At 43.6% G+C, this 288,358-nt stretch overlaps 1 protein-coding gene and 2 long non-coding RNA genes across 6 annotated transcripts in view; 2 read left to right on the plus strand and 1 right to left on the minus strand.

Moving 5' to 3' along the window:
* Positions 1 to 45,241: 45,241 nt before the first annotated feature.
* On the plus strand, positions 45,242 to 227,384 carry LOC309528285. Of its 4 annotated transcripts, XR_014217596.1 has the most exons (4): positions 45,242 to 45,433; positions 106,365 to 106,508; positions 211,622 to 211,743; positions 226,881 to 227,384. It is a non-coding gene; the product is annotated as an uncharacterized lncRNA (long non-coding RNA). The 4 variants fall into 4 exon arrangements; XR_014217597.1 differs by lacking the exons at positions 211,622 to 211,743; positions 226,881 to 227,384 and adding an exon at positions 190,685 to 190,897; XR_014217598.1 differs by lacking the exons at positions 211,622 to 211,743; positions 226,881 to 227,384 and adding an exon at positions 150,768 to 151,112.
* Positions 227,385 to 276,306: 48,922 nt separating this feature from the next.
* The window catches only part of LOC309528344, a 1,081,412-nt gene continuing 1,069,360 nt past the window's right edge, over positions 276,307 to 288,358 (plus strand). Inside the window, exon 1 of the long non-coding RNA XR_014217689.1 lies at positions 276,307 to 276,850. This is a non-coding gene — a long non-coding RNA (uncharacterized lncRNA). The remainder of the gene's footprint in view (positions 276,851 to 288,358) is intronic.
* The window catches only part of RNF144A (ring finger protein 144A), a 56,694-nt gene continuing 46,979 nt past the window's right edge, over positions 278,644 to 288,358 (minus strand). The window contains exons 3-8 of the mRNA XM_082215646.1: positions 287,570 to 287,674; positions 287,311 to 287,371; positions 286,351 to 286,558; positions 284,767 to 284,914; positions 282,832 to 282,921; positions 278,644 to 281,359 (exon numbers count right to left, since the gene is read on the minus strand). Of these exons, the coding sequence (XP_082071772.1) occupies positions 281,228 to 281,359; positions 282,832 to 282,921; positions 284,767 to 284,914; positions 286,351 to 286,558; positions 287,311 to 287,371; positions 287,570 to 287,674 (744 nt within the window). The 3' untranslated portion in view covers positions 278,644 to 281,227. The remainder of the gene's footprint in view (positions 281,360 to 282,831; positions 282,922 to 284,766; positions 284,915 to 286,350; positions 286,559 to 287,310; positions 287,372 to 287,569; positions 287,675 to 288,358) is intronic.

Raw genomic sequence — 288,358 nt, forward strand, 5'->3', positions numbered from 1 at the left:
GTGCCTGCTTAGAAACTCCATTAGCAGCCTCAGACAAGCAATGCCTGCAGAGCCTGATGGTGATATATAATGGAAATTAGAAAGGCAGGAGGGATGAAAGCCAAGTTTTGTGTAGTTATGGGACATTACTGACGTAGCTGTGACACTGCTGACAAGCAGTCATAAGACACCTTTTGTATACAGGCTTTGAATACCAGCTGGCAATTAGAGCACCGCCACCCAGGCAGTTCCAAACTTTCAAGCTTGCTGGATAAGTTCCTCCATTCAAACGGGATGTAGAAAAAGCTGCCTATGGTGGTCTTACAAATGTATCCCTATCCTTGTGTACCAAAGTTTTGATTTTAATAATTTCCTTCGGATCTGAAGGTTTAGACCTTCAGGTTTAGAACCGTGTGACTGTTAGGTTCTCATATCTAAGGGGGCTTTGGATTAGATTTTTTTTGAACAGCAGCTCCTCCGTGTGACACAGAAACATCTTTAGAACTGCAGGGTGCTTTCAAAAACAGTTTGTGGTACAGTGTGGTGGTAGTATCTGTGGTTCAAGGGGTGTTGGAATCAAAGATTCTACTGGGAACGCCAGAAATAGGTCTTTGGATGGTTGCATTTTCTAGAGATGCAATCTGCCAGAATAGGAATAGGGTGTGATGATCCTTGTAATATTTTGTGGGGGGTTTGGTGTTCATACTTTAATTAACAGATTATCATACCACCTCTGATCCTGAGATTCCAGGGCACTTTACAGCAGGGTTGGAAAACCTCAGGCCTGGGGGGCCAAATGAGGCTCCTCCAGCCACCCTGACCTTTGGGGCTCTGATCAGGCCACACCCCCTCATTAGCCACACCCTCTTTCTCCAGGCCACACCACCTCACCAGCCTTGCTTCACATTCTTGTTTTCTGTTAAAATCTATATTATTGAGTGTTTTCAACAGAAAAACAATAAAAACCTAACTGATCTAAAGAAGATAGATAGAAGCAGGGCTTTGTTTCAGGGGGAGCTTGCAGGAACTCAGTTCCTGCACCTCTCAGGTGGGCGCCATTGCCATTCTAAGAGAAGGAGGGAGGTGTTCATGGTGGGTGGGTTCTGGCACCTCTTTTTCTAGAAAAATAGATAGAAGAGAAGCAAGAATAAGCTAGAGAAGAAAATAGATAGATAGATAGATAGATAGATAGATAGATAGATAGATGATAGATAGATAGATGATAGAAGAAGAAGAAGAAGAAGAAGAAGAAGAAGAAGAAGAAGAAGAAGAAGAAGAAGCAAAACATATATCATGATTATATCTTAATCCTTTCTCCACAAATAGGCGAGTGAATCCACCCCTCTCTCACTTGGGAAATTTCCCCTCTTCTCCCAGCCTCCCACCCTGGAAGAGCCTCTCTACCTTGCCTCTCACACAAGGCAGCACACGGAGGGAGAGACGTAATTGAATTGACCATGTAAACCAGACTGCAAACGCAGAGGATAATTTGCAGGTGTGACGCAGCCGTCTCAGATGAAACACTCCCCTCCACCACCAGTGTCTCTTAAATCACTCATGCCATCGCCTTACAGAAACAGTTTAGGGACCGCAGAAGTACCAGTGTGCCTAAAATGCCTTTGGCGTGCTCCTTTTTATCATAGAAGAGCAAGCCTGACACCTCAGCGCTCCCAGGTATTAGAGAACTGTCGTGCTGGGAAGTGTCTGTCGGCGTTTATTGACTTGCCAAGATGAATGCAACTGTTTTGGAGGGTTATCTTGTCAAGCTGAAGCGCAATGATCTCACATAGCACATTTTGTGTCCTCACATGGTGTGTGGAACTTAGAAAACAGTCCCCCCCCCCAAATCATACTCTTCGATATGTTTCAGGAAATGTTTACCATGGGAGCGCCCAGAGTGAGGAGTCTGCTACTTCCAAACCCTACAAGGCAAACTTGCATACAGGTGTGTGGGTGGTTGGGGTTTTTTATAAGGGAAAAAAGGAAGCAGAAGGAACATATGAACCACACAGTGGGACTATATATACTTTGGGGTACTTAAAAAATTCAGAGCTTGAGAGCTGTATGAATAGAAACTTCCTATAACACAATTGCTACATAACCCATTCAGTGTGGCATAAATTTTACCTTATTATCATTACCTTATTATAGTATCCTAAAATGAGATACCTGCTTGCCTGACAGAAAAACATTCCAGATTTCCAGGTGCTGTGTTTAGGATTTTTGTATTTGCTCTGTTTTGTAAGGATTTGAGTCAAATTATTCCATATTATTCTACCTGTGTGCTTATATTCCCTGCATTCCACTTAACTGGGTAGCATGCTTTATAAATTCTTGAAACTTGAAATGAAAGGGTATTCTGAATGGGATCACATTTGTGTGAGCCGAAAGATTAAAAAATCCATTTGTGCTTTTTTAGAAGTTGTCAAGACACAATAATCTGTTTTCCTGCTGTGTCTGTATGATATCCTCAATAATCAGTCAGTTTTATGTGGAAAACAGGAACAGAAATGACATAGAAAGCACTTCCCAAAGATGATTTTTTTTGTAGCTGTAAACTGTTTTCATTCTGCTTTGTCGAAAATCAAACAACTACACTTTGCCATTAAAGAAGCTGTTAGTGAGAATCTATTAGCTAACTAGCTCCCCCTCTTGAAAATTATAAAATCTGATGGAAAATAGCAAATTGCACACAGATTAGCAATGAAATCCAAATATGTTGCTACGTTGTTTTATCCACATATTATTTTTAATGCTCCTAATGTACAATTATGTATGGAGTTGAAAAGAATGCTCAAAAATATTTCGATATTCACATAACTTTTTCATTTTCAGTATGAACATTTTCAAAGGAGAAATGGGAAATGAAAATTTTGAATGTGAATTTTTAAACAAAATCTAAATCCTCTGGGCTACGATTCTCTGCATGCTGACCTGAGAGCCAGTCTCATTGAACTCTTCTTGGTTGTTTTCATTTTTGAGTGTTGCAAGCATGAAATGTGTTAAGATACCAACGGTAAAATCCTACTTTTCATTTCATGTTATCCATCAAATGCTACAAAATTCTATTGTTTTGAAAGCACACATTTATAAAATACCAATTGCATTTAAAATATGGTTGTATGCTGGTCATTTCTCATCCAGAACTCTAAGCCACCTTATGATGAAAGATTCAGGAGAGAACAAAGAAAATATTTATTCACACAATGCATAGTTTAACTATGGAATTTGCTCCTATAAGATGTAGTGATGGCCATCAACTTGGATGGTTTTAAACGAGGATTAGACAGATTTATGGGTGATAATGACTGCTCCCCACATTAAAAGGGGCACGCCCTTTGCTTGGTCACACGCAGTCCCCTGGACTCTATGCGGCACCATTAGCACAGGCTTGGCTTCGCCTTCCCCAGGTGGGATACCTGGAGGTTTCCGCCTACCTTAGCCAGTTGCCCAATCCCGCCTGGGGAGGCATTGCCAAGGTGATCAGGCCAGGTAGGGGGAGGGACCACCTGCCCACACAATAGGGGGAGGATCTTACCTGGGAATCGTCAGTTGGGATTGTTTGAGGGGAAACTTTGGCTGTACATCTAGAGGTTGTCATTGCTCTCCCCTGCGATGGCGGCGTAACGGGGCGGGCTCTCTATGCTTGAACATATATTCCCAGAGCCAGCCCAACACTGGGTAACCCTGATGTTCCCCAGATCCCCGGTGGGGGACCGGGAGGGATAAACGCCCAGCGCCTGAGCCAAGGTCTACCCACATCTGAAACATAATAAAATTGTGGCCAATTTTATTTCCATAGCATGTTGTCTTGAGTCGTTATTCCACACGGGGCCGTCCAGGGTTTGGGGGACTCCGCCTGTCCACGCAATGCTATCACTGACCACTAGCAACCATAGCTGTTTTTATTGCCTTCGCTGCCCAAGGCAGTATGCCTCTAAATTCCAGGTGCTTGGAACTGCAAATGGAAAGAGCAGTGTTCTACCCAGGTCTTCTTTGTGGGCTTCCCAGAGGAATCTGGTTGGCCACAATGAGAGCAGGCTGCTGCTGGGTGAGGCGACCTTTGACCTAACCAAGCAGGGCTCTTATGAATGTGCAAGTGTGCACGTGATTGTGGCTGCCTTTTTCTTCTCTGGTCACTTTGTTGCTGTGCTGTTCTGAGCTAAGTCATGGTTTAACTCAGCACGTCATTCAATTCTGGGCTCATGCTTTTAGATACACTTTGGTCGCAGTTCATGATTTGTCTGGAGAAAGCCAAAACATAAACCTGGGCTTGGATGGCATGCTAAGCCAAACCACAGTTTAGCTCCGTGTATCAGAGCAGCAAAAATGAGAGAAGTCAAGTGCCCGCAATCTCTGCAGGAACTTGCTTGTCCAGCTATGCTGTGGAATCAGCATATTGCATATTTACTATACAATATGTACTATACAGTCTATGCAGGCTTCCTTAGTAGCAAATTCATAGGGGACCACACAACATAGGATTAGAGTCTTTAAAAAGAGTTTTAAAACAACAACAAGCCCAAAATATGGAGCAGTGTTCAGTATTTTTATTTTTTTTACCGGGTGCACTTTTTGTTATAAAGAGGGGGGCCTTTTGGCAATCAGTGACTCCCCAGTGCAGAGGTGACACAGAGAAGGTCATCTACATTAAGTAAACCAGTCTGGGCGCAGGAATACAGTGCCATTCTCTAACAAAAAATGACCATCTGGATTACAGATGCAGCATCCAGATTGCCTGTTGTGTCCACCAAGTGAGTTGTCTTACCCTGGGACAAAAACTGTCATCTGTCTGTCTTGCCCTGTAGACACAAGCTTTTCTTCCAACCTGTCCACATAGATTTACTGGTGGCAAGGTCATCCAGTTCTCTGAAACATCGCTCACTCAGTGTTTTTCTGTCTGGTTAGCAGCTGCCAACATGTTTGGAACAGAAGAGGAATCAGGAAGTGGCATTGCATTATTTGGGACAATTTCTTTCCCCATATAGTCCTCTCTTTTTTTTTTGCTGTACATCTGACACTTGAGAGAAAACAAGCACAATGCCTTAGCTGAATAGCAATTCCATTATGATTAAATCTATTATGTGGGTGCCATCTCTATAAGCCATGGGGGAATCTGTCCATTTCAGCTTCTCATTTTTCCAGTCTTAAATTTAGTTGTCCATATTTCCACATTGCTTTGAAAAGTGCTTTTTTTAAAAAAAAAGTTCTTATGAAAATTAATCTGCATTTTAGTGTGAATTTCTCCTAGTAGTATATGTAATAAATATATGTGTTTATATGTAATTTCCCCCATATATATTTTGTTGAAAAGCAATTTCACTTAATATAATCCATTATTGTATGTTTTCCCACTAATATATAATCATCCATACTTTATCCTACTCTATACGTTTTTGTACCCATAACTCAGCTTACAGTGGTACCTCGGGATGCGAACGGGATCTGTCCCGGAGCCCGTTCGCATCCCGAACGGAACGCAAGAAGTGATGGCGCGTCTGCACATGCACAGGTCGCGTTTCGCCACTTCCGTGCATGCATGTGACGTCATTTTGAGTGTCTGAGCATGCGCGAGTGGCGAAACCCGGAAGTAATGAACTCTGTTACTTCTGGGTTGCTGTGGGGTGCACCTCGATCGCGCTCAACCCGAAGCACATTCAACTCGAGGTATGACAACTTGGGTGGAGAATTGTGTTGTAAAAATCCTAGCCTTCTTTGCAAATACTGTGGATGCTCGGGGTTGCGAACGTGATCCATGTGGGAGGCACGTTCACAACCCGCAGCGTTCGCAACCCACAGCTCTGTGTCTGCGCATGCGCGGGTTGCGATTTGGCGCTTCTGCGCATGCGCGAGTGTTGAAACCCAAAAACGCACAACCCGAAGCGTCTGTAACCCGAGGTATGACTGTATGAACTTCTTTCGATTTTGCAATGCAGCTCTCCAGCCAAGTAATGTATGCATTTACATATATTAGTGAAAATAACAGACAGAAATGGACTGTATTAGGGAAAATTACTTTGCAAAAATATGTGTATTGGGCAAAATAGAATAAACCATTTTACATGCTACGTATAAATGAGTGGTCATTCATTGTAGCAGTCCATTATTGGCAAGAAATAATTAATGGCTAAATTAGAAGTGCTACCTGCATTAAATAGCACACTGATTCCAGAAGCTTAATTGGGTAAGCTAGATGTTGTGATCCATGCCAACATCCATTTCCAGGTCACTGCAGGGAAATGCCTTTGTATAGCACCCACGTGATAGCGTGATGGGCTAAGGGATATTTGGTGATAATTTCTGTGGCATTCCCCAATAAAATGACACACGATTGAAGCTTATATTTGCCAGTCAGATATAAATAGCATGGAATATGACACATGATTTCATGACTTCTCCCTATTTTAGGATATCTAAACATGAAGAGGTCAACACAACCAATTAGACTCTATTTGAGCACTATCCTGGCCTGGTGTTCAATAGCAATACACTTCCCGGGCAGGGGCCTAGTCCTCTGTGGCTAGTGCAAAGCCAACAAGGCCACAACAGCATCAGGAAGGCTGAGACGAGGACTTGTTGCATCACTCTTCCTCACTCTTCCACCAAGAGTTCTGATGGTGCCATCTGCTGACTTAAGGAAGAGTGCAGAAGGAATTGTAGGATTCGCATGTTGTAATTGCTGCACTAATTTACTATGCAAACTCTGTTGAGAAACTTTGGTGAAGACTCTCCCTCCCTCTCTCTCAAAACTATTGAGAAAATAAATGAACCAGGCCCTACTCAATCCACTTTAGTTGTTCTGACATTTGGGGGGCAAAGTGAGGATGAGTTATGTAGTGAATTTTGGCAGCCGTTAAAGAGTGAGAGAGCCATTAAAGGGGATTATGGTAGGAATGAGATTATCACTGTAGTAGTAGTAGTAGTAGTAAAACATATTACCCTCCTTCACCAGGAGGTCCCTGGGTGAGTTACAACATTTAAAATTAAGAATTCAAAATAGTTAAGACAGATTTAGGGTTGGTTCTAAAAACACACATCTCAGATGTCAGAGTTAAAGAGGTGTGTTGTGTAGCTGAAGGCCCCCTCATTCGAATACCACAGGTTGCTGGGGACTGGAGATCCTGATGAGTGGCTTCTCTTTTGCTTCCACAGCTGACATCCAATCTCCTCACTGGCTGCCCTTTAACCCCTTGCTACTGGTAAGCCTGTCCCATGGACCTATATAGCTTTAGGTCAGCCATATCTAACATGGTGCCTTCCAGATGCTGTTGGTGTCCAACTCCCATTGATCCCATCCAACGTGGCTAATGATCAGGGATGATTGGAGTTGGTGTGCAACAACATCTGAAGCAGGCCAGGCCGGGGAAGATGGCTTTCAGCCTGTAGCTTTCCTTTCACCTCTCCACTTACTTATGCCAAGATGACTCTGGAAACAGAAAGTCCTCTCTGTTCTCAGTCCTGCTTCTGACATAGCATGTTCTCCCTAGCACAGAGCACGTGTTGCGGTTGGGATAACAAGCCACCTTGCCATGACTAGGCAGATTTGTGAGAGACCCAAGCCTCCTAAGGGGTTAAGATTGGGTTGCTGGGGCAGTTTTGTTGTTGCCAAATTTGGAGGAGGGGTTAGAGTCTTTAAATACAGGGGCCAGACGTTGGACTTCCTCTTGGCCGTTTTGCATCGGATCACCCGCCCTCCCTCCCTTTAATAGGGTTCTTTTCTTGTTCGCTTGACCTTGCTATGCCTGTCATGGGGTCGTCCACCTTGGTGCGGGGGCCTGGTAGGAATTTTGCCATCTGGCTGATTGGCTGGTGCCATTTGGTTTTCGCCTACTGCGTAGCAAATCGTCACAACTTGTAAGGTTGGTGGTTAGGCATTGGTTAAATTGGTGCTTGGAGGGGTAAGTGCCTACCCCTCCAAATGATGCGAAGGGAATTCCGTTAAATTAATCCAGGGGCTTGCCATACAATTTGTCCTTGTCCCCGGAGTCGGACCTGCGGCCGTGCAAGCCCCACTGGAACATGAGGGTGAGTAGTGCGAGACTGATGCCCAGCTTCACTTTCTCACCCAATACTTGTTTCCCACACTGGCTTCCGTTGGTGTCCGGAATGCCAGCTCTGTCCCTGAGGGCATGGACAGATAGTCATAACCAATGCCTAAGCAACCACTCACATTTTTTGTATTTGAATAAAGTTGTGGCCAAAATTATGCCAAAAACCTAAAGAAAAATTAATGTGTGAAGTGTGAATTTTTTTGGGTGGCAATTGTGGGACTCAACACGCAACTCAGGAAGTAGCTTGCAACTTTCAAAAGCTTATGCTGTATTAAAACTAGCTATGTGATATATATGTGTGTGTTGTGCATCACACTGAGGCCTAGGTTAACATGAGGCCAATAAAATAATTGATACAATTTTGCAGCATTCCATAGGGATAAGAGGAAGCTGTGCTGAACTGCACCCTCCTAGCTCGGTTCCCTGCTCGCATGAAGGGAGGACCAAACCCACAACAGCAGGAGACTCATTCCTATCTTGGTTTGTTAAACTGAGATTTGATCGGCCAAATCCAGGCACTCATCCACAGCTGAAAATAATGAATGCAGAAAATGTCAAATTGCTAGTAACCAGCATATGCTAATCTGGACATTTTTAAAAGTTAAATGCAAGTTCTAAATTTCTTGAAATCACGTTTAACGTTGGATTAGATTGATTGTAGAGCTGCTTTATGCTGCCATCTCTGTGTCTGTTTTATCCACTCTTGAAAAAGAAATACCCTGTGTACATCCATGAAGAATAAGGCTAGGTTAGAACCTTCCTGCATTTCCATCTGTATTTATTACTTGCTATCCACCCTATATCTATGTGTGGCCAGCTATCCTAGTGAAATAGAAGAAGACAAACAGAAAGGCTAGCGAGGAGGGTGGATTTACTATGATTATCTCTATATTAAGAGACTACTTTACATTGCATGAAGGATCAAATGATACATATGGAGTGATCTGTTCTTCACTGCCCACTCCTGTTGCCATGGTTTTATACCACCTGTCTCCTCTTAGATTAACATTCTCAATACAGGATTGTATTATTTTAGAGGAATATGTCAGCAATGACTTACTTTACATTGCCTGTCTAGATATATGTCATAAGAATCAGCAAATCATGTTCTCGCGTATCAGCTTCTTTCGCCGATGCTTATTATTTGAAAGACATGATCAGGCTTTTCAGTTCACTCAAAATAATTGAATTGATGTTTATAAAGAACACCTGCCCTTAAACACACAGAGAGAGATAATGTGAGCAATATTTTGATTACAAACTCCATACAGGCATAAGGGTTCAGAGGAGAAATTATTAGTTGTCCATATTTCCACATCACTTTGAAAAGTGATTTTTTAAAGTTCTTGTTAAAATTAATCTGCCACTAATATTTCAGGTATCTGATTAAAATATATATATATATATATATATATATATTCAGATGTTCTGCATCATGATGCTTTTTCTACATGCGATAGCCATTTCGTCAGGTGTCGTGTTCAGCACAATGTACAAAAATATGATGCCCCACATTTATAGCACTGATGGAACAGGTGCATCTAAAAGCACACAGGGATAGTGGTATATAAAAGAGAAGGTAGAGGAGATCTGGAACTAGTTGCAGAAAATGTTTGATTCTGATTCTGGGGCCCCTTTTTTCCATAGCAGCTGAGTTGTGAAAGTGGGGCCATGGCAGGACCGGCCCTATCATTAGACAGAGTGAGACAGCCACTTGCAGCTGATTTTGGGTGCCATGAAAAGGTGGCAAAGGGTTAGTCTTTTATTTGTTTTGCCAGGGACTGGAGTGAGAGAGGCACCTATAGCATTTTCTGCCTCATGTGCCAAAATAACCTAGTTAGCCTTGCGAACCTTAACAGAGTAAGAGTGCGTGTGGAGACCCTGTTTTCTGCTTTGACTCAGACGGCAAAATGTCTTGTGCCATTTCACACTGAAGGTCCTGCATACAATGGTAGGGCTTTGCTTGCTTTAACAGGCAGCGGCTCAGTAAAGAAGTGCCATGGAGAGGTCTTTCGTAGACTTACTAGAAAACAAGAAGAGCCCTGCTTGACCAATCCAAAGGTCTATTTGGTCCAGCATCCTTTTCTCATGGCAGCCAACCAGAAGCCTAGTGACCAGCTTGGAAAATATTTGGTAAAGGGGATGGGTTTCTGAGCTATGCCCATCTCCTCTCTGTGCAGTTCATTTTAAAACCAGGATCTTTGACCCTTCATGCAGAACTATATGAATTTAAATAGCTTGGAAGATTTAAACAATGTATAGACTGCATTGATAATTGTGCACTTATGATAATGGGTGTGTATTTTCATTTCTAGTGGGGTGGAGAATTTGTCGCACATCACTTGTTGGAATCAAGTGGCCCAAGATCAAGGGATGATGGGACTTTGAGTTCAGCAACATCTGGAAGGCCACAGTTTCCCCAACCCAGAGCTATAGATGCCAGTTCATTGATAATCATTGATAAGGGCAACCTCAGTGCCTTGGTTTTAACAGCCTTCGACAACCTGTGCCCTCCAGATAGTTTGGGCTGCAGCTTCCCTGTCCAACAACTTCTGGTTTTACTGTACTGTGCAACAGACTCTATTAACAGCAGAAAGAGCTCCTGCACAAATTAATCTATGCATTTGAAAATATTTGTTTTAGATTTCAGCGCATATACTGATGGATACCATAGGTTGGGTTCTGAGGCAGTGAATGTAGCATGAATAGTTCAGTTGAGGCCATATTATCAATTTAGATCAGTCAAAGATCGGGCGTAGAATTATGCATTTTTTTATTAAAAAATACTGATTGGTTGGCAAGAAGGACAAGGATGCAATTCCTTTATTGCTGAAACAATCAGATCACCCACCACAAATTAGGTGAATACAGTGATTCCCTACACTGTGCATCTCTGTTGACTTTTAGAACATGAATTACTGAAAATAACCATATTCCATTAGTTAAATGGACAGTATTTGCTAATTGTGTTTTCCACAGCACTAATGCATATGGTTCACAACAATTAACTTAACCTAATTCCCTGCCTTTAATAACTTACCATCAGTAAATTGTCTTTCCATCACAGCATAGTATTTTAATGGTCTGTCTCAGATTATTTCACAAAAGGTGATTTCATTTTCAGCTACTAATGTCAACGAATCTCTCCCATTTAATTAATACAAAAACTCTGTTGACACCAAACTCTTTGACCTTTCCTGTGACTCATCTATACTCACACAATGAAACGTTCCTGTTCATCTGGGGAATCCTCTGATGAGGCCCCAGTTGAAGGGGTTTCCTCAGTTAAAATTAATTTAGAAATTCAAATTTTATTCAAAACGGCGGACAATGCAAATTTCCATCAGTTTTGATGAGAATCCAATAGGCGCATCAAAACTGCTTTGTTATGAGAAACTAGGCTGATCTTGAAAGAATCAGCAACAGAGGCCTTTAACTGGCAAAGGGAAAAGCTCCTGAACTGATCTGAAGGTGAAATGCTGCTGAAATTGTCTGGATTCGTATGTTTCCCTGGGTGGAAAAATACGACTCCTTCTTCCATATTTCAGGTGTGCTATAGCTTGTCATACTAAATTAATTTTTTTCTCACAACCATGTAGTTTTGCTAGCTTCGTGAATAGCACATTTGCAAGCTTTTCTGAAGACCCCCATGTTATTTTGTAGAAGGGAGCGGGTATCTTGCAGTAGGAAAGCTGGAGGGAGTGGAACTTGTCTGGACTTCAGGCCTCCATTTTTTCTGCCTTTCTTCTTAGTCTCCATTCTGTCTCGATCTGCGAAAATAAGTTATGAAAATTGGATTGCATTTTCCAGGGGCAGTATCAACCCCCCCTTTTTACTTCTCCCCATAGCAATAATATCATTGGCAGAGCCGAGCCTGTAATCTCATCTATTATAACATCTATATAAAAACACCATTTGTCTGAGAAGGAGGGCGCCCCCCTTCTTATTTCTCTGTCTTTTCTTTGCTACCACTCGTAGTTCATGTTCTGTATTGTTTACACAACAAAGAACCGTTACCAAAAGGAGGAACAAAAAAGCAAATTGTTGCAAAGATCCAAACTGCCAGAATTAGACCGTCACGTTGCAAAGTGGTAATTCTCTTTGACAGCCTCAGCTGTACCAATCATGACATTCAGCAAATTAGCCCGGCCAAGAGCAAACAGAAAGAAGAAACAGGTGTGAAACCAACTTCCTGCCTTCCAGGATAAATACATTGTACACTGAAGGGCAATGCACCTGCAGTATTGTTATGAGGCGTGGGGTCCGGGGTGGGGTGGGGGGTAGAAGCTTTTAAAGTGCAAATACACTCAAATCTCAATAAAGACAAGCGAGTTCTCTATAATTTGAAAGAAAGTGGCCATTTCCCCCTCTGGTTTTATTAAAAAAAATAATACAATTTACAACACATTAACTCTTTAAGGAAAGATTTGATACACAGTTTAAACATTCAAAGGTTTGAATAGGAAGATGCCAGAAGCATTGCCTGGATTCTAATAATTTATAGGAAACTTCCTTATTGCCCTCACTATGAGAAGTGAGGTTACAGGGAAACAGAGAGGGGGCCTTCTCAGCAGTGGCACCCACCCTGTGGAGTGCCCTCCCATCTGATGTCAAGGAGATGAGTACAATGGTACCTCTGGTTACGTACTTAATTCGTTCCAGGGGTCCATTCTTAACCTGAAACCATTCTTAACCTGAGGTGCCACTTTAGCTAATGGGGCCTCTCACTGCCGCCACACCGCTACTGCACAATTTCTGTTCTCATCCTGAAGCAAGGTTCTTAACGCGAGGTACTATTTCTGGGTTAGCGGAGTATGTAACCTGAAGCGTCTGTAACCCGAGGTACCACTGTAACTATGCAACTTTTAGAAGACACCTGAAGGCAGCCCTATATAGGGAAGCTTTTAAAGTTACACTTTTTTATTTGCTGGAAGCCACTCAAAGTGGCTGGGGCAACCCAGCCAGGAAGACGGGGTACAAATAATAAAATTATCATTACGCCAAATTAGATCATTGGCCCATCTAGCTCAGGACTCTCTATGCTAAGTGACAGTTGCTCTCTGGGGTTTCGGACTGGGAATATGTGATTTCCGGCGCCGTGAAAGCGAGTCCCTGCTCTGCGCTGCACCAGTTTAGTTCAGTTTGGGGGCCGTTTAAACGACCCCCGTGGGCAGCTTGTCACCCATGGGCCGCAGGTTGCTGACCCCTGGATTAGTAGATACATCTATCACATTAGCTGTTGAGGCTGCTTGGAGCACAGTAAGACCGGCTCCAGCAGTGGGAATTTTATTTTTTATTCCCTTTATTGGACTTATGAATTTAAATCTAGAATATAGTGTTTTGGGTAACATTAAATTTATTTATTTGCCAGTTGTTGATTTTTGACTGACTGGAATGCATTTATAGGTTTTGTAAGGTGGCTTCGCTCTCCCCACCCCAATGTATTTGATGTGAATGTTTGCTGTAAGCTGCTTTTGGCACAGCTCACTGTGAAATATAAATAAACCCAATTGGCTAATCAATCCATTAAATTTTTAGTGAACATCAGCTAGAACAGAATAGCAGAGAGAGGATTGTAAATAGATAAGATGGTATCTTCTTTGGCTTTTTTTTTTTCTATAGCAAATGGATGAATTCGAAACAGCAGCCTAGTTTGAGGGATGCTGTTCCTTAGCTTATCCTTACATGTAGTGAGGGAGCAATGTCACACCTTCCTGCCCCTGCAGTGCTCACCAGGCATATTTCAAAAAATTGTGGCGTCAAAAGGGACCACAAGTGTCATCTAATCCAACCCCCTGCAATGCAGGTATCTTTTGCACAATGTGGGGCTCTAACTCACAACCCTGAGATTAAGGGTCCCATGCTGCAAACAACCAGCACTATCAACATGCATGTGTGAGCATTGGTGCTGCCAGGATGCCCCCCCAAAAAACAGGATGCCCCCCCAAAAAAACACAGCAGGGCCATCTCACCACATTTTGAAATAACATTGCCTGTTGTCTTTGTGCATGGGGTTTTATTGGCAGGGATACTGGAGTGGCTTGCCAGTTCCTGCTCCAGGTGGATCACGTTTGCTCAAAACTCTCCACTATGACCTTGGGTGGCCCTCCATGGCATAGCTCATAGCTTCTCTGAGTTATTCAAGCCCCTTCGCCATGGCAAGGCAGTGATCCATGAAGGGGATCACTGTGGGAGGCAGTGGAAGACAGGAGTGCCTGGCATGCTCTGGTCCATGGGGTCACAAAGAGTCGGACACAACTAAACAACAACAACAACAACAACAACAAAAATACACATTGCCAACTAAAGACCGGTGTGTTTAGGTGTGAATCCATTACGTATAGCCTAAAATTACCTAGCTGCACCACTGTGTGGACCGTAATCTTTGAACAGGCTGCACATATGCAAAAATTAATTGAGGTCAATCTCCCCCTCCACTTGCAGAAGTGGGTTGTGCGATTTTGATCTTCACAGACTAGATTTTCAGCAGGACACCCTCTGCTAAAAACAACAACTCAACAACTTTCGGGGAGTCCCTAGTTTTTACTTTTTGAAATATGGCAACCCTAAATGAGGGTGACACCATCATACGCACGGAAAAGGTAATCTGAACTGGGTCACCGTAGCTCTTATTGACCTTATCTGAACATTAGTCCAAGGTACATATTATGTAACCCAAATTAATCTTTCCCACCATCTGTCGATGTGATGTGTTTTTCTCTCGTATGAAAGAAGGCTAAAGATTCTCTAAAGTTCTGTGTTGAACAACACCCACACTTTCATAATGTTTCACATCTTGTAGAGTACTGAATGGATGCTCATAGTGACTGTTATTATAGTATCCACTTAACCATCCTAGCCATCTGGGGTTTGTGATGCTCACAGAGGATTATCAAAATTTCTAGAGCACTGCTCCCTCACCAGAAGTATTTCTCAGAAACGGTTTTTTATTCACCGTTGTAATAATTGGGTTGATTCTGAAGCCTCTTTTTTCCAAAATAAATAAATAAATAAAAACACAACAATACAGGGAAAAAATTCCCTGCTGCTCTTAAGTCGAACACCTGGCCCTTTTGAATCTGATTGAGATGCATTTGACAAAGTATTATTTCCTCCCCCCCAGGCTGTATGGTAGTTGCACAAATGGTAGGTTAGCGTTCTTGGAGGCAAGGATGGATCTCGCATAAATGCTGACAAATGGCTTTTAATTTCGGTAAGGAAACAATAGGGTCCTGTTCACACACACACACACACTTCTGCCCCTCATCCCTCGCAGTGCATTATTGCTGTTTGCAGAGGTAAATGTCGCTACTGAAAAGCCCGGTGAGACATTTTCAAAAGCAACAAGGTACATCCACTGTGTAGTTAGAAAGGAGGGGGATTTTTTTAAAGGATATGCCTTGTAGGATGACTATCTATTTGTCTTGATGCCAGCTCCCAAAATGCTTTCAGCAGGGAGAGTGAATAGGCTGAGTGCTTTGCAGAATCACATCCTGGTCCTATGGAAGTGACAGAGAAGAGACCACTTCTCTATGTTAGGTCCAACCATTGGATTCAATTTACAAGAAAGGAAATGATGATGATGATGATCATGATATAGTAGTAGTAGTAGTAGTAGTAGTAGTAGTAGTAGTAGTAGTCGTTGTAATTTATTATTTGTACCCTGCCCATCTGGCTGGGTTTCCCCAGCCACTCTGGGCGGCTTCCAACAAAGATTAAAAATACATTAAAATGTCACACATTAAAAGCTTCCCTGAACCAGGGCTGCCTTCAGATATCTTCTAAAAGTCTGGTAGTCGTTGTTCTCTTTGACATCTGGTGGGAGGGTGTTCCACAGGGCAGAAGCCACTACCGAGAAGCCCCTCTGCCTGGTTCACTGTAACTTTGCTTATCACAGTGAGGGAACTGCCAGAAGGTCCTCGGCGCTGGACCGCAGTGGGGGTGGAAACACTCCTTCTGGTATACTGGGCCGAGGCCATTTAGGGCTTTAAAGGTCAACACCAACACTTTGAATTGTGCTCGGAAACGTACTGGGAGCCAATGTTGGAAAGGAGATTCCAACTCCACAATTCTATTATCATGTACATTAGGAAGTACTTTCTGATGGTAAGAGCTGTCCAACAGTGGAATGGACTACCTTGCAAGATGATGGACTCCCTTTCATTGGAAGATTTTAAACAGCGGTTGGATGGCCATATGTTAGGGATTCTTTAGCTATGATTCCTGCATTGCATGCAGTTGGATTAGAAGATGACCCTTGCACTTCTTGTTGAGTTTTGTACATGATTTTTTTTTTTTACTAATATGCACATATCTGTACACACTGTCCCCTAATATCAGCATTTTTCTTTACATAATTTCAAGTTGGAGGAATGCACTGTAAAATTTGGAAAGGTGCAAATTTTGAAGAGCAGCTGCATTTCAGTTAGCATATTGATTCTATAACCAGACATTAAAAAGACTTGCAAACTGAACTAATTTCCACCCCATCCCTTTAAGTGTTCCCTGATATTGTTGGAGGCAGGAGCACAGATTATCGCATAGCTGTAATGTATCCAGCCAACTTGTGCTTTTTGAACCTAGAGTGGGCATGTGAAACCTGTTGGACCAACTCCATTGCATGAGCAATGACTGGGGATGATGGGAATTGTAGTCCAGCAACATTGGAAGATCTACAACCTCCCATGTTCTGATCTAGAGAGTCCAGGTTGCATAAATCTGCCATGCCTGGTTCCCTGTTATGGTTGGTGAAGACCTTTTTCAAATTTGAGTTCTGGCAAAATTGAACAGACCTGATCTCTGAAATGAGAGAGTCACAGGGGATGATTAGAGCTCATCCTTGTTTGAAGGCAAAATGAAAAGTAAATCAAAGGAATAATAGAACTATCAACATTTTTAAAGTGCTTGTCTATGGGTCTTCCTTCTCAGGTAACATGATAATTGTCTTGTCTGCAGAAATTCTGCACAAGGATTTCCGCTTGTGCAATGGGTCTTGTTTTGTCTGGTAAGGCCAAATGCTTGTGTTGATGATGGAATGATAGCCTTATCAGACTGTTGAATTCCTCCTGTGATTATTTCAGTTTCTTGGAACAATAAAACAGAAAAAAAGTTATGTGGCCAGTGGAGCTTCTTAAGCTCTATTTTTGTCTATTGTCCAAAATCCCCACCCGGATCTTAAGCATCCACGTTTTGACAGCTAATGGTGTGTGTTCAGTCCCATATCACACAAATAATCAGGTATGTGTCCTGTGCCATGTAAGCAGGATGAAATCATCCATATTTGTGTGAGAACATCTATTTAACCTAGTCTTCGGTGACTGGCTAGCTTTCCAATCCTTTGCCATATTGGCTAAACAACCCTTTCTGCCCAACCTGATTGGATAAACTTCCAGTTCAGTGGAAGATATAAATAAGTGTCTCTTAGCAGATGTGAGGAGAAAGCTTTCTCTCTCACTTGGATGTGTTCAGCTGAAGAGTAGTTCTAATATTCCATGCCCCAAGCAAAGGACAAGCAAATAGTGCCAGTGCAACGCCTTGAACTGGATGTAAGTATCAAGGCAGGCCAGTTGAAGCAGACTAAGGCTGGTGGATTGGTGCCCAGTAACCCTAACGGACCAGCCTCCAATGAGCTTTCATACAGGAACTCCCAGGTTTAGTTCCTGACAATGCTGGAAAAATATTCTAGCCTGGTATAAGGCAATTTCCTGTGATTCTATAGCCCAGCTTCCAAGAGTCTGCAATCTACTCACAGTATTAAAAAACTGGCAGTGATTTACCCATTGTCAGAGTTGCTGAGCTTTTTTTTAGGAAGCTTTGGGGGGGGCATTTTGATGGGGGTACAAAGATTGACAAGGATCGACCAGGGACAACCCACAATCAACCAGTATATTGCAATCGACCTGTTGGACAGCCCTGCTGTAGCCTACCGAAATTATTTTTTACACCTCTCTTTTCCGTCTAAGTCTGTGGAACCGTATGACTATCAGCCACTGGTCTTGATTGCTTTATGAGTGGATTTAGTATCTTGGCTATATAAATGGATGTGTGAGGTACTCTCGGAAGCATGTTTAAGCAAGCTATGGACTGAATAGGAAAGTCTGCATTATTATTATTATTATTATTATTATTATTATTATTATTATTATTAAAAATTTGTTGTGGCCATCTTCTCTTGGGCAAGTTGCAAGCGTGCAACCTGACAAGTTAAACAGTAAAATAAAGGATTGGGTGGGAGGGAGATGTGCTCCTTCTCTTTCCACACAATTATCATTTTCAAGTGGGGCCGAGTTAGTCAGAGCAGATGGTTTATCTTTCCTGGTAGTTCCTCTAGTTAGACAAATGAGACTCATATCATTTCGGCATCCTTACTCTGTCTTGCAGTACCAATGGAGCCATTCCAAATCTGACGCGCTGTGTTTTGACTTATTTAATGCCGCTGTACTTTTCCCGCAGTAAACATGATTATCCAAATACTTTAACTTGAGAGCTTCTGCTTTCCTCTGTGGTGTAATTAGTCACACTGCACTCGCACTGCATTTAGGAATAAACACACAATTGGAGCATCTTCCAAATGTGCCTATATTCCCATACAGCTGCTTACTTCACTTTATTCTTCTTTGATTGCTTCAAATACACAGCGCTACAGCTGGGCAGCAAATGAGGAAATCTGCAAAGACATTCCCTTTCCCTTTTTCATTTTGCGAGAGCCCACCTCTTCAGGTATGTAGGCGTCGCCCCATGCGAAGCGAGAGCTAAGCACAAGCTAAGTTTTCTTGGATTCTATTATTGAAGAACTTGGCAGGATATCTATTAGGCTTAGATTTCAAAGCCAAAAGAGTGATCTGAGATCACACACTGGCAGTTCTACAGTGGTAATTTCCATGTTTAAAGAATACTTATCACCAGCACTGCAGCGAAAGAGGCAACGTTTCACAGAAAGAGCCTCTCGTGAAATTAATTTTGTGTTTATTTTATTAAGCAGCAGTTTCCAAATGACTTTTTCTCCCAACAACATGAAGTCTTTTTCTTGATTTTCCTTAATGTCGTGCATTTTAATGGTTTTTTTAAGGAGGAAACAAATATATACGCCGAGTTTGTACAGAAATCTGGAGAGCTCTTACCCAGACACCTTTCCCTGAAATTCTTTAGTCGTCTTCCTAGAAATAAAAGAACGATTGGGAAAAGCAAGAAAGGAATTGGAAACAAAAGATTGAATCATTTGTAGGTAACCTAGAGCGTGGCTCATGGGAATGTGCCTCCCCGCCCTGGCTTCTACCTCTTCCAAAACACATCTGGAATCATATCACACTGATCCCGCTGTACAAAACTCAGGGTATGGTCTGGAGGTATACATGAGGACATCACCTTGCTGAAGCTAAGCAGCTCTGGTTCTAGTCAGTGCCTGGATGGGAGATGGCATGGGAACCATGTGCATGCCAGGCCCCTGGAGTTAGAAATGTGAGCAGATTATTCAATAAATAAAAATAAGCAATTCTGGAGATTTGACTACCCTCTTTTCTGTGGCCTTTGCTGATCTCAGTCTATATTAGGAATTGGAGAGAATTCCAATTAGCTATGGGGCTACGTTCAAGGTGCTGGTTGTGATGTAGAAAGCCCCATACAGCTTGGAACCAGGATACCTGAAATATTGTTTCACCCCTTTTATACCTAGTTGATCAGTACACTCTGCAGGTGAGGGCCTCCTAAAGATCTTCTCAGGAGGTCTGTTCTGTACGATGTAGGAATTGGGTCTCTAGTGTTGTGGCCTCAACCTTTTGGAATTCCCTTCCCTTGAATATTAGACAGGTGCAATCTCTGTTGCCTTTCTAGTGTCTACAGAAGACCTTCCTTTTCCAACAAGTCTTTCAGGTAGAGATCTTCCCCAGTCTCCATCGGTATGGAAATTGTTTTTGAGATGTTTAAACATGCACTTTAAGGGGTGCAGCTTAAACTATATAATCAATATCCTCAACTAGTTCATCTCCCCTCAGTCTTTCTCCTAGCACATTCATTATGCTTAATTTTTTCATAGTGATTTTCAAAAGGTGCTCTTTCAATGAAAAAGAAAAGCTCAAATATTCCAAATAGTGTGGTTTTAAAAAGAGGAGATGTGCCTTAGGCCAGGCTTCCTCAAACTCGGCCCTCCAGTTGTTTTTGAGACTACAATTCCCATCATCTCTGACCACTGGTCCTGCTAGCTAGGGATCATGGGAGTTGTAGGCCAAAAACATCTGGAGGGCCAAGTTTGAGGAAGCCTGCCTTAGGCCATGATGGTGCCGGATACAAATCTGAATATTTGTGTGTGACAGAAGTCAAAGATCTCTCTCTCTAACTAAAAAAATGCAGATATAATTTTACTAAGTTTGTGACTTTTGCAATATTGTTCTTGTTCTCTATTTTTTTTTAAAAAAAAACCTTAACATTTAAAATAAATCTCTTGGCTAATCCTTATATTAACTATGTTTGTTCTTGAAAATTAAAATTAGATTTGACAATCTTTCCCATTTTTTTTTTTTTAAGTAATACACTTTCTTCTGTGGGGGAAAGCAACAAACTCAGCGGCATCAGTGGTGAGGTATTGAATCTGCAGCCTAAGAAATTAGGTGAAATGCTTTTGTCTATCGCCGCATGTAAACAAATTGAATGACTTCCTTATTTGGGGCTTTGTTCCTTCAGCAGAATAATTTGCACTACTTGAGGGAAGCAACAGCTGCTAATTAACAGCAAAGAAGAAGCACTTTATCAGTAGCAGAGAGTCATTTTTCTCTCCCAATTTTCAATACAACCTTTTTCCCCCCCTCCCCCTCCCCTGCCAAGATGTTTTCATGAATCATTGTTGAAAGAAAACCTTGTCATTAACAATGGGGTTTCAGTGAGACTAGCTGTGCGCTCCTGCCGGGGGTCAGCCAGGGAAGGCTGTCAATGCATCTGAAAGTGCCATTTCCCCAGGCTTAAAATGCAGAGCTGACAATTAAGCAAGCATAAACCAGGTCAAGAGACGATGACTTTCTTCATCTTAAACACACAGGAAGACATAGACATTCAAGTCTACACGGCCAATTTCCTACAGGACAATCACTGCCATGTAGGAAGTAGTTTATTTACAATTTGTACACATATCGTGTGGTGCCTGAGGAAATGTGAAGTGGCTTGCAGGCTGGGGGAGAAGTCGCTGCACTAACATCCCAGCAGGTGAATAACTGCTGCTTCCTGGAATGGGGAGGAATGAAGGAGTAAGATGGTTGGCGCCATAACACGTGGGCAGATCAAACTTGCTACTTCTGTTGGTGCATTCGAACCATGACAACTTGCATGCCACCTCACCAACTAATGGCATAGCATGGGTGGGGTCACAAGGGGCAGTTGCCCTGGGCTCAGAATTCTTAGGGGGACAAAATTTCAAAAGGAAAAGAATTAATAATAAAAAATAGTGCGCCCTCCCCCTTCACACAGATAATCGTCCAATGTGTTACATGGGTGGATTTGGGCAACGGTCGGTTGCTAGGGTGCCCTCTGCAGAGATTTAGAAAGATACCCACTCCCAGTCACTCCCCTGCCCTGCTCTCCGCCATGCTTGATGCTCACAGGCACCACAGCTGCCACTTGAGTAGGCCGCCAAGCTATTGCCCCTTTATTGTTGTCTTGCCCCAGGCACTGGCAGCCCATGCTACACCACTGCCTAACCCTGCCCATTCTCCCTCTTGATAACCCAGAGTGACCTGTCTGCCGGGAAGCTGGCATAGCGATCCCACCTCACTCTGCAGAACACTTCTGAAGAAAATGAGCATGGATTTTTCTGGGCAAGATCGAAGGTCTCTCTAGTGCAGCCCTGGATTCCCAACATGGCCAGTCAGAACCCTTTTGAGGATAAGGCAAAGGTGGCTAATTGAAGGGCCATAGCTACCATTCAAATATTTTTGTAGCCACCCAAAACATTCAAAAAGTTTTTTTTTGGGGGGGGCAGGAATGACAAATGGGAGAAAGGTGGCTACATCGCTAAAAAGCCCCAAACATCATAACCTTTATACAGAGCTATAGAGCTACCAGCCATGTTACAGGTAAAGGGACCCCCAACCATTAGGTCCAGTCGTGGCCGACTCTGGGGTTGTGGTGCTCATCTCGCTTTACTGGCCAAGGGAGCCGGCATACAGCTTACGGGTCATGTGGCCAGCAGGACTAAGCCGCTTCTGGCGAAGCAGAGCAGCACACGGAAATGCCGTTTACCTTCCTGCCGGAGCGGTACCTGTTTGTCTACTTGCACTTTGACGTGCTTTCGAACTGCTAGGTTGGCAGGAGAAGGGACTGAGCAATGGGAGCCCACCCTATCACAGGGATTCGAACCACTGACCTTCTGATCGGCAAGTCCTAGGCTCTGTGGTTTAACCCACAGCGCCACCCGCGTCCCATACCAGCCATGCTAGACAAATCAGATATTCTTATTTTCTTTTAAATGTGAAGTATTAATTTTAAAATATACATTCTTAAGTATAATAATAGTGGACACTTCTATTCGAACGGCTAGATTTTAAGGCTGCAATCTGAACAGGGTTATTTTTGGACTTAGAGAACAACTTTGTATTTGATGTCTGTCATCAGGCACTTTGAGAAGGCTGATCGTAAGGTTTTCACTGCCACCTACCCATGTCTAGCACAGTTTATTTTTGTCAGTTTCTGTTTAGACATTCTTCTTTCCTTCCTCCACAGTGCTACTGTTTTATTTTTCAAGAACAAATGGAGCATAAGGAGAAATCCAGTTCCATTACTCTTTGGGATATGCCCAGTAAAGGCAAAAGGCAGCAAAAGCAAGCACACGAACGTCCTATGAATTTCAAGGGGGTGGGGTGGGGTGGGGTGGGGTGGGGTGGTAAAGCATGTATTTCAGTGATACTGAAACCAGAGAGAGTTACTGAGGGGTTGCATATGCCCTACAAAAATCATCACCCCTTTTCAAATAGACTTGTGTTGGAGTTAAAGAGTAGGACAACATACATCTGCTAAAGAATTAAGATGTGTGATTTTTTTGTTTTTAAGTTTATACAATGATACAGATGGGGGAAAACAAAATTGTGCTACTCAGAAATGAAGGCTGCAGTGCTATAACCAGTGCCGGATTTATGTATAAGCTGAACAAACTATATCTTAGGGCCTCACTCTCTTGGGGGCCCCCAAAAAAATTAAAGGAAAAAACCTGGATGTACATTTCCAAAATATAAGATAAAAAGCAAATAAAATAAAACCTACATACAGCAACAGTGTTTTGTGTTGTGTAGGCTCCTATTAGGAACATATTTTGTTATGTGCAAATGGCTTTAGGTACCTTTTAGGTCCATAAATGACCATATAGCATATATTCAACACAAAAAACAGCGACAATTTGTTGTTGACAAAGGACAGCGGGACAGCTACCTTCAGTAGCTTAGGGCCTCATCAAACCTAAATCCAGCCCTGGGAAATTGGTCCCAATGAACTCAACTCAATCTGATGTGACACACAAAGGACTGCGCTGAAAATCATCGCAAACCTGAGGTGTGTGGAGCCAGCACCACTCCCACTCTTTCTCTCTTTCTTCCTCACCTCCTTTTCTTCCTCAGCTCCTCCAATCTCCCTTCTAGGACTGCCTTCTTTATTTCTGTTTTGGTACTGCTGCAGCAGAGAGCTCTACTCCTCCCTGCCATACTTTGGGAAAAGGGCCTGGGTGTGGACCTCCCTCAGAAGGATCCAGACTAAGGACCACCTGTGATACTGCTTTGCTGCGTCACCTTGTCATCTTTGATGACACGTAGGTAAAACTTTTAAGAATCTTTAATGCAATGTTCAAGTCTAAGCTAAACTTCTAGCCACTGCAGCAAAGTGTTGCTGCTGCTGCTGCAGGTTTTCTTCCTCCAACCTTGCCCAGAATGCCTCACTCTCATTGTTGTTTAGTCGTTTAGTCGTGTCCGACTCTTCGTGACCCCATGGACCAGAGCACGCCAGGCACTCCTGTCTTCCACTGCCTCCCGCAGACTCATGTTTGTAGCTTCGAGAACAGTGTCCAACCATCTCACCCTCTGTCGTCTCCTTCTCCTTGTGCCCTCCATCTTTGCCAGCATCAGGGTCTTTTCCAGGGAGTCTTCTCTTCTCATGAGGTGGCCAAAGTATTGGAGCCTCAGCTTCACGATCTGTCCTTCCGGTGAGCACTCAGGGCTGATTTCCTTCAGAATGGAGAGGTTTGATCTTCTTGCAGTCCATGGGACTCTCAAGAGTCTCCTCCAGCACCATAATTCAAAAGCATCAATTCTTCGGCGATCAGCCTTCTTTATGGTCCAGCTCTCACTTCCATACATCTCACTCTCATATGCTCCAACAATTCTCCAATGAAAATAGGGATGTCCCATTCCATAATGTTAATTTCCCTATTTATACCCCACACATCTTACTGGGTTGCCTGAGCTCTCTGGGTGGCTTCCAACACACACACACACACACACACACACACACACACACACACACACACAATAAAACATTGAACATTCTGAAACTTCCCTATACAGGGCTGCCTTCAGATGTCTTCTGAAGGTTATATAGTTACCGTACATCTCCTTGGCTCATAACTCCATACCTTCCAACATTTCTCTGTTGAAATAGGAACATCCTGCCATACCCTCCAATGAAAATAGGGATGTCCTAAGGAAAAGCAGGACATTGTGGGATCAAATCAGAAACCGGGATGATTTCTATAAATCTGGGACTGTCCCCGGAAAATAGGGGCACTTGGCGGACCTGCGTTCCATCCTCTAATCACAATAGCAATGAAAGTACCGACTGGGAAAAGCGCCCAGCTATTAAATGTGGTACCCTTAAAACAAACATGTAAACGTGATAGAAAGTAGGACAAGTGAGAATCAAATACAATCTTTTAAAAAATATTTATTAAATTTTATAACAATTAATGATACAAATCTCATTCATCGTGTTATTTACAATTATTCTCCCTCCCCTCCTCTGGACTTCCCTCAGCTCCCCTTCTGCTTAGCTATTTAGTTTTATTTATCGTATCCTGCTTTTTCTACACAGAAATAAAATCCCTTATTATTTCTCTAAAATATCTGTTACTCAAATGAAGTTGTGAAAGTTTATTCAAAGCCTGCCAGTGAATCCAGTCCATTCTGTTGTTTCTGCAAATAAACTGTAAATGGTTCCCAGACTCTTTTGAAGTCCTTTTTGTCCTTCTCTCGTAGTTTGTCTGTTAGCTTCACCAATTCTGCATAGTTCATCAGCTTTTCTTGCCATTGTTCCTTTGATGGTATTTCTTCTGTCTTCCATTGTTGTGCAATCAAGATTCTTGCCGCTGTTGTAGCATACATAAATAATGTACATTTTTCTTTTGGTAGCTCTTGATTTGAGAAACCTAACAAAAAGGCTTCAGGGTGTTTGACAAAATTCATTTTAAACATTTTTTCAATTCATTGTATATCATTTCCCAATATTGTTTAATGCATTTGCATTCCTACCACATATGATAAAATGTTCCTTCCTGTTCCTTACATCTCCAACATCTGTTATTTTCTTTCCTAAACATCTTTGCCATTTTCACTGGTGTGATATACCATCTATACATCATTTTCATGTAATTCTCTCTTAATAGTATGCAATCTGTGAATTTTATATCAACTTTCCATAATTTTTCCCAACTTTTGAGCTGGATGTTATGTCCCACATCCTGAGCCCATTTAATCATAACTGAATCTAATAAAATACTATATGCTTTTTAAAAAACAATTTAACATTCTCTTCCACTATTTCTTTTTGAAATCTGGAGACTGTATAACTAAACCCCTTTTTATTGTCTTCCTAAAAAATCCATTTAATTGCCTATGGTGTAACCAACTTTGTAAATAATCTTTCAGCTCATCATACTCTTTAAATTCATACTCTTCTTCTGTTAATAACTCTCTATATGTCAACCAGCTTACTTTTTTGGTCTACTTAAGTGAAAATGCTTCAGTGAGTGACAGTGTTTTCCACTCTAACAGATCTTTATATTTCCCCCACACTCTTATTAATGACTTTCTTATTATATGGTTTGAAAAACCTTTATGTATTTTCCCTTTCTCATACCATAAATATGAGTGCCAGCCAAATCTATTGTCATGTTCTTCTAATTCTAACTCTTCTTCTTTTTCTAATTTTATCCAATCCTGTATTCAAACAAGACATTCTGCTTCAAAATACAATTTCAAATATGGGAGGGAAAAGCCTCATCTATCTCTTAAGTCTGTTAGTATCTTATGTTTTATCCTTGGTCTTTTCCCATTCCAGATAAATTTTGAAATATCTTTTTGCCATTTTTTGAAGGATATATTGTTATTTATCACCAGGATCATCTGAAATAAAAATAGTATCTTTGGCAAAGCACTCATCTTTATTGCTGCAATTTTCCCTAACATGGAAAGATTCATCCTTCCCCAGATTTCTAGATTTCTTTTAATTTCACTCCATATTTTCTCATAATTATCTTTATATATATTTATGTTTCTTGTTCTTAACCATATTCCTAGGTATTTAACTTTTTTATGAATTTTGATTCCTAACTCTTCAGATAGTTTTTTCTTCTCTTCTTCTTTTTGATTTTTAAGAAGTAGCTTAGTTTTCTTCTTAAGTTTAAATCCTGCTACTTGAGCAAACTCCTGTATTTTTTCTATTACCTTTAGGAGAGATATCTTTGGTTCTTCTACAGTAATTACTAAATCATTTGCAAAAGCTTTTAATTTGTATTCATATTTACCTTTCCTAATACCTACTATTTCTTTATCCTCTCTAATATTCCTTGCTAAAACTTCAAGGACCATAGTAAATAAAAGTGGTGATAACGGTCATCCTTGTGTTGTTCCTTTCTGAATCTCACGCTGTTTTGTTATCACTTGATTTACAATTAGTTTTGCTCTTTGTTCTGAGTAAATAGCTTGGACTCCCCTCCTATCTTTTTCTCCAAATTCCATCTCTTCTAGGACTTTTTTCATAACGTCCCAAGAGATATTATCAAAGGCTTTCTCTGTGTCTATAAGCATTAGGGCCGCTTGTTTTTCATTTCTAACTTTCAGGTATTCTATTATATTCAAAATATTTCTTATATTATCTTTCATTTGTCTACCTGGTAGAAACCCTGCTTGATCTCTATGAATATATTCCTCTAAAGCCTTTTTTAATCTGTTTGCTAAGATGTACACAAACAGTTTGTAATCATTGTTTAATAGAGAAATAGGTCTATGATTCCAAAACAAGAGCCAGATTTGATGTCAGTTAAAAATTATATAAATCAGCAAAGTACTTGACAAAGGCTTCCCTAATTTCTTTTGGTTTTTCTGTTATCTTGCCATTTGCCTTTATTTTGTTGATATAATTTTTTGACTCATTTTTCCTTATTTGCCATGCTAATAATTTTCCTGACTTATTGGCATGCTCGAAATATTTTTGTTTGCATCTTTTAATTTTCCATCCTATTTATTCATTAATAACCATTGAATATTGTGTTTGCAACAACCTAATTGCAAATACAAGCTTATTATGCAATAAAATTACTCTGCACAGAGGCCCTAAGTCTGCTAAATCCAAGGGAGTATCTTGGTCTAAAGAGCATTTTTATGGATTTAATCAAAAAGTAGGAGAAGGAGTTTTCATAATGAGGCACACAATGATTGCTGGAGGAGGTGTGAGCTTTTCTCTGCTCTTTTCTGCCAGTTCTTGCATATGTGTTGATTGAGCCATGTTGTGGAGTGTCAAACAGTCCCATTCCGTTTTGAAAGTTAGAGAGGATTCACACTTTGCATGGCACTGTAGTTGCATCAGTGTTTGACCAGTGTTACCACAGTAAATACATTCAGAGTGAAGGAGATACAGATCACTAAATTCACTTGACACATGGCAGGAGGGAGGGTGGCATTTGGTTGAACTTGGTTGACTGGCTGACTCTGCGTCTCACCAGCACATCTCTTTCTGTTCCTTTTATATGTCGATGGATTGTACTTGAGATACAGGTGAACGGAACAGGACAGTTCTGCTCAAGAAGTATTCCAGAATTCTGGCATTAGTCCCACCCTAGCTTAATTCTGCTTGGAAATTCAGGTCGCTGGAATTGGGCTGGTCGAATTATTCACATGTGCTGTTCACTTCAAGACCACCATTTTAATTTTAGTTAAGGCCGAAATCCTGTACCCACTTAGGTAAAGGTAAAGGGACCCCTGACCATTAGGTCCAGTTGTGGCCGACTCTAGGGTTGCGGTGCTCATCTCGCTTCATTGGCCGAGGGAGCTGGCGTACAGCTTCCGGGTCATGTGGCCAGAATGACTAAGCCACTTTTGGCGAACCAGAGCAGCGCACGGAGATGCCGTTTACCTTCCCGCCGGAGCGGTACCTATTTATCTACTTGCACTGGTGTGCTTTCGAACTGCTAGGTTGGCAGGAGCAGGGACTGAGCAATGGGAGCTCACCCCGTCACGGGGATTTGAACCGCCAACTTTCTGATCTGTAAGTCCTAGGCTCTGTGGTTTAACCCAGAGCGCCACCCGCATCCCTGTATCCACTTACTTGAGAGCAAACACCACTGAACTCAATGGGACTTTTGAGTAGATGTGTATAGGATTGTGCTGTTGGTTGGAATCAGCAATTTTTTAAACAACAACAACATCTTTGGTTAGTTCTTTAGGTAAATCAGAATAGAAGATTCCTAATCTTATGGTGATTATTGCTGCCCACCAGCCCGGGTCTCGGAATGAATACACAAGTCAGAGCAAATGAGCCGAACTAAATAACTGCCTTCCTAATTATTCAGTGCAGGTTATCCACTGTCAAGATGTGACCTAGGAATCAGTTACCTTCTGCCATCTGCTTTACTAGGGTCACCCCCCTCCCAGCTCAAAGCAGTAAGTTACTAATTGATCTTTAGTGCCCAAATGCCAGGAGCAGTGTTGGACCAACAGACAGCAATGGTTGCATTCAATGACGCCATCCCAGATTAGTAGTGCTTCTCATCGCGGATCCCACATGCTAGCAAGTGTTTCTTGACTTGTGTTAGTCATGCAATACCTTGGGCTGCTCACCAATGTATGCTGTGTTGAGCCTCTCCTCTGACCTGCAGAAAATCTCCCAGTTATTAGATAATTAAACAGCAAGGTGGCCTAACTTTAACAGGACAACATAACTATTAGGGCTGTGTGAGGCCTATCCCCACTAGAAGCAAACACTTCAGAAAGTCTGGTACTGTATGCTATTTAGACCAGGCTTCCTCAAACTTGGCCCTCCAGATGTTTTTGGCCTACAACTCCCATGATCCCTAGCTATCAGGACCAGTGGTCAGGGATGATGGGAATTGTAGTCTCAAAACATCTGGAGGGCCAAGTCTGAGGAAGCCTGATTTAGACACCCATCCTATGGTGTCTTGAAGCAGACTACAGCACCTTCCCTGGTGCTTACTACCTTGCAGCTCCTTCCCTGCATCATTTATTCTATTATCACCAGGTTGGCCAGTTTGAAGACAGGGGCAAAGTAGATGTTGCAGAGTTCTACTTCCTCTTTGTCACCCAAAATAGCATTTCTCAGTTTTTTCCCATGCAGAAGACCTATTACTTTTTTCTGCCTCTTGCTTTGAACACAGCAATCAATCAATGAAACAGTCGATAGATCCTGAATATTATTTTTAACCTCTCTTGCAATCCTGAGCTCATTTTGAGCTTTAGCCTGCCTGACTTTCTCTCTGCAAATGCTGGCTGCTCATTTATCCACTTCCTTCATTATTTGCCCCTTCTTCCATTCCTTATAAATCTATTCCCTTTTAAATCTCAGCTCATCTCTAAGCTCCTTATGCAGCCACACTGGTTTCTTTAGATGCCTCCCACTTTTCTTTCATGTGGGAATTGTTTGTGATTGTGGCTTCTACAGCTCACCTTTAAGAAACTCCCATCCATCATGTACTCCCTTCTCTTTGAGTATTTCTAGACATGGGATCTCAGCCAGTAGTTCCTTAAGATTTTTGAAATCAGCTTTCTTAAAGTTCAGAGTGTGTGTCAAACCACACTCAGCTTCCCTTTCCTATGTATAATGAATACCAAAAGAACATAGCCACTTCTTCCCAAGGTTCCCACTACTTCTATCTCATTGATCAGTTCCTCCCTGTTGGTGAAGGTCAGGTCCAAGATAGTCAATCCATTATTGTTTCTTCCACCTTCTGGGAAATGAAATTGTCAGCAAGGCAATTGAAGAATGTGTTGGACCTTACATTCTTGGCAAGAGTTTGAGTTCCAAGAGATATCACGGAAGTCTCCAATGACTACTGTACATCTCCTTTTTTGAATGTTTGGTAATTAACTCTAGGAAGTCATAATCTAAGTCTTCAATCTGGTTTGGAGGTCCTTTGGAGGAGAAAATACATTAAAAAATTCAAATTTCCATGCAAATTTATTTTAAAATGAAGATTAAATGGGATAGAACTTTTTTGTATGGGTGAACACAAGCAGAAGTGACCTGGACAGGAAACAACCTGATTCCTACATCTCTAGATGAGAACAGATTTAGGGTGCAGTTCTATTCTAACCTATGAGTGAGTCCCATTGAACGCCATGAGAATTACTTCTGAGTTCACACTGTGAGGCTGCTACACTATACGCACTTAACTGAGAGTCAGTCCCATTGAACTGTATACAATTTAATGTTGTGGTGTTTGTTTGTTTTAAATTGTCCCCAAAGGTTATTACAACCGAATAGGACAAATTGACTATTGGGGTGGGGTAGGGGAATAAAACCTTCTCCTATAAAGCTTTTGCCTATCCTCTACCAAATATGGACCAGAAATATAAATATAAAAAGAGAATTGTAGATCTCAGTACTAAAAGGCTCTCATAAACTGTTTTGAAGAACTAAAATAGATTAATGAATGTAAAGGGTTACACTGAAATCCATTTATGTGAACTGAGATTGGTTTTGTTTCTTAAGGGTAGGGAATAACATATGAATATTGGTAACTCAGAAGCAAATGAAACAATCAGAGTTTAATGAAAACCCACAGTTTTCAGCTAATCAGTTCAGCTCGGTGACTGTTGGACTGTTATTTTGCAGGGCAAAGCAAAAAACTAAAAACCGCAATTCGATGCCGCTTAAGTTATGGTAAGAATATTAGTGAGAAATTGGTGCCACTGTCTGAATGGCATTTAAACGTTCTTCGCAGGTTGCCATAGCAACACACTTTGATAACTCACATATCGGCACCGGAATTAAACAAGGGGGCACGAGGAGATGAGGAAGGTGCAGTCTCCTTTAAGCAGATCTATAAGCATCACAGATGAACAGAACGCGAAACATTCCTCCATGAATATTCATGAAGTAAGTTGTTTTTTGTTGCCTGCCTAGTCAGCAGTCACAAAACACATGGTGTGTGTTGGCAGCATCTTGCCTAGGTAGAGGGCTATGGACTGAGGCAATGGCAGGAACCAGGACCTGTGAGGCTGACTGACATTTCCATCTGTAGCTAAGGCTGGTAATTAACAGGAAGGAGTGTGCCTGCAGCACTGCACCATCTGCTAGGGAAACGGCTCAATAAGAAAGGAGCTGGATATCATCTCAGTGGTGGCTCGAGTTGGTTCCGACATGAGGCTGGGCATCTGTTAGCTGAGGAGATAGGCTATTAGGAAATTCGACTGGGAATGAACCACATGGAAAGAGCACTCTGACCTAGCCCATAAAAGCATCTCTTCAGAAACGGCGCCTTTTTATCTTACTTACACAAGACTTCTGAAAATGGTTTGCTGAGGGACCATTACGGGTCTGTTTGAAGTAACACAATGATCCCCCCCAAAAAAAACACACACACAAAAAACAAAAACCCCACCACACTGCTTTATTCCAACATGAAAATTCTTGAAATCAGGATACAGCTGTCATCTTTTGACAATGGAGCTAATTTGAGAGTGAGGATGTGAGGTTGAAATCCTTCTTCTGCCGCTTTCCTTTTTCAAAAAGAAGAAGAAGAAGCTGGAATTGGCTATTTGCATTTAAGTATTTTACCATTTAACTCCAAGAACACAGACTCATCGGGGACAGAAGACTGAGAGAAAACATACCAGGCCGTGGGATGAAAATGGACACGAGCCTCTGTGGCTTTTGAAGGAATTGGCACATAAACACATGCCCGCCCGTCAAATACTCCAACGTACAGGACATTCCACTCAAACTTTGAGTAGATTTGGATGACCAGCTTGCCCACATCACGAGACAGACGCATTTACCCCATGTGGGAAGCTTGGTTACCTGGATCAGTCCCGTGTGTGAGGGGCTCTGTAGCCACCATATCAGCAAGTACGGCTTTGTTTGCAGCTGTACTAAACACCAGTGGCCGAATACTCCACTGAGCGTGACATTCCATCAGACAGCCTAATTCCATGGAGACCCTGCCAGGCAGTGAAAACACAATGCCGGTTGGAATTATCAATTACTGTAGAAAAGCTGTGCTATTCCTGAGGTGGTGAGGGATATAGGAGGGCACAGGCCCCAGAGAAATGAGAGTAGCAGCGACACCGTCTACAGGGGGATTCCGAGAGAAACTGGGAGTGCATTTAATTGATGCATGTGCAGCGCTCGTGACCCCATGTACTTGTTCAGCACCAGCCCCCTTAAATAGCACACAGATGGAGCTGTAGCAGATGGAGCTGTAAGATCAGCTCCACCCATGCAGAATGTGGAACTGAATTTCCAATATCATCTTGGGAATCCTCCGGGTGGAAGGGAAAAAAATCTCTCCTCTTAAATTGAGGGACAAAATTCACATTTCTGGTTTGCTGCTAAAGTGCTGAACCAAGAGAAGAAGGGGACATGGGTGGCGCTGTGGGTTAAACCACAGAGCCTAGGGCTTGCCGATCAGAAGGTCAGCGGTTTGAATCCCCATGACGGGGTGAGCTCCCGTTCCTCAATCCCTGCTCCTGCCAACCTAGCAGTTCGAAAGCACAAAGTGCAAGTAGATAAATAGGTACCACTCTGGCAGGAAGGTGGGCAGGGGTACCTTTACCTTTACTGGTGGGAAGGTAAACGGCATTTCCGTGCGCTGCTCTGGTTCGCCAGAAGCGGCTTAGTCATGCTGGACACATGACCTGGAAGCTGTGTGCCGGCTCACTCGACCAATAAAGCGAGATGAGCGCCGCAACCCCAGAGTCGTCAACGACTGGACCTAACGGTCAGGGGTCCCTTTACCTTTAAGAGAAGAAGGGGCTGCTTTGAAACTTTAGAACTACTGTTTACATCAGGGATAGGAAATGTGTGGCCCTTCCGATGGTGTAGAATTACAACTCCCTTCTTATTCTCCGACCATTGGCCAAGATGGCTGGGAGAAGGGACACATGTTCCCTCTCTCAGGAGGGCATGGAACAAGGAATGCCGCTTCTTGGAGCAGAGATGAGAAACCTGTAGACTTCCAGATGTGTTAGAAATAAAACTCCCATCTCCCCTGATCATTGGCCAAGCTGGCTGGGACTAGTGGATGTTGCAAGTTCAACAACTTCTAGAAGGCTCCACATTCTTCCCCCCGGATTTATATGATTCCAACCTACTCTGGGCCAAATTGGTTTGTGACCATGCGTCAGGCATACTTTTTAAAGGCTTGGGGTTGTTTTATCACATTTATGTTTATCTTGGATTAGTCCTTAGAGCCACCTGTCGATTTGCAACTGACTCTGTATACCACTTTCATGTAAGTATTTTGTCTGGGGTGATATTCATATAAACAAGATGGATACCCACAAAAGATGTGGTTATCCATTTAAGCCACAGGGATGGAGGGGGGATTATTTGGGGTCATCTGAATATGCATGAATCAATTCAAGTAACATCCAGCCTAGGCTGGGTTCAAACCACACCCTGTCTTCAACATGCCCTCCTTCATCTGTTAAGCCTTCCCCAAGGCCCCAGAACAGGGCTGGCCCATTCAAGAGGCAAGGTGAAGCAAACACCTCAGGCGGCAAATTCCAAAGGAGCAGCTGTTTCCCAATGTAGCTCTTTATTCTCCTATTGTTCCTGATACAGATATTCACTCACCCCTTCTTCTCTGGCAGAGAGCGGGTGCAATTTTGTGATTTGCCTCAGGGACCAAAATATCTCAGGCCAGCCTTGCCCAAAAGACTCCGTTGAGAGTTACATTCATGGAAAGATCCAAGGGTATCATGTGCCAAAAGGTGCTATTACAGACACTTGAAGCCCTATATAATCCCTCCCCAACTGCAAATAATTGGTGGAGAGTCATTTGAAACAGGTTCTCCAGCATAGGCGCCGACTCCATGGTGCCTGAGGGGGCTCGAGCCCCCTCAAAATTTTTTTTTGGGGGGCTCAGCCCCCCCAATAATCTCAGGCGCCCTTCCAGCAGAGCGCCGCCGCCGTCCCCGCCTCCTCCCCACCTGCTCCCTCGCCAGCCAGCCAGCCGCGCGCCCTAGTCGGAGAGCCCCGGCCGCCCCCCGCGAGATTAGGGAATCCCCGGGGGCGGGGGCTCCTGCCTCGCTGCTTCGCAGCACCACCGCCACTGCCAAGGCACTGCCGGGGGGAATTTCCTTCCTCCTGGCGGTTTCAGCGGTTTAGGGCCGGAGCGGAGGGGGCTCGCCCTCTCTTCTCCGGCTAGCCCCACGTTTCACGCATATCAGCTGTTCCGGAGCTGATTAATAGGTGCAGCACGCTCTCCCCTATTCGCTCACGAGGAGGCGGTGCCACTTTATTTACATATTCATGAGCTTATTTATTATTCATGAGCTTTCCCGGGCCCCCCCAATATTTTTTATAAGTCCGCGTCCCTGTTCTCCAGCCAAGGAGATGCCTGGGACCTCTTAGCTGCAAAAGGATATGTGGAATGTCATTTCCAATAGAGGTCTTGCAAGGTCTGCCTCATGTTGTAGTGAACACTATGCCCATCTTGAAGGTAAATCTGTTTTCAACTGGGAAAGTGGCAAAATTTGTATGGAGCACAAGCGCGTATCAGTCATGGAGCAAGAAACAAACCAAGAGAAGACCATTTCCAGTTGAGCCCAGCCTGAAAGGACCTGGGAGAGACTTCAAAAGGGGTCAGACGCTTTTTGAGTTTGTATTTCAAGCTCTCCTTATTCAGAGTCTTACACCATCTTTACATATGACAGGATGTCTAGACTATGCTTTTGTGAGTGGAATTAAAAGTGCTATTACCTCAAAGTATGTGTGGTGAATATACCTGGCACAATAACTATAGAGTTAGGGAAGAACCATGTAAGAGTGGTATATAGTTTAGACCAAAGCCACAAATTGTAGTGTTTGCTCTCTGGGAAGACTACCCTTACCCTCCCCTCAGATCTTAAATATGTTTAAAACTTGATGGTTTCTGTCCTTCTGCACACCCTCTACTCCTTTGTTTTGAAGGAACTCGTCAGGTGCAGTGTGAACTCCACAACACACACACACACACACACACACACACACACACACACACACACACATCTTGATTCTTGGAGGAGAGAGATGGGGGGGGGGACTGGATTCCTGTGTGCTGGTGGGTAGAGATGATTTTAAAGTATTTTTCTAGCTTTTGTGTGTGTGACAGTCGGCATGCCAATTCCGCCTCTGATGATCACTTTCCTGACATTTATGTGGGCTGCCTAAGGTCTGATAGCCCAACACATCCCAGTTGACTGAATGCAGATAAGAAAGTCTTGTAGGCTGGTAGATTATGTTTGCATGTGTATGCTGCTTTGTGGAAAAAAAAAAATAGAGAAAGGGAGAAGAATCAGGATCATAGCAGCAGAGATGCGGAACCGTAACTTTTCTATCTCATGGAAAAAAATATACTCCTAGCTTTTACAGCCATTTTACCGATGTCAGTTTATTTCCTTTTTTTATTATTTAGCCTCACTAAATTGCAGGTTGGGTGTGGCTTAGAGTTACTTAAAATTTGAAGACATAATATTAAAAGAAGGCTGAGAAAGACCCAAGGAGGATCATTTTGAAAGAGCAAATATATATATTACACACACACACCCCTCAATGGAAAATATAGACCATCACAGGGAGTTGGGGTGGAGGATAGGAAATATTTCAGACTGGAAATAAGAGAAACCACAAAGCCATCTGAAAGAGAAACTTATTGCCTTAAGACTAAAATGATAAAAGCAACATGCCTCTCACCCACTTTGCCTTTTCTAGATCTCAATGCCCCATGCTCAAGAAAGCCCCAGCCCAGGTAAATCACCCATCAGACTGCAGCCAACAAAATAACATGGGATTCCAGGTTAGCAAGCATAGGAGTCAACTCCTAGGGGCTCCTCAATAAAATATTTGAGGGGGCCGCCCCCAAGTTGATGGGCATTGCCATTCAAATCGTGTGCATGCATCATGTGATCAATTATGTATGGTGGGACTTACTTCCCCCCCCCCAATATTTTATTCAAGTTGGCACCCCGATGGCAATTGCAGTCCAGCAACCTCTGAAAGGTCACAAATGTTCCCATCTGTGTTCTCAAATAAGCGTTGCTCTTTGTTCTGTCAATTTCCCCCCTGCACCTGTGCTCAGTCTACAGATAGCTCACTATGGTAGCTCAATTGTGATTTAGGGTTGTTGCAGGCTGCCCTGAGTAGTGCATAAAAGGCACTGGAAGGGTGTGGTAGAAATCTCAAACTGAATAAATAAATACATACGGCTGCATCGTCCTCAACTCTTTCTTGTAGCAGGTAATTGAATGGAGCCTCTTCAGTGGGATTTCGGAACATTCGTGATTATTGCTCAGGTCAGGTCCCTCTTGAAAAGAGCTTCGGTCGAACCGGAAAACTTGGCTAAAAACAAACAGATCCTCGAGGGCAGTCTGGAAACCCATTGGATCCAAACTGGCATTCATGCTGGCAAAGGGGGCAGAATGAGCAGCACCTGCCCACAGTATATTTGGCTTTAGGCAATGTGATTAGCTATTCATTTCCATGAGCACTGAAGTCCCTCTATAAATTAAACAGAAGGGGCAGGGAAAACATTTCAGAATTCAACATGAGGGTTTAAAGAATTAATATTTGAAGACCATATAGGAATTATTCACAGTTTGTTTGTCTTTTTTAAAAAGGTCACTGTTCTCTATTTGTTGTTGTTGTTGTTGTTGTTGTTGTTGTTGTTGTTGTTGTTGTTGTTGTTCTAATCTCGTACAGATTAGAAAAGCATCACATAGCCTAGTTTTATATAACTCCCATTGCTATTGGAGACAACAAAGAAAGGGAATATCTATGAAAGACATGCTGGAAACTGGCACAAGAATATTGAAAGCTTATAGCATTTGAAGCATTTTTTAAAAAATAACCCCAAAAAACAAAACCCTGCATAGAACATGTATTGGTCTGTGGGCTTCTCAGCAGCCTTTAAAAAAATAAAAAAATACAAGGAAAATGGATATTCCCCACCCCCACCCGCTTCCCCGGCACTAAATATTTAGTGGTCTTTTCAAACCTTTTGTAATCTCAACTGGAGAAAACACTGAAAGATATTAATTCTTAGCCATGTGTCTCATAAATGAAGGCCATTCTGCTATTCTTAATGGCAAGGCTGAGGCAGCAAGATGTCATTTGCTTTTTTACTCGGTTTTTAAATTGCTTTCTAAATGAACTACAGCTGTGAGGGCCAGGTGCTGTGATCCCTTTAGAAAGATCAGGAAATGATGAAATCCAAAATTTCAAAGTGTGATGGATGTCAGCTCCCGATTTGGTGTGTGTGTGAGGTCACCCTCATGCACCTGGTGCTATCTCCACAACAGCAGCAACGCTTTTCTGTGAAGAGAGAGAGGAAAAAGAAAGAATTAGAGGCACATGTCGAATATCAGTCTAACAATACGAGAAACAGTTCAGAATTATCCCTTTGTTTTCTCCTCGTTTCTAAGACAGGAGTGCTGTTTATGCACACATACTCTTCTTAGAGGTACAGCAGGGCATTAAAATCAAGTTAGCAGTGAAATATCAAAGGTTGGCTGAACAGCAGCAATGTTAAACAGCCTAACATGCAGGAAATCCAGCCTTAGAAAAATAAAGGTTTATTGACTGTTTACTTAATTAGAAACAGTAGCTGCAAGGTTAGGCACACTATTGGCTGAAATTTATGATATGGAATATAGATGGGGTGGGATCTACTACAGCAGTCCTCTTGCTGCCTAGATGCCAGCAATATTAGCTTGCACCAGCAAAACGGTAGCCCAAGGCACATTTACGAGGGAGCAAGTCCCATGTAAAATCAGTAGGATCTATTTCTGAGCAAAGCTGAAATTCTGACCCCACTTAGCTGGGAGGAAGCCCCATGGGACTTACTTCAGAGTAGACATAGAATCATAGAATTGTAGAGTTGGAAAGGACCCCTAAGGGGTCTCAACTAGATCATACATGACAGATGGCCACCCAACCTCTGCTTAAAAACCTCCAAGGAAGGAGTGTCCATTGCCTCTTGTGGGAGTCTGTTCCACTGTCCAACAGCTCTTATGGCCAGAAAATTCTTCCTGATGTTTAGTCGGAATCTCCTTTCTTGTAACTTCAATCCATTGGTTTGGGTCCTACCCTCTGGAGCAGGAGAAAACAAGCTTGCTCCGTCTTCCTTGTGATGGCCCTTTAGATTTTTTGAAGATGACTATCGTATCTCCTCTCAGTCTCCTCTTTATCAAGCTAAACATACCCAATCCATTCTGTTAATAGAATTGTGTGTTTTGTGATTACATACATATTTCCTCTGAACTAAAACCCACCGGATTTTAACATGCCTTACTCCCAGATAAATAGGTCTAAGGATTGCTGCTTCAATGTGTGCTTATCTGCTGGAAAGGAAGTAACAACAATGAATGGAAGTGAAAACAGTGGACAGAGAGAGAACACCCACCCACACGCTTACACTTAAATATTTTATCTTCATTGTTCAGTCTCATATTTTTCTAAAACACAAATGGGACTTTATTACAAGAAAAAAATGCTTAGGGCAGCATGTACAGTATGTGTATGATCTTTAAAATAGCAGCACACCTGTACTCTTAATGGCAGCATTACAAATGTATGGTTGACTCAGAAGTCATGAATTTACCATCTGGATAAATGGGCCATGCCCTAAGACCATGCATTGAAAAGGTGTGGAGTGAAATCTTTTAACTACACCATCCGGCAGCTTTTGCACAGTGTCTGTATGTATGCATATGTCAGTGTGAAAACCAGGAGTGCTATCTAATATTACGTGGTTCTGCAGCATCTGAAGAGACTCAGATTGCCCACACCTGGACCGGATCAACACTCATTGTTTTTAACGTTAAGGAAGGGTTAAGGAATGGTTTTGATAATGTAGATGCACACATGACGTCGTGCTTTTTACATTCATAATGTGTTATTACCCTGTCTTTTTTATCGCTTAATTGTTATACAGTGGAACCTCCGGCTACGAACTTAATTCATTCTGGGGGTCTGTCCGCACCCCAAAAATTATGTAAATAGAGGCATGCATAGCGCGATTGAGCGCTTCTGCACATACACGCTCAGCGAAACCTGGAAGTATACACTTCCAGGTTTGCTGTGGCCAGAGGGATGCGTAAGTACAGGTACGACTGTATTGCTAAATTGGTAGTATATCTGCTATATGCACAGGTAACAAAAGACCTGAAGAGAAGGAGGGATGTTACTGCTGAGTAACGGACTGTAGTTTAAAGGGGATGGGTTTTGTTATAGTTGCCTTCTTTGAAATGCCCTCATTTCGATATTATGACTTGCAGAAATAATTTTTCGAGAAATGCAATTTGAGTGCAGTTTGGTTACAGCTGGGAGGAGGGTTGAGTCGATGGTTCCGTGGATCAGCTACTTGGTAATTCTGAGCAGGGCTGCTGTCTCTCGTTTTCACATCTCACAGTTTGGGCACAACAGGAGGTGACACTGTTAACTGTTACTCTTTTCACTTACTTCTCTCCCCCCCCCCAGCTGAACGTAAACATATCATTAGGCAGTTACACTACTCTATATTTAGAGTAGGTTTTTAATGATCTATTAGATAAAACATTGGAGCACAATGGAAATAGCTGAAATGAAATCAGATGACTTGTAAGGATTTGGAAGGGCCTCCTTAAAATTTTGTAGGTAAGCTCAGCCTTTTAATTTTGCCGTCCCTGGGATGTGTGGCTTTTGGTCTGTGAATTGATGCAATACAAGTTGAACAGAAAGAGGGTGTGTGTTCTGTGTTCCTTAGCTGCAACTCCCATTTCAAGAACTCAAGCAAATGGTCCCATCTGTGTGAGTCGTACTGATTTATTTGTCTACTTGTGGCACATTGCAATCTGGATTATATAAAGTGGAGTGAGTGGAAAAGGCTTGTGGGTGCTTCTAAATTTCGGTGGCTGGAAACTGCAAGAGAGGAGCGTGCTCTAGGGCTCAGGTCCTGCTCCAGTCTTCCTATAGGCATCTGGCTTGCCAGTGTGAGAACAGGATGCTTGGCTAAAGGAACCATTTGCCTGTTCCAGAAGGCTCTTCTTAAATTCTTAAAGCTACTACCTTGTGTCAGGGGTTGAAACTAGATGGATTTTTTGGACCCTCATTTTTTTAAAAAGTGTTATAGAAATGATGACACAAATAATCATGCTAAGACTCTGGGAGCCAGTGAAGAACTGATAAGAGTGTGTGTGTGTACACACTTCATTAAGACATGTACACACGTACACATGTGTGTGTGTGTGTGTGCGCGCACACACACACACACACACACACACACACACTGTAATGGAGAAGTGAGGTATCTGTGGACTTCCAGATGTTGATGGCCTCTGTTATGTACTGATGTTCTTACCCTGGGCCAGCAGGGGGATACTGTAGATAGTTATGCAAATGAAGGATCGAAAGTGACGTTCAGTGATTGGATAGTTTTTATGCAAATGAAGGATTGAAAGTGACGTTCAGTGATTGGATAGTTTTAGAAAGTTGTTACAGTAACGTGGTACTGGAGCTCTATATAAGCAGGCTGACTGAGCCCTTCAGTTCAGTTCAGTTCTGGCCTCTGAATAAAGAAGAGCTGTTTGAAGAATTGTTGTGTCGTCTGATATGTTCACCCACAACTTAACAGCCTCTTAACTGTCCTCATCCTCAGCATGGCCAATGATCAGGGATGATGGGAATTGCAGTCTAGCAACATCTGGAGATCTGCAGGATCTGCACCCCTGCTGTGGTTGTATTTTTTATTGACAACCACACTGCAGGCTTCACTCTTCACTATATATCTATAGCCAGTCTATGTCTTTTTTTAATAATAATATGTTTTGTGATGGTTGGGTTGTTGCTGTTTTTATGTGCACTTTTATTTGTGAGCAACTTCCAGCAACTCTTACGTAGAGAGGAAAGGCAATGATAGGATAGATGAGATATAAACAGGCTATTTGTGTCTGCCCTTACCTTAATTTATAGTAGCCAGTGACAAATGTGGATTTTGCATTGACTTTTTCTGCGCACTCTGCTGCTGATTAGCTTCTCCAGTCTTTATATTCAGTTGACCTATCCAACTCTGCTTTTTGACTTCTAATCTGGCAGTTTTCCCAACCATGTGTTTAATCATATGACTCTGTATATTGGCTAAATTAGTTTCAATTCTGTGTGCTACTTCTTCAGCTGGTGTAAATTGGAACAATTCCATTGAAGTCAGTCAAATAATTATTCCAATTAGCATGCGTCGAATATCTGATGCTTAAAAAAAAAATATCCTTCCACCTACACAAATTATTAGATCATCCTAAGAGAGTTGGGTTGTTTCATTTTTTTTACATTATGTTTCAAAACAATGTTTGCAATTCTATGTTCCTGAGTGGGTCCCCCTCCCCCACTTCTCCTCATACTTCTATATCTATATAGCTCTGGGTGACAAGGATATAACTTGGTTAGTTGTTCAAAAGAAGCAAATATCAGTTCATCCTATTGACTCATTGTTTTTTCTTGGAGATCATTAAGTATACAAGTGAAACAAACTATCCCACACTGGGAACATCCAGATTCAGGTATGTAGCCATGTTGGTCTGATGCAGTCGGGGAAGGGGGGGGGGAAATTGTCCAGTAGCCCTTTAGAGACCAACTAAGTTTGTTCTGGGTATAAGCTCTCATGTGAAGAAGTGTGCATGCACGCGAAAGCTTATACCAAGAACAAACTTAGTTGGTCTCTAAGGTGCTACTAGACAATTATTTTATTTATGGGAACATCCAGTCACATTTCAAGGAAGTATGCCTGAGCTGAGTGTCAGCCATAGGCATAGAATCATAGAATCATAGAGTTGGAAGAGACCACAAGGGCCATCGAGTCCAACCCCCTGCCAAGCAGGAAACACCATCAGAGCACTCCTGACATATGGTTGTCAAGCCTCTGCTTAAAGACCTCCAAAGAAGGAGACTCCACCACACTCCTTGGCAGCAAATTCCACTGTCGAACAGCTCTTACTGTCAGGAAGTTCTTCCTAATGTTTAGGTGGAATCTTCTTTCTTGTAGTTTGGATCCATTGCTCCGTGTCCGCTTCTCTGGAGCAGCAGAACACAACCTTTCTCCCTCCTTTCTGTGACATCCTTTTATATATTTGAACATGGCTATCATATCACCCCTTAACCTCCTCTTCTCCAGGCTAAAACCTGGAGCATGGAAAATTTGAACTGAGCATACAATTGCGGTTACCCAAAATTGTTTTTGTATTAGATGAAGATATTTGGCATTTCAAAGGAACCTCTCATCACACCCAAAGGCTTCTTTGCCCCAGAAAATCTAAATGTGGCTGTTGTCTTCAAACACTTCAGCTCATGTTTCTCTTACACCTGATACTTTTATTCCATGGTGAACCCATCTCCACTGTACTCTAAGGATGTGGTTGGCAGGTCATGCCATTAGAAATGGAGAGTTTGCTCAGGCACCCACTTCACAAAGGGCAAAGTTTCACATGAACCAATGCTTTTGCGAGTACAGTGGTATCTTGGTTCTCAAACTTAATCCGTTCCGGAAGTCTGTTCCAAAACCAAAGCATTCCAAAACCAAAACACGCTTTCCCACAGAAAGTAATGCAAAATGGATTAATCCATTCCAGACTTTTAATAACAACCCCCCAAACAGCGATGGAACATGAATTTTACTATCTGACGAGACCACTGATCCATAAAATGAAAGCAATAAACAATGCACTGCAGTCACACAATCAGTAGCTGAACTGGGTTCCACACAGTCTCTCTCTCTCTCTCTCTCTCTCTCTCTCTCTCTCTCTCACACACACACACACACACGAAGAGCCACAAAAATGCAAAATAAATAGCAAAAAGAGACAAACCTCAGCGCAACACTCCTAATGGAAGTGTGGCAGTCCAAACGGAAGCGTAACACTCAAATTGCCAGCGTAACACTCCAAACAGAAGTGTGGCTCTCAAATCAGAAGCGTAACACTCAAAACGGAGAATGTTTGAATTCTGAAAAAAGTTTGCAACCGGCAACACTTACTTCCCAGTTTGCAGTGTTTATGTTCTAAGTTGTTTGAGAACCAAGGCATTTGAGAACCAAGGTACCACTGTACAGTATAGGCCCATCAACTTCAGTTAACATTAAATGGTGTAGATATGGGATTCACTGGGTTTTTTTCCAGCTGGAACTCACCAGAGCTCAGTTCCAGCACCTCTCAGGTGGGTGCCATTGCCAGTGTGAGAGAATGAGCACCTCTTTTTCTAGAAAAAAACAGCACTGAGGGTAGTGGTTTGCACAAAAGCTGGAAGCTTGCCCCGACACCTTGCTGCATGTAGAGCATGCAAACTGGAGCTGTGTGCAAATCTCCCACAAACTAAAAAGGCTTTTCAGCATCCAGAACTTTAAGAGCACTATTTCCCCTCACACAAATTTTCCTAACTCATATATCATACTACCATTCTCCCAGCCTCAATCCCAATTGGTCCAAATATTTTAAAAAAACATTTTATTTCCTTTTTGCATAACTTGATTTCCTTTAATATAGTATTTACAGAGTCTAATATTTGATGTCCAGGATGTTAAACAAACCTGCGGATACTTGACTAGACCTGGAATTCACCTGAGCTCAGAGTAGAGTTGTACCTTGGATCCCGAACGCCTTGGTACTCGGACGTTTGGGCTCCCAAACGCCGCAAGCCCGGACGTGAGTGTTCCGGTTTGCAAACGTTCTTTGGAACCCGAATATCCAACAGGGCTTCCATGGCTTCTGATTGGCTGCAGGAGCTTTGTATTTGTGTTAGTTGATAGCACTGAGCTAAGACAGTCTTGTTACTCTAAGTCAGGCCTAGGCAAACTCGGCCCTCCAGAAGTTTTGGGACTACAACTCCCATCATCCCTAGCTAACAGGACCAGTGGTCAGGGATGATGGGAATTGTAGTCTCAAAACATCTGGAGGGCCAAGTTTGCCTATGCCTGCTCTAAGTCATTGAAAGGACTATGCAGGCAGTGGGTGTGTGGCTCAAGAAATGTGTAACATCCATCTTCTTAGTGTACCTAGTAGGAGTGTGCATTAGTCCTGAGTGTACTCTGAATACAAATGCAAATTGTGCTTTGGGGGACTTTTTCTGAAAACATTTTTCTTTATTTTTTATAACGTTTATATACCACTTGATTGTAACCCCCCCAAAAAACCCCTCAAAGTAGTTTACTAAGAACATGATCACATCATTAACAAGGAGGTGGGTTCAAATTGGATCAGTTAAAACCGAAACTCTGTTTTGCCCACCATGACATTAAAAAGGAATCTTAAAAAGGCTACTTTCCCCTCCTTACACAAAAGTGGGTGAAATTTGCAGGTAAACTTGCTCCTCCGTAGTGGACAGAGCCTGTCAAATTGAAGGCAGATCTATTAGGAGATTTCGTTCATTTATGTGAAAAGGAGGGAAAGTAGCTGTTGTTTTGCTCCTATGTTATAGTCAAAGAAGTTTTGGTTTTAACTGATCCAGTTTGGAGCAAAGGATGAATCAGAATGGCAACAGAGCAGATTCAAAACAAGACTGAGCTGCTTCCAAATGCTACAGATGTAAGGTGAATCTTGTGACTGCTTGCACACCCCAATATTTGGGGAATGCCCAGGCTCATCTGTTTGTGCTGGCAAGGGTGAGGGTTGCAGGAACAAAGAGAGCATTGTAGGCTAAATCACACTCTAAGTTTCTAGACAACTTCAGTGATGATCCCTGAACAGAACTGGCACTTTTTCCTAGATGGAAATATTGCCATACTGTTGAATAATGAATTCTGCATCACATTACTGCTGCTGCTGTTGCTGCCATCTTCAGCAATATGTTGTCTACAGAAGGGTACTTTCGCAACTCTTTTTATACTGATTTCTGTTTATTATTAGCTCTTCTTTTCTGGACAGTTGACATGCATGTTTGAATGAGGGGAAATGGCAACAGAATGGTTGCACGCCTGGAATACTTCACTAGTAAGTGGAACTTTTATGAAGTCCAGTATGTTGAAAGATACACTGATTTTACAGTGTGGTGAACTAATTTTTTAACAAGGGGGGGATGGCTTTGGGGTGGCAAGTAAACTCTACTTGCCAAAGAACAATTTGGAGCACGCTTTAAGGTCTCAATTGTTATTTTGCTGCTGAATCTATACTTGCCGCACACCTGATGTTATATATGATGTCAGGTGGGGAAGGGCGAGTAGGTGGCCATCGTTGGTGGCCAAATTGCAAGCATAGAAGCCCCCCACTGCTTTACAGGGAAGGATTCCTTTATGAGTCCCATCAGGGAAAGGACTTCCATTTCTACAATCAAGTTTCCTCCCTTGCCATGCCAGTGTGTATATAATGTTTAAAGATCTTTCTCTCACACAAGATGATTTTTAAAAACCAAATCTTTGATAAAAGCTTCTAAGATGTGCTTGGTGTTTGATTATCATATCTGATAATACAATTCTGTGATAATATTAGTCATGGCGTGTGGGACGGGAGTGTCCAAGGCTGAAAGCTACAATGGGAAATAACTTGCCTATAAGATGAACTGGATGGGACTCAGCTGAATAAATGCTTCAGTGATTCCTGGATTCATAGGAGAGTGCAAAATGAGCCAGGTCTTGCTGAGACCTTGAACGCAACCGTCGAGCATTACCTTCTCCCTGCATTTCAGAAATGACTTGGGGAATCCGTGTTAATCAGCTTAATGCCACCATAAACGTTTTGGAGCATCCCTGCTGTAAAATTGCCAGGTGTTGTCGATTTTCTTTTTTTTAAAATCAGCCACCACAAATGCAACATTTGCCTGAGAAGGGGAAACAGTATGCGTGAGCAGCTTCAGAAAACTGAAAAGCATGCACTCTGTTGTTTTTAAGTGCAAGAAACTATTCATGAAGTTGACCAAAAGCTTTGGTTCCAAGGCAGTTATGTGTCTGCTCCGACTTCCAGTAGTAGAGCATCTCCTTGGCATGTAAAATATCACAGGTTTAATGAGTGCCATTTCCAGGCAGGGCTGGGAGAGATCCTGTCTGAAACCCTGAAAAGCAGCTCTCAGTGCATGCAGACAGTATTGAGCTATATGGATCAATGGCTGCCTTATATTCAATATAAGGCAGTTTTCCTATGTTCCTCTACCAGACAAAACATATATGAAAAATCTCATCTTGGAAATGCAGAGGAACATGGAGATGGTCCAGTCAGTGATAGTTCAGAATAGAACACTTCTGGTATTATACATGAAAGAGCCCACAGGTGAGATCTATTTGGATGCCATCATTAGTTCCTTTTAGAGCTGGCACAGCTTTTCTCACCTTTTGAACATTTTCTTGAGTGTTGAAAAATGGTTCCTTTGTTCCCTGCATTGTGAACATATTGGCAATGTTTGGATAATTATCTCTTCTGTCTCATTTTTATTCATTACCATTGCTGTCCTCAGCTTGACTTGTCCCCATCACCATTTAATTGGATTGGTTGTAGCTAGCAACTCAACTTGATGCCACAAGGCTGCATCTAATGTGAAGATGTCAGAGATGCCTAGAAACAAAATCATGTAGGCCATTACAGTCAATGGGATTATAGAGGGATATGAGGTAAATGAGTCTAGTGAGAGTGGAGAAAACCCCAATTCCAGTCCGCCTTGGTAAAGGTAAAGGACCCCTGGATGGTAAAGTTCAGTCAAACTTGACTATGGGGTATATTGAGGAAGCTGGCATTTTTCCGCATACAGTTTTCCAGGTCGTGTGGCCAGTATAACTAAACTGCTTCGGATGCAACGGGACACCGTGACGGAAGCCAGAGCGCACCGAAACGCTCTTTACCTTCCTGCCTCAGCGGTACCTATTTATCTGCTTGCACTGGTGTGCTTTTGAACTGCTAGGTTGGCAGAAGCTGGGACAGAGCAATGGGAGCTCACCCTGTCACGGGGATTCGAACTGCCGACCTTCTGATTGGCAAGCCCAAGAGGTTCAGTGGTTTAGACCACAGCGCCACCTGCTCCCTGGGCATCCACCTTGACACCTAATTGACAGCAAGGCTAATTCTATCGTACAGAAACTCAAGCAGTGGCTGATGGTGCCTAATATTGGTCTTGGGTTGGTTTGTTTTTTTGCACATAGTTGCCATTTCAACAATGAGCCTACCTCCACTTCATATGCATTTTCAATGCCATATCGCTGTGGTCTTCCTATTAAAAAATAGCACTTTGGGCAAGACAGTCTCCCACTTTGGGTGCTTGGTATTGTTTTTCAAGGAAATCAGACATGATGGTGATGATTTAATTAATTCATTAATTAAATGGATTTCTAGCCTGATTTTTTAGGTTGTATATAAGGACTGTCATTGAAGGCTGGCTAACCCTCTGGAGGCTATCTTCCAATGTGTGTATCTGACAAGTGCATGGCCAATGTGACTGATACATGTTGTCCTCTGTGAGTGCAACACACCCGCTTACTCACCACATTCAGACCACAATGTCCCTTCACATTCAGTCAGTTAGACACACACACAGAGAGAACTCTCCCGACCCTTCTATCCCATCACAGTGCTGTGAGAGGAGGAGATGCCCCTTTTGTCCCAGCACTGCGTTAAGGAGACCAAATGTTGTGGTTTTTCCTCCCTGTTGTGTTGGCCTTTCCAACACTTCCAATATTAAAAGTAAAGAACAGTAAAAGATGACTATTCCACATGATCTTGTGGAAACCTTATAATAAATAAGCTGTGGAATTAACACAATGGAAAGCAAGTCCTGCTGTCTAACAAAGGCACATGTGAGGCATTACCGAAGAGTAGGATGCATTGTCCAACTCTTCATGACCCCATGGACCAGAGCACGCCAGGCACTCCTGTCCTCCACTGCCTCCTGCAGCCTGGCCAAACTCATACTCCGCTCTTCCTCAGTAGCATGTTGGACGCCTTCCGACCTGAGGGGCTCATCTTCCAGCGTCATAACTTTTATATGCCTGCTGTCTTTGTCCATGGAGTTTTCTTGGCAGGGATACTGGAGTGGCTTGCCGGTTCCTGCTCCAGGTGGATCACGTTTGGTCAAAACCCTCCACTATGACCTGTCCATCTTGGGTTGCCCTGCACGGCATAGCTCATAGCTTCTCTGAGTTATTCAAGCCCCTTCGCCACGGCAAGGCAGTGATCCATGAAGGGGGTCACAAAGAGTCGGACACGACTAAACAACAACGGGGTACATTGTACTCAAATTTTGTGAGCATGGCTTTTGTACACAATTTCTTGGGAAATGGATTAGCTGTGAAAATTGGTTTGAATGGCCAGTGACTCATTGTGTGGGTGGTCAGGTATTTCAGTTCTATCTTCTGGGTGCCCCTAAACCTTTTGGTTAGCAGAAGTAGGAGGTATATGGCAGTGAATAGAAGTCTCTATAATTGTTTTGTGGATTTCCATATATGCCTCCATAGCATCTGGTACCAGATTTTATCGGGAACGATACTGACTGAATGGATGATTGGCCTACCTCACTATGGCCATTCTGATGTTCTCATTCTATATTTGCCCCTCCTTCTCCCTACCATTTGCTTTTGACATGGGATCGATTTGCTCATTTGAAAGTCAGCTTTGCAGTTGAGGACCTAAAAGGCAAATTATGTTAACTATAGTTTTAAAATCTGGATGAAGCAAATCCACTTGTCATTATAGAAAATAGAAATCTCCCGAACTGCCCTAAAGTAACTCAGGCAGGAAGCATTCGCCAGCTTGCAAATTCTATTGATACATCCGCTTTACTACTTTCTATCCATCTGCCAAACCCACCTGCTTTTCAGATGGGTTATTTGCAATCTCTGTTAATGAGAAGCTACCATCTAATTCTTCCCTCCCCGCGCAACTTTTCCTGGGATTTTATTTTGTTACTAAAAAAGAAGAAATGTTATGATGTATATTAGTAAGTCATGCTGTGTTAGTCTGAATTACACAGCAAGCAAAATGCTGTATAAACTAATGTGCCAAAGAGTGTATTTCCATATATCTGCTATGGGTTGAAATGGGAAACATTTCGTCCAATGCGAGAAGCCAAAATTAAATAAGTTCCTGCTAAAACATAATCAAATCTATTTTTATTAGGCACCTCAAACACAAGTAAAGTAAGTTGCATTGTGAGGAGATGCGAGAGCCTTGCCATGCTTAGGCAACTGTGTGACGTTTTGGAAGAAGACTTTCTTATGTTATCTGTAGTAAGAATGACACAAATAAAACAGAGGAGCTTCAGTTAAGTTCCAATCAGGACATGGATCTGTGTCAAATGAAGCCTCCATTGATACTTTATCCAGGTAGAGCTAGAAAGATTTCCCAAACACAGATGGACTCCAAAGGACATCTTTTTCAAGGCAGCCAGGGCTCAAAAGCATGGTTCTAAAGAAATTCCACTTGCCTTCTACTGCGGGTACATTGTGGCATGCTGCTGTCCCACTGGTTCCACAAGTTGTATCCCTGACTGATGGCGTCTCCCGGTGTCTGGGGCCTGGGGAATCCACCAGATGCCTAATTTGGTCAATAGCATCTGGGTTGAAGGGTGAGCTCACTCATGGGCAAAGAGACTGATTCCATCAAGGACTTCCTTCAGGTCCGCTCCTGGAATTTTTAAAGGGTGCCAACCATATAGACAGCACCTCGAGATCTTGTGGATCTTTCACCAGCTCTCCCTGTATTTAACTGTCACTCATCATGAGGTGAAATGGGATATTGACCTTGCTATGGAATATTATTGGTTGCTGTATTTAGGGCCAAGGACAAATTTGTCCTTCAGCCTGGGGTTTTTTGCCTCCCTCAAAGCAACTGCCACAACTTTGGTGGATAAGGCATTGGGTAAAGTCTTGTAAGCCTTGGCCTGTCCCTTCAAGGGAATGGGGTAACCTGTTAAAGGGATCCTTGAGGGGATGCTCCTATCTGGATGCCCAGTTGGGGCTAGGGCCATAAATCTGCTCTCAGGTGAACTTGGTTTGGAGTTCGTACTTGTCAGGGATGTCTAAGTGGTCAATCGCAAAAGAGCACCCAGCCCCAGCCCCTCGCCCTGTCCTCCAATTGCACATGATCGCTAGAACAGAAGACAGAGTTTTCGCTGTGAGGTTGATTGTATCCTTAGTGATCTTTTGTTGAGCGACTTTTTCCCTTCCTCAGGGGAAAATAAAAGTGCTTTCTTGAAGAGAACAAATATGTTAATATGTTTCTGATCTGCATTTTTGTCTCCCCTCCCTAAAAAAAAAAAAGCTTAACAACTTTGACCTGCACCCCAGAAAAAAGGGATAGATCACTGCCAGTTTTTTATTCTGTGAGTAGATCACAGTCTCTTGGGAGTTGGACATCCCTGGTGTATGTCATAGGCTTCCCTAACCATCAAATTCGACCCCATGGGGAATTGACCAGCAGGTGGGCTAGTTGATACGGGTTATGCCCAGCGCCTAAGCCAATGCCACTTATGTCTGTAATTAATAAAGTTGTTGCCTAATTTGCACCCAAACAAGTTTGTAATGTGTGGTCATTTCATTCATGTTGTGGGGAGGCGGGTCACGGTGCCTGGATGCTCAATGGACAACTTCACTGGACATTCGCATCATTGACACTGCACATTATTTGAAATAGTCGTCCCGTCCCCCCCAATTACCTGAGAGTTGTCCATTTCTTAAGAACCATGGTTTTGAGCAATGCCTGCCTTGGAAAATATATCCTTTGTAGTCCATGTGTATTTTGGAGACCTTGTTACTGAGCAATGCAATGCAAAAGCAAAGAAACAAAGGAGTGCCATTTTACAGTTTCATTGAGAGCTCATTACAAATATGTACGGGTGACTTCACCTAATTACTGTTGTTTGAGTAAATCCACCAGTAAAATATGCAATAAATAATGAAAAAGAGGTCATTATTCATTGTCCCCAGACATTCTATTTCTTTTTGTAGAAAAGCCAATGACAGATCCTGAGAATATTTTTGACATTACTTTTGATTCATGCTTGGCACAATCTTTTTTTTTTTTAAACAATCCCTCTTTTGAACTGCGAACATTAAAGAGCAACACTTAGCAACTTAAGAATAATACAGTACATATATTTTTTAATGGGTGTAAAAGTTTCTTTTAGACTACAGTCTTCTCATTCCTAACATGGTGGTCCATTGAACACAGTGGATTTACTTCTAGGTAAACAAGAATAGGATTAATCTGATTAATTTCTTAAATCTGTATAAAAAGTTGTATTTCAGTAGGACACAGAATGCATATTTAGATGCATATATTGTATCAAAGTGCACATTTCTGAACTATGGTGTCCTGAAATATGGGCTGTATTGCAAAATTCAGAGAAGTGCGAAATCTGAAGGGAAATTATGCTCAAGGCCATGTATTAGCCTCAGAGGATTGAATGGGGTGAGATTGCTTTAAAATGTGGATCAGACAAAATTATCCTGCATTCCTACTTATCTTTGAGTAAATATGCGTAGGGCCAGACTTTTTGTGCAAGGCACTGCTTGGTTCAGTTTAATTACCATGCTGCTATTAGGAGTGGAAGAAAATGTACCAGTGCATTCTGTTTTCTTTTTTAAAAAAAGTTTTCAGAATGAAATCTCATACAGCTGGGATGTGTGTTTCTGTATAAATGGGGGATTCCGAAGAAAGAGGGTGAGTTTGGGCTTTGGTTTGTTACAGGGACTTACTGTCACAGAAGCATGTATAGCAACCGGCACGGCTTTTCTTGGCCACTCCGAACTCGCTGGAACACAGTTTCGGCACCTTTCAGGTAGGCGCCATTGTCATTACAGTGGTGCCTCAGGTTACAAACGCTTCTGGTTACAAACACTTCGGGTTATAGACTCCGCTAACCTGGTAGTAGTACCTTGGGTTGAGAACATTGCCTCAGGATGAGAACAGAAATTGTGCGACGGCGGCTCAGCGGCAGCGGGAGGCCCCATTAGCTAAAGTGGTACCTCAGGTTAAGAATGGTTTCGGGTTAAGAACGGACCTCTGAAATGAATTAAGTTTGTAACCTGAGGTACCACTGTATAAGATAACAAGGGAGAAATTCATGGTGAGTTCTGGAACTCCCTCCACCCCTAGAAAAATAGTACTGGTAACAGGTTTTGTGGATACTGGACCGTTTCCTGGATTGCTAATGTGACTTGAGGCAGATGGGTGGTTCAGAGTTAGTCCAAGACTAGAAGCTGGGGACATCATTCAAAGTTTCATTGTGGGGCAAAGAGATTTCAGTCGGCAGTGCAAGATTTACAGCAAGATCGAAAGACAAAGCTTTAATGCCTTAAAGGAAAATATTATGAAAATGATTTATAGGTGGTACATGACCCCAATCAAGCTTGCAAAAATTCACCACTTGTCTGATAATAAATGTTGGAAATGTAAAGAAACTGAAGGTACTTTTTTCACCTTTGGTGGACATGCCCAAAGATTAAGGCTTTCTGGGAAATGATATATAATGAAATGAAAAAGGTATTTAAATATACCTTCCTTAAGAAACCAGAGGCCTTTCTCCTGGGCATTGTCGGCCAATTGGTGCCAAAGAAAGACAGAACATTCTTTATGTATGCTACAACAGCAGCAAGAATACTCATCGCAAAGACACAAGATCTACCTACCTTGGAAGAATGGCAGATGAAGGTGATAGACTATATGGGACTGGCTGAAATGACTGGCAGAATCCGTGATCAGGGGAAAGAGACGGCGGAAGAAGATTGGAAGAAATTTAAGAACTATCTTAAGAAACATTGTAAAATCAATGAGTGTTAGAATGATGCGGCTTTAGAAATTAAGTGGTTTACAGCTGTAAAGATTAAGTTAAAAGAAAAGAAAGGTTAACAATTAGATAAAATTAAGGGTGAGGATTTGCTGGACTGAATATTTGAAATTGGAATGCAGAAAGGGGAGGTATGAGGAGGTCAGTGAAGTAAGTTTTAAGAAAATAAGGATTTGAAATTATACTTGTTTTTTCTTGTCTGTGTTTGTTTGTATTGTTGTGTTTGATTATATAATTTGTGAAACTTTAATAAATATTTTATAAAAAAAGACAAAGCTATCACACCCACACAAAGTCAATGAAGTCTAAGAGCATTTATCTCTCTCCCCACCTCTCTCATAATGAACAGAGATAGCCGTCATGGGGCCCTCCAGACATTTTGGAGTAGAATTCCCATTATCCCATTCTGGCTGGAGCTGAAGGGTTCTTGTGGTCTGAAGCATCTAGAGGGCACTGTGTTGGGTACCCAAAAACTAGAGGTAAGTTGCCTCTGAAGAATAATCACATGGACCTTAAAATATAGGAATTTGGTGGCTTTTCACAGCTACGTTCCCCAAGAGAAACCACCTTCTTTTGCTCTGACCAAATCTTAATTGTATCCTGGGCCTGAGGAACTATTTTATATCTAAACTATGAACATTAGAGCAGCAACTGAGGAGTCTTTTTAATTGAAACAACAGCAACTTTTTATTTTTTTAAACTTTCTTTTTCTTCCAGGAGAATTGAAATATACTTTTAAACATTTGCTCTTCTTTCAGGGACATTATCTTTTAGCATAGGCCCAAAACAAACCTGGTAACTACAGTATTGTTTTATTGATTTTTTTTTAATATATAAAAAAGCTCTTTTATTTTAATAACTTGCTAAGGAAAACAAAAACAGAATAAACACTATAAAAGACAATATGAAAACCAGGCGGGAATTGGGAAAGTAGCTTGTTATCTAAAAAGTCATTTTGTCGCCCCCCTTTCTTTAATTTAAACCGCCTGTACAAAACATATATTAATTTTAAATTACCGATTTGAGATAGCATTAGTAGAACAGTTTTATTATATTTCTTTGTTATCCTTCTGACTTCAACTCTGGCTCAGAAATGCAATTAATTCTGCAACTTGCGCTCACTGGCGGGTGCCATTCAAGCTGCGGCTGCTTATGGGGTAGTTAAAAGGATAAAATCAAGTAGTCATTCTACTAATCCCTTTACAAGGAAACAGCTTTCTGCATAAAAAGTAGAACTTATGTGGTCATTAGCAGATGCTACATCAAGCAACCCAAAATATACACATTTAAATTCTTAAGCACAATCTATGAACACCACACAGATGGTTTCCAAGAAACTGTACCTAAATTGATTACGATAAAAATGATCTGCTGCAATTGTTTCTGTCAAAAGGGAGAACAGAATTTGTCCCAATGTGTCGCTCTGCCCACTCACGCAGAGAACCCAGCTGCTGGGACAGATGTTGCTCTAAGCACTTTATTTTAGGGTCATTAAAATGGTTACAGGGGTTAGTCATTCATTGTTTTATAAATTGTGCTTACTAGCTGAGCTCAACAGACGCTCGGCAAAAAGTTCCTTTGTAGCTGATCAGAAAAAAGTTGCGCTTCAGATCCCTGTCTCGCGCAAGCGTGGTGTCTGCATGTGTGCGCGTGTGTGTGTTTTACAGTTGCCAGTGGTGATATGCACAAAATAAGGTCAAAATGATGTACAGTGGTACCTCAGGTTACATACGCTTCAGGTTACAGACTCCACTAACCCAGAAATAGTGCTTCAGGTTAAGAACTTTGCTTCAGGATGAGAACAGAAATTGTGCTCCGGCGGCGCGGCAGCAGCAGGAGGCCGCATTAGCTAAAGTGGTGCTTCAGGTTAAGAACAGTTTCAGGTTAAGTACAGACCTCCGGGACGAATTAAGTACTTAACCTGAGGTACCACTGTACTTCGTTAATTGTTAAGCTTAGTTTATTTGAGGGTGGGTTTTTTTTTTTTTTGCAGGGGGAGTAGGCACCATCACATCCCAAAACTGACGAATCTCACTTCGTTAGGATGTATGTGGACCACAGATAAAAGTTGCATTTCAAATCTTTGTCTTTTGGCTAGAAATATTATTCCTTTATTCATTACCAGCCTATTTGAAGCACTCCTGAACAATCTGGTCTACAAGAGATTAGGAGGCAAAATGGTCAGGCAGCCGAGGCTTAAGATTGGTCGATTAGCCCAGAGCAAAATGGGTTCATGTACCTTCACGCTCCCTTTGAAACAACCATGCGTTGGCAGGTTGCGTTGTGTGCACCAGGCTTCCCTTAGAAATATTTGGCTAACGTCTTTCATCGCTGGCAGGTTCTGTGCTTTTCCACAGCTTATCTAATTAAAAAATAGACTTTGCTTGGTGGACTTTTTGTTGAAGCGCTTAGTATGCCGATGAGAAGCGGAAGCATAACAAGATGGAGGTTAGAGGAGGACGGGTCCAAACTCAGTAACGGAGTGAGATTTCAATGATGGGATTTCAGTGGAATGAAGTTCAACCAGTTGTGCTATCCCAAATCCCATTTGTGCCAGGGCTGGGAGGCTTTTGATGGCCCTGCCAGGCTCAACCTATGGAGTGACACCGCTCCGCCAGTATGGAGCTCCCCAGTCTGTCTGAGGAATGTGTGGGAAGGTGGAAGTACCACCACTGGTGGTAGCCCATGGGGAGACCCACAGGGGGATGTTCTGGAGTGGGAAGGGGCTGGATTCTGAGCAGGTGCAGCTGCCATCACCAGACCATGTGGGGCTCAACCACTGCACTCGCTCCAGGCTGGCAGAGCAATTTGCCTGCACCATCACCTTCAGCCCCAACCGGCTTGAGCAACGGTACTGTGAATGTGGTTGCAGTCCTTTCACTCTCCCATGCCCAGCCATAGGCCATCTGGATCCAACCTATTCTTTTTAATAGCGCCAACCTGTGAAAAATCTACTCCCAGAATCCTCAAAATTTTGTGATGCAATGCTGGAAAGTATTGCTTCAAGCAGAACCCTGTTTGAAGGGTGCCCGAGGTGTTTTTTTAATTCTGTTTTTTTTAAAAAAAAAAACAACAACAACTACTCTTAACAATTGTTGTTTGCATCTGGAACTCTCGAGAGACAATGAAGTGTGAGGTTGATGTTGAAAAATCATTGCTTTGGCAATGGTGATCTTTGCTTCTTCTAGTACACTGGCATTAGTTCACCTGTCTTCCCAAGTGTAAAAAAAAATCGGAGACACCATTGATGGAATCTTTCAAGGAGTTGGAGATGGCATTTATAAATAAATAATAGAATAGAATAGAATTTCAGAGGCAAGGCTAGCAGAATATGCTTCTCCCTCACAGGTTAGTCTGTCTTCACCCCATGGCTTTGTGAATATGAACTTTCACAAATGGGAACCGAACTGAAGTGGAAACTGGGCTTGGCGCCTCTAAATACCACTGTCTGGAAGATGTCAGCAGCCCCCGACTGGTTGCCCGGGAAAGTATAAAGACAAGGGAAAGTTTCTTACAGCCCTTTATTACAAGCTTTACAGAGAGAGGCAGTAGAAACCAGCCTCGTGGATAATGGCGTTGTCCCAAGTGAATCTCCACCCCCCTTTTTTCCTTGCTCATCATCCTCCTCTCCTCCTCTATGGGTGCTATTAAGTTCCCTCTGTCTTTGAGCTCGTTGCTCTCCTACTTTTAAGGCCTGTCGGGTTCTGGGAGATGGTGGGTCTGGAATGTTTTCCAGTGACAACATGTCAGCCAGCTGCTTCTCCAGCTCTGCCGGCTCCTCCTCTCCCATTATTTCCCAACTTTCCCCTCATCTTGCTCTGAGCTATGACCTCCCGCAAACCACTGTTGTAAATTTATATTGTCTTCGTCTTCCTCCTCCCTGGAAGGGTCAGGATGGGGAGGCAGTCTCTACCACTGCTCCTCCTCTGCCCAGCGCCAGACATCCACTGGAATAAAACAAAAGCCAAAAGATTAACTGAGGTGTTTGGTGATCACTATTATCCAAATTTCACTTTATCTTAGCAGACATAATAAATTCAGAAACATATTTGTTCTCTTCAAGAAAGCACTTTTATTTTCTTCCGTAACATCTGTGATTCATTATATATATATATTCCTGATGATAAAGCAAGCTAGATTTTTTTTTGATGCAGCACACAGCAGACGTAGCAAAACAAAGATGCTCACATATGCCGCTCAAAGTTCTGTTATGCATACACTAGAATCTGTTCTTTTTGTACGTGCACAGGCAGATTTCAACAGCCCCGTGCATAGCTCGTAACTGAAGCGCACAGAACCTCTGTAATTTTTAAATTCCAACTCAACCTTTCAGACATCAGCTCTTTTAAAGAAAACAGTGGTACCTCGGGTTACATACGCTTCAGGTTACATACGCTTCAGGTTATATACGCTTCAGGTTACAGACCCCACTAACCCAGAAATAGTGCTTCAAGGTTAAGAACTTTGCTTCAGGATGAGAACAGAAATCGTGTTCCGGCGGCGCAGCGGCGGGGGTGGGGGGGCATTAGCTAAAGTGGTGCTTCAGGTTAAGAACAGTTTCAGGTTAAGAATGGACCTCCGGAACGAATTAAGTACTTAACCCGAGGTACCACTATACCGTATTTTTCCGTTTATAACACGCCCCCTATTTGGAGGGACTCCAAATTAAGAAAATGGGGGGAGATTGCCAATAGTTGTTAAGCTTTTTTGGGGGGGATTGCCCAGAGTTGTTGAGCATTCAATCAGCAGCAGCAACTAATCACCTGCCCAATCACCACTGACAATGTCCTGCTCACGGCTGCAGCCAATCGCTTGTCCCCATCTGCACTATCCATGTATAAGACAACCCCCAATTTGTAACATTTTTAAAATAAAAAAACCCTCGTCTTATACATGGAAAAACAATATACTTCCTTTCAACTAGGACTCAGCAATCACACCATTCCCTCGCAGCCTAGACCCACAATATTCTGCTTTGTTGTTATTCAAAGCTCAGTGAAGAATAAGGTTGAAATGTCCCCCCAACTTCTATCTGCTAATTTCTGCCCAGTTTCAGTAGTGTATTTTATCTTCCTTCTTCTCAGACTCCATTGCTCTCTGCTCCCCTTGTTTCCCACACTTCCATGAGATTCACAATACGGTCCTGTTTATTCTTCCCCCATCTTCTTCTCATTTTGATAGCACTGCCTCCTTTATCTACCTCAGGGGTAGCCAACAAAATACTCTCCAGATGTTGTTTGACTCCTGACTCAAATCAAGCCCATCCAGCATAGCCAATGGGCAGGGGTGATGGAAATTGGAGTCCAGATCAGGAGGGCATCACATTGTCTACATCCCACAATCCATCTCTTCTCTGTAACCATCAGGATCACATTCCGCCACACACACCCAAGGTCAAGGCTGTTGGTTCAGCCTCACACCTGAGAGGCTGGGAGGAAGCCGCTGTTTTCTTCTCTAGATTTCCAACAGCTAACCATTGGAGGTGTTGCAACAGGCAATAAGAAGATGGGATTGGAAGACAAAGAAAGGAAAGCATTTATAGCCCTGACTCGCTGCAACCCAATGACATTTCTTGGTGAATATATCCATAAACAAATTCCTCTAAGTGTTATTTTCCTGCAAAATAATAATAATAATATCACATTATATTGTGTTTTCTCCCCAGTATTTCCAAATATGACACCAAATAAACAGAACTACCACTTCTTGGAAGAAGGAAACAAGCCTTAAGGGAAAATCTTGGCAGAGTTCTTGTCACAATTCCAGCAGTTTTTAAGTGGGAAATACATTATTTCATAACTACTCTCACCTTCTAGAAAAGTTAGGGAGACATGATGTATTTTCGCTTGTGTTTAGGAGTACAGTTCCTAGCAGCCTGGGTTCAGAAACAAACTCTTGCTTCCATATGCAAGCAAAGGAAAAACTGATAAGGGCACGTTAAGTGAGTAAATAAAACTCATGATAGGGGAAGGAGAAATGTGTGTTTTTTTTTCATGAAAATTAAAACTTAACCTTTGTATTAAGGAGCTCAGTGTGGCATATATGATTGTCCATGTCTCCATATTATCATCACAGCACACCTGTGAGGGAGATTAGGCTGAGGGCTGGTGACTTGTCCAGTGTCACCAGTTCATGGCCGAGTGGGGATTTGAACACTGATCTCTCAAGTCAAACTCTGGCACTCTAACCACTCCACTTAGCAGTGTGACTGGAGACAACATTTGGGTGGCTAACCAAGGCTTATTTATTTGTCCAGGCATTTAAAGAGTTTTACTGGTTTGACCTAGTCTACTATTTTATTGAACTCTGGTCTCCCAAGTCTTATTCCAGTGCACTAACTACTATGTTACAGTGCCTCTCAGTGCATCTATGTATCCAAAGCACCTTCTAGTTTGGCTGAGGGGGTGGAATCCTTCCAAACTCCAAATACCGGGTAAACATTTTAGGTGCTAAGCATGAAAGGAAAATCTGGGTAACACTCCATGATATTTTCCCTTGTATAATCTTTCGTCGCAAATCCACCTAGAGTGATATCCCATCATTTCTTCTGTCTACTATTAGAAAATGATGCTAATTAATGGACAATCAGTGTATAAAATATTTTTTTGACCATGTGGGTCTAGGCACCCAGAATGGAAGAAATTGTGAGACTGGGTGTACACTCTTAGTGTGGGATGAACGTGCAATGAGAGAAGGAAGAAATATTGCGTGGTTTGCTGTTGACTCTCGGCGTTGGTGAACCATTCGTGTAGAGAAGCAATATCAGAGTTTCAGAAATGTTGCTATCCCTTTGGAACTGATGCTGATGTGAATTTAGCACTCCTTGCATTCTTCTCATGAGACGTCCACTTTCAAATAAACAACATCAAACAAAGCCACCATTAAAAGTCCAGAATAGACGCCTCTCAAAAGAAGCTGGTCCTGTCAGCTCTCCTAAACACTTCCAATTTCTGGGTGGGGAAAACAGAGCATGAAGCGACGTTCATGCATTTGGATCACTTCTAGAGAGCAAACTTTTGGCTCAGAGAAGCACCAGCTGCTGCCTAGGTGTGTTTTTCCACCCATGTTGATTATCTTATCTAAGGCAGCTTTCCTGGTAACCGTAAGCTTTTCACTCACAATCAGGTTGAGTTTAATTAAGGTAATTAAGGTAGTATGTGTCAGGGGTTCAGGAGCAGAGGCGAGGGCAAGGGAGGAAACAGAGAGCGAGGGGGAGGAGGCAGAAGAAAGGATGAGTGATGACGACGACCCGAGATCTCCAAGTCTTTCCAGTGAATCAGAAGATTCACAAAAAGGAGCACCAGTGGCCAGGGCAAGGGGGGAGACTAGGGGGACACCCCAGGAAGATAGAGCCAGAGGGGACTCAGAGGGGAGCAGTTGGAAATCGGGACCAGCGTCACCGCCAGAGAGTAGGAAAGAGGAAGAGCGCCAGGGATCAAGCGCTGGCAGCTCGCAACAGGAGGGAGGGCACGAGTCAGGAGTGGCCACACCTTCATCGGGGAGCGAAGTGACGGTTAGACGGAAAGTGGAAGGTTGGGCGTGCGCGCCAAGTTCAAATGCACAGGAAGGTGGCGCAGTAGGCAGCCCGGAAAGGGAGCCAGGTCCTAAAGCCCGGCGCAAGGAGACAGGAGAGTCAGGGGGGTCAGCGTCAGAAGAATCCCGGAAGGAAGAGACCCAGGGGGGCAGAGGGACCCAGAGGAGAACTGTCAGGCGGAAAAGGTGGAGCAGGGCTAGGATATTAAGTTGGTGCGCAAGGGGCGGAGACTCAGACGGAGCTTCGCCGATCTAAGCATAAGACGTAGGGTTGCACGCAGCAGCTCGAGAATGGAGACTGTAACTCAATAAAGACTTTTATTTAACGATCGCTGGCTAGCGTGATCCTCTGTGAGCTAGGATCTGGAAGTAACCCTGACAGTAAGCTCCGTCTCATCAAATTGTGGGCATCCACGGCCTCGCGGAGAGGAGAGAAAGCGGGTGCCTACAAGAGAGCTCACGAACGGCAGACAATATGACGGCCGAACAGCAAATAACGGAACTCAGAGAAGCAGTTTCACGACTGAATGCCGAGGCGCTGGCGTCCAGGAAGAGAGAGGAGGAAGCAGCTGCCGCCTACAGGGATCTCCAGGTCAGGTTGGACGTGCTTACGAAGCAAGGGCAACAGACACCCAAGCCAGAGGGGATTGGGTTGGGGAGACGCACAGGCGGTCTGGTCTCTCACTTCGATGGGAATTTGCAACAGTACCCCAACTTTAGAGCAGACGTAATGTGTGCACTGCAACTGCTGCACAAAGACTTTAGAGATGAACAAGAGAAAGTGGGGTTCGTCATGTCCCATTTGCATGGAGACGCTAAAGCATGGCTGCGCAATTTGTGGAGAGATAAGGATCCTGCGCTCCAAAATGCAGACGCCTTTATTAAAGCGATGGATGGCTGTTTTTTATCAAGCATTGACGTGGATATTGCCCGAAAGGAGGTGCATGGACTAAGGCAAGGGAGGGCCAGCGTAAGGCAGTATCATGCCCGCTTTTTCGCTTTGGTCAGTGCCCTGGAATGGGACAGAGATTCGGCTCCTGTCAGAGACCTTTTTTGGGAGGGCTTGCACAACTCGGTTAAAGATGAGATTGCGAGGGGGGAGAGACCCCGGACCACGCAGGAGATCGTTCAGAGGGCGCTGGCGGTGGGGGTGCGGCTGGAAGAACGTCCGTGGAGCAGGGACGAAGGGCGCAGCGGGCGCGAACCAGCCAGGGGCTCCTCCTTCCTTCCCAGAGAAGCAGCACGTGCGCAATCCACGCCTCCAACAGGGGGAGGGGTGGAACCGATGGAGGTTGGGAGTGCAAGGGCTCAGTCAGCAGCCAGAGCCCTAGCACCGGCAGCAGTGAAAGCGAAGCCTCCTAGAGGGAACAGGAAGTGTTATATCTGCGAGGATCCAGGGCATATGGTGAAAGAGTGTCCCCGGAGGCTCCACAAGCACACTGCAGCCTCAGCAATGGTGACTGCAGCAACGCAACACGGAGAACCACAGCAGGGAAACGACGATGTCTGGCTGGAGGAAGAGGCACTGGGGCCCAGCCAGACGTGTCAGTGAAACAGTCCCCAGAGATTTTACCGCCCATGGACCCCCTCCCACCCAAGCCAGTAGTGAGGCTCACCGCATCGCTCCAGCTACCCAATGGAATCACCATGGACGTGCCAATCACCGTCGACTCGGGAAGCAATGCAGACTTCATAGGGCAGGACTTTGTCGACCGGCACGCTATACAGTTGCTGCCTGCCACGCTGCCCCTGCAGGTTGTCACGGTGGATGGCAGGGAGCTGTTAGGGGGGCAAGTGGTGAAGCAGACGCCACCTATGGTGCTGCGGCTTGGAAATCACAGGGAAATCATCAGCTTCAACGTCACTCAACTGTCGGACACGCCTATTGTATTGGGCATGAGTTGGCTGGACAAGCACAGCCCGACGCTGGCTTGGTACCAGAGGCAGCTGACCTTCGGCTCTTCCTTTTGTGCTGAACACTGCATCATGCCCCAGCAGGAAGGGGAGCAAGAGGAGTCACAGCTGCTGCTAAGCACGCTGCAAGCGATTCCCCACAAGTACGCAGAATTTTTGGAGGTTTTCTGCGAGAAGGAGGCAGACAAGCTACCCCCCCACAGACCATATGACTGCAAAATTGACCTGCTGCCGGGGGCGGCGCTGCCCAAAGGGAAGCTGTATTCCATGTCTGAAGACGAACTGCAGGAACTCAAAGAGTTCATAGATCATAATTTGGAGCGCGGTTTCATCCGAGAGTCCCAGGCAGCGGGGGGCAGTCCTGTATTCTTTGTGAAGAAGCGAGACACGCCCCAAAAAAGACTCGTAGTGGACTACCGCATTTTGAACAGTGTGACCAAGCCATCGGACTTCCCCATGCCCCGAATCGACGACCTCCTCGCAAAAGTACGCAAGGGCAGCGTGTTCACCAAGTTGGACCTGCGAGGGGCGTACAACCTCATTCGCATGCGGGAAGGAGATGAGTGGAAGACAGCCATGTTCACGCCCCTGGGCACCTACAAATATAGAGTTATGCCTTTTGGATTGCAAAATGGCTCCCACGTTTTTCAAGCTTTCATGCATCACGTGTTGGCGGGGCTCCTCTACAAAACGTGCGTCTGTTTCTTGGATGACATCCTGATCTTTTCGGAATCGCAGCAGGAGCATGACAGACACGTCAGGGAAGTGCTGAGCAGGCTACAGCAACATAGGCTTTACGCCAAGCTGGAGAAGTGCCAATTCGACGTGACGGAGGTGGATTTCCTGGGCTACAAGTTGTCTGACAAGGGGCTCGCCATGGACAGCGCCAAGGTTCGAGCGGTGTTGGATTGGAAAAGCCCACACAACCGGAAGGAGTTGGAAAAGCCCACGCAACCAACGGTTTGTCGGTTTGGATTGGAAAAGCCCACGCAACCAACGGTTTGTCGGCTTCGCGAACTTCTATCGCAAGTTCATCAAAGGCTTCGCTATGCAGACAGCGGCCATCACGGACACGCTCAGTTCCAAGAAAAAGAAGTTCATCTGGACAGCACAGGCGGAGCAGTCCTTTCAGGCACTCAAGCGTCTTTTCGCGTCGGAAGAACAGCTACTTCATGTCGACCCCAGCAGGCCGATGAGAGTTGAAACAGACGCCTCGGACAGGGCCGTCGGAGCAGTCCTGCTGCAGAAGGACCCGCAGGGGGTTTGGAGGCCGGGAGCGTTTTACTCCAGGAAGCTCAGCAAGTCCGAACAGAACTACACCATCTGGGACAGGGAGTTGCTGGCTATTCATGCAGCGTTCAAAGCATGGAGGCACTTCCTGATTGGAGCCAAGCACACGGTGCAGGTCTGCACGGACCACAAGAATCTGGAGCACTGGCGCACGGCACAGTTCCTGAACCAGAGGCAGATACGTTGGGCTGAGTTCTTTGCGAACTTCGATTTCCGAATAGAGTATGCCCCGGGGGACACCAACATCATGGCGGACGCGCTCTCCCGTAAGCCACAGTATCTGGAGGACGCCACGCCAGCGGCCGCCATGCACATCTTCGCACCAACAGTGTGGGCGTGCGCTGCGGCGACAGTGGACCTGGAGGCGGTGCGACGAGCGTTGCAGAATGACTCCTTCGCGCAAGCAAAGATGGCAGAGATGCAAAGGGGCACGGCAGCGACCGACGGGTTCCAGCTGGGAGATGGATTGCTCATCCGCAAAGGGGCCATCTACGTGCCGGGAGACGAACTTCGCGCCAAGGTACTGCATCAGCTGCACGACGCGCCCACTGCCGGGCACTTTGGCAAGGAGAAGACGGTGGAATTAGTCGCCAGGGATTTCTGGTGGCCCGGAATGAGAGGGGAGGTCACGGACTACGTGGCGAGGTGCGACACCTGCCAGAGGGCCAAACCAGTGCACAAACCGCCGGCCGGACTGTTGGAACCGCTGCAAACTCCGGTCGAGCCATGGGAGAGAGTCGCCCTGGACTTCGTCACGGATCTGCCCAGCTCGAGGGGCAAGACGGCCGTGCTGGTGGTGGTGGACTTGTTCTCCAAGATGGCACATTTCATCCCGTGTGCGAAGGTGGCCACGGCAGAACAAACCGCCAAACTGTTCATAGACCACGTGTTCAAGGTTCACGGGCTGCCACGGTCTATTCTGTCCGACCGCGGGCGGCAGTTCATCTCGAATTTCTGGCAGAAGCTGATGGGCTTCCTAAACGTCAAGATCAACCTGGCGTCGGCGAGACACCCGCAGACCAACGGGCAAGCGGAGCGGGTCAATGCCATCATGCAGCAGTACCTGAGATGCTATGCGAATCAACAGCCGGCGACGTGGGTGGATTACCTGCCGCTCGCCGAGTTCGCCTACAACAACACGAAGCACGTGTCCACGGGGGTCACGCCGTTCTTCGCCAACAACGGGAGGCACCCCAGAACCTTCCCGGGACTGGAAAGACTGGTGGAGGGGGAGCCGCAGACAGCAGATGCGTTTGCGTCGGAGTTGCAGGAGGTCCACGATCAGCTGCGGCGGCACCTGGAGCTGGCCAAACACGCATACAAGGTGCAGGCAGACAAACACAGAAGGGTTGGCGAAGAGATCCATGTGGGAGACTGGGTCTGGTTAGCAGCCCACGCAGTGCCGGCCAGGTCGTTGGCCAAGAAGAAATTAGGGCATAAGCAACTGGGGCCCTACCAAGTCGAAGAGCAGGTCAACCCGGTGGCTTTCAGGCTGGCGCTTCCGGAGGGTTCCAGGATGCATCCGGTGTTCCACAGATCGGTGCTCACTCCCTACAAGGCACCGCACAGGTTTCAGGAACCCGGAACGGCGCCGAGTCCGCTCCGAGAGGGAGCCAGGCAACGGGGAGTGGCACAGGAGGTGCGCCTCAACGAAGTCACGGAGATTTTGGACTCCAGATGGGGGGAAGAGGGGGTAGAATACCTTCTCGCTAAGGAGGGCACCCCGGCCAGTGCCAACAGCTGGGTGCCGGGCTACGCTTTAGATGAACCTCTGCTCAAGGAAGAGTTTCATGCCCTCTTCCCCCATAGGCCAATGCCAGCGGACTTTTTCGACGACTGGCTTTTCACGCCCACGCTTTCAGCCAGCACGTTCTGGGGGTTCGACTCGGATGAGGAACCGACACGAGATGCCCGTTCCCCGGAGGGGTCACCCTCGGGATCTGCTTCAGAACCCTCGTATTGGTGGGATGATCGACCAGAGGAGCAGTGGCGCAGAAAGTGGCTGGAGGGTCCAGGACGAGCAACGCCTCCAGAAGGAAGCGAGGGAGAGACGGACATGGACGTTTTCGGGGACGACCAGGGTTTCGAGCACGGCGGCACAGAGATGGAAGCAGAGGTGACCGTCGTCGACGAGAACAGGGAGGAAGAACCGGAAGACTTCGGATGGAGGCCCGCCACGGGAAGCGAACTGTACCCGACATTCGTCCCCTTGACACTGCAGCACCCAGCTCCCGCACCGGAAGGAGGGGAGGGGGGAAGAGGGGGCTTCGAGGGGGGGATGGATGTCAGGGGTTCAGGAGCAGAGGCGAGGGCAAGGGAGGAAACAGAGAGCGAGGGGGAGGAGGCAGAAGAAAGGATGAGTGATGACGACGACCCGAGATCTCCGAGTCTTTCCAGTGAATCAGAAGATTCCCAAATGCACCAGTGGCCAGGGCAAGGGGGGAGACTAGGGGGACACCCCAGGAAGATAGAGCCAGAGGGGACTCAGAGGGGAGCAGTTGGAAATCGGGACCAGCGTCACCGCCAGAGAGTAGGAAAGAGGAAGAGCGCCAGGGATCAAGCGCTGGCAGCTCGCAACAGGAGGGAGGGCACGAGTCAGGAGTGGCCACACCTTCATCGGGGAGCGAAGTGACGGTTAGACGGAAAGTGGAAGGTTGGGCGCGCGTGCCAAGTTCAAATGCACAGGAATGTGGCGCAGTAGGCAGCCCGGAAAGGGAGCCAGGTCCTAAAGCCCGGCGCAAGGAGACAGGAGAGTCAGGGGGGTCAGCGTCAGAAGAATCCCGGAAGGAAGAGACCCAGGGGGGCAGAGGGACCCAGAGGAGAACTGTCAGGCGGAAAAGGTGGAGCAGGGCTAGGATATTAAGTTGGTGCGCAAGGGGCGGAGACTCAGACGGAGCTTCGCCGATCTAAGCATAAGACGTAGGGTTGCACGCAGCAGCTCGAGAATGGAGACTGTAACTCAATAAAGACTTTTATTTAACGATCGCTGGCTAGCGTGATCCTCTGTGAGCTAGGATCTGGAAGTAACCCTGACAGTATGTAATAAATCTCTCCGTCAAATGAGAGCCTCCGTATTGTTCCGTGTCTGCAGCTTGTAAACACGAGCCTTTCTAACCTCTGCATATCAGCAGTTCTCATATATATATATATATATATATATATATATATATATATATATATATAATTTTCCAATAAAGACAAATTTATAACATCATTAAACATCAAAAACTCACCACATATCTTTTTTTCTTTTAGACTTCCATCAACATGTCTGATAATTTTCCGTAATTATCACAATCTTCACATTTCTTAATTTATATTGCACTATATATATATTATCTTATCATGTTGTTTAAACAATATTTCTACCAAATCTTCTTACAGAGCTTCTTGAAAACTTACAAACGTTATATCATTATCACAAATATTTTTAATATATTCTGTAAATTTACTCCAGTCCTCAGTGAATCTTTGGTCTCGTCGGTTGTGAATCCTCCCTGTCAATCTATCCAGTTCCGCGTAATCCATTAATTTCAATCTCCATTCTTCAATCGTAGGCATTTCTTCTTGTTTCCATTTCTGGGCCAAAAGAGTTCTGGCTGCTGTTACTGCATACAGGATGCACATCAGCAGTTCTTAAGAGATGGAGCTGCCTTGGGCTTGGTCTGGAAGCTGCAGCCGGTGGATGATGTGGCAGAGATAAGTACATGGGACACCTTTATTAGCGCCTGCACTCCCTGCCCATCTGCTACCAAGCCACGCTTGAGGGTCTTATTGCAATTTACAAAGCTCTAAACAACTTGGGTCCAGCGTACCTCAGGGACCACCTGAGTTCAGCTTATTGGTGAATGTTCAGTTTGCAGGTACCAGGAACAGGGTCTTCTTAGTGGTGGTTCTACAGTAATAGGATTCTCTTCCCAGGGAGATCCGACAAATCCCCTCTTCCCACAGTTAAATGTTGGAAACCTCCCCCCCCCCCTGCAAGGCATTTTATGCATGCTTTCAGCAGTTCTAATTGACTATTTTGTGCTGGTTCAGTGTTGTGTTTACTGCCTTGTGTTTACAACTTTAGTGTTTATATATTAGTATATTTTATTTTATATGGGAGCTGCTTTGATAACTGTTGTTAAGAAGGATATAAATTACTTGAAATCAATAGGGGAAAAAATTAGAGGCAAGATGTGCAGAACATCTTGCAACAGATGTTTATATATTCCATCCTCCCATGCATTCTTTCCACTTCTATAAATACTGGTGTCTGTGGAGCCTTTGTAAATGCTAGTATAATAATTTATCACCATATAATAGTCATGCCTCATTCATATGCCCTGCTGCATGTTCTCCTTTAAGTGTAAATGCCAGGCTTTGGGGTCTTGAAGGAAGAGTTGCAAAAGTGTGTTGTGTGTTCTGGTGGACTTACTTTTTCAGGACTGGCAGCCTGGAAACAGACATGTACTGACAAGGCCAGGGATTGGACAAAAGATTCCTGCAGGGCAGGGGGTTGGACTAGAATTCTATGGGTCTATGGGTTATGGGCATTCAGCTAACTTTTACTCAGACTAGACCCATTGGAATAAGACACCTAAGTTAGTTGTGTGGTCAGTGGGTCTATTCTGAGTAACAGCTTTCTGGATAAAACCCTGATGTTGTTGGACTCTCTTTCCCATAAGCCCTAGTCAGAAACCATAGAATCATAGAATTATAGACTTGGAAGGGACCCCCAATGCAGGAATTCTGCCCACAGTGGTTCCTGGGTGGGCTCGAACCACCAACCTTTTGGTTAACAGCCAGATGATCTGACCCATTGCACCACCAGTGATGGGAGTTAATTCAGAAAGGAAAGAGGCAGTTAGTGGTGGCTCATGGGGGTTGGGCGATGCTGCATGCATTGGGACTGGGTGGGGCAAAGCAACAGCAAGGGGGGGGACACCCTAAGATGGCAGCAGCACCGCAAGAGTGCGCACACAAGTCGGGCCACTACCACTAACCCAGATGTCCTCCAACTTCAAAACTGCCTCACCTGTAGAATGCAGAAATTAACAGTTAGGGAAATACAGTGGTACCTTGGGTTAAGTACTTAATTCGTTCCAGAGGTCTGTTCTTAACCTGAGACTGTTCTTAACCTGAAGCACCACTTTAGCTAATGGGGCCTCCCGCTGCATGATTTCTGTTCTCATCCTGAAGCAAAGTTCTCAACCTGAAGTACTATTTCTGGGTTAGTGGAGTCTGTAACCTGAAGCGTATGTAACCTGAAGCGTATGTAACCCGAGGTACCACTGAATCAGGAAAGCAGAATAAACAGTTGTGTGGATGCAGCCCAAGTTACAGATCATCATGCCTTTTCAAGAGGACTCAGTTTATAGTGCTCTTCCAGGCACAAAGCAACCAATATGGAATATTTATTTGTTGTGAACAACTTTGAGAACAATGATGGCGCACAAACCACTCTCACGATCAGAATGCATTTGCAACTGCAGTTGTTGTATAGAACTTGAGCAACACAGAAACAAGAAGTTTGTCGTTTTGGTTTTCAGGAACTTTTTAAAAGCAAAATTAGTAAGGCAGACAAACTGAGTACAGTGGTACCTCAGGTTACAGACGCTTCAGGCTACAGACTCCACTAACCAAGAAATAGTACCTCAGGTTAAGAACTTTGCTTCAGGATGAGAACAGAAATTGTACTCCGGCGGCATGGCAGCAGCAGGAGGCCCCGTTAGCTAAAGTGGTGCTTCAGGTTAAGCACAGTTTCAGGTTAAGAACGGACCTCCAGAACGAATTAAGTTCTTAACCCGAGGTACCACTGTAGTTTATTTATTTTAAAGGAAAAAGAAGGGTGGAAACCAGTCTCTTCCCTCTTTAGGACACAGCCAGATTCATGCAGCGATACTGTGAAGGTGGTCCAAGTCAGGTTTATCATTGTTTCACATATACTTGAAAGCTTTCTTAAATAATCAGGAGGCAATGGCGAATTTGGCGTTTTGTCTGTCTTTGTTTCTCTTCTGTATTGACCCTTTCCCACCCTCCATGTTTGGGGAGCCTGAACTTTGAGTAATTATCATTCCAAATAATAAAAAAATCTGTCTCTTCAGAGTTGGGCCAAAACATGTTTTAGGCCAACCTATAATTTAAAAAATAAGGAAAACAGTTGAACGGGTCAGGAGGGCTCCTTTGTACTTTTAAATGTTATGTTGGTTTGGATATTGGCAGCATTAAGGTTTTCATATGTGACTCAGTGCCAGTTGATAGCCTGTAAGTTGGATCAGTTCTTAGCTGATTTGTGGGCCTATTTTCTTTCCACTGGGTCTTCCTAAACTTATGGTTCTCATTTGAGATTTATATATATTATATACAGGCACACTTGCCAGTTGTTGAATTTATCTCCTTCTCTTTGTTGTTAATGGATGTTGCATTTTATTAGGATTTTTAAGTTTATTGTCTCTTTTCTTCAGCCACATTTAATTTACATTTCCCCCCAGCCATTTTCAAAATACTGGTGCAAAAGAAATGGTTGTTGTCACTACCAATTCTATTTTCAATTTATACAGAGAGCCTGCGGTTCTTTTATTAATTGCTCTACCTATAGCCAAATCCTTATCTTTGCTCAAATAAACCTAATTGTATCAATAATCATAACAATCTTTGATGTGTTCACTACAAATGCCTTTTATGTTGATTAACCTAAAATTGTTGTGCCAGGAAGCAGAAAGTCATTTGGTAGTCTGTCAAAGAAGCTAACCTCAAAATATGGCTTTGTACAGATTTTTATATACAGAATGCAAACCAGTAACCAGTTTGTAAATATGAGAAAGACTTGCATTCTGGTCATAAATGCATTTACTTGGAAGTAAGTCCCAATGGTGCCTACAAACTTTTACTAGAAAGTGTGTGCACTTAGGAGCTCGGTCAAAGGCAATCATTTATTTAACATATTTATATTTGTTATATATTATATTAACATATTGATATATGACCCTTCATAAAAATAATAACAATCTGGGGTGGTTTCACAACATAAATACATTTCCATAGACTGAACTATCGTAAACAGTAAATAGATCAACAACCATCGTAAGCCTGATAGTACAATGAGCAGCGAGTGCCTGGGTGAACAAATGAGATTTCAGTGTGTCCCAGAAACTCACCACAACTTTTCTTGCCTTATTTCAGAAGGAGAGTGATTCCATAAACCAGGTGCCACAATGGGAAAAGGCCCCCTATTTATGTATACGCTGTTGGATTTTCTTCTAGTAACACCCTATTGCAGACAAAACCATTTGACCACAAAAAAACATGGCAGCCAAATGTAAGCTTGTGGGACAGTGGCCTAGGGGCTATGGCTATAGGCTTTGAGAGGCCAAGGCTGGATCTACACTGACCTTTTTAACATTACAGTGGTACCTCGTGTTACAGACGCTTCAGGTTACAGACTCCGCTAACCCAGAAGTAGTACCTCGGGTTAAGAACTTTGCTTCAGGATGAGAACAGAAATCGTGCAGCAGCACGGCGGCAGCGGGAGGCCCCATTAGCTAAAGTGGTATCTCAGGTTAAGAACAGTTTCAGGTTAAGAACGGACCTTGAGAACGAATTAAGTTCTTAACCCGAGGTACCACTGTATTGGAATGATATTAGCTGTATTGTTCTAAAACATCACAGGGCATACTCCTCACAAAGCATTCATTACTTTAATGTTGTCCCTCCATAACAGCAGTTCCCCTTCCTGCCTGGTTCCTGGTTGCTCTGCAGTGCCTTCTGGTGTCACATTTTAATAACACATTCTTAGCAAAACGTAATGTGACCCTTACGTTTTGAAAAATATTATTCTTTCTTAATGTTATAAACCATGAGTGTAGATGCACCTCAGGAGGAGGGTCATGTTGCTGCTGTTTGCTGTGGTTATTCAGTTCTTAGAGTTTCTTTTTTATACTGGGTGGGTGTTTTTTGCCTTTAAGCAATTTATTGGAGGAGGTCAACATGCATTAATCCCTATGCCTTGACCTATTCTGGCACACCTTTGTAGTTTGACTCAGTGCCCTGGTTTGCCCCAAACATGTAAACCATTGTTTAAAACAAGCTATGGTTCAGTGTGTGCAAACATCCTGTGTGCCACATGGGGAAGGAAACAAGCCAAAGTCTGGCACGTCCTGATCTCTCAACCCAGGTTCACAGTTTGCTTCTCTGCAAACACACTGTAAATGAAAGCCGTTCATGGTTTGTCTGAAAAATAACCCAAATCAAAACCAAGATTTGCTGGTCAATGACCAGCCAGGCTCCGGCTTGTTTCCTCTTCTGTATGGCACAATCCACAAAGTGGAGGAGGATCAAAACACTTGTTTGTGTTAAACCATGGTTTGTTTAAAACCATGGGTTGACACTGCGTGCAAACCAGGTCAGTATATGTGAGCCACTCAAAGAATACATGTCAATAGGCAACCATACAGATATAGTAAGGAGATAAATAAATAAATAAATGTGATCAATTATTTCAGCTGGCATAAGGCTGTGCTTTGTCTGGGCAGCAGAGACACATCTGGGGTCTCAGGTCTATGGAGGGTCCTTGTAACATTGCTAAGGAGTTACTCTGCTTCTTTGCCCTTTCTTTGTAGTCTACCTTAGCTTTTTGGAAAACACACTCTGTTGATGCAACATATGCAGAGAGATACTTCCATTCCTGCTGCATCCCAGCTTCTAGTGGGACCTAGAATAAATAAAATAAAATGATAAGCTGCTGCAGGTCGATTCTAGTGTTCCCACAAAGCCTCACTCCATTGTCTGCCACTGATAAGTTGGTTCACATGTGCTGTGCCAAGCAACATGCATTGATCATACCCTTTGCAAGTAAAGAGAATATATTTTGTCAACACGTTTTCCCCCAGAGTTAACTTTGAGACGTTTTGACATGCCCTTGCCTGCGTACATGCCGTACACTCGAAGCACGTATAAAGCATATCAGTTCCCCTAAAGAATCTTGAGAACTGTTGTTTACTACCCACAGCGCTACAGTCCTTAACAAACTACAGTTCCCAGGATTATTTTGGGGGTAGTTGTGCACTTTAAATGTGCTTTAAATGTATGGTGTGCACACAGCTAAAATGGCAAAGGATGCCACTCTGCAATGAATAGAATGGTAATAATTCAGTCTCTCAAATGTAAGTCCTCACTTTCATTGTGCAGTAAGTAACTCACGTCTATAAAGGATGGTGAAAATGCCTTCTTGCTTCCTTTGGTGTTTATGAGGGGAAATCAGGGCTTGCTTGGTTTCTAATGATGTGGAAACTCACTTTGCTCCCACTTTGAAGCAAATGTCGTGGCTCCAACACTGGCTGATTTTGCCATTACATCAGGCTGTGTTGAGCCCAAGCTCATGAAATGTCCTCGATTTCTTCCAAACCCTTCTGCTATTCCTGTTACTATACAGGACATAGACAGCATCTGTCAGTCAGCATCTACAGCTGTATTGGTGCCATTCGCTTGAGCGGCAGCATCTATGCTCATTTCTCTTCTTGCCACATTGTGGTCCACTCTGTGTGGGCAGCTGGTCTCCGAAACAGTGTTGGTGGCAGGACTGGAAGAATGACCCCCTTCCCCCTTTTCCTGTCCTGACAACCATGACTCCTCGGTTATGAGAAGATTGGTTTTGATCACTAATTTTCATTTTTGCGGCAGTGACTTGATCATTGATTGTATCCATTCTTTCCACGGGAGCCATCCAAAACTCTGTTTCTTGTTAAAACGTGAAACTCTAGCTCAGTACACTGTGCTGCTTCTACTTCAGATTATACTTTAAATGAAAATGTATGTTTTCTACATTAGATGGTAGTATAATGGAAAAATCATGCTGATCCTGGATCTCCTGCTAGCTTTGTAGTTTTCAAACTGAAGTATTTTTGCAGGGTCTTTAAAATCTCTAACCATTTCCCCCTTTTTCTTCTAGTATTGGTACCTCAGGTTATTCAACCCCCATAACTCTTTTTTCCAAAAAAAGGGGGGGGAGGAAAAAAAAGAAAAGGAGAGGGATGGGAGGCCATCTGAATGCTGAGCAGGTGGCACTATCACTGTCCACTCAGTGCACTAGAGGCCTCTGTTTAGACAGAGTAAAGGCCTACGGTGACCTGAGAAATGTCCAATAGCCATACAAGGCCCCACCTTGTCTCTTCTGATACCTCTGCTCCTTTGAAGGACCATATTTGGCACTCCTGAAATAACAGAAACTGCCCTGGTTTCTGATTTGATCCCAGAATGTCACACTTTTCCTGAGGACGTCTCTATTTTCACCAGAGAAATGTTGGAGGGCATGGAGTTTTGCGATCCTCAAGCCAAGGAGATAATTTATATAACCTTTAGAAGACATCTGAAGACAGCCCTGTAGAGGGAAGGGTTTTTTTAAATGTTTAACTTTTTCTTGTGTTTTTATATATGTTGGAAGCCACTCAGAGTGGCTGGGACAACCCAGTCAGATGCGTAGGGTATAAGTAATAAAATTGTTGTTGTTGAATAGGATGTCCCTATTTTCATTGGAGAAATGTTGGAGGGTATTTCCTATGGCATCTTGCACAACCTTAGTGTTACCTCACTCTTCCCACCAGTTCCAATCAAGCCTTTCTCCCTGACCGTCTGCACTTGGGAGTGATAGTGAAATACTGTTTTAGATTCAGGTAGGTAGCCATGTTGGTCTGACGCAGTAGGAATAAAAAATAAAATATTATCCAGTAGCACCTTAGAGACCAACTAAGTTTGTTCTTGGTATGAGCTTTTGTGTTCATGCACCATGTGTAATGGTGTCCGCATCACCCAGGAGATTGCAGTCACGGAGATAAGAAGAGTCATTCCATTGTCTGGAGAGGTCACTTCCTGGTTCGTATGGAGAATCAATTTTTAATGGAGCCCAGTGACGGAAGGGCACAGCTGTATTGAGGCAGCACTGGGTGTTGACATTTTGTGCCCCCTGAGAATTTTGTGCCTGGGGCAATTGCTGGGATAACAGTGTTGTTTCCCCTACAAATCACATGTTAGGGCTGGTTGTGATTATGCCAATGGTAGCAGTTGATACAGGGATAGCTATTATTGCTTCCATGGTTAGTGGGAGGTAGATTTCCTGCTCCAGGGGCTGGTGTGAAGTGATACTGCCAATGGGGGTATGATCGTGGACTGAAAAGGGGCAGTGTTGAGGGTTCTCCTTCCCCTTGTGGCTCTCCTTCCACCCATAACTTATTCTCATTCCAGGCATTCATTTTCACTGATGGAGTCAGGCAGAGTTGGCATTAGGTAGACATTAGTCGGGTGTCTATTCCAAAACCAGGTCACTGCTACAGACAAAGGCCCTCTCTCTGCTCAGCTCCTGTTTAAAACTGGATGACAAGGGCACAAAGAGAAGAGTCCCCAAGGATAATCTTGGCAGTTAGCAAGGTTTGTTCTTTGATTTGATTCTAGAGCAGGTGCAAAACTAAAACGGGTCTTAAATTGTGGTCGTGGAGGGGCAGCCGGGCCCATCAGACTTAGGATGCTCGAATTGTATTGAGTAAAACAATAAAAAAATAAAGGAAAAGAATCACCAGTCCTCAAAGTTATGAACATGGATCAAGTCAAAGTTAAACACACTGAAGTTGATTGATTTGTATTAGTGAGTTTTAAGCACGTCCTTAATTCTCTTCTATTGGAATCAACGGCACTTTTTAACAGTCCACAACCAATGCACCCGCAATGTGGAAAGTTAAAGATATAATTGTACTGTATGCATTTAATGGAAATGTTTTCCCTATGAAAGGAAGTTAATAAGTATTATTTCCTTTGGCGCTCATTTTATGACTTTAATCATGGTGGCTGCATTTAGTATCACTGTGAATGTAATATAACCCTTTGGGCAACTGATTGTAATTAAGCTAATTTCAGCCTTTCAAAAACAACAACCAAACAAAACAAAAAAATGAAACCCACTACTCGTGGCTCCCCCCCTCCTTACTTGTATCTTTTTTTTAATGTAGACAGTGCATTATATAATTAAGAAATTGGTTTATTCCAGTGACTTTGGTACAAAGCAAAGCTGTGCAAGAAAAGAGATAATGGCTACAGTAACCTAACCATGGAAGCATTCATTGGGTTACATTGTTGATGCGATTTGCAAATATAACAGAAGAAAACGGAAAGGACATCACCAGCTCACATTAAAAATAAAAATATTTCATCAATCCTATCTTAAGCATATGAATGCTTAAGAAGTAGTCTATATAGAAGTAGTCTATATGTCCAAATAGGTATCTTAAATGAGACTGATGATGTTAAGTCATGCATTCAAGGGTAGAAACCGCAATGAGATCTTCGGCTTACTTTTGGTTCCTTCCATCCCAAAGGATCAGAGGAGGTAATAATGTACTAAGAGACCACATATATTTCCTTTAAATGCCATTGAAAAAATGAAATTAATTTGGGGCTGAAAATATATGTGCAACCTGATCCTGGAACCTTTACAGTACAAAATGCAACAACCTTTTTGTGTGTGCAACAGGACTTACACTTTGGCAAAATTGCGTGGAATTGTACCTAAATCACCCAACCCTCTATGCTGACTTAAACCTATGATACGCCCCACCAAGCCAACCTAAACAGAGAGGTTTTACAATGCTTTGGAAAGTCTTTCAGACTTTGGCAAATCTCCCTATGTACCATCACCAAAATGTATATCTGAGTGCTCTTCCTATCTGAATGTAGCAGACAGTCTAGGCTAGACTGAAAAGTTCAGTTTGCCACACCTCCAGTTCAAAGTTGTGAAGGTCTCCCCTAAACTGGAAAGAGATTTCAGATAGAGATGGGGGAGAAAGTTGGTTTTGTCCACATTTTAACGTGAACCTACCTACTCCGCACTTTCCAAACTGATAAGGGAACTGAAACACAGCTATTCTTCGAAAGCTGCATATATTGGGAAAGTTGTGTGAAAAAAATTATGCATTTGGCAAAACTGCATGCAGACAACTCACCATTTACGAGCGTTCAAATCGCATGTGCATAACAGCAAACCCAGAAGCGGCACAGAAAGGGGCAAAAACAGCCCTAAAAGAGTTCAAAAATGACAAAATGCTGTAAAAATACTGTCTAGCAATTCAACAAGCCATTTCAAGCACAATCCCAGGAACCTTTGGAACAACCTTTGAGGCCTGTGGAGAGTTGGAGTTTGAGCAAAGACATTTTGAGGAGCAATTGTGGTGGAGCCAGGTGGGTTTTTGGGTTCTTAAAGGGGTTTCCAGGGGTTTCCAGAGGTTAATAGGGTGTTTGCAAGCTTTTTCAATGGTGTTCCCAATATACACAATTTCACTTAAATGTGTGGTGCCTTGGAGCATAATTCCCACGTAAATGGGGAGCTGTCTGTACAAAATTTCAGAGCGGTGCCAAACTTTTATTTATTTATTATTATTTTATCTTACATTTATATCCTACTTTCTTCCAAGTAGCTCAAGGTAGTTCTTCTGCTCCCCATTTTATCCTCACAACATCCCTCTGAGGTAGGTTAGGCTGAGAGTGAGTGACTGGCCCATGATCACAGTGTGAATTTCATGGCCAAGTGGGAATTTGAACCCTGGTCTCCCAGCACTTAGTCTAACGCTCTAATCACTACACCACATTGGCTCAAATTATTGTACAGGTTTCAGTGAGGGCCGCTTACTTTGGAATGAGTAGCCGTTTTCCCTCTCCTTTTTCTGTCTGTATCATTCTGTACTTTTAAGTCATACGGAGGTCTTGATGAGCCAAAGCCAACAGCCAATCTTTTATTGTCTAAATTCGCATCAGATTAGACCCATATGGCATTCAGTTCCTACTGCAGCTGATGAAAGGCTGAGGACTTAGATAATACTTTGACAAATCCCAAGTCTTGGAAAGAGGTCTCCTAAGCCAGTCCGTGGGGTGGCTCAACTTTCTTCTTAGCTGCTTAATCCATTCCTAAGGGTTCTGGCATCACAAAGGTCCTGGAAAGGAGGAGAGCATTCCCAGCATGCATCTTTACTCTGTCAGAGAAGGCCCATCTGGCATCGCATAAGCATAATCACCACTCTGAGCTATCTCTCCCCACTGTTTCCACCTTTGCACCACTGCAGCATAAAGACAAACTAGAAGCCAGGGGAGACATGGCAGGAGAAGTGGCCCTCCAACCCTTTCCAAAGTCAAACTTTTTCTCGCTACGTGCACTCGGCCTATCAGTGCCTTGCTGAATAAGTGAGCAGCACACAGATATACTCATCTTGGGGTTTTTTTAATGCCAGATTTTACAATTTGGCTGAAATGGACTGAGTTTTGAAACTCTGGCAGAAGTATCAGCAGTCCCCTCACTTACATGCATTCCACTTGCAGATCTCCTTTCACATAGAAGGGGGAGGAATAGCGGAGAGCCAGACAAATTAATTGGAACTCGTGAGACGGTAATTGTCATGGGAACCTTGCGCAGTCCCTAAATCAATGGCTAAAAAAATAATAATCACTTAATGTGTTTTATTTTGCCTTTCTAGTCTCCTACCGCAGCATTGTCTCATATGGTATGTGTTAGTGTGCTTTATGTATTTTGAAACGGCATCATATTGAAGATTTGTTATCAGTCATCTCAGTTTTGCTGTGGTCATTGTCCACTCCCCAGGGAAAGAGCAGTTTGAGCTGTGGCGCCCAAGATACTGAGATGATAAGGAACGAAGATGTGTGCAAAGCTCAGAACTGCTGTCTCCTGGCTAGGGATGGTGAAGAAATTTGATTCTGTTTGAATTTAAAGGTGAATCTATCAAATTTGCAGGACCTGAAACAAAATCAGAAATGAAAGTCATTTTTTCACAATTTTCACCTATCTGAATTTTGCGATGCAAAATTCTCCAACAAACCAGCATTTACAAAAATGCATATATTAAGGAAAGATAGCATTAAAATGAACATATTTGTCAAAATAGTATTCAAAAAGGCATTATATTAAAAGAACTTGATTGCAGAAATGTGTGCATTAGTGAAAAGTGCATACAAAAGATGCGTTTATTTGAAGAAAGCTAAAATGCTGACTTTTTTCCCCATATGGATGTGTGTGTGTGTGTGCTGCAGAAATGAGAAACAGAGAGAACCATAAGTGGCAGATCCTTCCATTTCTACTCCTGACTCATGAAACACTACATAACCTATTTTGTGCTCTTCATTGGAGTGGCCAATCCCTAAAGCATTCTAAGTACCTCTGTGGAGATCTGTGAGTCCAAAATAACCCCAACACTGCACATCTGGTCCTTTAGGGGCACAGTTACTCCGTTCAGGACCAAGGAGCCCCCCCCCCCCACCTACCTGCCTCCAGAAACAGTATTTCTATCTCATTGTGATATCTCAGGCAGAAGATATAGAAGCATGATTAGTTGCACCAGCAGGGTAAAGAACAGCTTCTATCCGTGGGCTGTTAGGTTCCTGAATGGAAAGATAACAACAGGGCAACTGACTTTCGGGTTTGGTGGGTGTGCGTCAGCAAATGAGGGGAATTAAGACCAAGAGAGCGGTGTGGGGGATGCTCGTGTAATCTCACTGTATACAAGTTGTACAAGTGACAATAAAGTACAGTGGTACCTCAGGTTAAGTACTTAATTCGGTCTGGAGGTCCGTTCTTAACCTGAAACTGTTCTTAACCTGAGCACCACTTTAGCTAATGGGGCCTCCTGCCGCTGCCGCCACGCCGCCGGAGCACGATTTCTGTTCTCACCCTGAAGCAAAGTTCTTAACCCGAGGTAATATTTATGGGTTAACGGAGTCTGTAACCTGAAGCGTATGTAACCTGAAGCGTATGTAACCCGAGGTACCACTGTATTTCAATTCAATTTTCAAATTCAATTGTGATTCAACCTCTTCAACCTCAATCCTTAAGTAACGTATGGATATGAAGATAATATATTTTAGTTACACACACACACTCCCAGAAATCTGGAGGGACATCCCACCCAGCGATCTCCTTCAATGAAGAGATTCTGCAGAAATGACTTTTACTGAAATTACCCTGAAATGACTTATTTAAGGAAAGCTTTTTTCATTGCAGCAACAGAAAACTGTCTGGCATTTCCCTGAGCCGTACTGCATCCCGTTTCGGCGGCGTGCACCTTGCACGTGAATAATGTGTTGTTGTCTCTTTTGAAAGCGGCAAAACAGCTTTCTGATTAATTTACTGTGCCACAAATGAATCCTTAAGATATAGCTTTTTACGCTTTGGAACTAGGCGGCAGAACAGCCTAACTAGTAAATTAGCGCCCATTATGCATTCGTAAGATGAAAACCCGTAATTCTTTGTGAAGGTATCTTTGACCTGTCAAACAAAATATCCTTTCTGTGAGGATGATTAGGTGGGAAATGTATTGTCCAGGTGCTGGTTTCTGCTTGTTTTAAAGAGAGAGAGAGAGAGAGAAAGGGAATCACTAAGCTACTGCTGCTATTGTGGTCTAATCATTGGTTTTCGGCAGTAAATGACAAGCCTGCTTCCCTGTAAGTGGCAGCCACCACATTGGTATTATTTCTTTCTTTTCATAAAGCCTAATTGTTCTCATACGTTGACAATAGCAAGAACCCTATAGATTCCAGCATAGATTGAGCAGGTCAGAATTCCATTCGCAATGTCATTTCTTTGCTGAGGTGGCTTGAAACAGGATGCAGAGAACTAACAATGGTAAGGCCGACACCCTTACCTGTGGCTAAGTCTCACCGATCGTTCTGGGATGTAGGTCTTGAGAAAACATGCGCAGGATAACCTGAATGTTCCAGACGGCCTTTTCTTTCACGATTGCGATGTCTTTATCATGCAGCACAAATTATTTTGCTGTTTGCAGGAATTATCATTATTATCATTATCATTATTATGATTATTATTTTATTGAATGTGTTTCTATGCTATTTTTCATCACAAGTGAACCTCAGAGCAGTTGACATTAAAATCTTAATATGTCAGGCACTGCTCAAAATCAAACGTTGGCAGAACAATAATATTACTCCGCTGTAGCGGTTAGAGAGTTAGACTAGGACCTCGGATGCCAGGGTTCAAATTGCCACTCAGCCATGAAGCCCATTTTGGACCAGTCGCCATCTCGCGGCCTAGCCTACCTCACAGAGTTGCTGTGAGAATAAAAAGGGGAAGGGGAGAACCTTGCAAGCCACTTTAAGCTCCTTGGAGGAAAGGGGGAATTTAGCTATAAAGCAAATAAGTGAAACTTTAGAAAAGACTGCACTTATGTCAGGCTTCAAGGAATCAGCTTCCTCCTCCACCCCACCTTTGGCAATAGATAAGCAGAACAAAGAGAAAGAAGTCTTCTTACCGGTTAGAACTTTAATGATCACAGCAAGAGAACAAAGAATCCATTTCCTAGGAATGAAGTTGCTCCCAATTAAGGGTTCCACTCACTTCCTGCCTAGTTACCCACATTACCGCATCTTGTAACCTGATGTCGCAACCACTGTGCTTTATGTGCTGCCACTTTATCTGCTCTTCTTGACCTTGAGCTGAGTGGATGAACAGCGGAGCGTCTGTTAACTCTCTCTCCCAGTTCTCCTCCTCCTAGCTGTTCCCCATCCAGTACTTCCCAGCTTCTGCCTTCTGAACTATGTCCCTCTGCAAACCACTGTTCCAAATCTATACTCTCCTCCTGCTCCTGGGAAGACAGGATGCGGAGCAGGAGCAGGGGGAGGAGGAGGCTCCCACCATTCCTCCTCAGAGCAGCCCTCCTTATGAGATAAAATAGAATACTGGGGAAGCCAAAAAGCTTTCATCAAGAATGTCCTGAGAAGATACAGAGAGAATACTGAGCTGATACTGAATCAAGCCAAGAAGAGTTTGGCTATCACTGGTACTGAAGGTACCAAACCTGATTACTCTATGCGGGCTTATTCACCCAGAGAGGCCTGCACTTCATTTTGAACAAAAGGAGATGATATGATAGAAGCTTGTGGGGCCTCACAAGGAAAGGAATAATGATTGCTCATCCCCAATATCTGTGATCTCCAAGTGCAGCTCCACTGTAAAATACTGCTACTACTGCTACTACTAATCTCTATGACAGATGAATATTCTATAGGAATCTCCATGCCACAATCAATTTTCACTTTCCTATTATATATTGTAAGATATTCTGTATGCTAATAAAATGAGGTTTGCTTGGGGTCCCTCCCCCTTCATCTCCATGCTTTGAGGTTGTCATTTCAGCAAGACCTTTGAATTTTTTCACAGTTATCACTTTAATTGAATAATTTACAATGCAAACACATCAAAAGTTTATTTATTTATTCAGTAACGGCAAAACGCCAGAGGCTAAATTCACTCTGAATACATGGTGATGGAAAACTAGTCAGTGGGAAAAATATGTATGCATTAACACTATTGGAACATCATGTGATAAGATGATAAATAAATAGCGCTGGCAACTTAATGCAGTGGAGGCATCACCTCAAAGATATCTTTATGCCATTCAGTTTTTCATAAAATCTCTTGCATGCCCTTTCTGGATAATCTAGTAGAGCTTTAAATTTACTTTCATGTTTCTGTTTTTCAAAAGAGTCATTCCATGTGTACCATCAAACATTTAGAAAATGTACATGATGGTCCACAAAAAGTGCAACACTCTGGATTCTAGGAGATGCCCTGATTTAGGGGTGAGTGCACTCAAATTATGCAGTCTTTGATGTCCAAGGCAGGAGGTTACTGCAGCCAATCTTGTCTGGTACATATATGAATTCTGCAAAGCATTCTGCAGCACAGATGCTAGAAAAGAGAGGCAGGCAGGTGAGAAAACCCCCTCAGAAATGTAACAAATCAGTTCAGTTCAGATTGATTAATTATAACCATTGATCATCACAATATAGGCAGTTGCATACGGTGTGGTGAGGAATTTTCACTCACCTGAACACCTATCAGCCATGTTGCTGCTGCTTATAGGGAGATAGAGGGAAGGCGTAAGGTGGAGCCAATCTAATGGTCCTGTTGGCACATGGGCACCGACTTTACTGCCATGCTCTTCCTCCTCTCCATCCCGGGTATGTGGCAGTGGGGCAGCTAGAGAGATGTCAGCTGAACAGTGCATTTCCACGATGCTGTCTGCTACTGTTCAAGAGAACTGTTCACCGGAATAAAAACAATGTATGAAGTTAAGGTCAAAATAAACGATCAAGCTTCTTTGGTAATGTATTTTATATATTACCTTATGAACTGTGACTTGGGCTTTGGCTAGCACCATCAAGAAACCAGCAACTGTCCTCAGTACCCTGATAACTTTATTAAAAATCCAAAAATAGCAACTTTTGACACACTGACCAATCAGACGCTAAGATCAGCAAGGTGTTTTTTCCACTCAACCAACAAAAAACAGGTAGTGGATAAGATTCTCATCCTCATCTAATCAGCAACAGTAGAGTCATAGTCTATGTCATATCTTTGTTCCTCTGCCATCAAAACGTATAGCCCAGATGTGCCCCTTTAAAGACCAATGAGAGGGGGACTTTAAAGAAAACAACAACACTGAAGAGGATGTGGGGAAAAGAGGGGAAACACCTTTCTGAAGGGACTTGGGTAATGGGATAAAAGGACAAAGTAGGGCTGGGTCACAAAACTTCACATTTGCTGTAAGAAAAGGATCGCAGGGTTGTTTACAACATAAAAGCACAAAACTGCCCTATGATCCATGGATGAAGGGTGGTATAGAAATTTAATAAATCATAATAGTAATAAATAATTACACCCTTCCTGTTCCTACGTCAAATGTGAAGTTGTGTGAGCCAGCCCTTCTTTGCCCTTATGCCACATTACACGTTGTCCTTCTGGAAGGATATGGGAGGAACCTTCCAGAAGGATAGGGAAGGATTGGAGAATGTGGGCTAAGGGAACTAAGAGACAAAACCTGGCCATTGTAGACAGAAGATTCTCCCAGTGGTGGCTTCTGTTGTCATTCCTTAAGGGGGCAAGGAGAGCCTAGAAGTGAGAGAGGGAGGGAGCTTAACTGGCTTGGAAACAACACATTTTGCCGTAAACAGGAGATTAGTGTGCATTTATGGTGATGTGGTAATTATTCCTTCAACCACTTTCTTTACTTCAACCATAACTACATCTCTGCTATCATCTGGTGGCAGTTGTGGGCCATCAAAATTTTCTGAGGCTGTTATTGGGATGGGTGGAATTGTTATGCACATTTTTATGAATTGTGTGTGTTTTCATATGAATGCATTGATGTTGTAATGCATTTATGTTTTTCTTTGTAAATGGGCTGTAAGCCGCTTAGAGACCTCTGGGTAACAAGCAACTAGCTAGATGACCCTTGAGGTCCCTTCCAATTCTACAATTCTGTGATTCTATTAACAAGTCTAAATAAATAATGGTTGATGATTCTTTTTTTTGTTTTTGTTTTTTTAAATAGAAAAATGGACCTTTGATTACTAAAACATATTATGGCCAGCGTGTGCATATGTTATCATTTAACCAAAACAGTCCAGAAGGCATGCCAAATGATGACAATTCACAGTACAGATTAACAAGAGGGATGTTTTCATAGTGTCTTACACAGATGAGCCACAGGGGAAAATACGTCATAATTTCAGGTTATTGGTAGATTTGAATTTGTGAGGCCCACATAATAGAGTATCTCCTGTTGATCTGATTGTGAAATGCAGCACTAAATCCACCCTGCTCCAAATCTGCCTAATGATCACGTTGCTCTTGCCTTAGCAAATGTCAAATTTCACAGGCCAGGTCCTGTGGGGATTTCAGAGAGCTTTCTTGATGCTGCTGTCCATGGTAGACGTATATAGACTTTGGCTCGGTGCCCATAAATAACCACACCACATCATAAAAGACCTAGCCACAAACGGCCTCAGGTTTTCTGGTTATTCAGTGAGATGTGAGTAACCACTTAACCTTGTGTCTGATGGTGCCTCCTCAAATAAAATAAGTCTTGCTCCCTCCCTCCCTCCGAATCTTGCTTCCATTCATACTTTCCGCTCTGTTCTACACAGAGTGGTTTTCAACAAAGAACCACATGATATGGTCCTCCCGGGACTGTACCTGATGAATATAGTGGAGCAACAATATCTAAAGCTCTGTGACTGGGGTGTGTGTGTGTGTGTGTGTGTATGTGTGTGTGTGTGTGTGTGTGTGTGGATTCTGTCAGAAAGGATTCTAGTCCATCCTTTTCCTAGATGTTCTAGTTTTCCACATGTAGGAAGCATTTCATCTGCTGGGCAAGTACTCTGTTGTGCGATGTCCACCTGTAGTCTGAAGTTGTGTCTCTCAGGCATCCCCTGACTGACTTGAAGCAACCTGTATCTCCCCAGGTAGATTTGGAATACAACATTCATCATCCCTGATCATTGGCCATACTTGGGGGGGGGGTTGATGGGAGTTGGAGTCTAACAACCACAGAATAGGCATTCCCTGTTCCAGTTAACCCTGGTAACTTGATGCACAGCATGTTTGAAGGTGAAGCAAAGATTTGAAGACGGATTCCACAGGACTATTGATAAAATCAAGTTAAAGACTCCTGGTTCATATCTACCCGCCTCAAACCTCATGCTCAGAGTTCCCTTTCAGTTCTATCACATTGTCTCAGGAAACAACAGGACTCAGTGGCTGGAAACATGTCAGAAGGTAGATGAGCCAAGAAGTGGCAGGGTTCTTGCTACTATTATTTGTCATGCTTCCCACCAGCATCAGTACCTCTTCTTCTTCTTCTTCTTCTTCTTCTTCTTCTTCTTCTTCTTCTTCTTCTTCTTCTTCTTCTTCTTTGCAAAATATGCATTTCTTTGCTCTAAGTTTCAGCAGGATCATATTGTAAGTTTGAAAATTAGAAACTTATTTTATGTGATATGAATTACATGTTGCCTCTCCACTTCGATTCTTGACTCTTTTAAACCTGGCAGCTTACCTTGAGCTCTTTTCAGTCTCTGTGTGCTTGCAGGTCTCTTTCAGCAGCATGTGTTATGTGTTAAAGCCAGCTTTTTCTCATGTACACAGCCAACAAAGCTGGTTCTTTTCCTTGCCTCAAGTCAAAAAGGTATGGTTGCAAGATGCAGTTGCATATTTTGAAGATGCCACTCCACAAATGTCAGACAGTGTGTCTTATCCCTAAATAAATCAGCTTAACTTCATCCCTCGTAAATAAATTCCTTCATTAAATAGATTATAATTCTTGCTCAATACATAGATATACGGGTGATTTCTATCCCTGCAAGGTAACTGTATACCTTGTGGTCAAGATCTAAGATATAAGGCTTTAGTATACATACAGGGTCAAGAGACAATAAATCTTCAGAACACCATCAGGGATACCAGGCAATTATTGCTGCTAAAATCAGGGCAGGCACCAGCTTTGAAGGGGTTCTGTGACTTGGTAGGTCACCAGGGTCTTGCCAGGGAGTGATGGGGGTGTGAAGTGGTGCACATTCCAATACTCTGAAATGTTGGCCAAGTCAGCTTACATGCTGCTACAGTGGGACCCAGAGACATTCTGAGAAAATTGAGATAGTGGCAGTCAGGACATACTTTAAACAAAAGTTCAGGGAGAAGAGCATCTGCAGGAGAGGGCCATCTGAGACCTGGCATTTGCCTCACTGTGCCAGATGCTGATACCAGGCCTGTCAAACCTCACATGGGTTTTTAGTCCCTAGTTATTTCATAAGATTTATATACCACTTGGTTGTAAGAGAACACCTTGCAGTGCCTTAGTGCCCCCCCCCAATGTTGGATGTTCCCTATGACCTATTTCCATGCAGCGTTGACTACAAAACTTTCTCTCTATGTCTTGGGGGAGGGAAGGAAGGAAGGAAGGAAGGAAGGAAGGAAATCATGAATTCACCTTGACTTTTCTTGCTTAAAGTTTTGTGCAAACTTGGGTATCTAAGGACCAAAAGATTTGAAACCCAAAATGGAGACATTGTGGAACAAGAGGAAAGTATCATTCGCCTGTTTAGGATCCCCAAGGTGTTCAAAAGTACATTTATGTGTACTTTATACAAGCCTAAAAAGAGTCCCTCCTCTACATTTTCTTATGTACACATTAGTTGTGAAAAGAAGGTCAAAGGAGATTGAGGCCTCTTTTCTACCCTCTATATCAGTGTTTTCCAAACTTGGGTCTTCAGCTGTTTTCAGACTACAGTTCCCATTATCCCTGACCCCAGTCTTGCTAGCAAGGGTTGATGGGAGTTGTAGTCCAAAAACAGCTGGAGACCCAAGTTTGGGAAACTCTGCTCTAGATCCTGCCAGATAAGAAGACTTGAAGAAGAACCCTCCTGAATTCCTATTTTTGACAACTCTCTAAGACAGTGTTTCCCAACCTTTTTTGGGCAAAGGCACACTTGTTTCATGAAAAAAAATCTCGAGGCACACCACCATGCCAGATGGGGAAAGGCTAGCATCCCTCTTCCAAATATGCTAGGTTTTTATTTGCAGGGACTGTTCTACATGGGAAAGCATTCAGCACTGTCATTCTCCCATCTGCCATCTGAATTGGTACTATTCTGGGTCAACTTACTCTGCTGCATGTGTAGATGAAAATGGCACCAAGTGTGGGGGAGGGGGCAGAACAGGTTTCAGATACAGGATATTAAGCATACACGTACTTCAGATTGAACTGGTTGCTTGCTTTGCAAGTTTTCATTTCCCAAATGACTGCCTTGGCAAGCGCAATACCTACCAGGCTCAACGCCGGTCTCGCGCTGCCGCTTCCCGCGCTCTCAAGGCCCCGGGAGGAGGAAGGCGTGAAGGGAATCCCGAAGGCGCGACAGCCCAGTAGGCCGGCCGAAGCGAGCGGCGATGGGATGTGGGAGGGAGCTCGCTCGCCGCCCCACCTGTGCCTATGTGGGGCACGGTACAGCCCCGTGACGTCAGCGCCACGCTGGGTGGCCTCTCCTCGCCGCCGCCGCCCCGCCTCTCGCCACCCGACTTGCCCGCCTCCCTCCCACGGCACACCAGGCAACGTCTCGCGGAACACTAGTGTGCCGCGGAACACTGGTTGGGAAACACTGCTCTAAGAAGGGATATGAGGCCATCAGAAGAAGGGCTTGCCCAGAATACAGTAGGAAAACAATGAAAGAGGCTGGCGTTTCTCAAAACAATTGTTACTAACAAATGCCCAGTTAAGTTCCCAAGCGCTCTCAGACAACTTTGCTCATGATGAATTTCATGGATTTGCACGGTTTAAATTCACGCTTTCAAACATAAATGAGTATTCCAATTTGGCTGGCAAACACAATTTGTTTCAGCTTTAAAGGTAAATTAGTAATTCAAAAAATGATATGTAAAAGCTTTAAGAGGTCATACTGGAATACACTGAAGCAGAAAATAAGGAATAAATATTTTGTTCTGCTAGTCTCTACATAATAAGGCATGTCTGTTTACCAAACTGGTTCTTCAATCCTTTTATGATAAACATGTTCTGAAAATAAATTGGGACTATAGATAGTATATAACATATTCTTCTCATGCTACTGTGTTTCATTCCATCAGGGCAAGTCAGCCCCAATGAACACAACAGGGCTTACATCTGAGTACAATTGTATTGGATTCTGCTGCTAGTGCATCTCCTGAAAAAGACAGTGGCACAGCCTGGTTTGGTCTAGATGTTTCATTCTCAGGCTTCGGGGAATCGACTCCCTCCCCTCCTCCCTCTTTGGCAATAGATAAGCAGAACAAAGAGAAAGAAGTCTTCTTACCAGTTAGAACTTTAATGATCACAGTGAGAGAACAAAGAATTTCCTAGGAATGAAGTTGCTCCCAATTAAGGGTCCCACCCACTTCCTCCCTAGTCATCCACGCCCCTCCTGCATCTTGTAACCTGATCTCACAACCACTGTGCTTTCTGTGCTGCCACCTTATCTACTCTTCTTGACCTTGGGCTGAGTGGTTGGATGCTTTCCAGTGACAGTGAGTCTGTTAACTCTCTCTCCCTCCCAGTTCTCCTCCTCCTAGCTGTTCCCCTTTCAGTACTTCCCAGCTTCTACTATGTCCCTCTGCAAACCACTGTTCCAAATCTATACTGTCCTCCTGCTCCTGGGGAGATTCAGGATCCAGATCTGGATCAGGGGGAGGAGGAGGCTCCCACCATTCCTCCTCAGAGCAGCCCTCCTCAGCACGGTCCCTGACAGTCATAGAAAAGAAGAAGAGGAGGAGGAGGAGGAGTTTGGACTTGATATCCTGCCTTTCACTCCCCTTAAGGAGTCTCAAAGCGGCTAACAATATCCTTTACCTTCCTCCCCTACAACAAACACTCTGTGAGGTGAGAGAGGCTGAGAGACTTCAGAGAAGTGTGACTAGCCCAAGGTCACCCAGCAGCTGCATGTGGAGAAACGGAGAATCGAACCCAGTTCACCAGATTACTAGTCCACCACTCTTAACCACTACACCAGTTTGGCATATAAGAGGGAGGGGAGACCCTATCATTATTTCAAGTCAGCTGAAGGAGTGAGAACTTTAAAAGAACTTCCAAATGAAGGTCTTTTTTTAAAAAAACAAAACACAAACAAACCACACTCCTCTTTCAGTTGATGCAAGCCATTGTTTCAGTGAAAACATGGGGACTCGATGTGAAAATGTTTTAACATAATCCAAAAAATGGCACAACATTTCTCTGGAGCCTTAACTCATTTATTTCTTGCCTGGTCTAAATTAGCCAATTAAACATTTCAGAAATATCATTGTTTGGCCCACAAACTATGTGGACTGAACTGTTTGAATAGCTGGAATCCATAAACCCACCTATGTAACATAAGACACGAGTCATGTTTTTACCTATCCTTTTTATGGGATTAACAGGGAACTGGCAAAAAAAACATGGTGATGTTGATAGGAGTTTCCAGCTGGGGTTGATTAAAGGCTGCAGACTAATGCAGTAATGCTTTGTGCTAGCACAACAGTTTAACTCAAGAGTGCTCACACAATGCAAATCCTCCCCACTGTCTGCCTGTCGAGCTGTGGCATAAAGGAAGAAGCTAATTTTGTTGTGATCTTGACCTTTGAGCTGATGTGTCCCCAAATTAATTCTCGGGCAGACGCAGGGTCCTTTGCCTTGGTAAACATGACCAATATTTGGTCAGTCACTTAGCCTGAAATGCTCAGCTCGGTGTGATGTGGTAACATGTTCTTAGCAGTGCATACAAAGACCTAGAACTTATTTCAGCAGGTAGTTTGAAGAAAGTTTTCTTCCCTTATTTTTACGGTTCATTTTAACTGATCTTATTGCTAACTTATTGTACTATATTTAGAGCTCATGATGTTAAATGTTTTAACTGTTATGTTGCTTTAATAGGCTTGCATGTATTTGAATTATGGATGTTTAAATTTGGTTGTCTTACCAATGTATTTTCATATAGGATAGCTATAGTTTTGTAATTGGTTTTCTTCTTGTTACTTTGCTGCCAGCTCTGTTTGTGAACTGCTTTAATACGACTTCTTGAAATAAAGGCGGTATAATGTCATTTTAATGATAAATAACTAAAAAGCAGAGACATCACCTTGCCAACAAAGGTCCGTATAGTTAAACTATGGTTTTCCCAGTAGTGATGTATGGAAGTGAGAGCTGGACCATAAAGAAGGCTGATCGCCGAAGAATTGATGCTTTTGAATTATGGTGCTGGAGGAGACTCTTGAGAGTCCCATGGCCTGCCAGAAGATCAAACCTATCCATTCTTAAGGAAATCAGCCCTGAGTTCTCCCTGGAAGGACAAATTGTGAAACTGAGGCTCCAATACTTTGGCCACCTCCTGAGAAGAGAAGACTCCCTGGAAAAGACCCTGATGTTGGGAAAGATTGAGGGCACAAGGAGAAGGGGACGACAGGGGACGAGATGGTTGGGCAGTGTTCTCGAAGCTACCAGCATGAGTTTGACCAAACAGCGGGAGGCAGTGGAAGACAGGAGTGCCTGGCGTGCTCTGGTCCATGGGGTCACAAAGAGTCGGACATGACTAAACGACTAAACAACAACAACAACAACAACAACAACAACAACAACAACTGCGTTGTTGAAATAAATTATATTAAATAATAACTGAGGCTTCAATCTTAAGCATGCTTCATACCACTGAACCCGGTGGGATGGACTTCTGGATAGACATGCAGAGGACTGCATTCCAGTAAGTTGTGACAATGGCTTCTTAATGTTTCATCATTGTGTCAAATACTTCACTACAGAGATGAACAGAAACTCCATTTTTTTTATCGGCTGCTGGACTGCGACAATAGTTTCACACCATTTGCAGGTATAGGAGGGTGTGTGGGTTGTTGTTGTTTTTTAAATGTAGCCACACGTAAACTAAAGGATTGGTTTAGCCGAAACACCAAACCATACTTTGGACTAATTTGTAGCCACGTTTTTATTCCAGCTAAGCCATGGTTTGTGTGGTTCCTCAACTCTTCCAAGAATCCCACCCCCCATAGATCCCTGAATGCTATCACAAGCACTAGCCTCAGAATACATGAGCAAATAATAATAATAATAATAATAATAATAATAATAATAATAATAATTTATTTATACCCCACCCATCTGGCTGAGTTTCCCCAGCCACTCTGGGCGGCTCCCAATCAGTGTTAAAAACAGTACAGCATTACATATTAAAAACTTCCCTGAACAGGGCTGCCTTAAGATGTCTTCTGAATGTCAGGTAATTATTTATCTCTTTGACATCTGATGGGAGGGCGTTCCAGGGCGGGCGCCACTACCGAGAAGGCCCTCTGTCTGGTTCCCTGTAGCCTCACTTCTCGCAATAAGGGAACCTCCAGAAGGCCATCGGCGCTGGATCTCAGTGTCCGGACTGAACGAAGGGAGTTGAGATGCTCCTTCAGGTATACAGGACTGAGGCCGTTTAGGGCTTTAAAGGTCAGCACCAACACTTTGAATTGTGATCGGAAACGTACTGGGAGCCAATGCAGATCTCTCAGAACCGGTGTTATGTGGTCCCGGCGGCCACTTCCAGTCACCAGTCTAGCTGCCGCATTCTGGATTAATTGCAGTTTCTGGGTCACCTTCAAAGGTAGCCCCACGTAGAGCGCGTTGCAGTAGTCCAAGCATGAGATAACGAGAGCATGCACCACTCTGGCGAGACAGTTCGCAGGCAGGTAGGGTCTTAGCCTGCGTACCAGGTGGAGCTGGTAGACAGCTGCCCTGGACACAGAGTTAACCTGCGCCTCCATGGACAGCTGTGAGTTCAAAATGACTCCCAGGCTGTGCACCTGGTCCTTCAGGGGCACAGTTACCCCATTCAAGACCAGGGAATCCCCCACACCAACCCGCTCCCTGTCCCCCAAAAACAGTACTTCTGTCTTGTCAGGATTCAACCTCAATCTGTTAGCCGCCATCCATCCTCCAACCGCCTTCCAAAGAAGGGAAATTACATATCCCAGAGTTGTTCGTGACTGGACTTAACTGTCAGGGGTCCTTTACCTTTATCATTTATGTTGAGACTGTGGACAGAACAACCAATTTTTCCCAAACCTGGGTCTCCAGTTGTTGTTTGAGTACAACTCCCATCATCCCTTGCTAGCAGGACCAGTGGTCAGGGATGATGGGAGTTGTATTCAAAAAAACAGCTGGAGACCCAAGTTTGGGAAACCCTGTGTTAGATTTTGGCCAAAGTTCTATTGAGTCCAGAACTCTGCCACCCACACTGGTGAACCAGTTGCCCCAAGAAAGCTCATAAGCACAGCAAGGTGGCCATTCTCTTTTTGTTCTTGACACCTAGCAGTTAGCATCACTCACACTCTTTCTTTGGTGGGAGAGGAGAGTCAAGATGGTGATGTGAGCAGCAGTTTCTACCTTTTGCTCTGCTGTTTTTTGTTTTTTTAATTTTTTAACTTTTGCTGCTGACCGTTTTAACTGTATTAGTTGTTCCACCTACTTCTATTTACTCTTATTTGTTGAGGTCCTTACCCCCAAGGAAGGTAGCTCCACTACTTAATTCTGGCTAAAAGTAAATGACCTTGTCCCATTTGTTTCAGTGGAACTTAACAGCAACTGTTCTCTGGATTGGAATTCAGTTGTTTTAGGTTTAGGAGATGCAAAAAATAGGTCACCAACTTGATCGTTCTTTCAACTCTGATGGCTTCTTGTTTGGCTTCTGTGGGTTCTTTTGGCTTGACCGCAGCTGTGTCTTGGACGATGACAGACATATGCAACACATAGAAACATGAGAACTATCCTCCTGCTCCAAATAAATGTTTAAGGCCACATTTTAACAAAGGAAATAAAACAATATGTTTTGGGATCCATCCATTTCACATTTTGTTTGTCCTTTGCTCTTGGGAAGATACTAAAATTGCATTTGAATGTTTCTTGTGAAATTCAAAGCTGAGATTCTCATGATTTCAGGCGGCAGCTGAAAACATTGAAAAGGGCTGTAAAAAACCCAGAGCAAACCCAGCATTTTGTCGCAGATTAGGTAAGTAGGTAGGTAAAATAGAAAAATCTGTCTGCTTCCAGTTCAGGCCCCTTTTGCAGCGTTGTGCCAGTAATGCCATCCCATTTCCTCAGTAATGCATATTTTTTTTAAAAAAAATCCTCTCCAAAATATTTTAAATACACATTTAAATTTGTAGTTCTATGTGTTGAAGCTGCTGGGAACTATGTCAGAATATTTGGGAAATGCAAAATCTGGTGGATATCCTACCTAATTACAGAGTAATCCAAACCCCTCATAGATGGGCAGGCTTCAGCCTCTCGCCCATGCTGGTATCAGAAGAGACTCAAGCGTGGAGGAGGGAAGAGGAGAGGTCAGGTCGGGTTGGCGGAGGGGCCCAAGCTGCCAGCTCCATGCTAGGCCAGCAGCAGGTGCTGAGGAGGAGCACCAGAGAGAGGGAAGGAAGGAGGGGGCAATGGAGGGAAGAAAAGGTCACTCTTACCCCCTTCCCTCTATTGCCAGGTTCCATGTCAGCCACACCAACAGTAATACAGTCGCCATTGTGGGTCTGCTGGGCTGGAATATGGGGAAAAGACAGAGCTTTCTTTCCCATTGGTGTTAGTGGTTCGTTGCGCCAGGGCGCCAGCCTCTCAGGGGCACCCTAAGGAGTGGGGAGAGAGAGAGGAGAAGCAGGTGTTACAGAGAAGAAGAGAAGAAAAAGAGTTTGGATTTGATATCCCACTTTATCACTACCTGAAGGAGTCTCAAAGCGGCTAACATTCTCCTTTCCCTTCCTCCCCCACAACAAACACTCTGTGAAGTGAGTGAGGCTGAGAGACTTCAGAAAAGTCTGACTGGCCCAAGGTCACCCAGCAGCTGCATGTGGAGGAGCGGAGACGTGAACCCGGTTCCCCAGATTACAAGACTATTGCTCTTAACCACTACACCACACTATAGAGCCATATATTTGATGTAGCCTCATCCTTCTATGCAGGGGAAGAGTGGGTTTTAGCCAGGGCTTTTTTCAGGGGAAACTCACAGGAACTCGCTTCCGGCACCTCTCAGGTGGGCGCCATTGCCATTCTAAGAGAATGAGGGTGGCATTCACAGTGAGTTCTGACACCTCTTTCTCTTATAAAAATAGCGCTGGTTTTAGGAAGGCGTTGGGAATCTTTTTGAAGTTCCAGCGTGGCATTAAAAACTAAGCTAAACTAAAAAAAGCTCCTTACGGATATGCTACATTGCTATTTCCCCAACACTGCACCCAATTGTTCAAAAACAGTTTCAAGCAATTTAACTTCCCATTGAACCTCCTAAATTACTGATATTAAGCACTTGGTTTCACAACAAACTTAATGAATAGTTCTGACAATCTACGAGTATGGCCACTGGAAGCACATGGGCCAGATGGAATCACAGATTACAGAATTTTCCAATTGGCCTGCAATTTTCTGGCACCTGGTGCTTCATTGCTTTGATATTATGTATTATAGTTAGAACGGCAACCTCTCCTGACAGCTGAATCTAGACTTGAAAAGCTCAATTTTGAAAAGAGAAAAAGCTGCCCACAACCGTTCTGATTCCCAAGCACAGTTGATCTTTGAGAATGGGAGTCAGCCAGGCTTCAGGGGATTCAAATTAGTCCTTTGGGTGGCTCTGCCTTCTGCCTTCAAGCATCTTAGGGAAGGAAGATTAAACCGAGACCAAATATTAGAGGGGCTGGGGGTAAAAAGAAGGAAACATACCTGTGAAAAGGAAGAGAAGAGGAAAATTAAAGAAGGGAAATGGAGCTTGTGAAGGCTGCAGCTTTCTAATTGCAAATCTGAAGTGATCTGAAATCCCAAGAAACAAATAGTGAGATGTGGGCTGAAATGCAGATATCACTTGAAAACAGGGTGCCCTAGTGCTAAACCATAGAGCATAGTGCTTGGTCTGGTTCAGAATTTGCTACAAACCATCATCTTGAGCTTCAGCTGCCTAAGATGTGCAACCTCAGAGCCCAACTGCTTGTTATGTTAACATACTTTGAAAGCATCATGCTTACATTGGCCCCTTCCTTTCTGAAATAACATGATTTGCAGAGCTCCTAGACCCTACCTATATTGCATGCATGACCTAATCAGGACCCTATGTCTGCAAACAGTGTCTTCTGGGGCAAATAACAGCCAGGGATCCGTGATTTTATTTTATATTTTATAAAAGCATTTCTATGGTGCAAATGCAGCAGCGGAGCCAATTCAGCATTCCTGCTGATGCAATTTAAACCCCTGTATCCACAAAGATAACTGGAAATGCAATGTCATGATGATAAGACATTCTTGTATGGACTACTTGCTCTCTTATTTGACTAATATACCCAAATGCAACACATTAAGCTTGCACTGTGGTCAGCCATTCAAGTCAAAGCGGGGGGGGGGGGACACAAGAGGTTTACAGCCCTGCTACAATCCATTGGTCGGTCACAAATTTTTAGGTCTGCTCTTGTCAGAGATCTACAAGAATTTCAGTTCTCTGTCTGTCTGTCTCTCTCTCTCTCACACAAACAAACAAACAAACAAACCACCTTGCACTTGCTAAAGAATATTAGGGATGAAAATGGCAAAAAAAAAATGTAAAATGACCCCCAAACACAAACAAGGAAGCAAGCTTTTGAAAAGCCTAACACATTGCCACCATCCCTCCCATCATAGATTTTAGGTACATTTATCACCATTTTATTTTTCCGGCTGGCTCAGAATATTGTATTCCACAGAATTCAAATTGCAACTCTGGACTCAGCTATACAGATGCAAATAAAACTTTTAAAAGTTTTTTTTAAGTGCAATATACAATGTGACACCAGATAGCAAGCCTTATGGAAAAATATGGAAAATTTGATGTATTTTTAAAAACACTTTTGGAATGGTTTTTTTTATATCTGTGTAGATTCCACCTTGATAAAATGCAATATAAGTAATAACAGGAGCAATAAAAATGCAGTTAAAAATCAATGTGAATTTTTCATGCAGAACCCATGAATTCAGCTTATGGACAACGGGTAGTCCACAGCATAAAGTTTGGGAACCTCTGCTCTTAGCGCTCAAGTGTGAGAGTCACTGGTCTTGAGCTCAGACCAAAGCCCATTACAGTTTAACAGCTCATCTACAAATCACTTGAGAAAGAGAGTGTGGATTTGAGCTGGCTTAATGCCGCTGAAGTCAGTAAGACCAAATCATCCTCAGCCTGAGTACTGTGGCCTTGGTGGTTTCTCGCGTACTTTATTCCCAGGGCGCCACAAGTGCAGATGGAGATTCCCACAAGCGGCGGCTCCACTCATCCCTATCCATTATCCGGAAAGAGCAGGTGCTTGAAAAATGAACAAGCCGGCACCCAACACACTTATAGCTCTTCATGCACTTTTGGGGGGTAAATAACAGATTGCTTCTATTACTCCTGACCTTACATTTCTTTGTCAAATGTATCAATCACTTCTCTCTAACCTTTAATGGGAAAGGCTAAAGTTGTTTACTGCGGCGGTTCACGTGTGCGCAACCGGCAAGGACACTGCCTGCCTTCGGTGCCATTCCAAGGAGTGGGCGTTTTTATCTCGCAACTAACTATATTTGTCCTTATACATAAACGGGTGCTTGTTTTCATGTATGTACGTGTGTGTGTGTGTGTGTGTGAGAGAGAGAGAGAGAGAGAGAGAGAGAGAGAGAGATTTCGCAAGGAGGTCAGACATTGCCAGGAAGGTTAAATGAAAAAGTCAGCAGTATTTGGCAGAGATTTATGTGGAAAACGGATACAGGTCTGTTGAGCTCTCAGCCTGATTAAATAAAGGGTGCCCTGGGAATAGAACACAACTATGTGCATACTCTGGTAAATGAAAGTACTGCATTAGAATGCAGCTTTAGGGTCTAATTTAAAAATATAATTCATACCCGAGCAGAAGCCTTTAAAATATTGGCAGATGTCTTTATACTGTTATTTTATACAGAGGACAAAGTGGATTAAAGATAAATGTAATCCAAATAATGGTGCTGTTTCATTATTTTCACTTCTGTTTTATTTCCTTTAAAGAAATGTAATTTAGAGAGGAATATATATTCTGGGAGATCCTCTTAAATGTAGGAAGAGGAAAGCATTTGCCCGCAAATGGATGTCACAACTTGGAAGCAAGCAACAGTACCAAGTCCAGGACGAAGTAAATAATGTGGCCTTTTGCAAAAAGAAAAGGAAAGAAAAAAAGGGCACTTACATAATTGGGAACTTGAATTTTATTCCCAATCACATTGTTTTGTCAGGGTGATTAGGCTCAATTAATTACTCTCCACTCAAAAGTTCCCAGCTTTTATTGTTATCTACTGACAAAGGACAGAGGGCACAGTACTTGCTTCTGTTATACTTTTTAATTTATCCCCACTGATAATCAGGCTGCTGGTGGAAAGTATTTTTATTTTTATTTAATTACTGTCACTACCCCTGTTTCTGGTATGGCATAAAGTTCAAATGCAGCAAAATATCATAGAATACATTTTACCCATTAACATAGTTCATCTTATGGATTCCTTTTTATTAATACAATTGTTGCTAGCAGTGCTCTTTTTCTTGAAAAAGAGGTGCCAGAAACTCACCATGAACACCTTGCTCATTTTCTGGTGCCCACCTGAAAGGTGCTGGAACTGAGTTCCAGCTGGGAGGAAAAAAAGCTCACTAAAAGTTATTAGTGAGCAATCTGAAGCCGTAAAACAGACCTTTCTGGTAGGACCATCACTAAAATCTGAGTTGCTCAGATACTGAGATGGATGTCAATTTTTCTTTAAATATTCAGGTTTTTCTTTACATATTCAAGTTTCTCATGAATTTAATTATTGTGCAAAAAACAAACAAACCAGTGGCTTGTTTCCAACTAAGCCATACTCACAATAAACCTATTGAAATTGATGGACATGGTAAAGGGAGTAATCCAATGTATGGCCACCTAGCATAACTAAAGGTAAAGCGACCCCTGACCATTAGGTCCAGTCGTGACTGACTCTGGGGTTGTGGCACCCATCTTGCTTTACTGGCTGAGGGAGCCGGCGTACAGCTTCTGGGTCATGTGGCCAGCATGACTAAGCTGCTTCTGGCAAACCAGAGCAGCACACGGAAACGCCGTTTACCTTTCCGCCGGAGCGGTACCTATTTATCTACTTGCACTTTGACGTGCGTTCAAACTGCTAGGTTGGCAGGAGCAGGGACTGAGCAACGGGAGCTCACCCCGTTGCGGGGATTTGAACCACCGACCTTCTGATTGGCAAGTCCTAGGCTCTGTGGTTTAACCCACAGCGCCACCCGCGTCCCCTAATGCTGTCTTAAATTAAGCCAGAGCATAGTATGCCAGATCCAAACTCTGTTCAATAGTGGGAGTACTGTCCGTTTAGCTGGCCTAAACCTGGCAAACGGCAGACAAGTGTTTGAAATAGAGTTTGACTTGTTGGGGTTTTATTTTTTTGCCAGTGTAAGGTTTGCTTAGGCTGTCAGGTTGCTTCACTGAACTGAATGGAGTTAAAGGACTCTCCAAATGTCCCTATTTTCCAGGGATGACCCTGATTTGGAGAAGTTGTTCCAGTTACTGATTTAATCCTGGAATGTTCTGCTTTTCTTTAGGCTGTCCCTATTTTTACTGGAGAAATGTTGGAGGGTATGGCGTTATCCAACGCCCGAGCCGTCTGAAGGCAATCCTGTACAGGGAAGGTTTTTAAAAAACGTTTAATGTTTTATTATGTTTGTATAGGTATATGTTGGAAGCTTCCCAGAGTGGCTAGGGCAACCCAGCAAGATGTGGGTGGTATAAAGGTAAAGGTAAAGGTACCCCTGCCCGAACGGGCCAGTCTTGACAGACTCTGGGGTTTGTGCGCCCATCTCACATCTATTGGCCGGGGGCCAGCGCTGTCCGGAGACACTTCCGGGTCACGTGGCCAGCGTGACAAAGCTGCATCTGGCGAGCCAGCGCAGCACACAGAACGCCGTTTACCTTCCCGCTGGTAAGCGGTCCCTATTTATCTACTTGCACCCGGGGGTGCTTTCGAACTGCTAGGTGGGCAGGCGCTGGGCCCGAGCAGCGGGAGCGCACCCCGCCGCGGGGATTCGAACCGCCGACCTTTCGATCGGCAAGCCCTAGGCGCTGAGGCTTTTACCCACAGCGCCACCCGCGTCCCGTGGGTGGTATAAAGAGTAACATTATCGTTATGGAATGGGAGGTCCTTATTTTCATCAGGGAAATGTTGGTGGGTATGAGTTAGGATCCAGCATAAGTCCCGCCAGCCCAGTACTGCCTTTAGTTTAGGGATCAACAACCTGTTTTTTGTTTAAATTTTTATTAACATATAAAACACATACATATACATTTACACAATACACATATACAACACACTACCTTATTTTCATAACATACAACATGCCTACATTACTCTATATAATACCTACCTATACTATACATATCAACATACCTACACACCTACCCCACATAGACACCCACCAAGTGACTTGACTTTCAGCCGTTCTCATTACGCTACTTTATTTTTCAAGCTAGCTTAAACACATTTCATTATTTCTTTAATCTCTTCTTCTACCTTGACTTTACTCTCCTTTCACTCTAAGCATTTTCTGGATTCACTCAATATCTGCCAGAAATTCTACTTTTTCCACATAAATTTTGATGTCTTCCTTAAAGACAGCCCACTCCTTATTCACTTTTTGTACCATATCTCCTCTTATCCTCCCTGTTAGTTCGGCAATATGGAAGTATTCCATTATTTTAGATAACCAGTCTGTTTTATAGAATGCCGTAAATTTGATATCTCTTTCCCACAGGTGTTCCCATTGGCTCATCAATATATTTTCCCCTAAATCCTGGGACCACTATACCATGATCAACAACCTGTTTTTTTTTTATGAGGGCCACATTCCCTCAGAGGTGATCTATCATGGCACTGGGTGGAACCAAATCTGGTAATGGACAAAGCCAGAGGTAAAAGTGGATTAACTAACCTGAAATAGGTACTGCCCTGCTTCAGTTTTCATTATAGCATTTCTAGTCCTGCACAGATCTACTCAGAGGTAAGCTCTGCTGCGTTTGAGGGGAATACGCTGAAATAAGTATACAGAAGTGTTGTTTTTTTAATAGTACAAAGAAACCAGTATGAGTTCTGTTCTGAAACAGGATTGAAAGCAATTACTTTGTTGTGCTACAGACAGAGCAGATGCCTGCCAATTTGTTCTTAGATAGCAGGCAAAAAAAGTTAAAAATAAAAGTAATTTTTAATCAAATAAAATACTGCTCCCTTCCATGTTCTGAAAGTATATAAAAAATGGGAGGATGACACTTTTAACAGCCAGAGGAAATAAATAAAAAGGAAGTCTGCTAGGGTGGGAAAATGAAGCAGCTTTAGGAGTTCCAAGGGGCCACATAAAATGAGAAAGGGCCCACAAGCAGCCCACCTGGTCTCTAGCTCTTATAGAATCAGGTATATCAAGCAAAGAGTCCATGAAATCACTCCAGCTCACCCAGTCATTGCTAGAGATTGAAACAAGCTTTCCTCCTTATTTCATGTAGCCTTACTGCCACCCATGCCTTCCAGCATTCCTTTTCGGCTACATAAAGTATATGTTTGTGAAAATCATGTGACACTGCACTTATTCCTGGTGTTGGGCCCTGCCTGGTGCCTGTTCTTGTCTTCACTTGCCACTGCACAATCCGCTTTAATTGAAAACTTGATCCAATAACTTTGCTTGGGAACTATTTCTCAGGATTTTGAAAATGCTGGAAGGGGAGAGGTTTACGTGCGAATGAAAATGTTGCACTTTACGGCAGCCTTCTCAGCAATAAGATTGGCTTAAGGGTTAACTTTGCTCCCTTTTTTTGCCCCATTTGAAAAGGCCTTGCAGGTGCCCAACCATCACCATAAAGGAGGGATTTGAATTAACACAACCCAGTCACTGTTGTTTTTCAGAAACAGTTGCAGCTAGGCAGCTGAATTTGCATGGGCAACAATTCCTGTTTCTGCTACGCAAATTACAAAGGGGCACCACTCAGATGTGGCAGACATCTCTATTAGCATGCCTTTCTATATTTTCAGAAATAATTTGAACTGCTTAAAAGATAAGCCCATTGAAAACAAAGGCCATATAAACTCCAGCTGCCTCTGTTTATTAGCGTCAGCTCACAATCCCTGTTTTGTTCCTTATTTGCCCTTTAACAAGATCTGGGATGTGCTCTTTAGCACTATGTTAATGTGCACTAGATTTATGAACACAGGAAACTGCCTTAATATAGAGTCAGTCCATTGGTCCATACAGTCTACATAATATTGGCAGTACCTCACCAAAGTTTCAGACAGGAGTCTGTCTCGGACCTACCTGGAGATCCTGGGGACTGAACCTGGGAACATGTGAATGTAGTCGTGCCCCGGGATTCATCCTCCTCCCAAGGATCCCTGGAATTCAAATTATGATAGGGTGGAGGAGATATGCCATGAAATCTAGTGCACAGTGTATATGGCATAGACAGAGAATGCCAGTAACGTACACAAACAATGGCCCAATACATTTTGTAGGGGTGTGTGAGAGAGAGAGCTGCTCTGTGCTGGAGCTGCACAAAGAGGCAATTTGAAGGCTTTCTGAGTCAAACAGTAATGTTGATGAAGCGCCTCAGATCGGATCAGGGCCTCCACGAAACCTTCTGCTGCACAGTTTTCTGTACTCTCCACTTTTGCTCCGCTGTGACCTCCCTGCCAATTTGGATACAATAACGGAACTGGAGGCCCCTCGACTGTTCTCGGGTCCAGTATTGGAACACTTTGACCGGATATCTCCAGCCAATGTGGACAGACTCCTCCGAGCTGGAAAGCCCACTACCTGTCCTCTTGACCCATGCCCATCCTGGCTGAATAGAGCGTGTCCAGACGAGGTGCGGGCCCCCTAGGGGATATCATCAATTTCTTCCTTGGCACTGGGACATTCCCAGGGGAATTGAAAGAGGCAGTGGTGTGCCCGCTCTTAAAGAAAACATCATTAGATCCTTTAGATCTATCCAATTACCGCCCGGTTTCGAATCTTCCGGTTAAGGTGATTGAGAGAGTGGTTGCTGAGCAACTTGGTGGGTTTCTGGATGAAACATTGGCTCTGGATCCATTCTAATCTGGCTTCCGCTCTGGTCATGGGACCGAGATGGCTCTGGTTGCCCTAACAGATGATCTCCACAGGCAGCTGGATTGAGGCAGGTCGGGGCTGCTGATTCTTTTAGACCTGTCAGCAGCCTTTGACATGGTCAATCACAAACTTCTGGACCACCGCCTTGCCGACGTGGGGATACAGGGCACAGTCCTTCAATGGCTGCGCTCGTTTCTCTCTGGTCGGGGACAGAGGGTGGTGCTTGGGGGGGGACTGTCATTGTGCCACTCCTTGGTGTGTGAAGTGCCGCAGGGTCCGATACTCTCCCTGATGCTTTTCAACATCTTTATGCGCCCCCTCGCCCAGCTTGTCTGGAGTTTTGGTTTGGGCTGCCATCATTATGCTGATGACACCCAACTCTATCTGTTGATGGATGGCCATCTTGACTTGGCCCCAGACACACTGATCAGATTTTTGGAAGCTGTGGCTGGATGGGAGCCAGTTGAAGTTAAATCCTTCAAAGACATAGGTCCTTTGGCTGGGTCAGGATGATACGGGTTTGGGGGGCCAACTCCCATCTCTTGCAGGGGAGCAATTAGTGCCAGCACCGTCTGTTGAGAGTTTGGGTATAATCTTCAACACCTCCCTTTCTATGGAGGCACAGATTGTAGCTATAACAAAGGCGGCATTTTTTCATCTCTGCCAAGCTAAGCAGTTGGCTCCTTATCTCTCTTGCCCTGACCTAGCCACTGTGATCCACACAACATTCCAGGCTTGATAATTGTAACTCACTCTACGTGGGGCTGCCCTTGAGACTGACCCAGAAACTCCAGCGGGTGCAGAATGCCGCAGCGAGACTCCTTACGGGGTCCTCGCCATGGGATCACATTCACCCGGTGCTATACCAGCTGGACTGGCTCCTGGTGGAGTACAGGATCAGGTTTAAGTTGCTGGTTTTAACATTTAAAGCCCTATATGGCCTAGGACCCTCGTACCTACGGGACCCCCTCTCTTGGTATGTCCCACGGAGGACCTTACAGTCTTCAAATAAAAACATATTGGAGATCCCGGGCCACAGGGAGGTTAGGCTGGCCTCAACCAGAGCCAGGGCTTTTTCGGCCATGGCCCCGATCTGGTGAAACGCTGTGTCACAAGAGACTAGGTCCCTGCGGGACTTGACATCTTTCCGCAGGGCCTGCAAGACGGAGCTGTTCCACCAGGCCTTTGGCCAAGGCACAGTCTGACTCCCTCTCTCCTTCTGTAATTCTCATAGAACTCTAGCCCAATGGTTGCCATTAATTTGATTCTGAATTGACTTCAGAATGCATTTTAATTAATTGACTGTGATTTTATGTAAACTGTGCTCTTTTTACTGTTGTTAGCAGCTCTGAGCCCGGCTTTGGCATTGGGGAGGGCGGGATATAAATTTATTTATTTATTTATTTATTTATTTATTTATTTATGTATGTATGTATGTATGTATGTATGTATGTATGTATGTATGTTCTTGCAGAGCTATGGGCTGGCAGTAGGGAAACTCCATAGCAAAACTGCAGTGAATGGAAAAGTAGAAGGTATTGGAAAAGAGAGATACAGAGTGACATGAATCCTTTGGATCCCCAGTGCTGTTTTTCTAGAAAAAAGAGGTGCTGTAATTTACCATGAATGCCTCTTAGAATGGCAATGGTGCTCACCTGAGAGGTGCCGGAACTGAGTTCCGGCAAATTCCAGCTGAAAAAAAGCCCTGATTTTGTTTGTTTGTCTATTAATGCTGAATAGTAGATGATTGGGGTTTTGTTTTTTGTTTTTTTAAAACTTAAAAGCATCATTTAATGTTTTAAAATCTACCCACTGGGGAAAAGAAAACTCCTCTGGAACTTATCAATATTGCACTGGTAGTTTTTAGGACGGCCTCACCTTGCAATGCCTTTGCCAACACAAGCAAGCTCTAAGAAAGCCAAACCAGCCTGTATAAAGCTGCTAGTTCAACACACACACACACACACACACACACACACACACACACGAATAAGCCCCTCTTAGCCACCTCCTGATTATTTTAAGGTAAGAAACAGTGAGAGACAAGTGCCGCCACACCCTCCAAAAGTATGAAGCTAATATGTTGGCCTAATATTAGTTGGCCTGGTAAAGGTATTGATCTAATATGGATTACGGATGAGAGTAAATCCCATTCACTTCACAAACAAAAGCCCCTAAATGTTTTTGTCTGCCATTCAGCAAGTTTCATCAGCTGGAGGGGCTTCTGTGCCTGCAAATTTGTTCTACTTCTTCCAGAAAAGCGGGGAAGCACGTTACAGCCATTTTAAGGTTCCCTATTATAGTGAAGCGGGAACACATAGCTTTGTCTTAAACCAAACAGCTAGGAACGTGAATCACAGGTTGAAGCAGAGATAGCACACCAAAGCATATTGGGTATTCTTTGCTGCCTGCATCAAAGGACAATACAGTGGTACCTCGAGTTACAAACACTTCAGGTTACAGACTCCGCTAACCCGGAAGCAGTACCCCGGGTTAAGAACTTTACCTCAGAATGAGAACAGAAATCGCGTGGCGGCGGCACAGCAGCAGAGGGAGGCCCCATTAGCTAAAGTGGTACCTCAGGTTAAGAACGGTTTCAGGTTAAGAATGGACCTCCGTTTGTAACCGGAGGTACCACTGTATAGGGAATAACCGGGGGATACCACTGGCCCACTGCCTTCCAGCATCCACCACCTGAGGTAGCTGCCTCACTCTCCCTATTGGTGCATACACATCACCTTTCCCCGCATCCAGACCGTAAATGTTGCCCACTTCTTTACCACATTGGTGGATCTTGTCTACCTGTTGTGCAATGTATTCCCCTGTTTGTCAATAACCTGTCCTGCTCTCACTTCCGCAGGGTGTAAAAGGTAACGGTAAAGGACCCCTGGGCAGTTAAGTCCAGTCAAAGGCAACTATGGGGTGGTGGCGCTCATCTTGCATTCAGGCCAAGGGAGCCGGTGTTTGTCCACAGACAGCTTTCCGGGTCATGTGGCCAGCATGACTAAACCGCTTCTTGCGCAATGGGATACTGTTACAGAAGCCAGAGCATCCTGCTGCAGCAGTACCTATTTATCTACTTGCACTGGCGTGCTTTCAAACTGCTAGGTTGGCAGGAGCTGGGGCAGAGCAATGGGAGCGCACTCTGTCGTGGGGATTCGAACCGCCAACCTTCTGATCTGCAAGGTGTGGGTGATCAGTGGTGCCCACCTACTTGTGTGGTGGACAGTAGCCTAAGCTACAGGACTTCTGGTTTCTCTTCTTCAGCCTCTCTGCACACACCCCAAAATCTGTGCCGGAGGATGCAGGGGAGAAGAGAGGAGAGGAGAGGAGAGGAGAGGGAAAAGATGCCCTTTTGTGCAAGCAAAAAGGGCAGTTGCTTATGGGAATGCATTAACATGATTGCATCTCTTCACTGAAACGTGAATGCAGAGAGCAAACCTTTTAAAATAGCAGCATCTTATTAAATGAGATTTACCAATGAGTGCAAGGCACCATGAGCTCTATATGTAATCTCTGGAATGTCCCTTTGATTTTGTTTTAGTCGGCAACAGTCTGCCTTGTCAGGCAGGAGGAATTATTCTTAGACTAATAATGAAAAGTATGCTCACTTGGATTGGAGCAGCACTATTCGTAACAAAAATACGAATGCCTTATATATATTTTTCCCAGCCTTTGGCGCATCCCTTAAGTCAATCGGAGTTCAGGACTCTTCAAAGATAAAACCAGTGCTTATTACAGTGTTTAACCACCCGTCCACTATGTAGAAAGTTTGATAATATTGTTCTAATTAAACACCATTTATTGACGTTCACCTTCATTAAGCCAAATTAGTTCCCTTGGAAACATGCCAATAAATCAGCAGTTCCAATTAAGCATATTCTGTTCAAGCGGAGTATTCTGTCTTTCCAGAGCCAGTGACGTTAATGCTCACAGTATCCAATGAAGCCGGTGACGAACATGGAAAACTTGGCATGTACACAGCAGTCGAGGTGCCTGATATTGCAGGATTTACAGACACACTAATTGACGGAGGCTCCCAAAACTCATTATGTGGTAGGTTAAGTGTTATTACTTGGATTATTATGATTTATATTTAAAAAAACCATGAAGGTTAATCACAACAAAGGCCTTAACCCTATCTTTAAATCAGACTTGACCCAAGGAGAGAAACTATTTCACCCCGATATGTTAATCCAATGGTTTTCAAATGCGATACTCTGCACATTAATTTGTCTGCTTGAGCATCTGTGACATGTTGCAGGAGAAACTCTGGCATACGTGTCGAGGACAGGGTTTTTTTCCAGTCGCAGCTCACCCGAATTCAGTTCCAGCTTCTCTCAGGTGGCTGCCACTGCCATTATAAGAGAACAAGGGAGGTGTTCATGGTGAGTTCTGGCACCACTTTTTCTAGAAAAATAGCACCGGGGCACCAGTGCAGGTCTTCATTTTCACTCTCCCTCTTCTTAATTTCCTCTGGTCCTTCCCCTCAGAGGAGGGAGACATCCTCTTCTCCCTTGCCTTAATCTCCATGTCTCCTGGCCATCTTTACTCAGCATGCAAGTAGTTGCTGGTGCTGAGACTGATCCAATCAAAAGGTTAGAAGTCATTGAGCAGGATGTAGCCCTAAAGCCCACTGGTGGGTCCACTGTTTGAGAAACACTGTTCTGGCCGAAGCACAATATTTTTGTTGTTGTTTAGTCATTTAGTCGTGTCCGACTCTTCGTGACCCCATGGACCACAGCATGCCAGGCACTCCTGTCTTCCACTGCCTCCTGCAGTTTAGTCAAACTCATGCTGGTAGCTTCAAGAACACTATCCAACCGTCTCAGCCTCTGTCGTCCCCTTCTCCTTGTGCGCTCCATCTTTCCCAGCATCAGGGTCTTTTCCAGGGAGTCTTCTCTTCTCATGAGGTGGCCAAAGTATTGGAGCCTCAGCTTCAGGAACTGTCCTTCCAGTGAGCACTCAGGGCTGATTTCCTTAAGAATGGATAGGCTTGATCTTCTTGCAGTCCAATATAACCCCTAGTAAATTTCCAAGCAGGGGTGGCCTTGCCCATTTTGCTGCCCGAGGTGAAATGGAAAGATGCTACCACCTCCATCACCCAAGTCTCACTTAGTGGGGTCACGGATGAGATCTCACTGGAAGCTGCTGCACGACCCCCGCAGTGGCAGTAGAGGTGGGTGGGGCATCATCCCATTCCACCACTCAAAGCCGCTGCTTCAGTCTGCCTCATGGGTGGACCAGCTCTCTTGCCAAGGTCTGTTTTATCCAGGCCCACTGAATCAACTGTGCACTCTTTCCTTAAGAAAAGTCTTGCTAGTGCCCAGATCTCCCCATCCCTAACTGTTAAACTAGGGTAAACAATATGGCAGGTGTGTGTTGGGAACCCTGATAGGGAACTGTGTAAAACTTTGTAAATGTGTTATTTACAGTACCACAATCTGGATTAAGTAGTCAAGAGGTCCAAGAAACAAAACACAAAGAACCTGGAATCCTACCACTCCCCCCCCCAAAAAAAACCCTCCTCTGAGTTAGAAAACCACCAGTTTAGGGCAATATTTTTGAAGGCTGTCTTCTATTTTCCACGTGTTAAGACAATTTTATATGGTTCGTGTTATGCACATGTTATGTACGCGATTCATGGATTATACTCCTGAAGTCCCAATATATTAATGGGTTATTTTCCTGAAATCCTGAATCACATTGCATGTCAGCAACGCTCGTTACACCATAAGGCACAAATGAATTTTTGAAAAGCCAAACAGAGGTCTTGTACGTAGAGCACCGCAGCGTGTAGCATTCTGAAAGCCCTTCCTTCTGTTTGATAAATGATAAAGTACCATTCTGGCGTGGTGATTAACCTTCAAACCTCTGGGAATCTCGGCGGGTCCTAGGATTTTATTCAGCGGTTATCAGAATAACTGAAGCAGAGTTCCTGATTGGATTCTAGAAGCAGATAGAGGGGAGTGTGTTCCCTCTGCTCAGGGCATTCAGTTCCATGCAGGAGAGCTTCCATCTTCATTTCAGCAGAGGAAGCTTATACACATGTGCATTTTGTTTCAGGGCCGGGAAGTACTCATATTACCCACAATGCATGCAGCTCTCTTAGTAGGGACATGGGTCTATAGGCATGAAGAAGTGGGATCATCTTAATAGATGGTCCTGGTTGTGGGCAGGCCCTCAACCCAGTCCCCCCACCCTGGCATGGGTGGAGTAATAATAATAATAATAATAATAATAATAATAATAATAATAATTTATACCCCGCCCATCTGGCTGAGTTTCCCCAGCCACTCTGGGTGGCTTCCAATCAAGTGTTAAAAACAATACAGCATTAAATATAAAAAACTTCCCTAAACAGGGCTGCCTTTAGATGTCTTTTAAAGATAGGATAGCTACTTGTTTCCTTCACATCTGAAGGGAGGGCGTTCCACAGGGTGGGCACAACTACCAAGAAGGCCCTCTGCCTAGTTCCCTGTAACTTGGCTTCTCGCAGGGAGGGGAAAATGTGTTTATCAGGAGAAATTGTCTCTAAAATGCTGGTGAATTTTCATGTGGGTACTTTTTGTAAAAAATAATAATAAATAGATAAATCTTGAATTGCTGTGAAATGTGGGGAACCAAATTTAACATTGGGAAAAATGAGAAATTGACAGAATTTGGCAGATTTTCCCATCCCTGCTCCCAGGTAAGTGTATAGAGGATTGTGGCCCTAAACTATTTTATTTTGGGTAATAAGAATGGCATGAGAAGCATGTGAAACATAGTGAGGCGAGAGAAATTTTACTAGGCACAAATGGGTGATTTTTCATGCAATATATTCTTTAACAAATTACGGCGATCCTGAAAATAAGAACCATATGTCATACCAACCAAGAGGTAAACATAGCCAATTAAAATGACTTATTTTTGGTTAATGTATCATATATTGTAACATGAGTAGGCGGCTACAACATCTATCAGAAAAGGCAGTGGTACAGCTGAAGGAGAAGCTGATGAAACTCAGCAGTGTGGAAATAGCTAGCTGTGGAAAACATATCTTTTGTCTTGTAAAATTAAGACTTAAAATTAAGACATAAAAACCGAGGGCATATTGATCTATTAATCAAAAACTTTTCTGGGGTCTTCTGCAACTGTACGTTTTTATATTCCTGCAAGCTTTTTTGTCACCTTTTCAGAGAGACATGGCCCAGACATTAAATGTAACAGCACTGCCTTGTCTTGTAAGTGGCGAGAATCAAGGAATAACATGCACCCTTGTCAGTAAGCCCTCCTGTTGTTTCATTTTGCCCTACAAAGTGTTTCTTTTTTATATAGTCACAGGCTGCAAACATATACAGAGTTAAGTGTGCATGAACCCATTGATTTCAATGGGCTGAAGACCAACACATAAATCTGTCAAATTGTAACCACTGGTTTTTAAATGACTTTAACTCTTAGAAATGGGACGTGGGTGGTGCTGTGGGTTAAACCACAGAGCCTAGGACTTGCAGATGAGAAGGTCGGCGGTTCGAATCCCCACGACGGGGTGAGCTCCCGTTGCTCGGTCCCTGCTCCTGCCAACCTAGCAGTTCGAAAGCACGTCAAAGTGCAAGTAGATAAATAGGTACCGCTCTGGCGGGAAGGTAAACAGCTCATCTCGCTTTATTGGCGAAGGGAGCTGGCGTACAGCTTCTGGGTCATGTGGCCAGCATGACTAAGCCGCTTCTGGCGAACCAGAGCAGCGCACGGAAACGACGTTTACCTTCCTGCCGGAGCGGTACCTATTTATCTACTTGCACTTTGACGTGCTTTCGAACTGCTAGGTTGGCAGGAGCACGGACTGAGCAACGGGAGCTCACCTTGTCGCAGGGATTCAAACTGCTGACCTTCTGATCGGCAAGTCCTAGGCTCTGTGGTTTAACCCACAGCACCACTGTGATCAGTGTAGATCAGTGTAGATCTATCAGTGTAGCCTTAAACTGAGTCAGATCATTGGTCTGTCTACTGGCAAAATGTTCAGCAAAACCCAGATGTATGGCAACAAATAATAACAACAACAGCAACAACAGCAGCAGCAGCGGTCCAACAACTTTGAGATGAACAATTTTGTCCGGATTTTCACTTTTGGGAATATGGCAACTCTAGTCTAGCTCAATATTGTTTACACTGAGCGGCCACTGTTGTACAGGGTTTCCAACAGGGATGTTCCCAGTCGTATCAGGAGATACTGGGAACTGAACCAGGAACTTTGGCATATGAAGCAGACGCTCCGTTGTTGCCAGTCAGTGTGGTCAATACTGGGCTAGATTGACCAATGGTCTGATTCAGTCTGAGGCAGCCTCTTATGGTCCTGTGAAGCTCAGGGCCAATCGCTATAGCAACAGGGTTGTTGTGAGGAAAAAAACAGAGGGATACTGTGTATGCTGCCCCGAGCTCCTTGGAAGAACGACAGGATAAAAATATTGTTAGTGAATAAATAAATATTTGGGAAAGGGTCCCTTTCAGGCATGCCAACTCCTAGGGGCAGAGGTGTCTTCGGCCCCCTCAAAAGCTGCTGGCACAGGGTGGACCCCTTCAATGTTGAGGAGGAAGAGGAGGCCTATCGGCAAGCTAAACACTGCACAGTGCAGGTTAGTGGCTGGCTTCTCCTGAGTGCGAGAAAGGAAGTTGTGATGCGCACCAGGCGCATGATGTCATGCACACACTCCGCCCCCTGCCCCCAAATCTTGGGTGCTAGATGGCACTTCTGGTCCCTTGTGTGATCCTTTGTGTTGGCAGTGGCACTGTATGAGGGTGGTGAGATTGCTTGTCTGCTGCCATTACAGATCATAATGGTGTGGTTTGTTTTTTAATGTGTCAGTTGTTTAGTTGTGAAAAAATGCTTCCTCTCCACTTCTACCCACTCATATACCCCTTACCTCCCCTTAGGGGTCAGTTTATGTGAATTTCAATGTGAACCACCCTATTTTGCACCTCCCAGGACTAATGTTCAGCAGATAATTATCCTTCTTCCATTATTGCAGTTCTTTGGGTTTTGCAATATCGTTGTCAGCTGAAGAGGGGTGAGGTACCAAACTGCGTTTTAAAACATGCGTTTTAGGAAAGAGTTTGTTTAGAAATCTGTGCACTTATATAACATATATATTTAGATATTTATTTTGTGATACAATCAGTATTAAATGTGAATTTCAATATACAGTGGATGCTTGGGTTGCGAACGTGATCCGTGTGGGAGGCATGTTCACAACCCACAGCGTTCGCAACCCGCAGTGCCATGTCTGCACACGCACAGTTGCAATTCAGTACTTCTGTGCATGCACAAAGCATGATTTAGCACTTCTGCGCATGCACAAGTGCCCAAACCCAGAAGTAACCCATATCGGTACTTCTGGGTTTCGCGCAGTGTGCAACCCGAAAACGCAGTGGCGTAGCGTGGGGGTGCAGGGGGGCCAGCCACACCGGGTGCAACATCTGGGGGTTAGGATTAGGGGCGCAAATCCACGGGTTAGGGGGCGCAAATTACTTGCTTTGCCCCGGGTGCTGACAACCCACACTACGCCACTGTGAAAACGCACAGCCTGAAGTGTCTGTAACCCAAGGTATGTCTGTACATTTTTTTAAAAAAAGATTGCAGATTTACTTGGAAACAGGATGGGATTGCTTTCCGAATAAACTCACACAAAATTGGACATGGGCCAGAAATGCAATGCTCCCTGCATCTCTTAAGCACCGCCCCATGCTATCTTAACTGTGGGAAATAGGTTTAGCACGGTCAGTCCTGTGTGACTTTTCCCTTGCTAAATCACACACAGCGCATCATGGAATGCATGGCTGACGCCGCTGGTGAAGCAGGAATGTGAAGTTGCCGTTCTTTAACTCCCTTCTCCCTTTTTATTGCACACAATATTCACAACTAGTCAAAACAAGTGTGCTAATCGTGGAAACAGGAACAGCAATGAACAGTTGCTTCTCTTTCCCAGCACTCATGTACTCATAACTGTAATCCTAATTGGAGGCAGTAAATAAAAGGGGGATAATTAATGTTCATCAATTTTCACTAATTCCCTACTAAACTATCAGTGTCTCTCTCTGTCTCTCTCACTCACACACGGAAGGCATATGCTCTGTAGTCCTCAGTCTGTCAGAGCTTCAATGTGTGTGAGCATTCTATACTGTCACATTCGCTTTGAGCAGATAGAATATTCGCAAGCATGTCATAAAATCACACCAGCTCTGCTAATAGCTCAACGGACTCACAGACAAACAGCTCTATGGAGAGCCCCTGTCCACTTCACACTTAACACACCTCCCTGCGTACTGTATTTCAAATAAAATTCTGACTAGCGCCACCCAGAAAAAAAGCATTGACCATTTTATTGCAATTCTCTCTGTGCTCCCCTTCCTGCTCCCTTCCGCCCATTGGCAACCTATTCAGAAATCTGCAAATCCCTGAAGAATATAGCACTAATTTTCTTCCTGCGGAGGCTGCAGATTTTCTATTTGCATTCATTTACTAAGTTTCACTTTCAAAGAAAGTTTCACTTTCATTTGAGTATGATAATGCCTTAATGTGAAAAGTCTGTGAATATGAAAAAGGTCCCTCTAGGGTGTGTTTCAGTAGCATGTTGACAAAGACACTGTTGAGGGTTGAGTGGCAGAAAGTAAGTCTTTAGTTACGAATGCTTTAAAAAAAAGTGTAATGTCAAGGAACTAACTGAACATCATATTGTTTGGCATTGACCTGATTTTTCAAAAAATGTATTCATAAATTAAACAATTTCTGCTTCTTTCCCTCCAGGACAGGAAAAGAAAAATAATTAGGTAGCACTTTAACTTGCAAGAACATTAATTACCCTAAGCTATATGTGAAATGTTGCTGTATGCAGATGAGGAGGATTATAATCTATTCAACTTTATAAATGTCCCACACTTGCATGAGTGAGCTGTGCATAATTATTCGAGATGAGTTGAAATGGTGTGTGTGTGTGTGTGTGTGTGTGTGTGTAGTTTCACAAATATTTCATCCCAGAAAAACACTCATTTTGCCCAGCAATTTTTTAGGGAAGACTTAATAAGGAGGTGAATGTTCCCATTGCCAAGACAACCAGGCTAATGCTCCCTGCCTTGCAATGTTTTGATGTAATGGGGATTGCTCCATTGCCAACACAACTCTTTCCTGCCTTCCTTTACCATACTGAAAAGGAAGAGTATCAACCTGGCCGCCATGGTAATGTGGGAATGAGGTTTCCTCCCATGCAATGAAAGCAACACAGCTTCAATTGACATCAGAGGCATTGCCAGAAAGCAAAGTACGATGGGCTGCATAGCACCATGACATTATTTCGGTCACTACGTGATCCCTGATTGCCTGGGATCATTCAGTGAAAGAAAAATTGACCAGAATCAGAAATGGAGAGCCATGTGGTGGTAAGCAAGCCTTTCCCCATAGAAGATGTGTGGCTGTGACGTTAACATATGAGAGTGCTGGAGGGGAAATAGTTAAGCAGGTTACCCAATCAGGACCCAGGGGGGTGGAGTCAGAGGGACTATAAAACCAGCTCTGGGAGGGGCGAAGGGAGGAGTTTGTTGGGTGTTGGGTGGTTGGTTGGAGTGGGAGTGAATTGGGATAGAGTTTGGGGGTAGGTTGAGTTAGTGTAGCAAAATAAGCTGAGTCAGGAACAGTTAGGGGCTACGAAGACAAGTAAATATCTGAGAGGTGGTTTAGTGAGTGAGAGTAGGTAGTGGAAGTTATAGGACTGGATAGGTACCCCATGATTGTAATTGACCGATACCGTTTATGAAACCACACGCTTGTTAAACTGCAATAAATAAACAGGAGTATATGTTCCAATTTAACCCTGACTGGACTCAGTATTGTACCAGATAGGGCCTGGATGGCGGCAGCAAGAGATAAGTGGTGGCACAGGGATCAATAGACGGTGAAATGTCTGGGGACCCTGTGTGATCGCCACAGTGGCATTCTGCAATTTTTTCTATTTCTATTATTTCATTTATTTATTTATTTTATTTTAAACAAACATGGAATTTGGACTTTTCCAAGTGCCATATTATGTTTGCTCCACACCTGTGAGGAGTCAAATTTTCTATCTGGCAGTACCTATGCCTTGGAAATCCCTGGTTATTGACATCTGGGATAGCTCAACTGGTAGAACATAAGACTCTTAATCTACCGGTCATGGGTTTGAGCCCCATAATGAGCAAAAGATTTCTGCATTGCAGGGGATTGGATAAGATGACCCTCCTGGCCCCTTCCAACTCTACAATTCTATGATTCTATGAGGTAGGCACCCTTGCAGTACTGCTGCAGATGCCCACCTTACTCAAATCGTCCATTTCCCCAGCTAAGCTGCAAGTCTCTTTAAAACAGAGAGAGCAAACCGATCAGATTGCAAACCTGCCAGTTCATTAATACTGGAGGCTTTTGAGCAAATACCAAATCCATTCATTGTCAAGAATATGAAGGAGGAGGACGAACAGAATGCAAAGTAGCACAGGACCATCAAAGGCAGAGCAAAGCAGAAGCTTTACCCTGGGATCTCCTGTCACAGTCTTCACACCTCCCTGTGTGCAACAGCAACTTCCATTTGACATACTGCTGAACAAAATCTATGGGGGATCTACACACCCACCACATTTGATCCCCCGGAGTGCTGCAGTTGCTGTAAAATCTTGGGCGAAATCTCCAAGGCCTGTGACTTCCCTGCTTCCAAGAGGAAACCATTCACAATTGTGAAATGCTACCTAATCAGCATCTTAAAAAGCAAAGACATCACCTTGCCAACAAAGGTCCATATAGTAAAAGCTATGGTTTTCCCAGTAGTGATGTATGGAAGTGAGAGCTGGACCATAAAGAAGGCTGATAACCGAAGAATTGATGCTTTTGAATTATGGTGCTAGAGGAGACTCTTGAGAGTCCCATGAACTGCAGGAAGATCAAACCTGGTCTTTGGTTTGGACTTGGTCTGACCCTTATGTTTCCCTCCCCTTATGGTCTTGATTTATCGGCTACTTTAAAATGAGGCTGCATTTTAAATTGTATTTTAACCAGTAAAATGGTACCTCGGGTTACATACGCTTCAGGTTACAGATGCTTCAGGTTACAGATTCTGCTTACCCAGAAATAGTACCTCGGGTAAAAACTTTGCTTCAGGATGAGAACAGAAATCGTGCTCCGGCGGCGCAGCAGCAGGAGGAGGCCCCATTTGCTAAAGTGGTGCTTCAGGTTAAGAACAGTTTCAGGTTAAGAACAGACCTCCAGAATGAATTAAGTTCTTAACCTGAGGTACCACTGTGTTTAAAATTGTTTTTTTTTCTCCACCCCCCTCTTTCCCCCCTATTATGTTTTTACTGTGATTTTATTGGTGTTAGCCGCCCTGAGCACGGCTCTGGCAGCGGAGGGTGGGGTATAAATAAAATAATAATAATAATAATAATAATAATAATAATAATAATAATAATTATCCTATTGCAGGAGTCAAGCAAACACTGGGAAGCAAAGGCTATTGTGAAGCTACATTTTTTTTAAATGTAGAAATAAAAATATACATATCATTTGCCTACCTCTTAATTATGATAGGGTAAAACCAAGCAGAAGACAAACCCTATTCCCCCCATAAGGGATTATGGAAGAATGGCCCCTAAACCTATTTGATTTCAATGTGAGGCACTTAATCCAGTCTGGAGAGGCTTCCATTCCTTCAGTGTTCATCTACTTTTTACAAAAGACAGGGAAATTACAGCCACTTTTAGGTTCCCCGTTATAGTGAATGGGCAGTGCAGAGCTTTGTTGGGCTTGGATCCCAAATTACACTGGAGAGAGCGTAGAGTGGCTCAAAAACCTATCAGAATTTTTAAAAACACAGAGATAGAAGGCAAAAAGGGGGGTGGTGGAAGTATACTTCGTACAACCTTAGTATATACATCTCTCCTCACACAGGAATGTGACGCATATAATTCCTACATCCACTCTTCCCACTAAAAAACATCAAACACCCTTGAGATTGAAGGTTGCCAAATCACTACTCTCAGAAAAGCTAGTCTTGATTGAGCAAAAGCTTAAACCGTGAAAAAAAAATCTGCCCAGCATGATAGCACTATCATCTTGAGAGTGGTGATCTCTAATGCCTATTTATTTTCTGATGCTATTTTAAGACACCCATAGAAAGACTGGGCCTGCCACACAGCAGTTTATATCAAAGATCCAGTTCTTTATGACTTCCTGGAAGAGTTCTGTGTAGTTTATCCATGCGCCCAAAAAAAGAAAAAAAAAAAGGATGCTTCCTTTCTGTAACGGAAAAGCTGAAGTTGGCACCTGCAATGACGTAAGGCTCATGACTCACCTGCCTGAATGGAGGTCTCTTTTAGGATCAAAATGTGTCTGGAGAATAGACCTGTGAGGTCCCCAATAAAAGACCTTCTCAATGAAGCCATCGGCCCTACCACCGTACAATGCAGAGCCCTTGTGAAGGCTGAGGTGGAGCAGCTGGCCAGCAGCTTTTGCGTGAGCCCTCAGAAAAGCCACTCTCACAGCTGGAGAGAAAATAGCCCTGGCAGCATTGGCGTTCCATTATGGGAGCTGAAAAGTCCTTTTCAGGGCGGAAGGGAAACTTCACCAGCTGTCAAGTAGTCGAGATGTTTAAAGTGCACACGCACACACACCAAATAACCGGCACTCACAATGGGTAGAATGCAGAGGCCATGCCACAGGAAATTAGAGCTCCTTTGGGAAATGAGGATATTGTGGGCTGATGAGTTCGCTTTTAGAAATCAATAAGTCTTTCAGTAAGTGGTGATATCAAGCACTTTTCTGTGCTCTGGAAAAAAACGCTCCCTGGCTGCTGGCTCCATCTTATTCATCTCTGAGCAACCCGAAAGGATGGCAGAGATCTTAAAAAGCTGTTGACCTGTGCGCAGGTTGTAGTCCAGATATATTGATCGGGAAGATTAATGTTTCTGGGAGAGTAAGAACGGCACCGTGTAGTGCAATCAGTTCCAACCTTGTTTCCTTCTTGCCCACTTTCTGGAGTGTCCATTTATTGAGCGGGTTGTCATATAAATCAGTTTGAGCTTATGGGTTGCTGAATCCACACATTTGCTATGAAACACATGGAGGTAGCAATCTAGGGAGGAGGGGAATCCATAAAATGCACCATGGATAGAATTGAAAATAAACATTTAGAGGGGGAGAAAAATCTGATTGGGTTGATAACTTTGAATATTCCTTTATGGGAGCATGTTGCATAAACCTTAGAAAACGAAAATGCCTAGGGATGATACCATACCATCCTACTGAAAGCTGTTCTCCCCAAGAATCAGTGTAGTTCTTAAGCATCTGTAACTGTGGTAGAATCTGCTTTCACCTGGAAGGGTGCACAGTTGGCACATCAGTTGAAACTGTGTTAAGACACTCTCGAAGCCAAGCAGCCATCTGGCTGCCCCAGAGCAATGTGGGGATCAGGAGTATCCCCAAACTGCAAACCTATGTAGAACAGGAATGCAACCCTACATAAAACAGATTGGAGTTCCAGTCCCCAGTCGGCATTTCTACCAATCACTTCCCCGTTGTCTAGAATAACCAATATCCAATCCTTCACTGTGCCCAGATTGTGGTTCAGAATCTCTATCGCCTCCTTGGCACCAGCTGAAGAGGGTCACCCCATCCTCTTGGGCACCAGCTGAAAATGAGAGATAGACTGATGGCACCCATGTCTATCGTTCTGGATGACCTCTCCAAGCAGTTTCATGCAGATGTTACAAAGAGTGTAGGAGACAATTGGAAACAATTGGATGTTACAAAGAGTGTAGAAGACAATTGGAAAATTGAGGCCAATGGCCAGTAAGTCAAGTAATAGTCCTCCAGCATGACCTTCTGGGAATACCCAAACAGCTAAGGGCATAGCCACTATAAAATGGTGCCTCCAAAGCTCCCAAACCAGCCAGTTGCCCCAGTAGCCAGTGGTGCTGAAAGCCACCGAGAGGTCCAGCAGAACCAACATGAGCACACTCCTGCTGCCTAGTTCCTGGCATGAATCATCCACAAAAGAAGCCAAGGCCATTTCAGTTCTCATACCTGGCCTAAACCCAGATAGGAAAATGTCTATACAATCTGTTTCATCATGGAAGTTTGGAGTTGAGTTGCCAGCACTCAATCCAACACCTGACTTAAAAAATGGTCGGCTACAGACTGGCCAATAATTATAAAGGATGGCGAGATTATATACTGCATGCAGTATATAACTGTGTGTATTACAGTATACAATAATGCAGTATGCAAATACATATTTCAACTGGATATCCCTCGTGGGTAGTGGGTAGAACAAAGAATGAAGGAGGCATTTCTTTTTCACCTTTCTGTTTCCCTCTTGCACCCTCCAGATTTCTGTGTCTCAACAGCTATAGTGCATAGTGGTATACTGAACATTTCAAGGGCATTGAATTCTTTCGCAAGTGTTTCCTGTAAAAGTGGGGAGGCGAGAGAGATTGTGGCAGCAAATAACAAAAATCAAAGTACTATGTAGAGAAAATTTTTCCCCAGTGTAAGTGTGTGTGAAAGAGAGAGAGATTGCAGAAGTTAATACACTGGAAGGACTCTTAGGAGTATGAATATCTCCAGTTCTGGAGTTCGTCTGTATTCCAGGACTAACTGTGAAATCAGTACATTTGCTATTGATTTTTTTATAGAAAATTAAACACACACACACACACACACACACACACACACACAGAGTATCTGTTTGACAGAAATGGGAAGAACATGTGGGGGTTTTTAATCTATGAAGTTTAGTTTTTATTCATTTACATATATTACATTTATTTTAGGTGTTTTATTCAAAATAAAGTTTTGGGGGAACTAAACTGAACAGATGAAAGTAGGTAAAACCTGGTGATTTCCTCCCTCCCCTCATGAGTAGTGTTTGATGATAAAAGCATAAAAGCATAATGTGGTATCATTTTACCAAGGCACAATATGGATCATCCATATGGAGCAGAAGTTGATAATGCCGCAAAGAAGCAAAAATAAACAGAACAGATGTACTTGTAAAATCAAGTCTGCATCCACCCTTGGGTACCTGCTTCTGAGTGTTAAAACCGCCTAACTTTTATCAGATTCCGAGCCCGGCTGTACTCCTCGCTGTGTCAGAAACAGCGAATCTCCAGATCCCCAAAACACCCTTTAAGGAAGAAGTGATGTATTGAGTATATCCAAAGATAGCGTAGAAGGAGGTGCTACGCGACTGAAGCTAGCACAAGGCGAGTCATATCGTAGAGCAGCATCTGGTAAGCTGATGGAACCCTATCGGATTCAATCAGAAGCTGAAGGAATTCTATTAGTTTCAGCGGGCTTTGGAGCAGGTCCCAGAATACTACGTGCAAGCAGAAGCAAGAATCTTTAACATAACATTTGGCAATTTAACATTTTTATATTTTTTATTGCATAGGCTGTGATTAAGAGCTGGCGCAATGTTGGGGAGGAATTCAAACCTGGCTGAAGCAGGGGGAGATATGAGCGTGTCAGGGACGGGGCAGAGGAGGAATGGTGAAGACCACTTCCCCAGCTTGACCTTCTTCCAGAGAAGAAGGAGAAAGTTCAGAATTACAACAGGGGTTTGAGGGAGGTCACAGCTCAGAGGCAGATGCAAGGGAAAGCTGGGAAATAATGGGAGAGGAGGAGGAGGAGGAGGAGGAGGAGGAAGAAGCAGCAGCAGCAGCACCAGGGGAGAGGCAGCTGACGGACTCAGTGCCCTTGGAAAGCTTTCCTGACCCCCCTCCCAGGACTAGGCAGGCATCGAAAGTAGGAGAGCAAAGAGCTCAAAGGCAAAAGGCACTTTCCAGCACCCGTAGTGATGACTCATGAGGAAGTGGGAGAGACGAAGGGAGTGGGGTTTCACTTGGAGCAACACCATTACTCCAAGAGACTGCATTTCTAAGCCTCTCTCTGTGAATATTGAATAAAAAGCATTGGTAAGAACTTTCCTTGTCTTATCCATTCCTGGCAACCTACCATGTGGGGTTGGATCTTCTGATGCCTGAAAGAGAGTGCGAGACCTCCTCCAAGTGTTTCTCTGGGGCTGACTGCCACTTAGGGGCCTTAGACCAGGGGTCAGCAACCTAAGGCCCATGGGCCACAAGCGGCCCATGGGGGTCGTTCAACTGGCACATGGACCCCCTCCGGCTGCTCAGGGACCCCCACCACCCACTTGGTTGGCTCCCATGTGCTGTGACTAACCAGCATGGAACAGAGTGGGGCCTGCCTTCTGCGATGCTGGCTGGCTTCCCATTGGCTGCAGGAAGCTCCTGCAGCCAATGGGAAGCTGTGTGTGCCTCCTCCACACCGGAAGGAGCACCAGAAATAGCGTTTGTGAATGCGCATGCAGGCACTCCGGCCCACCGTGGCTTCTGAGGGACCGTGAACCAGCCCAAGCCACAAAATCTTTCCTGACCCCTGCCTTAGACCAAGGAAGGCCAGGGGCCCCTAAGGAAAAGTGGGACATTTTGGTATCAAATCAGAAACTGGGATATTTGTGGTCCATCCTGCAAAACAGGGACACTTGAAGGGTCTGTTCTGAACCTGGGACCTTCTGCATGTGAAGCGGATGTTGTACCACTGAGCTGTGGTCCTTCCCGTGCAGCTATTTGGTTTCCCCAACCCATTTCCGGGCTGTTTTCTATAGAGTTGCGTGCAGATAGCCTCTTGCGATTCTGTACTCTATATGTAGAGACATTTCTACTGTAGGAGAACAAATTATCCAATGACTTCTTCAGGGTGTGGTTCATCATTAAGAGTAGCAGTGGCACAGTGTTTTCCTAAGGGTTTGTGTGTGTGTGTTGCTGCAAGTGGCACGAGCAACAGCTTAGCCACTACTTTGCATTCTCCACGAAGCCCAGGGCGTTATGTCCAAGCTGGTATCTTGATATGCTTGCTTTCCTCTTTGCTCCCCATTCTCCTTTCCCTTTGGTATCATGCCTATTGGATTTCTAAGCCCTCATTCTAAATGGTACATCACCTTGAGTGTTTGTGCAGGGTGACATCTAAATAACAGTAGAATCTTGCCCAGTTGGTTGCAAAACCATAAGATCGTAAGAAGAGCTCTGCTGCATCAGGCCAGTTGCCCATCTAATCCAGCCTAACCCAACTAATCCAACCAGATACCTGAGAGAAATCCACAAGCAGGACCCTGGCACAAGAACAGTCTCCCATACTGTGGATTCTACTGTGGCTAGTAGAAAGCAATAGCTTTACCCTCCATGAATTTGCCCAATCTTCTTTTAAAGTCATCCAGGTTGATGGCAATCACTGTCTCCTGTAGGAGCAAGTTCTGTCATAGTTTAACTAGGTCCTTTAGTGGGGCTTACTTCCCAATTCAAATCTTAGCCCCGCCTCAAACTTGGGTAAAATAAAGAGGATTGCATTGCAACCTCTAGACTAACAGTCAAATGCTGGTGTTCTTAAGTGCCCAGGAAACGTGTTGACTCTGAACATGAGAATGTGGGATCGTTCAATCTCCTGTTCTTTGGATAATGGGAACCAAAAGAGAAGTGAGAATGTGATTCATAGTGCTCTGAACTTAAATTAGAGATTAACTGTAAGCCTTCAGGGAAATAAGTGTTGGTTGAAGGGAATCAAACTACCTTTGCATTGGTTGTGGAGGGGTGAATCATGGATAGATAGACTATTGGAAAGGTAGCCAACCTTGTGCCCTCCAGTTCTTTTGTACTACAATTCCCAGCATCCCTAACTATTGGCCATGCTGGCTTGGGCTGATGGGAATTGCAGTTCAACACAACTTGAGGACACCCTATTGGCTACTCCTGGATAATATAATATAATAATAATATAATATATAATATAAATATAAACCACTTATGTACCAAGGTCGGTGATTATCTCAGAGGTACTGAAGGGCAGCACAGGACAAGGAAACTGGGGTGCATTTACAAAAAGTACTGCTGCACACATATAGCTGGAACCTGAATAGCCCTCCATATAAATTTAGTTTAACAATGGCTGCAGTATATTTTTCTGCACAAACACTGGTGGCATAGATATGCACACTGACACACACAAACACAGAGTCCCTTCAGCACCTTGAGTGCCACCATTGCAAAATTGTCAATCAGCTTGATGCCTCTAAACTTGCCGTCCTGTGCACACTTTCCCTGGGACAAAACCATCAACACAATGGGATTGTGATGACAGCAGTCCTTGCACTGAAGCAACGGACAACAACAAACACAACTGGTTAAAAGCACTTAGAAACAAATGGGAAGCATTTGTTATTCTTTTTTAAGCACCTAGAGCCTATTCTAACAAAAAAGGTTTGGTTTTTTAAAAAAAGATTTTAAAAAACATGATAAATCCCCAGACAGATGTGAAATCGGAAGCTTAACAGCAGCAATTTGGGGGAGATGCATACTTAGGATGCAACGTTTTTTAAATTGGACGTAAGGGTATCTACTTTTATGCTTGACAGTCAAACTGGTTACATGTCCAACAGCTGGAGGTTACTGTAGATGGGCTGTGACATAAGAGAGTAGCCACCCATCTGCTGCCTTCCCAGAGTGGAGGAGAATAAATAGCATGCCACATCCCACACACTCCAGCTGTCCCCAGCATCCAGTACTCTGCGACTTGTCTAAAAATAAAATAAGTAACTTTGCTGTTTTTCAAACAAAGGAGGAGGGGAGGGTGCTAGTTGCAGAAAGAAAGGCAGAGGGAGAGGGAAATGGGGTTGTTTTAAAGTATACCTGGGTGGTTGTTTTTTTTCCCAAAGCAGGAAAGGAACAGATCCTCTTGTCCAAAACCTGTACTTCTTGAGAAGCTTTGCCAAAATATGGTGAGTGATAAGTTTTCTATCCTCCCTGCTTTTCCTCTTCCAAGACTGTCATTGTCAGTGCTCAGCTACAGGAAGAAAGTGCTCAGCTGAAGCCAGTGGCATAGCGTGGGTTGCCGGTGCCTGGGGACAGAGTACGCATGCACATTCAACTGCCTAACGGCGTCCACATCACACGGGAGAACGCAGCCACAGAGATAAGAAAAGAAGGGTTGTTCCGTTATTTGGAGAGGTCCCTTCCTGGTTTGCCTGCAGAAAGCATTTTCAATGGAGCCCAGCGACAGAAGTGTGCAGCTGTACTGAGGCAGCATCAGGTGTTGAAATTTTGCACCCTCTAACAATTGTGCATTCGGGGGAACCTCCCCTGTGCCTTCCACCATGCTACATCACTGGCTGAAGGTGGGGCAGAGCCGCTACACAAGCTTGCCAGCAGGTGGGTCGCTGTTGCATCTTGGGCGGGAGAGGGGATGCGGGGAGGCAATGGAGAGGTCAGCATGGTGCCAACACACCAGCAGGAATGGCAGATTGGCTCCACCAGTGCATATTCACCATGCCAGCCTCCCCCCACTCTCGGCTCTTCCTCCCTACCTGCAAGCAACAGCAACCCACCTGCTCCTGGTGCTCAGTGAAATGGGGCAGCAGCTTCCCTGCAGTGAAGAATTCACTGGGCCCATGAAGAATTGATACTCCTCCATCCTGTGCCAAAGCCCTTCAGTGAACTTTCACTAAAAGGTGAGGCCAGGTTAAGGGGGTTGTCTATCAGTTGCCAATCCATGCCTTGAGAAAGCATCCCATGCACTGCAATCTCTACATTTAAAACTACAGAGCTGTGCCACAAATAATGTCCCAAAATTCTCTCTCTCCCCTCCCCTCCATATTTGCAGGCAAAGAAATGGGAGGCAGGGGACATGTTTCACCAAATTTCTCCTGGGATTAAACCAGGGATATACGAAACCGCCTACTGAGTCAGAACATCAGACCATCTTGCTCAGTATTGTCCACACTGATTGGCAGTCGCTCTCCAGGGTTTGGGGCAGCAGGCTGGACAAGCTGGGGACTGAAACTGGGACCTTCTGGATGCAAAGCCCATGTGCTGCCACTGAGCTACAGCTCTTTCCTTCTGCAACAGTTGCTCACGGGTGGGAGTCTTTCTCTCCCCCCCCCTAAGAATTCAGTGCTGGTGGTTGGAAATGGCAGCATCGTCAACCGTCTTGGCAGCCTGGTTGCCATTTTTCATCCTCCACAAAGCCCTAAGCCCTAAAGCTCATGGTTCCCAAATGCCCCCCAGTCCAAGGACCACGTGAAAACTGCTGAAAGTCTTAGCAGACCCCTTAACCATTCTTCTGCCTGCGGAAGCAATTGCCGTGAGCTGTGCTAGATTTTGTATGTTTCCTATGTGTACTTCCATTGCTTTTTTGATTTCTTTTACTGTATTAAAATTTGAATTCCAATTGTAAACATTCTTCGCAGACACGTTGCAGACCACCTGAACGAAGCTTGTGGACCACAGTTTAGGAAGCCCTGTCCTGGACCATTGGGCAGGGGGGGAGCAGCTGCTCTCTCCCCGCCACCAACACACACAAATGGTGGATAATATTTGGAGAAAGTTTTGCAAAGTGGCCTTCCTTTCTAGAAGAGTGAGAAAAATAAAAATATCAATTTTCTCAAGGGGAAATAAAACCCTTTTCTGCTCAGCTCTAGTCAAAAGTTCATGACTCTGATCTGCTGCAAGAGCCCATTTGCTATGCAAGCCATGCTGATCTTCTCAGTCCATTTTCATCAGCCATGTCAACGAGAAAGGACAGGCAAAGAGATAAATACAGAGCCTGGGTGCCTTGCTGAGTGCTGGGCATATTCCATCAGTCCTTCTCTCATTGGGTGGGTGAAATCTGACTCCAAAATAAATCTGGCAATAGGTTATGGGCCCATCTACCTGCCCAACAGATGGTTAACGCTATTGCCAGTCAATTCTTCGGGGAAACTTAGTGCCGTTTCAAGCTTAGGATTGCTGGCTACAACCTTTACCTAAAGGCATTTGCTTTTAAATGGTCCAACAAAACAAGAGAAGAGGTAGCCACAGCTGTTTCTGTCTAGTGTGCTCCTGGTGGTTCTTCCACCCCGTGATAAACCAGCTACGTACTTCAGGCACATTTGACAAAAATGGGTTTCACGTTGTCCCCAAACAAATGAACATTGGGACTGTACTAAAACAGGGGAGCAGGATTTTTCAACATTTTCAATAGATGTGAAAATATCCTACTGGCAACAGCCAGTGGCATTTTTCGGGGGCCACACTGGGAAAGTGGTGTGTGTGTGTGTGTGTGTGTGAGAGAGAGAGAGAGAGAGAGAGAGAGAGAGAGAGAGAGAGAGAGAGGAGTATATGTCTAGAGTAAAAGAAGCCACAAAGAGCCAGTGAATAGCAATGGGCTTCTTCTACACTGTGATCTCCAGTACAATCCCTCATCCCACCATACCAGTTTCAAATACAACTTTTCTCCACTGGCTTGGAAAAGAAGCAACGTCCTCTGACTCGGGTTAGGATTACACATACGTTCAGTCCATCAAGCATCACCATCATTCCATCTCAGCCTTAAGTAATTCCTCTACACATGCTACAGGATCCCTAATTGGCTGGGATCATTCTAAGAAGGAAAGCTTACTGGGGTAGGGGGGAGAGAGATGGTGCCAAATAGCAACTGGGGGGGGGAGGAATACAGAGGCAAAAACACCTACCCCTTAACAAAGGCTTCCAAGTGAATGCCTAGCACTGCCTATTGAATATCTCTTCCTCAGCTGTTTCAGCACAACAGAGGTGTATTGATTTACGGCAAGCTACATTTAAATGATTACTTCATATATTATGATATGCTACATTACATCCTGTTTCTTTTCTACTCCTGTAGCCCAAAGACTTAACTGAAATCAGCGTGTGTCTCAGCTTCATAAAATATGCATGACTTCAGGGGGGAAATATTGTATAAAATTCACCCGCCTTGAGAAATTGCAGAGGATTTGCAGTTGATGATGCTGAAATTCACTTTTGTTTTCTAATGCAATTTCTATGTTTATCAGCCCTCTGCTCTCTGAAACAATTTAAAAAAAGGAGAATAAAACAGATTTTGAACTGGGGGGGGAAATATATTAAGGAAAGCACACAACCCGAAAGCATGATGTTCAGCTCAGAACAGCACTAAGTTATTTTCGCATTTCAGAAAAAGGGAAATCTTTGATAAGCAATTCCTGCAATGCTGTGCACATGGGCTGCTATGCTTAGGATTTTTTCCAAAAATAATTATGCATGTACATAAAGGTTAAAAGGCTTTTTATAACTTTGGGGATCTCACCAGTCTTTCAATTCTCTCTCTCTCCTACATTAAAGGATGCTTTTCTACACATGGGCACAGGGAACGCACAGTGGATCATGTACTTGGGGCAGTTTCCTTATCAATATGCTAAATATCACTTTGGGGTGTGACTGTTGCTCTCTGCCACAAATTCACACAGGCACATTTGCAAAGTGGTCCTTTCTACTGACACATAAAGGGATATGGCAAGCGGTGCAACTCCAGATGTCATTGGACTCCAGATCCTATCATCCCTAAGCTAGCATGGTCAATGGTTAGGAATGATGGGAATTGTAGTTTCCCACCCCCATTCCTGTGGCACAATGTGTGTCTGGTTGTTAACCAGAAGGTTGGTTGTTCGAGCCCACCCAGGGATGGCTGTGAGCAGAATGCCTGCATTGCTAGATGGCCCATGGGTTCCTTCCAACTCTATTATTCTATGATTTCAGGTAATTTTCAAAGAGGTTTCCCTTGACCGTACATGTTTCCCAGTTGTGTGAAAACAAAGAGAAAGGACTAGGCAGTTAAGATGCAGCCAATGTTTGTGTTACCTGCATATCATGGAAAACTCTAACCAGAGGAATATTGAAATTGTTGTTTGTTCTTCTTTTAAATATTTGAAAGCAGCTTCCAGAGGCATTTCTGCCCTGGTTGGCAGGGTATAAATTTACTATGAACAAAATGAACTTGGTAGTATATCAGTTCTGCTAGCGTGAGCTACCTTATTTGTTCCAGGCAGATCAATCAAACTTTTGTTTTGATTACAGAACATTATTGATTGCTTTAAAAATAGGGGAACTTCATAATATACGATGATTGCTCGAGGCAGTTCTCCAGCTATCCTTTATAAACTCTGAATATCTAAAATCACAGGCAGAACTGGGAAAGACTCGAAATGATATGGAAAGAAGTTGGAATTGAAATAGTCTTAGAATAAAAGCACAGGAGGAGATGGAAGACTTTGCATTTCCCCCAGTTCTAGCTTTTTTTTTTTTGTAGAGGTGAACTGAACAAGAATGAGGAAATTATTCCACCAACATCTCTGCTAACAATTGGCTTTTGTCAGGGAGACACTGCTTCCTTGCCAAATGAACTGAGCTCTCGGCCTAGCCGGTCCTCTCTGGGTTGGTATATCATGAGGTACCGATTCAATAGGGAATTGGTTTTGCTGCCGGAATTCAAACTGGAACAAGCAGACGCTGCATTGAGATAAGAAATGCTCTCGCTATGCTCTGCGGATTCATTGTACGTCTGTGCAGTGTTAAGTGTGTGAAATATTCTTTGGCATCCCAGCCATATTCCACATGCCAGCAAGCTCTTGTGTGCATCTTTGTGCCGCTGCCTATAGATTAACTGCACTTGAGTGAATAGGGAAGGGGGTAAAAAAAAAAAAAAGGGCCACAGAAAGTATGGGCATGGTGGAAAGAGTATGAGAAACATGAAAAGGGAAAAGGAGACTGGCAGTGTAGGTGTAAGGAAGGAAGTGACACTTATGTCTCAATCTTGGACAAGTTATTAGGGAGCTCTCTGTGCAGGTTATCTGTCGGTAACACAAGACTTCCTCATGTTTGGCGGCGCTATAGTGACATCTGAGGTGCTCTGGGGAAAGGGACCCCCCCAATTCACTGGCCATGGCAAAGGGCAATACAGAATATGTAGGTTCCTTCGATTTACTGTTATGGATGCTTTAGCTGAGATTCCTGCATCACAGGGGATTCAACTAGATGTTCCTTGGTCGTCCCTTCCAACTCTACGATTCTATGATTCAATAATAATAATAATAATAATAATAATAATAATAATAATAATAATAATTTATTATTTGTACTCCACCCATCTGGCCGAGTTTCAGAAGCCACTCTGGGCAGCTTCCAACAAAGATTAAAAATACATTAAAATGTCACACATTAAAAACTTCCCTGAACTGGGCTGCTTTCAGAAGTCTTCTAAATGTCAGGTAGTTGTTTATTTCTTTGACATCTGATGGGAGGGCGTTCCACAGGGTGGGTGCCACTACTGAGAAGGCCCTCTGCCTGGTTCCCTGTAACTTGGCTTCTCGCAGGGAGGGAAGTGCCAGAAGGCCCTCGGTGCTGGACCTCAGTGTCTGGGCAGAACGATGGGGGTGGAGACACTCCTTCAGGTATACTGGACCGAGGCCGTTTACTAGACGTGTATCACTATATATATATATAGTCCCGAAGAGGTTTGCAATAAAATGCAACAACAACAACAACAAATGAAACAGTGCGTAGTTTCATTGTCACAGATTCTAAGGCAGGTTACAACATACACATAGGGCTGTGTGTTGGCTCCCAAGGAATCCTGGATCCTGAAGTAAATCAGGTTGATGCGAGCCAGTTTAGGATTCAGCAGAAAGGGAGTGAGGTAGCCAGATTAGGTTCACGTGGAGAAGTGACACACACGTGCCACTTATGTGCGCACATCCTTCTTCTACCTGACCACATGTGCAGTCAGGGTTTCCTGTGTATGTCTGCATCTCTCTCTGCCTCCCAACCATATGCTTTTGGACTGTGTGAATTAGCTCTTCATGGTTGCACAACATCATTTCAGTATTAAATAATGTCATTTTATATCTTTCACATTTGGCTAATCATATAGGGATTGGGGTTTGTTTTCCCATGTTCCTCAGTCTGTGTGAGGGTAGCTGGATGGCAGTGAAGGTTTCTGCAGGTAGAAATAAATGCTAGGCAATACTGGTCTCCAGGTCATGTGCCCTGCAATATATCACAGCAACCTGTATCGGTATTGTAGACAGCATTGGCCTTTCAAACCTCTAGGGCAGAGGTTTTCAAACGGTAACCTTTGAAATCACCTCGTATCAAGGCCTTTTTTTTCCAGCCGGAGTGCAGTTCTGCCACTTCTGTGGGTGCCATTGCAAGCCAGAGTTACCACCCCTCCTTGCTTCTTGCCTTTATGTACTTCTGAGAAGTCCGTTTGCCCCTGCCCCTTCCTCTGTGAACCAGCCTATTGCAGGCTGGATCCTCCTCCTACCGCCAAAACTGACCAATGGCGGCAGGAATTGGAGGGTGTTCCTCTGGGCACGGGAGCAAGAGACCAATAGCGGCGCTTGGCCCTACACCCAAGGCAAGTATAAACTGCCAGCCTGCTGGGCCTTTCAGCCTCTCTCTCTCGTGTGCGAGTCTACACTTTTTAAAAAAGATCTATGACTTCACTTTGCTCCTAGCCATGATTGGCCAAGCTACGGGGCAGGGCCAATCTATATTTCTTTTTCTTCAATTCATCTCCCATGAAGCAGTGGCTACAAAACGAGCGAAGGCTCGTTTGCATGAGGACCCTTCCCAGCTGCCCTAGCCATCTACTCGAATCTAAGAGAATGAGGGAGGTGGGGGCACATTTATTTGACCTGCTCCAGAACCAGAGGCACCTGCATCTGTTCAGGGCTTGTCCCAAGTCACTCAATGACTTACTGCAACAACTTCGCTACTGTAACACTGCTCACACCAAGTTAGAACATTGGACCATCTCGCTTAGTATCATCTGCGGCATCAGATAGTGACTCTCCAGGATTTCAAACAATGAGTTTGCCAGGGACCGAACCTGGGACTTTTTGCAGGCATGTAAAGCATGAGTCCTGCAGCTGAGTTACAGCCACATTGGCTTCCTGGATGTCTGCACAATCGTTGCAGTAGACTTAGCTGCGGCACTCAATTACCAAAAAGCACTAATCAGGCCTGTTAGGTTTCACTGCAATCCCTGTGAACTTAGAACACAGTCAACATGCACCCAGTAGACCACTAGTCAGGGAAAGATCAGCAAACCCTCCAACATTTCTCCGATGAGAAACAGGGATGTCCCATTCCATAATGATAACTTTACTATTTATACCCCACACATCTTACTGGGTTGCCCCAGCCACTCTGGGCAGCTTCCAACATAATAAAACATTTAACATTAAAAAAAACCCTTCCCTATACAGGATTGTCTTCAAACGGCTTGGGGGGGTTGGATAATGCCATACGTAAAGGTAAAGGGACCCCTGACACTTAGGTCTACTCGTGGCCGACTCTGGGATTGCAACACTCATCTTGCTTTATTGGCCGAGGGAGCCAGGGTACAGCTTCCAGGTCATGACTAAGCCACTTCTGGCGAACCAGAGCAGAGCACGGAAACGCCGTTTACCTTCCCACTGGAGCAGTACCTATTTATCTACTTGCACTTTGATGTGCTTTTGAACTGCTAGGTTGGCAGGAGCAGGGACAGAGCAACAGGAGCTCACCCCGTCACAGGGATTCAAACCACCAAGCTTCTGATCGGCAAGTCCTAGGCTGTGTGGTTTAACCCACAGCACCACCCACATCCCAGATAATGCCATACTCTCCAACATTTCTCTGATAAAAATAGGGATGTCCTAAGGAAAAGCGGGACATTCTGGGATCAAATCAGAAACCAGGATGACATCTGTAAATCAGGTATGTCCCTGGAAAATAGGGACACTTGGAGGGTCTGGATCAGTAGCATTATCCAGCTGTCTCCTAGGGAAGCTTGTTCACTATTCTGTGTCTTTTCATTACAGAACCATAACTTTGCAAGCATTTCAGCAATAATTTTTACAGCATCTGTACGAACCCAAATCTTTACAAGAACTTTTACAGACTCTCACCAAGTACAGTTCATAGTGCATAGTAGTTAGGAAAAAAAGACCCCTCTTCATTTCCACATCTAATCAGGTTCCAGACCAGAATCTCCCCTGTGCAGCTAAATCCAGATTATTGGACGTATCTGAACATCTAATAATATTTGCTTAAGCCCATTCGAAACACAAGCAGCTCTCAAGGAGCAAATACATTTTTTTACTGCAGCTTCTTGAGATCTTCTTTGCATAATGGTTTTATTTGGTAATTTAAGTTGAACATCTATAAGAAAGCAAGCTGTCTTGTTGCTCACTTCCCTTAAAAATGCACCCTAAAACTAAAATATACCGCACAAACAGCAGGCCCGTTTTCTTTATCAAGCTGCTGCTTATGCCTCAAGCAGGACGCTTATAGTCTGTGTATTTTTATTATAGTCGGGTAAAAAAAACAAAAACCTTTCAACCTAAGAGACTCAAGCAGCTGTGAATCAATATCACACGGCTGTGATTTCTATGGCAACCAACTCCGATATTTGGGGAAAAAATAGTACGTGTGAACTTTCTCCTTCTTGAACACTTACACAGGGTTCTTTGATCTGAGAATGACTTTTCCAACTAATTATACACACATCTAAATAAAATCATATGATAGTGATGTGATGTTACGGCATTTTTTTCCTTTTTTTGAAAAAATGAGGTTACTGTTTTAATTAAATGAGGTTATGCTGGTACAACTCAGTGCAGCTTATTGTGGGTTTTTATGTTCAATTCAGAGAAAAGCATGCATGCAAAAGCACCACTGAAATCAGCAGCTTTGATTTATGTATTAGATCAGTACCCTACAACATTCCGCAGATGAAAATGGGACATTTCTCGCTCTCCTCCCAACTGACCCTCCTTAACCCCCACCCCATTTTTGCCCCCACCTCGGCAGAGCATTTCCTTTCTGAAGCAGGGCAAGTGCCGTCACCACTTCATCACTGGGACACTGCACAAAGGGCCCCCACCATCCTGGAAAAAAACCCTTAATCCTGATTTTGTTTTATTTTATTCTTGGATGGGTAGATTTACAAATAAATAAATAAATAAAATTTAGAAAGGGGCAATATTAGACAAGGATGCACAAAGCACACACATACAAATCAAGATTCCTTGCACTCTGCTCCACTCCATCTTTCTTCCTGCCCAGGCAGGGGTGGAGGAAGGGGTGTGTGGTGGGTGAGGGCTACCCTGGGTGTCACCACTGAGGGGGGTGACAAAATGCCAGGCCGCACTCACTGTGGGGCCTGCAGCGCTCCCGAGCCTGGGAGAGGCGCAGTGGCTTGGGCGTGTACAGGCTCTGCACTGTCCAAACAGTCCACCCGCTGCCTCCCCCCCAGCTGTAGGGTGGCTGAGTGGGAGCAGGCAGGCAGACTCTGGAGGCTCCATGGTGCGCCCCGCCCCTATGGCTGCCAAGACCATATAACGCCGGTTCTGAAAGATCTTCATTGGCTCCCAGTACGTTTCCGAGCAAAATTCAAAGCGTTGGTCTGACCTTTAAAGCCCTAAACGGCCTCGGTCCAGTACACCTGAAGGAGTGTCTCCACCCCCATACTTCAGCCCGGACACTGAGGTCCAGCGCTGAGGGCCTTCTGGTGGTTCCCTGACTGCGAGAAGCCAAGTTACAGGGAACCAGGCAGAGGGCCTTCTTGGTAGTGGCACCCTTCCTGTGGAACGCCCTCCCACCAGATGTCAAAGAGAACAACAACTACCAGACTTTTAGAAGACATCTGAAGGCAGCCCTATTTAGGGAAATTTTTAATGTCTGACACTGTGTTGTTTTTAATATTCGGCTGGAAGCCGCCCAGAGCGGCTGGGGAAACCCAGCCAGATGGGTAGGGTATAAATAAATTATTATTATTATTATTATTATTATTATTATTATTATTATTATTATTATTCCTCTGCTGCTGTGCCCAGGGCAGCTCTGTCCTCTGCCTGCACCTCAAAGCCACATGTGTTATGTGGGGTTGGACCTCCGTGGCGACGGCTTTCTCTCCTCTTCCTTGCCCACTCTCCAGCAGCTGCTACAAGATGCCCACAGGAGAAGGCTGGCAGTGGCAGGCGTGAGGAGGCCATGGAGAGGCGACGGATGCTCTCTCACAGCTGCCACTGCTGCCACCGTGGTTGCTCAGGACGAGCGCAGGTCCATCGTCCCCCTGAAGTTCGTCGGCAGCAGCACTGGCAGAGAAGATAAGGACATTCTGGGATCCAATCAGAAGCTGGAATGGGTTTTTGGTTTGTTTGCTTTTTGTAAGTCTGGGACTATACCTGGAAAATCGGGACACTTGAAAGGTATGTAGATCCAAGCACATTACACACATCTGAGCATTTCATTCTGATGGATCTTACTGATACATTTAAGTTCATGTAGGTTTGCAGTCATGTGTACATCTGTTTCCTGTAATGTGTTGTGAACCAACCTGAGATCAGTGGGTATTGGGTGGAATCATCATCATCATCATCCGTTGCACAGGTGGTCTTTCATGTACAACAGTATCAAACACCATAAAATAAAGAAAACCACATGTTTCTGTTCCTTTTTGCTTCTTTTCCTATCTAAGGCCTGACATAATCATTTTTGGAATAACTATTTGGACATTGCTAGGTTTTGCTACCCCATAACTTTTATGAACCTCCGTGGTTCAGGGCAGCAGACTTCCTGTCAGGTTCTGTTACCTTTCACTGATTCTTCCACACTTTTTCTAGGGGCAGGCAACTCACTTCAAATTTTGTCAAACCCTCCATACCACATCTGTTCTCCGCAATGTGCTTGATCAAGGAGATGAGCAAGATGGGAGGGAGTGTGTCTGTGGTGTCTGTGTGTTAGCATTTTATTTATTTTGGTGCTGGAACAATGTCAGCACTCAGAAGTTCCTAGGTATAGCCAGAGAAAGGATAGGAAGCTCTGAAAGGCAAAACAAACCTGGAAGGATTTGAAGGAATTGTCACACTTTGGCAAGAGGAGACCACAAAAAAGATCTAAAACAACAGAGCGAAGCAAGATTCAAATGGAGCATTTGCAATTCACTACCCATTATGATAAGCAGGGACAAACCTAGACAGCATCTTAAAAAGCAGAGACATCACCTTGCTGACAAAGGTCCGTATAGTTAAAGCTATGGTTTTCCCAGTAGTGATGTATGGAAGTGAGAGCTGGACCATAAAGAAGTCTGATCGCCAAAGAATTGATGCTTTTGAATTATGGTGCTGGAGGAGACTCTTGAGAGTCCCATGGACTGCAAGAAGATCAAACCTCTCCATTCTGAAGGAAATCAGCCCTGAGTGCTCCCTGGAAGGACAGATCCTGAAGCTGAGGCTCCAATACTTTGGCCACCTCATGAGAAGAGAAGACTCCCTGGAAAAGACCCTGATGTTGGGAAAGATGGAGGGCACAAGGAGAAGGGGACGACAGAGGACGAGATGGTTGGACAGTGTTCTCCAAGCTACCAGCATGAGTCTGACCAAACTGCGGGAGGCGGTGGAAGACAGGAGTGCCTGGCGTGCTCTGGTCTGTGGGGTCATGAAGAGTCGGACACAACTAAACGACTAAACAACAACAGCAACATGATAAGCAGGAGCTAGCAAAAATGGACACGATATACCCTCCGACATTTTCATCCCCACAAGCAGAATGTCAGAGTGCTTCTGTGATTCCAGGATGTCCTGCTTAAAATGGGGCAGTTGCGGGTGTGGCATGGTGTTGATAATTCCATAGCACGGAGGGGTGGGACATCAAATGAAGCCTAATCTCCCTTGTTTCATTTGCTGCTAAGGATGGGGGAGAAGCTTCACATTTATACACAGACTGACTTATTTAGCATTTCCCATTCTCTCTTGCAAAACTATAGACAAATTTTAAAGGATGCCTTTCCCAAATCCAGTCTCCCAATCTTTAATTTGGATTGCTATACCTAAATCCTGTTCTCATGAGATTTTGAGGAGTTCCAAAGGTGACTTCAACCAATATAGATTATATTTCGGAAACTGAAGTGTTTTTCTCCTCTTTCGTTGTGTTTAATAAATTTTCATATTGTGTTAATGATCTAAGTGCTTGTGCCATCACATGTTCTTGTACAATAAAGCTATGCATTTGATTAAAAATGAGCCAGATTGTGTTGGGTGTCTTTCATTGCTAATTTCATTTGACTAATAGATATATTATGACAGATGATAGATAGATAGATAGATGATAGATAGATAGATGATAGATAGATAGTGTGTGTGTGTGTATAAAACAGATATTACACACACATACACACACATTATAAAAATCACATACAGTGGTACCTCGGGTTACATACGCTTCAGGTTACATACACTTCAGGTTACAGACTCCCCTAATCCAGAAATATTACCTTGGGTTAAGAACTTTGTTTCCGGATGAGAACAGAAATTGTGCTCCGGTGGTGCAGTGGCAGCAGGAGGCCCCATTAGCTAAAGTGGTGCTTCAGCTTAAGAACAGTTTCAGGTTAAGAACAGACCTCCAGAATGAATTAAGAACTTAACCCGAGGTACCACTGTAATGTATATAGGCCATTGGATTCCATCCGTTCAAATCACTTGTCTCCATTTTGAAAAGAAATTGAGAAGCACTGATATACTATTGAAATTAACGGGGAAATAATAAGTGCTAATTTGGATTTCCAGTTTTCCCAAATTTGAGAAGTGCTATTTATAAATGGATTTCATACAGAATTTATTATATTTTAGTTAAGGGTTTTAAATAGTAAGACCCATAGGGGGAAAGTTTACTGGTTTATAGTTTCTATATCTACCCAATGTTGGGTTATCTCTCCCTTGCTGATGTATAAAAAGGTAAAGGTACCCCTGCCCGTACAGGCCAGTCGTGTCCGACTCTAGGGTTGTGCGCCCATCTCACTTAAGAGGCCGGGGGCCATCGCTGTCCGGAGACACTTCCGGGTCACGTGGCCAGCGTGACGAAGCTGCTCTGGTGAGCCGGCACCAGCGCAGCACACGGAAACGCCGTTTACCTTCCCGCTATAAAGCAGTACCTACATATCTACTTGCACTTAGGGGTGCTTTCGAACTGCTAGGTGGGCAGGAGCTGGGACTGAAAGACGGGAGCTCACCCCGCCGCGGGGATTCGAACCGCCGACCATGCGATCGGCAAGCCCTAGGCACTGAGGTTTTACCCACAGCGCCACCTGCATCCCTTCTTGCTGATATATAGCAGCTCTCTTAACTGGAATGCAGAACAATACAAATATGAATTCACCCCACACCTGATATCTATACGAGGAGGAGAGGTTTAAGATTCTTCATGGCACTGAGATCACAGACAGATAGGAACCCCATTGCCTTGCACTGCATCTTCCATACCACCAATATGGATATCAGATGGACAGTCTTTAAATAGTGGTGACGAGAAAAATAAAATCAGGCAGGCAGAGAGCAGCTGAAGAGTCAATTTTCGTGTGTGTGTGTGTGTGTGTGTGTGTGTGTGTGTGAATGCAGACTGTGGAGCAATTATGCTGTGTATCAAAAGTCTGGCCAAATGGCACATCCTATAAAGGTTCAGTCTTGCTGAAGGAAGGATAAAAATAGCCAACGGCCACTGCAGCTTGTGAAGCTTCAGTAGCTTAAGTGAGATAGGAGGGAAGCCAACAGGAGGAGGAAAAAGCATGTTCTCCTTCATGGAGAGCACGTGTTGCGGTGGGGGTTGACAAGACACTCCAAAGTTGTGGGGCGGGCTAATTGATCATTGGTCACTGTTGTGATTGGACTTCCCTTGTTGTTGGGAAGAAGTTAATGTTGCCATTCTGTGATTGACAGCCAGAAATGCTAAAACTCCTTGCATGAAGCGTAGAGCTTCCTCTTTTCGCCCGTGCATCGGATTGCCCGTCCCCCCTCCCTATATTTAGGGTTGTTCGCATTGACCTTGCTATGCCTGTCATGGGGTTGTCTGCTCTTGGGGCAGGGGCCCGGTAGGAATTTTGTCCATCTGGCTGATTGGCTGGTGCCATTTGGTTTTTTGTCTACTGCGTAGCAAATCGTCACAACTTGTAAGTTTGCGGTTAGGCATTGGTTTATGGTTTGGTTGGTGGAGGGGCATGGATTGGCTGTGCCTGCCCCTCTAATGCTGCTGCTGCAAGGGATTCTGTTAAAGGAATACAGGGGCTCACCATTGCTTTTGTCTGAACCCTGTCAAGGAGCTAGGGCCACGCAAGAGTCCCTGGTTGCATTTGGGGAGGGCTGAGGGCAGGTTCCCTGCTCCGTCGCTACCCCCAAATGTATTCCCCTTTTCTGACTTTCGCAGGCTAGCGACATGTCAGTCTGTCCCCCACTGGGGGGCAGATAGTCGCAACCAATGCCTAAGCAACCACTCACATTTTTGTATTTTAATAAAGTTGTGGCCAAAAATTATGCCCAAAACCTTAAACAAAAGTTCTGTGTGATGTGTGAGTTATTTGGGGTGGCTTGGGGACCTCGACACACAACTGCTAAAGAAGGTGTGCATCTGAACTGAGCAGGCTATGTTGAGGTTCAGAAAACATTTCCCTAGCTTGGGAATATATTGCCACATCTTAATAAAAATGTCTTTCTTGGGATCAATAGCCCAAGAAAACCATGGGTGCCATCCTTCAGAGCTTTAAAATTTGTTGCTGTGTTATTACATATCATTCCTGGTTTCTACCTGTTTTGAAAGGCAGAGGTCCAGCAGGATGTCTAAAAAGAAGGCTGGACCGGCCCAGAAGTTCAGTTTAAGCTGAGAATTCAGAGACAGATGGGTAAGGAAAGCAGCACTCCCATGGTAGCTACCCGTATTCAGACTGCCAACTTGCCAGCCATCTGGTCAGAATTTCAAACCACACAGCAGAAAAAGAAAATGGAAAGAAAGACGAGAGAAAGGATGGATTTGAGTGCAACGAGGGTCAAGAGGGAAATGAGGCCGTTTGTAGGACATGCAGCTGGGATGCTGATTAAAATGTTCATACACAAAAATATGGTGTTTTCCATAAAAAAATAAACAGTATTTAAAAAGCCTGTGGTTCTATCATTTAATAATGTCCCTGAACCAGTTCTTTATGATGCCATTGCTTAAGCAGTTCATAAAAATAAAAAAAATAAAAAATTTAGATGACCATTTTTGAAACTGACAGGAAGTTTGGATTCCCAGCCCCCAGACCTCAATAAGGGGAGAATCTGTTTATTTTTCAATTCATTCAGGTTTCACTGATCATGTTCCAATATGTCCTCAATTATTCATTTTAATTCAATGTGCTCAATGTATGCATGTGTGTGTTTTCACTTGTGGGTAAAAAGCACCACAAGATTTGTATTGTTAAGATTTGACTGATGCTGAAGTCTTGTGTGTGCATACCTTACTCAATGTTGAATTCTGTTGAGGGTTATAGTCCAATGGTTCTCAAACTGTGGGGGCATCCTCCTCTGCTTGTAGGACATGGAGCAACTGGAAGACATTCAAATTTCATGTGAGGCAAAGAATACTGAGGCAGGAGAAACCTTTCGCCCATCACCAGCCAAAGGCATGGATGGACTAAACATCATCTGTCATAAGATCCTTGTTATGGGAGGATGATTCCACAATGGCATGTTGTTGCCTGTGGCAAAGGACAAGATGAGACTCGCTCCCAGACCTCCATTTTATGTACTTGACTGGCTCTTGAGACTCATTCCAGCGATAAAAACATGGCAACATTCTCCACCACACCTGAGGGCAGGCTAGATTTGGGGGTACAAGGCAGGCATCAAGGCCAGCAACAATCAAGGACCTGAGGAGAACTAGCCAGGTGGGGCGAGTTGCTGGCACCCACCACTATCTACCACCTGAGGCCTCCCATTCTGTCTAAGGGTAGAACCGGCCCTAATTATTGCTCCGACACTTGACCCATCATCCCAATCTGATATGATATATTCCTGCTTTGTTTTTCATTTGGTTTTTTTTCTTTCTGTAGTTTTATGCGTTGGAGGCAGAGATGTCTTGTTTTATTCCTCTTTCAGATTGCATTGTTGAATTAGCATCCTAATACACACGGTTGGCGCTGTGGGTTAAACCACAGAGCCTAGGACTTGCCGATCAGAAGGTCGGTGGTTCGAATCCCCACGACGGGGTGAGCTCCCGTTGTTCGGTCCCAGCTCCTGCCAACCTAGCAGTTCGAAAGCACATCAAAGTCCAAGTAGAGGTACTGCTCCGGCGGGAAGGTAAACAGCGTTTCCATGCACTGCTCTGGTTTGCCATAAGTGGCTTAGTCATGCTGGCCACATGACTCGGAAGCTGTACACCAGCTCCCTCAGTCAATAAAGCGAGATGAGTGCCGCAACCCCAGAGTCGTCTGCGACTGGACCTAATGGTCAGGGGTCCCTTTACCGTTTTACACACAGCTTTGCACATGACTGTGCGAAAGGATCTTTGTATGTTCTGCTGTGGAATGCAGATGCTGTGGAACTGCTGAGGTTTGAGAAGTATAAATTTAAAAGGTGGGTGAGGCTCAGAAAGCTTAGGGAAACACTATTGACTCTAAACTGCAGATATAGGAAGTCTGTTGAAGTCTGGAACCTAGGACCATCACTCATCACTGGACAAGCTTGGGGCACAATCCAACCCTCTGATTTGCCAGTAGTAGATGTTGGAGGACTTCCTTCATCTAGTCTAGAATAGCTCCACTGGCTTCTGGCAGTACAGAGATACTAGTGTCACTTCACTGGTGCTGAGCTTCCCGTCCTGTCCTCCAGCATGCTCCCTGCCAGCAGTTGTCCAGGGAAAGCTCTGAAACAGGGACTGGAGAGGAACTGAGCTGGCCCAGAATCCAATGGATCCTCCAGATGGAGCAGAAAAGATTATTTATGTATGCGACCACGGCTGCACGGATGTTACTGGCCCAGAAATGGAAAGAAGATAAAGTCTTCTTTCTAGAGATGAATGGCACATTAAGTTGATGGATTATGCCGAAATGGCAAAAATAACCAGAAGAATCAGGAATCAGGAAGACCAGAAGTTTAATATGGAATGGGGGGAATTGATAATTTATCTAAAAAAATCATTTGTAAACAGTTAAAATCATTAGTAGGATTGTAATAACACTTGTAGTTTAACACAATAGAGATGTAAAAGAATTTGGATCATCATAAAAGATGCAGGAAGAAATGATTAATAATAAGACCCACAAAGGGGAGGATGAAAGTCCAGGAGATTTCAAGGAATCTTGTTTTTATGATGTATGTTGAATATATGAGCGTAAAATGTTAATTTGAAAAACCAAATAAATAAATTTACCAAAATAACAATAATAACCCAGTGGTTCCTGGACCTGCCCCCTTGCCATCACCTAAGGGCATTAGTCCTGATCCTGATCTCAATGTTATACCAGCTCTGGGCTGGCACAGCTCGGATAAGGCTATTGCTTGCCTCGTGTGAGAAACAGAGATTATGCTGCTATGTCACACCCCATTGCTGCCTGGCCAGGGTTTTGGATTAGTCTGTAAGCCATTCATCTTTAAATACATTCCCACCCGCCTCCCCCCAATTAAAAGAGTTGCATTTGAATATATTGCTGGTGTCAATAGAGGCTGCTCCTCTGTTCGGCTGAGAGAGAAATCCGGATGTCATTCGCTGATAATAAGGAAGGTGTTATCCCATTACTTTGATTCACCCATTCAATTATACTTGCTTCATAAGGCAAGTGGGGAGATGGTGGCTGCTTTGCTGTGCTCAGTTCCCTTTTCTCTGTTTTTAATGAACTGCTTGGAATTAAACTCTTGCTATATTCTAGCTGGAAAACAATTAACCTCCAGATTCTCCACTGGATCTTCTGAAAAGCCTTTTTCAATTTCGGAATGCCACAATGAGAGTGGGGCTATGCCTGAATGGCCAGCATTGATCAACCTCGTGTGTGTTGCCACAGGCATCTAAGAACCGTTCCTCATTATCAATTCCCTCGAGCAAATGAATGGACAAATTCTTGAGACTGAACATGACTCGATATTGGCAGAGTAAACGTGCCTTGATATATTGGTGATAAGAATTGCTTCCTGAGGTAGCAGCTGTTGGGGCGCTTCCAGATTTCAGTCCAGAAAATGGTCTGGAGCTAGCTAAGCCCTGGTCATCACAGGAAACAGAAGGAGAAGGCAGAGTAGAAGGTACCACTTCAAGCTGCAGGGAGGGACTCACCTTTTTGAATGCTCCCCTTCATGAAAACACTTACCCCAACTACAAAACTAGCATAGTAAGCATACTGTATTCCTTTCCATGCAGTCTAAAGCAGTCAAGCCCACTCTACCACCTCCTTTTTTTAATGCATGTGGAGACGCAAACTTAAATCTATTTTTACCAGATAACCAAAATTTATATTGGCCATCTCTTTGACTTTAACAAATATGTTTAATGTGTCACTTTCTTATTTGTTTCTACATCCCCTTTCCCCCCTTGGCTTCTCCAGCCTTGAGGAATTCCTCTTTAAATTTTCACCCCGGTCCTTTTTCTGCTGTCTCATCTTCTTCTCTTTCCAATTCTGGCAGGAACTTTGTCTCATTAATAAACCATTCTTGCTCATTTATCTTCCTGACTACCTCCTTCCTCCTGTTCAAGCTCTTTCACCCTCAGCTACTGTAAAGATTGCTTACTGTTACATATCCGCATTGTACCAAACTGAATTCTCGGTAGGCTTCTGACTCAAAGGAAGGCGAAGAAAGTTCTGCCAATCCACTGATTACCCTGAAACCCACCTTAGTCCATTGATATTCTCTATAAGATGAAATATATAGCCCCTCTAGCATTGGTGCAAACACACACATGCAAAAAAACCCAGGTGATAACCAGGCAAATGGAACAAATACATAATAAAACTACTAAAAATGCTTACTAAATGTAAATAGTTGAAGTTAGAATGTAGAAGCAGGTAAATAACTACATTAGTAGTTCCCTTCCACCAAATCCCCTGCTTCTTCAGATTTTCATATCTTCAAATCTGTCACAGGAATGGGGGAGAAGTGTTTTCATCATGAAGTTCATTGTGTGGGTGCAAATAGTTTTTAGAAAACTAAATAAAAGGACTGTAGTGGCTGCAGAGATAGAACTTAGCCCCCCTCCCTCCCTCCCTCCTTTCCTTCCTCTCCGTTCCCCCACTCTCTCTCTCTCTCACTGCCATGAACCTCATGATAATCACTTCCCTAAAAATGGCAGTACAGTGGTACCTTGGGTTACAGATGCTTCAGGTTACAGACTCCGCTAACCCAGAAATAGTACCTCCGTTAAGAACCTTGCTTCAGGATGAGAACAGAAATTGCATGGTGGTGGCATGGCAGCAGCGGGAGGCCCCATTAGCTAAAGTGGTACCTCAGGCTAAGAACAGTTTCGGGTTAAAATGGACATCCAGAATGAATTAAATACGCCAGTGTGGTGTAGTGGTTAAGAGCAGTAGACTCGTAATCTGGTGAACCGGGTTCGCTTCCCCGCTCCTCCACATGCAGCTGCTGGGTGACCTTGGGCCAGTCACACTTCTCTGAAGTCTCTCAGCCCCACTCACCTCACAGAGTGTTTGTTGTGGGGGAGGAAGGGAAAGGAGAATGTTAGCCACTTTGAGACTCCTTCGGGTAGTGATAAAGCGGGATATCAAATCCAAACTCTTCTTCAAACTCTTCTTAACCCGAGGTACCACTGTATTTGCAAAGGTAGGGAACAGGGAAGCTTTCCTCCTTCCTTATCCAAATGGCAGCTTCAGGGTTTGTTGGTTTGTTTGTCCTGGCCATAGCAGGAAGAAAAAGGGTAACCTCTTGTTCCTTATGGTGTCAGTTCTGCTCAGATGCCCCCATGACTTGGATGAATGAATACAGAAAGGACAAGGCTTGTGCATCTTTTAATAGTTGTATATGCAGAGGACTTTCCGCAGGTGTATCTGACGTGGCAAGGCACACCTGCTGAAATTCTCTCTTCTGTGCAGTATGCAGGAACCCTGGCCCCTTATACACACCTGGGTGCCCTAGTAGTCATGGCTTCTATTTACATAACAAAAATGCTAACATGCAGTTAACCCCACGTCTCATTTTGCCCTGAGTGACAGTAAGGGATGGGCAAATTTGTCAACTTCACTTGCTCTCCATTCCTCTTCTCCCCACCCCCCATCTTAAATTCCATTATCCACATTTACTCTCCACAAAACTCTAAACTGGTTTTTAAAAATGGAATATTAATGTTTTATCAAAGCATACATATTATAAGAGAGCAGAGATTAGGCAAGGTAAAAGATTTCAAGAGAGATGGTCTTTATTTACCATGTTTTGGAATGATAAATACTTGGGGAATAAATATCCATATAATATAGTTGCATTGTTCCAGAAACATACAAGATGTAATAATAATAATAATAATAATAATAATAATAATAATTTATTTATACCCTGCCACTCTGGGCTGCTCCCAACAGAATATTAAAAGCACGATAAAACATCAAACATAAAAAAACTTCCCTAAACAGGGCTGCCTTCAGATGTCTTCTAAAAGTCAGGTAGTTGTTTATTTCCTTGACATCTGATGGGAGGGCATTCCACAGGGTGGGCGCCACCACCGAGAAGGCCCTCTGCCTGGCTCCCTGTAACCTCACTTCTCACAGTGAGGGAGCCACCAGAAGGCCCTCAGAGCTGGACCTCAGTGTCCAGGCTGAACGCTGTTACATGGGCGTTAAAAGTATTTTGCTTCATTATGTAATGCAGTATGCTGTAAATGGTCAACTGGTTTAAAAAATGAAATGCGCAGTGCACTGGTCAGTAATTGCTGGGTTTGTTCTCGTTTGTAGTTGCTATGGAAAAGATGCATGAAGATGATGATTTCTCACAAGTGAAGTCACAGGCAGACCAAATGAGGCAATTCCTCTCCCTTCTGTCTGATCTTCCTAATGGGGCATCTCCCACAAGAAATTGGACAGACAGGTCGACAGATTACTTAAAGCATTTAGAAGGGGTATAATGCTTATATAGGGAAGCTAGTTATGTGGAATGAAACATGCTGGTATGAGGAAGTCAGCAGCATCTGAACCCTTGCATGTTCTCCAACAGTGCCAAAGTGGAAGACATCCGCTACAGATTTTAAAACAGTGTGGCAACAGGAAAAATCTGTGGTTCATATTGGGGAAAGGCTCAGCCTGCTGCCAAAATGAAGAAAACCCAGTAGAGAACAGTAACCAAATTATAACATTTCATTGTGGCATTGTATGTTAGCCACCAGGGACGCAGGTGGGACTGTGGCCTAAACCACTGAGCCTCTTGGGCTTGCCAATCGGAAGGTCGGCAGTTCGAATCCATGTGACAGGGTGAGCTCCCATTCCCCTGTCCCAGTTCCTGCCAACCAAGCAGTTCAAAAGCATGCCAGTGCAAGTAGCTAAATAGGTCCTGCTGCATCAGGAAGGTAAACAGCTTTTCTGTGCACTCTGGTTTCCATCACAGTGTTTTGTTGTGCCAGAAGTGGTTTAGTCATGCTGGCCACATGACCCGGAAAGCTGTCTGTGGACAAACACTGGCTCCCTCGGCCTGAAAAGTGAGATGAGCACCGCTCCCCATAGTCACCTTTGACTGGACTTAGCTGTCCAGGGGCCCTTTACCTTTACTTTTTACCCTATTTTAGTCATATTATCTTTGCTAATTACCATTTCTTCACTTACATGGCTAAGCTTTCTCTATGATGCTTAGATTCCTGTGGCTTTAGAGAAAAACACACCTTTGATTCACCCTTCACTCCTGTCACTCACTTCCAGGGGTGCCAACTTGAATAAAATATTGGGGTAAGCCCCACCCCACATTATTGATCACAAGACATGGCACACACATACCATCAGAATGGCAATGCCCATCAACTTGGCGTAAGTGTCCCCCTCAAATATTTTATTGAGGGGGCCAAAGGGACCTTAGCCCCTAGGAGTTTGCTCCTATGGTCACTTCTATAGTCTGAATTCAGAATGTATACTGCTGCTTGTTGTTGCTTTGCTGTTTGCTTGTTTGCTTGTTAAAAACAGTCTGCAATGTGTCGAGTCATCAATAATGACATATTGAAGTTAAGCACACCATCCAACTCTCAGTCTAAGCATCTTCAAGGAACAACACCTTGGTTGCTTAAAGAGAGAGAAATAGAGTTCTGTCTGTGGTCATTTTTCCGGCCCTTAAGTCAGGGGTGGGGAAATATTTTCTGCCTGTGGGTCACATCTCCTTTCCTTCTCAAGGTTGCATGCCTGTGGAGAGCAGGGCCAGAGGCACTGCAGTGTAATCTGATTTCAAGTGTACATTCCAGCCAGGCAAAAAGACACCAGGAAGGTGCACATCAGGGTTCATGAAGGGTGTGGCTCAGGAGAGTCTAGGACCTGGGAAGATCCCAAAGGACCAGATGAAGAGGTCATTTGTCTTCTGGGCCAAAAAAATACCTGTCCCCACTTTAAGGGATGCTCGGCACTTTTGTGTTACTTCTGCTTAACAGGTAAAGTTTCTTGTACAATTCTTTTTTTTAAAAAAAACACCACAGCTGTTTCCCAGCAGATCTAAAGCTAATCTTTTGATGTGCCTAGTAGTTAATGGATTTCTCAAAATGAAAACACAGAGATGTTAACCAAAAAGGTTTAATGAGTGTTTTAATTATGGGAACACTGGCCGCAATGCACTGAACGACTCTGACCTTTGGTCCAGCCTCAGAAAGTCTCATGCAAAACGAAATGTCCCAGCCGTGGCAGCAAACAAAGGTCAGCTCTGTCGAAAGATCCTTATCAGCCCCTGCTGTCAACAACTCAAGGCAAAATTAAGTCCGCAACTGGAGCTCTCGGTTCAGCTTGACCTTGAATTCTCCACTGCGACGTCCCAGAACGCAACTTGTATAATACCATAAAACTGAATGAAGAACTGGGGCTAGGCAAACAGTTGTTGTTTTTCCATCCAAACAAGGCCAGAGGGCCATCATTCAAGTTGCTACATGTTGTAATTAGAAAGAGGAACAAAGACAGACTAATTAGCCTTCTGCTTGGGATGCCTTTTACCTTGGCACTGAAAGGTCAAGGGAACCAAATCTTTTCAACTGACTGTCCTTCACGTGGTCATTCAAAGGACCATGCCATACATTACCCAAGACTCAGCTGACTCAGCTGTCTATAAAAAACATATGGTTAGCTGAATGTTTCAGACTTTGCTTTTGGGTAAATGAAGTTAATCAGATGTAACCTGAAACTTTGTGTAGAGAATGACGGATAGATCCATTCAATGCTACAACATAGCAAATTCTGACCAGTGCATTAATGCTCATTGGATTACATAACACCAAGGTCTCCAGGAGCCTCATCGAAAGCAGCAATCATGTGCCCAAAGGCCCAAGCAACTTCTACAGAAGGGACAGAGACATGGCATTTGTTGTTGTTTAGTCGTTTAGTCGTGTCCAACTCTTCATGACCCCATGGACCAGAGCACGCCAGGCACTCCTGTCTTCCACTGCCTCCCGCAGTTTGGTCAAACTCATGCTGGTAGTTTCGAGAACACTGTCCAACCATCTTGTCCTCTGTCGTCCCCTTCTCCTTGTGCCCTCAATCTTTCCCAACATCAGGGTCTTTTCCAGGGAGTCTTCTCTTCTCATGGGGTGGCCAAAGTATTGGAGTCTCAGCTTCAGGATCCAGCACCATAATTCAAAAGCATCCATTCTTCAGCGATCAGCCTTCGTCAGCCATTTTGATCCATCATGGCTGCTCTATAGTGTGCATGAAACACACCATAACTGCTGGTTCCGATGGATATGTTGTTCTAGCAGTGCCCAGATTAAGAACATGCAACTTGAAAAAGGAGCAAAGGAAAAGCATCGCGGGTCAAGGATACAATGTGGACAGCGGTACAGTGTTATCTAAGGATGCAGCCAGAAGATGCCTGAAGGCAGGTAGGTTGGAATCTCCCCTCTGTAAGATATTCCAGAACCCTTTCCAGAATTTTCAGCTTCTGTTATATAAAATGGTAGCTCTTTTATTTCTATAAAGAAAACAACACAGAGAGCATTCTACTCAAAGTTAAGCTGTTTTGTTGCATGTGTACATCAGAAACCCCATGTGTTGGATCCAAGCCATTTGACCCTTAAGAAACACCTTTATGCATGAGGAAAATCTTTTGCTGGAGTCAGCCATGCACTGGATAGCACAGTTGGATAGAGCTCGGTGCTGATAACGCCAAGGTTTCAGGTTCGATCTCTGTATGGGACAGCTGCATATTCCTATATTGTGCGGGGTTGGGCTAGATGATCCTCAGGGTCCCTTCCAACTCTGTGATTCTATTCTATGGGTACACACTCAGAGCAGCTATCTGGTTACATTATCCATTTCTCCTGATCATCAAGGGCTGCCTTCTCCAGCTCCTTTCACCCACTGCTGATACTCTAGGTTGCTTTAGAACTTTCCTGCATCTAATCTAGAAGACATCTCATTCTGCTGCCTTCTGGGGCCGATGACAGGGTTATTATTGACTTTATGTGAAAATAGGGTGAGATCTCAAGCATCTCAGCAGGTCTCAGTGGGTGCCCAAAGTTTTGCCCACCACATCCGTATCAGTTTGTCAGCAATAATGTTAGGAACACTTCAGACCAAAGATTAGGAAGGGTGATGGGAGTGGGGATGCAGAGGGTGATTGATTATATGTGACATCCATTTTGGGTTTATGCATTCATGAAGGCCGTGCCTGCAAGATCTGTAATGCCAGCTTGCACACACTGTGCAAAGATGAATAAATGAATAATTGTTTTGATAATATTAAACAGCATGTGTGATGTCGCAGAGCAACATCTGTTATTAACAGTATAAACAAAAGGGGGATTTTTTTCATCTTTTTTTAAAAAACTGATTACGTGTCATTCCACGGAGAGGAGCAATGTGGTGCCTCCAACTGCCCTGCTGCAGTAGGCATGAAAGAAGTGTAAGTAGGCAGAAAGAAGTTACTTTGGTAAAGAAGAAAGTCCTCTTCTGAAAGTCAAGGAAAGAGATACAATACAAATTAAGCATTATAAAATTATTAAGGTCTCGTATTACCTTGTGAGTGTGCGATGACACCATCATCCATTTTACAACCCAACAGTCCATAGTGATTAGAGATGGGTTAGTCTGTCAGTTTTACCCATAATTCTGTTCTAGTCCATTCATTTACATTTTAAAAAAAAAATTAAACAAAAACCCAAACGCACCATGCATATTTTGATATGTTTAAATTGTCAAGAGCCACGTCATAACATTCAGAGATGTGTAAAATCTGGCAGTCAGCTAAGTTTTGATCCACAAATTAGTTTTGAATGTGCAGATTAGGAATTCGTAAATACTGAATACCTCAAGCACATACCCCCTCAAGTGTACTAAAAAAATTGGGACATCCTGTTTTATCCCATGAGAACACGGCAGCCCATTTGGGTGCCATGATATTGTGTGATTTCGCATCAAGATCTCACTCTGAAAAAGCATGGGGGGGGCAGGGCACTACGATCTCTGGACATTGTATTTGAGCCTTAATTTTCATTTCATTTAGACCTATTTAAACTTGCCTTTGCCTTTGTTTTATTATTTGCTGTGTCTTATTTCTTATAATACTTCTGCCCTTCTATTCCATTTTAGGCAGCCTAAAGATACGCACACACACACACACACGAACAATATGTATCTTTGTTTGTAAATCAGTATATATAGTCCCTGAAACAGGCTGTATTTGGCAAGTGAACTGAGAGGCAAAAGCATTATAATGTATAGTCCTCTACATTAAAGCCGAGTTATTCCTGCATTATTTTACTCTGGAAATGCTAATATAGATGCCTGCTGTTTAACATATAAGCAAGAGGCTTGCAAACAATCCTTAAGGGCTTGTATTATCTTAGATCTGAGCTATTTGGCAGCTCAGCTCAGTTTTATTCTAACTAGCTAGCAAAGATATCCTAAGCAACCCTGCTCTGGTGTGAAGCAGCACTCCCCAACCTGGTGCCCTCCAGGCAGTGGCGTAGCGTGGGTTGTCAGCACCCGGGGCAAGGCAAGTAATTTGCGCCCCCTAACCTGTGGATTTGCGCCCCCTAACCCTAACCCCCAGATGTTGCGCCCGGTGCGGCCGGCCCCCCCTGCACCCCCCACGCTACGCCACTGCCTCCAGGTGTTTTGGACTACAACTCCCATAAACTCTGACCATAGGCATGCTGGCTGAGACTGATGGGAGCTGAAGTCCAGCCACTGAAATTGGCTCTGGGGTGGACTTGGGATAGGTAAAAAAAGGTAAAGGAGCCCTGGACGGTTAAGTCCAGTCAAAGGCGACTATGGGGCTGTGGCACTCATCTCATTTTCAGGCCGAGGGAGCTGGCGTTTGTCCACAGACAGCTTTCTGGGTCATGTGGCCAGCATGACTAAACTGCTTCTGGCACAACAGAATACCATGACGGAAACCAGAGCGCATGGAAATGCCATTTACCTTCCTGCCACAGCAGTACCTATTTATCTACTTGCACTGGCGTGCTTTCAAACTACTAGGTTGGCCGGAGCTGGGACAGAGCAACGGGAGCTCACCCTGTCGCGGGGATTCGAACCGGCAACCTTCTGATCGGCAAGCCCAAGAGGCTCAGTGGTTTAGACCACAGCGCCACCCACATCCACTTGGACTTGGGATAAATCCCAGAGAGGGGAGATTGTTCCATCCGGCAAGCAGGAATTTTTTTGCAGGCAGAATGACTGGAAGAGTACAACACTGAATTTCACCCTGTGAGTGGGTTAATTTACCCAGCTGTGTTCACCCTGGTGCAGGTGACTGTCCAAACCAGGAGATCATATTTTAAAAGTGGAGGATATAAAACCAGTCTGAAAATCAGGGTGCCCTGTTTCTTGCTCTGAGCTGACAGGTCTGCTTCAGTGAAGGTTGTGTCATCTGAAAAAAATATGAAAAGTTGTACATGAAGATTTGGCTACATGGCCACTGTGAAAACAGGTAAAGCTCCAAAATAATTACCATAACACCACAATTTAGAGAGGTAAAGTAGTTACGTACATTTTTCAGAACTATGGAAACCACAGCGAGAGGCTGCAGGATAATGGATCTGTTCCAAAGACTTGGTGTTCTTCGACAGAAATTGTGATTATTTTTTGCCAGTAGATTCTCCCTCAAAACACTGAACTGTATGTCAGCTGTTGCCTTCTTGTTAATCAGATAACAGTACTTTTACTTCTTTGGACAGTTTTAGCTAATGGAGAAACGGAATGAGAGGGCAATTACAGTTCATCAGCGTTGATTTTCGTGAGTGTGTGTGCCTTAACATTGGCTAAACTGCTACACTTAGGGCTGACAAGGTCACTGAAAAATTCCAAGAGCGTACTTCACAAACACCATGCCATCCCACACTCCTGGACCACATTCCTAATGGCAATTGCAGGGTTATCAATCTAGCGGGAGTCAGGGTGCTTAAAGTCACGTATGTTAGCTGTCAATGGTATTATATGGTTCGCTGGTTCTGTGAATGTGACTGACATTATTTCTGTTGCTTTGGCAGCTGTAAAAGGGAGTTTCTTTTCGAAGCAATGAAGTGCATGGACCCAGAAATGGATTGCCACCATGGATGTATAATCAAGGATATAATGGAGCGAACTGAAAAGGGGGCAGTGTGGGAAAGCAGTCGTTTATCAGGGAGGCAGAGTCATTATTCGGTCTGGATGCTGGTACTCGAAACACGGGAACAAATTTTCAGGTCTCTAATGCGAACACCTTGGGGTTTTGTCTTACTGCTGATTTGAAAACAGCTACCTGCCTCATCAGCTGTGGGGAGTCTGAGAGCCAAGATACGTAGGAAGGACATCTGTAAAACAGAAGAGCACCCCCATTGTTCTACCCAGACACTGAGGTCCATCTCTGAGGGCCTTCTGGCAGTTCCCTCACTGCGAGAAGCCAAATTACAGGGAACCAGGCAGAGGGCCTTCTCGGTAGTGGCAACCGCCCTGTAGAACACCCTCCCATGAGATGTCAAGAGAACAACAACTATCAGGCTTTTAGAAGACATCTGAAGGCAGCCCTGTTTTGGGAAGCTTTTAATGTTTGATGGACTACTGTATTTTAATATTTTGTTGGAAGCCGCCCAGAGTGGCTGGGGAAGCCCAGCCAGATGGGCGGGGTATAAATAAATAATAATAATAATAATAATAATAATAATAATAATAATAATTATTATTATTATTATTATTATTATTATTATTATTATTATTCAGCCTTTATATATATCAGGCATAGGCAAACTCAGCCCTCCAGATGTTTTTGGCCTGCAACTCCCATGATCCCTAGCTAACAAGACCAGTGGTAAGGGATGATGGAAATTGTAGCCCCAAAACATCTGGAGGGCTGAGTTTGCCTATGCCTGATATATATAAAATCTCCCCAGCTCAAATCCATAGGAATGTAAAACAGCTGGGCTGTAGCTCCATAGTAGTAGAAGAAGAAGAAGAAGAAGAAGAAGAAGAAGAGGAGGAGGAGGAGGAGTTTGGATTTCATATCCCACTTTATCACTCCCCTTCAGGAGTCTCAAAGCAGCTCCTTTCCCTTCCTCCCCCACAACAAACACTCTGTGAGGTGAGTGAGGCTGAGAGACTTCAGAGAAGTGTGACTAACCCAAGGTCACCCAGCAGCTGCATGTGGAGGAGCGGACACGCGAACCCGGTTCACCAGATTACGAATCTACCGCTCTTAACCACTACACCACACTGGCTCTCACACTCACACTAGAGCATTTTCTGTTGCACACAGAATGTACCAGGTTCAATTCCCAGCATTTCCAGGTAGGACTTGGGTAAACTCCTACCTGAAACCTTGGACAGCTGCTGCCTATCAGTGTAGACAGCACTGAGCTTATGCACCAATGACCTGATGTGGTATAATGTGGGTTGACTGAGTTGAACGCATACCCCAACAGCACTGGAAGGGAGGAAACAACAAAGCTTTTTGTGTCAGTGTTCTATGACAAGATGTGAGTTACTGTGCAGTGTTCTTGGTTCTTCCCAATTCATTAATTTAGTGGGGAGAAAATCAATGTTTTCATTCTTATGGCTTTGGGGTCAGTTTTACCTCTATTCATTGGAAAGACTGAGAAAATCGAAAACCGTGCACATATGGTGCTAGAGGTCAAAGGGATCCTGCCAAATGCTGTTTAAATTTATTAGTTACTCATCCTGTCTGCAAATGCTCATTATGTCTACAAATGCTTAACCTGGTCTACTCATTTAGTGGGAGAAAGAGGCAGAGAGGTTTAAAAAAACAACAGTAGTTTGACTGTTTTCACAATAGTCAAAACATTTGCTTTTCTTAATATATAAGTGGTGTGAGTATTCATACCTGAATTTAGAAAACTTTGTTTTACAAGGAAAACCTTCCTTGTGATTCAGGAAAACTGTCTTCTTTTTCATCATCATTCAGCACAAAACAAATTCAGTTTCTTCCAATTGCACCTGCAATTTTTTGCAAACCACTTGAGAGCCTTTAGATGACCATTTTTCTCTGCGCATGAAAAAGTATTTGCAAAATTTGGTGATGTGGGCGACCCTCAACATTTCCAAGGCACAATTTCACTGGCTTGCTTTAAGTGGACCAAGCAAGCCTTCCGATTGGATGATTGCTTCAAATGCTGCCCTACCAATGGGAGAGGTAAGCTTGCCTTTCTGTGGGACTTGTGGAAGGTGCTTGCAAACATGCTTCATGCCACGCAAGAATGTTACAGTTGGCGAACCATTTATGCCACTTAGTGAAAAATGTCTAATAAGGGCATTTAAGTTATCTAAACCTGAAAAGTAAAGCATGAAATTCTGGGTGTATTGTGATTCCAAAACACCACACCTTTTTATATACGTGGGAAGGGGAAAAGATGCTCCAGCACCTCAAATCCTTTGTCAGGTAATGGCTGAGAAACTATCAACAGATTCAACAGATAATTTCTTTATCAGTGTGTAAGAATGAAGGATAAATTCCATTCAGTTCACACTTGAAGGCAAACCTACCTCTTCTCCACACACAATGTGAGAAGCAAAACATAGCTATCCTTCAAAATTCACAGCTCTCTGAATTTTATGATGCAATTGTGCGATGCCCAATTATGGTTCATTTCTTTTTGCAAATAATCTCTCTCTCTCTCTCTCTCTCTCTCTCTCTCTCTCTCACACACACACACACACACACACACACACACACACTTTCCAGTGGCAGGAAGGAAGACTTATGCCTCCATTCTTTCTCCAGAACTTGTTTTCTACAAGGCTACTTAATATCCTAGCTCAGAATGAAACCCGGGGTAGATAGTGGAGGAAAAATGATGGCCATATCTGGCGAGCTGGTTGTTTGTTTTATTGGCTTTAGAAGATCTGTCTTCCTCACAGTTTGGGAACTCTACCATAAATATCAGCCCCAATAGGGATCATTTAATGACGACTTAATGATCCTGAATGAAGAAGAGACTAGGTCAAAAGCAATTACTGAGACTGATGTAGGGAGCTGCCTTACCAAGCAAGAGGGACGTCATTGGTCCATCTAGCTCCTCTCCAACCTTCAGCAGACACCCAATGTTGCAAGTAGAAGCCTTTTTGAGGTCTGCTGCTGGAAGGGTCTATCTTACTGTGATGAAAGCCAATGCTCCAAAGTGTTGTCTCTTTAAGCAAATAATGTCAACAACAACAAAGCCCTCTCCTTCCAACATAGATAAATCATGTAGGCACTCTGCTTTGCTTGAATACACAGAAGTATATTTCCCTCCTGTTCATCTAGGCTGACATGAAGCAACAGGAGATCTCCCAGAATTTAGACCTCCCTTTTCCTGGTCTCCAAGAATTGTGCTAAAGACCCCATCTCTGAGGGATCGAGCCTACTTGCCAACATTGCACCCCTCCATGGCCTCTTTTGATTAGATAGTTGTCCCCCCATCTGCCCTCAGCCTCCTAATGCACACAACATAGCACTGTAGAGTTGGAAGGGACCACAAGGGTCATCTTATCCAACCTTTCCCACCCCGAACAGGCCACGGTGATCCATGCGACGGTCACCTCCAGGCTTGACTACTGTAATTCGCTCAACGCGGGATTGCCCTTGAAGCTGTCCCAGAAACTCCAGCGGGTGCAGAATGCAGCAGCGAGACTCACGGGGTCCCTGCCATGGGAGCATATTCACTCAGTGCTTTTTTAGCTGCACTGGCTCCCGGTGGAGTACAGGGTCAGATTTAAGTTGCTGGTTTTGACCTTCACAGCCTAGGACCCTTGTACCTACGGGACTGCCTCTCCCGGTATGCCCCATGGAGGACCTTAAGGTCTATAAATATCAACACCCTAGAGGTCCCGGGCCCTAAGGAAGTCAGATTAGCCTCAACCAGAGCCAGGGCCTTTTCAACACTGGTGGAACGCTCTGTCTCATGAGACCAGGGCCCTGCAGGATCTGATTTCTTTCCGCAGGGCCTGTAAGACAGAGTTGTTCCACCTGGCCTTTGGCTTGGAATCGACTTGATTCCCTCCCCCTCTTTCTTTTTTTCCTTTCTCCTTCTGTGATGGAACTCCTTTTTGGGGACTTCCCTGGCTTTTTTCTGGCCCACGTAGGACCAGTCTGGATAGTTAGCCTTGGTGAAGACTTGACATTTTCATCCCCCAAAAAGTTTTTGATTTGAGTTTCTGCTGAAATTGAGGCTGCATTTTAATGTTGCATTTTAATCTTGCTTTTTAAGTTGTATTTCAATCAATTGTTTTTATACATGGTGTTAGCCGCCCTGAGCCTGGTCTTGGCTGGGGAGGGCAGGGTATAAATAAACTATTATTATTAATAATAATATTATTATTAATATTATTATTGCATGATCCTTTGCCCAACATGGGGCTTGAACCCATGACCCCGAGATGAAGAGCTGCATACTCTACCAGCTGAGTTATCCATGTATAAAATGTGGTTTGTGTATGCCAGGGGTTGTCAACCTAGTCCCTACCGCCCACTAGTGGGTGTTTCAGGATTCTAGGTGGGCAGTAGGGGGTTCTATGGCACAAGCTGAATCCTCCTTCCATCGAGCACTGGTGAGCGGTAAGGAAAGTTTACCATCAAGAAAGATGCATTAGTGGGCGGTAGGTATAAAATGGCTGACTACCCCTGGTGTATGCCTTTGTCCCTCTCTGCCCCGAAGATTTTATTATTTATACCCCGCCCATCTGACTAGGTTGCCCCAGCCACTCTGGGCACTTTCCAACATATATAAAAGCATAACAAAACATTATTATTATTATTATTATTATTATTATTATTATTATTATTACTACTACTACTACTACTACTACTACTACTACTACTATCTGGCTGGGTCTCCCCAGCCACCCTGGGTGCCTTCCAACAAAGTATTAAAATACAGTGGCCTGTTAAACATTAAAAGCTTCCCTAAACAGGGCTGCCTTCAGATGTCTTCTAAAAGTCTGGTAGTTGTTCTTCTCTTTGAAATCTGGTGGGAGGGTGTTCCACTGGGCGGCTGTCACTACCAAGAACGCCCTCTGCCTGGTTTCCTGTAACTTGGCTTCTCACAGTGAGGGAACCGCCAGAAGGCCCTCAGCGCTGGACCTCAGTGTCTGGGCAGAACGATGGGAGTGGAGACGCTCCTTCAGATATACTGGATTGAGGCTGTTTAGGGCTTTAAAGGTCAGCACCAACACTTTGAATTGTGCTCGGAAACGTACTGGGAGCCAATGTAGATCTTTCAAAGTAAAAACTTCCCTATGCAGGGCTACCTTCAAATGTCTTCTAAAGGTTGTGTAGCATCACCTCGGCTGGGAGGTTGCATAATGTCATACCCTCCAACATTTCTCCAATGAAAATAGGGACACCCTAAGGAAAAGCAGGACATTCTGGGATCAAATTAGAAACCAGAACAGGTTCTATAAATCCGGAACTGTCCCTGGAAAATAGAGACACTTGGAGAGTCTGCAGCCACTGTTAGGAAAAGTGAGGCAACCCGTTTCAGGAGACAGATTTTAGGGCACCCAGATAGGGCAGTAAATTGCCAGTGGTCCAGTTTGTTATATTTTTACCACCACCACTCCCTTATTACATTTCAATTTTCACTGGCTGCCTTAATCTAGAGATGGCAAGTGATAGAACACGAGACCTTGTGCTCTGTATTTGTTAATGTCAGATTGGAGAGGGGAGGAGTCCCATTCTCCAGCACTTTAAGATGAGGCAAAAGCTTTTTCAAGACTCCGTGATAGACAATGTGCAAAAGGCAAGCAGGCCGTGCTTAATAATATGCAGAGGGGTCGACAACCTTTGCAAATCAACGGAGAAGGGAGTGTGCATAATTTGGTTCCCGCTCAAATATTTTACCTTTCCGTCGTGCTGGCGAAAAGGGTTTGCTGCAGAGCTTGCATCTGAGACTTGCTTCGCACAAAGAGGGGGGTTGTTATGGCAGGAAAAAGCAGCGATGCCAATCCCGCCACACATCTTACGTTAATTAATGTACTACTGTGCGTGTGAAGTAGCTCTCAGCAAACTAATTCTTTAAAATTCTTGAGAGTAATTGTGGGGGCACAAAAAAAAATGGAAACAGGTGCTGGGCAGATCAAAGAGCATAGGAAGAGCTATCTAGCAGGTTTGCTAATGGAAAGATAATGGCTTTTATAAGGATGACGGGGAGGGGGGAATAAAGTGACAGACCTAAGGGTGAATTAAAAGAAGAGAAGAGTCCTTGTAAAATGAAGCTGTAACACAAATCCATTAGCTGTAAACACTGGATAATAATAATCCTGTAAATGGTACTCCACTTCCATTTTGTGCAACATTGTAGGTGAAAGGTGGCAGCCTGCCACAGAGAAAAAGGCTTTGCTTTTTTATTTTATTTTTTATTTTGAGAATGGCACTGGGTAAGTCTACTGGGCATACTGGGGTGTTGTTGGAGGAGAAAGGTTGTTTAATGTGCAGCACGGCATCTTGGGGTACCTGAAGTGAAGGCTTCTCACGTGGTTTTGGAAATAGCTTCAAATAAATAGATTGTGACTTTCTCCCAATGTATGCTAGCCCAAAGGGCACTTCTTGCATCTTCTCCAAATGACCTATTTATTGAGCATTCGTTCTGATTTGCTTGCACAAAGCTTATATGGAAGTTAGACGATGTCTGCTCAGCCATTACTGAACATTTGTTCTGGTATGTTCATGGGGCAGGTATATAAGAATGAGTATTCATCCAGCCTTCTCCTGATTTGCTTGAGGGGTGCAAACGTGTCTTCCTGTTGGTCATTCATTCACCCCATGCTTTTCAATGCATTTCCCTGTCATTTTCCTAACCGCAAGAAGTGGGTTTGTAGAGTGAAAGAGCACTTTAATCCACTTTAAGTGCACCACCCTAAATTTACAGTATGTCCTTGAATCCCTCTCACAAAACAGAGACTGCCTGGAAGCACTCTGAAAGAAATGACAGGTCCAGCAGCCAGTTGTGCTATGTCAGCCATCCTCAGCCGAACTGCAGTCCTGATGTAGTGAAATGATCTGACAATCTCTTGGAAAAATGAGGGTTGGATGTATACATTGGGTGGGTTTCTCCCAAGAAGTCCTGTCAACAGAAGGTCTGCACAAAGACTTCCTCTTGCACAACAGGGTTTCCCTCCTCCCCCCCTGTGTGCCCCCAGAGCCCCCCCAAATTGGATCAGAGGGTCAGGGGAACACTCAGAATAGCGTGCAAGGAGAGAAAAGAAGGAATTGTTTCGTCTGGCAAGCTCCAATGCTTGTGTGGATAGAACGTTCATCATGGGACGACTTTGTATTCTACTGTACAAATTTGTAACAATTGGGAAAGCATTGCTTTCTATATATATTTATTAGATTTATTACCCGTTTTTCACTAGGGCGGGTTACAACAATATGACCATGCAATGGGAAAGTGGAGACTGAGAGGAGATATGATATGATAAAGGTAAAGGTACCCCCTGACTGTTAGGTCCAGTCGCAGACGACTCTGGGGTTGCGGTGCTCATCTCACTCTATAGGCCGAGGCCTTTGTCCGCAGACATCTTCTGGGTCATGTGGCCAGCATGACTAAGCCGCTTCTGGTGAACCAGAGCAGCGCATGGAAATGCCGTTTACCTTCCCGCTGGAGCGATACTTACTTATCTACTTGCATTTTGATGTTCTTTCGAACTGCTAAATGGGCAGGAGCAGGGACCGAGCAACGAGAGCTCACCCTGTCACGGGGATTCGAACCACCGAAATTCTGATTGGCAAGCTCTCGGGTCTGTGGTTTAGACCACAGCACCAACCACATCCCTGAGAGGAGATATGATAGCCATCTTCAAATACCTCAAGGGCTGTCCTATGGAAATGGGAAGAAGCTTGTTTCCTTCTGCTCCGGAGGGCAGGACTCAAACCAATGGATTCAAGTTACAAGAAAGGAGATTCCGACTAAACATGAGGAAGAGCTTTCTGAGAGTAAGAGCTATTTGACAGTAGAATGGACTCCCTCTGGAGGTTGTGGACTCTCCTTCCTTGGAGGTTTTAAAGCAGAGTTTGGATGTCCATCTGTCATGGATGCTTTAGCTGAGATCCCTGCGTTGGAGTGGGTTGGACTAGATAGCCCTTGGGTCCCTTCCAACTCTACAATTCTATGATTCTAATTATAAAAAAACCAAATAAAGCCAATCCAACCAAAACATATATTGATTAACCAAAAGAGGTGGGTCTCACAAAACAAAATGCCTTAAGCGTCAAGGTCTGAATACAGTGGTGTCTCTTCAGCATGCAATGGAAGCTGTACAATAAAGATGGTAAACATACCACTATAGCAAAAGGCTTTCACAATTTAGGGGCTGTCACAGAGAAGCCCTCTCCTGGGTCTTCATACCCTGCACTTCTGAGGGTGGCAAAGTGACTTAGTGAAGCAATACATGGATTCATAATGTGTGTAACAACCATTTGTACACATGTTTTCAGGTGGGGGGACAGTTTGTGCGCATCATCTCACAGCTTAGAAAATGTATTGCCTTTCGGCAATGTCACACAGTTTACTCCCTACTGCTGTATTTTTTTCTTCACTGAAAGATTCATTCCCATATGCATATTTGTCCCTTGATCATGTCTCCATAAAGTGATAATTTTCACCTAAAGGAGTAATTAAACGCTTCGCATGAACTCAAACACAGAATAGTTCCATTGAAAACATGGGAGTAGGGCTAACTTAGGTCCATTAATTTCAGTATCACTTAGTTGCATACAAGCCAATGTTCTCAACAAGTGTAGTTAAATTTAGTTCCCAGATTTGGCTGAACTAATCAAGCATTGCATAAGAAAGTAACATATGCTTATTTGAACCATGGCCCTCGCAGATTCTGATGCTCACCTTTACATCTCTCTCTGAAGGTGAGATGCACCTCTGCCCTCCTGCTAAAGTTAGAAGTGAAAGTGTGTGAGTCATTCACTCTTATGATTTCTGCACTTTTTGCATGGAAGAGGCTGCATTCAGATGGAACTTTATTCCATTCTCCCAATATTTCCTTACTTGATAATCTTATGTGATCTTTCATGTGATGTAAAAGCAGTTTCCAGGAATCTAATGGTATGTAGCAGAAGTTTAGTGCTCATTTCCACGTTGTTCCCAGAAACAAATCCATTTGTAACCCCGCTAATTCACATGAGTTTTGCATTGTAATTTTCGTGCAATTTTTAATGATTGTGCTGCTACTACTCACATGATGAAAATTGGGCTGGTATTCTGGCATACAGCTCTTATACACCATTTGAGAGTTAACACAACATGGCAGTAGTAGACCAATCAAAAAGGCCACAGTTCCAAAATGCAACAGGGAAAACGAACATTAGCAATCAGGACAGAGCATTATAACCAATAAAACTGACGCAATAAACCCCACGTCTGAATGCAGCCAAAGAACTCAGAGAAGCTGTCTAGTTAATTTGCAAAACTAATGTGACAATACATAAGCATATTTATTTCTCTTTCTGTGTCCCTTATATGTCGCTTGAACAAGAACTAAGTAAAGATCAAAGGTTTGTATTATTCTGACACGTCAATCAACAAGTTGGGTCATTAAAAGATGTCATATGTGCAAGTCCTTTGATGGTGTCTACACTTCATTTCATTTTTGTTCACTTCTCTGTCGTGTCCTCATGGAATTAAGACAAGTGTTTCCTGTGCAAAGATCCTTCCTCCTTATGGAACTGCAGCCTCTCTCTGGAAAATGCTGAATTTGCACATTTGCACCCTCCCCTGAATAAATATGATAAAATATGCCAGAACAAGGGAGCAAACACTGAGAGAAGATTGCAAGGCAGTAGCTACATCACAAGAAATTCAGGATTTTATTAGCTCCTAGGGTGTAAAATGAGCCAGAGTGTGAATTTGTCCTAGCAAAGAAGATTTGTGAGTGAAGGAGCTAGGCACATGACATCAGAGAATGGGGGGGGGCATGAAATGTTGCTCAGCATCAACTGCAACAAAGCATTTTACCTCTTTAATCTAATAAGCCAGTGGTTAGCTAGGTTCTGCGGACCCCTTGTTTTTCAAAGTCAAGCTATGGACTCCCTACTTTTGAAAATTTTGATAGCTCTATGGTAGTGTTTGTTATGTGAATGGCACCACAGATCCCCTGGGTGGGTTATGCAGACCCCCTCAGATGAAAAGCGCAGGGTCAGGGGTGGTTCATACAGGGAGAGGCAGTCCTTAAGGTATTGAGGTCCTGAGCCATGTAAGGCTTTATAGGTCAACACCAGCACTTTGAATTAGGCCCAGGAATTAATCGGCAGCCAGTATAGTTGTGCCAGAATTGATGTTACCTCTTTGACTGCTGTGAATAAGCTCCAAAATGTTTTCAATTTTCATCAGCAGTTCCAACGATACCACCCCATTGTGTCATTGGTGGGGTTGTCCATGTGACTTTTCTCAGGATCCTGGAATTAGATTGGGGGCGGGGGCAGAATTGGGGCTGATTCATCAGCAAATTGAGGCACCATGGTAGAATCAAAAGGAAGTGTACTGTTCACACAATGCACAGTTTTCAGGACAGTATTCCTCATCTCTCTCTCTTACTACTACTACTGCTGTCAAGTCTGACTTGAAAATCAAAATGGGTGATCATTTGATGCAACCCTGTACAGACTTCATCTTACAGATTTTCTAAATGAAGGGTCAACGTCAAAGCGTTAGCACCAACCATCAGAAAACACGGCAGGCAGCTTTCCTAGAGCCTGCAGACAGTCCAGCTGCAGCAACAGGAAAGCAAAGAAGCCAACCCAACAGATAAATCAAAAGCCAGCCAGCCAAGCCACCAGCAGCAGGACACCAACAAGAATAGTCGAGGGCAGCCAAATATGGAGACATCACAACACTTCGCTGCAGGGGTTTCCATTATGTGGTTGTGGTAGCAGACACTGGTTGCTATCTGAAGCAAAGGAAATAAAACGTGGAAGACATGAAAAAATGTTGTTCTCGCTCCAGGCATTTCCATCGACTAATTAATAGCAGGGGTTTCTTATGCGTCTGATCCTAACATGGTAAGTGGAGGTAGGGGCGCAATTGTTTCAACTGAAGAGGTGACATCCATTGGTAGTCATGCTCAGAGTAGACCCACTGAAATCAATGCTACTTAAGTCCATTCATTTCCTTGCAAAGGGAACACAAGGCAATTGCAGGGAAATGTAATTATGTAACACTGAAAGACAGAAAAAGCAAGAACAATAACGAATACCAATCCCATTCCAGACATGGGAATAAATAAAGGGAAACCAGCAATTTCTTCAACTGTTTCCTTTTTCACTGGACTTCTCTGACATCTTTACTCACTGCGGTGGCTATATGCTACCACCAGTATTAGAGACAGACAATCTCTGAGCACCTGGGATGCGGGTGGCGCTGTGGGTTAAACCACAGAGCCTAGGACTTGCCGATCAGAAGGCCGGTGGTTCGAATCCCTGCAACAGGGTGAGCTCCCATTGCTCGGTCCCAGCTCCTGCCAACCTAGCAGTTTGAAAGCATGTCAAAGTGCAAGTAGATAAATAGGTACTGCTCCGGCGGGAAGGTAAACGGCGTTTCCGTGCGCTGCTCTGGTTCGCCAGAAGCGGCTTAGTCATGCTGGCCACATGACCCAGAAGCTGTATGCCAGCTCCCTTGGCCAATAAAGCAAGATGAGCGCCGCAACCCCAGAGTCGGCCACGACTGGACCTAATGGTCAGGGGTCCCTTTACCCTTTACCTTATCTCTGAGCACCAGTCTCTAAGGATCAACAGTGGAAGGGTATTATTGACCTCATGTCTTGCTTCTGGGTATCCCATTGGCAACTGGTTGGCCAATGTGGGAACCTTGATTCTAGATTAGATGGGTCTTGATCTGATCAAGCAGGGCTTCTATTAGGTTCTTAGGATTCTATTTTTTCATGGTTGTCTACAATAAGCTGTTTTCTTTTTCTTTTTAGAAGACAAGACGAGAAACATTATATAAATAATTGCAGCACTTCCCTCTGTGCTCTGGTGCACTTCAGAACTTCCTGACTTCTGCAGTAATAGCTTGCACTCGGCGGCAGCACCTGTTAAAAATGTGCTGTGCCCTTTAGAATATTTCTTAGCCGATCACAAAAGATGCTCCGCTTTATTGTGCGATTATTACCCGCTCTCTTTGGAGCCCCACGGCTTCAGACAAACTAATTCAAGCCATTGTTGCCGGCCAGCTTGATCCTGGAATCGCACAATCCTTAATCAGTTTAATATGCTTCATGTTTGCGATTTGAAAAACACATAAGAAAGCAGCCTGCGCAGTGCAGATACGACAATTGGTGAAACAATCCCTTTTTTCATTGTGTTTGGGTAGTGCAAATCTTACCCGTCAGTAACTTTGCCTTCCTTTGCTTGGGAGAGTAAACGAGACAGTTGTTCTCATGCCAACAACTTTTGGTGCCAGGCTAGTGATCGAAATATGTTGCCTCTGGAGGTTCAAGTGCATTTAATAATCCCCCACAACACCTCCCACTTTTATTTTCCGTGACTGGTCCCTCTTCCCTCATCCCTGTTATCATGTTGTGAGCAGACAAAATTTGCCTATACAAACAAGGGGAGAGAAAAAAACTTTAAATATATTTTGCTATCTGTCAAAATTCAACAGCTCTCTTACTTCCCCCTTCTCCAAAATAGACAGAAGGAACAACAACAGCAGCAAAATCCTCAGCCAACACTGTCACGCTTTAAAACTTTATGTAATGTTAAAAGTACAAAGACCAGGGGCCTTTGTTCTCATTCAAAATAGCTTGCCAGCGTCTTTCAATAAACAAATAAATATTCGATAGCATATCAGAGTACTTAAAGCACAGTACTTACCTTTGTCTAGCTGTAATCCTCAACTCACCTCAACAGTCTGTGTTACTATCAGTATCCTTCAAGGCTGGGCCTACCATTAAGAAGAGTGAAGCTTTTGCACTTCAAGACCCCCATGCCACCTCCAGGAGAACAAAGACACAAGGACACAGAATTTAGGTTAATGTTAATGGGCAAAATTTAGGCCACAACTTTATTGGTTACAGAATGTGAGAGGTATGGGCTTAGGCATTGGCATCAACAGACTATATCTGACTTCTGTCCACCTTGCAGGAAGTCTGGAAGGGTAAACCACCAGTAGGGGCCTTCCAGAGTCGTGCTGCGGTTTAAATGGGCCCTGGCCACACTCCCACAGCGCCCTGATTGGCTGCCTGGCAAATGGCGTGGTCGGGTCACCCTCAGCGTGATGCGGGACACTACCCCGCACCACGCTGAAACAGGGGCGGGACCTGGTGTCCCAAGCACAACCCATTCCCACCTGGAAGCAGAACCAATTTACCTCATCTTGGAGATGTTGCAGTGGGAGAGGTGGGAAGATGGTGGAAGATGAAGCTTTGTGTACCTCACAGCCTGACCTGGAAATTTTCTTATTGCTCTCTGTTTTAGTAAAAAGCAGGTGTTTAAGTAAGATTCAACTGTTAGTCCAGCTGATCGCTGTACATAGAATTGGTGGTGCTGTCTCATCCTTCACCTCAGGATGCAAAATGTCTTGGGCCAGCCCAGACCACAGCATTGCAGAGGCTGTAAGAAGTGCTTTGTCTAAGTAAGTTAATGGCAGGTGGAAGATTCAAGCCATCGACTGATTAGTGGTGTAGCTAATACGCCACACCATCCATACCCTCCAACATTTCTCCAATGAAAATCGGAAAACCGGGACATTCCGGGATCTAATCAGAAACCAGGACAGCTTTGGTAAATCCAAGACTGCCACTGAAAAATAGGAACACTTGGAGGGCCTGCACATTTGTCAGCTTCTATGATATGGAGTATTACATGTGCTGCAAGTGGCCCAGGCAGTCAAATGTTGTGGCCATCCTGTACTGGAGCAGGAGGGTCTGTGGTCTTGAGTATAGCCTAGAGTTAGTCCTGCAGACCAGGCATCCTCTCCATATTTGCACTGCTGCTTACTACCTCACCCAGAGGACCAAGCTAGAATCAAAATTACCCCACGTCATAAGAGCTAGTGCTCTAAAAAGCCTTACACTTAAAGAGCAGGTAGGTGCTTTTACTAGGGCTGTGCACTGGTTTCAGCCAAGGCTTGAGCCAAGTCAAGCATGTTTGGAGAGCCTTGGATGAGATGCATACCCACAGCCTGGAGGTGAGGCTTCAGACAAGGAAGGAGAGGCAGGCAAAGCTGCAGGAAAAGTTTGAGACATATCTGACTAGCAGGTGTGTCTATTTGGGAGAAGGTGTCTCATTGCAGCAGCAATCCTTCCTGCTGGACCATACAGGATCAATGCATCTGCTGTTTTGTGCAAATCTGGTAGATTATTTAAAAAAAATAAAAGAAAGGTGATTTCCAGCAAGGTCGTGTAAGATCTCATCAAAGTCTTGCAAGATGTCTAGGAGAGCAAACTATCTCTTGAGATTTGGGAGAGATCTTGCAAGCTCTTTCAGGGATCAGCGCCAGCAAAGCTTCTCCACAAGCGGTGGAGGTGAGTGTCCCACTAGCGGTGTTGGTGTTGTGGTATGGCAGAGCAGGATGGCATTTCCTCTTTTGCCTAAAGTGGCAAAATGGGATGTACCACGCCTGACTTCAGGGTTTCAGAACTAACAGCTGTCAGTTCTGAGGGAAGCAGGCAAGGACCCACAACCCAGGTGGAGCTCACTAGCTCGGGGAGCAGTTGTCTGATTTCTCAGCTGGAGAAGGCTTAGGACAGGTGAGGCTCACATGCCTCGTCGACCCCAGAAACTAACAGGAAACTAACAGGAACTAGGAAACCCCAGAAACTAACAGGAAAGCTGCCCTGGCCTGGGCAGGAAATGGGGAGGAAAGGCTGTGGAAATGAAGCAACAGGCAACCTTTCTTGTGAACAACTCCAAATCCTTACCTAGTTTGGAGTGAGGCAGCTCCTATTTTTATTTTTGGACTGCTCTTTTGTGCAAGCATGGTAGGTCACAAATGGTATATGTGCACATGTAAACAAATACAGAGTGGGTGCTGCATCACACAGGATCTGATCCTCCCATTTACCACTATTTTGGACAGCTTCTTCATGAGTTGCTTGTTTTCTTTGATTGTGGAGAAGCCACTTGAAAACACGCTGCAGATCCGATCCTGTGTGATCCCAGGTCACTCCCCCTTCAAGCTTTTAAGAACTCTAAGAATATAGTTTTAAAATCCTTTTAAAAACCTTTAGCCCTACCCCTCCAAATTGCTTTAGGGTCAAATCTGAGGTGGCGCAAGTGGTTCCCAGTGCAGCAGACAGCAACTCAACCTGAACCAGAGGCAACAGAACAGGACCACGGGGCTCACTATCACTTGAGTTACACCAAATGCCACCCATTTTGCTTTCCATACTGAAAACAAAGCTTCAGTATAGGGACATAGTGTTTCTAAACAAAACAAAATTTTATTGGTCATCGTTTTTCAAGCCTGCCGGGGGGGGGGAGAGAAGTTTCACCTCTGCTTTCTTCTTTGTTTCAGCACTATTTTCATCTGGCAAGACCATTTTTCCTTCCTATGGTGACTCCAATCCATCATGAACCTTGTAGAGAAGCTGTTGAAATCACTGTGCTATGCAGCCAATCAGATGTGGCTACATAGCAACGCCACAGGGAAGGGGGAAGACAAAGCCAATTGCGAGTCAGGACAGTGCTTCCTGTATTGGTCACATGGGTTATCCCAGCCACTTGGCTGGCCTGTTGCCATCACTCTGTACGGGGAAACACTTTCACCTTCTTTTGGTGCAATCTCTGAAAAAAACCCCACAAAAAGCGGATAGGTAGGGCAAGTTCGGCCTCTATAGAAATGAAGTTGAAAGACTAACTTAATTCTGGGACTTTCAGTTCTGCTTGGATGCCAAATTCCCTTAACTGGCTGCTGTAACTTCTGACACCCTGACTTATAAACACATTGGAGGGATGAATAGGAAGCAGGAAATGGCTATGATTGGAGATGCAAACTTTTTTGATTAATACTTCACACATTGTAGGCTTGACTCCTTGTTGTAAACAGGTGTCCCACTACTTCAGGGCTGAGCGGTGGGTGAGTGTTGGCTGTAATGAAACAAAAGATACTTAGTGCTATGTTATCAGCACCAAGAGCCGAGGGAAATCATCACACAGTTTATTAGCACTGGAATGCTAAAGGTGAACACAATGCTAACTGTTATCCAGTATATATTAATACCATCATCATATCCATGATTCCAGCATCTCCATCCGACACAATGAAATCCTGTTGACTTCAGTGAAACATACTTCCAAGTAAACGTGCTTAGGATTGCAACCTTGGATGCTTAATCCCTGGACATTTTACAGTTCATTAGCAGCAGCATCCACAGCCATCTGACAGTTGGCCAGAACACTGTGCTAAACTCGAGGATAATGAGGTTTAGAAACTATCTTAGAGGAATGCGAAGTCTCTGGAGTATCATTGGATTGTACATGGGAAAAATTGCAAATTGTTTCACAGATCTTTTTGTTTGGGAAGTCTCTAGGACGGTGCCTCGGTGGCACAATTGAACTAATTCCATTTCAGAATGTGCGCTGATGAAAAAAAGTCCTCCCTCTTCCTCCACACTTCCCTAGTTAAAAATTGAAAATCCCGTGTTGTGAGTATACTGTCATCTCAATGGACATGGCTTTATTTGAATTGCCTTTGTCCCAAAGGCCAGGGGGACTTTTAATTCCAGAAATAATAAATCCTATTTATTTGGACTGCCTGGTTCAAAAGTTTTGAAAATATAGTTTGCCTCAACACCTCCAGAATGAAGGCACCAAACAAGTAGTAAGATTCAATGGTTGCCACTTATTAAACTACAGTGGTACCTTGGTTTAATAACAGCTTAGTTTATGAACGAGATGATAAATAAAGCGAGATGAGCGCCGCAACCCGAGAGTCGGTCACGACTGGACCTGATGGTCAGGGGTCCCTTTACCTTTACCTAGGAAGGATTCATTGCATTGCACTGCCCTCTCATTCCAGGGCATTTCAACAGCGTTGCTTGCTGGATGGACAGTTCTGTTTTATATCCCATTCTGATGGCACAATTTCTCCTCTCTTGGCTTACCAACCCAAATGCTTAACCATCGAGCAAAGACGGGTCATCTGAAAAGGGTTCTTAAGGAGGAGGTGTTAAAGCACCACAAAATCCTTTTAAAACCTTTGCTAGCACTGTTTCCTGGGGATAAATCCTTTTAGGAACATTCTAGCTGAATACGGGGTTTAGGACTTGAAACTCACAAATAGCTACTCTCTCTCTCTCTTTTTTTTCTTTTTGGCACCAGCTGTGTTCATGTTTCTGAAACAACATCACCAGCCGGACTGAACATTCGCTATGAACATTTCGGCAGTAATTTAAATGTTAAAGGGCAACATGATTTTTTTTTTAAGTGCCTTCCCTCCCTCCCTCCCTTCCATGGCCAGTTGTGGCCTAACAGCTTGTGTGAGAGCAGGAGGCAGCACGCAATTTTCAAGAACAGTAACAAGGGCAGCTTGTGTTTACTGCAATATCTTCTACACCACAGAATGTGAGGTGTTGAATATGGAAATGTAAGCTGTGCCAAGGAATGGTATTAATAGGCAGTGAGAATGTGATGTTCAAAGGAGGAAAAAAACAATGGTTCCATAATATATATTTTTATATATGTAGAGATAAAGTAGTACACTTTTCATTCCTCGTATGCAATACCTTCTCAGCCTGGGTTGTTTTCATTCCAGCAAAGTTGCCAGTTTGAAAGCACAGGGAAATACAGTTCCATTATGTGTGTGTATATTTCCTCCTATCGTAAGTGGTTCCTGGTATTATTCCAGTAATGGAAGCCCTGTGCAAAGGCAACTATATCTTATTGTATGTTTTGGGCTGTGTTTGTGTGTGTGTGTGTGTGTGTGTGTGCGCGCGCAGGGGGCTAGGAATCCTTTAGACACAAGGTTTAAAGGAATTTTTACATGCTGTGCAGAACTGATTTTAAGGTAAAATACCTGGCTTCTTGTGCTGGTTCAATAGTGCTGCTAGGTGAGACATGGGTGGCACGACCAGGGACCCAGGTGGTTGTTGTGGCCCAGGAGGCATATCAGCAAACCTATACTCCTATACACCTATACTCACACTTTCTGTCATAGCACACACCTCTGAAACACAATTGACCTCAGCCTGCTAAGTGCTGAGTCTGCATAAACACATTATCTCAGCCACAACCACAAGGTATCTGTGCCATTGCCCTGTATTGGTAATGTACTGGACATATAGTCATCTTTCTCCAGCCTGCTTATTTTGCAAGGAATTCAGTGCTGCCTTGAAGCTCTAACAGCTTGCTAATTCTCCCCGAACCACCTACCTGTGAATAACAAGGTGAATTTTCGCATTTTGCGGGCATAGCACCCATAATGGACCTCTCTTATCAGCTTCCAAAAGCAGAGAAGAGCAAGCTAACCTTGAGCAGGAGAAATACTGGGGGATCTTCAAAGAAGAGAAGCAGTAAATTCTCCCGACCCAGACAAGTCTTCATGTAGCAGATAGCAGAAAGGCAACATTTGGTATGAAATTTGCTTAAAGATACCTGTTGTCATAGTAATAAGGGGCAGGCTGTTCTGACCAATGAAATTTGTTTTAGGGGTCTACAAGCTGCCCATGCATTCTGTTATCCAGTGATATTACAGTGGTACCTCGGGTTACAGACGCTTCAGGTTACAGACACTTCAAGTTACAGACTCCGCTAACCCAGAAATAGTACCTCGGGTTAAGAACTTTGCTTCAGGATGAGAACAGAAATTGTGCAGCGGGAGACCCCATTAGCTAAAGTGGTGCCTCAGGTTAAGAACAATTTCAGGTTAAGCATGGACCTCCGGAATGAATTAAGTTCTTAACCCAAGGTACAACTGTACTGGAAAGGATCGTGCACGAGGTGATCACACATGTAAATGTTATAAAAGTGTCTTGAATTTTGTATTCAGGGTCCAGAATTTGGAGAATTCCTCTGGGTCATTTATTCTTGTTGCAGCCTGTAATAAATATGAACTCTTTCCTGCTGTCTTTATTTGGCTAAAGAGGACTGTCGTGTTTCCAGACCCCCTTTGTAGGATAGCACAGGCAGATTGTGAGGTAGGATTGTGTGTTTTACCCAGAAATGCCTGAGAAAACCAAACTATAGAATAAAAGTTTTTCAGGAAAGGTAAGCCTGTTCTGTTTAGAAAAGCTTTTCATGACTTTCTTGCAATTAAAGTTTAAAATTGTTTGTGCTGACTGTGGAAATTGTTTTTAGATATGAATTTTTTTATTTTTAATGATTTTATGATATTTCTATATTGTCTTTGGTGCCAGTTACTGAAAGATGGAATATAAATGCTTTCAGTGAGCAAGCAATTGGCCACTTTCAACTTCTTTGTAGTTTGATTTTCTGAACCACAATATAGAAAAACTATTTAAGTATAACAAAGACTTTGGGAATGAGTCTGACCTTTTGGAAGAGCAAATTCCCATAATGTCAAAAATGGGTTTTTGAACTTTTCGCCAATTTCAAAAGTTTGCCCTGTTTCTATCCAAGCACAAATCTTTAACCCTTTTGGGTGCTCTGAACTCTGAACATTGACCCTGACCAAGCTAAAGTCTAAGAGTACTGTAATGGTTCTAAGGGTTGCTCGTGCGTAAGCCTGTGCCAACACTTGGCTGGGTTGCCTGGGTGAACCTTTCCTGTCCAGACAGCCACTCACCCATGGCTGACTCAATCGCTGGCAGAATCCATCAGTGGGCGTTTCTTAAACTTCTTCCAGCAAAGAAGTTCTTTGACACCCAGTCTCCTCCTACTCTCCCTGCGCGGAAGCCTTCTGCGCAAGGAGGGCGTAGGCAGCGGAGGACCCTTCCTCCCCCCCACTGGTCCCCGGCAAGGAGACATGTGACCACCTCTCTGATTCCCCCATCTGCCCCCCTTCTTCACTGGAGCTAAGCTGATTCCCTTCCCCAGAAGATGGGCTGCCTCTCCCAATCCCAGGACACTCTCTGGGATCCCTCTGGAGCTTGCTCTCTCCCTCCAGCACTGATGGCAGTTCCCTGACAAGTACCTTCACCAATACGAACCTACTCAGACCCTTCAAATTTCTCTAAAAACCCTCCTCTGAGTAGGATGAGTGAATCTGTCAATTTCAGATTCATTTTTCTAATCAATTCTCCACATTTTCTACATCAGCTTGCATTTTTTTAAGAAAAAAAGATCTTCATGAACATTCGCCGTCATTTTATTGTATTTCCCCCATTGTACGTATTTTGTATGTAATTTTGCCTAATAAACACACTTTTGCAAGCAATTTTCCTCATTATAATGCATTTTGTACATTGTTTTCATTAATACATGTATTTAAGGCACACTTAACCATGCATATATTGCCCAGCTGGAGAAGTCCTTTGCAAAATTTGGAGAAATACACATTTCAAAGGATGTCTGTGTTTTGGTTTGCGTATTGTTTTGGGAAGCACCAACTGTAATTGCTGTTCTTTTTTCTGATTTCATTTTCATGCTTTATGCTTTTAAAACTGGAGAATCATTATGTTGCAAGTGACTCATAAATTGAAAATAATAGTAATAATACCTAAATACCAATGGAACAAGTTAGTCATATAAGCTAACTTGAATCTTGATGCTTTTAAGGGGACTTTGGCTTTGATCCTATGCCTAATTTAGTGCTAAATTTAGCACTAACAAGTAGGTTTTTCTGAGAGAAAGCAATGGGGCAAAGGCGAAACCGCTTGGACCCATGCCTAAGAGAAGCAGAAAACCACAAGGCATCAGGCAAGCAGAAATGTGGACAAACCCTTAATCACAACTGAAAAAAAGCAAGACAAATATTAATGGGAATAATGGTTCTTGCAATTTGTACATCTTTTTAAAAGTAGCAATCCATTACCCTGGAAATGTATCCTGGTCTAAATATTCTCCAGATGAATAAGCTGAATTCATTTTTGCTTCTTGAAAAGATGAAGCGGTGATGGGGAGGGACAGAGAGAGAAAAAACCTTTCCCATGATTTGAAATGAAGTTGTTGCTGTTTTTATTAAGGGATGACCTTTACTTTCTGTATGAAGACTTACTCGTGATTAAGGTTTTGTAAGTAGGCATACAAGGATACAGCAGAGAAGAGTTCCCCAACACAGAAGCTGAGAATATTATTTTCCCAAGAAATGCTAGCACAAAGTTGCTATGGTATAACTAAACAAGTTCCAAAGGAAATAACATTTACAACTTATATTCAGCTGCGCTGTTTTTCTTTGGAGTTTGTGTGCTGATGATCTGAGTCAGAAGCCTGAGCTTGAAGCAATTCCGAAGCTGGTATTAATCCAGCAAATTCCATCATCTATCGCTACTGATCTAGAATATTTGAAACTCGTGACCTTCCAGCATGAATTCACCATTTGCTGTTGGCTTGACTTCTGAATGGAGCCTTTCAACTGGAATTCTTTGCCGGGCAAACAAATAATGATAAATCACTTGCAACTCAAAACGTGTGAACCCCAATTGCTTTTCTCTTTCTATCTTATAAATGTCAGGCTGATCACAGGCCCAAGAGGCTGCTGGTTGTCGTTTTCTCCAAGGAAGAATGGCTTTTTGCACACTGAGTACTTTGTGAAAACAAGAACAATTTGTTTCCCTAATACACTGGGTGTAATTATGTTTTCCATTGGGAGTGGGTGCTTGGGAGCCAACTTTTGGGGCAAGTGTGATATGAATTAAGCTCAAAGTATGAGAGAGGTCATCAGTTACAGTGGATACTGCACTACATACACATATAGTGGATACACTCTGTGGGGTGATTTCTCTCTAGCCTACTCATGGTGGGGAAATATGCTTGAGAAATGGCATCTTCAGATGCATTGTGGCAGGAGTGGGAAAACTTCAGCCTTGCTGGATTTACTTCAGTTTTCTTGGTTGTTCTTGTTTTTTTCCTAAAACCCTAAGATCCACAGATGTCATATACAAAATATGGTGTAAGTACCCTTCCAGGGGAAGGCTGGCTCTGAACACATGATTGATTGTATTTCTATGCTGATGCTTTTGACACCTGTTGGTTAGAGCATGGTGGTGATAACGCCAGGGTTGCAGGTTCGATCACTGTATGGACCTATTCCTGCACTGCAGGGGGGGTTGGACTAGATGATTCTTGGGGTCCCTTCTAGGAGTCTATGATTCCAATGAATCCCAAAGCGGCTTACAAACAATAAACAACAGTAATCTGACAGAGCATAATAGAACATCACAAGTAGAGCGTAGTAGATCATATAAAATATTTAATTAAAAAAGAAGCTAAACATCAGACTTACAGCAAAAGTCATATTAGATGATTAACCAATACGGTATTTATAATCTATAAGACAATATTAACAACATTAAGCAAATAGCAACTCCACAAAAACTAAAACCAAGCTAAGCACTGTTAAGGTTATACACACATTCTCCATGCCCCTATGACTCATAATCTTGCTCTCTATTAAATTCATTAAAATACACATAAAATACACATCATGTCCATTGTTAAGCCAGCTCAGTCCAATGCTGAGGTCCCCAGGTGGAGGCAAGGGTCTCTTGGGCCTATCACCAGTGGTAAGGGTAGGTGTTGACTCTGGGTAGCGCACACACTCCACACTCAATAATAAGGAGGTCCATTCCTACTCGAGGAAATTCAAGACATGGTCATTCTAGGAATTTGTTTGAGCTCCTAGTCCTGTTACACACAAATCCACTCCTAGTCTCCCCATCATCTTGCAAAACAAGCTTTCTTAATCTCAGCAATCTAATTTAGAAAAGGGGGTGCTTTTTTGTTGGTGTTATTGTTAAAAAAATTGGGAGACTGAATCATTGCTGTTCTGCAGCAAATTGCTCAGAGATCTATCAGAAGATGCCAAGCCACCTTCCTCCTACCCCTTCATTATAGCATGTGCAAAGGAACGCAGGTATCAGTCACAACGTGGGAAGAAACCCAATACAGTTTGATTCATTCCTTCATTCTCTTTATCTGCCATCCAGCAGCAATCATCTTCTGGGCACTGTGCAACATAAAGCAGATTAAAAATCACAATTGCAATCAAACATGAAATCAATAAAGCAGCGAATAAAACAACTATTAAAAACAAAGCAGCCATTCCAAAATCGCTGATAATACAAACCACAGTCACTTGATGAAATTAGCAGGCATCACGGTTAAATTGAGGGTGACAAGAGGACGTACCTCTTTAACATAGCGGATAATCAATAAGTGGGAATCAATCCCTTGTATCGTTCTAAGACTTTCATTCTCCTTCCAAAATCTCAGCCAGCTTCAGAGCACTTTACAAATGGTTTCCATAAAATCTATCCTCCAGGAAGTGTTTGTTGCCAGAATTTATTTCTTTTATATTATCTATATTAATGCTCCATCATTTTCTCCTAATAATAATAATAATAATAATAATAATTTATCTGTACCCTGCTCATCTGACTGTGTTGCAGTCGGGTAGGCAAGACTGAGAAATAGCTGCAATATGAACTTCATGGCTAAGCAGGAATCGGAACATGGATTTTCCCACTTCCTAAGCTTATCAACACCACATTGGCTCCCAAGCAGTAGAATGCCATGAGATACATTCATTCCGTGAAATTGTGGTCCCAAAGGTACAAGTGTATACCTTCTCCAACTTGGTGCCCTCTTAATGTTTTGGACTATAATGCCTTTCAGCACCAGCCTACCTGGCCAATGGTCGGGGGCGATAGTAGTAGTAGTCCAAAACATCTGGAGGGTGGTTGGAGAAGGCCCATAAAACTGGGTTCAAGAAAGGAAAAGACAAATTCATGGGAGAAATCAGTCCATCCATGACCACCATAGGGTGGACTCAAGGTGTATGCCTGACGGCAGTGGTGGGAAGCTCTGGCTCACCAGCCAGCCACACCCATATTTTACTACACCTGATGATGTAGATCAGGGGTAGGCAACCTAAGGCCCGTGGGCCAGATGCGGCACAATCACCTCAATCCGGCCCACAGAAGGTACGCAAATCAGTGTGTTTTTACATGAGTAGAATGTGTCCTTTTATTTAAAATGCATCTCTGGGTTATTTGTGGCACATAGGAATTCATTCCTCCCCCCCCCATAAAAAATATAGTCTGGCCCACCACATGGTCTGAGGGACGGTGGACCAGCCCATGGCAGAAAAAGGTTGCTGACCCCTGATGTAGATAATGGAAGGTGTGGAGACAGGTAACATTATGGCTGAGCCAAGGGGGTCAGCTGATCAGCAATACCTGCAAAGCCCTGTTCAAACCATTGTGCACCTAGCGCTGGAAGTTCCAAATATCAGCTGGTTTTTTTGAGCTTCTGAAGCCCCATGTACAACGCTGTGCAAGACCCAACGATCATCTGTGATTGCTGAAGCTATGTGGACTATGCCTTTGCTTGCGTGGTTTGGTTTCAAAGCATGTGGTGGCAGAAATGGATCACCTGCCTACCTGTCAAACTTAGTCACTGGGGGGGGGGGAGACAACAATTTGGCCTGCCTATCAATTGCAGTCCCCCTCCACTGTCTTATTAAAACAGGAACTGGACTCTTGTAGAACCTGCTGCCCCCCCATTGCCCCTGCTTATTTACCTGCCTGGTCTTTATGATTTACATGAGAGGCCCTGCTTCAGGTGCCACATTAGAGATGAGGAGATTTAGAGCCTTTTAAGCAATGGCACCTCAATTGCAAAACACGGTCCCCAGAGCCACTCATCTGGTGTCTATATTGCCAGCTTTGCTGAGCTTATAAACATTGGTTTCATTTACTCCTGCTGTCATGATTGCTAGCTGGATATACCTGCTGGGTGCATTCCCAGGCAGAACTGGGGTGGGGGTGGGGGTGGAATTTACTCATGGGGAAATTAGAAAAGGCAAAGGTTTTAACTTTGCAATATGAACAACTCTCGCCACCTGAGAGTTACACTGTCAGATTTGAGGGGGAATGGCTCTGTTCTTTCTTTCTTTCTTTCTTTCTTTCTTTCTTTCTTTCTTTCTTTCTTTCTTTCTTTCTTGGAAAACTTTCTCAAGCCTGACAAATGTTAATGCACAACCTACGGCTTCCACATGACCTGGCACCCACCCAGCCTATGCACCTGCGATATTACAGCCAAGCTTCCCCAAACAGTTTTTCTTCCCTAACGACTTTGCTCTCTTTGGAGGGTAGCTGCTTACAAAGTTGCTGGCTTTCCCCTTTTCTTTTTTTCTCTTTCTTTCTTTCTTTCTTTCTTTCTTTCTTTCTTTCTTGTCAAGCACTTTTGATGCAGGCACCATTTTCCTTCCCTGCAACTGTTGTCTTGGCAAGCTTATTGGAGCTAATCATATCTGTCCCCGGAGAGGGACTGCGAGAGTGAGACGGGCTCGCTCCGAAGCAAAGAGAAAGAGAGTTCCAGCAAAGATGGTGCTGGAGAGAAGCGGCAGCGGCGGCAGCAGCCACCTGCTTTGCCTGAAGGGCAATGTAAGATTCTGCTCAAGAAAGGCAGAACGAACATCTGCTTTCTGCTCAGGCCATTCTGACAGTTCCCATTGCACCAATAAAACATAAAGCTATCAATTCCTAAATAAGGCCGGGCAGAATTTCACCAGTTTCATATCTCTCTCTCTCTCTCTCTCTCTCTCTCTCTCTCTCTCTCTCTCCTCGCCCCCCTTCCCCAAAAACCCTCTCTACTGAAAATGGTTCCACGTCAATGCGCTGTCAGGTGTGTGTTTACATACAGTTCATTTGCATGAATACACACGGTCCACCAAGGCAAACAAAGGAAATGAGCACCAGCTTGAGTTGCGACTCTTCCAAAGCAACTGTGATCATTTCGGGGCTGTATTCAGAAACAGAAGCTAAAATCCGTCACTCAGAATCCATCAGCGGAGCTTCCCCTTGGGTTGGGTTGGCTTCCACGACTCCTCTGGAAGAAAGCCCACTCCTAAAGTCATGTTCATGGATAGCAATGGAAACCACTTTCACGTTGATGAAACAGAGCCCTGGGGAGGGGCTATGCATATTGAAGGGCAGGGCTATTCAAATTAGATCTGGCTTTCTTCTTTGTCATTCTGGTGTGGTTCTGTGGGACAGAGCCAATGCGTTGTGACTGGAGTCATTTGCCCAGGAGTATAGTGAGCTTCTACATCTCAGCAGTTTGCTCCTGTGCACTTCTTTGTTCCTCCTCCTATAAAGGAATGGCTGCCATGGAGAAAAGCGCAGAGCTGTACTATTATTATTATTATTATTATTTATTATTATTATTAAATAAATAAATTTATACCACCCTTCAGCAAAAGATATCAGGGCAGTTCATAGAATAAAATACAAGATAAAACACAGTAAATAAGTAAACCAAAACAACAAAAGAATAACCCCGCTTCCCGCAGATGCATTTAAAAAGCTGTAGAAATCTCCTGGTAGCGCTTGCTGCTGTCATAGGCATCAGGCTTCCACCAGGTCTACAGGTGAGACCCAATGTGCCAGGTGCAATGCGTCTCCATGCAATATAAAGGTCTTCCGAGCCCCTCTGCATGGTACAGGTTTTCCCCCCTCCTTAGACCTTGCCTTTCATAAACAGTTCTTCAGTTGGACCACTTGCGTCCCACTTGAAGACTTCTCATAGGCATCTATGAGAACAGGATGCTGGTCAAGGTGCGCCTTTGGCCTGATCCAGTAGGGCTCATTTATGTCCTTACGTCCTTCTGTCATCTGTACTCCAGGCAGTCTTCATCATGGATGAAATGAGGAGTGGAGGCATTTGACAACTCAGATCGCCATGATTTGTATGTGCCACCTACTGATTCACTGATAATGGTGACACACTGACTCCCCCAACACCAAGACAGCCCCAAACATTTTGGATGTGCTGTACATGCCAATAATGAGGCTCTGCACCACTGCAACCTCTCTTCCAAGAGAACTTGCTGTGCACATTGCATGTTGAGATTAGAGCATTCTGAGACAACCATGCACTTAAGATTCTTTACACGTGTCTTGCTGTCAATGGTGACAAATTTTCATGAGGACTTTTAAAAACATAACTGATGTAGAAATGCAGATAACTTGATATTGGAAAATGGAGAACTGGGAGAAACTGAAATTGACAGATTTGCCCAGATCAAGTCCTTTCCTTAGGAGGTTCTCTCACCTTAGTCCCTCTCAGTGTAAACCTTCTACCAGTCACATCATCAAATCTTAGGTCTGTTCTTGGTTGAGCACACATCTTAACACCAAACAAGAAGCACAGAATAACTTACTAAGGGAAACATTGGACAACATACCCTTGCCTTATGTATATTTGCCTAGTAGCTATGGATTCCAACCTTGTTGTCAGGCAAATCCTCTAACACTTCGTAGATGTTAACCACAAGTGCTGGGAACATTAAGAATCTGTGTGAGATCATTAGTGTTCAGCTTGCTTCCCCTACCTTAGCGACATCCAGATATAACATTAGCGAAGAAGTGGGTGACTTGGCTCAATACAGTATACAAGGTCACAGATGAGACGCTCACGGTTGAGTCTCAGGTACACAAACCAGGCTTTGTTTGATGAGAACAATGATTCACAAAGAACGCTGTCAGAAGTGAAAACAGAGGAGTGTTTAAGCCTCTTGTGTTTTCAGTCCAAACTGTCTGCTCATGAAATGCATTATAAAATACCCGTTCCAGAGATGTGTACCCTCATTGGTGCCAGACCTCAAGTGGAGTCAGATTCCAAGTTTGAAATATGTCCCTGGAATATGTGCACCAGATGTTCCCATGATCATTAATGCAATCATATAGAAGATCGGGACAAACATCCCTCCCAACACTTTTTTGAGGCCCACTGTCATTGTCCGCTGACCCTGTGTGAAAAGGAAGATCTCTGGTGACTTCTGCTGTGCTTTGATGAAAATCCTTTTGAGGACAATGTGCCTTAGCATTCTGATGTGGTGGATGAGGGTATATAATAATGGCAATGTAGAAGGAGCCAGCTTCAACCCCCAACATCTTCAGGTAGGGCTGAGAGAGACTCTCTCCCTGAAACTGGCAATTTAGACAATGCTGATCTAAAGTGTCAGGAGCTAGATGAGGAGGAATTGTAGAAAGCTGAAGCTGGAGGAGCCCCCAGAAAAGCATCAGAGAAGAAAGACTCTGAGCCAGGAGAATGGTGGTAGGATATAAGACAGGTCAGAGGAAGGAGAACAGATGGGTTGAAGGCTGAGTAGGAAACAGGTTTGAATGAGGGTGAAGCAGGAGGAGGAGGAGGAGGAGGAGGAGGCTGAGGATATGACAGATTCTCAGCCTGCCAGTTCCACTGTTTTCCTCTCCTCCCCTCCCCTGTCTCTAAGACTGAGGAGGGTGTTAACATGTAGTAGAGCAAAAGGCACAGAGAACCGCTCCTCAAAGGAGTTTGAGACTGTTGGGAAGACAGTTGCCTGGAGAGGAGCCTTTAGGAGGAAGTGGGAGGCTCAGAACTACAGTCCTGTCAACTGCTTCATCAGGTTAGTCCTTGCCAAGCTCAACATGAGGTCAGGGTGGCATCCTTCATAAACGTTTGGATACCAGGTGCCATTTTGAGACAAGATGATGGACTGAAACATGACTTGGCCTTACTTCACCCATTTTTCCGATGAAAGGTCCAAAACCACAAATTACACTATCTATTTAAAATTCATAAACAAAGGTTTCTTAAATTTCCCAGGCAGCACCAGGCACTCCCCGTTAGTGAGAGTATATAGTACAATTCCATTTATACAATTAGCATGGGGAACTTCGAATGTTTTCAAAAAATTAAGAGCTCACATAAACAGGAGTGTTGCTTATGTAGGGTTTCACTAACATCTGAATACTTAGGAAATGTGCAATGAAATTTAATAACTAATAGCAAAATTTGGCTTAGCATCGCCAAATAACACAAAAGACCACCACTGCTATATAGAAGCCCCCCACCACCAAGCAAAAACAACAACACAACCCCCCCCCACAAATTTTCTTTTCTAATAAACAATTTTAAACAAATGACTGTTTTACAATTTGTTTAAAAAAGCAAATTTCCTGGGTCAATAAAATTGCATTTTTGAATGGAAGAGATGCCCAGATGTGCTGACTAAGAACCCAGTAAAATATCAATTTTAACACTTTATACTTTAATTAAAATGTATACCAGTGCTTTTTCATTTCCCTCAGCACAGCAGTATGGTAATAAAACCTTAAATGTTGAGATCATTCCAGTTTCATTGCAAGTTGTTCAAACTGATGAATATTTTTTTTGTACTTTATGCACATGATACAGCGTTTGATTTCATTCCTTTATAAATTGTTGCTCTATATTCCTGATGCACTTAAGAACACAAGCATGATTTGAGCTTTTGATGCCATCACAAAATATGCAAATAAAAGCCACGCTACCTAACTCTAACTTATATTTCCAGTTCTGTTTTTGGAGTGTTATTATTTTACTTTTAATATATATATTATTCTCATTTCAACTACCCCATCTTTTGTTTTTCTTTCTGCCCACCCACTTGGGATTTTTCTGCTTTTGCATATTGTCAGGGGTACAGGGACAGAGGCACAGGGAAGGCAGGAAATGGAGAGCGATGGAGAGGAATCCCAGGATAGCGAGGAAGAGGGGAGCAATGACGCAGGGGATTCCATGAGTCTCTCCAGCGAATCAGAGGATTCCCAGAAGGGGGCGCCTGTGGTAAGAGCAAGGGGAGCCCCAGGGGGAAAGTGTCAGGAGCGGGGGGCCAGCAGGGGAGCCCAAAGCGGCAGCTGGGAATCAGGGCCAGCCTCCCCACCAGAGCGCAGCGAGGGAGGGGGAGGTTCCAGTGTGTCAGAGGGAGCAGCTCCGGCGACAGAGAAAGGGGAGGGATCAGAGCAAGCCGTTCTCCCGGAAGGGGGGGAAGGCAGTGAGGGGAGTAGCATAACTGTCAAAAGGAAGGTCAGAAGTTGGGCGCGCGCGCCAAGTTCAAATGAGGAGGCGCGCGGGAGAACAGGGAGCCCGGAGGAGGAGGAGCCAGGTCCCAAAGCCCGCAGGAGGGGGCAGGAGCAGTCTGGAGACTCCGCTTCAGGAGAAAGCAGGAGGGGGGGAACCCCGGCGGGCAGAAAGACCCTGCGGAAAAGGAAAGAGAGAAAAAGGTGGAGCAGCGTTAGCTTATTAAACTGGTGTAGGGGAGGGTACATCCACTGCGTTCCCTTCATCTACCAGGCTTGTAATTCTGTCAAAAAACGAGATCAGACTAACCTGATCTCGTTTTTTGACAGAATTACAAGCCTGGTAGATGAAGGGAACGCAGTGGATGTAGCCTACCTTGATTTCAGCAAGGCATTTGACAAGGTGCCCCATGATATTCTTGTAAAGAAGCTGGTAAAATGCGGTCTTGACTATGCTACCACTCAGTGGATTTGTAACTGGCTGGCTGACCGAACCCAAAGGGTGCTCATCAATGGTTCCTCTTCATCCTGGAAAAGAGTGACTAGTGGGGTGCCACAGGGTTCTGTCTTGGGCCCGGTCTTATTCAACATCTTTATCAACGACTTGGATGATGGACTCAAGGGCATCCTGATCAAATTTGCAGATGACACCAAACTGGGAGGGGTGGCTAACACCCCAGAGGACAGGATCACACTTCAAAACGACCTTGACAGATTAGAGAACTGGGCAAAAATAAACAAGATGAATTTTAACAGGGAGAAATGTAAAGTATTGCACTTGGGCAAAAAAAATGAGAGGCACAAATACAAGATGGGTGACACCTGGCTTGAGAGCAGTACATGTGAAAAGGATCTAGGAGTCTTGGTTGACCACAAACTTGACATGAGCCAACAGTGTGACGCGGCAGCTAAAAAAGCCAATGCAATTCTGGGCTGCATCAATAGGAGTATAGCGTCTAGATCAAGGGAAGTAATAGTGCCACTGTATTCTGCTCTGGTCAGACCACACCTGGAGTACTGTGTCCAGTTCTGGGCACCACAATTCAAGAAGGACACTGACAAACTGGAACGTGTCCAGAGGAGGGCAACCAAAATGGTCAAAGGCCTGGAAACGATGCCTTATGAGGAACGGCTAAGGGAGCTGGGCATGTTTAGCCTGGAGAAGAGGAGGTTAAGGGGTGATATGATAGCCATGTTCAAATATATAAAAGGATGTCACATAGAGGAGGGAGAAAGGTTGTTTTCTGCTGCTCCGGAGAAGCGGACACGGAGCAATGGATCCAAACTACAAGAAAGAAGATTCCACCTAAACATTAGGAAGAACTTCCTGACAGTAAGAGCTGTTCGACAGTGGAATTTGCTGCCAAGGAGTGTGGTGGAGTCTCCTACTTTGGAGGTCTTTAAGCAGAGGCTTGACAACCATATGTCAGGAGTGCTCTGATGGTGTTTCCTGCTTGGCAGGGGGTTGGACTCGATGGCCCTTGTGGTCTCTTCCAACTCTATGATTCTATGATTCTATGATTCTATGATTCTAGGGACCGATTCAGAGGGGACTTCTAATGTCTAGGAGAAAGAGACGCGGGGCTGCACGCCTCGGTTGTGGAACCAATAATGAACTGCAATAAACATCCTTGTATATAAGAAGAGCTTGGCGTTGGTCTTTTGTGAGCTGGGACCTGAGGCAGCCCTGACACATATGATTCCAAAAGGTCATCAAAGCATACATTATAAAAGAAGTGCAAAATGGAAACCTAGTGTTTGGCCTACCAGAATTTAACATGACTGCTTGCTCATCTCCATCCTATGAAGGGAGACTGAGCAATTGGGACAATCTTGGCTAGAGCTCCTGCAGTTAAAAGTACCACAAAACATGAAATCAGGGGTCTAGGAAGAGACTTGCAAACATTACACTGAACTGGTGTTGATAAGCTTTATATTCTCCATCATTTACAGAAGAGTTCCTCTCAGTATGAAAAAGGCGCACATAATAACCCAATATTCCATTGTATCAGGGGCATTTTTAAACATCCTGATCTGTTTCTGTGCTCTCTTCATTTCAATCTGCAATTCATGTTCCAGGATGCATGAAACAAAGCTCTATGTTCCCCCTTCACTCTTATGGGGAATTTAAGAATGGCAGTAACTTGTTCTCCTGTTGGCAGAAGACTATAAAATTTGCAGGCACAGTAGCCTTTCTAGAGTGGATTACACATACCATTTTTTTTCAGGGCACCTTTAAAGTTTGATTTCTAAAAAAAAATGGGAAAGTTTATAACTTTTTAAAAATATATGCCAAAATTTGTGCATGGTGATGGTGGGAAAATCTCCAGGAAAGACTGGGGTGGGGAAAATATCACCCCACAGCAAGGAACTTGTTGTTCCAAGAGTATTTTGGCCCCCTCCATGGATTTTGGGGGATACAAGGCATAGATCCAAATGAAAAACAAACACAGTTTTTAATCCCTTCCCCAAACCACTGAGATTGGAGTACCCTGGGGAAATAAATCACTGTGATTAAGAGCTAGACCTATCCATCTAATCAAAATATCCGCCCTCCCAGCTTTGGGCAATTCCCCAACCAACTTAATTTTGTTTCTCAGGGAGAAAAAGGCTGTGTCTTAGAGCCACCCAGAATCTTAGGAATATCCTGATCTGCCTCATGATACCTTGTTAATGGTGCAATCCAACTCATATATGTGAGAAATTTCCCCAAATCACTCCAACTGGCTCAGAATTCAGGGTATACACAGAGGTGATACACACCCCTAATACGTAACGTGTATATGGGCAAGTTGGATGACCAGAGTCTTAATATTCACTTTTCTGTTTCTTCTCTTCTGTAAACTCTCATTTCCTCACTGTAGAAGAGTCGGATATCAATACTAAATAACAAAATGGCAGCTAAACATCCACTGTAGTTGCATGTTTAGCAGCAGCGCCATGTGGAGACACCAGCAAATGATAAACGTTTCCCTCCATGATGCGATAAGCTTCACCTGCCAATTTTTATTGATTTATTCATTTTGCTCAGCAAGCTGCTGTGACAGACGCAAGAGCAGTTCCCGATCAGTTGGCAACCCCAATGCGTATAGTCTGAGCTGGAAGCTCCCTTAAAAACCAAAATGCTCAAATGAACTGAAATCCCCTATTGTTTTCATACACTGTTTTTTAATTTAATGTTTTCTGCAAGAGAAAACACATTCCTGCTGTTGTTTCAAAATTATGCTTTGTCTGAATGCCCTTACTCTTCCACTATAGCATGCTTTATGGTGGGAAATTGGGGAGGGGGAGAAAGAAGCCCTGCTTGGTTTAAGTTGCAGGAAGTGCAAGATATGGTTGTACCTGGGTTACTAAAGCACAAAAAAGATATGGTTTCTTGACTGGAATGGAGATCTGCTGTCTTTGTCTGGGGACAGTGCCAAGCTTGTTGTGGAACACCATCCATTTCAGCCCTAATTGTTCCAGAATGATTGCTCTGTGTCTTCCAGATTGAACATGCCAGGGGTTCGTGGGTCAGGATTCAGGGAACCATCGGTCGCTGTCCGGCCATGATAATAGTTGGCTGCAAGTTCAGTCTAAAATTCTGCAAACTGGAAGATGAATTCTGCAAGTGCTGACAACAGAATAAACCATGCTTTGTGCACACCTAATTTAGAGATTATTTGCAGGGCAGCAAGCTTCAGTGGCCTTAATTCATGCATCAAATAATTAAAGTGTGATTGGAGACCTTTGCGTGTACTTGAGAAACTATCAAGCTTATTTCTATAGGACTAGAATCTTAGTCCCATAAAAAAAATTTTTTTGAAAAAAATCATCACAATCACAATCTTAGCCCCAGCAAGAAATCCATCAATTTAAGGATTCAAGAAGTTTAAAGGGACATTGAAACAAAGATGTTTCAATAAAAGGCCCTGTAGACTGGTGTTGTGTCCCCCCCTCCCTTTCATGTTTGTGTTTCCCGGTCTATTCTGCAACATGTCATCGACATGATAATAGTATATTGGTGGTAGATTTATACTATCCACTTACCATTCATTGTTTTGTGATGTTACCACAATTGTCACTTGGAGGGGTGCTTTTGCCCCGTACCACAACAAAAACTATACAAAAACGGGACAAAAAGAAATGAAAGATTTTTGAAATGCAAAGTTGCAGGATTTCAGCAGGAAGCAATAAGATATACACTGGTTAGATAGGATAAAGGATGTCTGCTCGGAAACTTTTGCAGGCACAAACAGCGTTGAAAGTGGGATTGCGTATAACCACCCCAACGTCATCATGAGCACAATTCATTATGATTGCATTATAATAAAAACTAAGGTGTCTGGAGGGGTCTCATTCCCCAAATAGTGCAAGAACTTAACCTAGCCTTAGCAAGTTCTTAGTTTAATATTTATTGCTGTGATTTGCTACCCATTTGCTTCGGTTCATGTTCTTAATAGGGCTACTTGAGATAAATGGGTTTTGATGTGTGGGAAAAAAAGCTTTATAAATCACAGTAAGAGTGGATATTTTTTTAAAAAAAATAAGACTTTTAAAATCAAAGTAAATTTGACAACTTTCATGTGCATCAAAATAGGAACAGATTTTGAAAATGTGCCTGTTTCCTGTGGAACCCTTTTTCTTGTGCGAGAAGCTCTCCAGTGTTAGAGCAATGGACTCATAATCCCAGAGACGTTCCTAATTCACTTAATGTTCTCTTCCAAATATGCGGGATCAATATCTAATTCATACTGTAGTCTGTCACCTCATCTGTTGGTATGTGCCAGTGGGGACTTAAATATTCTGTACTCTCTCTGCTTTGAATGAAAAAATGTCCCCAACTGCTATTTTTGTTTAATGTTCCTTGTTAATGTGTGTGTTATTATTTGGGACAAGCTGAATCATAACAACATCTGAATTTCTGGATTTCGGCTGCGTTTGTGTTTCATGCTTGGCCATTCCTGTGGTTGGCTTTAATTGTTTCATTGTCCTATCTGTTTACCTCCCTACATATGGTCTTCTTCACTACAAAGAACGATAAAATGTATACACAATGAGTAGTTCAAACATAGGCCCACAGAATTTGCCAATGGGGGGAAAAATGCTGGCGTCCATTTTACTCCTTACCATAATTAGCACTGCAATATAAACCAAATCCCTAATTAAGGAATGGAATGCCAATGTACATATAATCAGGACTGATTGCACTCTGCACATATATGAAGAAAAATCTAATCCTAGACTTGGAATAAATTATGCACTTTTTGAAAATTTTGCCAATATTGCTTTGCATAAATTATTCTGACTTTGTTGTGGTAGTTTCCACAAAATGGGGAACGGTTTCTCTGATGCCGAAGCATTAAAGATCCAAGAGAAGAATAAAAATAGCCAGTGTAATGGCTATGAGTTACTCGTGCATAAACTGGTGCCTCTCTAGGCTAATTTGCCTTGTTAAACCTTTCTGACTGCACAGCCCTCGCTCATCGCGGGTGCCTCAGTCGCTGGCAGAATCCGTCAGTGGGCGTTTCTTAAACCTCTTCCAACATAAAAGTTGTTTGACGCCAAGTCTCCTCCTCCTCTCACTGCGTGGGAGTCTTCTGCGCAGGGAAGGCGTGGGTAGCGGAGGACCTGGGCTCTCCTCACTGATGTCCAGTGAAGAGTCCTGGAGCCCTCTCTCCACTTCCCCCGTCTGCCTCCCTTTATCCCTGGTGTTGCGCTGATTGGCTTCCCCCTCTACTGAGCTGTTTCTCCCCCTGCTTCTGGGTCCTTCGCCAGCAGAATCTGTGAGCCTCCCCTTCGCCTCTCGCTCTGATGTCAGTTCCCTGACAGCCAGCAGAAATAATTGATGGACTAGAGGTCACAGGACATATCCACAGGAGAAAGAAGCTCTTCCTTTCTCTGACCGTGGGTATCTGTATATTTTAGATTCTTATCTGTAAAGCCTTGAGACATTAAATACCTGAGAAGGAGGTGGAAAACCCGTGACCTTCCAGATGGTGTTAGATTATGGCTACCATCAACTCCAGCCAGCAGGGCCAGCACATTTTGGTTTATGACTTCTTTTCCAGGAGGACTAGAAACTTGTTTCTTTAAAAATTGAAGCTCTGAATCTGTGCACCCTGCTGGCCATGGGCCCAGTACATTTGTACCCACCTCTGAGCAGCCCTGAGTCCAATGAGAGTTGTACAACATTTAGGGATCCTCAGGTTCCCAATGCATGATGTAACAAAATTCCCAGCGAAACTATAAAATGCCACATCAAGAACTGGATTCAGGCTATCTTATACTTGAGCCCCTCCAAGAATTGGAGGCAGCAGAGCAGCCATCAAGAGCACCTCACTACAGACTCTTTTGGCTTGACCTCGGAGCATGGGTCAAGTGGGTGCTCTGGACCAATCTTATAATTCATGGTGGAACATTAGGGAGCTGGGTGTCTCTAAAGTTCACAGGAACCTTTCCTCTGAACCTATGTCCAATAAGCTTGCTAATTTCTAATACGTCTTATTAATTTTGGGCTTCAGTGTGGTAAAGCTACCAATTTTATATACTGGTTCTGCAGCGGCATAGGCAGGCAGCCCAGTCACCCAGGCACTTGGCTGGTCCTGAATGGAGGTTTCACTGTTTCATGTATTTGCTTGTGGCAATAAACACACACCTCAGGCTGTATGTTTGAAAGAGTCCTGACCACCTCAGTGCATTGATTATGATGACTGATCTTGCCAGATACTGTCTGAGAGAACCTGGGCGTTTTTAATAACCTGAATCACATTCCTACAGAGGCATATCTCCTCATAAGTAAGTCCTACTGAGTTCAGTGGTATTTACTCTCAGGTCTACGTCAACATATCCATCCTTCTTCCTCTGACATTCCGTCAGGGGAAGGAATTCTTCCATCACAGGAAGACTCCTACCTTTGTAGGAAGGCAACCTTTGGGCCTAGCCCCAGGTTAGGAAACATCCTGCAACGTCCCCTCTTCTGAAAAATAAAAGAACTATCCTGACAAAAAGCTAAGGTATCAAGCAGCCATGGTGGGTATACTGTTACGTATTCAGTGGTCTGTGGTTGCCTGAGCTTGAGTCTGGACTAAGGATTCTGAACTTCTGTGTTCTAATTCGATTGTTGATGTTTAGTCGTTTAGTCGTGTCCGACTCTTCGTGACCCCATGGACCAGAGCATGCTAGGCACTCCTGTCTTCCACTGCCTCCTGCAGTTTGGTCAGACTCATGTTTGTAGCTTTGAAAACACTGTCCAACCATCTCGTCCTCTGCCATCCCCTTCTCCTTGTGCCCTCCATCTTTCCCAACACCAGGGTCTTTTCCAGGGAGTCTTCTCTTCTCATGAGGTGGCCAAAGTATTGGAGCCTCAGCTTCACGATCTGTCCTTCCAGTGAGCACTCAGAGCTGATTTCCTTAAGAATGGATAGGTTTGATCTTCTTGCAGTCCATGGGACTCTCAAGAGTCTCCTCCAGCACCATAATTCAAAAGCATCAATTCTTCGGCGATCAGCCTTCTTTATGGTCCAGCTCTCACTTCCATACATCACTACTGGGAAAACCATGGCTTTAACTATACGGACCTTTGTTGGCAAGGTGATGTCTCTGCTTTTTAGGATGCTGTCTAGGTTTGTCATCGCCTTTCTCCCAAGGAGCAGGTGTCTTTTAATTTTGTGACTGCTGATTCGATACATGATATCAAATCACAGAACATTTCAGGATTTCATCCTTTGCCATTGGCCCTTAAATTCTGAGTCATGATTCGCAGCTTGGAAGTTTAGACAGCCAATCATGTTGGGAGTGGGAGTGGCCCAGGCCTTCAGAAATGTATATAAGCAGTTGTTTTGCCCCTGTTGTCCAGTTCTGTTAGTTCAATAAAGGTTCTTGCTGTTATCGCTGTGTCTTGCCTCGTGGGAACCCACCTACACATCATATACAACTACCTCCAGCAATCATAAGCCCCCCCCCTTTGAATCTCAATGGACAGGGAACAACAGGGAGAGTGCTATTGTGCTTGCATTCTGCCTATGGACTTTCCAGGAGCACCTGGTTGGACACTGTGGGAACAGTGCTCTGGACTAGAAGGTCTTTGGTCTGACCCAAGAGGGATGCTCATATTTTCTTACGGTCGAATCTCTATAGGCTAGGGTGACCAGATGCAAATGAAAGCAGGGGGCTTTTAGCAGATGCTGCCTGTCAAGCCTGGGTCAGGTTGCGTGTGCACAAACATTAAAGCACCATGTAATTTTAGTGCACAGCTTGCCGCTTCACACCCTGCAGCTCTTGAAGTTTGTTTCGAATTGCTGATGACATATACTGTGCTGTTCACCCAAAGAGCAAGCAGTCTCTGGGCTTTCAGAGCATGCATAGGAGAAGCTAACTGATTGCTAACGGACACAGAAATACAACAGGAAGTGATGAGCCTTCAGGGATGTGAAATAGCCAAGCGAGGAAAAAGGGTGCAGAGTTGGAGATCCTCAGCCCCTCCCTTCCTCTCTGGCCCAAGTTATTAGTGGTTCAATGTCCACAATTTTCTAGGTCACGATGCAGGCCTAGGAAGTCGACTGCAAGTCGGGGAATTACAGTGAGTAAGATTAAGTGGTGGTGGGCAAACTTGGGGAAAGTCCTGAAGACTGGCACACCCCATCATTTAATTACTAATGTGGTTTCACTTTTCTAGGCCACCCAGGTTGAATGTGTCCTCAACCTGAACCTGTTGCCCTAATGGTTCGCCGTGAGAGCTTGTGTTATGCCACAGCCTGAACAACACAGCGTTACCAGTTAATTGCGGTGAACCACACAGATGAATAAGCTAATTATTCAACCCATATTGCTTAGGGTGGGTGTGGAAACACATGAATCCAGGTCGAATAACAAAACAACTGGCATACTGGTTTTGTCTTTCAGCATAGAAGCAGAATAAGAAGAAAATGTTGCTGTTTCATGTTGAAGTTAAACTTCTATAGAGCGCCACCACACCACTTCGGCTGAAGCCCTGCTTTGGGGTGTTCAAAGCACTTTACAGGCATTTTCTCAAAGAGAAGGTCAATGCTATCTGCCCCATATTTCAAACTGGAGGAGAGGCAGAAGCTGAAGGTGACAGCAGAGGCAAACATTCAAAAACCCATAGTTTTAATTAAGCAGAGTCTGTGGGCATGCAAACTCAAGAAGTAAAATGTTTAGGGCAGGCATAGGCAAGCTCTGGCCCTCCAAATGTTTGGGACTACAATTCCCATCATCCCTGACCACTGGTCCTGTTAGTTAGGAATGATGGAAATTGTAGTCCCAAACATCTGGAGGGCTGTAGTTTTCCTATTCCTGGTTTAGGGCTACTTACAGGGCTATGAACATTTCAAGGGAAATGCTTGCCATTTGAACAACTAACACATTTCAAGTAGTTTGCCGCTTGAATAACTAACACATTTTCTTATGGCATCACCTTTGCGATAAGTAAAGTCCACTTTGCCAGGTGCAAGTTCCTGTGATTTTTCAGCCTCTAAGGTGCCAAAGCAAAATGCTTTTCATGATTTTGCTGTATCTACTCATTTGGAAACCAGGAATCAGAAACTTCTGCTGATAATTGCAGATCATTCAGACCTCTACCCGGAACCATCCAAGTTACCTTCTAGACTGTGGTGATCCGACTCTGGAATGTTCTTCCGAGGCAGGCCCAACTGGTGTTTGCTCGGACATTCTTTTGGCATGCAGGCAAAGTCCCTTTTAGTCTCCGCCAGTATTGCTTTATTATACAGGTCTGGCTCTACCATTAGACGGAGTGAGGCTACCACCTCAGATATCGAATGGTGCAAGAGAGAGAGAGCAGAGCGGCAAGGTGTTTTAAGAGAGCCTGCCTGTGGCCCCTAAGCTACCCTGTTGCCCTCAAAATGATGTTGTCCCATCACCAGCAGCGTCAAAATAAAATACAACTGCCAACTTCTGTATCTCAAATGTGGGTGACATCACGTCCTTTGCCTCAGGTGGCAAAATGTCTCGGGCCAGCCCTATTTTTATGCTGCCCCTTTATCCTGCTGTTTCCATCCTTGTGTTATTTTTTTCTTTATTGTTACAGATTTACGGTAATTCCAATTGCTAGCTGTCATGAGGAGGCTCATATTATTGAAAAACAGGGTAGAAGAAACATAAAGCAAAATGAGAATTATATCGAACAAGACCACTTTCCAGTTACTCTGTTGGCAAAGTGACCTTCCTCTCTTGATGGGGTCACCTGAGGGAGGCGGGGGTTGCTGACAATAATTAATGTGACCACAACGCCCTGGCTGAGGCAAGCAAACATGCAGGCCTTGGGACGTGAGTCGGCAACCCGAGCAAGTCTTGACATGAACGTAAAAGTTCTTGAACAAAATCTATGGTCTGTCCATTTTGTCAGCAAATTCATCTCTGTTATGACTTTGCAGGGGCACTTACAACCCTCTGGAAAAAAAAGGAGCCACGACATCACCATCGCTTTGGAACTTTTTGCTCACATTTTCTGACTTTACATGAACATGTGCTGCCACCTCTAGACGATTGCATGAAATTTCTCTTTAGGTTTCCTGTTTTTAACCACACAGTACTTTTCTCCCTCCATTATATACTATTAGAGTTACATTTCTCTCTGGAGAATGAAGAGCACTCCTGTAAATTGTCTGTCAAAATGCCTAGGAATACGGGAAGCTGTTCTGAAGGTGTCGATATTCGAGATGGAATATGGAGTCACAAGCTTTAAACTGGAACGTGGATGGGTGTTCTTTTCAATAAATTGCAGCTATATTTGCATAAAACTCCTGGCTTATTTTGGTGCACTACGTTCTGATAAGGAAAAAGGGGAAAGGCCAGTCCTACTGTTTTGTTTTTTTTATATAAAATTTTTATTGGGTTTTCACATTTTTTATAGACACACAAACAGAAAAAACAAACAAACAGAAAAACACAAAAACAAAAAAGGTATAAAGTTTCAAAAGCGAAAAAACTTATTTTCATAACCCTAGTCTCTGACTTCCCCCCACCCCCTCCCTTGCATCCCTATTCCCAAATTTATATCAGCAAATTATTGTTTTCTCATAATCTTAACCATCTCAATAGCCCTTTTATAAAGAAAAACGATTGTTCTAAGTTGGATCTCAGTTCTCTTCCATCGATTTCTCATTTTGTCATTCATTTCGGTCATATTAATTAATTTCCATTATCCTGAGTGTTGTTAAAATTACATCTTTCCCTCCCTCCCGTCCCCAATATGCGTCCCTTCCCAATGTATGTCCAGAATATCAGTTCTTAGCCTGGGTTCCTCACGTCCGAGGCTCTCCCATCTCTCACAGTCCCTCTCCGCCGGTCTTGTTGGTAATCCTTTATGTCTGTCATCAAATCCCGAAAGAGCTCTATCTCAATCCATCCATAGTCTCTTACATACAACTGCTGAGGAATTTCCACAAGGCATGGATCTTTCAGATCATAGTCAAAGTCAAAGTCATAGTCAAAGTCAAAGTCAGAGTCCATGTGGAGGCCCCAATTGTGTTTCTTTATTTTAAATTCTTGGATTCCATAAGCTTCGAGGGCCTCCACTTTCGTCTGTTGCATCTTTCGTAGATTTGTTGTAGGTTTAATCCAATAGTCTCCTTGCTTGTATTCCACAGATGTCAAATTCTGGTTAGTATCTTCCAACTTTACTTTCTCTTTCCCTTGTTTTGTCTCCTTCTCTTTAATTGTCACTTGAAATTCAGCTGTGGATTCTTTCTCATTCCAATCCTCCTTACAGTCAGCAGAGTTACTTGTTTCTGTAGTGAAGGTCATTATATGTTTACTCATTTCTGAGATATGCTCTTGTAAGGTTCCCACCAGTGAGAACATCCTTTCGATTTCAGCCAGTACCTTTCCATCCACAGCCATTGTAATTCCACAGAATTCCCCCTAGAGGGAATCTGATTCTTTAAGGTTACTCTCTCCAACAATCCTCTTTCTTATTTTTATTACTTTGTTTCCAACAGTTTAAATTCAATTGTAACACCTTTTAATCCAGAGGGATCTTAAGTAACAGTTTTTTCCTGTAAACTGTATCTTTGACAGCTTTGACAGCTGTCAAATTCTATGCTTACAGGCTCCAAAATAGAACGCTCCCGGGCCCGGGGGGAGGGTTGTTTACAACAAAAAAAGGAACTTCCAAAACTCCACTCTCCTGCACAAAATTGCTCTTTTTGCCAATCTTGGAAGTCAATGTCTTTTTTTTTTTTAAACTCACCCTTTACAGGGCAGGCTCTCCAGCTTAGTTCTTACGTCGTTGCTTTAACTCGTCTGCAAGGTGGGGGTGCGGACTTCCTTTTAGCACACCCCCCGATCGTCTCTAATTCAGACTAAAAAATTTTAAAGTCCAATTTCCATTTACTCACGGGTTGCTCTTTTCAGCCGAATTTCAAGGAAGGAAGTCAGCGCTCTTCGGTCATGGCTCGCGGCTTCGCTCAGCTGGGGTAGCGATGGACTCTCAGTGCCACGCCACCCCCCATATCCCTTCCGTAGCCTTTAAAAAGGCTCTTCGCGGATCAGGGGGGCGCTTAAGGCACCTGCCGAGTCTTCAGTCCGCAGGCCCCGTGCCTGTGGTTTTTAAGGGTCCCCGTGTCGCCGGCACGGCAAAGACCCGTCCCCTGCTGAGCAGATTCCCTCCGGAGCTCGGAGGGAATCCGCCATTCCCGGATCGCGCCAACCCCGGAAGTCCCGGCCAGTCCTACTGTTAGGCAGAGTGAGGCAGGCGCCTCAGTCGGTTTGGGTGTCACGAGAATGCAACAAATGGTTAGTTGTTTAGTTGGCTATTATCAGTGCTTTTTTCCTATAAAAATGTTTAGGGGTACTCTGATTTTGACTCAATAAAATCACCCTTTTATAGTTCAAATCGGGAGAAATAAATACAGTAAATGGACAAAAGTACAAAGATTTACAAAATGTTTAGGAGTGTGCATACCCCTGCGTTCCCCCCAGAAAAAAGCACTGGTTATTATTGTCTTCATTTATACCCCAGATGGGCGGTATATAAATAAATTATTATTATTATTATTATTATTATTATTATTATTATTATTATTATTATTGCTACTGGGCAGAGACAATGGTGGCATGGGTGTCCACAGGAATTCTTTGGGAGAGCAAGGAAAGATTTATCCGGGAGTGAGGGGAATAAAATACTAAAAGAGTGGAGCAAGCTAATAAATATCTCACAAAAAAATGAGGACTTTTACTTCGTATCCCAGGTTCTACAAATGTTAGAAACTTTTAAAAATGAAAGCTGGGAATCTGACGGTTATGGTTCATGGGGGGATGGGACACAACTGCCCCACTCTCTTCCACTGTGGGGTTTTCTTGTCTTGTAGGATTTTCTTGTGGGGTTTTCTTGTCTTGTAGAATGATTGTCATGCATTTACTATCTATAGCAGGGGTTGCCAAATTGAGTGGGGGGACACAGGCACATTTGCAAACTGGATAAAATGCTGTAGTGCCATGCACATGCTGCAGCCATTTACACATCACCTGTAACATCCATGTGCATGCAGGCACACTCATACCCCTTCCTCCCTGCATCCAGTTAGGCTTGAATAAGTGTTTTTATATTATTATTATTATTATTATTATTATTATTATTATTATTATTATTATTATTGGGGTGGCACTGTGGTCTAAAACACAGAGCCTAGGACTTGCCGATCAGAAGGTCAGCGGTTCGAATCCCCACGATGGGGTGAGCTCCCGTTGCTCGATCCCAGCTTCTGCCAACCTAGCAGTTCAAAAGCACATCAAAGTGCAAGTAGATAAATAGGTACCGCTCCGGCGGGAAGGTAAACGGCATTTCCGTGTGCTGCTCTAGTTCGCCAGAAGCGGCTTAGTCATGCTGGCCACATGACCCGGAAGCTGTACGTTGGCTCCCTCGGCCAGTAAAGCAAGATGAGCGCCGCAACCCCAGAGTTGTTCGCGACTGGACCTAATGGTCAGGGGTCCCTTTACCTATTATTATTATTATTATTATTATTATTATTATTATTATTATTATTATTTCTGATTTCTCCCTGTGTGTGTGGTGGGGAGAACTACTCTTCCTAAGCCTAATTTCTGCAGGAAAGCTACCTGATATTGGTGATATGTTCTTTTGTTCTTTGCAAAACTACGGACAGCACAATAAAGGGGCATGTTTTGGCTTCTTCTGGCATGGAGGGGGAAAATCCTAGCTGCCATATTCACAGCTTTCTCTCCTTCCCGTTCCCCACCACCACCCATTAAGGCGAAGAGGGAAATTACTTTTAATATATCATCGACTTCTTATGCCCAAACTGTGGCCAGTTTTCCATTTTTAATCTTCTCTTTAACAAAGAGCAGTTGGGCAGCTCTCGATGGCGAAAACACAGCAGTCAACTACCTTGTAAATGAGAAGCGGTGGTAGTAAAAAATGAATTTGTATATCACCAGGAGTAGAGAGTGTGTCTGCCTTGTAAATTTAATTAAACAGCAGGTGCAAAATCAGGTCATATGGCTTTCATGTGCCCCATGTGAGGATGACAACTAAACAATGATTCTAATATGAAGAAATTTGCATACATTTGCATGGGATTCCGTGGAACGCACAGGGCAGCTCTCGCCTCCTCCTTGCATGTCACTTCTGGGAAGTTGATTATCCTGAATGAAGGGAGTGGTGTCCCTTCCGCAATGTTTCCCAAATGCTAGAAATGCTTCCATTCTGTCATAGCTGGAGAAAAGGGACTCCTGCCTGATAATGGAGCACTTTCACAATGCAGAAAACAGTGGTACCTCGGGTTAAGAACTTAATTCGTTCTGGAGATCCGTTCTTAACCTGAAATCCTTTTACATGGTTTTGTACATTTTGTGGTATTTTATGCATTGTGATTTGCTGTTATTTTTATTGAATATATTCTCTATTGTGGTTGCTAAATATGAACTGTTTAATTATTATTTGCTGATGTTTAATTTTACTGTTTGCTACAGTGGTACCTTGGGTTAAGAACTTAATTCGTTCTGGAGGTCTCTTCTTAACCTGAAACTGTTCTTAACCTGAGGTACCACTTTAGCTAATGGAGCCTCCCGCTGCCGCCACACGATTTCTGTTCTCATCCTGAAGCAAAGTTCTTAACCTGAGGTACTATTTCTGAGTCTGTAACCTGAAGCGTCTGTACCCTGAAGCGTCTGTAACCCAAGGTACCACTGTACATTGCTTCCATTTGCTTAAAAGCAAAATGAGAAGGACACAGCGGGGGTAAGGACACGCCCCTACATTTTGGAGGGACTCATTTCTCCAAATAGGATTTACTTGCTGAAGTACTTCAGCAAACCTGGTCTTTGTCCCATGAACGTCACACAGAACTCTGATTGCTCTATGGTTTTATAGGATGAACAAGGACCTTTGTCGGTTTTCATGCTTTCCAGACTTTCCTGTTGGTGTCTGTTCCCCGTTATGTTTTTATTCGGAAGGATGTGCACTGATGAAGATGATGATAATGATGAAACAGAAAAGCAATATTTCAATACATGTTTGATTAACACTGGTTTCTTGGGACTCTACACTGTTTTATTGAGGGAGAAAACTAACACTTCCTTCATTTTTCATTTACAGAAAAACTCACACATAAATCACGAGAGTGTCATCTTTTCCACAGGAGCCAAAGTCAGTATCCCAATCCAAAAAGTGCCATGTGGTGGGAATTAAAGTGCAATACAAAAAAAATTAAAAAAATTATTGATATGCAAATGACAAAGGCTCTATTACATTCCAGCAACTGCACTCTGTCCACATTTAGCCAGCAGTCCCAAAGTGTTTTACGGTGTTTTAATTCTAAGCACTGAACTTTTACTGGTATTTTTAGTTTTTGTCTTGGCTTATGACCAAACAAATCTAACTTACTTACAATGTGCCTTGTTTCTCTGCTTCAAAATAAAAATGCAAAAATCTATACCTTTGAAAATAAATGCTTGCTTAAAGCTTCATGACTCTGTAGGGATGAATGGATCCACCAACTTCAGTTTCTCATTTTTCCAGTTTGAAGTTAAGTTTGGCACATTTCCACATCACTTGGTCATTTTTTAAAAAAAGAGTTCTCACAAAAATTCAACACCATTTTAGTCTATGTTTCTCATGGTATACTCATTTTTACATGACATTTCCCCAGACATACCCATTTTTTCAAGACATTTTTTGTGACATAATGTAAGTTTTGTATATTATTTTCACTGATGCGCACACATATTTCCCCTAATGCACACCTTTTTTTCTACACATTTGAATTGCGTCACAGAAAATCATAGAAGTGTGATTTCAAAGGATAGCAGTGTTTTGGTTCGCCTCTTGTTTCAGGAAGTATGAACTAGGCAGGCTCCTATTAAAATGCAAAACTGAACAGAAATTCTTCTCATCCCTAATTCCTATGAGCAACACATTCCAGTCAACCAAGCGGAACGTACTGCTGAGTCACTAGTGATTTCCTAATGAATAATTGCAGGCTGTTGATCTATAAAGGCATGCTGACTGTGAATAATGTCACCTTTGGAATCATCGCAAATCACAGTCATGGGGGCTATGTTCTACCTCTACTGTCAGATTCAGCACACCTCTGGTTGCAGATTGTTGGGAATCACAAGCGGGAAGAGTGTTGTTGCCCTCAGGTCCTGCTTGCTGGCTTCGCATAAGCATCTGATTGGTCACTTTTCAAACTGGCCAGAGTAGATGGACCATTGGCCTGATCCAGGAAGCAGTTCTTATGTTACTTCCTAACCTGGCCACCTGCATTGTGGCAGAAAAGGTTGGAATGAACACTAGACAATTCTATGATGTCAACAGGCACCATCTGCCATCTTGTGGAGACTTTGTGTAGTATAGGGGTGTCCCTGGATGCCAGCCTTTCTGCTAGACCAAGAATGGAGAATTTGTGGACTCCAACCCCCATCAGTCCCAGTCAACATGGTCAATGGTCAAGGATGATGGAAGTTGAAGTCTGACAGTGTTTGAAGAGCCATAGGATCCCCATCTCTGTGCTAGAGTATCCAAGGGAGGGGAAAACCAAAGGGTAGGAGGATCACTCATGATTCCTAGAACTGTAGAGTTGGAGTGGCCCTCCAACACAGGAATCTCAACTTGATCATAGAATCATAGAATAAATTCCCTCCCTGAGTCGCTGGGCAGAAGGACCAATGAACCAGAAGGAGCAGGGGGTGGGGCAAATACATACATATGCATACAACCATTTTATTAGTTGGTCATCTCCAGTTTCTTTTCTTTTATAGATGTACTTAATTAATCACAGTTACAAATACAAATTTGACTGAGAAAATAATTTATTGAGACATCGAACATTAACACATATTATCACTACTATCAGAATCCTGAAGCATATTAAACACCATTAAAACATGCTGGTAAGATGCAAAATATTAACACACTTTAGTTTCCATTAGTCATAAAAAGGCATCAGACTACATCTATGAGTGTTCCTCACGTACAGCCATACCATTGATAAATGTAAATGTTACTTGTCCTTTTTAAGTTACAATAAACCAAAAGGATTTCCACTTACGCTGTAATCCTGAAAACACATTTACTAGGGAGTAAGCCCCATTGGGACTTGAATACATGGATAGGATTGTATTGTTAACGCCCAGCATTTAGCACTCCAAAATCTCTTAACATGCTCTCATTCTTGTTCACATCTATTTACTTGATATCTTCCTTGCTTTACCCAAATGAAACACATTGGTTTTGCTTCCAACTGCTAATTCCTAAAATTTAGTGCCACGCTCCCTTAATGAAAGAATTTCCTTCCTTGTCCACTACTTGACATAGAGAAGTTGTGCCACTATAGTGATATATGAAAAAAGTCCTTTCTCTTTGTCCCTCGGTACAAAAAGGAAAACGTTATACCAAAAGGCAGTAATCAAATCCCCAAATCAAAAGAAGTTTACCCATAGAGAAACTGCAACACATCTTCTCATTCACATGTCGACAGGGATTTTTCTTTCCCTGACATGAAAACGTAACCCGAGGAGGGAAAAACATCAGAAGTAATTACAAATGTGGATTAATTATGACATCAAAAACCAAGTTCAATAGCTCTGAAGAAACATTCAAATAACCTTGCACGGGGAAAAGGGAAGCGACAGCCATGAATAGTAAGGAACCTGTCATACATTGCTTATTTTTAAAAAATAAAAAGCTAATGTGCTTTGTGAATTGAAATTGGTTGGTGATGTTTGTTTAGCTGTGTTAATTAAAGAGAGAGGTTACTCTAACAGATTAAAGACCAAAAAAAGAATAACAAAGAAAATTGAAAAGACTGCATACAGTAAGGCAGTATTATCAAAGGCAAAATAATGTAGCTGGGGGGAAAATATCGCCTTGAGGTGCCCTCTACATCCATCACTTCAACACAAGGAGCAAATTGTGCCAATGTTCCAGTCATTATTTAACAGAGATGAGGACAAGGGATGGGTATGAACTTACTTAGTCCTCTGCGAAAAGTGGACTCCAGTGGACCAACCCAAGCTTAAGCTTCCAAACCATTTTTTGTAGATCAGAGCACAACTCTGAATCCCAGTCATAGCCTTCTCTGAGTTTTGCAGTACATTTTCAGGGCACCCAAAAGCGTGTCTTCAGCATCAAAGAAGCATACAAATGGTGAGTTTCTACTGGTGAAAAGCATGTGTCTTATGCATAAAGTTCATATTTACACAAAGAGGTGAGTGCAAAATGCATGAAACAGGACAGAAAGAGGAAGGAAATGGGGCAGAATCAGGTCTATGGGGTGACAAAGCCTGCTACCTCGTACAAAAGGACGAGACAAGTTGCCCTTCCACATAAATAGCAGCATTCAGGGGCTGGACTTAACTGTTGCAAATAATGAAACAACCACCTCAGGCACCTGTTTGGGGTGTCAAATGTTTTAGTTATGTGACTGTAGTAGTAGTATATTTTTCCTGTCAAGGGAGAGAAGCAGCATTTTCAGCAAACGGGTGCCAAAATAACTTGGCCACCCTTTGGCACTAAGCGCCTTGGCTGAGGACTGGGTTGCATTTTGTCATTTCACCTCTGGCAGCAAAATGTCTAAGCCAGCCTTGGTAGCATCTGGGGATTCTTCCAAAAGTGTCTTGCACACTTGCTCTCCACCTCACTTGGTTCCTCAGGCCAGAGGCGGACTTAGGGCAACGTGATTGAACTCCGGGTGCATCCACAGGTGTGTAAAGGATTCAGTCCTGCTTTCTGCAGGTACTGACTGCATAAGCAGCTGATCCATTGCTGTCTCTACTTGCCCCCGACCTGACATTGCAGATGACATCAGGTATGGGACAGGTGGGCGTGATTTGGGGGAAAGGGTCTCATGTAGCCACTGCCCACACTCTCACCTGCAGCAGCAAGAGGGAGGAAGTAATTGCAAAAGGCGGAGCAATGCAGAGCATCGTGTTGGGGAGGGGGGAGTGACTGGCAGGCAGTGATTGGCATTGCATTTGGCTTGCCAGGAATGGACAATGTCCCAATTAAGCCCATGAGCCCAGAGGCTCCTTAGTGCATATATGGTGAGAGCCTACATGTGCAGAATGTGTGTTCATAGAATCATAGAATTGTGGAGTTGGAAGGGACCATGAGGGTCATCTAGTCCAACCCCCTGTAAGGCAGGAATCTTTTGCCCAGTGTGGGGCTCAAACCCATGACTGTGAGCTTGAGAGTTTCGTGCTCTGCCAACTGAGCTGATAATACAGTCTACGTCAGTGGCACAGCGTGGGTTGCCAGCAGCTGGACACATATCTGTCATGAAATTCTACTCAATATTGATCCAGAGCAGAAGTCCAATGTATAGTTAGCAGAGTCAAAAATTAAACACATTGCAGGATTCGAAAAAATAGAGCAGAGGCAATTGTATTGCATCCAGCAGAGCTTTCATGCTACTGAAGGTAAATGAGCATAATGATCACAAATCCAATACATTCAGGATTGGCACTGTCCAGAAGAAATGCAGTTGCAGCAGACTTAACTTACCAAAACTTATAATAAGTCTAAACCTTAATGCTAAGCATACTATGTACAGAACACCACACCAGAAGAAAGAGAGATAGAAAGAGAAAGTGAAACCCGGACTCCTTCGGGCCTCTTTTTATAGTCAGCATGTCCTTGACAGAAGAGATAAGAGAACTAGTTTAAACCAGCTGTACTCAGCTTCTCTGAAGGAATAACCCAAACATCATGAACCACCTGCTTTTTCCTTTCACACAGAGAAGCTTCCAGAACCCTCTTGAATTAATTAGAAAAGGAAAGATCTCTACACATCAGATCAAGACTTTCTGCACTAAGAAATGCAAACTGAGAGCACCACACCCCCTGGTGGACAGGACAGCTGGGGTGGGGGCACATGTCAAGGAGGCGAGGGTGGAGCCCATGTGGAAGGTGAATGGAGCCCTCTTCCAACAGGCTCCTCACCTGCTGCCTCCATCCACCTGACCACTAGGCCAACCTGCCTGTTGCCAGCTGCCAGGGCTCTGTGCCTGTTGTGGGGGTGCTTGATTGAACCCCCTCAAAAATGTGTGCCTGGGGCCATGGCCCCCACCTCCCAACATTACGCCTCTGATCTGTGTACCTTCAGCTGAAAGAAACAGGGATGAAGGGCAGGATCCATCTTTCTTCATAGGTTAACTTAGGGGCTTTGAATGGATAGGATGTAAGTAGAATAAGATCTACCAATACAGCTGGAACCCAGTTAAATTGATGCCACTCTTGTTCACTTGCAGAACTAGGAAGTAAAGCCCATTATGGTCATTCGGTTTTATTCATATGCATTGGGGTAGCTATTATCCCGCCCCTCACAGGCAACACCCAGATTAATCCTTTTATTGCCATCTGCAAGAGGTGTTTCGTAGCAGTGCGTGCCACATGCAATACCCAGTCTAGTGGGTTCTTTTCTCATTTCATTCGGAGCAAACATGTGTAAATACTTTATTAAAGTAAAAAAAGGCGCCTGAACTGAAAGCTGTTCCCCACTGATTGATTTTTCAAAAAAGCTCCCTAGACTGATTCAACTGCAGATGTTTGGGAAATGATTGGATGTAAAGTGCTTTTAATTCATAAAAGCAATAAAAAAAATTTGCTTATTGACTGAACAGATGAGCGAGCTAAGGGGACGTAATTTGGAAGGTTCTTACAGGGAAAAGCTTTTGGGAGGCGGGTGGGAAGGTAATGATAGCGCAGAAAAAGAGCCTGGTTAGATATCGTAGATGATTTGAAGGAGGAGTAGTATCTTAAATGCAAAGTGGTATAATTTAGAGAAGGATCCTATAGTCCCCGGGAGGATGTCCCAGAGAGAGAGAGAGAGAGAGAATTTGGTCTCCCTCTGATGTCATAGGGGACAAAAAGGAAATGTGATGGGGAATGCCTGGAAATATTGTGGAGCCCCTCCACAAGAACAAATGGATGTAAAAGGCTGAATGAGAAAGGAAGCCCTCCCACACTCATTCTGCCCTGTCAGCATAGGAAAAGGCAGCTCCTCAGCCTCCATCTCCCTTTCTCCCTCTCCCATAAGGTTCCTCTGTCTGCTGTACATTTCTACCCCCTGCAGCTCAAGCTCCAGAACGGGGGAAAGTAAGCTGGTAGGATGTTCTACCACTCCATCATTGGACTGTGCTTCTTGGATGTGGAGATGCCCAGCGGCCGCTTGGAGAGCTGGTGTACTCTGGCTCTTGGTTCAGAAGAAGTTGCCTTTCCCTAGTCAGATGGGAACTTAGTGTGGTGGAACGTTCATCCACCATGAAGGAGGCAAATTTAAAAGCAATTCGAGCAAAGGCCTTACTTTTAAGGATTAGGCTGTGTGTGTGTGTGTGTGTGTGTGTTTCTCCACAGCAGCAACAACAAAACCCTTAGCACTGAATATAGTTTGCCTACGCTCAGCAGCACAGTGGCCTTTGTGAGGACAGAATGTCCCGTGGGAATGATGTTACAGGATGTGATGTCATTCCCAGGGGCACTACCGCCAATGGTAGTGCCCTTCCCAAATGTCCCAGGAATGCTGCCAGGCTGTTGAGGGCATCAAGTCACTGCTTTTAGGTGGGCGAGATGGGGGCGGGGGGAGAGACTTGTTGCTTGGCCACCTTGTTCTTCCAGTTGCTGAAAATCTCAGGAGGGGAGGGCGCTATTGTGAGCCTATGCTGCTTGCTGGCTTTCTATAGGCAACTCTTGAGAGAAGGTTGTTGGACTAGATGGGCCATTGGCCCATCTTAAAGTTAAGACCACACACACACACACACACACACACACACACACACACTTCTTAGGAATTCTTCTCCACCCCCCCACCCCCCCGGATTAATCCAGTCTTTGGAAGACATGTTCCCCTGCTTCACCAACCTAAGAAAATTGATGGTCTGAATAACCCAGGGTGTGTTAGTCTAGGAACTCTCTTCCTTGAGCTCTATCATTGCAAAAAATGGCAGCTATACAGTTGTACCTCGGGTTACATACACTTCAGGTTACAGACGCTTCAGGTTACAGACTCTGCTAACCCAGAAGTAATACCTTGGGTTAAGAACTTTGCTTCAGGATGAGAACAGAAATCGTGCTCTGGTGGTGCGGCAGCAGCAGGAGGCCCCATTAGCTAAAGTGGTGCCTCAGGTTAAGAACAGTTTCAGGTTAAGAACAGACCTCCAGAATGAATTAAGTTCTTAACATGAGGTGCCACTGTAAATGCAACCAACCATCTCAGTGCTGCCCTTCAAGGATCAGCTGTCGGTTCAATTGTGTAACTGCAGCTAAAACTTACATTTTGTGTCTGTTTCAGAAGAAAAGTCCATACTGGGGTAACTTTTGTGAACCTTGAGCTACCAGGGTCATTAAATTCAGCACAGCACAGCACAGCACAGCATCTGCCTGTCTGCTCAGCAAGTACCGGAACCTATCCCCTCTTTCGACCACAGAGCGAACCAGCGGAGCACAGCCGTTCCATTTGCGAGGAAATGGTTCGGTGCTCCCCAGAAAACAAGAGACAATTTCACTCAAGCCTATTAACCACACAGCTAGTGACACAGATGTTGACGCAGTCTGCAAGACGGCACTTTGGGGAATGAGGGTGCTGTACATCTTGGTAGTTTAGGTTTTAAGTTCTGGGCTTTGGGGGGAGAAACTCTGCCTGGATTGGGATGGCATCCAGGGACTGGCAATCAAAGACAATGGTGGAGGAAGGTGGGAAGAAAAGACAGAGGGATAAGTAACAGCAAGGGAAGGCAACATCTCGGGCTTTTCCTCTCAGAGCCATTTATGCCTTCTGCTCCTCCAAAGGTAGGCACCGGTCCATGCAACTCCCACAGCCATATGGGAGGCTGAGAATGGAGTTCATCCCAAACAGGAGGCTGAGCAGTGGTGTCCCTATTACAACGCAGCAGCCGGCATATCAGAAGTCTTTTTCCAGGGTGCCAGAAGGCTCCTCTTCAATCAGATCTCCGCCATCAAAGCTTCCTAGGATCACTTAGTAGTGTTCATTTGGATTGGAAAAAATATCCTGGAAATAAAACATCTGCTGCAGCAACACATCGATTACAACAAAGCAAGGAAAAGAAGGGCAGAAAGTCACTCACGTTGTGTGGAATTTCGCTCAGGAAGTGTGAAGATGAGCTGGGTCACACAAAGGAGACACCTATGGAATGAAGCCATGTTAGATGCAGCAGGCAAAATAGAATTAGTCTGCTTTTACTGTAGATGGAATAATAATAATAATAATAATAATAATAATAATAATAATAATAATAGAACTTCATTTATGAATTGCTTCCTATGAAGCATCTCAAAGTGCTTTTGCAATGCAATTGAAAGCATATATAAAATGCTTAATTAAATAAAAATGAGAAAAGGCTACCCATATAAAAACAGGTAAAAGAATTCAGATTCATGCCTTTGTTTTATGGTCATTAGACCATTGCAAAGCAAAGCTTGACAATACAAAACAAGTCAAAAATAGAAATTGACTTGGACACAATAAACCGCAACCTAAACAAACCTAGAATGCTGGATTTCCTTGACATATCACACCTTGCCCCTTTAAAAAAGGAAATGTTATTGCTCTCAATGAATATTAAAATGATTAAAAATGAAATAAACTATAAGCTGTGCAAAACTGAATAAAACTTTGTAGCATCAGAATAAATTTAAAATTCTGAATAACATCCACTGTGGTACTATAATTATTGTTAGGTGTGTTTTTAATACTAACCCAGCTCCCCAATCAATTTCCAAGGGCAGTTTGCCAGAAATAATAGAGCAAATGAATGAATGAAAGCAATGTTTAATAAAACAATGAAAATGTAAATGATAGATTTTTTTTTAAAAAAATCACATATGTGTCATAAAAACATTTACCTTTCTTGGTCTGGTAACAACTGATATTGAGAGGTGCATTGCCACTGAACAAAACTAGCATAGTGAATAGCCACTGGTAGCCTTTAGGCTGCAGACCTAACTTCATTTACCTGTAAGCCCAGTTGAATTCAATGGGACTTACTTCTGAACAGGCCCGGTTAAGACTGCAGTCTTTTACTCCATGAAACTGCAGAGTTCCCTTTTAAAACCATCCAAGTTGTTGGGCATCCACATATACTGCAGCAACACATTCCATAAGTTAACTGCTCATGGTGTGAGCTTTGTTGTGTCTCATGAATCCTGCTGCCCATTAACCTCATTGGAATACTATGAGAGAGGGATACCTTTTTTCTATCCATTTTCTCCACATCAACTTAAGCTGGGGGAATGCAAGTGGTGCCCCCCAGAAACTGTTGTACTATAAGACCCATCATTTCTGACCATTGACCATGCTTGCTAAAGCTGATGGAACTTGGAGCCCAGCAATGTCTGGAGCCAACAGGTTGTCTACCCCTGACTTAGGCAATCAAAACCAGGTGGAATAAGTCCTACTAAACTCAACATAATGCAAATACCATTTTGCTGTCAAAAGTTTTCTTTTGTCTGCTGTCATAAAAGGCAAATTTCTTACTTGCAGAGAACCAAAGAACTGAAAGGCAGCAAGGGAGGGAGAAATCAGTAGATCATCAAAATATTCCCAAACTTGTACTGATGCCAAGTTCCTCCAATAGCCATTGCAGATCAGTCTATATATCGTTCTGCTTACCATGCACCCCAAGCAGAGAGCACAAGGGAGTGAGGTGCTTATGGAACAAAGAATGTGGCTAAGCAAACCTTTGCAGCCCAAAATTCTGGCTGTGTCAGATGTTACAGCGGGAGGCAGAGCTATCCAGGGACACCCATCAAATTCAATTTGAAGCAAAATATGGCCATCAAGTTATGCTTTACTCTTCACACACACAAAAAAAAAGATTTATATATTGGGATTCACGAAAAGCCAGTTGGTCTTAAGCTCTCTATTTCACCATTGCTGCTCAAAAATCAGATCTGAAGTTTCCATTGACCCCCTTCCCCAGGCCAAATAAGTAGGGATGCTTGTGAAAGTCTCGCCATTCAAATTTCTATTTGGATTTATCTGCTCTTGGTTCTAGAAGCGAAGCCAATGCATTGGCAATTGGCCACTCTCCCACTTTTGATTTCTAGACTGTGCTCCAGATCATTGCATATGCATGCTTCACACATTCTCCTACCCTATGTTTAAAATGATGCATGATGTACAGGAAGTGGACAGGTTTTGTCCCTTCTCTTGACACTTGAACTTGTGGACATCCAATGAAACTAAACGTTGGGAGACTCAGGACAGACCTAAGAAAATACTTATCCACACAGCACATAGTTAAACTTTGGAATTACAAGAGACAGTGATGATGTCAACATGGTGTTTAACAGGTTTTGGAGCAAGCCCCACCCAAGGAGACAGAATTCAAAGAGATCATCATTCTGGAAGTAGCATGTACACATGAATCAAAGCCTCCCTGAAGATAACAGAGCTCAGCTAGGAACCATCTTACTACAGAGGGAAAGTATGGAATATTAAAAGATGGTTCATGGGTATGTGAATCTAAACACCCTGGTACTTAGTTGGAAAGTGTTTCTGGAACCATGATAACCTGATAACACAGAGGGAGAGAGATAACCCAGTCACCCTTCATTGTGTGTTTCCACCTGAGCATTCGCTGGTGTGATCTGGTCTTGTGGTACCCAGTTCTGGGAAATAAAATATGCAAGAATATTGTCTGCCACACGATCTGCCAGAAGTTTGTTGTTTTACCATCTGGGCAGCTTTTATTTATCCAGCTGTATTTCTTTGGCTTTGCATTTTTAATTGGCACATCTTTCAAGAGGAGCAGCATTGCTTTAACCTCTTCCGTTCCACTCTACGAAGCTATGTCTACAAAGCAAAGCACCTCCCCCCAAACTCAGCATTTCCATTTCATCAAGGGTATATTGGTACCTGAGCAGTCTTTCATGTATTCCCCCCCCCCATGCTCCTCGTCCAAACATCCATGGAGTGATTGGGAACTTGTTGCTCTCCAGATTTTGTTGGACTGTAGGTCCCGTCAGCCTCAGCAAACATGGGCAATGGTCAGGGATGATGGGAGTTGTAGTCAAGCAATGTCTGGAAGGTCACAAGTTCCCATCTCCGCTTGAAATGGTATAAGAGTTCATATCCACAGACTCAACACTCTGCAGCCGTAGCATGAAGTGATGGCTTGCAAGCATGAAACGGGCCATCTCAGGTCAAGACAAGTGCTGGAGATTTCATAACAATTCATATAATGTTAACAAATGGAAGAAATTTAGTTACTTCACACATTCCAGTGCAAGGCACTGAGATGCTATTTTGTAACATGCACAACTAGTTGTGAGCTCCAGCTTGTTGCTGAATGAGCTTTGTGCCCAGCCTTCAGGAACTTGGGCTCTCAGGGAAAGCAGTAAAGCAAAGTGAGACCATAAATGCATCTAGACAGCTCCCAAGCACCTATAAGAAACTTAGCCCCATATATGCTGATCATGCTTGCTGGGCTCTATCTCCCTGAAGAAACTGTCTGTCAGACTAAAGAGACCTTGCCTTATATTATATTGCATTTGGTTTCTGAAGACTGGGAAGAGTACAGAAAGGGACTAATCCTCTCAGCTAGAAGATGGTGGCTGGGCTGTGTCCTCTGTCTACAAGGCCCTGAATAAGATACTAGCTGTTCTCTCCCTGAGGAAGTAGCCTGAACCCAGGGGAGTAGCTAGCGATTTGTGCACGGGGGCGCTGTGGCGATCCACACTCCACCCAGGGTGGGGGGGCGCCACGGTGATCCGCCCAAGGGGGCACTGTGGCAAGCTGCCCACGGAGTTCGCCTGGTGGGCGCTAGCCCCATGCTGCCATTTTGGGCATTGTGGTGGCCCGAGCCACCACGTCACTCCTAGGAGAGACCCGTGGCTTGGGCGCACTGCTGGCCAGGCCCCGCGGTAAGTGCTGCCCCCTGTAGTGTGCCATTTTGTCACCCCCCCAAGGATGACACTCGGGTCGGACCACAACCCCCACCCCCACCCCTTCCTACGCCCCTGCCTGAACCTCATCTGAGCTCTCTGCCATGCATGGCAAGATCTCCAGGTCATGGGCTATGATTTCACCTTTCCCATATTTGGAAAATGGTGGACTGCTACAGTATACGCAGCATAGCACATGCAACATGCCTGTCAACTGTCCCCCAAAAGGCAGGACATCCCATTTTGTCACTTTGCTCCTGCAATTTTCTGGGTTAACAGAGTTGCAAACTGATTATTATTTTTTCGGGAAGCAATTAACACTGTAGTGAGCACCAGATTTCCCCTACATTCCACTGGGTTTCCACAAGTGGCTTTTACATCATGTGAAAGCTGAACTATAAATTGGGAATTAATGGAAAAACATGGGCGGGGGGGGTGCAGAATAAACTTCAATGTGAATGTAATCTAAGTCAGCATTCCATAGCTAGTGGGCACACACAGATCTCTTTGGGAAGTTTGGGGTATCCCCCTCCCAGGATTTCTTTTCTAAATATTGTTTTGTACTTCTGCAAATCCCATGGTTCTCCCATGTCTGCAGCTATCTACTTCTTGTACATGGGCAGAGCAGTTTTGGCTACATTAAGGCCTGGCACCTGAAGAATTCAGAGATGATGATGATGATGATCCTACTTTTTCATAGACAGGGACTCAAGGTGGCTTATACAAATTAGAACAACACAGATAAAATGCTGGAAGCTAAAAATATATAAATGTCTATTGTAAAAAGTAATTAAACTCTAATAGAATTAAAATGCATTATTTTTTAAAAAAATCTATTAAAATAGATGATACTTGCAAAATCTGTCCTGAACATTTGATGCCAGTTTTCAGAAAAGCAGAATATATCCAAGTCGGGGAAATGAAGGTTTGATTGTTTGTTTTTCATTTCAGAGCTTTCAGAAAGGCAGAATACATCTGGGGTGGGTGTGGAGGGGAGAGAAACAGTATTCCATCCTTATACTTTGGGTTGATATATTATTGTCTCTCCGTCTGAGAGATCTTTTAATATGGTGCATCAGAAAATGGTATGAGGCTTGGGAAGTATTGGGAAATGGCTACTCAGGCTTACTAACCATTTGAGGCCAGCAAACAAACTCGGCTACATCTAAACAAAGAAGTGTCCCATAAATCTCGGTGGACTTCTCCAAGCGTTTCCACAGCCTTCCTTCCCGGGCTGCTCCTGCAGAAGATCGCAACCTCTTCCACAGTTGTTTTCAGCATCTAGCTAGGTCTGTAGCAGTCAGCTCTGGTCAAATTATTAAGCCATGATATTTATGAGGCTGTGCATTATTCCATCCTCGCCATAACTGTCAAATCAATCTGATTAAAAGTGCTCCCATCTGGTTCTCATGAAAATAAATTATCGAAATAATCTGCTTCTTTCCCTTCTTCCTTTATTGAAAGCCGGTCTTTATGGCTGTCAAATGTGTTACCCTCTATTTAACAAAATGGACAATGGAGATAGCCGAGAGATATTTTTTTTGGGGGGGGGGGAATAAATAAATAACGCAAAACAAATCACAGCAGAGTGGTTTGTAATAAGGTTCAGTGCATTTAAAGATAAAAGCCCAAGAGTGCAGTACTGAGAATTGGAGCTCATGGGGGAGGCTAAGAGGACGGCAGTTTTGAGCAAACACTTCATTAGGGATGAATAATGGATGTGATCTAATGAGAGCAAAATTGTGGCTTGAGAAGGACGGGGAACTGAGCTGTCAATGATTCACAATTGCCTCACAGAGAGAAGGACTGGTCAAGTGTGCTTCTGCCTTCTGCCTGTCACCAACTAGATCTTCCTTGCATCCATGGACCTGAAGTTGAATGCTCATCCTTTAATTAGGCTGCATGCACACCATACATTTAATGCATTTTTCCTGCCCTCTCCCCACAAAACCCTGGGAACTATAGTTTACTAAAGGTGCTGTGAATTATTGGCTCTGTGGCGAGTAAACAAAAGTTCCTGGGATTCTTTGCAGGGAGCTATGTGCTTCACCTCCTGGCAAATAGAAGGGGAAGAAATGGAGGCAGTGAGAGATTTTACTTTCTTGGGCTCCATGATCACTGCAGATGGTGACAGCAGCCACGAAATTAAAACACGCCTGCTCCTTGGGAGAAAGGCGATGGCAAACCTAGGCAGCATCTTAAAAAGCAGAGACATCACCTTGCCAACAAAGGTCCGTATAGTTAAAGTCATGGTTTTCCCAGTTGTGATGTATGGAAGTGAAAGCTGGACCATAAAGAAGGCTGATCGCTGAAGAATTGATTCTTTTGAATTATGGTGCTGGAGGAGACTCTTGAGAGTCCCATGGACTGCAAGAAGATCAAACCTCTCCATTCTTAAGGAAATCAGCCCTGAGTGCTCACTGGAAGGACAGTTCCTGAAGCTGAGACTCCAATACTTTGGCCACCTCATGAGAAGAGAAGACTCCCTGGAAAAGACCCTGATGTTGGGAAAGATGGAGGGCACAAAGAGTTGGACACGACTAAATGACTAAACAACAACAACAACATATGCTTTAATTATCTGGTGGCTATGCAGCCATAGTTTCTCTTGTTGTTCAGTATCTTGACCGTTGGGGACATGAAATCTCTGGCGATTCATGTTAAGAAGTCCTTGATTGTTTCCCAACCAAATAATTATTTTATTGCCAAAATGTGCTTTGCACAGCTAGCTACAGTTCTCTGTAGAACTTTGCCTGGTGTGTTTTTCTCCTGTGAAAAATTCATTGGTGCAAAATGTGTGGTTCATGAAATTTTCCCATCTGCCCCCCTGCCACTGCAGCTATTTCTAACATCCTAAAGATTGCACCGCAGGATATTTTGGGGTGACTTTTATGGTCTGTTGCTCATTATTCCCCATTGAAAGCAGTGGTCACATCTAGCATTTCACACTGGGCTATATTGCTTCCTTAAAGTGACAGCTTCTAACTTAAGTGGTTTAGCAACTGTTTGATGCAACATGGCATAACTTCCCCACAAAGAAATCAGAATACAATGGTACCTCGGGTTAAGTACTTAATTCGTTCCGGAGGTCCATACTTAACCTGAAACTGATCGTAACCTGAAGCACCACTTTAGCTAATGGGGCCTCCTGCTGCTGCCGCGCTGCCGGAGCACAATTTCTCATCCTGAAGCAAAGTTCTTAACCCGAGGTACTCTTTCTGGGTTAGCGGAGTCTGTAACCTGAAGCGTATGTAACCTGAAGCGTATGTAACCCAAGGTACCACTATAAAGCTCAATAGTTAGCATTGCCTAACCTTGCCGGCAAGCTTTGTGTAAACAACTCAGGACAAATCTGCCATATATTTTGGAAAGTGGCTTGTGCATTTGTCTGCTTGTTCTCTATGGGTTTGGACACAGCTTAGATATTCCCATATTTTGGCACAGGCTTGGCCACCTCTTGAGATAGTCGTCAAACACAGCATGAGGATTTCCAAGATGGGGATGGGGGGTTGCTGTTGACATTTGGATGCCAGGCACCATTTTGAATCAAGATGGTGCTCTGATAAATGACTTTGGTCTGACTTCACCTGTTTTGGAGCACAGGTTTGGCCACCTCTGGAGATATCATCACCAAACTTGGCAGCAAGGTTCCTGAGCTGCAGCAGCAGACTTCATCACCATTTGGAAGCCAGACGCCATTTTGAATCAAGATGGTGAACTGAAAGGTGAGTTTGGTGTGACTTCACCAAGTCAATGGAGTGGTGAGTCGAAAGTCACAAATTACACTAGCCATTTAAACAGCACAATACATTTTGGTTTCTAACAAAATCCTGAGCAGCACTGGGCACTCGTCACTAGTCCTCAGTAAACAGGTCACCCAGAAGCAACCTCTTCCTGAGAGAGAACATATTGCCTAAGGCAGATATGGGGGAACATTGGACCTCCAAATGTTGCTAAACTACAACTCCCATCCCCCCTGGCCATTGGCTAGGCTTGCTAGGGCTGATGGGAGTTGTAGTTCAATAACATCTGGAGATCCAAAAGTCCCCCATGCCTGACCTAGTGCCTTTATGGCAGAGGTGAGATTCAAACCAGCAACTTCCTGATTCATAGCTCAATCTTTCAGCCACTATGCTACAGTAACATTTCAGCCACAGCACCTACCCATCTGCTATGGGCTTCTAGGATCATGGAGGAGGAGGAGTGATGGAACCAATTCAGAAGAATAGGTCTATCAATGACTATAATCATGACAGCTAAAGCAGAAAAATGAAATATCCCATTCAGAGGTAGCACTCCTTAAATTATCAGATTTCAAGGACAAGTCAATCTGCCAATTTCAAAACCATTTCCATGGGCCAATAGAACATAAATAATAGAGTGTTATCTGTGCTCATGTCCTACAGTCTCTTCTTGGAAAAATTCGGACATTGGTTATGTTTACTCACAGCTCAGTGGCATTTCATAGCTCAGGGACTTTCTGAACCAAAATTATCCCTTGATTTCAACACATTTCATCTTGACTATTCAGATACTCTTCTGAGAGCACATTTTATTATCTACACAGAAGTTGCTCTGGGGGTAATCTCATGGAAAGTTTGTTCAGCTCTTCTGTAACATTTCTAAATCCATTTTGTTTCCCCTCTTAACTCCCAAGCAGTCAAGCAGATTGCAGAGGTCTAATTTCTGTGTGTGACACGAGCCACAAAGAAAGCATATCCCTGGGAAAACCTTCACACATTCTCCCTCTTCTTCCCAACACATTTAAATGTGCTTTCCATGCCTATCAGTCCATACATATCCAAGGCGACAGCTACAACCAGCAGCATATTGAACATCTGGCATTTTCCTTGCCAAAATCCCATATCTAGTGTGCTAAAAATATGGTAGAATTTGAAGAGGAAAAGCAATGAGGCTGTAGAACCAAAGCATGAACTTTTGCCACACACATATATATGGAAACAAACAATGCCACACACACACACATGTTGTTGTTGTTTAGTCGTGCCCGACTCTTCGTGACCCCAAGGACCAGAACATGCCAGGCACTCCTGTCTTCCACTGCCTCCCGCAGTTTGGTCAGGCCAGGCTCATGTTTGTAGCTTCGAGAACACTGTCCAACCGTCTCGTCCTCTGTCGTCCCCTTCTCCTTGTGCCCTCCATCTTTCCCAACATCAGGGTCTTTTCCAGGGAGTCTTCTCTTCTCATGAGGTGGCCAAAGTATTGGAGCCGCAACTTTACGATCTGTCCTTCCATATATATATATATATATATATATATATATATATATATATATGCTTTCGTAGATTTTCACGGGTACAGGAATGCAGGTTTTGGTGTCTTCGGGTGTCTTCCCGTGTAAGAGTCGGGGTGTCTGGGCGACGTTTCGACGAGGTCTCACTCGTCATCTTCAGGCTGGTGCTTTCGGCTTCTTGTTACTGGAACAGAGCAGAATCTGGTGTTTGAGTTCCTATAAATACTGTTGAGGGGTGTGGTGTATAGCCTCCAACGTTTTGGGCAGAGAGGAAGTTCCTAGATTAGTGTGCCTTTTCTTCTTTTGTTCCTTAATTACTTGAGGGATATCTTGAGTGATTTCATGAGTGATATTCTGAATACCACTGGGTGGGTCATTAAGTGTAGATTAGTTGCTAAAGCTTTCGTGTCTTGACCTCTTGAGCTTGTGAAGAGTTTTTCTGAGAAGATGGCTGTGCTGCATTTAGTTGTGCTCTGGCTTGGCTTCGTGTATAGGGGCGAGCTGTGATTTTGTGCCTAGTGCCAGCCAGATCTGTGTAGGGATTGCAGGGGGGTGCAGCATCCGGAGGTGCCACTATAGTTTGGCTGCTGGATGGAGTCTGTAATATGTCTGTGGAGAGGGTCTGGGTTTGGGTCTGGTGTGGTTGATTGGTGACGGCGTTCAGTGTGCCTCTGGTTCTGGTGTCGGTTTTTGTGGGGAGGGCTAATTTCCAGATGTCTGGCAGGCGGGACGTGTCGTCACGCTTGTTCATGTTGTGAGGGTGTTTCTCTATCTCGATGGCTTCCATGATTATTCTCTTGTGGTGATGTTCCATGTTAAAGAGCAATTTGGAATCTGCAAAATTAATTTCGTGTCCTGTTTCTTTCATGTGTTGGAAAAGAGAGGAAGTTTTTTCTTCTTTTTTGACGGCATTCTTGTGTTCTGCGATACGTGCATTTATTCGTCTGTTTGTTTGTCCAATGTACGTGGCTGGGCAGACTTTGCAGGGTATTTCATAGACCCCTTGGTTTTCCAGCTGGATTTTGTCTTTTGGGTTTCTGAGGATATTGGCTATTTTTTGGTTGGTGCAGAAGGCTGTTTTGATATTGTGTTTATGGAGGATTTTGCTAATTTTGTCTGTAGTGCCCTTGATATAAGGAAGGAGGGCCATGCCATTGTTTTCTTCTGTGTCTTGGTTTTTGGGGGGTGTTTCTTTTTGGATTAGCTTCGTGACCTTGTTTTTCTGGTATCCATTGGCGATTAACACATTTGAGAGATTCTGTAACTCAGTTGTCAAGTGGTCTTTGTCAGCCAGGCGTTTGGTTCTGGAGATGAGAGTCTTGGCTACGGAGTTTATTTGTGCAGGGTGGTGGTGTGATTGTGCATGTAAGTAGCGGTTGGTGTGTGTTTTTTTCCGGTAGATAGTGTGTCCTAGGGAGCCATCAGGTTTTTTGTAGATTAGGACGTCAAGAAAGGGGAGTTGGTTGTTGTCTTCTATTTCCATAGTGAATTGTATTTTGGGGTGTAGGCTGTTGAGATGTGTGAGGAAGCTGTCTAGTTTTTCTTTCCCGTGTGGCCAAATTACAAAGGTGTCGTCAACATATCTGAGCCAAAGTTTGGGTTTGTGTTCTGACTTGTCTAAAGCATTGGTTTCAAAGTGTTCCATGTACAAATTTGCGATGACCGGTGAGAGGGGTGATCCCATAGGTGCTCCTTCTATCTGTTTGTATCTTTGTCCATTGTGGATGAAGTATGTGTTGGTTAGGCAGTGGTTGGTCAGGTCCAGGATGTATTTGGGGGGATTGTATTTGTTTTGAATGGCTGTCAAGGCTTCATTAATGGGCACTTGAGTGAAGAGAGATACAACATCGAAGCTCACAAGTAGGTCATCGGGATGTAGGTATTGCTTCTTTATTGTTTCTATGAACTGGAAGGAGTTAGTAACGTGTGAAGCGATGGATTCTGCATAGGGCTGAAGTTGCTTAGCGAGAAATTTAGCGAGATTTTGTAGAGGTGAGCCTATGGAGCTGACTATTGGTCTGAGTGGTGTTCCTTCTTTGTGTATCTTGGGGAGACCGTAGAGTTTGGGGCATCTGGATGATTTTTCTCTGGGGATGATTCTTAGCTGGATTTCTTCACTGATAGGAGAGGCTTTTATTTTGGATTTGGTGGTTTTTTCCAGATAGGTGGTGGGATCTGTTTTTATAGGTTGGTAGGTAGGGTCTTGGAGTAGATTTGATAGTTTTGCTTGGTAGTCCGATGTGTTCATCACAACAGTGGCGTTGCCTTTGTCTGCTGGGAGAATGATTATGTTGTTGTCTTTCCTCAGGTTGGTGAGTGCTTTCTGTTCTTCTTTGTGTAAATTGCTTCTGGGTGGTTTGCTGGAGCAGAGGATGTTGGTGACTTCAAGTCTGATTTTATTGGCTTCATCTGGGTCGATTTTGGTCAGGCTAGCTTCGACTCCGCATATGATGTTTTCCGTGGGGATGCGTCTCGGGGCGACTGCAAAGTTGAAACCTTTGGAGAGTACTTTGGTTTCAGTTGGGGTGAGGATCCTGTCTGATATGTTATGTACTGTTTGTTTCATGGGTTGTTGTGGAGGGTGGCTGGGCTTCTGGCGTTTCTCTAGTTTGTAGAGTTTGTTGGTGTGTCTGTCTGTCTTATGTGAGGTCTCAGTTTCAGCTCTCCAGACGGCTAGTTGTTTGCATTTGTCCCAGAGTGCAGGGTGGATTTTGTTACATAGTTTGAGGTGAAGAGTGAGCAGCTCTTTGTTGGTTTGGTTTAGTAGGTATCTTTTCTTATGTATTTCGTTTCTGATTAGGGATAGTTCAGTTCGTTTCAGGATCCTTTCGGTAGCTGGGGTTTTAGAGTGGAATTTAAGTTGGAAGCATGTGGGAGTTAAGTTGTTGTCTCGGCAGTTGCGTAGGAACAGGAGATCACATAAGATGGTGGCTCTTCGGATTTCTAGTTTCTCGTAGGTTCTTGTCAGCTGGAAGGTTTCCTCCCCGTAGAGGTGAGATATTTGCTTTCGTAGATTTTCACGGGTACAGGAATGCAGGTTTTGGTGTCTTCGGGTGTCTTCCCGTGTAAGAGTCGGGGTGTCTGGGCGACGTTTCGACGAGGTCTCACTCGTCATCTTCAGGCTGGTGCTTTCGGCTTCTTGTTACTGGAACAGAGCAGAATCTGGTGTTTGAGTTCCTATAAATACTGTTGAGGGGTGTGGTGTATAGCCTCCAACGTTTTGGGCAGAGAGGAAGTTCCTAGATTAGTGTGCCTTTTCTTCTTTTGTTCCTTAATTACTTGAGGGATATCTTGAGTGATTTCATGAGTGATATTCTGAATACCACTGGGTGGGTCATTAAGTGTAGATTAGTTGCTAAAGCTTTCGTGTCTTGACCTCTTGAGCTTGTGAAGAGTTTTTCTGAGAAGATGGCTGTGCTGCATTTAGTTGTGCTCTGGCTTGGCTTCGTGTATAGGGGCGAGCTGTGATTTTGTGCCTAGTGCCAGCCAGATCTGTGTAGGGATTGCAGGGGGGTGCAGCATCCGGAGGTGCCACTATAGTTTGGCTGCTGGATGGAGTCTGTAATATGTCTGTGGAGAGGGTCTGGGTTTGGGTCTGGTGTGGTTGATTGGTGACGGCGTTCAGTGTGCCTCTGGTTCTGGTGTCGGTTTTTGTGGGGAGGGCTAATTTCCAGATGTCTGGCAGGCGGGACGTGTCGTCACGCTTGTTCATGTTGTGAGGGTGTTTCTCTATCTCGATGGCTTCCATGATTATTCTCTTGTGGTGATGTTCCATGTTAAAGAGCAATTTGGAATCTGCAAAATTAATTTCGTGTCCTGTTTCTTTCATGTGTTGGAAAAGAGAGGAAGTTTTTTCTTCTTTTTTGACGGCATTCTTGTGTTCTGCGATACGTGCATTTATTCGTCTGTTTGTTTGTCCAATGTACGTGGCTGGGCAGACTTTGCAGGGTATTTCATAGACCCCTTGGTTTTCCAGCTGGATTTTGTCTTTTGGGTTTCTGAGGATATTGGCTATTTTTTGGTTGGTGCAGAAGGCTGTTTTGATATTGTGTTTATGGAGGATTTTGCTAATTTTGTCTGTAGTGCCCTTGATATAAGGAAGGAGGGCCATGCCATTGTTTTCTTCTGTGTCTTGGTTTTTGGGGGGTGTTTCTTTTTGGATTAGCTTCGTAACCTTGTTTTTCTGGTATCCATTGGCGATTAACACATTTGAGAGATTCTGTAACTCAGTTGTCAAGTGGTCTTTGTCAGCCAGGCGTTTGGTTCTGGAGATGAGAGTCTTGGCTACGGAGTTTATTTGTGCAGGGTGGTGGTGTGATTGTGCATGTAAGTAGCGGTTGGTGTGTGTTTTTTTCCGGTAGATAGTGTGTCCTAGGGAGCCATCAGGTTTTTTGTAGATTAGGACGTCAAGAAAGGGGAGTTGGTTGTTGTCTTCTATTTCCATAGTGAATTGTATTTTGGGGTGTAGGCTGTTGAGATGTGTGAGGAAGCTGTCTAGTTTTTCTTTTCCGTGTGGCCAAATTACAAAGGTGTCGTCAACATATCTGAGCCAAAGTTTGGGTTTGTGTTCTGACTTGTCTAAAGCATTGGTTTCAAAGTGTTCCATGTACAAATTTGCGATGACCGGTGAGAGGGGTGATCCCATAGGTGCTCCTTCTATCTGTTTGTATCTTTGTCCATTGTGGATGAAGTATGTGTTGGTTAGGCAGTGGTTGGTCAGGTCCAGGATGTATTTGGGGGGATTGTATTTGTTTTGAATGGCTGTCAAGGCTTCATTAATGGGCACTTGAGTGAAGAGAGATACAACATCGAAGCTCACAAGTAGGTCATCGGGATGTAGGTATTGCTTCTTTATTGTTTCTATGAACTGGAAGGAGTTAGTAACGTGTGAAGCGATGGATTCTGCATAGGGCTGAAGTTGCTTAGCGAGAAATTTAGCGAGATTTTGTAGAGGTGAGCCTATGGAGCTGACTATTGGTCTGAGTGGTGTTCCTTCTTTGTGTATCTTGGGGAGACCGTAGAGTTTGGGGCATCTGGATGATTTTTCTCTGGGGATGATTCTTAGCTGGATTTCTTCACTGATAGGAGAGGCTTTTATTTTGGATTTGGTGGTTTTTTCCAGATAGGTGGTGGGATCTGTTTTTATAGGTTGGTAGGTAGGGTCTTGGAGTAGATTTGATAGTTTTGCTTGGTAGTCCGATGTGTTCATCACAACAGTGGCGTTGCCTTTGTCTGCTGGGAGAATGATTATGTTGTTGTCTTTCCTCAGGTTGGTGAGTGCTTTCTGTTCTTCTTTGTGTAAATTGCTTCTGGGTGGTTTGCTGGAGCAGAGGATGTTGGTGACTTCAAGTCTGATTTTATTGGCTTCATCTGGGTCGATTTTGGTCAGGCTAGCTTCGACTCCGCATATGATGTTTTCCGTGGGGATGCGTCTCGGGGCGACTGCAAAGTTGAAACCTTTGGAGAGTACTTTGGTTTCAGTTGGGGTGAGGATCCTGTCTGATATGTTATGTACTGTTTGTTTCATGGGTTGTTGTGGAGGGTGGCTGGGCTTCTGGCGTTTCTCTAGTTTGTAGAGTTTGTTGGTGTGTCTGTCTGTCTTATGTGAGGTCTCAGTTTCAGCTCTCCAGACGGCTAGTTGTTTGTATTTGTCCCAGAGTGCAGGGTGGATTTTGTTACATAGTTTGAGGTGAAGAGTGAGCAGCTATACACCACACCCCTCAACAGTATTTATAGGAACTCAAACACCAGATTCTGCTCTGTTCCAGTAACAAGAAGCCGAAAGCACCAGCCTGAAGATGACGAGTGAGACCTCGTCGAAACGTCGCCCAGACACCCCGACTCTTACACGGGAAGACACCCGAAGACACCAAAACCTGCATTCCTGTACCCGTGAAAATCTACGAAAGCAAATATCTCACCTCTACGGGGAGGAAACCTTCCAGCTGACAAGAACCTACGAGAAACTAGAAATCCGAAGAGCCACCATCTTATGTGATCTCCTGTTCCTACGCAACTGCCGAGACAACAACTTAACTCCCACATGCTTCCAACTTAAATTCCACTCTAAAACCCCAGCTACCGAAAGGATCCTGAAACGAACTGAACTATCCCTAATCAGAAACGAAATACATAAGAAAAGATACCTACTAAACCAAACCAACAAAGAGCTGCTCACTCTTCACCTCAAACTATGTAACAAAATCCACCCTGCACTCTGGGACAAATGCAAACAACTAGCCGTCTGGAGAGCTGAAACTGAGACCTCACATAAGACAGACAGACACACCAACAAACTCTACAAACTAGAGAAACGCCAGAAGCCCAGCCACCCTCCACAACAACCCATGAAACAAACAGTACATAACATATCAGACAGGATCCTCACCCCAACTGAAACCAAAGTACTCTCCAAAGGTTTCAACTTTGCAGTCGCCCCGAGACGCATCCCCACGGAAAACATCATATGCGGAGTCGAAGCTAGCCTGACCAAAATCGACCCAGATGAAGCCAATAAAATCAGACTTGAAGTCACCAACATCCTCTGCTCCAGCAAACCACCCAGAAGCAATTTACACAAAGAAGAACAGAAAGCACTCACCAACCTGAGGAAAGACAACAACATAATCATTCTCCCAGCAGACAAAGGCAACGCCACTGTTGTGATGAACACATCGGACTACCAAGCAAAACTATCAAATCTACTCCAAGACCCTACCTACCAACCTATAAAAACAGATCCCACCACCTATCTGGAAAAAACCACCAAATCCAAAATAAAAGCCTCTCCTATCAGTGAAGAAATCCAGCTAAGAATCATCCCCAGAGAAAAATCATCCAGATGCCCCAAACTCTACGGTCTCCCCAAGATACACAAAGAAGGAACACCACTCAGACCAATAGTCAGCTCCATAGGCTCACCTCTACAAAATCTCGCTAAATTTCTCGCTAAGCAACTTCAGCCCTATGCAGAATCCATCGCTTCACACGTTACTAACTCCTTCCAGTTCATAGAAACAATAAAGAAGCAATACCTACATCCCGATGACCTACTTGTGAGCTTCGATGTTGTATCTCTCTTCACTCAAGTGCCCATTAATGAAGCCTTGACAGCCATTCAAAACAAATACAATCCCCCCAAATACATCCTGGACCTGACCAACCACTGCCTAACCAACACATACTTCATCCACAATGGACAAAGATACAAACAGATAGAAGGAGCACCTATGGGATCACCCCTCTCACCGGTCATCGCAAATTTGTACATGGAACACTTTGAAACCAATGCTTTAGACAAGTCAGAACACAAACCCAAACTTTGGCTCAGATATGTTGACGACACCTTTGTAATTTGGCCACACGGGAAAGAAAAACTAGACAGCTTCCTCACACATCTCAACAGCCTACACCCCAAAATACAATTCACTATGGAAATAGAAGACAACAACCAACTCCCCTTTCTTGACGTCCTAATCTACAAAAAACCTGATGGCTCCCTAGGACACACTATCTACCGGAAAAAAACACACACCAACCGCTACTTACATGCACAATCACACCACCACCCTGCACAAATAAACTCCGTAGCCAAGACTCTCATCTCCAGAACCAAACGCCTGGCTGACAAAGACCACTTGACAACTGAGTTACAGAATCTCTCAAATGTGTTAATCGCCAATGGATACCAGAAAAACAAGGTCACGAAGCTAATCCAAAAAGAAACACCCCCCAAAAACCAAGACACAGAAGAAAACAATGGCATGGCCCTCCTTCCTTATATCAAGGGCACTACAGACAAAATTAGCAAAATCCTCCATAAACACAATATCAAAACAGCCTTCTGCACCAACCAAAAAATAGCCAATATCCTCAGAAACCCAAAAGACAAAATCCAGCTGGAAAACCAAGGGGTCTATGAAATACCCTGCAAAGTCTGCCCAGCCACGTACATTGGACAAACAAACAGACGAATAAATGCACGTATCGCAGAACACAAGAATGCCGTCAAAAAAGAAGAAAAAACTTCCTCTCTTTTCCAACACATGAAAGAAACAGGACACGAAATTAATTTTGCAGATTCCAAATTGCTCTTTAACATGGAACATCACCACAAGAGAATAATCATGGAAGCCATCGAGATAGAGAAACACCCTCACAACATGAACAAGCGTGACGACACGTCCCGCCTGCCAGACATCTGGAAATTAGCCCTCCCCACAAAAACCGACACCAGAACCAGAGGCACACTGAACGCCGTCACCAATCAACCACACCAGACCCAAACCCAGACCCTCTCCACAGACATATTACAGACTCCATCCAGCAGCCAAACTATAGTGGCACCTCCGGATGCTGCACCCCCCTGCAATCCCTACACAGATCTGGCTGGCACTAGGCACAAAATCACAGCTCGCCCCTATACACGAAGCCAAGCCAGAGCACAACTAAATGCAGCACAGCCATCTTCTCAGAAAAACTCTTCACAAGCTCAAGAGGTCAAGACACGAAAGCTTTAGCAACTAATCTACACTTAATGACCCACCCAGTGGTATTCAGAATATCACTCATGAAATCACTCAAGATATCCCTCAAGTAATTAAGGAACAAAAGAAGAAAAGGCACACTAATCTAGGAACTTCCTCTCTGCCCAAAACGTTGGAGGCTATACACCACACCCCTCAACAGTATTTATAGGAACTCAAACACCAGATTCTGCTCTGTTCCAGTAACAAGAAGCCGAAAGCACCAGCCTGAAGATGACGAGTGAGACCTCGTCGAAACGTCGCCCAGACACCCCGACTCTTACACGGGAAGACACCCGAAGACACCAAAACCTGCATATATATATATATATATATGGAAACAAACAATGGTCTATTCTGATTTCATTAACATGTTGTAAAAGGCGCGCGCACGCACACACACACCACATACTTTCCGGAACATTCCAATGAACTCAAACTATATCCATGTTTAATATGTTTTCTTTTGAATTTTGTACACTTCAAAAGAAATCTGAGAGCCGGGCAAAACTGTACGCAAGTAATAGATGACAGAGCTTGCTACCTTGGCAGAATTCTGATAAATGCCCAGTAGAAGCTCATTACCGCAAAAGCGACAAGCGAACCCCCAAGCCTAACATTTTGTTGTTTCAGAAACCAGCGAGGCAAGATCAAAACCATTGGTGAGAAAAGAGTGGAGCTGTCTCTAAAGGAAGAGCTGCCATGCTCAGGCCAGATTGCAAATTGCTCCTGTGTGGATATGAAAAAAGCAAAGAAGCAGCCAAACTTTCCTTCACTTTTCTTGAGCGAATGGATATTGTGTATTGTGCCTTCCTCTTCTAAATGATCTGGACAGTTGTTAAGATAAGGGCCATTATTTCTCGCTAAATAAATATTGCAGTAAAAAAAAAAAGTATCATCCAAATAAATTGTGCTCATCTTACCTCTGTGGCTGGCTAATGATGCTGATAATAATAATAATAATAATAATAATAATAATAATAATAATAATAATAATAATAATAATAATAATAATACTTTTATTTATACCCCACCCATCTGGCTGGGTTGCCCCAGCCACTCTGGGCAGCTTCCAACACATAAAAACATAATAAAACATCAAACATTAATAGTAACAATCTAATCCAATATAAAAGTTAAAATAAACAACATATCAAACAAAGCAACATCCAACAATACATCAGAATCTAATACAGTGGTACCTCGGGTTACAGACTCTGCTAACCCAGAAATAGTACCTCAGGTTAAGAACTTTGCTTCAGGATGAGAACAGAAATCGTGCTCTGGCGGCGCGGCAGCAGTGGGAGGCCCCATTAGCTAAAGTGGTACCTCAGGTTAAGAACAGTTTCAGGTTAAGAACAGACCTCCAGAATGAATTAAGTACTTAACCCGAGGTACCACTGTAGTAAACAGTAAAATTAAACATCAGCAAATAATAATTAAACAGTTCATACTTATCAACCACAATAAAGAATTACCAATCTATAATCAATAAAAATAACAGCAAATCACAATGCATAAAATACCACAAAACGTACCAAACCATGTAAAAGGATTAATAATAATAAGAAGAGAGTCAAGCATCAATGTGCACCATTTTATATGCACACACTAATATTGGTAACTTTCATAGCTATCCTCATTCTGCCACTACTCTTTTAATCAGGGATAGCCAATGTGGTGCCAATCTGGACATTGTTGGACTACAACTCCCGTTAGCTACACCTCCATGGCCTATGGCTAGGGACTATGGGAGCTGGAGTCCACCATCCCATCCGCTACCCCTCCTCAGAATGCATCCATGAAATATCCACACACACACTTTCCCAGTTACTGAATGGTGCTGTGAAAGGTTATAGAAGGGGATCTTAGATCAGGCCTAGTTTTAAGAAGATTTGTTGGCTACACCATCGGTGGAGAGGCTCCTCCACTCAACATCCACTGAAAATTGCATCCTTCGTAAGAACTTCATACTATGGTATGCTGTATAATGTACACTTGTTCTTATATGGCAACGGAGCAGATGACAGAGTTATGATTGGTGCAAGATAAGGTAATATAGTCTAGGTCAAGGGTCCATCCTTGATCTGAGATAAACATCGAGCTCAGCTTTGCTTCAAGACCTGTGACTCACATGTCTGTTTCTTTAACGCGCATGTATAGACATTTGTAGTCCATGCCTCCTTCCCTTAGTAATTTTATTACTGTTTTCGAGCCCTGTGTCAGGTATTCATAATAATGCTGCCTTCACCTTCCCCAGTGCCGGATTTATGTATAGGTTAAGTAGGCTGAAGCCTAGGGCCTCTAAATCTAGGGGGCCTCCTCAGCCCTCCCGCTCCCCAGCTAGCAGTCTCCCCTCTCACAAAATACTTCAACTCAGCCTTTGCGCTGTTGACTGAACACCTCCTGCTGTGCAGATAATGGAGCAAGCTCATAAATTGTATCCCTCCTGGCATCCTGGCCAACTCTATTACACTGGTGTAAACCCTGGTGCACCAGAAGCACAGAATAGCAGCAAATAAAATCCGCTCATACGTCAGCAACTGATAAGACTTGTAAATCAGTTCTTCCAAGGTCTTCCTAAATTATAAAGCTCCAAAATACAGGCCACAAGAGAGCAGGTCTGGGAAGAGCAAGGCCTACAATGGGCACCACCAGGCCCTGCTCCGTGTAACTCCTGCCCTGTCATTGGATAGAGTGCCCACTTGCCCTCCTTCTTGACATGGAATGCTCTCTATTGGAGTCTCCAGGTCCAGTACAAAGACCATAAGAAGGGAGAGCAGGGACCTTGAAGTTCCCAACAGCTGTTAATCAAGCAAGCACACAGGTCATCTTTGTCACAGCCAGGATGCCTATGTCCTGGCCAGGCCTGCACCCAACCTTGTTTCAGTAGAATCTTGTTTGTCCTCAGTAACCAAAATTATAATATCAACATATACAAGCAGAAAAGTTGTTTTCCTTCATTTGCAAGTAATCGTGCAAAACAAAGTGGCACTAATAAAGAAAAGTTCCAGGGTGGCAACAGAAAGCAAACTAAAAATGCTTTTGCGGTTCATCAAAACTATCCAGCAATATCAAGTTATAGGAAAACTGGTGCTATTAACAGTAATCCTTCTAGTTAGTTAATGGTTTGGCAACTTCCATGCACATGATGTGTGATGCTAATTATTTTCCCCATGATAACTAATTAGAGGCAGCTACAGCAGAGCTATGAGATTCAGGTGAGGGTCAGATGCCTTGTCAATCCCAGCAGCTATATAAGAGGTCTCCGGCCTGCCCAGGCCTCCAGCCTGGAAAACCTGCGTATATTACGCAGATCTGAAACTGCCACAAAGGGTAAACTATTAAGTAGTGAGTGGACAAAGCAGACAACACAGAGATTTCTCCAAGTAGTTCTTTATAAGTAAGCTGGAACTGAACTGAACGCAAACAGCTCAGCCGGCCTGCTTTTATAGGCAGCCGGCTGTCAACATTGTAACAACAGCAGCCCAGGGTTTCCCGCCTAAATTAACTGACGTGGACCTGAGTGAAAACTATATACACAATATTCCCTGATTGCCAGGGTGAGACCTTCAATACTTAACTCCCCTCCCCACCGAGATAAGGCATTAGTTACAATCATAGTGGTTCCATTACATAAAGCAATACCCTTATTGATTCAGTAAGGCACATAAGCATATCGATTCTAATTTTACAAATTCGCAGGCATAACTGTTTCACTATCAACTATATTGTCCGTAAGACTCACCATCATATATTAATTGACCCTATTCACCATACAGCGTTACATGTGCAGTTTGTCTGGTGAACGTAGTCTTTGAAATAAGATGGGCACTTGGAAACCCTGCCAGACCGCCGAGGGCCAGTACCAGAGTCTGGGTGGCTGCCTGATTCCGGCTGCGACTGTGGTGCAACCAAATGTGGCGTTAAGCCCGAGTTCCCTCGCTCCGCTGCTTCCGAAGGAACCACTGCAAGCTGACTCAATGGGCGGTCAGGCACAGCAGTGGTCCGAGTCTCTGAAGAGCCAGGCAGACCCACCAAAATGCCTTGGCTCGGCTCCATGCCCGCTGGTTGTAAAGAAGATGTAGGTGGAGCCTCGCCTTCCATTAGTGTTCACTCTGGAGCTGCGGCCACCGTTGGGGGCATAGAGGTGGTGTCCAAATCCCCAACCCTGCACCTTAGCTGGTCTACGTGCCGGCGCCACAAGCGTCCATCCTTGAGTGCCACCTGGTACGAATGGGGCCCCATGACTCCAACTACCGTGGCCAGCACCCAAGGAATGTCCCCCACAAAGTTCTGGGCAAAAACCTGATTCCCCGGAATAAAGGACCGTGGCACGTTAGTACAGCCCAGGGGCTCGGCCATACCAAAGTCCGGGTTCAGCCGGTCAAGCGTTTGCTAAAACAGTCAAAGCAGATACAGCTGTTGTTAGTAACTCAGAGAAGATTTGGAAACCTTCAAGCTTCCAAGAGGTCCAGAGTTTAACCTCAGAGGATGCTGAGCCATGGTTAAATGCCATGAAGGCTGAACTTGATTCCTTAGAGAGGAACAAGACCTGGGAAGTAGCTCCAGGCCTGCCCAGGCCACAAAAGGTTTACAAAGTTCAGTTATTGCAAAAGTTTTTCAGTGTTAATTTTATTCATTTTTTTTAAATCACCGTGGTATTTAACAACAATATCTTATGTCCTATAGAGGAGAAATTGTGAATTGCAGAATTTTAAATACCTGTCATCATCCTTGGCTTCACTCAATTTTGTTTATAACACTCTTTCATTTTCTTCTAGTTGTGAGGGTGGGGGAGGGGGAGGGGCCTCACAAGTGGAGTAGCCCAGGGCCTTTCTTCATCTAAATCCGGCCCTGACCTTCTCACAATCCGCTTTTGGGATAAGGGGTTATTGGTCTGTTAGTCTGAATATTCTGTGAAATTGCTGCTTTACTACAGGCCTCCCAATTCCTGGGACACATCCAACATTAAAAATAAATACAGATTTTGTGGCTCTAAGATATGCATTGTTTAATCATGGTTTTGCTTGTCTGGATGCACAGAGACTCCAGAATAATAATTAATGTTTCCTTTCAAAAGGTTTGCTCAAGTGTCTTCTGCCCGTTTAAAGTTATGCCTCTCCTTCTGGACAGCTGCTGTTTGTTGGTTTTTGCCAGAGACGAGCAAATGCTACAGCGATCCATCCTGATGCTGCGGAGAAACATGCGCTGAACTTTGCATGGAAAACAAAGAGGCTTAGATTTGATTCACAGTCATGGCAGCCTCCCCCCCCCCCGCAAAATAAGGAATGTTTTTGCATGCTGCACCTAAGGCAGTTTGAATGCTCAGAGGTCCGTGTCCTATAAAGAATGCAGTGGCGCCAGATGCTGATACTAGTGCAATGTGTTCCACAAGTTGTACGGAATGCAGTCATGCCCTGGGCCCTCAAACACTCAAAACACATGTGAGCAACAATTGGACACTTGGCAACAGCACAAATACAGCAACAGCAGACTTCGGCATCGCTTTGTTTCAGCAAACATTGGCTTGCTGCACACACCCCTAAGTCTACCAGGTCGCAGTACATGTTTTCAAGATGTGGGATGGGAGTCATTCACTATGCACCACATTTTACACTTGTACAAAGGAAGTACTAAGAAGTAACATCATTATTAGCAAAGCTTGGGTGCCATGGATAGAATACTGGGTTTGGCTTTAGGAAAATGTAAGAACGTAGCAAGGGCCTGCCAGAGAAGGCCAGTGGCCCATCTAGTTCAACATCTCCTTCTCACAGCAGCCAACCAGATGTCCATGGGAAGCCCACAAGGAGAAACTGAGTGCAAGACTGCTCTCTCCACCAGTGATTCCAAGCAACTGGTATTCAGAGGCATATCTACTTCTGACAGTGGAAGCAGACCTTGGCCATCATGGGTGGTGGCCAGTGATAGCCTTCTCCTCCATGAATTTCTCCAACTCTCTTTTGAAGCCATCTGGGTTGTTGGCCATCGCTGCCTCCTGTGGGATGGCAGAGAGTATTCTGAAATATTTTTATAAAAGTTGTAGGAGTGGGGGGTTATACAGCAGATTTTCCCAACCTGGTGCCCACCAGATGTTCTGGAATGCAACTTCCATCAGTCCTAGCCCTGGCTACTAGGTAGAGTTGGCTTTATGATGGATCTGAACCACCCCTGGAGAAGTGATTTTTCTGGCAAAATAGACCTCTGGCCCATCATGAGAACCCAGAAGTTAGTCATCCTTTCCATCAACTATATATTCAGAAAATATCTCACACATGGTGTGTATGTGTATGTATATGTGTATGCACTCACCCATACCCACACACAACAAGAGCACAAAAAAATATGACCCACCATCTGAGGCAGGTTTGAGGCCGAACGACAAGTTCCACCCCACTGGGTGCTGAGGTTGGGGTGCTGCAGGGCATAGCAGCTATGATGTAGTGAATTGAGCAGAACGGAAGACGAAAGGTGGGGGGCACCGAATTTTGACCTCACACAGGGCACTGCTGAAATTTGAAAGACCAAAGTCTGCCCCCCCTGCCGTCGGTCAGAAAGGAGAATTTCTGTTCAATCCTTTTTCTCAATAAAAAGGCTTACCTGACTGTTGGGTAGAACTTCATTACAGCTGAGGTCACTATGGACCAACTATGAAGTGTTTTTGGTTGCACTCACATAGACAGACACTCACACAGACAGACCTGGCTAGATGCACCCTGGCCATTCTTGGTTCTGTGCTCACACATGGCAATGGGAGAATCATGTTCTTACTAGGCAAGTCTATAAGTTGGCAGACAGCATTTCTTCTGATGGCCCCGGAGGCAAAATACTGTGAATAAGATCTCTTTAAGAATATCAGCACTGCTGTACTGGTTGGCCAATGCTATGCACCATGCACAAACCCATATACTGGAAATAGTCCTTGTGTGCTTTGGTATTTGAAACTGATCAGCCTCTTTGAAAAGTCAGTGAATCGTGACATCTTCTCCCTATTCTAATCAGCATCCTGCTCTAAGAGCCAGTGAGCTTTCTACCGTAGGAACTAATGAATCTGCTAGATAAATCCCCTCACTGGGTGAAAGATCAGGTAATGCTATTATGGCTATTGTTACTAAGGGACAATCTTGCTTTAACAGTGGCACTGCAGGCAATTTTCTTTGATATTCCCTCTGAGGTATTCCAGCTGGGTAGGCTGAATAATTTTTAGCCTGATGTTGTCAACCTCCCAGGAAGCTCCAACCCTTTGCTTAGTTATGAAACTAGGGCTCCCATTTTGCAATGATACTACAGCCTGGATAGCTCAGTTAGAGCATGGTGCTGATAATGCCAAGGCTGCAGGTTTGAGGCCCATATGAGACAGCTGCATATTCCTGCATTACAGAGGATTGGACTAGATTATCCTCAGGGATTTTCCAACTGTACAATTCTATGATTCTATGAATCATACTGTGATACTTTTCAGCAGAACATTTTCTAGGGCTGAGCTGAATTTGGGGGTAGAGAGGATCCACATATTGCCATAGTGCCAGGCTGCAGGCACTACAAAGGGGGTTCTCCAGGGGTTGTTGGATTTCCATTCCCATCATCCCTGACCATTGGCCATGCTAGCTGGGGCTGATGGGAACTGGAGGCCCCAGACTCCCCATTCCTGTGCTAAGGGATATGGATTGGCAATGATCACAATGGAGCTCACTTTTTTTGAGCATGTAAGAAGGGGAAGGATTGAAACTGATGTTCATAGTGCGCATGATTACCCACCAAACTATTGATGTGGGGGCCTAAATTCTAAAGAGAGGTGTTTCTGTACCTTCATTTTGAAGTTTCTGTTACCTGCCAGAGGTGGATTTAGGGGAGCGTGGTTGGTTTGGGTCGTGCTGGGGGTACAGAGCTTTGAGGGTGCTGCAAGGAGCAACACAACTATGATTTAGAATTGAGTGTGAGAGATGAGTGAGCACCAAATTTTGGCATCACTCAGGGCACTGCTGAAAATTGAGACCCCCCACAGTCTACCACTCCACCTGCTGAATATTTACTTCTTTACCTTGGCATTTGACAGCTGAGATTTTTAGGATTTCATCTTTTTTAGGGCCTACCTCTTTAGGAACCAACTCTTCAGACTGTGTTTGTTTTAAACTGGTTTTAACACTTCGTTTTAAATTGCTGCAACCCGCCACAGGATCTTGTGGTAAGAAATAAAAATATTCATAATCGTAGTAATGTGGCACCAAGGAACAGCAACTTTTGTTACAGTAGGCATTAAGGAAAGGATAACGTAGGCATTTTATGTCAGACCAATGTGCCTGATTTTGCAAAGTATGGAATGCACAGACAAGTGTACTAGGGCCTACCTGTCTGAGCAGAAACAGATGTGCTTGCTAAATTACAATACAATACAATACGATAATCTTTATTGTCATTGTCCCATACAGAACAACAAAATTGAAAAAAAACTACAGCAGGCATTCAAAAACCCACAAGCCTGCTATCCCAGCTATCCCAGCCTGGTTAGCCCCTAAAAACTCTGATACCCCAGAATTGAATACAATAAACTCACATAAAGACTACCTTAAAGGTAAAGGTACCCCTGCCCGTACGGGCCAGTCTTGACAGACTCTAGGGTTGTGCGCTCATCTCACTCTAGAGGCTGGGAGCCAGCGGTGTCCGCAGACACTTCTGGGTCATGTGGCCAGCGTGACGAAGGTACTCTGGGAAGCCAGAGCCGCACACGGAAACATCGTTTACCTTCCCGCTAGTAAGCGGTCCCTATTTATCTACTTGCACCCGGGGGTGCCTTCGAACTGCTAGGTGGACAGGCGCTGGGACCGAGCAACGGGAGCACACACCACCACGGGGATTCAAACCACCAACCATGCAATCGGCAAGTCCTAGGCGCTGAGGTTTAACCCACAGTGCCACCCGTGTCCCTAAAGACTACCTTACACTGCATTTAAAACCAAAATCACATTTGGAAACAAACTGTTTCTCAGGCAGCTAGTCCTAGTCTTTATAACCCTGTACCTTCTTCCAGAAGGCAGAAGCTGAAAGAGATCATTTCCGGAGTGCTCACTATCCTTCACTATCTCTGCAGCTTTCTTATGGCACCTGCAAGCATAGATTTGATCCAAGGTAGGAAGAGTGCAGTCAGATTTGGGTATAAAAACAGCTTAAGAAAGATGGACTACCCTTCTAAAGTTTGGACTGTTTCTCTGAACCTTTTCTGCCATTTATTTTGAAATTATACACCTAACTATGATGACATAAGGTTTGAGGTTGATTTGGTCTTTCACAATACACTCTGCCATGGATGGATCCAAGCTCTATGTCAGCTACATCAAGGTTAGAATAGATGATTTTGGAATCTCTCCTTCAGTTACATCTCCGTTTATATCTGACTCTCTTCACCATCCTTAATCAAAGCGCACACCTGTACCTTAGCTTTCATTTTCTCAGCTTTGTGGAACTTGAGCCAACACAAGAAAGCTTTAACTCTGGCCTTAAACCAGAGTGGCTTTTGCTAAAGGAGCTTCTGCAGCAGCAAAGCCCACTGAAATCAAGAAGAACATTTCCATGTATTCCCTGATCAAAGACTCCAAGACCAGATGAATTCTCCAAACAGCAATTCTTTAGCTGTGGGTGAGAAGGTCACACACTGTCATGACTAGGTCACAAACAGTCGCATTACATCTTCTGAATTTAGTGACTTTCGCCGGAATGCCATTGCTCAGTGAAAAAGTTTTCAAGTTGCCTTAACGGATGTGCCATTCTGATGGTTATTAACATTTTAGTAGAGAGTTCTTATTAAGAAGAAGGCACCCTGGAGTGCTACTGTAGTGAAAGGACAAAGGATAGTTAATTAAATCATGTTAACGCCTTGCCAGATGGCTTCAGTGTCATGGCTATGTCATGCCAAAAGCCAAATTTGTTGTGGTGGATTCTCTCCCCCTCCCCCCATTTTCTTTTTCAAATGCTCTTCATACTAGCTTGGATCTAACATGAGTCAAATGCATATGGAGGAAAACAGAGTATCAAACTCCACTCTAATGTCACCTTTCCTGGTTACAAATAAAATACCTGACAAATCAACCCAACATGATGAGTCCCAAAACTGGGATGCGCATTTTCCTGACATACTCTCTGTAGACAATGCCAGGATAGATGGAGCAATGGTCTAATTCTGTATAGAACAGATTATTATATTCCTGTCTGGGGCAGTCAATCAAATTAAATCACTTAATCCAATCAAATTAAACTACTTAATCCAGCACAGATGTTTAAAGATGTTTAAATCTACATATTTCATTGATACTAAACTGGATTAAGTGGAGCTATGCTAATTTGGGGATAGCAGCCTTGATTCATTCAAGGGCGGGGGATAACTTTCCTCTTCTTATTCTTTTATAATCGTTATTTAATTAGAATCAATAATAATCATTATTTATTATGATTATGCATTCCATTTATTCACCATTTCCCACAAGCGTCTCCGACAGGTTTACAAATCTCAAGAAGGGAATATGACAAGGCAACATGTGAGGACATTAAAATAAATATAATGAGTCCTTCTTTCTTTTCTACGATTGAAAACTTCTGTCTGCGTCACTCCCAACAAGAATTGGTTCCTGTTGGAAGTATTGGTGATGGTAAGAGGTTTTGTTTGTTTTTGCACCAAAGGAAACAACATTATGGGGAAATATTTTTATATATATATCCTGTTAGGTGCAATAGAAATATTTGCACCAATTAGTGTTAAAATACGTTCTACTGGCAAAATTCCACACAATGCTTTTCATCCTTGAACTGCCGTGGTTTCCAGGTATGCACACTGTGAGGTGCACTCTATTCCAATTGAGTGCCTACGTTCAAAATGAATTGGGACCGTGGCCAAGCTGTTTTTGCAAAGAAAAGTGGGCAAACAACATACAGTAGCTATCCATAATAACAGGCTGCCTGTAGTAAGCATAATGCCATATCTGCAAAGTGCCCTCAATTACTGTGTGTTTCCAGGGCATTGGGCCCCATTTATCTGTTTGAGATGAAACAGGAAATTCCGCCCTGCGCCAGCCATGCCACACCACCCCTGCTGAAGCATTCCTTACCTGGGTTGTATGGTGGCACAAAGAAGCAGCAGGTTTTGGCAAGAGCTCTCAAGAGCTCGGGACATGGGGTGGCACTGTGGGTTAAACCACAGAGCCTAGGACTTGCTGATCAGAAGGTCGGCGGTTCAAATCCCCGCAAAGGGGTGAGCTCCCGTTGCTCGGTCCCTGCTCCTGCCAACCTAGCAGTTCGAAATCATGTCAAAGTGCAAGTAGATAAATAGGTACCACTCCGGTGGGAAGGTAAACGGCGTTTCTGTGCGCTGCTCTTGTTCACCAGAAGTGGCTTAGTCATGCTGGCCACATGACCCAGAAGCTGTACGCCGGCTCCCTTGGCCAATAAAGTGAGATGAGCGCCGCAACCCCAGAGTCGTCCGCGACTGGACCTAATGGTCAGGTGTCCCTTTACCTTTACCTCAAGAGCTCACCAGAAATTGGTGCCAATGCTGCCTCTGCCACTCTGGCACAGGGCTGCCCAAAGTAGCTGCTTCACCCTGCTTCCTGGGAGGGCTGGCTCCGATGTGTTTATAGCCCAGTTACCCCATATTATTTTCCCATACAGTTCGATGTGTAACATAGCAAAACCTTATTTTCCTATGGTGGAATCTTGCAGAACCAAACACTCTTAGCACTTGACATTAATCTTAAATGGTGGACAACCCTTTCTTGAAAAGGCAGAAGGTTTTCGTTTAAAATTTGACAGAGTGTTAACACATTCTAGGCATCTCATACAGTAAAACACAGACCATCTTTGCATTCAGGTGCTCCAGCAATATTTGATATTCAAAACACATTAAAAAGAGAACGACAGCATGGAAAAGGCAGCTGTCCAAACCGAAGAGGAAGTGAACAAGTGTAACAAAAAATACACAATGCATTTGGTTCAAAGCATGCTAAAGTTAACAGCGGCACAGCTATAATAAACCTACCAAGGTAAAAGGTAAAGGACCCCTGGACAGTAAATTCCAGTCAAAGGTGACTATGGTGTGCAGCGTTCATCTTGCTTTCAGGCCGAGGGAACTGGCATTTGTCCACAGAAGCTTTCTGGGTCATGTGGCCAGCATGACTAAGCCGCTTCTGGTGAACAAGAGCAGCGCACGGAAACGCCGTTTACCTTCCCACCGGAGTGGTACCTATTTATCTACTTGCACTTTGACATGATTTCGAACTGCTAGGTTGGCAGGAGCAGGGACCGAGCAACGGGAGCTCACCCCATTGCAGAGATTTGAATCGCCGGCCTTCTGATCAGCAAGCCCAAGAGGCTCATTGGTTTAGACCACAGCGCCACCTGCTCCTATAAACCCACCAATGCATTACTGAATGACGTTGCTTTAAGGCAGGAGTGTGCAACTTGGGATCAACCAAAGTCCAATCCAAAAGTCTGCCAGGGCTTGACACCTTAATATTGTAGTACGAGGCAGGGAAGCACAGCCACATTTATGTGCATACTCTGTCTAGCAAGAGACAAGGTCACATTTCAAGGGCAAAGCATTGATGGTAGGCGTGGGATCCACTACACATAAATTGGGGGCAGTATTGTGATCCAAAATCTCCCTGTGGCCAGGGGAGAGTCCCAAGGGCAAGACAGGGAGAGTGCCACCTTCAGCCCTGGTTTTGAATAGCTCTGGAATGCAATAGGCCACAACTTTATTGACTACAGATGCATGTTGTCTTGGCTTAGGCATTAGGTCTCTTGCATTACATCTGCATCCTCTATTAACCAGCACAATCTGCTGGCCGGTTATCCCTTCAGGGTCATTCCTGAACAAGGACTGCCCCCTTGACCCACATCAACTTGATAGGATGTCATGTAACCTCCATGTCAACAAATCAGAATAAATTCTCAGATATTTTAAGCTGTCTAAATGTTGCATATGTGTTAGCTCTTGGGTAGAAGACACCCTACACTGTATGTTGTACTGTAAACCAGAGCTTTCCAAACTGTGTGCTTCAACAGGTTAGTGCGTCAGCTACAGTTCAAGTTTTGCGTGGCAAGTCCCCTCCCCCATGTGAAATGAAGACACTGGACACAGTATTTAAGGTTAATGGGCATAAAAAGGCCACAACTTTATTGATTACAGAATTGGAAGGTATTGGCCTTAGGCATTGGCTCCTATTGACTACCCGGCCTGGGGACTGGGAAGGGTTGTCCACAAGCCGTGGGGAGTCCTGTTGAAGTACGCCAACTAGGATCCCACGGGTGTCACCGCTCTGGGGCGTGCCGGAGGCCCTTACCTCCCTAGGTTTCGGACAAGGCAACACCCCCCGGAGTCCTCTACTGGACTACCCTTTCTTTTTGGGGAAGGTGATGGCGCTTTCTTCCCCCCTTCATTTGCATAACAATTGACCCCTGCCAATGCCTAACCGCCACTCTAGCGAAGCTCGCCGCCAATACTTTCAAGCCTGCAACCTTAGTAAAGGCTACCAGCAGTGGAAAGGGACGCAGGTGGCGCTGTGGGTTAAACCACAGAGCCTAGGATTTGCCAATCAGAAGGTCGCGGTTCGAATCCCTGCGACGGGGTGAGCTCCCGTTGCTCGGTCCTGCCAACCTAGCAATTCGAAAGCACACCAAAAAAGTGCAAGTAGATAAATAGGTACCTCTCCAGCAGGAAGGTAAATGGCATTTCTGTGCGCTGCTCTGTTTCGCCAAGAAGCGGCTTAGTCATGCTGGCCACATGACCTGGAAGTTGTACGCCGGCTCCCTCGGCTAGTAAAGAGAGATGAGCACCGCAACCCCAGAGTCGGCTACGACTGGACCTAATGGTCAGGGGTCCCTTTACCGTTACCAGCAGCGGAAGAAGCCGCTTGGGCTCCTGGGGTGGCACGTCCGGGGGGGGTGAGCTGCCCATAGGGGTGGGGCGCACTGCGGGGCCTCCAGAATCTGCCTGCCTTCTCCCACTCAGCCCCCCCTACAGCTGGGGGGGAGGCAGCAGGCAGACCGTTTGGGCAGCACAGAGCCTGCGTGTGCCCAAGCCACCGCATTTCTCCCAGGAGACGGTGAGTGCTGCCAGGTATTTTGTCACCCTCCTCAGTGGTGACACCTGGGGAGCTCCGCACCCACCGCATCCTCCTTCCTCCACCCCTGAAGGCTACTTAAACCTACAGTCTTCCTCAGGATCTAAGATTCTGTTCTTTTATGTGTGTTTTACTTATTGTAGAGGTCAAGATTCCATTTTCACATTTAATTCTTATGTATAATCTACATTCATAAGTTTATGTTTGTTACAGCTTGTATTTTGTTGACTTAATAATAAATTTTTGGTTGTTTTTTCATTGTTGCCCATGTTTAAAACAGGATTATTTTATTTTAGCTGTGGGTTGCTGTTGTTTAAAAAACCTTTTCGTGTTTGCCACCCGAGTGCCTGTGAGAGAAAAGGCAGAATATAAATTTAATAAATGAACAAAATAAAATAGCAAACACTGTACACAGTATCCGTGTCCAAACATTGCAAAAACAGATCAGGATGGATGCTCAGTAGACAGGCCTAAGCACCAAGATCCAGACAAATGAGGGAGAAGAAAGACAAAAGTATAACATTTATTTGCCTGGTGCTGCCCTTCCTGCCTCTACCACTGATGTAAAAATTATGACGCCACCAGTGGTATTTGACTCCTACAAAGTTAGCAAAAATGTACAAGACAAGTTCAAATATCTGCTGGAAATGTAAAGAAAAAGACGGTACCTTTTATCACATGTGGTGGACTTGTAAGGTAATAAAAGCTTTCTGGGAGCTGATATATAATGAAATGAGGAAAAAAATGTTTAAATAACTTTTTTTTAAAAAAAACACCAGAAGCTTTTTTATTAGGAATTACAGGTACCGACCTTCCAAAAGGAGCAGAAAAGACTTTTTATGTATGGAATAACAGCTGTGTGGATGTTATTGGCCCAGAGTTGGAAAGATGACAAAGTCCCTACCAGAGAAGAATGGCAAACCAAGTTGATGGACTATGCCAAGATGGCAAAGCTGATGGGAAAACTCAGAAACCAAGAGGATAAAAAGCTTTATAAAAGAATGGGAAAGAATTATAAGTTATCTAGGAGCTCACTGTAAGCAGATGGAAACAAGAGCGGGATTTTGACTCACTTGTAGTGTAAAAAACATTATGGACAATATGGTTTGACATAAAAACTGGAGTACAGACTAACATGCAGTTGTAGATGTTTAAAATAAGACTCCATGGATGGGGTGGGGGGAAGTTGCGAGATTCGGAGAATCTCCACATACAGTATGACTTTACTGATGTGTGTTTATTTGTACTTTTCATTTGTAAAACTAATAAAATGTCGGGGGGGGGGAATAAAGTATGCCACGCCAGCATTCAGCTTCCTTGTAGAAAAGTAAAGAGTTCCTAGTATTTTAAAGGTTAGATTTATTCAATCGTGTCATGAAAACGTTTGGAAGGGCTTGCGTAAGAGGAGGTGTGCGAGAGAGCAGCCATTTGAAACAAAAATACCAAAAAATAAATAAATGACCCCGCTGCTTCCCATAGCATGTAAGAAAATTCCGACCTGCTAGTATATATAAAATATGAGCATCCCTAATAAACAGCAGCTGTACAATATGGCAAGCTGGATCCTTGTACGGAATATCTTCTAAGGTGTTTTTGGCACAATGCTTGGGACTGCCTTGACCGACACTTTCCCAGATGTGCTGGATTATAGGCTCTATCTGTTGGAGCCTCTCAAGATAGTGCTTTAGATTCACAGCCACACCTGGTTCGAATATTGCAATCAGCTCCGTTTTATTTTTCTCTCCGTACCCTTTCCCTACCTCATTCGTTTTAATTTCTCCATCCGCCCTCAATCCCTCCTATCCTCACCCCCCCCCAAACACACACACACACACCGCTTTTATCACTTAATACGTTTTCCTCATTATTGGCATCTGGGCTGCGTGCTCCATCACAAACACCAAAAGACCAAATCAAGATTAAAAACAACAACAAAAAAGAGCAAAAAATATTCCCATTTCAGATGGAAGAGCAGATGGCGTTTTTGGCACTTCGGAGGGTTTAAACTGACCCTCTGCACCAAGCCTGGGAAAGACAGACTGTCACCACTGACTGGGAAACACTAAAGGGACCTTATTTTCCCATGTAATGTACAGTAGCATTTTCTAGCTTATTCTGTTCTAAATTGTTCGCCGCAATGAAAAATAAGGAGGTGTTTCTTTAAAAAATTGTTATCAAACCACATCTTGCAGTCTTGCAGCTTACCAATATTGCTTTTCTGCCTTTGCTTATTAAATAGGCAAGCGGCATTTTGAATCCTTGGCCTGGCTGCCACCAGAATGCTTTCTCAAAAGCCTTTATATGAGGATTTGGCACATATATACTGCAATTGCCTCCCCCCCCCCGCCCGCCCCCAGTCCAAAGCATTGTGTTTTTAACATTAACAGCATACAGGCCAGAGCTTTACAGCTTTTGCTGTGAAATTCGAAAAGACAGATCCTTGGACAGGAACTCCAGTGGAATTACGCAAAACTTTGTTGGACTCGAGACTGAGTTACAAGATTTTTAAATCAACCCTAACTCACGTAAAATCTTAGAAACCCAAACAGTCAGTTGAGAAGTTTTCAAAAGCAGTACTGCACTTGCCCTCTGTTGCATTCTAGACATGTTAGTATCTCTGTTACAAACACTTCCTTGGGGGTGTAAGCATTGGCTTGGATCTGGGTTTCGTTGGCCAGGTGATCCACTAGATTCCCAAGATTGAAGAGAGCAGAAAGTAGAGAAAAGATGAGGTTGTCAGTGGTGTTGTACCTGTGGAAGCAAAAGTGGATAGAAATTTTTGTTGTTGTTGTTGTTGACCTCTTTTGTACCCTTCTCACAACATGGCTAACTTTCTTCACTAGTGCAAGATGTGGTGATGATCTTTACATGCGGCACAAGCAACACAGAAATGTTTCTTTTTTCCCATTATCAACTTCCCTGTGGTTGGGTAATATTTAATTGACCCAGCTGTGTGGGACGAGAGTGGTTGAGGGCTCTACTTTACAGAGGGCAGCCCTCTGTTTGCAGTGCCATCTACCAAATAAAATCTATTTGAAGGGCTGTCCAGTCCAAGTCTAGGCATCTTGAATTTGCCCATTGGCCACAAAGTTTTGGGTCAGCAGAATGAGAAGGCACATAGGTCATCTGTCTCTCTGTTCGCTACTGTGGTGGGATATATTGTCTTTCTATTTAAATCACAGTAAGCACTTTTAAATAGTTTATCTATATGTATGAATGAGCATTGGCAAATCTTTAGCAAATCTGCGTCCTCTTTTCTGATGTCCACCCTATGTGGGGCTCTGTTTCTGTGAGTCCCAAACATAGAATCAATACCCTGTCAAGAGTTGGGCTGCTGATTTTGTGGGAATGAACCAACTGACTGGCTCACATAAGACTGGATTGCTTAAAAGCTACTCACACACCCAGGAGACACTGATAGAAAAGTGGGTACTACACAACTTTGATATGTACATATGAAGGGCACCAAAGACAGGCTTTTCAAAAGAATAGGCTAATTTAAAGAGGATAGACCTTTCAGTAGTTACTAACCATGAGAGATAAGTAGAACCTCCTGCTTTACAGGTCATACCAGATGCCAGAAACAAATCTTTGTGTTCTCAGAGGCATGTGGTTGGCTATTTTTGCAAACAGAATCCCTAATCCTAGTCTGGATTGAATTTTGGTCTGATCCTTCAAGGTGCTTCGTACGGATTAAAAATGGGCTAGTGGGTTTCTGAGAGGGCACTTTTCACATACTACACAAATCATAATGTGCTACACTCATAAGTCTTGGTACTTGCAAAGCAGCCTCAATCAGCTTTGTATAGTATCAGCGTATGTGAATTCTTATTTTATTCCTTTGCAATCTTCCCATAGTCGGAGGTATAACAGTGTGTGTGTGTGTGTGTGTGTGTGTGTGTGTGTGTATCACCCCTTTTAAGAAAATACAGAAACATTATAAACTCCACTTGCACTCAGGCATATTTTAGCTTTACTTTTATGCCATGTTTTGGCACAGAGATGTTTTGGCACTCATAAGGAGTGCTGTTCCCTAAAACAGTAACAAATAAGAATACTTTTTCTGTTTATTTGTGTCTTCTAAGCTCTCCCTGATGGCTGGGTTCTTCTTCTTCTTCTTCTTCTTCTTCTTCTTCTTCTTCTTCTTCTTCTTCTTCTTCTTCCTGCTCATCATCCTTTCCTCTCCCTCTCCCTCTCCCTCTCCCTCTCCCTCTCCCTCTTTTCCTCCCTTTCCCTCTCTCTGCCTATTGCCAGTCACACCAGCTGCTGTAAAGCTGCTATAAAAATACTCCCAGTACAGATCTTGACCGTAGATCACTGCACCTAGACCCAGCTGCAGATGGATGGAGCAGCTGGTCCAAAGAGGTGCTGTTTCTGTCTTCCACACACATGCGCTGGCTTGTGATGCATGAAGCAGCACAGTTGCTCCCCAGCTCCAATTCCTGTTCAGGCTCAGATTTATGAAGTAATGAGCCACCTACCAGAAGGGGAGATGAGAACAACCAAAAGAAAGGGATGGGTGGCAGGGGGAGTGAAGAGAAGAGAAAACACTCTCTGGCATGCTTTCAATAAACATACATGAATATTCCTGTGCAGAACTGTTGTTAAGACTTCAAAAGTGTAGCTAACACCTATTGCAAAGAATAAAGCTGACCAGCCAATATTATTAACTGGCAAGACCACCTGTGAAAGGGAGGATAATGTGTCCTGTTCTCTCTCTCTCTCTTACACACACGTACACACAGTGAATTATATCGGTTTGGCAGCAGGAACTGGTCAAGCTTGGCAGCATCAGAGACAAGAACCTCCAAATGCAGCGTAGTTGCTAGAGAAAGGACCCAAGAGAGGCCTTGGATATTTTGGCATGTAAGGAAAAAGTGGGTCCTAGTCAGTGCTGTTTTTTCTAGAAAAAGAGGTGCCAGAACTCACCATGAACACCACCCTTGTCCTCTTTGAATGGCAATGGCACTCACCTGAGAGGTGCCAGAAATGAGTTCCAGTGAGTTCTGGCTGAAAAAATAGCCCTGTTCCTAGTGTTCTCAGGACCTGCAGCCCTTCTTAAGACCTGAAGAAGAGCATGCTGGATTAGGCCAGTAGCTCCTCTTGTGTTCAGCATCCTGTTCTCAACAGCAGCCAACCAGATACCCATGGAAGGCCCACAAGCAGGTTCTGAGCTCTCTCCCTTCCTGCAGTTTCCAGAAACTGGCATTCAGAAACATCCCACCTCTGACTCTGGAGATGTAACGTATCCTTCAGGGTTATCCTTCATTACTCTGCTGCCATGTTCTTCACAATGCTTCTGGAAGGCCTCTAAGTCCATGAGGTAGCATCAACTCAGAGGAGGAGAGGAAGCTGCCTTAGCCAGACCATTGGACCATCTAGCCTTAACATAGGCGCCGACTCCATGGGGCCTGAGGGGGCCTGAGCCCCCTCAAAAATTCGTTTAGGGGGGCTCCGCCCCCCCAATAATCTCAGGCGCCCCTCCAGCAGAGCGCCACCGCCGCCCATCCCCCAGCCCAAAATGCACAGGGAGGGTCGGGCTGCATGCCTCCTGCCCTCCCTCCCGAGCAAAAGCTCCACCCAATTTCCTTCAGAGCTGATTAATAGGCGCAGCACGCTCTCCCCTATTCGCTCACGAGGAGGCGGCGCCACTTTATCTGCATATTCATGAGCTTATTTATTATTCATGAGCTTTCCCGGGCCCCCCCCAATATTTTTTATAAGTCCGCGCCCCTGCTTATACAAACATGGCATTTGTCAAACACCAACAGTCCCACACTTCCTGCTGTTTCTCTGGCTCCATTGCTATGACAATCTGTGCTGATTTGCATTACCACAAATGTTTGTTTATGACATTTATGTCCTACCTTTCCACCAATGAGCTCAGGGCAGCATATATGGCTCCTCCGCCTTCCGCACTCAAACCAGCCAGTGAGGAAGTCAAGAGAAGGGGGGAAATGGACGATGGCAGAAATGCTTCCAAATGCCAGTTGCTGGAAGGGGTCCTGTAGTTGGGCTTCCTTCAGGCATCTGGTTGGCCACAGTGAGAAGAAGATGTTGGACTAGATGGGTCATTGGCCCGATGCAGCAGGTTCTTCTATGTTCTTATAAAGTGTAGTTCACTGTACCTGGTGGTGGTTTTGCACTACACAAAAGTTTGCACTCATACAATGTGGGTGACTGGGTCCGAAAACTGAAATCGCTGTGCATAGCTCTAGTTATTTGTTTCTCCTGTCCCTCTCCACTACAGAGCCAAGGGTGGTGTCAATAGGTCAGGGAAGTGATGGTTACATTAAAAAAGATAAAGGTACCCCTGCCCGTACGGGCCAGTCGTGACCGACTCTAGGGTTGCATGCTCATCTCGCTCAAGAGGCCGGGAGCTGGCGCCGTCCAAAGACACTTTCAGGTCACGTGGCCAGCGTGACGAAGCTGCAACTGGCGAGCCAGCACCAGCGCCGCACACGGAAACGCCGTTTACCTTCCCGCTATAAAGCGGTACCTATTTATCTACTTGCACTTAGGGGTGCTTTTGAACTGCTAGGTGGGCAGGAGCTGGGAGCTCACCCCGTCGCGGGGATTCGAAACCACCGATGGTTACATTACAACAAACAAAAAAATGACCCAGCATTGTCAAAGGTGTGAAGTCCTCTCAAAAAGAGAATTTGATTTAGCAAGCAATAGGAAATGTTGCTAAATTATTGGGATCATTTATTTACTTCTGTTAACAGCATACTCTTCAATCAATATCAATTTAACACACACACAGAGAGAGAGAGAGAGAGAGAGAGAGAGAGAGAGAGAGAGAGAGAGAGAGAGCGCAATAAAAGGAGTACAGTCTGAATGGAGAAAGTCTCAGGGGTCAAAGGCTGTTGAGGTTGGAGCAGTTGGGATGTTTGCCTGAAGCATCTCTTAACCAGCTATTGCAACATCCTGGAAATTTCTGCAACATGCAGGACTACTAACAACTGCTTAGTAAGGAAAACCTGTTTAGTAAAGCAAATCCTTATAAAATCATTAACTAACCAATCGCTACTAAGGAGAAACCTTCACACTCACACACACACACACACACACACACACACACCAAAGGTCAACATCTACCTATCAGGTAACAATATCTTCCCGCGTAATTGGTATGTTGTCTGAAGAATTGTTTGGACGTCATTTCAGGGGTGAGGGAACAGAAACAAGTACAGCGGCCATCAGCGAACAGACTGCTGAAGAGGGTAACATCTCAACAAAAAGAAAGTGGGGCAGCTGGAAAAAAGGCAGCCTACCCACAATGCAACAGTGTGATTGTCACCTAAAGGCATGTGAAGAAAAGTCTGCAGCTAGGAAAGCACTTGAAAAGAAAAATGTCACAATTTTAGCAGTTTCGGAGGAAGGCGACAGCAAAGGAGATTTTTTCCCCCCTTCGTATTTTTTTAAAGAGCAAAATAGCTATGTGTACATTTATGTTAGAGGCAACTCTTGATCTTACTGTCTGTTCTGATGGGCAGCAGGTCTCCTTGTCTAAGGCAGAGGTCCTTACCTCTCCCCAGCCCGGATACATGAGATCCCTTACCTAACACTGACTGTTCAATGGACTGTGGGAAGTGTAAGTTCTACTGCTAAGCTATGAGCATTCCGCAAGGAGGTGTTTTCTGCTTTGGAGTTACTCCCTTCCAGGAGCCCAGGAATGGGGAACTAGGGACCCTCCATCGGCAAGGCTACCCATTCCTGAAATAGTTGGATCAATTAAAAATCATTCACTGCCATGTTCTTAGAACACAAGGAAACTTGTTCGTGCTATTGGTGCATACTCAGCAACAATGCCACCACAATAATACTAATGGGGAAAATGATATCAAGCATATTCCTTCTGTCCAGAGGCAGTCAATGTGCTGCCATCCAGCTGTCTTTGGGGTACAGGTCCCTTCATCCCTGATCACTAACCGTGTTGACTAGGGCTAATGGGAGTTGTAGCCCATCAGAATCCAGAGAGCACCACCGCAATGACTTCTCTTGCTTTGCACATTATCTTGGCCACTTTGGGTCACATGGAGCTGCCTTGTACTGACTCAAAACCGCAGGCCCATTTCTATCTAGCATGGCCTACTCCGACTTGCAGCATCACACCAAGATTAAGGCAGAGGTCATTCCTAGCTTTGCTGAGAATTTTTTTAAAACTGGAATTAGGGAGGGTTGCACCTGAGCCCACCCACAAAAAAATGCATGCAACCTGCTACCAGTAAGCTCTGGACTCACTCTAAGTGATGCTGATTATAAGAAACCATTGGGAAGCTGGAATATTTGCATCCAGGGGTTTCCTTTATCCTTGGCCAAGCTACAGATCATTTTGCCCAGTGTCTCCCTAGGCTGGGCATCATGGATCCTGATCAGGGGACAGATACTGAAGCAGCCATTGGCGTAGCGTGGGTTGCCAGAACCCGGGGCCATGCAGAGGGGTGGGTGGGAGAGAGGGAGGGAGGGAACCTGACAGAGTGTGCTTGCACATTCAACTGCTTAATAGTGTCCATGTGACCCAAGACACCACAGCCGCAGAGATAAGAAAAGAAGAGTCCTTCTGTTGTCTGGAGTGGTCACTTCCTGGTTTGCATGCAGAAGCCGTTTTCAACAGAGCCCAGCAATGGAAGCATGGAGCTATATTTAGGCAGCACCACAGTCAGGGGTACATTTGCCTTTATCCAGGTGTTGAAATTTTACCCTCCTTAACAATTTTGCACCTGGGGTAACTGCCCCAGCGCCCCCATGCTATGCCACTGGCAGCAGCTGCCCCACCCCTGCTGAAGCCAAAAAGTGTCCTTCTTGAGCAGAAGAATGGCTGGCCCTGTGGCCGATCCCTCAGCACTGTGGTCACGGGTTGATTCCCCTGACAGCTGCTATTAACTTTAAAATGTATGGAAAGATCCAGAATGCAGATGTCCTAATTTCTACCCGTCACAGTTTCCCTTACACATCCCTGACCTCTAAATAAATTTAAAAATCATGACCCAAACTTTTCACCCCCCAAAAGAGGTGTCTTTGGGGAACTAATAACAGTGGGTTTTTAGGAACTTGGCAGATGTGAACAGAGTATATAGAAACTTAGAACCTCTCCCACTCACACACAAAAATGTTTCTTGCTGTCTTCTGTTCCCTGTTTACCCATAAGTAAGGCCTGCCCTGCCTACCTGCTGGAGACAACTCAACTATTTTACTTCACAGTTAGGAGTCACATCCCTGGGCCAAGCATGAAAAACACTGGAATACAGAAAACGAGAAGCACTATTCTAGGTAGCGTGGGTGGCGCTGTGGGTTAAATCACAGAGCCTAGGGCTTGCTGATCAGAACGTCGGCGGTTCGAATCCCCGCAACAGTGTGAGCTCCCGTTGCTCAGTCCCTGCTCCTGCCAACCTGGCAGTTCAAAAGCACGTCAAAGTGCAAGTAGATAAATAGGTACTGCTCTGGCGGGAAGGTAAACAGCGTTTCTGTGCCCTGCTCTGGTTCACCAGAAGCGGCTTAGTCATGCTGGCCACATAACCTGGAAGTTGTACACCGGCTCCCTCGGCCAATAAAGCGAGATGAGCGCCGCAACCCCAGATTTGGCCACGACTGGACCTAATGGTCAGGGGTCCCTTTACCTTCACCTTTTATTCTAGGTAGCATAAAAGATTCCTTTGCAGCCAACTCTCTCTTTACAGCCACTTCAGTGATTCCCTTTTAGCTGGAATAAACCTCTTGGACCTTTAAGGTTGATCTACCTGTGAGCCACCAATTTTAACAACAGTTTAACTCGAAAACAACCAAGGGATATTTTCCCTGGCATTGTTATCCCCATTATACAGAAAAAGATTCTCCTCGGCATATCAAGCTGCTCTTACAAACAGGGTCAGGGGGCGGAGAGAGAAACAAGCACAGAGCAAACGTTCAGTCTTCTGAAATCATCCTTTTCCTGCAAGGAAAAATTCTGGACCTCCAAATCCCACTTCGTAGGAACTAGGCAGATTTTCCCTCCCAGTACTGGCTGATTTGATTCCATCAATGGTGTCTCTGAAAAATTTTACACATCATTTGGGAAGACAGGTGAACTAATGCCAGTGTACTGGAAGAAGCAACAATCACCAGTGTTGAAGCAATGATTCTTCAACATCAGCTTCGTTGGACTGGTCAAGTTGTACGGATGCCTGATGATCATCTTCCAAAGCAACTACTCTATTCCGAGCTTAAAAATGGAAAGTGTAATGCTGGTGGTCAACAAAAGAGGTTTAAAGACTCTCTCAAGGCAAATCTTTAAAAAGTAGTATAAACACTGACAATTGGTAAACACTGGCCTGCGGGCGTTCCAATTGGAGAACAGCCTTTACCAAAGGTGTCATGGGCTTTGAAGATGCTCAAACTCAGGACGAAAGGGAGAAACATGCTAAGCGGAAGGCACCCTTGGCAAACTCTCACCATGATCAGTACCCACCCGGAAACCTATGTCCTCACTGTGGAAGGATGTGTGGATCCAGAACTGGCCTCCACAGTCACTTATGGACTCACTGTTAAAACCGTGTTTATGGAAGACAATCTTACTCGGCTACAAGTGATCGCCAAAGAAGAAGACTGACTGATTTCACACAGAACACATGACAGGTTTACGTCCCATGTTGTCCCTGGAAATCCTTGTTCTTCTTTTTATTAGAACATGTATACCCTACCTTTCCTCCATGGTGGTCAAGGTAGCACCTGTGGTTCTCCCTTTGTCCCTTTCATCTTCACAACAACCCTTTAAAGTCTGTTAGGCTGAGAGATGGTGACAGGCCCACTCAGTGAGGCTGAGTGGGGAGTTGAGGCCTCGTCTCTCACCCCAACACCACACTGGCTGTCACCAGATTTGCATTCAGTACCTTCATTTATTATTGACCTTGAACTTTGAGGGAGTTGCAGATCATTTCGCTATGTTTACGTAGACTTAATTTACTGTAACCAAGGTTCAGGGCAGCTCTGTATACTGTACATATAAGCATGTGCTCATCACATTATGTTCCCTTTCCTTACACTGGACCAAAATAAAAAAATCAGGTGCATTTAAATACTAAGTTCTGTTCAGACTAGACTAGTTCTGTTTATCTGAACAGGAAGCATAAAGGGATGTGCTGCAGCAAAAGGTAAATGTAGATCTGGTTGGTACAGTGATGGGAAATGCATCATTTACTTGTTTCATTTATACCCGGTCTTCCTTCCAAGTAGCTCAGATTGGTTATTCCCTCCCCACACTCCAATTTTATCCTCCCAACAACACTGTGATGTAGACTAGGCTGAGAGAGAGAGAGTGACTGGCTCAAAGTTACACAGTGAACTTCAGCTGTGGTGGACTTGGGACTTTAAAAATGTCAGTGGTGCCCTGGGCAAAGCCAAAATTCAGCACCTGCTCTCGTCTTCCATTGTTGCTGCCTTATAGAGAGAGAAGAGAAGAGAGTTTGGACTTGATATCCCGCCTTTCATTTCCCTTATGGAGTCTCAAAGCGGCTAACAATCTCCTTTCCCTTTCTCCCCCACAACAAACACCCTGTGAGGTGAGTGAGGCTGAGAGACTTCAGAGAAGTCTGACTAGCCCAACATCACCCAGCAGCTGCAGGTGGAGGAGCAGGGAATTGAACCCAGTTCACCAGATTACGAGTCCACCGCTCTTAACCACTACACCATGCTGGTGTATTGAGCCAGCCCCGCTGGCGGAGGAAGAGGAGTGTCGGGGGAGTGCACCACCCCCGGCAGCGCAATCCCGGTGGGGTGCTATCGCGGCTGCCCCCCCTCCCGCTCGCGCTGGCTGCCCTGCCCCCACAGGTGGTGTGCCACACCCCCATGACACGCACTAGCCCCACTCCTGCCTGCTCTCCACCCCCCAGTGCCAGAGCACGAAGCTCCGCCACTCGCCAGTCCATTGCCACTCTATAGTTAGGTTGCCATATTTTAAGAAGTAAAATTCCTGACATCCAGAATTTGGCATCCTGTCATCTAAATTTGGCGGGGGGGGGCTAACCCTAAACAGTGATTTTAAGCTTTTGGGGCTGTTTCAGCTGCTTTTTTTTTTCATTGTATTGCCATACAATCGGGTTTCCTCTGACATTTTGCCAATTTGGCAACATTCCCTCCAACACCATTTTTACACCCAAAAACCAAGACATGTCAGGAATTCCACTGACGTGGGGCAAGCCTACTATATAGTATAGTGTACACAGTGCTGATTGTTCAGGTTGCAAAACTCTGTGCTTGGAAGATGGATTTGCACAGGCATGCAACCCCGCTTTTGATCCAGCCTTTCTAAGCTTTACCTGGAGATGTCGAAGTTTCAGCCTGAAGCCTCTTGGATGCACAGATTGCACGCTAATACCAAGTGATGTCCCTTTCTTAAAGGACAGAATTTGTGATCTCTAAATGCTTACCCATTTAATTCTTCTTGATGTCACACACACACACACTTTCGCAAACTGAATACACAACATGAAACATGAAGCAGATTGTGCAATATATTCAGTTAGGAGACTGAAGTAGAAAATAGAAATGACAACCTTATTCCGAAGTGGTCCTATTTCATTTTGAATCTGAAAGTTTGCTATTTGAGGAAATGATTTTGGTCTTTAGGAAGAAGAAGAAGAGTTTGGATTTGATATCCCGCCTTTCACTCCCTTTAATGAGTCTCAAAGCGGCTAACATGTGGTGTAGTGGTTAAGAGCGGTGGACTCGTAATCTGGGGAACCGGGTTCGCGTCCCCGCTCCTCCACATGCAGCTGCTGGGTGACCTTGGGCCAGTCACACTTCTCTGAAGTCTCTCAGCCCCACTCACCTCACAGAGTGTTTGTTGTGGGGGAGGAAGGGAAAGGAGAATGTTAGCCGCTTTGAGACTCCTTAAAGGGAGTGAAAGGCGGGATATCAAATCCAAACTCTTCTTTCCCTTCCTCCCCCACAACAAACACTCTGTGAGGTGAGTGGGGCTGAGAGGCTTCAAAGAAGTGTGACTAGCCCAGGTCACCCAGCAGCTGCATGTGGAGGAGCGGGGAAGCGAACCCGGTTCACCAGATTACAAGTCTACCGCTCCTAACCACTACACCACACTGGCCCTCAAGAACTGGAGTTCTCTTCTCCCTGCACACTTGAATCAAGTAGCCAAGATTTCCAGTCACAGTCAGAAACATTAATCTATGCTTGTAGAATTCAAGCTCAATTTACTTGGCTGTCTGTGTATCTAGGTGTGACCTACCGACAATACACTACCCATGTATGTAGTGTAGCATTGCTCTGCACTTGCTGGCTCGAGTGCTTAAAAACAAAAACTTTTTTTTTTAATTCAAAGTTTGGAGGGAATTCAGAGAATGTACAGGAAAGTAAGCAGCATGGACCATCACTGCAGTCTTATCAGGCTAGTTCCAATTTCCAAGGAAAGGTAAGCAAGAAAGTGCTGTGACTCCATCTTCTGGCAAATATGCACCATTGCAGGAACACAATTACATCATTGACAAAACCACAAATGTTAGTACTGTATGTAGGTTGCAATTTTAGATGTGGATGCTTCTATTTTAAGATCCAAATTAGAGAAGCTTGTCTGGGGCAGTGATCCTTTGTGAGGGCAGAGCTCTGATGCTCTGAAAGTGGAAGGGTTTCCCAGTTCACTCCAGTGACAGGTAGGTAGCCGTGTTGGTCTGTCATAGTTGAAACAACAACAACAAAGAATTCCTTCCAGTAGCTCCTTAGAGACCAACTAAGTTTGTTATTGGTATGAGCTTTCGTGTGCATGCATACAGGTATCTGAAGAAGTGTGCATGCACATGAAAGCTGATACCAATAACAAACTTAGTTGGTCTCTAAGGTGCTACTGGAAGGAATTTTTGTTTGTTTGTTTGTTTCCAGTTCACTCCAGGTGAAGTTCCCATCACTGATGGGGAAGTTCTGGAAAAAGAGGACATGCTTCTCCCCTAGAAAGCATAAATCTCCATCAGACAAATTCTACCCTTCTCAAACCCACCTAATTTCTCTAAACACCTTCCTTATCCCATTGCTTGTCCAGCCTCATTGACATGCTGAATATCTACGTAATTTTATTACATTTTGCAAGCTCACTAAATAAAAGAACACAAAATGCCAACCAACTTGCTAGAAATCACATAACACACTGACAAATGTCTTCCTCTCAGCTCCAGAACATCAATAGCTGAATCCTACTGTGACCTGATTGAATCAGTGCCAAAGCAAGGTGACACCTGATTGACTCTCTAAACCAGAGGTCAGCAAACTTTTTCAGCAGGGGGCCAGTCCACTGTCCCTCAGACCTTGTGGGGGGCCGGACTGCATATTTTTTTTTGGGGGGGGAATTAACAAATTATTGTGCCCCACACATCCAGAGATGCATTTTAAATAAACACACACGTTCCACTCATGTAAAAACACCAGGCAGGCCCCACAAATAACCCAGAGATGCATTTTAAATAAAAGGGCACATTCTACTCAAGTAAAAACATGCTGATTCCCAGACTGTCCGTGGCCCAGATTTAGAAGGCGATTGGGCCGGATCCGGCCCCTGTGCCTTAGTTTGCCTTTGTTGTTGTTGTTTAGTCGTTTAGTCGTGTCCGACTCTTCGTGACCCCATGGACCAGAGCACGCCAGGCACTTCTGTCCTCCACTGCCTCAAACACTCATGCTCATTGGCTACATTCAAATTAAGGAAAGCTACTGCATATCAATCTACGCAAGTTGGGCTTCCTTTTTCTGGTTAGTTGGCTATAACCTTTGACAGAATAGAGATAATTGAGCAAACTTTGTTGCATTACATTCTTCATTAAATTATCTTAACATTGATATATAATTTTATGGTATTACTCCAAAAGAAAAGTAGTGTTATGAGCCATCAAACCTCGGAAATACACTTTCCCCAAAAGGTTTCCACAATTTTGGCCACTAGTGTAGGTTTTCAATTGAGTTGTGGAGTAGGGAATCTAGCTGGAATATGTATTGTTGATGAGGGGAAAGGTGGTTTCTCCCTCCATCCCAGCCATTTCTTTAAGCTGCATATCTAGGCCAGTAATGGGGAACCTGCAGGACACATGGGAACTAAAATTAATGCAGCCCACAACAGGGCTCCTGAACCACATGAGAGGGGAAGATCAAGCTGTTGCGTGCCTCATCCCAAAGGTGATCCAAGCATCTCTGGGAAGTGGCTTCTAACACACACACCCCATCGAGTCAGTGGGTGGCAGAGAGAGTAAAAAATGAAAGAGAGACTGAATTTCCAGACTGCCCTTCATCACACATAACAATCCCCTTCTTCTAACATATTATTTAAAAAATCTTAAAACACATTGAGCATTTGTAATAAATAAAAATATTTTTTCAGTAAACAATTTTTTTAAAAAATCAGCAGCACCTAGAGCCCTCACCAGCAAATCAATTTCCTCCAAAGGAAGAAAATATGCAAGTTTTAACTGGTAACAGAACCTCCAAGCTGTAATTGTCATCTCTTCCTACAGGGGGGAGGAATTCCAGAGACCGGGAGCCACTACAGAGAAGGCCCTACCTTGTGTTGCCAAACCCATCACTGGGACAACAAGGAGCCCCTCCTCTCAACAAGAACAAGAACAAGACTAGGGAAGAAGCACTCCGACAGACATTTCTTTGAAAGGTCTCATTTTAAGTGGCTCTCTTAATCCTACACAAAACAAATGAAAGCCTTCCCTTCTAAATATATACTCTTCCAAAAGAAATGAACTCAAAAAATATTTCACATGCACAAGGGGATTCCATATTGCTAGCCTGTAAATAATGTCATGAGAAGCCAGAAAACACCTGGGAAGGAGAACAAAGCTTCACCGAGCTGAAATTGCAACATAACCATGACTAATTGCAATGCACATGTCTGTACAGTTGTAGATTGTGCTTTAGATGATTCTCTGTCAAATTCCAGTGCAAGGAATTTTTTGAACCTCTGCACGTTTTATATATCAAAACCACCTGGATAGATGTTCCTTTAACTGTTGCCATTACCTCATGACAACCGAAATTGCATCCTGTAAATCTCTCTAATACCCATCATGAAGGTAATGAATTATTGTCTGAATGCACATCGTACTGAAGTGCAAGATACAGAAGGTAGAAAGTGTCCTTTTGGATTTACAGTTGCATGGCACTTAGCCACATAACTCCCCGTCTTTCGAGGTAGAGGCCTGGGTTTCGCAATGATTTGTAGTTTACATGCCTGGCTGTTTTAATAATTCAATCTTAAAATTATTATGCTTCATCTGTCGCTCATACCTCTGTTTTCACAGCTTTAATACCTTGCAAAAACTATATGAATATGGACGGCTGCCCGTGCACAACGGATTATCTGTATGCATAGTTTGCCACCAGAGAAATGCGCGTGGATAAGGACGAAGCACATTTGCAAAGGCCGGATCATCCTGACCGAAGCGTGAGCCAAACAAGAAATTGCTATGAGGTTTGACATCTATGCAGGACTGGTGCCATTTTGCAGCCGCTTCTTATTACGGCATGCATCCCTGGAAATATCTTGGGAGTCTTCTCCAACATACTTTGGAAGACTCTGTAATAAGTTCCAATGTTAATTGTAATATATGGTTCTTGGGCCATCTTACAAGCAATTATAAGCTAGGAAATGGAGCCATTAGCACATGCATCGCTGTGGACTAAGGATGTCAGCAAATTCCAGTGGAAATGAAAAGGAGGGTGGAAATAGCCAATGTTTGCTTATTTGTACCATGTCTGAACTGGAAATCCACCCAGTGAATATGATCAGTAGACATGGTTGCTGTTGTTCTCAGTCTGCAAATATATGACTTTCCCTGCATTTTCAATGTGTTTCATTTGCATTGAAATCTATGATGTTGAATACCTTAGAATCATAGAATCATAGAGTTGGAAGAGACCACAAGGGCCATTGAGTCCAACCCCCTGCCAAGCAGGAATCAATACTGATTCAATACTGGATCAATACTGAGTAATGTGTAACCTTACAAGCTTACACATTATATGTAATTTCCTTTAATACCTGAGAGAGGGGTTTTGTTTTATTTTAGGATTCACTCAATTCTTTTTACAGTGGTGCCTTGCAAGACGAAAATAATTCGTTCCGCGAGTCTTTTCGTCTTGCGATGTTTTTTGTCTTTTGAAGCACGGTCCGTCGCAACTGCGCCTCTTCAAGCGGCTTTAAGAAAAAAGCGCAAGACGTTTTCGTCTTGCGAAGCAAGCCCATAGGGAAATTCGTCTAGCGAAGCAACGCAAAACCAAAAAACCCTTTCGTCTAGCGAGTTTTTCGTCTTGCGAGGCATTCATCTTGCGGGGCACCACTGTATTTTAAATTATAGAATCATAGAATTGTAAAGTTGGAAGAGACCATGAGGGCTATCTAGTCCAACCCCCTGAAATGCAGGAATCTTTGCCCAACATGTGACTCGAACCAAAACCCTCTGATTAAGAGTCTCATGCTCTCCCAACTGAGCTATATACCCACAATAATGTAATTAGTTACACAACTGATTCTGTAAAAATTCTGCCACAGTGGACATCAAGATGAAAAACATAGGTTTTTGTTTTCATTTTGGGGGAAACTTAACTGCAGCAAAAGCAATGGATGCAATGGACATAGGAATTGGTGCCTTCTTAGATCCATGCTATGGTCACAGGAGAAGGCAAAATATCAAGGGGTGGAATACTTAATTTGCATTTCTTAGTGCAGAAAGTATTGATCTGATGTGTAGAGATCTTTCCTATTCTATTTAATTCAAGAGGGTTCTGGAAGCTTCTCTGTGTGAAAGAAACAAGCAGGAGGTTCATGAAGTTTGGGTTATTCCTTCAGAGAAGCTGAGTACAGCTGGCTTAAGCTGGTTTTCTTATCTCTTTCTGTCAAGGTCATGCTGAGTATAAAAGTAGGACCAGAAGGAGCCTAGCTTTCACTTTCTCTTTCTATCTCTCTTTCTTCCTGGTGTGGTGTTCTGTAGGTTTAGACTTATATATAAGTTATTGTAAGTTTAAGTTAAGTCCGCTGCAACTGGATTTCTTATGGACAGTGCCAATCCAGAATGTATTGAATTTGTGACCATTATGCTCATTTGCCTTCAGTAGCGGTGAGTAAAGGTCTGCTGGATGAAATATTAATTGCCTCTGGTCTATTTTTGGGGAATCCTGCAAGGCATTTAAGTTTTTACTCTGCTAAGTATACGTTGGGATTCTACTCTGGATCAATACTGAGTAAAATTCCATGACATACTTGTAGCAAGGCATTCTGGGACTTGAACCAAAGAAACCCAGGCGAATATTCCACACTCAGAAAGCTCACCGAGTAATGTTGAGTTAGTCGTTATCTCCTATTAATTTTTCTGCTGCTGATGGCATGGAAACTTTTTGTCAGGGAAAGCGGTGGAATGAGAATTGGGCGAATCATGTGCATCATCTTGAGAATCTTGGAGAAAGAGTAGGATACAAATGCAGTACAGTGGTACCTCAGGTTACATACACTTCAGGTTACAGACTCCGCTAACTCAGAAATAGTGCTTCAGGTTAAGAACTTTGTTTCAGGATGAGAACAGAAATTGTGCTCCGGCGGCGCGGCAGCAGCAGGAGGCCCCATTAGCTAAAGTGGTGCTTCAGGTTAAGAACAGTTTCAGGTTAAGTACAGACCTCCAGAATGAATTAAGTACTTAACCTGAGGTACCACTGTATTTGTTGACAGCAAAAAGTGGGAAGGCTTCATGCAAGCTGGCCCCTTCCTATTGGAACCCTATGTGAAATATCAAGCAACAAAGTCCAGGAGAAGAGCAATGCTTTGCACCAGAAGATCCCAGGTTTAGACCCTAGCATCTCCAGGTAGGGCTAGGAGAGAACCTTCTTTGAAGCCCTGAAGACTGGTAGCCAATCAGTGGGGACAATACTGAGCTAGCTGGACCAATGATGTGACTCAGTATAAGGCAGCTTCCTTTGTTCCTATAAAAGTGAGCTCTGCTTCGCAAGGATAGTTCTATACACATGTGGGTTGGGCTTCCTACCACCCGACTCCCAGCACATGTGAAACTGTGGGACCACGTGGGAACCAGACTTCAGTATCTCAAAGATCTAACATTTCAAGAATCTTGTCTATTGTACAGTTTTCTGTGTAATGCAGAAAACCACCACTGCAACCTCGTTTTCTGCTGAAAATGGAATCTTTGCCTGTGTCTCTAACTACAATAAAGAAAAGAAAAGCGATGAATTATGCAGACATCAGATTTATTATTTAACATAAGCCGTATTCACTCGAGATCATAATAAATTCAGTTTATGGGTTCTATAGTCCAGAAAAATCTCCTTTTTCCCAGTCATGTGCTGTTGTAGAGTAGACAATGGCAATTTAGCGATCACTCGAATGCTGATAGGCAAGCTGTGTTCAACAGATATCTGACTCCCTTGAGGATACATCAGCCTGTTGCTTTTCCATGGCCTTATTTTAATGAGGAAAGCCTTCGCAATGGTATTTGAAGTAACAGGTGCTTGCAGTTTACATGACATTATAGGGGCGGGCAGGTTCAAATCATTAAATGTAGTCTCCTTCCTGTAGATAACTGGGATGGAGGAAGGGAATGCATTCCTACAAAATTGCAGCCATTCCAAAAAAAGAAGAAAAGAAAAAAGCTCAGCATGATAATAACCAGCAGATATTACAGCTGTTTTGCAGTTTCCATGGAAAATCCACCGCTCAACTCCATGGAAATAAAGTTCCATGTGTGTTCCAATAATTCACTTCTCAGTGCTATCTATCAGCTTGCCCCAGATGGTATCACACAAGTTTGTTTTCCTGGCAGTTGCAAAGCATAATGGATTTTATAGTCTTCATCAATGCCATTTCCTTCTGATGTGTAATATTGCGCTGCACCTTTAAACTGTGCAACAATCATTTATTCGCCAATGTATCTGGCCTTGGCTTGAAAGAGTTTTGCATGGGATAGATACATAGTTTTAAAGGAAAGAGTGGGCATTTGAGCAAACAGAAAAATTAAAGTTCTCCTTGTCTGGGATGAACATATAAGAGATTCGCTGAGGACGAGGTGGATATTAGTATGACCTACCCAAATGTTGAGAGCGGAACTTGACTTGAAAGGCATTTTTTTTTCCTGAATTCTGATTTTATATTTAACATAAATGTTGGTGCCAGGTCTGTACTAGAGTTATCTGCGAGAACTTATTTGAAGCAGTTGTTCAGTTTCTGAGGATGAAAGTGACTCACAATGATCAGAGTAATGGGATTATTTGAAAAGATGAATCTTTATTCTAAATAGCCGACTCTTGAAGTTTTAAAAACACCAGTTCTGGGCAAGCAGTCCTTGACAGTGAAAGGGCAAGAAAGGAACAACGCTTGTACAATATACTTATTCACAAGCCTCTGACATCTGGATATATAGGTTCAAATCAGGTCACAGATGGACTGAATGAATAGGAAGTATTCAGGGTCTCTTTTCTGCTCTCCTATACTTTCAGGATAGCACTAGTGATCTAAAAGGATTTGCATTTCCGACTCATTCACACCCTTCATTTTAAGGGGTACCTAACAGTTACTAGCTCTCTGTCTGCAGAAAGCGTGGTCACAAGCAAAGCTAAAATAACGTTGAATTATATATATAAATAGATACATATATTTTTTAAAAAAATTAAAAGCTTAAAAAAATTAAGCTTTTAACAGTGATTAAATTCCCACAGTCACATTTGAAATTATGATTTTTATATAAAAATGGTGTTTTAACACAAATTGCGCTTCTTTTGGTAAATAAGCAGAAGGGGCAGCATGAAACTAAAAAAACTAAACAATCCATTTTTACATACACCTTTATAACATTGCTGCTTAAACCACTTAAGTTCATTCTGACATCATTCTAACATTCATTAATTTTGCAATATTTCTGTAAATAGTCTTTAAATTTCTTCCAATCTTCTTCCACCGACTCTTCTCCCTGGTCTCAGATTATGCCACTCATTTCCGCCAATTCCATATAGTCCATCACCTTCATCTGCCATTCTTCCAGAGTGGGTAGATCTTGTGTCTTCCAATACTTTGCAATAAGTATTCTTGCTGCTGTTGTGGCATACATAAAAAAAGTTCTATCCTTCTTTGGCACCATTTGGCCGACCATGCCCAGGAGAAAGGCCTCTGGTTTCTTCAGAAAGGTATATTTAAATACCCTTTTCATTTCATTATAGATCATCTCCCAGAAAGCCTTAATCCTTGGGCACGTCCACCAAAGGTGAAAGAATGTACCTTCAGTTTCTTTACATTTCCAACATTTATTATCAGGCAAATGATAGATTTTTGCAAGCTTGACTGGTGTCATGTACCACCTGTATATCATTTTCATAATAGTCTCTCTTAAAGCATTACATGCCGTGAATTTCATACCTGTGGTCCATAACTGTTCCCAGTCAGCCATCATTATGTTATGTCCAACATCTTGTGCCCATTTAATCATAGCAGATTTGACCGTTTCATCCTGAGTATTCCATTTCAACAGCAAGTTATACATCTTTGACAAAATCTTAGTTTTGGGTTCTAGCAGTTCTGTTTCTAATTTTGATTTTTCCACCTGGAAGCCAATTTTCTTGTCCAAATTGTATGCCTCCATTATCTGATAATAATGAAGCCAATCTCGCACTTTGTTTTTTAACTTCTCAAAACTCTGCAATTTCAGTCTATCTCCCTCTTGTTCCAAAATTTCCCAATATTTCGGCCATTTGACCTCCATATTGAGCTTTTTCTGAGCTTTCGCTTCCATCGGTGACAGCCTTCGTTATGTTTTTTATATGTGTTGGAACCTGCCCAGAGTTGGAACCCAGCCAGAAGTGCAGGGAATAAATAATAAAATTATAGTAAAATTATTATAAGTTCACAAATGAATGTATAGAATAACTCCTATAACATTACAAAACTGCCTATAGTTCAATAAAATTAAGATACCGTATTTTTTGCCCTATAGGATGCACCTAGATTTTTTGGGGGGGAATAAAGGGGGGATTATTTTTCCCCCCCCAGGTGTGACCCCATGGATCAGAGCACGCCAGGCACTCCTGTCTCCCACTGCTTCCCGCAGTTTGGTCAAACTCATGCTGATAGATTTGAGAACACTGTCCCACCATCTAGTCCTCTGTCGTCCCCTTCTCCTTGTGCCCTCCATCTTTCCCAACATCAGGGTCTTTTCCAGGGATCTTCTCTTCTCATGAGGTGGCCAAAGTATTGGAGCCTCAGATTCAGGATCTGTCCTTCCAGGGAGCACTCAGGGCTTTTCCTTAAGAATGGATAGGTTTGATCTTCTTGCAGTCCATGGGACTCTCAAGAGTCTCCTCCAGCACCATAATTCAAAAGCATCAATTCTTTGGCGATCAGCCTTCTTTATGGTCCAGCTGTAACTTCCATACATCACTACTGGGGAAACCATAGTAGTTAGGATTGTTCTATTAGGCAGCTGTCATTGGTCGTCCTAGATCAGCATTACATACACAAGGAGTAGGGGACCTTTTCCAGGCAGTAGGCTGGATTCTGTTGGCTTTCATACCCCCATGGGCCACTTGGACACTTTGAATTCAAGCTGGGTTGGTGGTTCCCCATACCTGATCTACACTGATGGGTAGCACTTCTCCAGGGATTCAGTCAAGGATCCTTCTCCCAGGATTTCCCAGCTCTACCTGGAGATGCAAAAAAATTGAATGTGGAGCTTTGTTTATGGAAAACTCTGCTTGCAGACCCTCCCAGTGCCCCTATTTTCCATAGACAGTCCTGGATTTAAAATACCCATCCCAGTTTCTTACTTGATCCTGAAATGTCCCACTTTTCCTCAGAACGTCCTTATTTTCATCGGAGAAATGTTGGAGGGTATGCGACCCCCCCCCCCAGCTAAGGAGATAAGTAACTATACAAGTTTTAGAAGACACCCTGAAGACAGCCCTATACAGGGATTTAAAAAAAATATTTAATGTTTAAGTCTGTTTTTATATATGTTGGAAGCTGCCCAGAGTGGCTGGGGCAACCAAGTCACATGGTCGGGGTATAATTGATATTATTATTATTATTATTTAAATAGAACGTGCCTATTTTCTTCAGATAAATGTTGGAGGGTATGTGTTTGCAGCCATTTCCTAGCACTGAATCTGAGAAGGAACCATTGCCAGTGAGTTATATGGATTTCTGCCATATAGATTTCCAATGGATGAGCGTATATCACTGTCCCTATCAAGAAATACTTAAGAAGCATAGCAGCTACCATCCATGACGTAAGATGCCACAAATAGGAAATCAGTCTGCAATGATGCAGAAGCATCGTGAAGAGAATGAAGCACAGATAACCCACACACAGAACCACCTTACGGAAGGAAAGAAATCGAAGAAATTATCTGGAGCAAAAGGCTTGGCAAAATCACATTTTTACGCACTCAACAGAAAAAAACATTGCAATACGTTCCAATGCCTGGGTGAGGAAGGGAGCGGGGGTGGGGGGGAGCGACCGGAGGGGTTGAGGGAGAGAAGATAGATAATGTTCTCATGAACGACACTTTCCGTGTTTGTTGTGCAGCTGGACAGCACCTGCCTAACATTTACACCGGATAGCTTTTATTCATTTCATGGGATAGTCATCAAAAACATGGTTGAGAGATGGAGAAAATTCCAAGTATGTGTCATCACTTTCCTGGCTTGTGCAGCTGTTTCCTAAGGCACACAATGATGTTGTGTCATTAAGGAAATACACTGTTACTGTGCTGGACAAATAACACATTTGGTTTTATTGAGCTGCTCGGCAATAATGAAGGGAAATAATAGGCCTAAATATACTGTTTATTCAGTGGCAATGAGCTCTAACTTCAGCATCTCAAAAAGCAAACAACAAAAGGTAATAATCCCAAATCACTTTCCTACTGTTAGTCTCTTCTGTGCAGCCTGTTGGCTAAGGCTGTTCTCAAATATTTGCGGATGATTATTCCAAGATCTGCAGCTGACTCCGGCAGCAGAATTCTACAAAGGTGCCAGTGTCTCTCTTAATAGATTCGGATGTGGGGATGAGGCTGGGCCTGCTGCTAGAACTGTAATCGTTGCATTTAGACTGTGATCCAGACTTGCTGGTTTATGTGGGAATCAGTAGGTCTACTCCAAAGTCCTGTTAATTTCAGTGGGGCTTATTCCTATTCATATAGGATTAAACCCACCTTATTAGCCTGTCATACAACCAGCTCGGCAGTAAGTGCATAGCTGCAAGCTGTGATGTATTGCTTACGATTTTCAGTAACTTTGCAGTAATTTCCAGACTATATGTCTGTAAGAGTCCAGAATAACCATGGCTATTAAGCATGTGCACCACTGTGCTCTTCACACACAGTTTCCCACAGCTCTTGAAGACTGTTGCCATCCATAATGTCATCCAACTGCACCCATGAAAGACATCCTGGCTGTAGACTCCAAAATCACGCTTCTAGGTACTGCAGAACCCATGAAATGGTCACATTCCATTTTCATAGAATGGTCACCATTTTTCCAAGATGGCAGCAGTTGCTAAAGTGGAATTGCTTGGGATTTTTAGTATGTTGTTCAGGATGTCAAACTGCAGTAATGTACTTCAGCTTTTTTGGAATTTCTTCTATATCTACTACATTTTGTGGGGTTATTGTTCCTGGACTACGGTGGTGTTGGCTTTGTTTAATTTGTTGTCGTTGTTGTTTTAATGTTAAATTTTTTTATTTTTTACCAACAATCAAAACACAAACAGTGAAACCCCCCCAGGCGGCTGATACATTGGGTATACATAACCAATAATAACATATTCAAATCAACCATATGTACAATTTTATAGATGTTAACACTCCTCCATCCACAAGGTTTATTTAACTTTTAACATTTTAATTGCCCCAAATTGTTCAAACCTACCCAAATAATTCAATATCTTCTCATTGTTTAATTTAATTAAGCACGCGGATGTTTTATTTCTTCCTGCTGTCCACTGGACAGTGGTGTGATAGGTACACCAACAGTGAAGGCAGTGCTATTTTTCTAGAAAAAGAGGTGCCAGAACTCACCATGAACATCTTGCTTGTTCTCTTTGAATGGCAATGGCTCCCACCTGAGAGGTGCTGGAACTGAGTTCAGTTGAGTTCTGGCTGGAAAAAAAGATTCAGAGATAACCTTGCCTTTTCCAGCAGGAGTGTGAGCCATCCTGAAAGCTGGGTTGCTGACTCTTAAAACTAAAATTAAATTAAATTTAAAAATGCTGGTACCTGGGCAACATGTAGTGACCATTTCTACTGTAGGTAAGTTACCCAGGAGGAGTTGGCAGCAACTTCTAGCAATTTCTGCTCAGTCTGGAAGTGAAAGGCCCCTTCAGACCTGAGTTTTAACCCCAGCTTTATCTGCAATGTGTTCTTGACACAATAATAGTGGATTAGTGGTGGATTTCTTCTGCTTTATCAGTTGTTCTGCGATGCTTCCCAATGATACTACATTATTGTAGTATGGAGGGGCTATCGTGCAACAAAAGAAGGACAAAAAATAAACCAGGTAGCTGCCATGTTGTGCCACACAATGCAGTGCCAGAAGCTGGGGGAAATGGTGTAAGTACTACAAGGGGGAGACATGGCAAGAGATAGTTCATATGGAGAGGGAACGTTGAAAACACCATGCCAAGAATTTGTCCAGGGCTGGAGCCAGCCCTGGACGCTTCTTCTTTGGCAATCACTCATAGCCGAGTAAGATTGTCTTCCATAAACACGGTTTTAACAGTGAGTCCGTACGTGACTGTGGAGGCCAATTCTGGATCCACACATCCTTCCACAGTTCCCGGGTGGGAGTTGATCACGGTGTGGATTTGCCAAGTGTGCCTTCCTCTTAGCACGTTTCTCCCTTGCGTCCTGAGTTTGAGTGTCTTCAAAGTCTATGACACCTTTGGTAAAGGCTGTTCTCCAACTGGAGCACTCGCAGGCCAGTGTTTCCCAGTGTTTATACTACATTTTTTTTAGATTTGCCTTGAGACAGTCTTTAAACCTCTTTTGTTAGGAAAGAAGGAGTTGGCAACAGCAACCAGAACGGAGCCCTGGATTAACACCCAGGTAAGTGAGGAAAGGTGAGGCAACACAGTCAAAAGAGAGGTTTGCTAGCGATACTTCTTGCAACTAGCTGGGACTGATCCCTCACTCCCACAACTCCTCTGAAATTGTGTTAGCATTCCTGCTTGTTACATTTCTCATTAGGATTCCCCAATAGAAGAGATTGCTTTAAAGGCAAGTACCCTCGTCTCGCTCTCCCTCCCTCCCACACACTCGCTGCCATTCCACAAGACACGTTTTCTTTTTAATATTGAAAATGGTTTGCAATTGTCTGTTCTGAAACAAATCCCTATTAGAAAAAAAGCGGGGGCACCTCAACTTCTGTGGGAAATGGAGTCATATAAAGAAGAGGCTGTGCTCATCACAGACCATAATGGACCTTTGTGGCAAAGCGGGGAAGGAAAGCCAGATGTCCATAGTCTTGGATTTCCTGTACATCAACAAACACACTGAGGTTTAAAAATAAGGCGAAAGCTGCCATCTCTGGCTCCTTAGGGGAACAGTGAAGTAGGCTTTAATATATTGGATGCTGTTGTTTATGGACAGAAGAGCTATCCCTGTTGTAAACCTGCCTGTCATACATATTGTACGTGGATCATTTCAGAGAAATGAGGGAAGGAGCAGGGGCACACAACAACAATAAATAAAAATCACTTAAATTCACTTCAGTTTACAGGAGAATTCTGGACACCACAATTACAAGCTGCATACAGTGGTACCTCGGGTTACATACGCTTCAGGTTGCATACACTTCAGGTTACAGACTCGACTAACCCAGAAATATTACCTCGGGTTAAGAACTTTGCTTCAGGATGAGAACAGAAATTGTGCTCTGGCGGTGCGGCAGCAGCAGGAGGCCCCATTAGCTAAAGTGGTGCTTCAGGTTAAGAACAGTTTCAGGTTAAGTACGGACCTCCGGAACAAATTAAGTACTTAACCTGAGGTACCACTGTAATCCCATATCTATATCTATATATCTATATCTATATCTATATCTATATCTATATCTATATCTATATCTATATCTATATCTATATCTATATCTATCTATCATCTATCTATCATCTATCATCTATCATCTATCATCTATCATCTATCTATCTATCATCTATCATCTATCATCTATCTATCTATCATCTATCTATCTATCTATCTATCTATCATCTATCATCTATCTATCTATATCTATTGTGTGTTTGTGTGTTTGTGTGTGTGTGTGTGTGTGTGTCAGGGGAGAGGATTTTGTTATGGAGACTGCAGGGGCATTTGTCCTTCAGAAAACATTCAGGAGTCATAGTACTGTCACCATAGGAACTTGGAAGCTGCCTTATACTGGGTCAAGTCATTGATCCATCTAGGTCAGTATTGTCTACACTTGCAGGCAGCAGCTCTCCATAGTTTCAGGTGGAAGTCCTTCTCAGCCCTGCCTGGAGATGACAGAGATTGGTGCATGCTTTTATTAAACAAATCTGAGCACCAAAGGAGTCATAGGGTTGGAAGGGACCACAAAAGACATCTAGTCCAGTCTTCTTCAACCTGGCACCCTCCAGTTGTTTTCAACTGCAAATCCCATCACCCCTGACCATTGGCCAGGTTGGCTGGGTCTGATGGGACTCATAGCCCAAAACATCCGGAGGGCAGCAGATTGGGAAAGGCTGATCTTGTCTAACCCTGATTGTTGTTGGCATCTCGAGACACAATAGAGTGCACCTCTGGCGCACAAGCCTGGGAAGAGCATATGGAGGCTGCACAGACAACAGGACCCCCCTCTCAGCCTCGCTGATGTGGTCCAAAGAAAAGCAGTGCAATATTTTTGGCACCATCTTGGCAGCAGGAGCTGCTGGAAAGAGGCACACAAGGCATCATCCAAGTGGGACTCCACTCCAGATTTGTGTAGGGTTTGTTCCTTTGCCTTTTGTTTTCCCAAAGATACCCCAGAAGGCAGCAGAAGTTTAGGATCAGAGTTTCCCTTCTTCTAGATGGTCTACCTTCCCAGGATGATGAGCCCCATCTGCCCCTCACTTCTCTCCACAAAGCATGCAGAACAGCCTTCTTGACCACCCACTATTGGTCTCATCGGCTCAATTCTCCAGAGCCTGTCTTCACACGCAGGGGAAGTCCCTAACTCACTGAGGGTTTGAGACCCATCAGCTAACCTCACCTGGTTTAGCCAGCCAGTCAAAGCTATTTCCTGGGGTATATCTCTGTCACTTACTAACAGCTTCTATGAGCCACAGGTGAGAGCTGAGTGCAGGTTGGGGATCAAAGGTGGACAACCTACCCCAGAAGGACCACAACGTGTCCCCCGCTAGAAGTACTACCTCTCCTCCAAAATCCCTAACACACCAACCCTGGTGATGTAGGAAATTCACTACTATAGCATCCCCGATCATGGCCATCTAGCCTCTACTTAAAAAAAAAAAAACCCTGTAACAATGTTTTATTCATTGTACAGGTATAATGCAATCAGATGCTGGTGAATGATAGCATGGCTTCACTCTGATCCTCTGTCTTGATCTATTTTTGCTGAGGGAAATGGAGGGACAGACTTATAGTAAACACTGAAAAGTGGGGCGCATGTTGCAGGATGAGGTTAAATGTAGGTCCTGGTCTGAGATGATGGAAGGCTACTAGTATATATCATCGACAACAGTAAGGGTTTATCAACAGATGGTTAAGGTATTAGCATTTTTCACACTGCAGGTCAGGACTATGTTTTTACTGTAGTAGCACCAGGACAAAGCTACAATGCTAAAATGGGAGTTTTAGCGGAACTTATTGTTAGCATTACTCTGTGTATAAATCCAGAGAGGGGGGGAAAGAGAGTTACACACATCCACTAAAGTTGTTGATGTTGTTGTTGTGCAAAATATTTAATTTTCACATTCAGATCATTGAAATGCTATGATTTGGATCAAAATTCTATCTTTCCAAAGTATATATTTTAAAGTATAAATAGTGCAATCCACCTAAAATACCTTACTGTTTCTAATTTTCTTTGGGGCACAATGTAAGAATAATAATTTGCACACCTAAACAAAATTTTTATTACACCTTTTGAAAAACAGTGCAAGCTTTATTTAATGAGTGAATGTTATGCTGGTTTTACATATTACATGTCATGCTACTATATTTATGCAAGAATTTGATGTTGTTTTAAACTGAAGATGTACTGTTGCATCGTTTTTGTCATATGCTGATATACAAAAATGTTTTATTTAGAGACAGGAATTTAAAACAACTTAACAATGCCCACAAACCATTCATTTAAAATTGTTGGGTTTGTTTCTTCTGTGAGGTGTCCTTTTGTCTCTCCTCTGTTAATTCTGCTAGCGACTTTCTCTCCTTCTTTCTTTTTAAAGAAGAGTGCATTGAAAATTAAAACACAGCTGACACTCCCTTTTGGAACCTCAGATTTAAATTAGCAGGGTCCTGTTTCCTTCCTTTGTAAGGAAAACTTTAGGTCCAGCTGGTTCATGAAGCCAGTGCAGCAGGAGTGTGATCAGAGTGGATAAGATTTGCATAAGCATTGTTGCCCTTGGCTACTGGTCCTCAAGAGTCTTCATTGTTCTGTTGTATAATTATCTAGCTCACAGGCAGCTCCAAGGAACCAGGAGAGAATAGAACACACACCTGGAAAACAGTGGCTTGCCAATATACCCATATGGATGCCATCTTCGCTTTGATCTTGTCCCTACCATAAGCAGGGAATGCAATTCATTCTCAGATGAGATTGTCTGAAAGCATCACAGTGTGGCATGATTTTCGAGACTCAACCCCCGCTCGCTTTCCCGAGATGACAAGCAGAATAAAAATCTCCTCCTGCCACAAAATCAGTCAAGTGTTTGACATGCTGATGTTTCCATTCCTGTAAAAGGGGGGGGGGGGGATGCCTTAAATCTGGTATCTCAGAAGGCAGCGATTTTTTATGAGCTTACCAGATTAATATACCGGCGCTCAATTCAATTCAAATGAGTTTGTGTCAAATCTAGCATGCCATGCTGCCTCTTGCAATATGGCACTGCAAGGGCACAGTTGGTTTGTTTTATTTCAAATACTGCTGCCTTTCAGTGAAAAATCCCAGGATGTCAACTCAATAAAATAATAATCCTTGATTATTGTTGTATGTTACTTTGGAAAATAGCAGACAGATGGAAATGTGCATATAGATATGTAATATGCATAATGGAAATATGCATATCTTTGGTCAAAGATTATGTACTTTTGTTATGCATGTTACATATCAATATACACATTTCCATTTGTGTGCTATTTTCCAAAACAACATACAACAATAATCGAGGATTATCCATAAAACAATGAAAAAGGCAGCAATAAAACATGCAAAGACACCAGGAGATACTTAAAAGCCTGCCAAGAAAAATTTCTTTTAAAAAAGCAAAAAACTTCCCTTCCAAAATATTCAAGATATATGAATGAGGCGTCAAATTAAAGTATTGGAAATGTATATTTCCTGAAAACTAGTAGCAATTTACCAAAAAATGTCACAGGGACTGTTGAAAACTAAGACAAATGTGAGGTAAACTCAGCTTGCAGTTGCCTCTCAGCTGCAAACTTGAAAGTCAAGAGGTACCTTCAAGTTTATTGGAATGAGCACCAATCCTCAGCCACTGGCTACCTGCTGTGTTGTCACAGAATGTTCATTAATATTTGAGTTAGCCAGGGATATACTTCCAGCACAACATAGCTAGGCACAGAAGGGGCTTCATTATGTTGATGGAAAAGGATAGGGGCACGGTGAGGAAAGATTAATGCAAAACCAGCCAATTAGAATAAACTTTTCAGCAAATTTGTCTTTTTCCAGAGGTCAGTTTGCATCCTTACATTTTGTGCTTCACCCACACACCTTCTCACTTGCTGCTGAAGACGATGGACGACTTCAACAATACAGTGGTACCTCGGGTTAAGAACTTAATTCGTTCTGGAGGTCCGTTCTTAACCTGAAACTGTTCTTAACCTGAGATACCACTTTAGCTAATAGGGCCTCCCACTGCCGCTGTGCCGCCAGAGCACAATTTCTGTTCTCATCCTGAAGCAAAGTTCTTAACCCGAGGTACTATTTCTGGGTTAGCGGAGTCTGTAACCTGAAGCGTCTGTAACCTGAGGTACCACTGTACAAATTTTCACTAGAGAATTGGGTGAAAAGCAGCCAACACAACTCTTTCATCACGAGAGAAGCATCAGATAGGAGTTTGAGGCGCGATTCTGTGGGGCTTCTAAAGCAGCCTAGAAGATTCATATGTAAGACTTGTTGTCTAACTTTTCTTGAGTTAAGGAGTTTAGCTATTTGCACCCAGTTCTGCAGCTGCACCAGGACGGAAGGCAAACCAAACCAACCTAGTTACAACTGGAGTTAACACAGAAATAGGAAACAGCCCATCATCTCAAAAGACAATTACAGCGTTTCGGAGCCTGTGATGTGTACAAAGGCATTCTCGTGTGAATACTGTGTTCTATGCTCGTAGGCAATAGTTTATTTTATTGGGATGAACAATTACAGATTAGATTAGATTTATTGCGGCCGTTGGCCCATATCGAAACAATACATCAGAATTTATCCATAAACAATACAGTTTAAACAGTTCCCAGTTAAAACACCCATATAGAACCAATTTAACTTCAGTTAAGTAAACACTATACACAATAAGCTCCCTCTATGTAAACCGCAATTCAGATCCATCAGATTTTGGGGGGTATGCGGATGAACAATTACAGCCCACTCTCCCTGCACAACCTCAGAGCGGCGAGCAGCCATAAATATCAACTATAAAATACAATAACTGTCTACAAATGCAATATAAAACCTGAGAGGCAATATGTTGTGGGAATGTTGTGGATAGTAGGAGAGGATATATTGATTAAATATACCGTATTTTTCGCTCTATAACACGCACCCGACCATAACACACACGTAGTTTTTAGAGGAGGAAAATCCGTAGGCATGCCACCCGTAGGCATTCCCTCCATAACACGCACAGACATTTCCCCTTACTTTTTAGGAGGAAAAAAGTGAGTGTTATGGTGCAAAAAATACGGTAATTCTTCCTCACTCACGCTAGTGAGCTAGTAGCAGAGCACATTCCCTTGTGCATAGCAGGAAGCTAGTTGATAGATTCGTTAGAACCATTTGAGTTAAGCAATCCAGTCTGGCTTGTCCAGATTGGATTGTTCCTGGTAAATCCCCTTTAAAAAGGTAAAGGAACCCCTCACCATTAGGTCCAGTCGTGGCAGACTCTGGGGTTGCGGCGCTCATCTCGCTTTATTGGCCGAGGGAGCCGGCGTACAGCTTCCGGGTCATGTGGCCAGCATGACAAAGCTGCTTCTGGCGAACCAGAGCAGCGCACAGAAACACCGTTTACCTTCCCGCCAGAGCAGTACCTATTTATCTACTTGCACTTTGATGTGCTTTCGAACTGCTAGGTTGGCAGGAGCAGGGACTGAGCAATGGGAGCTCACCCCGTCACGGGGATTTGAACCGCCAACCTTCTGATCGACAGGTCCTAGGCTTTGTGGTTTAAACCACAGCGCCACCCGCGTCCCTTAAAATCCCCTTTAGTTCCCTCTTAAAAATAACAATGACATAACCGTCTTCTTTTGAAAGTAATGATAAGGTTTCCTTACATCCAGTTCACAGTATGATCCTGAAGGCAGGCTTTAGCTTGTAGTTACAGTTACAGAGAAAAGTGTGAGTTCATCCTTTGTGAGGATTATGCCCATGTGCTGCTGGCTGAGAACCAGCACTCAGCAAAAGGCATCAAGATGGTATAAGGCAGAAAAGGGAAAAGATGGCTGCATGACCAGCCCTTTTATAGGGTCTGCCAGGGTCACGCCCATCTACCTGGTCACACACAGGGGGAGGATGCTCCAGACCAGGTGTAACAGGAAGTCCTCCTGGCTGGAGCAACATTCCCCTGTGTGCCCACTCTGGGCAAACAGGAAATGTTGTATTTGACTACTTATGTTACATCCCACATATGTAACCTGAGAATTTCATATGCCACCACTAACATTAATTTTCTGGACACTAGGTGAGGTTGTTCAAGTGCATTTTGGATGAAGGAACTGGCTGCATGAAGACCCATAAACTGTAGCTGGATCCTGTCAAAATAGAGGGCCTGTGGGTGGGTGGTTCTTGGGTCCAGTAACTGGTTAGGCAGCCAGTTCTGGAAGGGGTTTCACTCCCCCTAAGGAACAGGTGCATGGTCTTTGGGTAGACTGGGACCCATCACTGTCATAGGAGGTGACAGCTAAACTGCCTTTTCCCAGCTCTGGCTGGTTTTCCCATTCCTGCTGTTCCTTGTGATAGCCTGACCACAACATCCCATGCTCTGGCAATTTCCACCTTGATTACGGTTATGTGCTTTGTGGGGTGGCGGCCTTCCAATTTGCTTCCCAGTTGTAATTAGCTACAATTAGCTTCCAAGGCAGTTGCTAGTATATTGCCTGGGGCCGCAGGTAGAGATCATGTAACTCCAATCATGAAAGCGCTTTCTTGGTTGTCTGGAGCAGGGGTAGGCAACATAAGGCCTGGGGGCCGAATCCGGCCCAATCGCCTTCTCAATCTGGCTGGCAGACAGTCCAGCAATCAGCATGTTTTTACATGAGTAGAATGTGTCCTTTTATTTAAAATGCATCTCTGGGTTATTTGTGGGGCCTGCCTGGTGTTTTTACATGGGTAGAATGTGTGCTTTTATTTAAAATACATCTCTGGGCTATTTGTGGGGCATAGGAATTCGCTCATTTATTTTTTCCCAAAATATAGTCCGGCCCACCACATGGTCTGTGGGACGGTGGACCTGCCCACAGCTGAAAAAGGTTGCTGCTAAAAGGTTGTCTAGAGTCTTCAGAGCCGAGTTTAAGTTGCTGGCATTGATCTATAAAGCCCTAGGCTTGTGCCCCACCATAGTAAAACACATCAGGGGCCAACACAAGATAGAGGCCTTTTCTGCAGTGGCACCCTGATTTTGGAGTGCCTTTCCCCTGAAATCATGACTGGCTCTGTTGCTGTTTGCCTGGGCATTTGTGGGATGATGAGATTAGTCTGTAGCTGGCATGAAGAGCTTAATGGATAATTTATTTTAGGAATACGGCATTTTACCTGCTCTTTATCATTAGAATGGCTTTATTTTTAGCAGCATTTGAACCTGCCCTGGACTCATATGATTAATGGTGGGTTAAACACGTAGTTAACAATATAAAAATAAATAAATAAATTCAATATTAACGGCTGAGTTTCTTCAAATCCATGTGATCACAACAACCACTTGTATCATTTGAAAGCTTCTTAAAGCCACCCTAGCCAGATAACTACAAATCTTGATAACTAGATTTCAAGGCCCAGGTCAATACTCATAATTACTGTGTGAACCATCCATCACATCCATAGGACCAGGGCTTTTTTCCCCAGGTAGGTGCCATTGCCACCTCTCAGGTAGGTGCCATTGCCATTCTAAGAGAACAAATGAGAAGTTCATGGTGAGTTCAGGCACCTCTTTCTCTGGAAAATTGCACTGCATAGGACTTATACCTTCATGTCTGCCACTGTGTTGTGTACTTACCGTATTTTTCGCTCTATAGCATGCACCAGACCATAACACGCACGTAGTTTGTAGAGGACGAAAGCAAGAAAAAAAAATATTCTAAACGAAATAGTGGATATATGATTTTTGTGGTTCATGCTGTGGCCACAGACATGTGATCTGACAGTGAGTTTGGAGTAGCCCAATGCAAAAATCCTGAGGATCCATGTGGATCCGTGCTTTGTAACCACGGAGGAGGGAAGGAAGGGGAACCATGGATCCTCTGTTCACGACTGCAGCAGATCCCCTCGCCACCCGCAGGCATTCGCTCCATAACACGCACAGACATTTCCCCTTACTTTCTAGGAGGAAAAAAGTGAGTGTTATGGTGCAAAAAATACGGTAATTACATGCATTAAATGTGCACCAGCAATTGACATTGGGCAAGTGGGCCTAACCTGAAGGCAAAGACTCAAGGACCAAAGTCAGATACAGAGGGCACTCAAAACAAAAACGAACCCAAAACACAGTGTTGCAGATTTCAGAGCTACTCTTAGGAAGGCAAAAACCATGTGGGCACATGAAATGCAAAAATATGTGGACAGGAGTTCATCCAGAAATGGAACTATATTAATCTGTTGGGTTTAACAGAGATTATGGTTTCTTTCCACACTATAAAGACGCGGCATAATTTGCACTACTGTACAGTGGTACCTCTGGTTACAAACTTAATTTGTTCCGGAGGTCCGTTCTTAACCTGAAACCGTTCTTAACCTGAGGTACCACTTTAGCTGATGGGGCCTCCCGCCGCCATTGCACCCGCCGCGCGATTTCTTTTCTCATTCTGAGGTAAAGTTCTTAACCTGAGGTACTATTTCTGGGTTAGCGGAGCCTGTAACCCAAAGTGTTTGTAACCAGAGGTACCACTGTATTTAGTATTGTCCCTTTAAGAACTTTTGAATGCTTTATCTGGATTTGTTTTTAACTGGCTTTTTTTCTTTCCCCATTTCCAATTCAGCATCTGAAGAAGCAGGTGGTTGCCTGCCATGCCAATTTGTAATAGAAGCATATTAAAAACCGGTCTCAAGGTGCCATCAAACACATTTCTCTTTAAGAGACAATATACTATTAAAGAGTCTTGCGCACATGTCTGTACAGAGATTTCACATTGAATGCATAGAGTATTGCTCACCGCAGATGCAAACAGGCACTTCCTATATAGGAGGAATCCCATGTTTGCATCTAAGCCTGCAGAGTTTGGATCATGCCCAATTTATGTATTATTATTTTTTTAAAAAACCCTATCTATGTTCCTTTCCTTCGGGCTTTTCCTTGATCTCAAAACTCTCGCTCTTGAAGAGTTTCTCTAATTAGCAGTTTGCATTTCAGACAAAAAGCAGAAACTTAAATACAAGAATAAACTGAGGTTTTTATCTTGAAATACCTTGGAGAGCAAGTGCTTTACCAAAAATGTGTTAATGCTGACAGCGTGATCATCCCCTCCCTGTACGCTAATAAAATACCAGCTCAGTCTGTGGAAATGTTCAGGAAGAGATAAGTGCCAGCAATAATTCTTACACAGAGACAGCTGAGAGAAAATTATTAGCAGGCACAACTTGAGTACAAGGCCATCATCAAAGCACTCATCCTGATGCTCGAATCGAAGGCATTACTTTACATTTAACGTGATTAATTGCTCTTAAAATAATAAAGATCACCCAGAACCGTAAGAACAAAGGGGTGATTGAGCACTTATAAATATTCAAAGTGCAGACATATGGCTTCTTTTTATGTCTCGGCTACAGGTTGGAAGCCTGGCTTTAACCCACGGACATGAAATATTAGGCGGAATATGTATAAAATGTTATTGATTTGAGTGTCCATGTGCACATTTGGATCTCATCTGTAAATTCTGAGCCTAGGGGAAGAAATGTAGCAAATGTATACCTGATGGGCAATGAGCAAAGAATGAAAGGTGCTTCACTGTGTTTTGGTAGGAGAAGGCTGGAATTATTCCAGTACCACTCCCAATTTTAAAGCAGGCATATTGTTTCTACCATGTTTGTCTTTTCAATTCTGTGCCCAGTTAATAACTTGTTTGGTTCCTGCAGCATACCCAGCCATTTCTTCTTTTCCGTTTGAGGAGAACAACAAAAACCTCTTAGCATAGACTATGTTTTGAGAACCTGTAGCCCTACAAATATTGCTGGACTACAACTCCTATCCCCCCTGACCATTCTGGCTGAAGCTGTCGGGAGTTGGGAGTCCCACAACATCAGGAGGGCCACAAGTCTCCATCCCTTCAGGGCCGGCCTGACCATTTGTCTCGCTGAGGCAGTTGCCTCAAACAGCAGGCTTGGGAGGGCTGGGAGAGGCGGCAGATATGGAAAGAGATGGGTGACCTCACGCATCTCCTTTGGCTATGGATGCAGCACCACAAAGCCGAATTAATGGATTATTGGGGTTTGGGAATTTGTTACCTGGTGGAAAGTAGTCCTTATAAAAGGGTTCACTGTGGTAACTCCCATTATTGTTATGCTTCATGTTCCAATATTTTACCTCAGAAGGTTGCCATTCTTTATATACTAAAAGTCAAATGTTTTACCGCAGAAAGAAACACACACACACACACACACACATTTTTTGTCCCCTGAATCTGCTTCTGCTGTGGCTGCACATTCCCTCTTAAATCTTGTTGCTCCATTATAGTAGTGTTTGTAAAAACCCTGCTCCCAATTTCCCACACAGTGAATCTATTTTAGACCATCACCACCCAGCCTTATTATAATTAATATTAATTTTATTATTTGTACCCCACTCATCTGACTGGGTTGCCCCTGCTATTCTGGGCAGCTTCCTATATCCAGTAAAACATTAAACATTTTTAAAAAACACCCTCCCCTGCTGCCTTCAGATGTCTTCTAAAGGTTGTATACTTATCTCCTTCTATTCCAATAAATATTTTCTCATCTTGGGACACTTCCAGCTTAAGCAAAAAGTGCTTGTGTGCTTGACCTCAGTTAAAGTAATATCCCGCTTGCTTTCATTTGTGTATTTTTCCTAAAACAGAGCATGCTAATATGCAATAAAAGACGAGTTAACAATATTCTGCAGTGGCCTAAGCATGTGCCTGCCTCATTGTCAGCAAGGATTAAGTGATCACTGACTGATAATGTTTATCACACAAAATAATGTTTAGTGGATCGGCACTACAATAAATTTATTTCTTATGTGATGCATGCTAAATATTTGATCAAGGAAGCTGTTTGACATACTTTAATGTGTGTAAAGACTGCGCCCTGCTGGTTTCCTAGCAAAATAAGTGAAAATATGAGATGCTTAAAAACCCACTTGCTTGTAAAAGAAACGGGCAGAATTGCATCATTAAAGTAACAATCGTTGGGCCTTTAGCCATTCAGTTTTCAGGATGAACAACCAACATTTACTGAAGCATAAAATGTATGCATGGTGCACTTTGCCTGGAAATCTTTATGTTGGTAGCTCACATTTTCTAGCATGGCTAGACAAAGTATTTATTATAATGACAAAAATGACACTCTCATGCTAATAACTGCACATTTTTAATTTTTTTTAAACATTTTACTTGCCAAGTATTCATTAAAAATCCCCTCATTGTGTATCTATTGCATTTGATTTAACTGAAACCTGTTCAACAGTTACCCAACCAGGCTGAATACAACTCATATAAAAACTGGGGGCTATTAGCGGTTCAATAAACTTGCTTTTAGTGGCTTGCCTGAGATTGCAGAGATTTTTTAAAAAATGTTTACAGTGTGAATATATGGCTGGTAGGCTTCTGTTTAGAGAGGTGAAAACTAGGCAGGCCTTATTTATCCATAGCTTGAAAACAAAAAGGCTGTTCTTTTCACATCCTTCTTTATTCTTCTTATTTTAAATTAAACTTGATATAGCACTAGAGTGGTCAATTCATCTTCACAAATACGTGTACACAAATAACAGATTCAATCACTTCTCAAAGGTGTTGTTGTGGAAATGAATTTCCCTGGGGAAACAAGGAAATCAAAATAATTTTTCTAAGCCAATATAGGGGTTTGGAAATCTACTCTTGCCCATACAAAAAAAAAGTCTCTGCCAGTGCCTTCACCCACAATCCACCAAAACAAAAGTCCAACTTCTCCTTTCCTCCATAAGTGACCGTGACATGGGGTCATAGCAGAGGTGAGGTTCCCATTAAAGTTTTGTTCTTCTTTTCCTTCCCTTTCTCGCTCCTCCGTATACTTAGCAATGACACTTACCCAGCCCTCCTGGGTAAATTTCTGACAGCCACTTGGGCTTTAGATGCTGGCACACTGCTACAAAGGTCAGGGTGATGGAGAAGGGAGGAGGGAAACCTTGTGTACCTGGCCACTATCATTCCAGCTTACCAGATATATGAATGGATGGGGCAAAATGTGTTTTGGGAGAGAGGGCTGGAGGGACAGGCAAGGGAAGCTAGGAATTCTTCCCCGGGTTAGATATCACTCGAAGCGTTTTCCAGAGAGATGTCTGCAAATCTTATGGCTGTTTTGAGCATTTTGACCTTGTTTCTGTTTACATCTCCAAAGGCACAGGTTGAACTCTTAATTTACTATACAAAAGTTGTTACATGATGCTAAGAGTTCTTCGTTTTAAGTTGCTTTGCGGTGCCTCTTGTGCAGAGATTTGTTAATGGGGAAAAAGCAGTAATGATTGCGTTTTGATTCCAGGAAGAAGAAGAAAAAGGACCGAGTGAGTTCAGATGATAATTTCATCTCGATTTGGCAGTTAAGGCATACTTGTCGTCACTGTGCCCATGCTCATCTTCCTGTCAAAATGTGATCCTGCACACAAATAATCCAGTGCTGCAAGCTTCAAAGATAGATACAACTTATTCCCCAATAGAAAATCAACTGAGTGACTGAGGATTAAACATAGGGATGACCAGCTTTTTATTTTTATTTTTTTTACAGCTGGAACTGTTCTGGCTCCTCTCAGGTGGGCACCATTGCCATTATAAGAGAACAAGGGAGGCATTCACGGTGAGTTCCGGCACCTCTTTTTCTAAAAATAAATAAATATAGAAGTGGGGACGACACATACAAAATCAGCCTGTATAGAAGGACAGGGAGAAAGCATGCCAGGTTGGGGAGGGGGCAAGCAGGCCCTGCTTACAGGGAAGGGGTTAGTTTGGGACAAAATATCATTGGAAACACCCAAGGCTTTTAAGTTTAAACCCGGCCTTTTGACAGCCGCAGGACTGTGAACAGGCTTGACATTGAAATATTATTATTTCTTCACCATCTTGAGATGGTTGGGTTATGTGGAGCAGAAGTAGCAAGTAGGATGTTAGTGAAACATTGGGCAAGATTGAAATCTTGTCACTCTGATATAGGTTGACTGGGAACAACAGAAAGGACTTGTTGCCACCAGAATCTCCATCAGCTAAAGTTGCTGATAGAGATTCCGGTGGCTGAATCTCTATCATTGCTCAGTTCCATGGTGGATGGTTCTTTGTACTGTTCTTGCAAGCAGCCAGCCAGATGAAGCACATATTGCATGTGATGGAAGAAAATAGTTTAGCTGAAACAAACCAGTAGCCCCTGTGGCTTATTGCTGACCAGGATGCAAATCTTAAATGTGTTTTTTTCCCTTGCAGTTGAAAACATCCAATACATAGCCCTGAAAAAATAATCACTTTGTGTTGACTTCTCATTGAGAACAAGCCCATGAGAAGGCTATTATGCTGAGAGGGAAGGGGGGAATAAACAAACAAACTTCTGACAGGAGACAGGTTCATTTAAAATATCTATTGAAATTACAAATAAAACTCTTCAATATGATTCGAAGTACAAAACAACATTCAAAGGCATTCAACAGCTCTTTTATACATCACAGTGTTAGTGGCACGAAATGTAGTTACATTTCAAATACAGAAAACAAAAATTAAATTCTTTTTACACTAGTCAAATACATCATTTATACATATGCATGACTCCTCCGTGCTTCTCTACACAAGGTTAAAAATACATCCATGGTAAAATGAGTAAGGGAGGGATTTGTTTATGGGGCACATACCTATACCTGTACCAAAGGTTCCTCATCTTTGTTAAGAAAGATACACACATTAACAAAGCCAGAACCATCATGGGGCTTTAAACACAAATGGCAGGCGTTTACTTTATGGAAGAGTATTAGTAAGTAAGCATGATTACAAGCTGTTTGGAAATCCCTAATGCCATCACCATCAACTAAATCCATTAATGTCCACCTTCAGTAGAGTCCCTGGGAGAAATCTCTTTGTAAAGCTAACCAGGCCAAAGAGCTTTGATAAGGTAAAGGTAAAGGGACCCCTGACCATTAGCTCCAGTCGTGACCGACTTTGGGGTTGCGGCGCTCATCTTGCTTTACTGGCAGAGGGAGCCAGCATACAGCTTCCGGGTCATGTGACCAGCATGACTAAGCCGCTTCTGGTGAACCAGAGCAGCGCATGGAAACGCCGTTTACCTTCCCGCCGGAGCAGTACCTATTTATCTACTTGCACTTTGACGGGCTTTCGAACTGCTAGGTTGGCAGGAGCAGGGACCGAGCAATGGGAGCTCACCCCGTCGCAGGGATTCGAACCGCCGACCTTCTGATCGGCAAGTCCTAGGCTCTGTGGTTTAACCCACAGCGCCACCCGCGTCCCTCAAGAGCTTTGATACACACACACAAAACCAGAGATGAGTTCCATGGGTTGGCTCTGTCCTGCATTCCCTCACCCTTTTTTCTTGTTCAACTTAAGACTTTTTTCAACATTATTTTTGGAATTTGCTGCAGTTTTCATTTCACTTTTTTTTGTACCACCCTCTCTCCTACAGGTTACTTAAATTGAAGTATGGATAAAAAAAAAGGCCTTCAAAGGATCTTAGTGCAGTCATAGCATTGCCTCAGGTGGACTTTTTAAAAAAAGAGAGAAATCAACAAGCATGTATATGCACTCATGTTCATTAAAAACAAATGAGCAGGAACTGAAAACTGTGACGCATTGTGTGCATGTATAGCAGCATGAACAAAGTCTGAAAATCAAAAATGGAACAATGATGGATTCCTAATGCATTGGTGTGATATTGCAAAGAAGATCAAGTAATTCAAAACCCCAAACCCATAGAGGAAGCAGCTCTAGGAAATAAACTATTACTTTCTCTCCCAGCCAAATATTTACAATTGCAAACAAGTATTTGTATGTATATATTTCTTAACATGGTTCATATGTCCAAAATTTCTGTCGCTCTGCTTCAGATAAAAAGATATTGTGCTAACTACACTAGACCATTCATTGCATACGAAGAATTGGTCTAAATAGTTCTGATTTATTTATTTTTTTGCAGCCCAAAGGTACACAGAATAAAACATTATCTAAAACACTGCCATGCCCAACACTAGAAAAATGGTGACTTTGTAGGATACAAGGGTTGAAGGTGAAGACAACTAGAATTGTACCCCAAGCGCTTCCCAGAGAAGCTTGAAAGACACAAGACTCCTGCAAAATGAGGTTTGTTTATAGGTGGGTGAGGAAAGATGCAGTCAAAATGACTTGTCCCACATGGGTGAAGCTCAATTTGGCATACACTGGAGTTTGGTCTAAAGTTTAGGGACCAGGTGTAGCAGAACATTTTGCTAGTTGCTGCTCTCATTTTAGCATGTGTAGAAGTATAACCCAGGTCAGCTGGTAGGGGTTGGAATGTCCTAGGTCATGGAATGAGCTTTACATCAGTATTGTCCAAAAGAAAACACATTATGTCCATTAAAAAGGGATTTAAGGCAATGCACTAAAAGCAGCAACAGTACAGAAATAAAATACAAGTGATACCAGGAGATGAGGTCCACCCTTCATTAGAATGAGAATAAAAATGTTAATATCTGATGTTCCTCTAAAGAGGCTTGAAATTTAAAGTTTAAATAAGTTCATGTTATATCACTCACACACACCCATTTCAAAGAAATACTGACAGTCAAAATATGTGATTCCCAACAAATGGCAACTACTTGATTCTAAGCAAGGACCCAAACTTAAAACACAGTGTGATGTGTCTGATATGCAGGATGCAAAAGCGATTTCAGTGTCTGGTTTAATGTTAAAGGAGGTTCCCCCCCCCCCTCATCGAAGTATTCTTTGAGGATGTGATATGTTAGGAACAGCATGGCTTCCAAAGACGGAGGCTGCAACCTGAAGGCAAGTAAAGAAGTGTGCCTCTAATGCCATTTTGCTTCTAGTGTGATGCAACTTTAGATTTTTTTGTTGTCTGACGGCATCAGATGGATGGTTGAACCTCTGGAGGCTCTGTACTCACCCACATGCAAGCACACACAAAACAAAGTCGCAGTCAGCAACCTGAGGTAACCAGAGAGAACAAAAGCGAGTGCCCACCTTAACAGGTCTCTTCCACTTTTCACAGATGCTCACTGCCTCAGCTCCATCGTTATTTGAAAAGGTGAGAAATGGGAGAGCCAGGCAGTGAATTTGTTAACTTCGTAAGCTAAATAGCTGAAAACACAGCAGAGGACTAAGTGTTTCCATACCTAACAGCCTGTGCAACTTGACAGGAGCAGGCAAACCACCCTCACTTGATGTCTGAGGGGGTACCTTCACAGCAACGTATGATGCTGTTGGTTGGGCGAATTAGTATATAAAACAAGGTAGGTCCAAAGATAGACAGAACAGGTTCCTTTCCCTCCTGCAATCAATGGATCGATTATTTGGCATGTGGGGAACAGCATGAACCAGGTGTACATTAGATTCACAAGCTACCTGCCCAATCCCCACTGCTGTGTACTTAATGCCTGGAAATTTTTGGTTGTCACCTACCTGAGATGTAGGCCTAGCTCCTGTTCACTGTCATTGCACAGGCATCAAAAGATTTCCCACTGTCTTCATTCTTCGGGATCACGTTTCATTTTGATTATATACTACATTTTCAACTTATACTTTTTCCTACTATGGAAACTTATGTGCTTTTAGGAGAGTTTGTTTATAGTTCTCACCCATAGCAGCACGGAAGAATCACATAGAGTAGCCTATCGATATAGTAAGTTGATGTCCACATCATTCTCCTTCAGGATAATGGCAGCACCTCAATTTAGGCAAGACCCGGGACAACAAACAGAGCAGCAAAATGATAAACAAAGAAAAACGAAGGCGGGGAGAGAGGGCTGCTTAGAAACAAACAGAACTAAATGTTTGTTGTCACAGTATCATACAGCACGAGATATAACAGTTTTAAAAATGGACCGGAAAACCTATCAGTCTCAACGGACTCTTTATATTATTACAACTGCGGGCGCTTGCATTAATTAAAGAAACGTGAAAACAAAGCAAACTCAAGAGAGCCTAAAAATCTGCATACTCTATAGGGTGGAAAAGATTGTACAAATAAATTTACATCTCATGCACTGAGATGGATGTAAGGCTCAATACTACACTCTTTCCTTCTTCCCTCTTCATTCTATTCAGGAGAAGATCTATTTGGCTTAAAATGACATATAGGTACATAAAAAGATACCTGACCAGAGTTAGCCCTATTTATGCAACACGTAGCCACGTAACAGGTGAGAGAGATGTAGAAAAGAATGTCACAGACAGACTTTCAAAGAAAAGGAATACCAACATCTTTTTTTTAAAAAAGAGCCTTGATAATAATAGCAGGTCTGGGTTGTGTATCTCAGCCTCTATGGTTGGCAATTTCTTTTTCTTTTCCAAAGAACAAATGTGCATCCACACAAATAGTTCACGTTTCCCAAAATGTTAGGAGGCATCCTATTGAAAAGATATAGGCATAGGATGCCGTTTGTCAGGGGTGGCTAACCTTTTTTAATAGATGCATTCACACTTTGCTAACCCTCCATGCCAGCGGCGGGTACAACTCGCCCCCCCCCCCATACTCTCACATGCTCACGGACAACACACATACGCATGCAGATCAGCTGAGAAGCGGGGGCTACAGCTCAATCCTATCCAATTCCCCATTATGGGGAAAAGGGGATCTCTAGCTGGTGCTGGGGTGGGCAGAAAGGTTTCAATCCCCGTCCCCCAGGCTGTGTCTACTTTTTTAGTGTCACTACCAAATTTGGTGGCATGAGGGATGCAGAAACATTGGCTTGGAGGGCTGCATCAGCCCCCACCCTCAAACATTCCTGGCCTATACATACGTGACCAGACTGTTCTTATAATGTTGCATGGGAAACAGCTTCAGGGGTGTATGGATGCCCAATATTTTCCCAGGGCAAATATTAACAGAGACTTCAGTTTCATTAGACAAGATATTTAAAGTCACACTTTAAAATGGGCTGATATATATATATTTTTTAATGGTAAGCGATTCTTAAAACACACATGTCTAACACCTCAATTTGATGCAAATAGATATGCTGAACGGGCTTCGTTTCGACACCGTAGCGTCTCAGTTCCAAATCGGCCAACGTAGCCTTGCGTTACTGACACATGATGTTTCCGACGTCCCAGCTTGCTTCACGCTGGCCCCCCCCTAAAACACACCAGGATATGCCTTGCACTCTGTAAACCGACTTGCGGGCAAGGTCGCTGGGAATCGTGGCGCCTCCTGTCTCCTGCAACATTGGGAATCAGGGCGAGTAAGGCCAACGCAATGTCAAGTGCAAGAAGAGGGTGGGTGAGTAGGAAATGCACTGCGATGATGAGCCAGTCCCACTTTCACTCCACCTTAAGTCGGGAGGGGGTCGTCGTCTCCTTTACTACACTTGCACTTGCAGCAAAGCACGAATGGGGTAGCAAGCAGAAGGAAAGGGGAGGCCACTAACAGTAACAGACCAAACCCTGCAAAGATCCCCACGACCTGGATAAAAAAAGAAAAAGAAAGAAGATCACATATGCCAGCAGTTGTTCTCAAAAATCTGCTTGAAGGGGGACTGGGGGAGAGTCCTCCCCGCCCCCTTCCAAACTGTTCAGTGGCAAGGGGTTGCTTTACCGTTGCAACACACACACACACACAGAGAGAGAGAGAGAGAGAGAATAAAGGGCTGGCAACTGCAATTTCAACTGTTTTGCACCCCTGTCACCTGACTAATGAAAGGCCCTGAGCTTATCCATGGAATTACGCACTCCCCAGGGTAGCCTATGAGGAGGTATGGGATTCGGAAGGGTATTGTTCAATATGCACCTAAGGATTCAGTTTCATGGAGGATCAAAATCTCCAAATTGCTGACCTACTTGAAAAGTATGGTTCCAATGATTTATAAAATTGTCCAGCTAAAGAAAAGTACAACAGGTGCAGCCTTTAGCACCTGACATAATACATCCATTAACATAACTGTCTTAAGTTAAACAGGGATGATTTGGGTGGAGGGCTTTTCTTATGGAAAAAAAAGCCACTTTATAATAATCTCCCCCCCCCCCCCTTTCTGCTTCAGATTCAGATTACTTTGCTTTCTCTTTATTGGTCCTGAAAAAGTCAATTTGTTTGTGGCCAGCAGGTGGTACTGTTGAACAACATTCAAAATAAGGAATGGCATGCATTACTTACTGTATTATATAATAGTATATTTGGAGGTTTTCATTTCATTTCCCTTCTCCCCCCCCCAATAATTCCTCAAATATTTATATTTTTGTGGAGTGGGGAATTTATTATTGTGCTTATCGTGTGCTTCCCCCGTATCCCCTGAAAAATATGTCTGCTTCCCTCTCTGCAATCTCCTGCTATACATCATCTCTGAAGTGTAATTTTGGCATGAGCAACACAGCTCCCCATTGCAACAGCATGCCTGCTGTAGTAATAAAAGCTCAGTTGCTCTTTTAATATTATTCTTCCAAGGTTCTTCTATGTCAAAATAAACATGGTAGGTTTTAACGGCTATCAATCTGTCTTGTGGGCCACCTCGATCAAATTATGTCATCTTGGGTTTGTGGACTGATGTCTGTAAATCCTGCAACAGCTCTCAGGGTGTATTGTTTCTGCAGCAGCTACAGACCCACAGAAACTACAGAGAATAACTGACTGAGACGCAGTTTTACCTTACTCTCCACCTCACTGCAAGTTGGGTAACTGCCTCTATTTTCCTGGAATGTGACTCTGTAGTCTCTCCACCTTGAAGAGGAACTATTGTTTCTGCACCTCAGATCAGCTTTCATCAGCAATACTTGTATGTGAGGCAAGCCAGCTAACATTGCTTTTTAAAACCTTCCCATTTTCCTCATGCCATTTTCCCTCCTCTGACTCCCAATTCCCCACATTCACTTTTTTCATGAATAAGACGAAAATTGGGGGGGGGACGGGGACTAGAAGATATGCAAAGTCACATCGACACCTACCTGCGTTCTGTGCCAAATAACTGATGCCCTGGAATGACCAAGCTTATTTCGGCAAGGTCCCTTGTCATAATGTATAAGAAGGAAGTCATCCTGTAAAGTGTCAATAAAAGGAGAGGGGGAAATATGCATATATATTATTTCAGCCGTGGTTGAGAACTTCACTCTTGACAAGCAGTCAAAAGGTTACAAAACCTTTTGGTTACAAAACCTTTCCACTTAGCAGGTACGGTTGCAATTTCAGCTGAATTTTCGGAAACTACTCGAAGCACCCGTTGGGTTGAGCTATTTCAATTGCTTCTTGTTTTCAGCAAACAGCTGAAAGTCTGCAAATTTTGGTAATAAACCTGATTTGTGATTAATAACTTTGATTGGGAGTCCAATTGTGTACTCAGAAATAAGTCCTACTGGGTTTAGCAAGCAGAGCTTACTCCCAAGTAAATGTGCAGAAGACTGCAGTTCTAGGATCCTGCCACAGGCTAGAGAGAGAGAGGAGTGAATGGTACTTCTCCCTGTTTTTCCGCCACCACTCGCAGAGGTCAATTTTCATTTTTTTCCCTATCTACTTTTGGCACATCAGTCACATTTCACAATGCAATGGCAACGTCACAAGCTATGGATTCCGCTGCTGTGCCAACAGCAATGACATCACCGAGTTGGCTCCTTTGGAACAGGGAGCAGCTAACAGCCAGCATAAATGAGTCAGACCGTTCACCTCTATGGCATGGAGCGCAAAGTCAATATTAACCGCAGAAAGGGCCCCGTGGAACCCAATAACACATATTTCACAGAAATAGGCTAAAGTGGGCCATTGTGCAATCTACAAAATTGGCAGCAGCCCTTTCAGAGATGTGAGTTAATGCCAGGAAGAGTTTAAAAGACAAAAACAAAACAACTTAAAGAAAGACAAGAGAAGGAAAAGGTAATACAGTGGTACCTCGGGTTACAAACACCTCAGGTTACAAATGCTTCAGGTTACAAACTCCGCTAACCTGGAAGAGTTACCTCGAGTTGAGAACTTTGCCCCAGGATGAGAACGGAAATCGTGTGCAGCGGCAGCAAGAGGCCCAATTAGCAAAAGCACGCCTCTAGTTAAGAACAGTTTCAGGTTAAGAATGGACCTCCGGAACGAATTAAGTTTGTAACTAGAGGTACCACTGTATGCCCAAACTGAGATAGTACAAATAAGACCCCTTCTCCAGTTCTTCCCATTTCAGGGTTTGTTCTTGTGCTCTTTTTCTGCAGTTAAACCATGCCCAAAGTGCCATCATCGGTATAACAGTAAAACAATATTATGTAACAAAAAATGTAACCCTAACTTTTCAAAACAGTTCATTGCTTAAAAACAAAAAAGCACAAAAACTATACCAACAAAGTTTACAGCAGCAGAGAATCAACATTTAACATCCCGCATCGAAACATTCAGTATGAAAACTTAAGATTAAACAGCCCATCATATTAAGAATTCACAAAACCACCACCACCCAGAAACAGCCCTAAATTTAGCAACAAAAAATGTATCTGTAAAACAAAGCTAAATTTGCTTTCAACAGCAGCTAAGCCAAAGCCTAAACTCTGATATGGCCAAAGTAACTCCAACCTAAATGTCACTTCTGTCCCAGATGATGGGGCTTTTTATGCCATAAATATATACAAACTCTAATTTTTTGTAACAATGTTAGTTCATGCAATGGTATCTTGCTAATTGTTTGCTGCAGTACAGCTAAATGTATGTCACAGTCTGTATTTATGTCTCTGTATTTATGTCTACAGAGGCAACCTAACTTTCTGGGACTTGTAACATTTCAATGCTTCCCTTTACAGTTTTTGAATATTATATCAATGGACATTTTGAATGCTTTATTAACAGGAATTTAATACAGGGATAGAATCAAGGAATTTCATCTTCCAATCTTAAACTCAACTACGTATACTTACGTCAAGTGATTCCAAACAGTACCAGCAAAAGGCATGTTTACAGTTTTTGCACATCATTTGGGCACAGCCTTCGTCCCGTTCAATGTAAACTTTGCATTTCGGGCAGCGTTTGATGGGTGCATCATCTTCTTCCATTTTATAAGCAGAGCTGGAAGAGATGTTTTGGAAATTTTATGGGAGAAATGTGTCGCGAGTCCATGTTCCCGGCTTGGTAACACGATAAGTGTTGTTAATTAAAAAGGAGAATTTATTACAAAAACAAACAGATAGCTCCGGACAGCTCTAACAAAGCATCATCAATCAAGATGACCCTTCTGAAGACTCCTTCCGGTTTCTACAGAAGATATTGAACTTTCATACCTTGTCTCGTTTTGTTTCCTGTCTAGCAGCCCTCCCATTTGACGACTTTTAGGAGAGATTGGATCAGCTCCAATCTCTTCCCGTTCTGACAGACTGCTTCCGTCTCTGTTTGCAGCTGTTTGAGCTTTCTGAGAGCTTTGGCTGTGTTCCACCCCGCTCTGTCGTTTCCTTGGCAACCAACATTCCAATGTCCGGAAGAGTTACCCTTGTCTGCTGTGGTTTTTGCCCAGCCTAAGTACAATATGAGCCAGTGGTGGCCAAACTCAGCCCCTCCAGCTGTTTTTGGACTACAAATCCCATCACCCCTAGCTAATAGGACCAGCGGTCAGGGATGATGAGAACTGTATTCCACAAACAGCTGGAGGGCAGCGTTTGGCCACCACTGATCTAAGCCTCTCTGTTCCTGGCTGCTTTCTGCAGTTGGCTGCAAACCTTCGCTTGGAATTGGCTCATTCTTGACAAAATGCTCTTGGTTTTTAAAAACCGCATTTCTTAAAAACTCTGACCCTTTTGCAGACTGAAGCTATTGCTATGTCTGCATGGATTTGTCACACAGCCACAAGACCAAAGGCAGGTTTTCGTTTCTACACATCCTTCATCTTTATCATTCAGTTTTAATAGCTTCTACAAACCTCAAATAAGTCAGGTTGACTAACAATATATCTGCCAGTATTACTTGTATAAAATTGATTTGTATAAACCTAGGAACTGGGGGCGGGGAGCTAAGTTGTGCACACAATTATGGGCTCCTTCCAATGTTACTTGAGATGGTGGACAGCTCCATGACTTTTTTTCATGCTGATCAGCAGCATTAGAATTCCACAGGGAAACTGAGTAACACAGGTGTGCTGATAAAGCCATGGTATGGAATATTTCCATCAGAACATGGACTTCTTACCAAACAGCAGGGCATAGAGCCACAGTCCAAAAGGTAACCCACATTGACAAGGTGACATCCTAAAACTTCCGGAACCTTGAGGAATTCCTAGCATATACCTGGTTTCAGAAGTAGGGCAATCTATCTGCCAGAGTTGGGCTTTTTCTGCTTCAGTCTTGTGATGGGAGGGAGAAACGGCTTCAAATAACAGGTGAATAAGGAGACACCTGAGGCTATCACAATGAAAATCAGTCTTTTTAAAAACAAACAAACAAAAAACTGCTGAGCGAAGCTGTTAATGTGTTAAGAATTATGCCAACGTCAATTGGTAATGTACAGTTCTATACCTTGTTTCCCCTGGAAGGTAGCTGATTGGCATATTTTCTTGACAGCCTTGTCCCGGATGCCAATTGGATTTGCACGCCGAGCAAAATTCTATGTCGCAAGATTTGCATTGTACCAGCTGTGGGTTCTGGGGGCCTGATTCCTGAAGCTGACAAACCGCTTGGCAGGAAGAGGATGGGCACCAAGTCCGACAAGGATCCAAAAGCACTTCTGTGGGGGAAACAAACTGCAGTTGGGAAAAGGCCACAGCTCAGTGAAGGAGCATGTATATAATATGCTTTTGCCTGGGTTCAGTTCCACAGCATCTCAAGGTAGGGCTGGAAAATCCCTGTCCTTGGAAGACAATGGCTTGACTCAAGCATAAGGCAAAAGTTTTTAAGATGCAGAATTCTTCTTGAATCAAGCCACACACAGTGGAATGCCAATTCCTGATCATATCCAATATCTTATTCTTTGGTATGGCTGTGGAATATCAACGGGAAGCAGTAAGTTTAATAAATAAATAAATTTAAATACCATTTGTTTATAAAATGTTCCAAGTGATGTACAACCATATAACGAAGTCGTAAGAAAAATAAATAAGAACCTTGTTAAATAGTATCTGTAGCCTCATTAAAACAGAGTCTACAATAGGTGGTAACGAATGTAATCAAAATCAATAAATGCCTGGATGAACAGGTAAGTTTTTAACATCTGTTGGAAATACAATATTGACAGCACATTTTGAATTTCCGTGGGGAGCTATCCTGCGTGGTTAAAAAAAATAAAAATAAAGCGCCTCTTCCTCATGGTTTGGAAATGTATTTTCCACACACGAGATTGAATCCAATGTTAGTCATGCTCAGAGATGACCCTTTGAAGTTAATGAACATGGGCACATTATTTTCAGTGGGTCTACTGTGAGTGGAATTTAGTTGGCTACAACCCCCAGTTTAGGGCCACCTGGGATGTCTGCTGTATACCTCTTTCAAACTGTAGCTTCTTATACTTCTGCATGATTTCTGATGCAACCATACACTCAATCTGTTTTAAAGAGAGAGAGAACGAGAGAGAGAGAGAGATACAAGCATCCGATTAATGATAGCGATAACTAAAGGGATAACAGGCAAAGATAGACAATGAGCTTGGAGCAGAAGTTACATAACGGCAACACGCACAAATATCTGCAATAACAACTGAGCTGAACTTTTACGTAAGACAAATTCGTGTCAGGAAACGTACTTCATTTTCTTGAAGATGACCTCGCTTCGGGCAGGAGGCATCAGGGCAGCTAATGGCTGTTTCTAAGCCTTCCTTGATCAAAATCTCCACATACTGTTTCAGGCACTGTAAGAAAGTCAGACCCAGTGGCTGTCAATATTATTCACCATTGAAATATATGCTTCAACAATAACAGTTGGTCTGTCATCCAAAAGGTGCAAATCCCGATGGGTCTACTCACGTGAGCAGCGTTATTTCAGATCTTCCTCGAGCGTTTTTCACGCTATTAATCTTCCTTCTCCAATACCAGGCTGCTCACCAAAGAAGACCCCCGCCTCTGCTCCCCAGTTTGAATGTCTATTTGTACTCATTGGACGGCTCCTACAAAACCTGACCTACCCATGGCCCGGTTGAGATGCTATGGCTGACCCCAGTTTCGATGACAAGCATGCAGTGGGGAAATCATGTGCCTTTCCTCTGCACATGTCCAGGCTGGTAATATATTGGATGTAAACAATCATGTGGTTGGTTAGACTCCAACTTCCTGGACACCAGCTGGGAAACTATGAATAGTTTATTTAGAGCTTGGTTTGCCATGTGAGGATTGGCCAACCCTTCATCTTAACAGGAAAGCCAACCTTCATTTGGTGAACAAGTCACTAGCCTATTAGAGTAAGCAGTGTTCTGTGTTTAGGGAAGCTTTTAATGTTTGATGTATTACGGTATTTTTATATTTTTCTGGAAGCCCCCCAGAGTGGCTGGGGAAGCCCAGCCAGATGGGCGGGGTATAAATAATAAATTATTATTGTT

This window comes from Podarcis vaucheri (genome assembly GCF_965113315.1).
Source record: "Podarcis vaucheri genome assembly, chromosome: 3".
Taxonomy (NCBI): Eukaryota; Metazoa; Chordata; class Lepidosauria; order Squamata; family Lacertidae; genus Podarcis; species Podarcis vaucheri.